The 221,027-nt window shown below is 48.1% G+C and overlaps 1 protein-coding gene and 1 long non-coding RNA gene across 3 annotated transcripts; one reads left to right on the top strand and one right to left on the bottom strand.

Moving 5' to 3' along the window:
• Positions 1-21,210: 21,210 nt before the first annotated feature.
• On the bottom strand, positions 21,211-56,268 carry LOC140429584 (uncharacterized). Its single transcript, XR_011949127.1, has 2 exons — positions 56,081-56,268; positions 21,211-21,417 (listed from the first exon to the last, which is right to left on the bottom strand). It is a non-coding gene; the product is annotated as an uncharacterized lncRNA (long non-coding RNA).
• Positions 56,269-56,300: 32 nt separating this feature from the next.
• Positions 56,301-185,578, top strand: top3b (DNA topoisomerase III beta). Of its 2 annotated transcripts, XM_072498397.1 has the most exons (18): positions 56,327-56,451; positions 58,387-58,945; positions 79,939-80,070; positions 89,842-89,948; positions 90,353-90,427; positions 99,439-99,635; positions 129,303-129,459; positions 131,968-132,081; positions 132,928-133,018; positions 136,288-136,442; positions 140,655-140,760; positions 143,556-143,702; positions 145,148-145,321; positions 153,468-153,596; positions 167,434-167,583; positions 177,505-177,605; positions 182,830-183,031; positions 183,719-185,578. In XM_072498397.1, the coding sequence occupies exons 2-18, from the start codon at positions 58,843-58,845 to the stop codon at positions 184,204-184,206; spliced, it is 2,628 nt and encodes an 875-aa protein (XP_072354498.1). In that variant the 5' UTR covers positions 56,327-56,451; positions 58,387-58,842; the 3' UTR covers positions 184,207-185,578. The 2 variants fall into 2 exon arrangements, with proteins under 2 accessions (XP_072354504.1, XP_072354498.1); XM_072498403.1 differs by lacking the exon at positions 58,387-58,945 and having other exon boundaries at positions 56,301-56,451.
• Positions 185,579-221,027: the final 35,449 nt, after the last annotated feature.

The following is a 221,027-nucleotide window of genomic DNA, read 5'->3' as shown; positions in this document are numbered from 1 at the left end:
GAAGGCAGCTCTTACCTCTGAGGCTGTAATAGTGGGTATGGGTGTGTCCAGGGCTGTTGGGGCAGGTGGCACTGATACATTGGCTGACTGCTCAAAGCGGGCATAGAACTTGTTCAGATGATCGGGTAGGGATGCTCCAGCCCCAGATATTCTATCTGGCCTTGCTTTATAGCCTGTGATCTTGTGTAGGCCCTGGGACGCTAGTTTGTTGGCCTGGGACTCTAGTTTGATGCGGTATTGTCTTTTTGCATCCCTGATGGCTTTCCGTACGTCGTAACTTCACGTCTCCTGATGGCCAGTACACCATACATTTGAATATGTATTTGCATTACGTATCTACATGTCTTGTATCAATATCTTATATTTGCAAGAGTTATGCATGATCTGAATTTAAATCTTGCACTCCCTATTTGGCTCATATGCATACAGTGTATATTTATATCTGTGCACCCAATTCTTGTATTTTGAATATGCCTAACTTCTGCACATATTTGTACACCTCTGTGTATTTGCAGTTGTGTGCTCCATGTGTAAACTTTGTTAACTGAAGTGTTGATGCCTCACGTTTGTGTTTGGATAGCATATATATTTTGTAGATGTCTTGTATGAAAATATACCTTGTTTCAATGACCCCTCTAAGCTGCATGCATGTGCAACAGTCTTAACGGTACTGCACAAGCTATTCGCAAGCTACCCATTTTAAAAAAATGTATTTATTGAAGTTTCTTTTTACACATTATATACTATGCAAGCAGTAAGGGTAACTGTGCCGAAGTACATATCAATTTCCCTTGTGTCCCCCCGTTTCTCTCCCCCACCCCTACCCCTCCTTCACTCACTGTTTCAGGGTCTTTTTGTGGGTCCTTCGCTGTACGATGGGTAGTTATTCATTATTATTACAAGTCGGTGGTGCCCCCTGTCCGTCCGTCCTGTTTTCGGCCTTCCCTTGAGGGCTCTCAATTTTTTGTCTGCTCCTTCACCCCCCCCCCCCCCCCCCCCCCCCCCCAACCACCCCAGTTCTGTTGGCTTTAAGCAAGTCCTGGAACAAGTTGGTGAATGGTCTCCACACTTTGTGGAAGCAATCCTCCAACCCTCGGATGGTGAACTTGATCTTCTCCATGTAGAGAAATTTTGATAGCGCTGCCAGCCAGTCTGCAGCTGTGGGTGATGCTGCTAATGGCCAACCGAGCAGGATTCAACAGCGGGCGATTAGAGAAGCAAAGGCTAGGGCATCGGCCCTCTTCCCCATGAATAGTTCTGGCTGGTGCAAGCTACTCATTTTAAGATGCTGTGCAAAAAACATTACAAGTACTTGCACGTTGACATAAACCAGCCACATGCAGCAAAGAAAATTTAATGGATCATTGTCTTTGCATATTGTTTTTGTCTGCAACTATGTGCACTCGCTTCTGAGTATTGTGTGCATTTAAGCTTCTGAAGTTCCTGCGCATTTGTGCCTTGCATATGTGGGGGGACAGGTTTGCAACCACCTCAACTGAGCATGTGCCAATGTTTTTACTTTTGCCGTTGGTGTCTGCAGTTCTTTATCATGTGCTCTTCACGTATATGTATCCTTAAGTATCTATGTAATTTCTACAGTTTGCACCATATTATTATAGAGTATTGTGTTCCACAAGATATTTGTGAACTTCATATTGTGGGCAAGCATTAGTAGCACTTTTGAATTTATTAACACTAACATATAAATCCTCAAGTCCCCACCATCTATGCAAGTGTGTTCGTGCAAACCTAATTTACCTATTATGAACAAAGAACATGATGTTTGATAGACTTCAAGGTGAGTGCCACTACTGTAAATAATGAATGTCACCAAGCACTATAGGTTGGCAGAGAGCATAGCTCACATATGCAACTTTAATTCAGGAACTTTAGCGCCTTTTGAGTCGGTGACTCTTTTTCAGATATTGAGTAATTTCAGTAAGCGCTATATCAAAAAGGGAAATATCCTGCCAATGACAGTCGGACTGAAAATTTCATTCTCAACACTTTTTTATATATACATTAAACCAGTACTGGAAGGTAGTGATTGATGGCAGGTGAAAGGTAACCCCTGGCTGATCTGCCCAAGAGAGCCTTAATATGGTTTAAGCAATGGCTTTGTAATTAATGTCTGTGCTCATGACAGATGGTTAACATGGTTTGCCTGACAGCTGTCTGGTATAAACATCGGTGTTACGGATTGTTCCTGCATCTTATGTAAATGTGCCATGGTTAAATTTGGACATTCGGTGCATAGATTTACGCGTGCAACACATGCCAGCTTATATTTTGGGAAATGTTTGTTCCCTCCCTATTGCAGCCTTCATTTGTCTGCCTCTCATGAGCATCTTGGAGAAAATAGATAGATAGGCTGGGGTTGGTTTCCTTCGAGCAGAGGGATGTAGATAGGGAGAAACTCTTCCCTTTCGTACAGGGGTCAAAAACTAGTGGCCATAGATTTAAGGTGAGGTTTATTAAGGTGCGGTTTCGAGGGGATTTGAGGGAAACACCTTTTGAATCGGAGGGTGATGAGAATCTGGAACCGGCCTCCTGAAAGGGTATTAGAGGCTAGACCCCTCATAACATTAAAGAAGCATTTAGATAAGCACTTGAAATGCCATAGTGTAGAAGGATATGGGCCAAGTGCTGGAAAATGGGATTAGAATCGATAGGTGCGTTATGGCCAGCACAAGCACTGTGCTGAAAGGCCCATTCTATGCTGCAAAACTCTGACTATATGGATGCTGAAATAGATGCTTCAATAGATAACTGTTTGTGTGTCTTTTGGCAATTTACCTCTCACTCAACTGAGTTAACCGGGTGGGGGGAGAGAGGAGTGTGATGTGTAAATGAGCTTGAAGTGCATGCATACAGTTTGACTTGGAAAAACTTTGCATACTTCTAATACGCCCAATCCAGACAACCATCCATTTGATATGTATAGAGCGGTGCCTATGCATCAGTCTCATTTGTGTGTGCGCCTTTCCTGTGCATCCTGCATTTGTTTCTTTGAGGCGATGCATCTTGTGTATATATACTGCAGATTTTCATCGTGATTGCATGCATACGGTTGTAAATTATCTAAATTTATGCATTTGTGCCGAGTCGTTTACTGCAGATTTTCATCGTGATTGCTTGCATACAGTTGTAAATTAACTAAATTTATGCATTTGTGCCGAGTAGTTACGAGATGCCATTATCCTCTTGTGACCATATCCTAATCAAATGATGTGGCTCTATGGTCAACAATGCGTGCATCTTGTGTCTATGTGTATGCAGTTCAGTGTGGCCTGTCTTATGAGCCTATATTAAGTAGATCTGAGTACTTCATTACACACATTCTCCCAAGTATAAATGGATCTGATTTATGTACCCGATCTGCACATAGAGGTAAGGACAAATCTTAATCTGATTTTAGAACTAGTGCAAATCTTGCCAGTCATATTCATTTGTCTCATGTAAGTTCATAATTTCAGACGCCAGTAGAGTCCAATTTGGGCTCTGGAACTTGAAATTTTATAGGATGGGCAATTAAGCGGTCGTCACAAATTCTGCAAACCTTTTGAAGAACCTCAAATTGTCTAACCCCATCTGAAATATTTCCGTCTGGATTGAACCAAAAACGGAAAATGTTAGAAGCTCTCAGGTCTAACTGTCTGTGGAGAGAGAGCAGAGCTAACCTTTGGAGTCTGGATGACTTTGTCAGAGCGGATTGAATTAGCCTGGGTTGAATTGGCTGCAAATGGAGGTGTGTGTGCAGGCTTGAGGGTCGGAGCAACCAGCAACCTCGTTCCCTGGTTGACTACTGCGATGAATGATGTATTTAGATGGAGAGTTGCCCTTTGCGCAATTCCACAGCACCAACCTCATCAGTCAACCCTTGCAATGTGCTTGCCAAGAGGGGAAGCCCAGCTGATTATTGCTGTCCCTGTATCCACCAACCTTTGTTTCAATGAGGAGACAGATTACTTTGCCTGATAGGTGTATGTAAGGGCTTGTAGAAGTGGTTGGTATCATGTTGGTTGTCACCCCCTACATGGAGATAAGATTTGTTGTAACTCTAACATGGTCAAGATCAAGGAAACATCCATCAGCTGATGAAATAGCCTTTACTAAATGCAGTGCGTACAAGATATGTACTGATGAAAGCTCACAAATCAAGGACTCCTTCAGGAGGTTGCAAGCAACTGCTTATGCTAACTTCAGCAAGACTTGATTTAGATTTCCCAGGAGCTCTGGCATGTACCTTTTTATTGGTTTAACTATATCGGACAAATATGGGTTCCATGTTGGGGGTATATACTTTGATACGAAGTAAGCTCATTTAGTAGCAAGGTTAGGTGTTGCAATTTGATGTGCAGGGCCATTAATGGCTTGGGCTGTTTGTTGCACTTTAAAATTCCATGCATTGGTGATCAATAGTTCTCTAACATTCATGGTTCAACCTAGCCTTTACAGAATGCGTTGTAATAAATCTTACAGTGGCTATCCTACCTGCTACACCTGAACTTGCAGGATGCAACTCTTAAGGCATCTCTATCTCCTGATTATCTTGATGTGCCCAAACACGTCCATCTTTTTTATGCTACTGTAGTTTGCACATCTTTGAAGAGGAGAGACATCCCTTAAACGTGAGCCACATGACCTCTCATAGCAAGATAGGTGTGGGTAACAGTGGGAGGGCACCGAGAACTTGGGTAATCTGCAGGTGGTTCTCCTTCTGGACACCTCATTTCAGAGAGCTTTTAATGTCGGTCTGCTGCTGCAGGCAAAAGGAAACGAATGGGAAAATACAAAAAATTGAGTGTGATATTAATAATAGCTTATTGTCACAAGTAGACTTCAATGAAGTTACTGTGAAAAGCCCCCAGTCGCCACATTTCGGCGCCTGTTCGGGGAGGACGGTACAGGAATTGAACCCGCGCTGCTGGCATTGTTCTGCATTACAAGTCAGCCGTTTATCCCACTGTGCTAAACCAACCCCTATGGACATAAACGCTCATTATAGCAGGAAAAACATTTCTGTAAATGATCCAAACGCACTTGCTGTACTTAGGATCATAGAATCCCTCCAGTGCAGAAGGAGGCCATTCAGCCCATTGAGCCTTCACCAATCCTCTGAAAGAGCACCCTATCTAGGCCCACGCCCTCATCCTATCCCCATAACCCCATCTAACCGGTTGGACACTAAGGGGCAATTTAGCATGGCCAATCCACCTAATCTGCACATCTTTGGACTGTGGGAGGAAACCGGTGCACCCAGGTGGCGGTGTTCCCATTCGATTCGTCTGCTGCCCTTGTCCTTCTGCATGGTGGAGGTCACTGGTTTGGAAACTTTGCTGAAGAAGCCTTGGTGAGCAGTGCATCTTATAGATGGTGTACACTGCTGCCACTGTGCATCAGTGATGGAGGGAGTGAATGTTTAAGGTGGTGAGTGGGCTTCCAATCAAATCCGACTGCTTTGACCTGAATGATGATGAATCTCCTTGAGGGTTGTTGGATCTGCGTTCATCTTAAGGCAAGTGGAGAGTATTCCATCACACTCTTGACTTGTGCCTTGTAGATGGTGGACAGGCTTTGGAGAATCAGTACGTGAGTTACTCCTGGTCCCTGACCTGCTCTTGTAGCGCCACACTTTTCACCGTGGCTGCCCAGTGATAGTATTGTCGGGTCGGGAGGGCCAGACTCCCTATGTTCTCCTTTGCAGGAATTTTTGGGGAATTCTTGGACTCTCCCCAGGTAGCAGAATTTGTTCTGGGCTAGTTTAAACGGTAGTTCCTCCAGCTCTGCCGCTCCCCCTCTCAGGTTCACAGGGAATACTTTGCTTTTGTCAAGGTTGAATTTGTCGCCCGAGAAGGCCCCAATCTCTCTCAGGAGCTTCATGATTCCTCATACTACTTTGGGGGTCCGAGATGTAAAGGAGCCACTGTGCTCTCTGCCTCATCTTCGGATTACATTCCAGCTTCTCGATGCTCTCAGAGCGTTCGTCGGGTTCAATTGCCAGGGTGAACAAGAGTGGGGACAGCGGGCATCCCTGCCTTGTGCTTCAGTGCAACTGGAAGTATTCAGAGCTGGTGCCTTTGGTCCATACGCACAACTTGGGGACGTTGTACGGAGTTTCACCCATGAAATTAACTATGTCCCTAGCCCAAACCACCCTAGTACCTCAATGAGGTACTTTCACTCAACTCTGTCGAAGGCCCTTTCTGCGTCCAGAGAGATCACCTCTGGTGTTCGCTCCCCGGATGGGGTCATTATCACATTCAGCAGTCACCTGATGTTCGCAATTCACTGTCTACCCTTAAGAAAGCACATCTGGTCCTCTGCGACCACCTCTGGTACGCAGTTCTCCAGCCGCTTAGCTAGGACTTTGGCAAGTATTTTCGAGTCTACATTGAGCAGCAAAATGGGTCTGTGGGATCCGCTTTCCGCTGGGTCTTTGCCTTTTTTTGCTAACAGCGATATGATGGCACGTGTTAGCTTTGTAGGCAGGATGCCCCTTTTCCGTAGGTGTGGCTGAGTGTCATCGTAGAAATCTGCTGGGAACCCATCAGGTCCCGCCGCCTTCTCAGCCTGCCTGCAGTTGATGCTCTCCATGACCTCTCCCAATCATAGTGCTGCTTCCAGCACCCCCCAGTCTGTCATCTCCAGTCCGTTGAGGAGCTGTTTCATCCCTGAGTCCCCATCGGGGGGCTCGGATGAATACAGTCCTCGGTAGAAGGCCTCGAACACTTCGTTGACCTTTTTTGGTTCGGCTACCAGTCAGCCTCTGCTATCCGTCACCTGTGCTATTTCCCTTGTGCTGCCGGCTTTCTCAGCTGGTGAGCCAGTAGTTGGCTAGCCTTGTCTCCATGCTCATAAAAGGTCCACAGTGTCTGCCGGAGTTGTTGCACTGCTTTCCTGGTGTTTTCCCCATTCTGATTATTGACCTGTCCATCAGTGGGTCCTGTACACAGTTGAAGTCTTTTCTCGTCTCTCTCTTTCCCCCCCCCCCCCCCCCCCCCCCCCCCCCTGCTGATGTTAGGGGACCATCCAAAATGGCTGTGGTCACTGTTCTCACCATGAGGCCAGGCGGGGTTTCCCTTTTTTCAGGGGCCGCACAACCTGGCCGGCAACTATGAACGCCATGTGGGTGAGTCCCTGCACTCCAGGGTTTCCATTTGTTTGGGACTGTCCAAAGTGGCTGTTTATGGTGCCATCTGTGGTAATATGCATGCACACAAATGTATATAGTTGTATAAATGTATAAAGTTGCAGTACATGTAACCATCGGTATGACCTCCGACCAGCAGGTAGCGTCAGGCATCCATCACGTGACATGAATGACCCACCAGTTGGTAGTAGGACGTACAACAGGACAGTCGCAAATAGCTTGCAAGGAATTTGAGTAACTTTGTCTGTACATAAATCTGTTAGTTATCTTTTCATGTGTTTGACAATAAATGATCATTTCAGTTGACACGTATATGTTCTGTATGTATCCTTGGCAATGGTGACGCCACAGAACACATCATGGTACCAGGAATGCAGAGCATTTAAAGGAACAACCGAAGGGACGAGGCAAAGTAGGCCGAAGAAGGAAAAAAGAAATTTCTCAGCCAACCTGGTGAACTACGGCTATTTGCGACTCAACACAACAGACGGCGGTGAAGTTCGAGATGGAGGGTTTCAAGGCACCCACCAGCTTCAAGTCAAGGGTAACATAAACAAAAACTGGATTGTTTTCAAACAACAGTTTGGGCCGCCACCATTCTGCCCTGAACAAAATAAGCACTTTTGACCGAATTTAGCGCACACAAGCGGACCAAAACATCCCCTCATCCTCACCGACAAAAAGATGGCAAAAATGCCAGGAAGCAGCAGGTCAAGAGACCACAGGGACATCAGAAATTTAGGCAAGGGACAGGGGCGGTGAGCAAGTGGGTCAGCGGACCCACGAGGCGAGGGATCCCCGGTCACCTGGAAAGCGGAACCCCCCCCCCCCTCGGCGATGGATGGAAAACATTCCTCACCAGGGAACAGAAAGCGATGCGGGATGGCATCAAGGCCGAGATAAAGACGGCAGTCAAGGTGGTGGAGTGGCTAGTTGCCATGTAGACAGCTCTCGGCAGCATGGGAAAGAGGCTGGAAGCTGAGGGGAGCACAATAAGGGAGCTGGAAAAAGCATCAACGGATCAAAGCAACCGTATCATCGCCCTGGAGGCCAGGATTAAGAGGTTGGTGGCGACCCAGGAGAGCCTGAAAGGGAAGGTCGAGGATCAAGAGAATCGGTCGAGGAGGCAGAAGATCCAAATAGTGGGCCTGCCGGAGGGAATTGAGGGCAGGGACCCAACCGACTATGTGGCTCAAATGCTGGGCAGCCTTGTGGGGAAGGAGTTTCCCTGAGCCGCTGAGATCGACAGCCCACAGGTCGTTACAATCAAAACCCAAAGCGGGGGAGCAGCCGCGAGTGGTAGTAGCCAAACTGCACAAGTATTAGGACCGGGAAAGGATCCTTCACTGGGCCAGATAGATGAAGGCTTGCAACTGAGAGGGACATAAATTCAGAGTCTACCAGAACATTGCACGGATCTGGCAAAACGCAGGGCGGAATTCAATCATGCAAAGCCGGCCCTAAATAAAAACCAAGTCCGATGCGAGATGCTATTCCCAGCCAGGCTCTGGGTAACATATCAGGGCAAAGAACATTATTTTACTGCCCCTGCAGAGGTGGACGAGCTCATCCGTAAGAACAGCTTTGACCGACAGTGAGAGAGGCAGCGATGAGGAAGGCACATAGGAGGCGAAGGAAATCAATGGACAATTTTGCACGGGACTGCATCACCCTGCTATGAGCAGGGAACCAATCATAGGAGGGAGGGGGCGAGGGCAGCGGAGTACAGGAGAGGGTGATGAAGGGATAATAGAGACACCAGTAGAGCGTATGCCACCAGCAGCCAGCTGTCGTCTGCACCCTACTGCAGAAGCACCACTCCAAGGCCATCCTGGGACACATGAGTCAAAATCTTTGTCTTTTTTGTCGGGTCAAAGAAGGCAAGGACTGGCGCTGTCGTCAGCGAGATATGCAGCACTTGCCACCCCTGCTTGTGTTTGGGAGACCACCGAAACACTACGTCCTTCTTTATCGAGTATCGCAACTGGGACATTTTGGAGACCAGTTTCGGAATAGATTTTCCCAAAGTTGATCGTCCCAAGTATGCTTAAGACGCCTTTTTTGTCTGTGGCTTTAATCTTTTTGTCATCCGGCTGCATACTTTTTGCCAATAGCCTGTCCCCTAAAAAGGTGATGGTATCAATTCTGATTTGGCGTTTTGTCTGATTGAGCTGGTGGCCATTTTTTCTTACCCATTGTGGGGCTTGAAGAAGCCTTTCATCATGCTCGTCACGTGCGGACCCCCAGATTATAATATCATCAACATAGACACAAATGCCTGGTAATCCTTCCACTACATACTCCATGGCACAATGGAAAATTTCAGACACCAAAATTATGCATTCGCAGGAAGCAGCACCCAAAGTGTGTTAAATGTACACAACCTGGTGCTCGCATTGTCAAGCTTAAGCTGCCAGAAGCCTTGCCAGGCATCCAGCTTGCTGAAACACGTCACTCCAGCCATTTTCACACTATTTCTTCCATCTTCGGGATTGGGTAGTGCTCCATTTTTATATTCGGGTAGAAATCCTTGGGGTCCATACATATCCTCAGGTTGCCATTCCTCTTTTTTCCACACACCATGAAGTTGACCCAGTCGGTGGACTCTTCTATGCGCCTGATGACTCCCAGAGCCGCCTTCATTCTGTGTAACTCGGTCTTCAGCTTGTCCTTCAGTGGAGCAGGCACACCTCTGGGCGGGTGCACGGCTGGCTTCCCATGCTCCTTCAGCTGGATGCAATATGCAACGGACAGAGTGCCAAACCCTTGAAAACCTCCGGGTAGTCCTTCATGATTGATGCAGCGGATACATATCGGCGTAATGCCATTCTTTGTGCAGCATACACCCGCTTGACGAGCCCAAGTTCTTCACACGCCTCCACTCCAATGAGCGATTCGTGCTCTGTCTCCACTATGGCGAATATGATCCTGTGCGTTCTGTCCTTGACAGTGACTTCGAGCTCGCATGCTCTTAAGTTCGTGATCTAATGACCATTGTAATCCTTCAGGAGTACTGCTCTTTGTACCATTGTTGGCTTTATTTTTAGTCGTTCCACCACTGACAATGGGATCAGATTGGCCCTTGCTCCCCTGCCGAATTTACAGTTGATTGGCGGGCCATTAACCTTTAGCGGGATTGTCCATCTGTCCTCTCCAGTCCCCTCATTCGCCTCACTGTGGCTGCAAATTGAGAAAAATGTTTTTGCTTTGGCTGGTCGAACTCTTTGTGTCCCTTTCTGAGATCATGCGCACATCAGCCGGTCTTCGATGCGTTTATCCTTAACCAAACTCATTGATTCTGTTTGATCAACTGTCGGACGTAAGGTGCGGTGCCTAGCAAAATGACCCGTTCTGCCACACTTGTGACAAACTTTTCCAAGTGTAAGATATTGTGGCAAATGCCTATTGCTGCATTTCTGGCACAAAATGGCGGATCTGGTCGGCTGCCCACAATGGCCACGTTTCTTATGAGGCTGCGAAATGGTGCACTCAAAATGGCCACCCATACTGAGACCACGTTGATTTTTCAACTGCGGCACAGTGCTTATGGTGCCAGCGTCTTCTTAGTGATTGATGCCAACATTCTTTAAGCTGAGCATACTGATCTGCTGTGCAGACAACTAACTTCCCTGGCAGATCTTGAGGGCATTTTCTAATGTGAGGTTGTCTTCCCGCAACAATCTCTCACAGAGTCTATCTGGTCACGGATCATCGATGACTGCAGATGATCGTAATTGCAAGACCGTGCCTTCAACTTCAAATCTGTCACAAAACTATCAAACGATTAATCAGCTTTTTTAGTACGCAGACAAAATAGATATCTTTCAAATGTTTATGTTTTTTTTCGGAGAGCATTGCCGATCAAAGTAATTTATCACCTCATCGTAGCTCCTGCTTTCCTTTGCACTATCAAAAGCGTAGATATTGTAGATTCCGATTGTTTGAAGACTTGCTACCGTGAGTAGCAACGCAATGCACCTCTCGTCAGGCTGCACCTGGAGGCCAAGGGCTAAGACAAGAGTCCATGGCGGTGGTTAGCACTGAGGTCCCAAGTTTGATCCTGGCTCTGGGTCACTGTCTGTGTGGAATTTGCACATTCTCCCGTGTTTGCGTGGATTTCACCCCTGCAACCCAAAGATGTACAGGCTAGATGGATTGGCCGCAAAAATTGCCCCTTAATTGGAAAAAATGAGTTGGGTACTCCAAATTTTTTTTTTTTAATGTGCTTATTTTGTGTCTTATGGAGGAGAGACTCCTGATGTGGGACTACTCAGCACATCCCCGTCACCGGAAGTCCTTTGTGCTAAACTTTTACCTGTCATGTCTGCTTATTGCGTCTGCCGATACGCTTACTGGGGTTGCCAACTGTAACTAAATATATTCCTGGATGTTTCTTCTCACGACCTGCCCCCAGGCTCCAGCTATTATTCAGCCAACACATCCATCCTTATAACTCGTTGCCTTCCGACACCCATTGGAAAGTAAAAAGATTCATTACCCAATTGGATGATGTTTGACTGTCAGCCAGACAGCCTTTTTTCAATATTTTTATATGTGGTATGGGAAATGGTTAAAATAAAAAATTGATGTTGTGATGGTTTTTCTCCAGGGTTTCACAATGCAGAGTCCTGGAAATTGATCTTCAATTGGGGAGAGGCTAGGCCAATCCTGGAGAGTTGGCAACCCTAATTCTTACTATCCTTGTTTGCTACACTTGAGTTTGAAGCCAGCTCCAAAGTTTAACGTTGTGCCTTGTGCTCCCAAAATTAGTAATATGTATGAAAAAGAGCAGTGGTCTTGATACAAGCACTGAGAAGACACCACTGTGTACCTCCCTCAGTTTGAAAAACAAGCATTGACTGCTATTCCCTACTTTCAATCTCTTTGCCAATTTTACATCCATGCTGTCACAGTACCTTCAATCCCAGAGGCTTTGTCCTTCCTAGGCACCGCTCCCCGTCGCCATCTCTTCTTTCAGTTCTCCCTTCTCCGGTCCTTCACTTTCCCAAATCCCTATTGCTGGCACAAAGTCCAGCTTGACACCCTCTTAGACAAGCCTCCATCTTTCCTCGCTGTGTCTCTGAAAGGCTCATCAATGTCCTTGTCTCTGCTTCCTTATGAGCAGCAACGCCAACTACCCCATTCTACATTCTTGCCAACCTTGATTTCCGATCTCAGGCCCTGTGTGCCTGCCGGGGGTCAATCTCGGATTGGATTGGATTTGTTTCTTTGTCATGTATACCGGAGTGCAGTGAAAAGTATTGTTCTGTGTACAGTCCAGACAGATCATTCCCAAACATTAGAAAAAACATAGGGCATACATAAATACACAATTTAAATACATAGACATAGGCATCGAGTGAAGCATATGGAGTGTAGTACTACTCGGTAGAGAAGATGTGTGAAGGGATTAGATGAGTCCATAAGAGGGTCGTTGAGGAGTCTGGTAACAGCGGGCAATAAGCTGTTGTTGAACCTGTTAGTGCGTGTTCAGACTTTTGTATCTCCTGCCCAATGGAAGAAGTTGAAAGAATGAATAGCCCAGGTGGGAGGGGTCTTGGGAAAGTTATATTGTTGTTGGAGGGAGTGCAGCATCGACTTTCCAGAATGGTACCTGGACTCTAAAGGCTAAATGACACAAGATTTCACAAACAAAGATTCTATTTTTTTGGTATTCAGAAGATTAAGGGGTGATTTGATCCAAGTTTTCAAGATATGAAGTGACAGATAGTGTAGGATGAGGAGGCATCATCTAAAAATTAGAGTTACACATATCAGGAGTGAAATTAGGTAATACTCTTTCAACATAGGACAGTGGTGTTTGTTTAAAAGTTAATTATAAACCTGGGATTTTTTTTTTTATTGATCAAAAGTTTTAAGGGATACAGGACAAAGGTGGGCAGATGGGAGTTAGGTCCCAAATCAAGCCATGATCTTAGTGAATGGCAGAACAGGCTCAAGGGGCTGAATAGCCTCCTGCTCTTGGGTTCCTAAAACAAATTCTCGCTGAGTTACCTTTTTTACTATTTTTGTCCCTCAGCCTCTGAATCAAGCAGCTTCTCATCCTCGATTTCAATCTCCATCTTGATTTGAGAGGTCATGCTCTCTCTCTCTCTCTTAGTTTGCTGCTCTCCTGTCCTTCCTTAATCTCTCTCTACATAAATTCAACCCATGTTCATAGCCAGTCCCTTGACTTTGCTATCTAAAGTGGCCTCGCGATTCTCATTGTGTCACTCACAAATAAGGCCACCGATGTTCGCTCACATTCCCCCTTCCCAATCCTTCTGTGTCTGCTCCGAGAAAAGAGAATCTTTCCCAATTTACTCTCAACGCCATTTTCAAAATTCAAATGCCAGTCTTTAATCCTCCATTTACTACTACCACCTTTCAGCGAAGACCCATCTGCTCAGCTCTTGCCACCAACCTTTGATGCCTAATCCTCTTTAAAATCACTCCTCCCTCTGGCCCATATCTCTGCTCCCTTCATTATAAGGATTCCATAGTTAAACAGGTATGACAGTGATGTGGAGATGCCGGCGTTGGACTGGGGTGAGCACAGTAAGAAGTCTTACAACACCAGGTTAAAGTCCAACGGGTTTGATTCGAATCACTAGCTTTCAGAACTTCAGGTGAATGAAGAGGTGGGTTCCAGAAACATATATATAGACAAAGTCAAAGATGCAATACGACATTTTGAATGCGAGTGTTCGCAGGTAATTAAATCTACAGGTCCAGACGGAACAACTGGAGAGAGGGATAATCACAGGTTAAAGAGGTGTGATTTGTCTCACGCCAGGACAGTTGATAGGATTTTGCAAGCCCAGGCCAGATGGTGGGGGGTGAATGTAATGCGACATGAATACAAGGTCCCGGTTGAGGCCATACTCATGTGTGCGGAACTTGGCTATAAGTTTCTGCTCGGCGATTCTGCGTTGTCGCGCGTCTTGAAGGCCACCTTGGAGAACGCTTACCCGAAGATCAGAGGCTGAATGCCCTTGACTGCTGAAGTGTTCCCCGACTGGAAGGGAACATTCCTGCCTGGCGGTTGTCGCCCCTCAGGTTAGTTGATATTCTTTACAGTTCTCTCTTCAGGTCCCCCCCCCCCCCCAATCCTTCTCTTGTTTTAAATCTGCTGTCCCCCAACGTTTCACGAGACAATTCACAATCCCTCTGTCCTTACAAACTACCATCCCGTTGCCAACCTCCCATTCCTCTCGACACATTGAATGTGTTGGTGTCTCCCAAATCTGTGTCCATCTTTGTTTCAATTCCTCCAATCAGGTTTCTGAAATGGCTCTTATCAAAGTCACAAATGATATTCAATGTGACTACTGGAGGCCAACTATCCCTCTCTGCCTTTGCAATGTATTAGCAGCCTTTGGAAAGGTTAGCGATACAATCCTCTAACACCCCTCCACAGTGAACTTGCTGGGTGTGATTACACACCTATGGTTACATTCCTATCTATCCAGGCTTATATATGGAGTTGGGGTGTACACTGGTGGTGATTTCATTGAACGATTGGACAGGCTTGAGCATCCTCATGTTCCTCTTTGCATGTTCATACCAATAAAGCCCCAAAAACAATGGCCCCAGATGCAAAGAGGATTAAGCTACTACTGTATATTCAAAGTATGGGCAAGGCTACCCACCGCCAACCCACCTCCACCCCTGCAGCCTTCACATCAGAAAACACATTTAAAGCAACCATATGCATTTCCACAAATATCTTTTCAAAATGGGCTTATCTTAATGCGTTCCCTGCCTGGGAATCCACTTGTTACTCGGATTAGATGTAGGAATGTAGACCAGAGCACAAAAGAGACCATTCAGCCCATTATGTCTGTGCCAGCTCATTGCCAAATTATTACATGGTTGTTTGTAAGAAGCCATGGTCTTTGCCTCAATCACTCCCTCTTTGTGACCAATCATTCCCAATTCTCCGATTTTAAGAGAAGCCCCGACACTCCAGCCAAAACCTCTAAAAGGCTGCATCTGAAAACCTTTGTATGTTTGTATACAAGTGCGGAATCTTAGAAGAAGAGACGAGATACTCGGGCTAACCACAGAAGCAGAGGGCTCAGACACTACGCAAGAGACTTTAAACTTCAAGTTATTGTTGAATGTATGAGGCAATGGTGAGGCAGGTCTTGGGAAAGAACAATACAGCACAGGAACAGGCCCTTCGGCCCTCCAATTCTGTACCGGTCATGTGGGGCATTCTCAATAATTTTGAGGAATCTCTGAAACAGTGCTCGATCGATCCTCATTGTACCAACATTGAGACAACCCACATGGTCTTTCACCTGAATGAATTCTAATTTACTGGTACCCATGTTTTATACCTTTACAGTCCATTGTGAGTAGATGAGATTGACTCAGCTCCATAATTACATTATTGGGCTATCAGTATCTACAGGAAGGGAGATGGCTGAGTGTGTTTTCAGCAGAGACTACCTTCTTATTTTATCTCAAGTTATCCAACCTGTAACTGCTATATATGGGAACTGTCCCAATCTAATCAACCTTGTTTCTGTCTATTGCCGTGGGTGATGGAGTTCTTGCCTGGCCTCCCCATGGCTGTGCTGGATTCTCCCGACATTGGTACAATGGAGATCGACTGAGCACGGCGTCTGAGACTCGACATTTAAAAAAAATAATAATTTAGAGTACCCAATTATTTTTTTTCCAGTTAAGGGGCAATTTAGCGTGGCCAATCCACCTGCCCTGCACATTTTTAGGTTGTGGGGGTGAGACCCACGCAGATACTGGGAGTGACCCAGGGCCGGAATCGAATCTGGGACCTTAGCTAACCACTGTGCCAGCGTGCCGCCCGTTACTCTTCGAACTTATTGAGAACTTCCACAACAATAAGATCATGGCTGATCTGATTGTGGCCTCCATTTACCTGCCTACCCACTATATTTGACTCCCTTGTCAGTCAAGTGTCTAACTCAGCCTCAACAATATTCAATGACTCCACCTCCACTACTCTCTTGGCGAAGAGAAAGCCATAGACTAACGATCCTCTTGAATAAAGATTTCTCCGTGTTAAAGAGGGGACCCCTTATTTTAAACTGTGTCCACTAGTTCTGCATCCCCTCAACTTCCACCCTGTCAAATCCCCTCAGGTTTGATCTCTTCAGGGATGCTTTGAGAAAATCCGTAAAAGGTTTCCGCTGTCCCCCTGGGAGTCTTCTGCAGTGACAGAGTTCCAAATGGAACAGATGCTTCTAAAACCTGGTGACAGGCATATAAATGACCTGTCCCAGCTAGCACAGCTAATTTTAAGTGATTTGCACCACGTTTCAATAAGATCACCTCACATTTTTTTCAACTCAAATGGAGACGGGCCCAACCTGCTCAACCTTTGCTCATAAGGCAACCCCTTCAGCCTCTGAATCAGCCGGGCGAACCTTCAAATGCAATTTGTTCTTTCTCAAATAAGGAGAAAAAAGTTATGCACAGTGCTCCAGTAGGTGGCAGTCTTGGCCCACCTGCCTCCAGACAGAATGCTTTGGGTTCAGATCCCATTCCAGGGATTTGAATACGTAATCCAAGCTGATCCCCTCAGTGCTGCACTCTAGGAGGTGTCGTCTATCAGATAACATGATCAACCAAGGCTCCTTCTGCCCCTTCAGGGTGCTGTAATAGATCTCAAAGCGAGGACCAATGTCCCAGCTGCGAGGTCAACTAAGCACGTTGGGCCATGTTTAACCCAATTTGGGAGAGGAAGGGGGACCATAAAATATCAGAGGAAAGCAAAAACAGAATCAAAGGATAGAGTGATCTAAGCAGCAGTAAAATTAGAAATATCCCAGGATTATAAAAGTGACCAAATTGAGGAAAAGACCAAAAGTGACACACAGGCAATATTAAATTTTATGTCTGCCATGTGTGGTTATCGCATGGCACAGATTGTCAGATGGGTTTTTCATTGAGCCTCAACCGTGTAATGGGTTTTTAATATTCCTGGTAACTCAATAGAGGTGCCCTGGCTGATGAGAGATTTTGATAGTGGAAATGGAGGGAAAACATTTGCTCAGGTGAGTAGGTTCACAATCAGGTATGATGGATTTGTAAAAAAAATAACGAGCAGGGAGATGAGAAATATTTTCACTGAGTTTATGGTATCTTGAATGTTCTACCTCAAAAAATAGTGGAAGCTGATGCAATAAATGATTTTTAAAATAACTTGGAACAGCTACTTTGGGGTGAAGAATTTGTGAGGGTTACAGACCACGAAAGGGGATTTTAGACAAAAATAATTTCTCTTTCAAAGGGCCAAGCAGAGGATGACTGGCCTCTTTGTGTGCTGTAAGTTTGAGAGTCTGAGCAGGGTTCTCCCTAATGTCCTGAATAATATTTATCCCACAAACATCTTTAAAAGAGATTACCTAGTCATTTTAGAGTATACTCTTCTGTGTACAGGTAGTTTACTGTGTTCCAACACTAACCGCACTTGAATTGTTTAATTAACTGTAAAGTTCTTCCACTCTATCACTTTATGATGAACCTGCTCTATAACTTGAATCAGCCTTCAGCAAGCACCTCAAAGCACTGGCGAAGAACCACCAGCAGTGTCATCATAAAATCCTCCAAATCCAGTGCAAGAAAGGTGGTCCATCAGCAGCTTCCTCTCCCAATCCAACATGCCCAGCATTGGGATGCTGATCAGGTAAAACTAGTTCTGCTAGGTGCGGCAGGTCATTTGTATGCCTGTCACCAGGTTTTAGAACAATACAACACAGGAACAGGCCCTTCAGCCCTCCAAGCCTGTCACCAGGTTTAGAACCTGGTCTGCTTGGAGCTCTGACACAGCAGCAGACTCTCAGGAGGACAGCGGAAACCTGTCAGAGATTTCCTCAAAGCATTCCTGAAGAGATCATACATCCCTGCCACCTTATGGGAGTCCTTGACTTGTGATCAGCCAAAATGGAGAAGGTTCATTGGAAAGCTACTGAACACAGTGAGAGGCAAAATTGATGCACCATAGAAAGCATCCTATCTGGCTGCACTACAGCTTGGTACGGCAATTGTTCGGCCCAAGACTACAAGAAACTGCAGAAAGTTGTGAATTCAGCCCAGTCCATCACACAAACCCGCCTCCCATCCATTGACTCTGTCTACAACTCCCGTTGCCTTAGGACAGCGGGCAGCATAATCAAAGACCCCTCCGACCCAGGTTAGTCTCTCTTCCAACTTCTTCCATCAGGCGGAAGTTACAAAAGTTTGAGAACACGCACTAACAAATTCAAAAACAGCTTCTTCCCCGCTGTTACCGGACTCCTGAACGGCCCTCTTATGGACTGAACTGATCTCTCCACGCATCTTATCTACTGTGTAGCACTACACTCCATATGCTCCATCCGATGTCTATTTCTGTATTAACATTGTGTATCTATCATATGTCCTATGTTTTTCATGTATGGTACGATCTGACTGGACTGAATGCAGAACAATACTTTTCACTGTATCTCAGTACACATGACTAAATCTAAATCTTCCTGTTGACTGTAGCCTGCTGCAGTACAGGTAGCCACCAGTTGGTGGCAATAATGAGCTGTCATTCTCAGCACTGCCACATGGTGGAATCACTGAAGTCACCAAGAAAGAAAGGCCAAATAGCCCCATAATAACAAAAGATAACCTTTTTCAGCTCTATTAATGCCTGTGCTGCTCCGTGCTGGGTACCAGGATGCCCAGTTAGAATAAACATTATTTCCAGTTGCCGTTAGTAAGTGTCAACGGCATAACAAGACTACTGAATTCTCACTTCATTAAAATATTACAACAAAGTGCCCACTTTTTGAAGTAAGAACTTCTTCCTGCACCAAAATAGTATGTCACGGGCAAAAAGCAGTGGACAACTTGGCATCGGAACTCAGCCCTAACTTTTACTGCCCTAACTCCTCACAGCCTCAGATAGACCTGATGCTTCTGTAAGGGTCATTCCTGTTCATTCCCTGTCTATTCCCTTGTTTCCACTTTCTTTTATTTTTCCCTTTACATTTTTGATCCATGGATGATTTATGGACGTGTGTCTTTGGGGCAGCCTGTATCTTTAATTCAAGCAGAAGAAAGCAGTGATCTGTGCCTTTAATTCAAGCAGAGGTTTTCAGCAGCAGGAGAGATCTTTGTGCTGGTTCATACTGATTGTAGACTGACCGGCATCAATGACAGAGATCGGTTGGGTCTCGGCCTGGTTGATTTGGCTGGTGGCCAATGAATTGACGGAGAAGGCAGTGCTCTGCCTGGCAACAGGTGGTGATTTGATATTATTCCACTGGAAGACTTTACAGAGAGCCAAGGATCCAGTTCAGTTTCAGTTTTGATTCCGGCAGCCTGTTGAACAGATCTAACTAACCGTCTCCAAAAAAGATCCAACTATTTCTCCCCTGAAGCACTGTGAGGGCTGACTTTCTCTCCAGAAAGCCTGGGTGCCATTCTCTTGCAGAGGCTTGAAGTCAAACCATGAGCTGAAAGCAAGGCTCGATGAAAAATAGAGTGTCCCTGCAGGAAGATAGATACCGGAATGCAAATATAGACCTGAAGGCCCAGCTTGATGAGAAATAAAGTGTCTCTCCAGAAAGCCTGTTGCCTGTGAGTACTGCGTTTTTCTAAATTACCGGGATTCTGAACAAGTTACTCTACAACAAAGACTATCTAAACCAGAAACTTTAACCAGCAAATGTGCAAATGAAGAACAACCATCCAAAGCAAAGACTCTCATCTTTTGACCTCCATTCTTATTGTTTTTTTTACCCCTTTACACGCCTCTGTGTTTGTCTGTCTTGTGTGTGTCTGTCTGTGTGGAGCAGTTAAAGTGGGTAGTAGGCATTCTCTTGCTGTTATCCAGTTGTATTTACTACATATTTCAATATAGTTCTCATTATATATAAACAGTAATTGTGTTTAAAATTACAAACCTGGTGACTGTAATTATTGGGCAGCCAAAGACTTTGGGTGTTCTTTATAAGAATTATTGGTTAATTGGTTTGTGTTGTGACTTTGGGATGAGTGGGGATGGAATTAACCGTGCACTTGCCCAGGGTATCATAACACTTATCACTCCATTAACACCATGTGAGATTTGGGTTCTGTCCTTTTGATGGTACACCTCAAAATTCCATCAGCCTGCCTGCTGCTACACTCCATTCATTTTAGTGAGTCTTTCTACCAATAGCTCCAGATTTCATCCATGTTCCGCCCTATTACCTAGATCGTTCAGTTTATGTTCTCCAAAGTGAATAGTGGCCCTGTGTCCGAACTTCTGGATTTTGTCTGGTTCAATGGCAGCATTATTCCAAAAACAACTCGCTGCTGTCCAGGGAAAGCTTGATGTCAGTGACTGCAATTCTTCATTCGCCATGGGCAGGAAGCCTATAGGAGTAGCCCTTTAAGATTCTCCACCAATTCTCTGTATCTTAACTCATTATCTGTATCTTCGTTCCATTTACCCACCTGGGTTCTATATTCTTTAATACCTCTCACAAAAATCTATTAATCCAATTTTGAATTTTTTTATTGACGCCGAGCCTCGCCAGCTTTTGGAAGAAGAAATTTTCAGATTTCCACTACCCTTTCCTGTGAAGAAGTATTTCATGACATCACCCCTGAATGGTCTAGCTCGAAGTTTAAGGTTAGGTCTCCCTTGTTCTGGACTTGCCCCACTAGAGAAACTACAGGGGAGATCTATCTATCCAACCAAATCCTTTCATCAGTCTCAAGCATCTGAATTGGATCATGCAATCTATGTTGTCGCTATTTAATGCTTATTCCCCCTTCATAACATGAATACTATTTTCCACCTGTCAGGTTTCCTGGCCTATCTGTTTAGTATCTAGTTTGGCTCAACAGAACCCAACTACTTAAAACCCATTTCTCAACCACTCTTCCCCCAACCTCCCAATATGATGCCATCCAGAAATACTAGGTTTTGTTTCTGACCCCAGCATGAAGTATTTCACACAGCATGAGCTCCAGTACTGACCCGTAACACAGGCATGTGAGAACGTGAAGCATCAAGTTAAATAAATTGAAACAGAACAGAGGGATTGATGCTGCAGATTTTTTCTATTTAACAAAACTTCAAATTTTTCTTCAAACTTCAAATATCTTGTGTGTGCCTCAGCAGCGGCAACTTGAGGGCCAGGTTGACAGCTGCTTAGTGGGGATCGTAGATATTATTAATGAAGCAGGTTGACTGGCAGCAGCTTGCATTCCTGAGAAGTTGCGGAGTTCGACTGGCATCAAAGTCATTACTGTAAAGAAAATACATGGATCAGTGTCATTAGCAACATCTAACCAGTTACCAGTCCTGACATCCCTTTTTGTGGCTCACAGTCATATTTTGCTCCTGTGGATGCTTTGGGAAGTTAAAAGAGTCATATAAATGCTAGCTGTTGTTGTAAATGTGGGCAGGACTTTCCGTGCAACACGCCGAGTGTTTTGGGGTGACGGAGGTGGCCTGCAATTGGCGGGATCATCTGGTCCCACCGTTGTCAATGGGGCTTGCCATTAAATGCACCCCTTGCCGCCAGGAAAGCCATGGCGGGGGTGCATCTTTGGTGGGACCGGAAGATCCCGCTGCCGTGAATGGCGGTAAATTGCGTCCTGTGTAACTGAGCTACATCAAAGACAATGGATGAAGTAGCAATTATTTCCTTAACTGTGTTTAAAGTGGAATAAAAACAGAAAGGGCTGGAAAACCTCATCAGGTTAACGTTTCAAGTCCGCCATGACCCTTCAGAGTCAATGCCACGTTTATTGCCCATCCTTAATTTCCCTTGGGAAGGTGATGATAAGTCACCTTCTTGAACTGTTGCAGTCTGTGTGATGTAGGTACACCCACAGTGCTGTTAGGAAGGAAGTTCCAGGATTTTCTTCCGAGTTTCCTCCCACAGTCCAAAGGTGTGCAGGTTAGATGGATTGGCCATTCTAAACTGTCCCTTAGTGTCCAAAAAGTTAGGTGGGTTTACAGTGATCGGTTGGGGGAGTGGGCGGAGGAGGGTGTTCTTTCGGAGAATCGATGCAGACTCAACGGGCCAAATGGCCTCCTTCTGCACTGTAGGAATTCTATGGAATTTTATGGTAATTGAATGTAATAAAATCTGCTAATCTGTGGGCTGGTAGTAGAGAGGAAAGCAACCGCAAAGGATCCAACTTGTTCACTAATAACTTTCAGGGAAAGGAATCTGTCATCCATTACCCAGTCTGGCTTAGACTTGACTCCAGTCCAACATTACCTGGTTGATTGCCTTTTATATGGCCTATACTAATCACTCAGTTGTCAAACAAATCACTGCAAATTTACCTCACACCATTGAAGGAGCAACATCAACCAATAGCCAACACATCCTCCCTCCTTATGCCGACTTGACCTCGAGTAATCAAACATCTAGCCCTAACCTCAACATCCGTCATGTCCCTCTCCTCGGTGAATACCGATGCAAAGTACTCGTTAAGAATCTCACCCATTTTCTCTGACTCCACGCATAACTTTCCTCCTTTGTCCTTGAGTGGGCCAACCCTTTCTCTAGTTGCCCTCTTGCTCCCTATATATGAATAAAAGGCTTTGGGATTTTCCTTAACTCTGTTTGCTAAAGATATTTCATGACCCCTTTTAGCCCTCTTGATTCCTCGTTTCAGATTGGTCCTACATTCCCGATATTCTTCCAAAGCTTCGTCTGTCTTCCTTTTTCCTCTTAGCTAGATTCACAATTTCACCTGTCATCCATGGTTCCCTAATCTTGCCATTTCTATCCCTCATTTTCGCAGAGATATGTCTGCCCTGCACTCTAATCAACCTCGCTTTAAAAGCCTCCCACAAATAAAATGTGGATTTACCTTCAAACAGCTGCTCCCAATCCACATTCCCCAGCTCCTGCCGAATTTTGGTATAGTTGGCCTTCCCCCAATTTAGCACTCTTCCTTTAGGACCACTCTCGTCTTTGTCCATGAGTATTCTAAAACTTACGGAATTGTGATCACTAATCCCAAAGTAATCCCCTGCTGAAACTTCAACCACCTGGCCGGGATCATTCCCCAATACCAGGTCCAGTATGACCCCTTCCCGAGTTGGACTATTTACACACTGCTCTAGAAAACCCTCCTGGATGCTCCTTACAAATTCTGCTCCATCTAGACCTCTAACACTAAGTGTATCCCAGTCAATGTTGGGAAAATTCAAATCTCCTATCACCACCACCCTGTTGCTCCTACACCTTTCCATAATCTGTTTACATATTTGTATCTCTATCTCACGCTCGCTGTTGGGAGGTCTGTAGTACAGCCCCAACATTGTTACCGCACCCTTCCTATTTCTGAGCTCTGCCCATATCGCCTCACTGCTCAAGTCCTCCATAGTGCCCTCCTTCAGCACAGCTGTGATATCCTCTCTGACCAGTAATGCAACTCCTCCACCCCTTTTACCTCCCTCTCTATCCCACCTGAAGCATCGATATCCTGGGATATTTAGTTGCCAATCATGCCCTTCCCTCAACCAAGTCTCAGTAATAGCAATAACATCATACTCCCAGGTACTAATCCAAACCCTAAGTTCATCTGCCTTACCTACTACACTTCTTGCATTAAAACAAATGCACCTCAGACCACCAGTCCCTTTGCGTTCATCATCTGCTCCCTGCCTACTCTTCCCCTTAGTCACGCTGACTTCATAATCTAGTTCCTTACAGGCTTTAGTTACTACCTCCTTACTGTCCACTAACCTCCTCATTTGGTTCCCATCCCTCTGCCACATTAGTTTAAACCCTCCCCCAACAGCGTTAGTAAAAGCACCCCCAAGGACATTGGTTCCAGTCCGGCCCAGGCGTAGACCGTCCAATTTGTAGTAGTCCCACTTCCCCCAGAACCGGTCCCAATGTCTCAAAAATCTGAACCCCTCCCTCCTGCACCATCTCTCAAGCCACGCATTCATCCTGCCTATTCTTTCATTTCTACTTTGACTACCATGTGGCACTGGTAGGAACCCTGAGATTACTACCTTTGAGGTCCGACTTTTTAACTTGGCTCCTAACTACCTAAATTCTACTTGTAGGACCTCATCCCGTTTTTTACCTATATCATTGGTGCCTATATGCACCACGACAACTGGCTGTTCACCCTCCTCCTTCAGAATGTTCTGCAGCCTATCTGAGACATCCCTGATCCGTGCACCTGGGAGGCAACATACCATTCGTGAGTCTCGTTTTCGACCACAGAAACGCCTATCTACTCCCCTTACAATTGAATCCCCTATGACTATAGCCCTTCCACTCTTTCTCCCGCCCTTCTGTGCAGCAGAGCCAGCCACGGTGCCATGAACCTGGCTACTGCTGCCTTCCCCTGGTGAGCCATCTCCCCCAACAGTATCCAAAACGGTATACCTATTTTGGAGGGAGATGACGGCAGGGGACACCTGCACTGCCTTCCTGCTTTTTCTCTGCCTTTTGGTCACCCATTCCCTTTCTCCCTCAGCAATCCTAATCTGCGATGTGACCAATTCGCTAAACGTGCTATCCACGACCTCCTCAGCATCGCAGATGCTCCAAAGTGAGTCAATCCGCAGCTCCAGAGCCATCATGCGGTCTAGCAAGAGCTGCAGCTGGACACACTTCCTGCACGTGAAGGAGTCAGGGGCATCGGCCGCGTCCCTGAGCTCCCACATTGAGCAAGAGGAACATAACACGGGTCTGAGATCTCCTGCCATTTTTAATCTTAAGCTTAACTTAGTCCAACTATAATATCAAATAATAGATAAATGAAAAAGGAAAAAAAAAAGAAAAATTGTTACCAATCACACGATAAAAAGAACTAGAAATAGAAAAATCTTACCTTATCAACACACCACAGTCTTTTTTTTTGGTTAAAGGAGGAGGGCAGGTGGGAGACACTACACGTGTAGTGTCTCGTGTTTAGCTGCTGCCCAAATATATCAGTTCACTCACCTTCCCAGAGCGCAATTCGACCGCTCCCACTCAGCTCCTCCCTCTCACCGGTCCTGCAAGGTAAGGTTTTAAAAAGGGAAACTTACCTTCCCGACAGCCCCTGATTACTGCTCTCGCTGCTACCGCTGAACAACTGAAGGAACAACTCTCTCCCGCTCCCGGAAATGAAGGCTGCTGGAACCTGGGGGTAAGTTTTTAAGAACTTACCTGATTCCCAAGCTGCACTCAGGCTTCCTCTTTCTCCCCCACTCCCGGAAATGAAGGCCGCTGGAACCTGGGGGTAAGTTTAAGAACCTACCTGATTCCCAAGCTGCACTCCAGCTCCCTCCCTCTCTCTCGGTCCCAGAAATGAAGGCCGCTGGAACCTGGGGGTAAGTTTAACAACCTACCTGATTCCCAAGCTGCACTCCGGCTCCCTCTCTCTCTCCCGCTCCCAGAAATGAAGGCCGCTGGAACCTGGGGGTAAGTTTATGAACCTACCTGATTCCCAAGCTGCACTCCGGCTCCCTCTCTCTCCCCCGCTCCTGGAAATGACGGCCGCTGGAACCTGGGGGTAAGTTTTTTTTTAAAATAATTTTTATTAAAGGTTTTCATAAAATATCAATAACAAAATGAGAAAGAAAATAGAACCCAACAGGGTTAAGTACAAAACACAATCTAAAAAAGCAAACCCCCCCCCTCCCCTGTACATAAATAATAAATTAACATTAACACCCCGACTTAACACAACAGGTGTATACACCCCCTCAGACCCTCCAGTGTAAATAACATAAACAAAAATACAGTAAACCCCCCCCCCCCGAGCTGCTGCTGCCATTGACCAATGTCTATCGTTCTGCCAGAAAGTCTAAGAACGGTTGCCACCGCCTAAAGAACCCTTGTGCCGACCCTCTCAAGGCAAACTTCACCCTCTCCAATTTAATGAACCCTGCCATAGCGCTGATCCAGGATTCCACACTTCGGGGCCTCGCATCCTTCCACTGAAGGAGAATCCTTCGCCGGGCTACCAGGGGTGCAAAGGCCAGAATTCCGGCCTCTTTCGCTTCCTGCACTCCCGGCTCCTCTGCCACCCCAAATATTGCGAGCCACCAGCCCGGTCTGACCCTGGATCCTACCACCCTCGACACCGTCCTCGCTACGCCCTTCCAAAATTCCTTCAGTGCTGGGCATGCCCAGAATATATGGGTGTGATTTGCTGGCGTCCCTGAGCACCTAACACACCTGTCCTCACCCCCAAAGAACCGGCTCATCCTTGTCCCGGTCATGTGTGCCCTGTGCAGCACCTTAAACTGTATGAGGCTGAGCCTCGCGCACGAAGAGGAAGAATTCACCCTCCCTAGGACATCTACCCACGTCCCCTCTTCGATCTCCTCTCCCAACTCCTCCTCCCACTTAACTTTCAACTCCACCACCGAGGCCTCCTCCTCCTCCTGCATCACCTGGTAAGTTTCCGAGATCTTCCCCACTCCCACCCGCCCCCTCGAGAGCACCCTGTCCTGTACTGTGTGTGGCAGTAGCCGCGGGAATTCCACCACCTTACGTCTGGCAAACGCCCTTACCTGTAAGTACCTGAAGGAGTTCCCCGGGGGAGCCCGTACTTCTCCTCCAGCTCACCCAAGCTCGTGAACTTCCCATCCACAAACCGGTCCCCCAACTTTCGTATCCCTGCCCTGTGCCACCCCGAAAACCCTCCACCTGTTCTTCCTGGGGCGAACCGGTGGTTCCCCCGTAATGGGGTCCATGCCGAGGCCCCAACTTCCCCCCTATGCCGCCTCCACTGCCCCCAAATCTTCAGGACCGCCACCACCACCGGTCTCGTGGTATACGTCCTTGGGGGGAGCGGCAGCGGCGCCGTTGCCAGCGCCCCCAGATTCGTAGCCACACAGGACACCGTCTCCAGCCTCTTCCATGCAGCCCCCTCCCCCTCCATCACCCACTTGCGCACCATCATCACATTGGCGGCCCAGTAGTACCCACAGAGGTTGGGCAGCGCCAGCCCCCCCCTATCTCTACTCCGCTCCAGGAACACCCTTCTCACCCTCGGATTCCCTCGCGCCCACACAAACCCCATGTTAACCCGCCTGAAAAAAGCCTTCGGGATAAACACGGGGAGGCACTGGAACAGGAACAAAAACCATGGGAGCACCGTCATTTTGATTGACTGCACCCTACCCGCCAAGGACAGCGGCAACGTGTCCCACCTCTTGAACTCCTCCTCCATTTGCTCCACCAGCCTTGTAAAGTTAAGCGTATGCAGGGCCCCCTAGCTCCTAGCCACCTGGACACCCAAATATCTGAAGCTCCTCTCCGCCCTTTTTAGTGGGAGCTCGCCAATCCCCCTCTCCTGGTCCCCTAGCTGAACTACGAACAGCTCGCTCTTCCCCATATTGAGCTTGTACCCCGAAAAGTCCCCGAATTCCCTAAGGATCCTCATTACCTCTGGCATTCCTCAAACCGGGTCCGCCACATACAGCAGCAGGTCGTCCGCATAAAGCAACACCCTATGCTCCTCCTCACCCCGCACCAACCCCCTCCAGTTCCTCGACTCTCACAGTGCCATAGCCAGGGGTTCAATCGCCAGTGCGAAGAGCAGATGGGACAGGGGACACCCCTGTCTCGTTCCTCGGTGCAACCGAAAGTACTCGGACCTCCTCCTATTTGTGGCCACACTCGCCATCGGGACCTCATACAACAGCCTAACCCACCTGACAAACCCCTCCCCAAACCCGAACCTCTTCAGCACCTCCCACAGGTACCCCCACTCTACCCTATCGAAGGCTTTCTCAGCGTCCATCGCCACCACTATCTCCGCCTCCCCCTCCCTCGCCGGCATCATGATAACGTTCAAAATCCTCCGCACATTCGCGTTCAACTGTCTCCCCTTCACAAACCCCGTCTGGTCTTCATGGATGATCTGCGGCACACAATCCTCAATCCTCGTGGCTAAGACCTTCGCCAGCACCTTGGCATCTACATTTAGCAAGGAAATCGGTCTGTAAGACCCACATTGCAGGGGATCCTTGTCCCGCTTCAGGATCAAGGAGATCAGTGCCCAGGACATCGTCGGAGGTAAAGCCCCCTCCCCTCCCTTGCCTCATTAAAGGTCCGAACTAACAGCAGGCCCAACAGGTCCATATATTTTTTATAGAACTCGTCCAGGAAACTGTACGGCCCCGGTGCCTTCCCCGCCTGCATGCTACCTATCCCTTTGATCAGCTCCTCCAGCCTAATTGGGGCCCCCAGTCCTGCCACCCGTCCCTCTTCCACCTTTGGAAACCTCAATTGGTCCAGGAATCGGCCCATCCCTCCCTCCTCCCGTGGGGGCTCGGATCGGTACAATTCCTCGTAGAAGTCCCTGAAGACCCCATTGATGCCAACCCCACTCCGCACCACGCTCCCTCCCCTGTCCTTAACTCCCCCGATCTCCCTAGCTGCGTCCCGCCTCCGAAGCTGATGCGCCAGCATCCGGCTTGCCTTTTCCCCATACTCGTAGACCGCCCCCTGGGCCTTCCTCCACTGCACCTCCGCCTTCCTGGTGTTCACCAGGTCGAATTCAGCCTGGAGGCTGTGCCTCTTCCTCAACAATCCTTCCTCAGGCTCTTCCGCATACCTCCTGTCTACCCTCACCATCTCCCCCACCCCCGCTCCCTCCGCTCCTTGTGGGCCCTAATGGAGATCAGCACTCCCCTCACCACCGCCTTCAGTGCCTCCCATACCATCCCCACTCGGACCTCCCCGTTGTCGTTGGTCTCCAAGTACTTCTCTATACTTCCTCGGACCCGCTCGCTCACCTCCTCATCCGCCAACAGCCCCACCTCCAAGCGCCACAGCGGGCGCTGGTCCCTCTCCTCCCCCATCTCCAAGTCCACCCAATGCGGGGCGTGGTCCGAAATGGCTATTGCCGAATACTCGGTATCCTCTACTCTCGCTATCAGCGCCCTACTCAAAATGAAAAAGTCGATTTGAGAATAAGCCTTATGGACATGTGAGAAGAATGAAAATTCCCTAGCCCCCGGCCTTGCAAATCGCCAAGGGTCCACCCCTCCCATTTGGTCCATAAATCCCCTCAACACTCTAGCCGCCGCCAGCTTCCTACCATCCTAGACCTGGAGCGATCCAGTGCCGGATCCAACACCGTGTTAAAGTCTCCCCCCATTATATGGCCCCCCACTTCCAAGTCTGGGATCCGACCCAACATACGCCGCATAAAACCCGCATCGTCCCAGTTCGGAGCATACACATTGACCAGTACCACCCTCTCTCCCTGCAACTTACCACTTACCATTATGTACCTACCGCCATTATCTGCCACAATGCTCAACGCCTCGAATGACACCTTCTTTCCCACCAAGATCGCCGCCCCTCGATTTTTGGCATCTAGCCCCGAGTGAAACACCTGACCTACCCACCCTTTCCTCAGTCTTACCTGGTCTGCCACCTTCAGGTGTGTCTCCTGGAGCATAACCACATCCGCCTTAAGCCCCTTCAGGTGCGCGAACACGCGGGCCCGCTTAACCGGCCCATTCAGTCCCCTTACATTCCAAGTTATCAGCCGGATCAGGGGGCTTCCCCCCCCCTCCCCCGCCAACTAGCCATGACTCCTCCTCGGCCAGCCACGTGCCGCGCACCCCACACCCGGCCCGTTCCCCACAGCGGCATACCCCCGTCTCGACTCCCCCCCACTTGCTCCAGCTCCTCCTTGACCTTAGCAGCAGCAACTCGATCCCCACCCCCGGCTAGGACCCATCCTAGCTGGTTTACTCACCCCATTGCACCTCCGCAAGTCAACTGACCGGCCACTCCCGCCTCCCCTTCGACTCCTCCCATTGTGTGGCACACCCTCCTCTCCCGCTCCCCATCGACAGGCTCTCCCCCTTCCCCCTCCGTTCTAAGCGCGGGAAACAATCCTCGCTTACCTGCACGCCCCAGTCTTCGGCGCGGGAAAAAAGCCCGCGCTCTCCACCTACCAGGCCCCGCCACCAACCAAAACAGTGCCCAACCCGCCTCATCCACCCGCCCCAACCCGAAAGAGAAAAACACAGAGAAAAAGAAACCCAAAACAATGCAAAGGCCCCCCCCACCTGAACCAAAAATAGGCATAATATATCCACCGCAGTCCCCAATCGCCCATCCCGACCCTCAGTCTGTGTCCAGCTTCTCGGTCTGAACAAAGGCCCACGCCTCCTCCGGAGACTCAAAATAATGGTGCAGGTCCTTGTAGCCCCTTGTGACCCACAGTCGCGCCAGTCCCACCCCCTCCAGTCTTCAGCACGGGAAAAAGCCCGCGCTTTCCACCTACCCGGCCCCGCCACCTCTGATGCAGCTCCTTTTACAGGCCCAGTCCCCTCACCCCCGACTCGGGCCTCCCCCTCCCCCGCGGGGCCCCATCTCACTGCCGGCCATCCACCCCTGTTCCATTTGTTTACCCCCCTCCAAGAGCCCCCCCCGACCAACCCAATCAAAAGAGTGCCCAACCCACCCTAACCACCCTCACTGAACGAGTAAGAAAAAAAAACAAGAGCAAAGGACCCCCTCTCAAAAAGTAACATCAACCGCAATCCCCAAAAGCCCATCCCGACCCTCAATCTGTGTCCAACTTCTCGGCCTGAACAAAGGCCTACGCCTCCTCCGGAGACTCAAAATAATGGTGCCGGTCCTTGTAGGTAACCCACAGTCGCGCCGGCTGCAACATGCCAAACTTCACCCCCTTCCTGCGCAGCACCGCCTTCGCTCGATTGTACCTGGCCCTCCTCTTCGCCACCTTCGCAATCCAGTCCTGGTATATCCGAACCTCCACGTTCTCCCACCTGCTGCTCCTCTCCTTCTTGGCCCACCTGAGCACACACTCCCGATCGACGAACCGATGGAACTGCACCAGCACCGCCCGCGGAGGCTCGTTAGCCTTGGGCCTCCTCGCCAACACTCTATGGGCCCCTTCCAGCTCCAGGGGCCCCTGGAAGGACCCCACTCCCATCAGCGAGGTCAACATGGTGACCACATAGGCCCCCACGTCCGGCCCCTCCAGCCCCTCCGGGAGGCCCAGAATCTGCAGATTCTTCCGCCTCGACCGATTCTCCATCTCCTCGAACCGCTCCTGCCATTTCGTGTGGAGCGCCTCGTGCGCCTCCACCTTTACCGCCAGGCCTAAGATCTCGTCCTCATTGTCAGAGATCTTTTGTCGAGCCTCTCGGATCGCCACCCCCTGGGCCATCTGTGTCTCCAGCAGCTTATCAATAGAAGCCTTCATCGGCTCTAGCAGGTCCGTTTTAATCTCTCTGAGGCAGCGCTGGATACCCTCCTGTTGCTCCTCCGCCCACTTCCTCCACGCTGCCTGGTCTCCGCCCGCCACCATTTTGTCCTTCCCTCTCTTCTTCAGGTCCACCACCACCTTTTTTGTCGCCCCACTCCTAGTTAAAGCCATATACTGACGGGGAGCTATTATTAACTCCTTCCCACACCGGGAAACGTCGAAAAAGTGCCCATGAAGGCCCTGAAAAGAGCCTAAAAGTCAATTTTTGCGGGAGCCGCCGAATGTTCGACTTAGCTCCGCGTAGCCGCAATCGGAAGTCTCGAGAGGGAATCCTTTTGGTAGTGTTCGCTTCACCAATCTGCCCCAAGAAGTCTGTGGAAACTCCTGAAAAAGGTCTGAGAGTCCGTTCCAGACGGGAGCTGCCGAATGCGCGACCTACTCCTCCATGGCCGCCACCGGAAGCCTCGTCCCCGCTTCTTCAATGACCTTGGTAGATCTTTTCACAGTTGTTCCCTCTGCTGCTAGAATTCACCTTTAATAAAGGCCCTCAAGTCAGCTTGCAGCCTTAAGCTTGCCCTTCCCCCGCCTGCATGCTGGAAGAGGCTTTGTTTATCCTGCAGTTATAGCCAAATCTTTTACTGTTTCTGCCGGGTCTGGTAACCAAGAGACATACCATTCCTGGGGGACACTGTTGGTGGAATGTTGCAGTCCTCTTCCCACACCCGGAAATGTCGAACAAATGCCGTGGGGGCCCTGTAAAGAGCCCAAAAGTCCGTTCCAAGCGGGAGCTACCGAACATGCGACCTAGCTCTGCATAGCCGCACCCGGAAGTTTCACCTGGGGGTAAGTTTAAGAACCAAGTGATTCCCAAGCTGCACTCCGGCTCCCTCTCTCTCTCCCGCTCCCGGAAATCTTTCCATATTGAAAATTTATATCAGGACTTAAATCATTACTGATTACTAGGTGAGTGTGGCAGCCAAGAAGAAAATGATACATGATGTTCTTGTACGCAAGCGGCTTTTAAACATACAATGATATATTCAAATTAACTCACTGAAATAAATGTAGTTTAAAGTGGGTATTGCCAGATAACATTTAATCATACGGTATGACTCTTAATGGGTTGTATAATTCTGTGTTCCAGAGAATTCAATGTTAAATCAAATGGTATAAAACAAGTATTTTAGATTTCCAGATGTAAAGACTCATGAATTGAGTGCCAGTTAGACTGGCACAGTTTTACCCAACATGTCCTCTCTTGCATCCAGGTGTAATGTTGAACATTGCCTCTGCTCAGCACATGGTAAGTCTCTTACTTTGGTTTATGTGAAGAGCCGGGCACAGAAAAGGATAAGGCAACACATAACAGAAAACTTGACCAATCCCACACCTTGAATGGAATCTGTACTCAAAGTAATGCAGACTGAAGAATCAATGCTGGTTTGTCTAGCCCTTTAAGAATGTAGTACCTTATGATGGCATCAGACTAACGACAGGCAAGGCGGCACGGTGCCGCAGTGTTTAGCACCGCTGCCTACGCCGCTGAGGACCCAGGTTTGATCCCGGTCCCAAGTCACTGTGTGGAGTTTGCACATTCTCCCCGTGTCTGCGTGGGTTTCACCCTCACAGCCCAAAGATGTGCAGGTTAGGTGGATTGGCCACGCTAAATTGCCCCTTAATTGGAAAAAAAGAATTGGGTACTCTAAATTTAAAAAAAGACTAACAACAGGCAAATTCAACACCAATGGGCAGAGATGAAAGCCAACCTTTCTCGCCTACTTTCAGCTTAACAGCCATTCTTTAGAAATGGGACTGGCTGCTGACTTCACAGCCATGTCTAATTAATGGCCCTTTCATATACTGTTTACGGAATCACAGGCTTGTTACGGCGCATAAAGACCCATTTGGCCCATCATGTCCGGACCTGTCTCTGAATGAACAGCACACCTAGTGCCATTCCTTCACCTTCTCCCTGTAACCCTGCACATTGTTCCTTTTCAGAAACCAGTCTAATTTCATCTTGAATGCTTCAATTAAACCTGCCGCCACCATATCCTGAGGCAGTGCATTCCGGACCATAGTCACTCATGTCAAAATATTTTTCCTCATATCACTTTTGCTTCTTTTACTAATTCTTTAAATCTGTGCCCTCTTGTTCTCAATCCTTTTATGAGTGGGAATAGGTTCTCCCCATCTACTCCAGATCCCTCTTTCTTTTTTTAAAATAAATTTAGAGTGCCCAATTCATTTTTTCCAATTTAAGGGGCAATTTAATGTGGCCAATCCACCTACCCTGCACATCTTTGGGTTGTGGGGGCAAAACCCACGCAAACACGGGAAGAATGTGCAAACTCCACACGGACAGGGACCCAGAGCCGGGATCGAACCTGGGACCTCGGCGCCGTGACTCTTTGTTTTTTAAAATGAATTTAGTGTACCCAATTATTTTTAACAAATTAAGGGGCAATTTAACGTGGCCAATCCGCCTACCCTGCACATCTTTGGGTTGTGGGGGCGAAACCCACATAGTCACGGGGAGAATGTGCAAACATAGGACAGTGATCCAGGACTGGGATCGAGTCCGGGTCCTCCGCGCCATAGGCAGCAGTGCTAACCATTGCACCACTGTGCCACCCTCAGATCCCTCTTTCAAAACTCCATTCAGTCTTATTTTCATTAAGGAAAACAGTCCTAACTTCTCCAGTCTATCTTCATACGTGAATTTTCTCAACCCTGGAAGCATTATCAAGAATCTTTTCTGTATCCTCTTCATATCCTTCCTAAAGTGTGGCGTCTAGAACTGGACAGCAATATTCTAGCTGAGGCCAAATTGGTGGCTTATATAAGTTCACCTTCACTTCCTTGCTTTTCTACTCTAGAGTCATAGTTATAGCACTTTATTGCACTGAGGCCCTTCGGCCCATCGTGTCTGCGCCAGTGATCAAGCACCTATCTGTTCTAATCCCATTTTTCAGCATTTGGTCCATAGCCTTGTATGCAATGGCATTTCTCGTTATTTTTTGTTTTACACATTTTTAAAAATTCATTTACGGGATGAGGGCGTCATTGGTTAGGCCAGCAGTTATTGCCCATCCCTAGTTCCCCTTCAGAAGGTGGTGGTGAGCTGCCTTCTTGAACCGCTGCAGTCCTTAAGGTGTAGGTACACCCACTGTGCTATTAGGGATGTTGCCCCAGCGACAGTGAAGGAATATATTTTCGAGTCAGGGTGGTGAGTGACTCGGAGGGGAACCTGCAGGTGGTGGGGTTCCCAGGTATCTGCTGCTTTTATCCTTCTAGATGGTAGTGGTTGTGGGTTTGGAAGGTGTTATCTAAGGAACCTTGGTGAGTTACTGCAGTGCATCTTGTCGATGGTACACGGCTGCCACTGTTCGTCAGTGGTACAGGGTTTGAATGTTTTTTGTGGAAGGCGGAGCAATCAAGCGGGCTGCTTTGTCCTGGATGGTGTTGAGCTTCTTGAGTGTTGTTGGAGCTGCACTCATCCAGGCAAGTGGAGAGTATTCCATTATACTCCTGACTTGTGACTTGGAGATAGTGGACAGGTTTTGGGGGGGTCAGGGGGTGAGTTACCTGCCATAGGAATGATAAAATGAGTCATATTGATAAAATGCAAGTTCGACACGGATGCAAGGGCAAACCTCCTCAGTCTGTCCGATTTAAATCGAAAGTCGTCAATTAAACGAGACTGCTGATAGACTACAGTGGGAATGAGATTGAGACGTTGGGTGTGTATGAACTCCAAGCACGGGTACACGACAGAAGTCACATCATACCATTTTCCATTGTGGACACGAAATGTGAGTCCATCATAGGAGCGGATGCGTGTGAGGCCCTGAACCTAGTTGTGCAGCTGTATGTTCTAGACAGCGAGGCGACAGAAGATTATAGCAACTCGCAAAGAGATACAGTGGCAGATTTATCCGATGAGATACAAGCAATTGTGAAAGTGGAGGAAGATCAACCAGAGGCAGAGATGGGGGATCCAAAGGGAACTCCAGAGTTCTGGTTAGAGGTCTTCAAAAATGAGGATATGCTCAGTGACATGATACAGGAGCATGATGAGCCCATCCTGCAACATCTACAAGATGTGGCCGTAAACCTCTCAGATCCAGGACAGCCAATGAGCTTCACTCTGGAGTTTAAGTTTGAACCGAATGAGTACTTCACAAATGAGGTACTTGCAAAAACATACTTGATGGGTCAGACTTCTTCGTATTTGCAATCACGAGATGCACAGTGTGCCAGATCAACTGGAAGAAAGGAAAAAATGTCACACTGAAAACCATTAAAATGAAGCAGACACATAAGGGTTGGGATACTCGTAAATTAGTTAAGGCAATTGTACTAAATGACTCCTTCTTCAATTTCTTCACTCCTCCTGAGGTTCAAGAACATGGAGTGTTATTAGATGGAAGCTCTGCAGCAAGACTCGCTGCTGACTTGAAAATCAGTCATTTCCTACATGAACACATAATTCCACGAGTAATGTTATACTTCACGGAAGACGCTATTACAGACAATGATGATGATTACGATGATGCTGACTACGATGATGATCATTATGATACTGAACACTATGACGACCAGGATTACGATGAGGAAAGTCAGAAGGGGACAACCGTGAAATGCCATTCCTGCGGTTTGGCGGGAGTCACGAGGTGATCACAAGGGATGTCAAGTCTGTGCAGGACACTGAGAAGTGTGAAAGCTCTGAGATGGCGTATGCAGAGACTGAAAGTGAGATTGCAGTAGCAGACACGTCAGATGAGAACGACTCACCTGCGAACAGACTGATAACTGAGGAAATCATTCCCACTCTGGAGAAACTGGCTCCGGAGCCATAAGAATCAGCTCAGGCTCACGAAATGGTTCCGGTCGTGGACTCCCCAATACTTGAGGCCACTCCACAAAAAGACATGCTAGAGGAGCAGATGGTTATGTCTGTCTGCAGCTCTACGATGACAGACGATACATATATTATCCTACCAGATAAGGATGAATCACTACTTGGCTCTTCAGAAAAAAATTGACCAATACATTATCATATCGAGTGACGATGAGCCACCAATGGGGTTTAAACACAGGATGAAGGTGCAGACCTGGCCGCAATCGCACAGTCCCTCATAAGTATTCCGACACTGGACATCTCAGCAGACGATCCACAAGCAACTATTCCCATGGCACAATCCAGCAGCATGACGGAAGCTACCAAAGCAAAAAGAGGCGCAGTCACAGGATCCCTCCCTCAAAAAAGAAGAGGAAGAGAAGGAGCGTGGAGGTTATTGTTGGTCCCACCTGCGGTATTGATCAAGATATTGGAAATATGGCCGACAGGCCTGAAAGTACAAGGCGACGCAAAAAGAAGCAATGCGTTAGGAAATTAAAGAAGCTGGTGACACAGACAAGGCCAGCAAGGGAACTGGTCTTTATTGTCAAAAGACTAAACAAGGTGATAAGACAAAAAAGATCTGCAAGGAAACCGGTATTCCAGAAGCAAAAGCGACGTCGTGAAGCTGATAAGAGCCCAGAAGATCAACGGGGCGATGCTGTCATTGATGTTCAATAAGCTGTGCACCAGGGACACATTCATCATGCATGTCATATTGTTTGAAGCACAGTTGTATATATATATATAATAATACAGAGGATGTTTTGTAGGACACAGTTATATTTAAGTATAGATATTAATGTTTCCAAAGGAAGGGGGATGTGGTTATACGCCTGTGCACGGTTCTGTATATAGTTAGCAATATGATCTCCAACCAGCTGATGGCGTCAGACATCCATCACGTGACTTGAGATACTCTCCAGTTGGTAGTAGGACGTACGAGAGGATAGTCGCACATGGAGTAGTTCCAGGAGAATTCACTGAATTCATTCAGTAGCCTTTGTCTGTATAGTAATCTGTTAATTATTTTTCCACATGTTCGTTAATAAATCATCTTTCTAGTTAAACAACTGGATGTTCTGTGTACAGTGGATAAGTGTGAGGTTATTCACTTTGGAAGCAAAAACAGGAAGGTAGATTACTACCTGAATGGCTGTATATTGGGAGAGGGGAGTGTGCAACGAGACCTGGGTGTCCTTGTGCACCAGTCGCTGAAGGTAAGCATGTAGGTGCAGCAGGCGGTAAAGAAGGCTAATGGTATGTTGGCCTTCATTGCGAGAGGTTTCAAGTATAGAAACAGGGATATGTTGTTGCAATTGTACAGGACCTTGGTGAGGCCACACCTAGAATATTGTGTGCAGTTTTGGCCTCCTTTTCTGAGGAAGGATGTTCTTGCTCTCGAGGGAGTGCAGCGAAGGTTTACCCAACTGATTCCAGGGGTGGCAGGACTGTCATATAAGGAGAAATTGACTAGGTTGGGATTGTTCTTGCTAGAGTTCAGAAGAATGAGGGGGGGATCTCACAGAGACTTATAAAATTCTAACAGGACTAGACAGGGTAGATGCAGGGAAGATGTTACCAAAGATGTGTGTGTCCAGAACCAGGGTTCACAGTCTGAGGATTCAGGATAAACCATTTTGGACAGATTTAAGGAGATATTTCTTCACACAGAGTGGTGAGCCTGTGGAATTCATTACCACAGGAAGTAGTTGATGCTAAAACTTTGAATATATTCAAGAGGCGGCTGGATGTAGCACTTGAGGAGAATGGGATCAAAGGCTATGGGGAGAAAGCAGGATTAGGTTATTGAGTTGGATGATAAGCCACATTCTTGAACCGCTGTAGTCTGTGTGATGTAGCTGCACCACAGTGCTGGTAGGAAGGAAGTTCTAGGATTCCAGCGACAATGAAGGAATGATCATATAGTTGCAAGTCATGATGGTGTATGACTTGGAAGGGATGTGATGAGTTGAGTTGTGATGAATGACGGAGCAGGCTCGAAGAGCCAAAAGACCTCCTCCTGCTCCTATGTATGTATCATTACAACGACCATATCACAGAACACAACACTTGTTGAACCAAAATAAACTGCAGCCGCAGTCTGGCCAATACAAATGACCTCAATTCCCTCGGTCATCAAGGGTTGGGTCACATGGCTATAGCTATTAACTACTGAGCTCTAGCCCACTAATAGCATGTTATTGAGTCCCTGCCTGCTATGGGGTATTGGTAGTGCCCATAAAAGACTTCATGTACAAGCAATCTTGTTACTTCATCAGAAAGGTAAAGAACAAACTATAGCTTTTTCGCAACCTCAGAGAATCCCCAAACTCTTTACAATTACTGACATACTTCTGAAATTTAATTAGTTGTACAAAATGCAACAGCCAATTTTGCATACAACAAGATATCATAAAAAGCAATGTGACAACACCCGAAAATCTGGGATTTTGTATGGTATTGGTTTGTCCAGAATACTAAAGAGGACTCTCCTCTTCTTAAATACCATCAGGTTATCTGAAAGGGAACTTCATAGAACATAGAACATAGAAAATACAGCACAGAACAGGCCCTTCGGCCCACGATGTTGTGCCAAATAAGAATTTATAGAATCCCTTCAGTGCAGAAGGAGGCTATTCGACCCCTCAAGCCTGCACTGACCCTCCAAAAGAGCACCCTACCTAGGCTCACTCCCCTGCCCATCCCTCTAACCCCATCTAATCTGTATATCATTGGACACTAAGGGGCAATTTAGCATGGCCAATCCACCTAATTGCACATCTTTGGGACTGTGGGGTTGAAACCTGAGCACCCGGAGGAAACCCACGTAGACACAGGGAGGAGTTGCAAACTCCACACAGTCACCCAAGGCTGGAATTGAACCCATTTCCTTGGTGCTGTGAGACAGCAGCACTAGCCACTGTGCCCCAATTGCAAATTCCCTTCCAAGTCATACACCATCATGACTTGCAACTATATGATCATTCCTTCATTGTCGCTGGAATCCGAGAACTTCCTTCCTACCAGCACTGTGGTGTAGCTACATCACACAGACTACAGCGGTTCAAGAATGTGGCTTATCACCTTCCCAAGGGAAATTAGGGATGGACAATAAATGTGGCTTTGACTCTGGAGTTATGATGGACTTGAAACATTAACTCTGTTTCTTGCTCCACAGATGCTTCCAGACCTGATGAGCTTTCCAGCACTCTGTTTTTATTCCATTTTATCCACAGTTCAGGAAATAATTGACACTTCATCCACTGTCTTTGATGTGGCTCAGTTATACAGGCCAGAATTTTTGGGCCATTCATAGCAGTGGGGTCTTCTGGTCTCACTGATGGCACATCCCCGCCACCAGTTCCCTCAGGCTCGGGGCTCAGTTTCATGTCTCATTTGAAAGATGGCACCTCTGATTTAGCTCAGTGGGCTAAGCAGCTGGTTTGTGATGCAGAACCAGGCCAGCAGTGCGGGTTCAATTCCCGTACCAGCTGAGAATTCTGAGTTCTCCCTCAGTATACCCGAACAGGCGCCGGAATGTGGCGACTAGGAGCATTTCCCAGTAACTTCATTGCAGTGTTAATGTAAGCCTACTTGTGACAATAAAGATTATTATTATAACTGTCCTCTGAAATGTTCAATTCAAGGGCAATTTGAGATCGGCAAAAATAGTGGCTTTGCCAGCTACACCCACATCCCTTGAAAGGAAAAAATGTAATCCATATCCATCTGAAGAAGGATGGGAGCATTTTTCTCTATCCCTGAGCTGAGATTGCTTGTAGAACGCTTTGCCCTCGATATAACTCATTGTATATGATCAGATAACATTTGTTTTCCAAAATGTCTCCTAGTAACAAGTTTTGTGTGGCTGGAGAGCTGCTTTGTTGAATGTGTCTCAGCTGGCGTTGGAGACCTACGTAGTTGAAGGTCTTGGAAAGCTTGTTGTTCTGTTTTGCACATTAACGTATGCATTCCTACATCCTGTACAGACATGACATGAACTCTTGCTTACTAAAAATTGTGATGAAGCAGCAGCGTGACTATCTCCTTGCAGTAGATAGGATATACGGTCTGGGATTACAATTGTTAACTTTACCATACAGTCTCAAAATGCACTAGGTCAGTGAGTACTTTCTTCACTAATTAAACAACTCCTGCCACATTGAATTTCCTGATTTGGGTTTTATTACATCAATAAGGAAATAAAACAAGACTTCTGTGACGTGGATGTGCTGAGGAGCTGCACATCAGGTGGCACTCCTCCCGCGAACCTGAAAAATAGACACTTTTGGCTTGAAAAACGCCTGAAAACGATACAAATCATCCTCACACCTCCAACAAAACTAAGAAACGTGGAAGGATGCCGAAGAAGAGCCAGTCCAGAGGACGAGTGGAGACCAGGAGTGGAAAAAGCCTGGACAAACAGCAATCGGAAGAACCCACCACGCATGAGGCGGCAAAACACTGACTTCGCCAGACTGAGGAACTGACCCACCACACAAGAAGCCCCCCTCACAACAGGGGATGGGTGGAGGATGTCCCTCTCAAGAGAGTTGAAGGAACACCGAGAGGAAACAAAATCGGACAAACAAGCTGCGATGAAGAGTGCAGTGGCTGAAGCGCAGCCGACCATCCAGGTGGCCCTGGACAAAGCCGAACAATAACTGGAGGCCCTGGAGGCAACAATTAAAGATGTGGAGAGGGCCGCAATGGACTTGAGAGACCGGATCGTGGCCCTGGAAAAGGAGGTGGCAAGGCTGTTCGCGACAAAAGGCAACCTGAGAGGAAAGGTTGAGGATCAGGAGAACCGGTCGAGGCGGCAGAACCTGTTAATCGTGGGCCTACCAGAGGTGATCGAAGGCAGGAACCCCACAAACAATGTGGCCCAAATTCTGGGTAACTTGGTGGGAAGGGACAACTTCCCCAACCCACCAGAAAACGACAGAGCGCGCCGGTCGCGCCGACCAAAGCCCAAAACCGGGGAACAGCTGAGGGCGATTATTGCAAAAATGCACTGGTACCAGGACCGGGAAAGAATCCTGCGCTGGACCAGGCAGTCCAAAAACTGCAGCTGGGAGGGCCATATGATCTGGATCTACCAGGACATTGGGACTGACCTGGCCAAGTGCAGGCTGAATTTAACAAAGCAAAGGTTGCCTTGTGCAGAAACAGTCTAAGATTTGGAATGTTGGACCCAGCCAAGCTCTGGGTCACGTGTCAAGGCAGGGAGGACTTTTTCACAATCCCTGCAAGTACAGCTAAGCACAGGGGAAGGTGAGGGGAATGGCAGACAGGGACCCCAGAGATCGGACAACGAGAGGAAGTGCAACAAGCCCATGGAGGGGGGGTCACCACACTAGCGAGGTAGCTAGCACTGGGTTTCATGAAAAAGAAAGTGGCCACGGCAAGGGGAAAGACGCCTGTCCGAGGGGGGCAGATAACGGACACGGAGGGTTCACCGGGGAAGACACAGGGGGAAAGGGGAGGGGGGGTTAGCTACGGGATGGGGGGAAAGAAGACGGGGGGGGGGGGGGGGGGGTGGAGAAGATACCATAAGGCAGAAATAGGAGAAGATAATTGGAGGGCTTTAGACTGGCTACAACAGGCAATACGTGGTGACTTGGAACAAAATGGCGCTGCAAGCAACCACTTGGGAAGGTCCCTGGACAAAGGGAATCCCCCGTGTGCAGGGATTTATTCACATGGCGAACTCACAGTTGCGGCCATCCTGGGTGCCGCCTGGACAAAGGGAAACCCTGGCGGGCAGGGACCAGACCTCATGGGGATAACAGTAACCGTGGCCATTTTGGACGGCCCTCTAACAAAGAGAAACTCTGGAGTGCAGGGGCATGTCTAACAGGTCAGTATGGTTGATCCCTCAAGAGACGGGGAAAACAGAAAACCGTCATCAGAATAGTCACCTGGAACGTCAGGGGACTTAACGGCCCGGTGAAAAGATCCAGAATCTTCGCCCACCTGAAAAACACGAAAAGTGACATAGTCTTCCCCCAAGAGATGCACCTGAGGGAGAAGAACCGACTGCGGGTAAGGTCGGACTGGGTGGGACAGACCTACCATTCCTGCTATGGGACGAGGCCAGGGGGTAGCCATTTTGCTACGTAAGAGGGCAATGTTCACAGTGACTAGGACAGTTACGGACTCCTGGAGACGATATGTCATGGTCAGCGTCCTAGACAGGGCCTTGTTAACGTGTACGCTCCTAACTGAGAGGACACGGAGTCTATAAAGAAGACCATGGCGGAAATCCCTGACATCGACACGCACCAACTGATTATGGGGGAGGGGAAAACTTTAACTCCGTACAGGACCCACGGACAGACATGGGAACGACCGCCAACATGGTGAAGGAACTTAGCTTATTCATGGAGCAGATGGGAGCAGTAAACACATGGCGGTTCACCCACCCAGGGGAGAAGGCGTTCTCCTTCTTCTCCCAAGTACATTACATGTATTCACAGATTGACTACTTTGTAGTGGGGAAATCGGTACTTCCAGGGCTAGTAAGGGCAGAATGCGTCAGAGATAGCAGTTATATAAATGTGGTCACACCCAAGGTGCAGGCAGAGAAATGGGTGACCACCAGAAAGGGCAGCGTATGAGGTAGACAACATTGGCCAAGTCGCACGAGTATGTACCGCGTACCTGGTGGGTTGTGTTCTCACGTGTAATAGTGGTATCCATCTCTGCAAGACGTGCCAGATCATCAACATGGATACCACTATTACACGTGAGAACACAACCCACCAGGTACGCGGTACATACTCGTGCGACTCGGCCAATGTTGTCTACCTCATACGCTGCAGGAAAGGATGTCCCGAAGCGTGGTACATTGGCGAGACCATGCAGACGCTGCGACAACGAATGAACGGCCATCGCGCAACAATCACCAGGCAGGAATGTTCCCTTCCAGACGGGGAACACTTCAGCAGTCAAGGGCATTCAGCCTCTGATCTCCGGGTAAGCGTTCTCCAAGGCGGCCTTCAGGACGCGCGACAACGCAGAATCACCGAGCAGAAACTTATAGCCAAGTTCCGCACACATGAGTGCGGCCTCAACCGGGACCTGGGATTCATGTCGCATTACATTCATCCCCCACCATCTGGCCTGGGCTTGCAAAATCCTACCAACTGTCCTGGCTTGATACAATTCACACCTCTTTAACCTGGGGTTACCCCATCTCTGGATCTGTAAAGATTTAATCACCTGCTAATGCTCGCATTCCAAGCATTGTTTGGCATCTTTGAATTTGTCTATATATGTGTCTCTGGAACAGACCTCTTCATTCACCTGAGGAAGGAGCAGCGCTCCGAAAGCTAGTGACATCGAAACAAACCTGTTGGACTTTAACCTGGTGTTGTAAGACTTCGTACTAAACTTGTAAAGACACTGGTTCAGCCTCAAATGAAGCATTAAATCCAGTTCTGGACACCACATGTTAGGAAAATGGGAAGGCATTAGAGTATCGTTGGCGAGGACACTGGGAGAAATTCTGCGTGCTCTTCTTCAATTCCGCTAACACCCCACCCAGAATAGACAGACATTATGGGCGCGATTGAATGGTCTTGCGTGCCCGTCTCGGTGACACGATAAGGCCAGTAAATCTCGCGAGGCCTCTCGTGAGATTTGTGACTCTTAGAACGCCTCGGGAGACCCGAGATCTCTGGAGAAGTCACGATCTAGATCTCGCTAAGAGAGATTCAGATTTACATATTAGAGTGAGCAGTTAGGCTCACTTAAATATGTGGGCACCTGATGCTCCTGAGGCCCGGGAACAAACGCCAGTGCCTGGGAGAGCTCGTCATGGTGCCGTTTATCAGCAGTCCACACAAATGTGGACTTGGCATAATGATACCTGGGGGATGGGGGTGGGGGATGTCTCCAAGGCCATCGGAGGCTCCCGGGTGATCGGACCCTGGGGAGGGTGGTACCCTTGCATTCCCATTGCCACCCAGGTGCCTTGGCACTGCCAGCCTGGCACCTTGGTATTGGCATCTGAGCACTCTGGCAGTGCCAAAGTGCCAGGTTGCTCGTGCCAGGGATCAGGCCCAGGGGTGCATGTCCTTATGAGATGGGCTCGAGGGGTGCTAAAGGACCTCCTGATAGGTATGTTGGGGGGTGTCCGAGGATGGTCGCTAGATCGGGGTGACATTTAAAAAATGTCATCAGTGCAGGAAGCGAGGTAAGTGCAGCCTCGATGGGGCATTCCTTGCTTAGGCCAAAAAAAAATGAATCCCTTTTGATAGCAGATTCATTCATGGTGCTGCAGAACTTTCTTTCCTGTGAAATCGCGCCCATCTCAGTTTATTATCTTATCATAGACTGTCACTTCCTTCAATGCAGCACTCCCTGAATGCTGAGGCCCTTGGGTGAAGTTTGAAGTTTCTAACTCAAGTTGAAAGTGATTTCCAACTGAACTATTACTAACATGAATAATCTGATGAGCAATGTGGTGAAAAATTCTGAATATCTTTGCAGGAACATGTTATTCGGTTAGGGAGTTTCCAAGATATCAAGGAGTCATAATCATACAGAAAAGATCCTTCAGGAGTGCTGACCTGCCCTGTAGGTGCCTTTTTACATGATTTGTAAATATGATATAATTGTTATGCTTTGAGGTTGCTCTGTCTGTAAAGAATCAGCAGGTCAGTCTGCATCAGTGGAGAGAGGAACAGAGTTAATATATCAAGTCAATGTGACTCCTCTTCAGAGCATACTCTCTCTCCACAATTGCTGCCAGACCTGCTATGACTTTAGCCAGAGAGTATAGAAGAGGCCCTTTGGCACTGACAAAACTACACTAATCCCACTTTCCTCACTTGGCCCTTAGCCTTGAATGTTATGACATTTCAAGTACTCATTCATGTACTTTTTACAGGTTGTGAGGTTTCCAGGTGTGGTACAGCGAAAATGGAAAAGTATTTTTTAAAGCAAAACAATGTTTATTTTATGAACCTAAGTTAACCTTTTTAAAACATACAGTGAACATCTTAGCAACCATCAATTCGAATACAACCCCTAAAGAATACAACACTAAGTAATCCTTAATAACTTTCCAAACAACATCCAGAAGACAAAAGAAACACCTTTTAACAGAAGCACATTCACTCTGAGAACATTTATAATTCTGAATTTACCAAATGATCAAGAGATAGTCTTTTCATGGCAGAGAGAACAGCAGTACATCTGCTTTGTCTGGCTTCAGCTCCAACACTGAAAACAAAGCCAAAAAGACAGACACACCCAAGCTTTTCTCAAAGTGAAACTAGAAAAAAGAGCCAGAGCTGAGCTCCACCCACACTCTGACATCACTGCAGTAACATGAGCAGCCAAACATTCCTTAAAGTGACGTTCTCATGACAACCTTTAATGTGACAGGTGAGCCTGCTTGGTCCTCACGGTCTCACTTGCTTTGTCATTCAATATTACATTTCTGTATGGGTTGTTTATCAGAGGTCCTGGAGCTCACACCACCACTGCTTTGTCCTGCCGTGGATTCTCCTGACCCACTCTCTCCTGTAGGTTTAGTTGTGAGATCTTGGTCTGTTTGTGTCTCTAATCCTCTCTTCCTTATTACAAAATTATCCATTTTAAATTTTACAGTCCTGTTGCTTGTTTGCTGCTAACAAAATGGAGGAATCGCAATCGTGCCCAGAGCACATGTTTGGGGTGCGTGACCTGCTCTCTGTCATCGCTTCAGACAGGAAGACTGCATTCAATTTTTTTTTTTAAATCTTCTCCTGGGTGATGCACGATCAATGACCACTAAAACGAGGTTGTAGTCCAACTGAAGGCTTTAATAAGCTAGATGTTTCCCCCCAGCAGCTCAGGTACAGAATGAAGGCTGCTGGGGCGGCACGGGTTCTTAACCCCGCCTATCAGGGCGGAGCTATTATACACTCTTGCCAATAGCAAGCATACAGGTTCTACCAATGGTACTTCAGCCTCTCAGGTGCCGTAATACCACACTGGGTCAGCACGCTGATGCCAGGAGGAGGCAGTGTTTCTCGTTGGGCGCCCGGCAAGCGCACTGGTGAGTGGGCACGCATGCGCAGCACACTCGCATTCTGAAAGCCAGTCGCAGCCAGCATTTTTAAAAGCCGGCTGCTGCGACTGTTGCGCATTAATTCCCGCGATCGGGAACATCGTGATGGGTGGCTCCGTGACCCTTCCAATACCCGCCCACGGACCACTACTGTGACTTTGAAAATGACTGACCTCGAAGGACAAAGGTAGCAGATGTAGAGGATACCACCACTTGCAACTTCCCCTCTAAACCACATACCACCCTGGCTTGGAACTATATTGTTGCCCCTTCACTGTCATTGGATCATAAGCCTGGAACTCTCTTCTTAATAGCACTTAGGGTGTACCTACATTACCTACCCACGGGCAATTAGGGATGGGCAACAAATGCTGGCCTTGCTAGTGACGTCCACATCCCATGAAAAAATAAAACAAACACAACCATCTTCCTTTGTGCTCGGTATGACTCCAATCAGTGGAGAACAAAGAACACAGCACAGGAACAGGCCCTTCGGCCCTCCAAGCCTGCGCCGACCAGGGTACTTTCCCAAACTAAAAGCGTATGTACATACGTAGTCCGTATCCTTCCATTTCCACTCTATTCATATATTTGTCTAGATGCCCCTTAAATGCCGCTATCGTACCTACTCCCACCACCTCCCCAGGCAGCGCGTTCCATATATTTACCACCTTCTGTGTAAAAAACGTGCCTCGCATATCTGTTCTAAAACTTTTTCCCACAAACTTTAAACCTATGTCCCCTAGTACTTTACTCTCCTACTCTAGGAAAGAGCATCTGACTATCCACTTTGTCCATACTCTTGTAGACCTCTATCAGGTCGCCTCTCAACCTCCATCATTCCAGTGAGTACAGACCGAGTTTATCTAACCTCTCCTCATAGCTAATGCCCTCCATACCAGGAAACATCCTAGTAAACCACTTCTGCACCCTCTCCAAAGCATCCACATCCTTCTGGTAGTGTGGCGACCAGAATTGTACACAATATTCCAAATGAGGCCTAAGGTCCTGTACAGCTGTAACATGACTTGCCAATTTTTATATTCAATGCCCCGACCGCTGAAGGCCAGCATGCCATTTGCCTTCTTGACCACCTTATCCACATGCCATTTTCAGTGATCGGTGGACATGCACTCCCAGATCTCTCTGCCTGTCAATACCCGCAAGAGTTCTACCATTTACTGTGTAATTCCTACATGCATTGGACCTTCCAAAATGCATTACCTCACACTTGTCCAGATTAAGCTCCATCTGCCATTTCCCGGCCAAGACTCCAACCAGTTTATATCTTGCTGTATCCTCTGACAATCCGCTTCACTATCCGCAACTCCACCAATTTTTGTGTCGTCTGCGAACTTACTAATCAGACCAGCTGCATTTTCTACCAAATCATTTATATACACTATGAACAACAAAGGTCCCAGAACTGATCCCTGTGGAACACCGCTAGTCATTGCCTTCCATTCAGAAAAGCATCCTTCTACTGCTACCCTCTGTCTTCTGTGCTCAAGCCAGTTCTGTATCCAACTTGCCAGCTCTCCTCTGATCGCATGTGACTTCACCTTTTGTACCACTATATCCATCACCTCTTGCAATATTCTAAATCTAAAATGTGCACTTTCTCAGCTCGTGTGCCACAAGTCTGTTTGTGCCAACCTTAAATATATCATATGGTGTTAACAGACCTATTCCTTTTAGGCTACACATTACTTTTTCAGGGACTGCGGTGGCCATGTGAGTCCTATTAATAATCATGTTGACTGGATACATCAGTCTTTAGCACCCTATGTTTAGTGATCTCCATTCTTAATCTGACAGCTGAGCTGGTTGGCTAGCAAAGGGATTGATTTTTTAAAAAATCCATTCATGGGATATTGTCCATCCCTGAGGGCATTTAGGAGTCAACCACATTGCTGTGTGGTCTGGAGACACATGTAGGCCAGACAAGGATGACAGATTTCCTTCCCTAAAGTACATTAATGAATCAGATAGATTTTTACAACAATCAAAATTTGTTTCATGGTCATCATTAGACTTTTAATGCCAGATTTTAATTAAATTCAAATTCCACCATCTGCCCTGGCGGGATTCAAACTCATGGATTACCCTTGGGATTACTATTCCAGTGACAATACTACTATGCCACTGTCTCCCCTCGAACTGAGATGGCACTCAAGAACTGAAACATTAACCCCGTTTGTCTCTCCACTGATGCTGCTGAATTGAGCACTTCCAGCAACTTGCTTCGGATTCATGAACTGAGAAAACTCTGTGAGGTGATTAACAATCATTGGACTCCAAAGCAAATCGATGGGTGGTGCCTACCTCATAGAATCATAAAATGGTTACCGCAAAGAAAGAGGCTGTTGTGTTATGCTTCTTCATGTAGCATAAGCTGCTTCCTTGATGTATGCTCTGACAAAGGAAGGTTCAGACTTGGAGATAGGTTTAACACATTTATTGAACAGTTAACAATTCTCCTACTTGAGTTTGACTCTCCTGCTAATCTTGCTATCGTAACTCAATCTAACTAACCAGTCTGCTCTAATCCAGTGTTCTTCAAACTCGGGGGCACGACCCGCGGGTGGGTTGCAGGCGGGTATCGGGAGGGTCGCAGCGCCGTCCTTCGCAGCGCTCCCGATCGCGCAAATCAGCCGCAGCAGCCGGCTTTTAATGACGCCGGCTGGAAGCGGCCTTCAAAATGTCCGCAAACATATTTTTAAAAATCGGCCGCAATACGCATGCGCGCCCGATCCTCGGTGCATTTTGCGCATGCGCACCAATGATCGGACGCGCATGCGCAATGCGGCCGATTTTTAAAAATATGTTCGCGGCCATTTTGAAGGCTGCTGCAGAGGCACAGAAGATTTTTTTACCTAATCTATCTAATCTTCCTGTCTAAAGGGAGGCAGAGGGCAGGTCACGACCCCGAACATCGACGTCACGTGCTTTGGGCGCGATTGCAATTCCTCCATTTTGTTGGCAGCAAACAAGCAACAGGACAGTAAAATTTAAAATGGATCGTTTTGTTATAAGGAAGAGAGGACCAGAGACACAAACAGGCCAGGATCTCACAACTAAACCCGCTGAAGAGAGAGGCTCAGGAGAATTCATAGCAGGACAAAGCAATGTTGGTGTGAGGTGTTCAGAAGAGTCCACAGCAGGACAAAGCAGTGTTGGTGTGAGCTGTTCAGGAGGGTCCACACCAGGACAAAGCAGTGCTGGTGTGAGCTCCAGGGCCTTGGAGAACAGCCCATTAAGAAGAATCTGAAATCAGGCACAAAGCAGTATAATGACGATTTTTTAAGGTATGGATTTATTAATTGTGCCAATGCAAATCAGGATGCAGGCCCATGTGCATTATATGCAGGGAAGTACTGGCAAATGAAAGTTTAAAACCCTCAAAACTTCAAAGGCTTTTGAAGACGAAGCATGGCGAGTTCGAGGTCAAACCTCTTGATGTTTTTCAAAGGATGCAACGAGAACTTAAATCGTCGGCTGAAGTCCTCAGCAGAAATGTTACATTGAACGACAAAGTACAATTAGCCTCTTACATGATTGCTTACCGTGTAGCTAAAGAGAAAATGCTCCACACTATAGCAGAGAGATTAATTCTCCCTGCAGCATTAGATAATAGTTCGTACGGTCAGAGATGAGAGGTTCGTTGAAAAAGTGAAATGCATCCCACTTAGTGATAGCACAGTGGCTCGTCGAATTTCTGATATTGCTGAGAATTTAGAAGCCCAGCTTATTTCTCATTTAAAATCAGTGCAGGCATTCTCAATACAACTGGATGAAAGTACAGACATTTCAGATTGTGCAACCTTGCTAGTATACGTTAGGTATGTTTGGCACACTTCCGGTCGCGGTGATGCCTAGCTAGCCGCACGCTTCGGCGGCTCCAGCTCCGACGGACCTTCGGGCTCTTTTAAGAGCCCCAACGGGGAATTTTTTGACGACCCAACTCGGTGTGGGGTGTGTGAGAAGGGAGTTCCCCCCCCAAACGAAGGAGGAAAAAACCGGCGGCGGCGGCTGCAGCCCGAGGAATCGTCGACCAAAAGGTCAGAGGGAGAGAAGTACAAGATGGTGGCGGAGAAAGCGCAGGCGACATGGGGGCCTGAGCAGGATGAAATCGTGAGACGGTGCGTGGAGCTGCTGAAGAGGGAGGTGCTGACCCCGATGCTACAGGCAATTGAGGGGCTCAAGGAGACATTAAAGACCCAGGAGACAGAGCTCCGCATGGTGGAGCAGAAGGTGACAGATATTGAGGACGAGATCCTGGGCCTGGCGGTTAAGACTCAGACGCACGAGGCACTTCATAAAAAGTGTACTGAAAGGATCGAGGCCCTAGAAAACGGAGCGCGAAGGAAGAACCTTCGGATACTGGGTCTCCCTGAGGGTGTGGAAGGAGTGGACTGTGGAGCGTACGCAAGTACGATGCTGAGCTCACTGATGGGTGCTGAGGCCCCTACGGGCCCCATGGAGGTGGAGTGGGCAAATTGGATTCCGTCGAGAAGACCAAAAGCGGGAGAACCACCGAGGGCGATAATCGTGCGATTTTACCGCCTTAAGGACAGAGAAGAGGTCCTGAGATGGGCTAAAAAGGTGCGGAGTAGCAGATGGGAGAATGCTGTGGTACGGATATACCAGGATTGGAGTGCGGAGGTGGCGGGAAGGAGGGCGAGCTTCAACCAAGCCAAAGAGGTGTTGCATAAAAGGAAGGTGAAGTTTGGGATGCTGCAGCCGGCAAGACTATGGGTCACGTATCAGGAGAGACACCATTATTTCGAGACGGCGGAGGAAGCATGGTCCTTCATCAAAGAAGAGAAATTGGATCGGAACTTGAGGGACTGATGCTGCAGGAAATGTTATTGTTATTGATTTTGTTAATGTTATGGGTGAAGTTAATTGAGAAGCAAACTGGGAAGGGGGGAGACATTGGGGAAATGTGGGCGCCGGTGAGGGGGGAAAGACGGGACATAGTCGGAGAATGGGGAAGGGGAGGGGGAGGGGAAAGGGAGCTGCGCCATAAGAGGCGGGTCAGGTAAAGGGATGTTCCCGCGCCAGAAAGAATAAGGCGGGAAGACAGGCGCAAGGCGGATGGGAGTTCCCCCACACGGGGGGGGTCGAGGAGTGAGCAGGAGTAGCCGGGGTCAGTTGAAGTCAGCTGACTTACGGAAGTGATAGGGGGGGAGCAATCATGCTAGATAGGGATCTAGCTGGGGGGGGGGGGGGGGAACAACTGGGTTGCTCCTGCGGAAATCCAAAAGGAAATGGCTAAAGAGTGGGTGGGCGGGGATGGTGTGCGACGCTGGGGGAGCGAGCGGGAGCGCGGAGGCGGGATATGGGACTGGCCTAGAGAAGGTAATGGCTAGTCGACACGAGAGGGGGGCAGGTAGCCCCCTAGTGAGGCTGATCACGTGGAACGTGAGAGGCCTGAACGGACCGATAAAAAGGGCCCGAGTGCTCGCGCATTTGAAAGGACTAAGGGCAGACGTGGTTATGCTCCAAGAGACGCACCTAAAGGTGGCGGACCAAGTTAGGCTAAGGAAAGGATGGGTGGGACAGGTGTTCCACTCAGGACTGGACGCAAAGAACAGAGGGGTGGCCATTTTGGTGGGGAAACGGGTAGCATTTGAAGCAAAGAACATCGTAGCAGATAGCGGAGGTAGATATGTAATGGTGAGTGGTAGGCTGGAGGGAATGGAGGTCGTGTTGGTTAATGTGTATGCCCCAAATTGGGACGATGCGGGATTTATGAGACGGATGCTGGGGCGTATACCGGACCTGGAGGTAGGAAACTTGATTTTAGGAGGTGACTTTAATACGGTGCTGGACCCGGGGCTAGATAGATCCAGCTCAAGGACCGGAAGAAGGCCGGCAGCGGCCAAGGTACTTAAGGGGTTTATGGACCAAATGGGGGGAGTGGATCCATGGCGATTTCTTAGATCTAGGGCTAGGGAGTTTTCCTTCTTCTCCCATGTCCATAAAGTGTACTCCCGGATAGATTTTTTTGTTTTGGGAAGGTCGTTGATCTCTAGGGTGGAAGAAGCTGAGTACTCAGCCATAGCGGTTTCGGATCATGCCCCACATTGGGTGGACCTGGAATTAGGAGAGGACAGGGAGCAGAGAACACTCTGGCGATTAGATGTGGGACTGATGGCGGATGAGGGAGTGTGTGCAAAAGTGCGGGGGTGTATTGAGAGATACCTGGAGGTCAATGACGACGGCGAGGTCCCTGTGGGAGTGGTTTGGGAAGCACTAAAAGCGGTGGTCAGAGGAGAGCTGATCTCTATTGGGGCCCACAAAAGGAAAACAGAGGCCAAGGAAAGGGAAAGATTACTGGGGGAGATTTTAAGGGTGGACAGGGAATTTGCAGAGACCCCGGAGGAGGAATTGTACAGGGAGAGGAGACGACTCCAGACGGAGTTTGACCTTCTGACCACCAGAAAGGCGGAGGTACTGTGGAGGAAGGCACAGGGGAGGAGGTATGAATATGGGGAAAAGGCTAGTCGCCTGTTGGCTCATCAATTGCGAAAGAGGGCAGCAGCGAGGGAGATAGGAGGAATTAGAGACGAAAAGGGAGACACGGTGCGAAGGGCAGGAAAGATAAATGAGGTGTTCAAGACCTTCTATGAGGAACTGTATAGGTCTCAACCCCCAGAGGGAGAGGAGGGGATGCAGCAGTTCCTGGACCAATTGAGGTTCCCGAAAGTGGAGGAGCAGGAGGTGGTAGGCCTGGGGGCACCGATTGAGGTGGACGAGGTTATTAAGGGACTGGGAAGCATGCAAGCAGGGAAGGCCCGGGGCCAGACGGGTTCCTGGTGGAATATTACAGAAAATATGTGGACTTGTTGGCCCCGTTGATGGCGAGGACGTTCAATGAGGCCAGGGAAGGGGGGACTCTACCCCCGACGATGTCGGAGGCGACGATATCGCTAATTTTGAAGAGGGACAAAGATCCGTTGCAGTGCGGGTCCTATAGACCTATTTCACTATTGAACATGGACGCCAAATTGCTGGCAAAGGTACTGGCATCCAGGATAGAGGACTGTGTCCCGGGGGTGGTGCACGAAGACCAGACAGGGTTCGTAAAAGGGAGACAACTGAATGTTAACGTGCGACGACTATTAGGGGTGATAATGATGCCCCCAGTGGAGGGGGAGGCAGAGATAGTGGCGGCAATGGACGCAGAGAAGGCATTTGATAGGGTGGAGTGGGAGTATTTATGGGACGTGTTAAGGAGGTTTGGGTTTGGGAACGGGTTTATTAGCTGGGTTAGACTTCTTTATGGGGCTCCAACGGCAAGCATAGTTACAGGTCGACATAGATCAGAGTATTTCCGACTAAATAGGGGAACAAGACAGGGATGCCCGCTGTCTCCATTGTTGTTCGCGTTGGCAATTGAATCTCTGGCCATGGCGTTGAGAGACTCCAGGAAATGGAGAGGGGTGATTAGAGGGGGAGAAGAACATCGAGTCTCATTATACGTGGATGACCTATTGCTATACGTGTCGGACCCAGCGGGGGGGATGATAGAGGTTATGCGAATTTTGAGGGGGTTCGGGGAATTCTCGGGGTATAGGCTAAACATGGGGAAGAGTGAATTATTTGTGATACATCCAGGGGACCAGAGTAGAGAGATAGAAGGCTTGCCGCTAAGGAAAGTGGAAAGAAACTTCCGATACCTGGGGATTCAGATCGCTAGGAGCTGGGGAACCTTGCACAGTCTTAATCTGACACGGCTGGTAGAACAAATGGAGGAGGACTTCAAGAGGCGGGACATGCAGCCTCTATCGCTGGCGGGCAGGGTGCAAGCAATTAAGATGATGGTCCTCCCGAGGTTCTTATTTGTATTTCAATGTCTCCCTATATTAATCACCAAGACCTTTTTTAATAAAATAGACAGGAGCATCACGAGCTTCGTGTGGGCAGGGAAAGTTCCGAGAGTAAGGAGGGGGTTCCTTCAGCGTAGTAGGGACAGAGGAGGATTGGCACTACCGAACTTGGGCGATTACTATTGGGCCGCCAATGTGGCAATGATACGTAGATGGATGATGGAGGGTGAGGGAGCGGCGTGAAAAAGACTGGAGAGAAAGTCCTGTAAAGGGACGAGTTTAGAGGCGCTGGTGACGGCGCCGCTACCGTTCTCACCTAAAAAGTTTACCACGAACCCGGTGGTGGATGCAACACTGAATATCTGGGGACAGTGGAGGCGACAGAGAGGGGTGCGGGGAGCCCTTGTGGGGTCCCCTATCAGGAACAACCATAGGTTCGCCCCAGGAAGAATGGATGGAGGATTTCAGAGCTGGTACCAGTTGGGAATTAGGAGGGTGGGAGCTTTATTTATAGATGGGACTTTTGCGAGCTTGGGAGCATTGGAGGAAAAGTATAAGTTGCCCCGGGGAAATTTCTTGAGATATATGCAGGTGAGGGCGTTTACTAGACAACAGGTGAGGGAATTTCCGTTGCTCCCGACACAGGGGATACAGGACAGGGTGCTTTCAGGGGTGTGGGTCAGAGAGGGCAAGGTGTCAGAGATTTATCGAGAGATGAGGGAAGAGGGGGAGGAGTCGGTGGGCGAACGAAAAGGAAAGTGGGAAGAAGAATTAGGGGAGGAGATAGAGGAGGGTATGTGGGCTGATGCCCTAAGCAGGGTAAATTCCTCTTCCTCATGCGCCAGGCTTAGCCTGATTCAATTTAAGGTGCTACATAGAGCACACATAACGGGAGCAAGATTGAGCAGGTTCTTTGGAGTGGAGGACAAATGTGGGAGGTGTGGCGGGAGCCCGGCAAACCACGCACATATGTTTTGGGCGTGCCCGGCACTGGAAGGGTATTGGAAGGGAGTGACGGGAGTGATTTCGCAGGTGGTGAAGGCCCGGGTCAAACCAGGCTGGGGGTTAGCTCTATTTGGAGTTGCGGAAGAACCAGGAGTGCAGGAGGCGAAAGAGGCCGACGTTGTGGCCTTTGCGTCCCTAGTAGCCCGGCGCAGGATCCTACTCATGTGGAAGGAAGCGAAAGCCCCCGGACTGGAGGCCTGGGTAAATGCGGTGGGTGTGATGCTTCTGATCTGACCCTGTGCCTCTCCCTGAGTGTCGCCTGTGGAAAAGAGAAAGAGCACGTGTGCCCTGTCCTTTTATATTGGTTTCCCCCTTGTGGTAGTGTCACCTCTGGGTGTCTTAACTGCCCATTGGTCGTGTCCTATCTTACTGACCTATTGGTTGAATGTCTGTGTGCCATGATCTCTGGTGTTTATTTAGTCTTAGTCTATCTACATTAACCCCTTGTGTATTTACAGTGATGCATAACACCAGAGGCAATTCAGCCCATCGTATCCATGCCAGCTCTGACAACCACTCCACCAATCTTTTCTGTACCCTCTCTAAATAACTTTACATCCTTCCTAAAAGGTGCGGTGCCCAGAATTGAGCAAAATACTCTAGTTTTGTTCGAATCATAAAAGGACTACAGCACAGAAAGAGTTCATTCGGCCCGTCTTTTCCATGATTTCCGTTGGACTGGGGTGGGCACAGTAAGAAGTCTTACAACACTAGGTTAAAGTCCAACAGGTTTGTTTGGAATCACCAGCTTTCGGAGCACTGCTCCTTCATCAGGTTGTCTCACCTGGTGTTGTAAAACTTCTTACTGTGCCCACCCCAGTATCTCCACATCATGGAAAAGACGGGCCGAATGAACTCTTTCTGTGCTGTTGTCCTTTCTGATGACCATTCTCGTGCACCCTCTCCAATGACTTCACCTCCACCAGTGATAAGACGCCAGTTTCTGCTTATTGTCAGTCATAAATGACTATTTCTTCTTCGGGTCTCCCACTCCTTTGTGTTATTCGGTGCTGTCGCGGCTTCCAGCGCCAGTCTGCAACGAATGAGCCGCCTGTTCCGGCCATGGTTACCATGGAAACAGGCTCCCCGGCTTTCAACCGTCCGCTTCACGCGAGCGCCCGGAACCGGAAATGTTGTAACGTTTCGTAGGAAGGGCGCCGGGTGTCATGGCGACAGCCTGAGGGGGAGGTGGCTGTGTTGTCGCGTGAGGCTGGCACCATGAAGACGGTACTGATGGTGGCCGAGAAACCGTCTCTGGCTCAGTCCATTGCCAAAATCCTGTCGCGGGGTGAGTGAGCCCGGCCTAACCCGACCGGGTCCGGCAGTAACCGGGCTCAGGTTCTCCGAGGCCCGCTGAGCGGGGGCTTAGCTTCAGCGTTGGCTTTGCGGCTGTGAAGTGGGCAGGAAGCTGGCGATCTCTCTTCATTTACAAAGTAGTTCAGTGCATCGTGCGGACAAGTCAAAGCTCATTGGTGCCAACTTAGAGGGCGGTTGTAAAGTTTGGGTTGGTCCCTGTAGTGATGATGTTGGCTGGCGTGGCGGATAGATTTCAGGAGCAGCGTTTGAGATGAGCGGCCAGAAATCTGTTTTTGTCAGTTGAGGATAAATTTTAGCCAGCACGCTGGGACAACTCTGCATTTCACTGAATAATGATTTTCATATCCGACTGAGGAAGTAGATGGGCCTCGGTTTAGTGTCTCAGCTGGAAGATGGCATCTCTCAGTTATTAGGATGAAGTGACAACCCAGATTGGGGTTTGAATCTATTTTAAAAAATAATTAGAGTACCCAATTATTTTTTTTCCAATTAAGGGGCAATTTAGCGTGGTCAATCCCCCTAACCTGCACATCTTTGGGTTGTGGCGGTGAAACCCAGGCAGACGCGGGGAGAATGTGCAAAATCCCCATGGACAGTGACCCAGGATCGGGATCGAACCCGGGTCCAAAGTGCCATAGGCGGCAGTACTACCCCCTGGGCCACCATGGCCACCCTCGGGGGTTTGAATCCATAATGTGCTAACGTGGGTAAAAGTATTACCACTGGCAGTTAGCAAGTACTGTCATGCACCAAGTGCGAAGGATGTCGGAATACATCGTGCCCCAATAACTTTTTTGTTGAGTGTCACAAACCCAGTGGGCCTTGAAGAATCACTCATAAATTGTCCAAACCACTGAGCAAATATCAGCATGGTTGTCTGTTAGTTGCATGCAATGCTTTAAAGCAGGTATCCTGGATCATTGCTGAACAGATGGTAAACGATTGCAGGAATATTTGTTTCATTAAAGTCAGGGTTCCTTAATTTTAATGGTATCATTTGCCTTGATATATCAAGATGTGGAGATGCTGGTGTTAGACTGGGGTGGGCACAGTAAGAAGTCTGAAGTGTTCCCCAGTCAAGGGCATTCAGCATCTGATCTTCGGGTAAGCGTTCTCCAAGGCGGCCTTCAGGACACGCGACAACGCAGAATTGCTGAGCAGAAATTGATAGCAAAGTTCCGCACACATGAGTACGGCCTCAACCGGGACCTTGGATTCATGTCGCATTACATTCACCCCACAACATCTGGCCTGGGCTTGCAAAATCCTACCAACTGTCCTGGCTTGGGACAATTCACAACTCTTTAACCTGTGATTATCCCTCTCTCCAGTTGCTCCGTCTGGACCTGTAAAGACTTAATTACCTGCAAAGACTCGCATTCAAAGTATCGTGTTGCATCATTGACTATGTCTATATATGTGTTTCTGAAACCCACCTCTTCATTCACCTGAGGAAGGAGCTGCGCTCTGAAAGCTAGTGAATCAAAACAAACTTGCTGGACTTTAACCTGGTGTTGTCAGATTTCTTACTGTTGATATATCAAAGCTTTGATAGCCTTCTTCCTAAACATTTAATTGATTCTATGATTCTAACTTGAATGGAGTCGCAGATATCTCGAGCAATGCAAATGCCAGTAAACTGGACCATTGACTAGAAACTTAACCAGTCATATAAATACTGTGGCTGCAAGAGTAGGTTGTGTAGCGAGTAGTTCACTCCTGACTCCCCAAAGCTTGACCACCATCTACAAGGCACAAGTCAGGAGTGTGATGGTATTCACATGCCTGAATTGAATATTGTTGGCTTTGATAAAGAGTTATCCAAACTCAACATTAGCTTCCATCTCTCTCCACACATGCTGTCTGACCTGCTGAGATTGTCCAGTAATTTCTGTTTTTGTTTCAGATTCCAGCATCCACAGTAATTTGCTTTTATCTTTGTGAATATTATTGGAGCTGGACTCAGAAGCTTGACACCATCCAGGACAAAGCAGCCTGCTTGTCCGCACCATACCTTAAGCGTTAACACTCTCCATCACCGGCACACTGACAGCAGAGTGCTCTGTCTGCAAGATACACTGTAGCAACTCACCTAGGCTACTTTGACAACATCTCCGGAACACTACAACCTAGAAGGACAAAGGCAGTAGATACATTGGGATACTACCACCTGAAGTTCTCCTCCAAATCTCACACTATTTTGACTTGGATCTATATTGCTGTTCCTACGTTGCCACAGGAGCAAAATCCTGAAATTCTCTCCTTAACAGCACTATGGGTTTAACTGCACTATATGGACTGCAGTATTTCAAGAAGGTGACTCACCATCACCATCTCAAGGGCAACGAAGGATGGGCAAAGAATGTTGGCCTTACCAGCAAGTCTTCGATCCCACGAGCCAATAAAATATCATGCATTTACCGTGGACTTTATCATAGAAATGATCCACAGATGCTTCACAAAAGGTATGGGGTTCGTGATGAAAAATAAAGAATGATGCAGTCATACAGAGGAATTTAGCAAAGATAGGTTTGAGAAGGTTGTTTAAGGAATCATAGAGTTTTACAGTACAGAAAAGGGCCTTCAGCCCATCATGTCTGCCGGCCATCAAGCATCTATCCTAATCCAATTAAACTTGTATGCTATGGTGTTTCAAGTGCTCATCTAAATACTTAAATGTTGTGAGAGTTCCTGCATTTACCATCCTTTCAGGCAGCGGGTTCCAGATTCCCACCACCCTTTGGGTGAATTTTTTTTCCTAAAATCCTCTCTAAATCTCTTGACCATTACCGTAAATCTGTGGCTCCTGATTATTGACCCTTAAATTATGGGGAAAACTCCTTATCTACCCTATCTATGACCACATCTCATTCAGGAACCCCTTGGCCTTCTCTGCTCTAAGGAGAATAATTCCAGCCTAACCAGCCTCTCTTCATAGCTGAAACTCTCCATCCCAGGCAACATCCTGGTGAATCTTGTCATAGCCTTTCTAGTGCAATCACATCCTTCCTATATGGTGACCAGAATGTACACACTATCTAGCTGTGGCCTAACGAACATTTTATACAGATCTATCATAACCTCCTTGCTCTTTTATTCTATGCATTGGCTTCTAAAGGTTGTAACCAACTTATCTACCTGTCCTACTGCCTTCAGGAACCTATGGATATGCACCCCCAAAGTCAGTTTGGTCCTCTGTACTTCCTAATGTTCATTGTGTATTCCATTGCCTTGTTTGTCCTGCCAAAATGCATCACCTCGCACCTTTCGGGGTTAAATTCCATTTGCCACTGTTCTGCTCATCTGACCAGCCCATCTATATCGCCCTATAATCTCAGACTTTCCTCCTCGCTATTTATCACACCACCAATTTTTATGTCATCTGTGAATTTACCGATCTAGATCATTAATGTACAGTACAAACAGCAGGGGACCCAGCACTGATTCCTGTGGTACACCACTGGACACAGGCTTCCAGTCACAAAAATAACCTTCGACGTTCACCCTGTGCCTCCTGCCACTAAGCCTGATCTAATTTGCCAAATTGCCCTGGATCCCATGGGTTCTTACATTCTTGATCAGCAACCCATGCGAGACATTTTCAAAAGTCTATATAGACTACGTCAACTGCACGGCCCTTATCTACACACCTAGTCACCTCCTCGCAAATTCAATCAAATTTGTTAGACATGATCTCACCATGACAAAGCAATTCTGACTATCCTTGAATGATTCCAAGTAGAGATTATTCTGTCCCGCAGAACCTTTTCCAATATTTTCCCTACCACTGGCTTGTAATTACCTAGTTTTTCCCTACTTCCCTTCTTGAATAATGATACCACTTTAACTGTGGCAATAGAGGATTCGAAAGTTAATATTGGCGTCCCTGCAATCTCTCTTGCCACACACACCATCCTTGAATACGTCTCCTCTGGCCTGGGGATTTATCCACTTTTAAGCTGCTAAAACTGCTAACACCTCCTCCCTCACAATGCTAATTATGTCACACTTCCCCTCCCTACTTTCTATATCTTCTCCATAGTGAACACAGATGTAAAATACTCATTTAATACCTCGCCTACACACTTCAGCTCGACAGACAGGTTGTCACTTTAGTCCCTAATGGGCCCTTCTCATTCTCTGGTTACCCTCTTGCCCTTAATATATTTATAAAATATATTGGAATTTTCCTTTATTTTGCCTGCCAGTGTTTCTTCACTCTTAAGCACCCCCCTGCACTTTCTATACTCCTCTAAAGCATCCACTGTTTTCAGCCCCTTGCTTGTGGTATAAGCCTTTCTTTTTTCCTTATCCAACCCTGTATTTCCCTTGACATCCAGGATTCTCTGGACATTTTGGTCCCATCCTTTACAGGAATGTGATGGCTTTGTACTCTCTATTTCCTTTTTGAATGATCCCCACTGCTCTGATGTGGATTTTCCTACAAGTAGCTTCTCCCAGTCCTTTTTGGCCAGATCCTGTCTTATCGGCCTTGCCCCAATTCAGAACCTTTATTTCCGATCCATCTTTGTCATTTTCCATAACTACCGTAAATCATACTGAGTTATGGTCACTATCACCAAAATGCTCCTCCACTGACACGTCTACCACCTGCCCAGGATCATTCCCTAAAACTAGGTCAAGTACCGCATTCTCTCTTGGAGGACTTTCTACATGCTGGTTCAAAAAGCTCTCCTCGATGCACTTTTAAGAATTCCGCCTCCTCTAAGCCTTTCACACGCTGCTTATCCCAATTAATATTGGAAGTTGAAATCCCGTACCATTATTACCCTATTGTTTTTACACTTCTCTGAGATTTAGACCATAAGACATAGGAGCGGAAGTAAGGCCATTCGGCCCATCGTGTCCACTCCACCATTCAATCATGGCTGATTTCAACTCCATTTACCCGCTCTCCATAGCCCTTAATTCCTCGAGAAATCAAGAATTTATCAACTTCTGTCTTAAAGACACTCAACGTCTCGGCCTCCACCGCCCTCTGTGGTAATGAATTCCACAGACCCACCACTCTCTGGCTGAAGAAATTTCTCCTCATCTCTGTTCTAAAGTGACTCCCTTTTATTCTAAGGCTGTGCCCCGGGTCCTAGTCTCCCCTGCTAATGGAAACAACTTCCCTACGTCCACCCTATCTAAGCCATTCATTATCTTGTAAGTTTCTATTAGATCTCCCCTCAACCTCCTAAACTCCAATGAATATAATCCCAGGATCCTCAGACGTTCATCGTATGTTAGGCCTGCCATTCCTGGGATCATCCGTGTGAATCTCCGCTGGACCCGCTCCAGTGCGTCCTTCCTGAGGTGTGGGGCCCAAAATTGCTCACAGTATTCTAAATGGGGCCTAGCTAATGCTTTATAAAGCTTCAGAAGTACATCCCTGCTTTTATATCCAAGCCTCTTGAGATAAATGACAACATTGCATTTGCTTTCTTAATTACGGACTAAATCTGCAAGTTTACCTTTAGAGAATCCTGGACTAGGACTTCCAAGTCCCTTTGCACTTCAGCATTCTGAATTTTGTCACCGTTTAGAAAATAGTCCATGCCTCTATTCTTTTTTCCAAAGTGCAAGACCTCGCACTTGCCCACGTTGAATTTCATCAGCCATTTCTTGGACCACTCTCCTAAACTGTCTAAATCTTTCTGCAGCCTCCCCACCTCCTCCATACTACCTGCCCCCCCCCACCTATCTTTGTATCATCGGCAAACTTAGCCAGAATGCCCCAGTCCTGTCATCTAGATCGTTAATATATAGAGAGAACAGCTGTGGCCCCAACACTGAACCCTGTGGGACACCACTCGTCACCGGTTGCCATTCCGAAAAAGAACCTTTTATCCCAACTCTCTGCCTTCTGCCTGACAGCCAATCGTCAATCCATGTTAGTACCTTGCCTCGAATACCATGGGCCCTTATTTTACTCCGCAGTCTCCCGTGAGGCACCTTATCAAAGGCCTTTTGGAAGTCAAGATAGATAACATCCATTGGCTCTCCTTGGTCTAACCGATTTGTTATCTCTTCAAAGAACTCTAACAGGTTTGTCAGGCACGACCTCCCCTTACTAAATCCATGCTGACTTGTCCTAATCCGACCCTGCACTTCCAAGAATTTAGAAATCTCATCCTTAACAATAGATTCTAGAATCTTGCCAACAACCGAGGTTAGGCTAATTGGCCTATAATTTTCCATCTTTTTCCTTGTTCCCTTCTTGAACAGGGGGGTTACAACAGCGATTTTCCAATCCTCTGGGACTTTCCCTGACTCCAGTGACTTTTGAAAGATCATAACTAACGCCTCCACTATTTCTTCAGCTATCTCCTTTAGAACTCTAGGATGTAGCCCATCTGGGCCCGGAGATTTATCAATTTTTAGACCTCTTAGTTTCTCTAGCACTTTCTCCTTTGTGATGGCTACCATATTCAACTCTGCCCCCTGACTCTCCTGAATTGTTGGGATATCACTCATGTCTTCTACTGTGAAGACTGACGCAAAGTACTTATTTAGTTCCTCAGCTATTTCCTTGTCTCCCATCACGAGATTACCAGCGTCATTTTGGAGCGGCCCAATGTCTACTTTTGCCTCCCGTTTGTTTTTAATGTATTTAAAGAAACTTTTACTATCATTCCTAATGTTACTGGCTAGCCTACCTTCATAATTGATCCTCTCTTTCCTTATTTCTCTCTTTGTTATTCTCTTTGTTTTTGTAGCCTTCCCAATCTTCTGACTTCCCACTACTCTTTGCCATATTATAGGCTTTCTCTTTTGCTTTGATGCATTCCCTAACTTCCTTTGTCAGCCATGGCTACCTAATCCCCCCTCTGATAACGTTTCTTTTCTTTGGGATGAACCTCTGTACTGTGTCCTCAATTACTCCCAGAAACTCCTGTCATTGCTGTTCTACTGTCTTTCCCACTAGGCTCTGCTCCCAGTCGATTTTCGTCGGTTCCTCCCTCATGCCCCTGTAGTTACTTTATTTAACTGTAACACCTTTACATCTGATTCTACCTTCTTTCTTTCAAATTGGAGATTGAATTCTACCATATTATGATCACTGCCTCCTAAGTGCTCCCTTACTTTAAGATCTTTAATCAAGTCTGGCTCATTACATAACACTAAGTCCAGAATGGCCTGTCCCCTCGTGGGCTCCATCACAAGCTGTTCCAAAAAGCCCTCCTGTAAGCATTCAATTAATTCCCTTTCCTTGGGTCCACTGGCAGCATTATTTACCCAGTCCACCTGCATATTGAAGACCCCCATGATCACTGTGACCTTGCCTTTCTGACATGCACTTTCTATTTCGTGGTGCATTTTGTGCCCCTGGTCCTGACCACTGTTAGGAGGCCTGTACATAACTCCCATTATGTTTTTTTTGCCTTTGTGGTTCCTCAACTCTACCCACACAGACTCCACATCATCTGACCCTATGTCGTTTAGTGCTATTGATTTAATTTCATTCCTAATTAACAAGGCAACCCCGCACCCTCTGCCCACCTCTCTGTCTTTTCGATAGGTTGTGAATCCCTGGATGTTTAAATGCCAGTGCTGAACCCCCTGCAACCACGTCTCTGTGATGCCTACCACATCATACCTGCCAGCCACAATCTGGGCCACAAGCTCATCTACCTTGTTCCGTACACCGCGCCTTTTAAATATAGCACCTTTAATTCTCTTTTGACCGTCCCTTTTTGTTTTCTTAGTGTGGTGGACCTTGGTTTACTGAGCCTTTCCATACACTGTCATATTTTGTGGGATGGGGACTATCGTAACCTCTCCTGAGTTCTGTCTTTTCGTGCTTTTTTGTATTCCTAAGCAGCTACGCTTCCCACTGATTACTTCACCTCTTGGTTCCCTGATTTTCCCTCTCTCCCCCCCCCCCCCCCCCCCCCCCCCCCCCCCCCCCAATCTCTAGTTTAAAGTCCTATTGACCACCCTATTTACTCTTTTCGCCAGAACACTGGTCCCAGCTCAGTTCAGGTGGAGACCATCCCAACGGTATAGGTCCCGCCTGTCCCAAAACTGATGCCAGTGTCCCATGAAAAGGAACCCCTCTTTCCCACACCACTCTTTCAGCCACGTGTTAACTTCCCTTATTCTTGCCTCCCTATGCCAATTTGCATGTGGCTCGGGCAGTAATCCGGAGATTATGACCCTCGAGGACCTGTTTTTTAATTTGAATTCTAGCTCTTTATAATCTCTAAGCAGGTCCTCTTTCCTAGACTTGCCTATGTTGTTGGTACGGACATGGACCACAACAACTGGATCCTCCCCCTCCCTCTCCAGTATCCTTTCAAGCCGGTCAGAGATGTCCCGCACCCTAGCACCGGGCAGGCAACATACCATGCGGGACTCTTTATCCTGCTCACAAAGGATACTATCTATCCCTCTGATAATAGAATCCCCTACAACTACAACTTGCCTATTTACTCCCTCCCCTTGAATGGCCTGCTGAACCATGGTGCCTTGGTCAGCGGACTCATCCTTCCTGCAGCCCTGTTCGCCATCCACACAGGGAGCAAGTGCCTCATACCTGTTGGACAGGGTCAAGGGCTGAGGCTCCTGAGTTCCTGACTGCTGGTTCCCTTTACCTGCCTGACTAAGTCCGCTTGACTTGCCTACATATCTGCTCTTGTATTGCTCCCTGATTGTTTGGGGGCCTATAGTACACTCCCAGCAATGTGATTGCCCCCCTTTTTGTTTTAAAGTTCCATCCAAATGGCCTCAGTTGAGGAGCCTGCTAAGATATCATCTCACCTCACTGCAGTATTGGCTCCTTGATCAATATTGCGCCACTACCTCCTCTTACACCCTCTCCCAGTCTCGCCCGAAGATTCTATACCTTGGAATATTGAGCTGCCAGTCCTGCCCCTCCCTCAACCATGTCTCTGTGATAGCAATAATATCATACTCTTGTGTGTTAATTAATGCCCTCAATTCATCGGCCTTACCTGTAAGACATCTTGTGAAATAAATGCCAGCCAGCATTGACATGTTCTCATGTGCCTTAACATGTCTATCTTTGCTCTGCCTTTGAGACAGATTCAGCTTTTCTTCTATATTTAGCTGTGCATGACCCCCTACTGTACTTCCACTCTACAACCCATCCTGTTGCCAAATTAGCTTAAACGCCCCCAGCAGCACTAGCAAACCTCCCCACAAGACGGAGGGAAAAGGTTGAGAAGTGGAGCTATTTTCAATTAGTACTATCACAGTGGTCAGAAATCTCTATGACTCATTACAGGGCAAAGGGAGGGACATAGCATGGAAGGCTAGAGTCAGAGAATTGAAAGCTGTGGGAAAGGATAGAAGGCTGGTTGGGACCGTGGAAGGATTTGGAGATGGAAGTTTTAAAAATCCGTGTTGATGAATAGATGCTCAGCAAGTATGGAAGTAATTGCAAGAGAAACTTGTGATGGGCAGGAAACTGGCAGTTGAGCGTTAGACCTATCACCTCAAAGTTTTGAAAGGATTGAATTGAAGGCTGACCAGGAGAATTCTAGAAGAGAGGTAACAAGTGTGGGGAATGTTTCCGATGTGGTGAGGCTGAGGGAGAGGTGGAGGTGGAAGTATGCAGTGATAGGATATAGAGTTTAAAGCTCTGCTTCTGGATGAATAAGATGCTGATGCTTCACACAATCTAATTCAGCCATTTTGGTGCATTCTGCAAATCTCATCTGGGAGAGCACAAGGATTTATCCTAAATTATTTTATTACTCACACTGTATCAGGCATTATCTAGGTTATTTAATTTTAAACTGTTTAAAAACTATAGCAGTTTTTAACCGCTCTGAAGTATAAACAGAAGGATTTGGGGGAAAGTGTGGATGGGCAGCCCATCTAAATTTAATCTTGCATTCAAGAAAAAATCTGAAGCTAGTAACTGAAACTGGAAACATTGAGCTTAAAGCTTTGAAACATTTTTAAAAATGTATTTACAGGATGCTAGGCCAGCATTAATTGCCCATCTCTAGTTGCCCTTCGGAAGGTGGGGATGAGAATGTGGCCGCCTTGAATCGCTGCAGCCCTTGAGGGGTAGGTGCACCCACAATCCTGTTAGAGGGGGAATTACAGAATTTTAACCCAGCGGCAGTAAAGGAACGGCAAAAAATTTCCAAGTCAGGGTGGTGAATGACTTGCAGAGGAACCTCCAGAGAGTGGTATTCCCAGGTATCTGTTGCTCTTGTCCTTCTAGTTGGTAATGTACATGGGTTTGGAAGGTGCTGCCTAAGGAACCTTGGTGAGTTCCTGCAGTGCATCTTGTAGATGGTACACACGGCTGCCACTGTTCGTCGGTGGTGGAGGGATTGAATGTTTTTTGTGGGAGGGATAGCAATCAAGCGGGCTGCTTTGTCCTGAATGGCGTCGAGCATCTTGAGTGTTGTTGGAGCTTCACTCATCCAGGCAAGTGGAAAGTATTCCATTACACTTCTGACTTATCCCTTGTGGATGGTGGACAGACGTTTTGTGGCGGGGTGGGGGAGGGGGAAGATCAGGAGCTGAGTTACTACGTTTCTAGTCAGTGGTAACACCAAGTTGTTAATAGGGATTCAGCGATGGTAATGCCATTGAATGTCACGGGGTGATGGTTAGATCCTCTCTTGTTGGAGATGGTAATTGCCTAGCACTTGTGTGGCGTGGATGTTACTTTCCACTTTGTCAGCCCAAGCCTGGATTGTCCAGGTCTTATTGCATTTGGACATGGACTGCTTCATTATCTGAGGAGACGCAAATGGTGCTGAACATTGTGCAGCCATCTGTGAACATCCCCACTTCGGATCTTATGATGGAAGCAAGGTTATTGATGAAGCAGCTGAAGATGGTTGGTCCAAGGATACTGCCCGTATAAACTCCTGCAGAGATGACCTGGAGCTGAGACTACCACAACCATCTTCTTTCGTGCCAGATATGACTCCAACCAGCTGAGGGTTTAATCCTGATTCCTTGACCCCAGTTTTGCTCGGGCTCCTTAATGCCATACTCGGCCATGCAGCCTTGATGTCAAGGGCAGTCGCTCTGACTTCACCTCTGGCACTCAGCTCTTTTGTCTATGTTTGAACCAAGGCTGTCAGGAGGTTAGGAGCTGAGTGACCCTGGCAAAACCTAAAATGGGCGTCCGTGAGCATTTTGTTAGGATCCCAGATGAGAACCCAACTTTTTACAATTTGTAAAACTGTGATGAAAGGTTACTGCACCACAGGAGTGGGATAAGAATGACCTTGGATGGCACAGTGGTTAACACTGCTGCTTCATGGTGCCAGGGAACCGGATTCAATTCCGGCCTTGGATGACTGTCTGTGTGGAGTTTGCACTTTCTCCCGGTGTCTGCGTGGGCTTCCTCCAGGTGCTCCTGAACCGTCAATCCAAAGCTGTGAAGGTTATGTGGATTGGCGATGCTAAAAGATTGCCCCTTAGTGTCTAAAGATTTTGCAAGTTAGGTGGAGGTATGGAGATAGGGCAGGGGAGTGGTCCTATGTCAGGTGCTCTTTCAGAGGGTTAGTGCAGACTCCATAGGCCAAATGGCCTCTTGCACTGTAGGAATTCTATTCTATGATTAAATAGGTATCTTTTACGTTCAAACAAGCTTAAATTTAGACACAAAAGAAATACCTTTACAGTTAACAGTTACAACAGTTCTTGAGTAAAGAAAGAAACTTTAACTTCCTTCCTAAACTTGCCACTATATTTTAATTACGCAGTACCAATTATCAACCAGATTTTTACTTTTCTCTGTGCAGGATCTTTGGAGCGAGAACCTTTCAGGCCCAAAGCTGAAACACTTCTGTTCAGATTTAAGTCCTAGGAAGAACTAGTTTTTTTCCAGACAGTCCTGGCTCCTTCCCTCAGTTACATCATCTGTTTACATCCCAAAGCATAAGGCATCCTTGTGCATAAGGCAACCTGTTTAGCCAGGACCAAACATAATACCCCACATAAATTATCTACCACGGTTGTCCTTCAAATGTAAACAATATTCCATTTCCTAGATAGCTAAGTAAATGGTTCTCAAATCTATTAGCAAAACACTGCAAAATAAATGATTACCTCACTTTTAAAACCCCTTGATCACCATTTTAGCAAACATACTGTCTGTATGCATCAACTCCGTTTTCAATTACTGCAGAACATTTAAAATATGACAATTTCTTACATTTATCACAAGGTTATTGCTGAATAAGTTCCGCTTGATAGCGTTGTTGATGACCCCTTCCATCACTTTACTGTTAATCAAGAGTAGACTGATGGGACGCTAATTGGCCAGGTTGAATTTGTTTCTTGTGTACGGGACATACCTAGGCAATTTTTCACATTGCCGGGTAGCTGTACTGGAACAGCTTGGCTAGGGGCGCAAGAACTTTTGGAGCACAAGTTTTCAGGACTGTTGTAGTAAAGAAGGCATTACGAAAATGTGACTACTCTGTGTGGCTGGATGACTGAACAGCTTCACTTGGAAGAGAATTAATAGTTATATTTTCTTGCTTCCTATGCATTTTTTCTACAATGAAAACCTTTTGACAGTGCACAAGTAAGATGGTATGGAACTTAAGTTTAAAGCCATTGTGGTTGCATCGTGGTGAAATCGCGATAATCTAAATAAGTAACAGGACGTATAAAATCATAGGTTACAGCTATTCTCAATTCCTCCATCTTTCTGCAACCCTGCATTTTTTAAAGTCTTCAGGTATTTGTTGATTAAAAGTCACAATTATTGCTGCTACCACTACCCTCTTGGGCTGTTATTCCAGATTCTAACTGCACCCTGTGTAAGAACATTTTTCCTCTTGTCATCTTTAGTTCTTTTCCCAATCACCTTAAATCTGTGTCCTTTGGTTTTCAACCCAGCCACGAAGAGAACTGTTTCTATCTACTTATAATTTTGAACACCTCTGTGAAATCTGCCCCAGTTCCTCCAATCTATTATTTTAACTGAAGTCCCCCATCTCTGGAACCATGAAATCTTTTCTGCACTCTCTCTAAAGTCTTTACATCCTTTCTAAACTCTGATGCCCAGAATTAGACGCAATCCTCCAGGGTTTTAGAAAGGTTCATTATAACTGCCTCAATTTTGTAGTGTGAGCCCCCTTTTTTTTCATAAACCCAGGACCTCGTAAGCTTTTTTTAAAGATCTGCCCTGTCACCATCAATGTTTTGTACATAGGCACGCTCTCTGTTTCTCTGTTCCTGTACAAAGAACAAAGGAAATTAAAGCACAGGAACAGGCCCTTTGGCCCTCCAAGCCTGCACCGACCATGCTGCCCGTCTGAACTAAAGCCCCCTATCCTTCCGGGGACTATATCCCTCTACTCCCATCCTATTCATGTATTTGTCAAGATGCCCCTTAAAAGTCACTGCCATTTTTGCTTCCATAATCCCCAGCAGTGACTTCCAGACTCCCACCACCCTCTGTGTAAAGGATTTGCCTCATACATCTCCTTTAAACCTTGCCCCTCGCATCTTAAACCTATGCCCCTCGTATTTGACACTTCCACCCTGGGAAAAAGCTTCTGCTACCTTTAGAATTGCACTCTATATTGCCTTTCATCATTCTTCCTACCACACTTTACTGCATTCAATTTCATCAGCCATGTATGTCCGCTTATCGACCAATCTGTCTGTCTTGAAGTCTATCACCATCCTCAGCATAGTTCATAATACTTCAAGTTTTGAGTCGTATGAAATTTTGCCCTATACATCAAAGTCTAGGTCATTAATGAGATCAAGAAAAGCAGTGGTTTTAGTAAAGACCTTTGGAACACCACTATCTTCTTCCAGTCCGAAAAGCAACCGTTTTACCACTACTCTCCTGTCACTCAGCCAACTTTGTACAGCCAGCCTTTCTAATGCCTCTTCGTTATCAATTTAACCCATCAGTATTTCATTTACCTCCTCTTTCCCTATGTCAGCATCATCTTCCTTGATAAGATGCAAGTATTAATTTCGAACCCCAGCTATGTCCTCTGTCTCCATGCATAGATCCCCTTTTTCATCTTCAGTTGGCCTCATATCTCCTCTCACTACCTTTTTATTATTTATTTGCCTATAGAAAACTTTTGGATTTACTTTTGTTAGTTGCCAGTCACTATACTCCCTCTTTGCCTCTTTTGTTTCCTTTATCTCTGCCCCGCTAAATTTTCTTTATTCAGCTTGGTTTTCACTTGAAAATGAAAATCGCTTATTGTCACAAGTAGGCTTCAAAATGAAGTTACTGTGAAAAGCCCCTAGTCGCCACAGTCCAGCGCCTGTTCGGGGAGGCTGTTACGGGAATCGAACCGTACTGCTGGCCTGCCTTGGTCTGCTTTCAAAGCCAGCGATTTAGCCCTGTGCTAAACAGCCATCAATCTGACATCTGTCACCTTTTTTGCTTCATTTTACTTTCTCTCTCAGTGTCTGACTTTGCCTGTCCCTCCTTCTCCTTTCTGACAATGCATTTCACCTGTTCCCAAACCATCTCTTTAAAGGTAGCCCATTGTCCTGTTACAACTTTGCCTGACAATCTTTGATTCCAATTTATCCTGCACAGGTCATTCTCACAATTTATTCTGCACAGGTTGAATAGGTGGTCATCTTCCAATTAATTACTTTTACTCTAGATTAATCCTTGTACTTTTCCATTGTTTTTTTGTTGTTGATTTTTAAAAAAAATTCCAATTAAGGGGCAGTATAGCATAGCCAATCCACCTGCCCTGCACATCTTTGGGTTGTGGGGATGAGACCCATGCAGACACGGGGAGAATGTGCAAACTCAATATGGACAGTGACCTGGGGCCGGGATCGAACCCGGTCCTTGGCGCCATGAGGCATCTGTGCTAACCATTGTGCCATCGTGCCGCCCGTACTTTTCCATTGTTACTCTAAGTGTTACGGTATATGATCCTAGTTCCCTAAATGACCCCCCAAATGACACTTGGTTCACTTGACTTGCCTCATTTATCAGTATTTTCATTATGTCAGATATGTACTGATCAAGAAATTCTCCTGGACACATTTGAGAAATGCTCCTCTGCCTCTTCCCTGTTTGCTATTGCTATCCCAGTTTATAATCTAATTCAAATTGCCCACAAACACTACTCTACAGTTCTCACACCTCTAATTTCCCCTATCTTTCCCCTAATGGATGACCTATAGAATACATCCAGTCGTGTAATGGCACTTGTTGTTTCTTAACTCTAACCAGAAAATTTCTGTCCTTGCTTCCTTCAGGACATCCTCTTTCCAACACTGATATTCTCCTTGATCAGTACTGCCAGCCTCCCTATCTTTACTGAGCCCTCTATTCAAGGATGTTTAGTAAATAGTCCTGCCCTTTTTGAACCTGGTCTTTGTTATCGCCACAACAGCATATTTGCATGTGGCTACCTGTGCTTGCAGCTCGCCAACCTTAATTACCACACTGTTTGTTTCACGGCTCGTGATGAGAGTTGGTCATCAGTAGCTGCACTAATGATGAAGGGATTAAAATCTGTAATGCACAAGAGGCCAGATTTGAAGGAGCTCATGTCTCTGGGAGGGTTGAAGGGCTCGAAGAAGTAACAGATAGGGAGGGGTTTGAAAAGAAGGATGAGAATTTTAAAAATCAAGTCTTTGCTTAACTGGGAGCCAGTGTAGGTTAGTGAGCAATGTAGGTAAATGGCATTTGGTGCAACTTGCTACGGGTGGCAGAATTTCAGATGAGTTTAGGTTTGAGGCTTGGGAGACTGACGAGGAGTATCTTGGAATAGTCAAAAAACAGGTAATAAAGTCATAGGGCTCTAATTTAACTTTCTCAAAACCCAATTGGGCCAATAGAATCAGATCATTATGCACAGAATGAGACCATGTGACCTATCAAATCTACCTAAGTTATTTTGAAGAGCAGTCTAGTTATCCTGCTCCCCTGCTCCTTCCCCGTATTCCTTAACATCTTTTCTCCTTCAAGTATTCTTCATTCCTTTTGAAAGTTGCTGTATCAGGGAGTGCACTCCAAATCTCAACTTAAGCTTTTCCATGTGATTTTTTTTTCTTCCCAGTCCCTTTTTAATTTTGCATGCTCAAGTTATCAATATGCAGACATTGGAAACAAGCCCCACCTTCCCTGCCAGCTTCTCTGGCCTATTCACGTGATTGTAATCCCTCGTCTCTGGAACCATTCCAGTAAATGTCTTTGGTATCCTCTCCACAATGTTTAATGCTTTCCTAAAGTGTGCTGCCCATAATTGGACAAAATACTCCAGCTGTGGATGCAGTACTCTTTTGTATTGCAGAGTTCAGCGTACCTTTCTGGCTTCTGAGCCCCTACTTCTATATATAAAACCCAGGATCTTGTAAGCTTTTATTGATTGCTTTATTAATCTGACCTACCATCTTCAGAGATTTATCCACAAATACAGACAAATCTACCTGTTTTTGCACACCCTTTAAAATTGTATCTTTTAGTTTGTACTGTTTCTTATTCTTCCCATTAAAATGTGTCCCCTCAAATTCTTTTGCTTTGAATTTCACCTGCCCATTCCACCAGCCTGTGCATCTCTTCCTCGCTGATTACTACATTTCAAATGTTTGTGTCATCTGCAAATTTCTAAATTGTATCCTGCATTGCCATGTCTAAGTAATTTACATATCGAAAAAAAAAGCAGTGACCCTAATGTTGAACCTTGGGGAATTCCACTCTGTACAGTTGGAAAAAATAGCCATTCAGCACAACTCTGTTTTCTATTCCTTAGTTAGTTTTGAATTTGTGCTGCTACTGTCCTTTTTATAAAACAGACTTTCATTTTGCTAACAAACCTATTTATGGTTCTTTTATCAAATGCTTTTTGAAAGTCCGTGTGCATATCCACCTGTTACCTTATCAAAAAAGCCTATCAAGTTAGTCAAACAAGAATCATTGCTTCTGAGAGAGGAGGGCTGAAGAACAAAAAATCTGTTTAAGATTGGAATGAAGAACAGTTTATATACCTGGTAGTAGGTTAATGACAGACAAAGTGGTCTTTCTGCAACATGCAGGACTAAATGTCTTTGAGATCTGACATAGCATGATGGACCAAATGTTATGAATCTGTGGAAACCATCTGAGGAATAGAAAGCTGCATGCAACAGTGGAACTCTAAAGAAAGACATGGTTACCCTCACAGTACAGACTCTGCAGGTTCCAGAGAATTCGAAGAATTTGCAAAAGATTCTGGTAAATGTTTTGTTTATCCTTGGTGTTTTTACATACAGGAGTACGACTTGTGAATTAGACCAGTAAACGTCTCATTTTCCATTCGCGTAAGTGTATTTAAGTTACTACGCACACTATAGCAGGGGTTGGTTTAGCATAGTGGGTTAAACAGCTGGCTTGTAAGGCAGAACAAGGCCAGCAGCGCGGGTTCAATTTCCGTACCGGCCTCCCCGAACAGGCGCCGGAATGTGGCGACTAGGGGCTTTTCACAGTAACTTCATTGAAGCCTACTTGTGATTATAAGTTATTATTATTATTATTTAGATCATTACTGGCTCCTGGACAATTTTATGATAGTTGATGGGTGCTGTTGAGGCAGTAGTGAGCTTTTGGGACCACTGCGAAGTTACTCATTATCCCTCATGCGAAGAATAATTAATGAGAGTTGGATTTGTTATGGTGATTTACACTTGTCCAGTGGGGCAACAACAAGAAACAGTTATTCCTGTGAAATATTATATTAATTTTTCAACTCCTATTCCTTTTGAAAGTTGAGCAAGAGGGAAAAGAATGCTTTACTACCCAAGAACCACAGGGTGTTTTCTGATGATGTAGTTGTTTAGGAGTAGGCATATATGAGGACCTGGGTGTGAGATTTCAGTGTATTATAAAATGCTTCCCACGAGTACTTCAATGCGTCTTCACTAGACTGAAATATCATCCTGAAATCCATCCCTATGCCCCTAATGAATCTTCGAGCCATCAAGACCCACAAAGTTCCAGGTTTAATACCCATTCTGTTGTCAGTTAGTGGACCCCAGTGAAGCAATTGTGAAGTTGTCACAATCTACATTCTTAAATTGGGAGTGGAAAATTACAGTTTGTATAAAAACTGGAGTATTTACCTGGAGTATTTACCTAAGACCTTGATTCTCCTTGTCTGTTTTCTGAGACACAATTTGATCTGCATCATAATGGATTTTAAAAGTATTTTTTAATAAACATTTTATTGAATTATCAAATCTGAATAGTAATATACATATACCCCAAAATATACACACAATATAACTTTCATAAACAACTAAATAAAATTTAAAATCCAACAACCAAAACAAAATTAGGAAGGCAGTTAAAGAATGCAATTGATCCAGGAACCCCTATTACTCACCTACTTCCCCCCTCCCCCTAACCCTCGAATGTGTCCAGATCTTTAAAGAAAGAAATTAATGGTCACCATCTCTGGTAGAACTTCCCCACCGAGCCTCTGATGGTATATTTGACTTTCTCCAGAAGCAAAAACGATATCAAACCTTCCATCCAGGCAGATGCCTTGGGTGATGAGGGAGAGCTCCAGTTGGGTAATATTCACTTCCTGCCTATTAAGGAAGTGAAGGCAAAAGCACCCGCCCTCACTCCCAAGTAGAAAGCTGGGGGCCGGGATTCTCCTACGCGGCGCCGGGTCGGAGAATCCCAGGGCCTGTGCCCCAACGCTGGCTTCCCCATTCTCCGACGCCGACTTTTGGGCGCCCGCGGGATCACCGCCATGCCGGTCGGGTGCCGTTGACAGCGCCCCCCCCACCCCAGCGATTCTCCGGCCCCGATGGGCTGAGTGGCCAACGGGTTTGGCCGAGTCCCGCTGGCTTGGATTACTCACCTCCCACACGGCGGGACCTTGAAGGTGAGTGTGCGGGGGCTGTCCTGGAGGGGGGTCCCACACCGTGGCCTGGCCCTGTAGGGCTCCACCATATTGCCCAGGGCCAGCACGTAGAAGGGAACCCCTGCGCATGCGTGGAAATACACCAGCTGTTCCGCGCATGCGCGGGCCGTTCCACGCCGGCTGGAGCTGCGGGGACCACTCCGGCGCCAACCTAGCCTGCTAGGAAGGTGAGAATTCCTCACTTTCGGGGGCCGTTGACTCCGGAATCGTTGGCGCTGGTTTTCACACCTGCGAGGGGACATAGCCCCATTATTAGAGAATCCCGACCGGGGACTCTGAAACCCCTAATATTGCAACCAACAAGCAATTGTCTGCAAAATCTTGGATATTGTGTCGAAAAAGGAGACCAAGTATCCAGCAAGCTTAGGACAAGCCCAAAACGTATGCTTGTGGTTAGTGGATGGAAGTGAACAGTGGTCACACTTGTTCTCCACGCTTTGAAAGAATCCACTCATCCTTGCCTTTGTCCAGTGCATTCTATGTAGCACATTAAGACCGTAAGACATAGGAGCAGAATTAGGCCACTCGGCCTATCAAGTCTGCTCCGCCATTCAATCATGACTGGTATTTTTCTCATTCCCGTTCTCCTGGCACAGTTCAAGTCTCCCAGAATCATCCGATGAGAGTCTAAATCGGGGAGGGCGTTCACCCAGGAGATTATGAAGTTTGGGTCCTCCCAATTGGGGCATAAATATTCAGCAAAATAGCCCTCGTGTTTTCCAGTGAACCACAGACAATAATGTTGGGGCCATCCGTAATCCGGGAGGGAGTAAATCTTAATTTTTTGTGGATTGGTATTGTCGACCCTCTGACCCTACCAATCAAGTCAGTGCAAGATTGTCCCATCCAATTTTTGCAAAGCTTTATCTGGTCCTTCACCTCCAAATGGGTCTCCTGTAGGAACACCACACCCTGGTCTAGACCCTTCAAATGTGCAATGATCCTTGCCCGCTTCACTGGTCCATTCAAACCCATTACATTCGAGATTATAAGATGGAAAGGAGAACCTCTACCGCCTTTCCCACCGTGGTGAGCCATTACATCTGTAGTTCAGCAAGCAAGGAATCTTGTAACGCCACAGTGAGGAGATCTCACAAGGACAGTGGCCTGTTCTGGTCCAAAGGCCGGACAAATAGAAATTAGTGGACAATGTCCAACCACCAGCTGTGCCCCTCTCCCAAACCTCCCCTAACCCAGCAACCCCCAACCTAAACCTTTTAATACTATAGTCTAAGATCCCCTCGCAAAGTATTTGAGAGTGGGAGCTGCAGAATGTCCACATTTGTGTCTTCCCTTCTCTAGTCCAATCTCTAGCTATTGCTGAGAGGCTCTCCAACCGACCCTATATTAAAAGTTGAGAACATTCATTAACATTATTCAAAGAAAATTCTCTTAACAATCCAGTGGCAATGACAGCACCATAAGAGGATCGGGGTTATGGGGAGAAGGCAGGAGAATGGGGATGAGAAAAATATCATCCATAATTAAGTGGCAAAGCATACTCAATGGGCCGATTGGCCTAATTCTGCCCATATAAGAGCAATATATACAGCACTAGTATAACAAAAAAAAACACTTCAACAGTAACAGCTTTACAGTGTAAATCTTCAGCCAGAATAACAACAATAATTTAACTTCCGAACATAGAGCAATTTAATTTTTAGCCATCAATAGAGAAAAGCGATTTACATAGAATACAAATCAAGTTTCTTAACAAAAGTTTGTGTCATCTGTGGAGTCAAAGAAGTGATCCTTAAGGGCGGCATGTGGCGCAGTGGATAGCACTGGGACTGCGGCGCTGAGGTCCCGGGTTCGAATGCCGGCCCTGGGTTACTGTCCGTGTAGAGTTTGCACATTCTCCCCTTGTCTGCGTGGGTTTCACTCCCACAACCCAAAGATGTGCAGTGTAGGTGGACAGGCAATGCTAAATTGCCCCTTAATTGGAAAGAAAAAGAAGTGATCCTTTCCCTTGACCAAGACCTGAAGACGGGCCAGGTATGGTAGATACCCTTCTTGAATAGGGCAGATTTTGCCCCATTAAATGCGCTCTGTGTTTCGCCAAAAATCTTATTCGTTTCCAAGACCGAAGACACGTTTTTTTTAAGCGGCATGATCCATTCACTGTGGTCAGAGAGGGCTACCTCTACTCTTTTGACCGTGTCACCCCAAGCTCCATTTTCTTGTTCATCCCTTCCAATTGGCTCAAAATGTTTTTATTCATTTACGGGATGTGGACGTCGTTGATTATGCTAGCATTTATTGCCCATCCCTAGTTGTCCTTCAGAAGGTGGTAGTGAGCTGTCTTTAACTGCTGTAGTCCCTGAGGTGTAGGCACACCCATCGTGCTGTTAGGGAGGGAGTTCCAGGATGTTGTCCCAGTGACAGTGAAGGAGCAGCGATGTATTTCCAAGTCAGGGTGGTGAGTGACTTGGAGGGGAACCTCCAGGTTGTGGGATTCCCAGGTATATGCTGCTCTTGTTCTTGTTGGTAGTGGTCGTGGATTTGGAAGGTGTTGTCTAAGGAACCTTGGTGAGTTACTGCAGTGCATCTTGTAGATGGTACACACGGCTGCCTCTGTTTGTCGGTGGTGGAGGGTTTGAATGTTTTTTGTGCAAGGGGGAGCAATCAAGCGGGCTGCTTTGTACTGGATGGTATCGAGCTTCTTGAATGCTGTTGGAGCTGCACTCATCCAGGCAAGTGGAGAGTATTCCATTACACTCCTGACTTGTGCCTTGCAGATGGTGGGCAGGCTTTGGGGGATCAGGAGGTGAGTTACTCGCCATGGGATTCCTAGCCTTTGACCTTCCCTGATAGCCACAGTATTAATGTGGCTAGTCCAGTTCAGTTTCTGATCAAGGGTAACCCCCAGGATGTTGGTTGTGGGGAATTCAGCGATGGTAATGCCATTGAATGTCATGGGGTGGTGGTTAGATCCTCTCTTGTAGGAGATGGTCATTGCTTGGCACTTGTGTGGCGCGAATGTAACTTGCCACTTGTCAGCCCAAGCCTGGATATTGTCCAGGTCTTTCTGCATTTGGACATGGACTGCTTCATTATCTGAGGAGTCGTGAATGGTGCTGAACATTATGCAGTAATTCGCAAACATCCCTACTTCTGACCTTATGATGGAAAGGAGGTCATTAATGAAGCAGCAGAAGATGGGTGGGCCTAGGGCACTACCCTGAGTAATTCCTGCAGTGATGTCTCCAATCACCACAACCATCTTCCTTTGTGCCAGGTATGACTCTAACCAGCAGAAAGATTTCCCTCTGATTCCCATTGACTCCAGTTCAGCTGGGGCTTAGGGATTCATCCACTGACTTTATACTTCTCCAGCCAGCTCCCGTTGGTATTTCTTCAATTCAGCCACCACAATACGACTGATGTCCTCGGCTGATGGCCGCACCGTCACCTGGGGGGAGGAGGTGCACCCCCCCGCCAATTTGTCTCCTGCTGACTCGATGGAAGCTTCCGAATCGAAGGAGCATACATGGCTACCCCCTGTTTTGTTCTTGTTGCTTTTTGGCATTTTGTAAACGCTGTATCAGCCCCCCCAGTACTTGCTTCATTTGTGTTTTGGCTAGCGCTGTCTTTTTAGCGCTTTACAGGTCGGGTTCGCGTCGGAGGGTCTCCTGGGGTGTGTACCTTCTGATCATATCCGCCACCGGAAGTTCCCTGGATTTTAAAAGTTAATGAACTATTTCAAATCAGTTGAATTTTAGTTTTAGAAATCATAGATTATCATAGAATTTACAGTGCTGAAGGAGGCCATTCGGCCCATCGAGTCCGCACCAGCTCCTGGAAAGAGCACCCCACCCAAGGTCAACACCTCCACCCTATCCCCACAACCCAGTAACCCCACCCAACACTAAGGGCAATTTTGGACACTAAGGGCAATTTATCATGGCCAATCCACCTAGCCTGCACATCTTTGACCAGAGCACCCGGAGGAAACCTACGCACACACGGGGAGGATGTGCAGACTCCGCACAGACAGTGACCCAAGCCGGAATCGAACCTGGGACCCTGGAGCTGTGAAGCCACAGTGCTAATCACTTGTGCTACTGTGCTGCCCAGAAGGTCTTCAGGGTCAATAACTATGCACATGTGGCCATTCGATGCAAGCAACAACCTGCAAACAAGATTGAGGTGAATGGCTAGTTCTCTTGTATTTGCTGAGTGAAAAGTGACGACCAGGACACTCTGAAAATTATTTGCTTCACTTCAAATTAGAACAAAGGGATATTTAACCACATTTAATATACCAAACAGGTTTTTACATGTAGAGTAGTTACTGGTCTGAGACTAGTTGATGCAATTCGGGTATCAACTAGGTTGGACCTCAAATAAACTACTCAGTTCATGCCTGCATATCCTCCTGCGCATGTGAGAACTTTGCACTCTTATACATCAGCCTTCCACAGGGTTCCACAGTGGAGCTGTTCTTAAAAAGAGTGCATTGAAAATCATTGAATTTGAATGTGGAGTTTGTAAAGCTAACAGACATGGCATATGAATTTGGCATTTGGCCTGAGCAGTTTCTCTGAAATTTGCTATGCACTAAACTTGTTTTTCATTTGCCTTCCAATCAGGTAACTTCAACTCCCGGAAAGGATTAAATGGAGTATGCTCTGTACACGAATATCCTGGGACTTTCCTGGGCCAGAGTGTTCGCTTCAAGGTGACATCAGTTTGTGGTCATGTGATGACCTTGGATTTCATAGGTATGGATCCTGGTGTGGTTTGCTTCTATTTGGGAAGGGGTAAAAATGTTGTCTGATGTTGAGGATATGGAGTATAGCAATGGCTGATTACACGTGTGTTCCTCAAATGAGTAGTCATCATACTGCTTGTTTTTAAAACTTAGATTTTGAGGATGTGATTGTTGTTACGCTTAATGAGACTTTGGTGACGAAAGGATTGGTACATTAACCAACAGTAGCTATGCAGACAAGCATGAACTCCAGGCTCTTGGATTGGGTGACTCGATGAACACTAGGGTTATTAACTGGTTAGACGTGTTCCTGAAGGTTTTAAAAAAAAAAAAAAGTTTTTATTTAAAAAAAAATTATTTTCAGAAGATATTTATTATTAGATGATTAGCAGATTAATCTACAACACACCAGCCAGGATTAAAATTCATCAAAATTGGCCACCTGCTTCATACCTATAGCACTTGACTTTGGTGCAATCCTTTTGAATATGCCCAAATTCTCCACATGAATAACATTTCTGCTCATCAGCATGATCACAGTCACGGGCCAGATGTCCAGGTCTGCCACAGTTATAGCAGCATTGCTCCCTCTCCTTCTTTGGCTCCTTGCAATCTTTGGCAATGTGGCCACCCTTGCCACAGTTGTAGCAGGCATCTTCCTGGAGCTCACAATCCTTTGCAAGGTGGCCCGATTCACCACAGCGATAGCAGATATCTCTTGAAGCAGTGAAACTTCCTCTGCCACCACCTCTAATCTGACTGCGGCCATCAGCACTTGGGCAGTCACGTGCCCAATGCCCAGTATACCCACATGCAAAGCACTCCTGGTTGCTCATGGTGAAGTATATTCAGTGGTCTCAGCACTGCGCGCGCTCCTTTTCTTTCCTCACCCCTCTCAGCCTCACGACCGCTGACTTTCGGTTTTTTCTCTCTCTCGTGTTCCTGAAGGTTTTGACACACAACCTCCAGTTATCCCATCTCCAATATTTTTGTGACTAATAAACAAAAATGCTAAAGAAAATGAATGAAAAAAAAAAAGTGTTTGTTTTAATTCCCCTATGATTTATCGACTGGGTTGCCTACAATAGTGGTCAGGAGATGGGTCTTTAATTCCTAGAAAATCTAGGACTTCTGGAAGGTTTGCATTCCGAAATGCTTGCTCTCGTTTGCCTGCTCATCTAAGAGCCTGAATGTAAAGTTACAGAGGTGATGTATTTTAACCTGATTTGTATGAGTTTGCATGACATCTTCTTACCTTAATGACAGGCATCCAATTTTTTAATTTTTTTTAAAATATGTTTTATTGAAATTTTTTTCCCAAACAACAATTTTCCCCCTCTTACAAAGCAAACGCAACAATAACAAGACAGAAATTTTTAACAATACACAAGTAACAAAACCCCTGTATCTTTGACCTAAACTAAACTAACCCCCCCCCCCCTTCCCCCTGGGTTGCTGCTGCTGGTCATCTGTCTTCCCTCTAATGTTCCCCTAGGTAGTCGAGAAATGGCTGCCACCGCCTGGTGAACCCTTGAGCCGATCCTCTCAGGGCAAACTTTATCTGCTCCAGTTTAATGAACCCCGCCATATCATTTACCCAGGCCTCCAGTCCGGGGGGTTTCGCCTCCTTCCACATGAGTAGGATCCTGCGCCGGGCTACTAGGGACGCAAAGGCCACAATGTCGGCCTCTTTCGCCTCCTGCACTCCCGGCTCTTCCGCAACTCCAAATAGAGCTAACCCCCAGCCTGGTTTGACCCGGGCCTTCACCACCCGCGAAATCACTCCCGTCACTCCCTTCCAATACCCTTCCAGTGCCGGGCACGCCCAAAACATACGTGCGTGGTTTGCCGGGCTCCCGCCACACCTCCCACATTTGTCCTCCACTCCAAAGAACCTGCTCAATCTTGCTCCCGTTATGTGTGCTCTATGTAGCACCTTAAATTGAATCAGGCTAAGCCTGGCGCATGAGGAAGAGGAATTTACCCTGCTTAGGGCATCAGCCCACATACCCTCCTCTATCTCCTCCCCTAGTTCTTCTTCCCACTTTCCTTTTAGTTCGCCCACTGACTCCTCCCCCTCTCCCCTCATCTCTTGGTAAATCTCTGACACCTTGCCCTCTCCGACCCACACCCCTGAAAGCACCCTGTCCTGTATCTCCTGTGTCGGGAGCAACGGAAATTCCCTCACCTGTTGTCTAGTAAACGCCCTCACCTGCATATATCTCAAGAAATTTCCCCCGGGGCAACTTATACTTTTCCTCCAATGCTCCCAAGCTCGCAAAAGTCCCATCTATAAATAAATCTCCCACCCTCCTAATTCCCAACTGGTACCAGCTCTGGAATCCTCCATCCATTCTTCCTGGGGCGAACCTATGGTTGTTCCTGATTGGGGACCCCACCAGGGCTCCCCGCACCCCTCTCTGTCGCCTCCACTGTCCCCAGATATTCAATGTTGCCGCCACCACCGGGTTCGTGGTAAACTTTTTAGATGAGATCGGTAGCGGCGCCGTCACCAGCGCCTCTAAACTCGTCCCTTTACAGGACTTTCTCTCCAGTCTTTTCCACGCCGCTCCCTCACCCTCCATCATCCATTTACGTATCATTGCCACATTGGCGGCCCAATAGTAATCGCCCAAGTTCGGTAGTGCCAATCCTCCTCTGTCCCTACTACGCTGAAGGAACCCCCTCCTTACTCTCGGAACTTTCCCTGCCCACACAAAGCTCGTGATGCTCCTGTCTATTTTATTAAAAAAGGTCTTGGTGATTAGTATAGGGAGACATTGAAATACAAATAAGAACCTCGGGAGGACCATCATCTTAATTGCTTGCACCCTGCCCGCCAGTGATAGAGGCTGCATGTCCCACCTCTTGAAGTCCTCCTCCATTTGTTCTACCAACCGTGTCAGATTAAGTCTGTGCAAGGTTCCCCAGCTCCTAGCGATCTGAATCCCCAGGTATCGGAAGTTTCTTTCCACTTTCCTTAGAGGCAAGCCTTCTATCTCTCTACTCTGGTCCCCTGGATGTATCACAAATAATTCACTCTTCCCCATGTTTAGCCTATACCCCGAGAAATCCCCGAACCCCCTCAAAATTTGCATAACGTCTATCATCCCCCCCGCTGTGTCCGACACGTATAACAATAGGTCATCCGCGTATAACGAGACTCGGTGTTCTTCTCCCCCTCTAATCACCCCTCTCCATTTCCTGGAGTCTCTCAACGCCATGGCCAGAGGTTCAATTGCCAACGCGAACAACAATGGAGACAGCGGGCATCCCTGTCTTGTTCCCCTATATAGTCGGAAATACTCCGATCTATGTCGACCTGTAACTACGCTTGCCGCTGGAGCCCCATAAAGAAGTCTAACCCAGCTAATAAACCCGTTCCCAAACCCAAACCTCCTTAACACTTCCCATAAATACTCCCACTCCACCCTATCAAATGCCTTCTCTGCGTCCATTGCCGCCACTATCTCTGCCTCCCCCTCCACTGGGGGCATCGTTATCACCCCTAATAGTCGTCGCACGTTAACATTCAGTTGTCTCCCTTTTACAAACCCTGTCTGGTCTTCGTGCACCACCCCCGGGACACAGTCCTCTATCCTCGATGCCAGTACCTTTGCCAATAGTTTGGCGTCCACGTTCAATAATGAAATGGGTCTATAGGACCCGCACTGCAACGGATCTTTATCCCTCTTCAAAATTAACGACATCGTCGGGGGTAGAGTCCCCCCTTTCCTGGCCTCATTGAACGTCCTCACCATCAACGGGGCCAACAAGTCCACATATTTTCTGTAATACTCCACCGGGAACCAGTCTGGTCCTGGGGCCTTCCCTGCTTGCATGCTTCCCAGTCCCTTAATAACCTCGTCCACCCCAATCGGTGCCCCCAGGCCTACCACCCCCCGCTCCTCCACTTTCGGGAACCTCAATTGGTCCAGGAACTGCCGCATCCCCTCCTCTCCCTCTGGGGGTTGAGACCTATACAGTTCCTCATAGAAGGTCTTGAACACCTCATTTATCTTTCCTGCCCTTCGCACCGTGTCTCCCCTTTCGTCTCTAATTCCTCCTATCTCCCTCGCTGCTGCCCTCTTTCGCAATTGATGAGCCAACAGGCGACTAGCCTTTTCCCCATATTCATACCTCCTCCCCTGTGCCTTCCTCCACAGTACCTCCGCCTTTCTGGTGGTCAGAAGGTCAAATTCCGTCTGGAGTCGTCTCCTCTCCCTGTACAATTCCTCCTCCGGGGTCTCTGAAAATTCCCTATCCACCCTTAAAATCTCCCCCAGTAATCTTTCCCTTTCCTTGGCCTCTGTTTTCCTTTTGTGGGCCCCAATGGAGATCAGCTCTCCTCTGACCACCGCTTTTAGTGCTTCCCATACCACTCCCACAGGGACCTCGCCGTCGTCATTGACCTCCAGGTATCTCTCAATACACCCCCGCACTCTTGCACACACTCCCTCATCCGCCATCAGTCCCACATCTAATCGCCAGAGTGTTCTCTGCTCCCTTTCCTCTCCTAATTCCAGGTCCACCCAATGTGGGGCATGATCCGAAACCGCTATGGCTGAGTACTCAGCTTCTTCCACCCTAGAGATCAACGACCTTCCCAAAACAAAAAAATCTATCCGGGAGTACACTTTATGGACATGGGAGAAGAAGGAAAACTCCCTAGCCCTAGGTCTAAGAAATCGCCATGGATCCACTCCCCCCATTTGGTCCATAAACCCCTTAAGTACCTTGGCCGCTGCCGGCCTTCTTCCGGTCCTTGAGCTGGATCTATCTAGCCCCGGGTCCAGCACCGTATTAAAGTCCCCTCCTAAAATCAAGTTTCCTACCTCCAGGTCCGGTATACGCCCCAGCATCCGTCTCATAAATCCCGCATCGTCCCAGTTTGGGGCATACACATTAACCAACACGACCTCCATTCCCTCCAGCCTGCCACTCACCATTACATATCTACCTCCGCTATCTGCTACGATGTTCTTTGCTTCAAATGCTACCCGTTTCCCCACCAAAATGGCCACCCCTCTATTCTTTGCGTCCAGTCCTGAGTGGAACACCTGTCCCACCCATCCTTTCCTTAGCCTAACTTGGTCCGCCACCTTTAGGTGCGTCTCTTGGAGCATAACCACCAGGCATCCAATTTTTAACAGCTGTATGCAATTCAGCATGGAGACAAGTTCCACTTTACTGCAAAATTGTACACTGGCACTTTCACCAGGTTTTGAATTTTAAAAAACAGTTCTGGTTCAATCTTTATATTATTAGATGCAAACTATTGCTTTCCATATCCTATGAAATCAGGGTTTCTGCTGGTGGTAAAGAAATGGGGAATGGATTGGTGTGGCTCTGCTGGTATTTACTTTATTACTGTGCTGTAGTGAAAGTGTGAAGGCCAGTTTCTGTATGAATAAAATGTCCACTGCCTTAGTGAAATATATGAACCATTGTCATGTCATTTAAAAAAATTATATTGCCTAGCTCATTAATTAATTATATATACAGAATAGGATTAAGAATAGCAGATCTGTGAATGGATATGAATTTAAGTAAAAGATACATGCTCCTCTTATGAGATGTGGCAAGTCAGGGACCCTTCTGGTGTCCCTGACTCTGTCATCTGCAAGAAGTGTGTCCAACTGCAGCTCCTGTTAGACCGCTTGATGGCTCTGGAGCTGCGGATGGATTCACTTTGGAGCATCCGCGATGCTGAGGAAGTTGTGGATAGCACATTCAGTGAGTTGGTCACACCGCAGATTAAAATTACTGAGGCAGATAGGGAATGGGTGACCAACAGACACAGGAAGAGTAGGAAGGCAGTGCAGGGATCCCCTGCGGTCATCTCCCTCCAAAACAGATTTACCGTTTTGGAAACTGTTGGGGGAGATGGCTCACCAGGGGAAGGTGGCAGCAGCCAGGTTCATGGCACCGTGGCTGGCTCTGCTGCACAGAAGAGCGGGAAAAAGAGTGGCAGAGCTATAGTGATAGGGGATTCAATTGTAAGGGGAATAGACAGGCGTTTCTGCGGACGCAAACGAGAATCCAGGTTGGTATGTTGCCTCCCTGGTGCAAGGGTCAAGGATGTCTCGGAGCGGCTGCAGGGCATTCTGGAGGGGGAGGGTGAACAGCCAGCTGTTGTGGTGCATATAGGCACCAACGATATAGGTAAAAAACTGGATGAGGTCCTACAAGCTGAATTTAGGGAGTTAGGAGTTAAACTAAAAAGTAGGACCTCAAAGGTAGTAATCTCAGGATTGCTACCAGTGCCACATGATAGTCAGAGTAGGAATGACAGGATAGCTAGGATGAATACGTGGCTTGAGAGATGGTGCAAGAGGGAGGGTTTCAAATTCCTGGGACATTGGGACCGGTTCTGGGGGAGGTGGGACCTGTACAATCGGACGGTCTGCATCTGGGTGGGACCGGAACCAATGTTCTCGGGGGTGTGTTTGCTAGTGCAGTTGGGGAGGGTTTAAACTAATGTGGCAGGGGGATGGGAACCGATGTAGGAAGTCAGTGGGGTCGGAAACAAAAGGCAGGAAGGGAGAGTGTGTAAAGCATGGGCAGAGAGCATGGAAAGTCTACATTAAACTGCATTTATTTCAATGCAAGGGGCCTGACGGGCAAAGCGGATGAACTCAGGGCATGGATGGGCACATGGGACTGGGATATTATAGCTATGACTGAAACATGGCTAAGGGAGGGGCAGGACTGGCAGCTCAATGTTCCGGGGTACAGATGCTATAGAAAGGATAGAACAGGAGGTAAGAGAGGAGGGGGAGTGGCGTTTTTGATTAGGGAGAACATCACGGCAGTACTTAGAGGGGATATATCCGAGGGTTCGCCCACTGAGTCTATATGGGTGGAACTGAGAAATAAGAAGGGAGAGATCACCTTGATAGGACTGTACTACAGGCCCCCAAATAGTTAGCGGGAAATTGAGGAGCAAATATGTAAGGAGATTACAGATAGCTGCAAGAATAATAGGGTGGTAATAGTAGGGGACTTTAACTTTCCCAACATTGACTGGGACAGCCATAGCATTAAGGGCTTGGATGGAGGGAAATTTGTTGAGTGTATGCAGGAGGAATTTCTCATTCAGTATGTGGATGGACCAACTAGAGAGGGGGCAAAACTTGACCTCGTCTTGGGGAATAAAGAAGGGCAAGTGACAAAAGTGTTAGTGAGGGATCACTTTGGGACAAGTGACCATAACTCCATTAGTTTTAAGATAGCTATGGAGAATGATAGGTCTGGCCCAAGAGTTAAAATTCTTAATTGGGGCAAGGCCAATTTTGATGGTATCAGACAGGAACTTTCAGAGGTAGATTGGGGGAGACTGTTGGCAGGCAAAGGGACGGCTGGTAAATGGGAGGCTTTTAAAAATGTGTTAACCAGGGTTCAGGGTAAGCACATTCCCTTTAGAGTGAAGGGCAAGGCTGGTAGAAGTAGGGAACCCTGGATGACTCGAGATATTGAGACTCTGGTCAAAAAAAAGAAGGAGGCATATGACGTACATAACTGGGATCAAGTGGATCCCTTGAAGAGTATAGAAATTGTCGAAATAGAGTTAAGAGGGAAATCAGGAGGGCAAAAAGGGGACATGAAATTGCTTTGGCAAATAATGCAAAGGAGAATCCAAAGAGCTTCTACAGATACATAAAGGGAAAAAGAGTAACTAGGGACAGAGTAGGCCTCTTAAGGATCAACAAGGACATCTATGTGCAGAGCCACAAGAGTTGGGTGAGATCCTGAATGAATATTTCTCATCGGTATTCACGGTGGAGAAAGGCATGGATGTTAGGAAACTAAGGGAAATAAATAGTGATGTCTTGAGAAGTGTGCATATTACAGAGGAGGAGGTGCTGGAAGTCTTAAAGCGCATTAAGGTAGATAAATCCCCGGGACCTGATGAAATGTATCCCAGGATGTTGAGGGAGGCTAGGGAGGAAATTGCGGGTCCCCTAACAGAGATATTTGAATCATCGGCAGCCACAGGTGAGGTGCCTGAAGATTGGAGAGTGGCGAATGTTGTGCCCTTGTTTAAGAAGGGCAGCAGGGAAAAGCCTGGGAACTACAGACCGGTGAGCCTAACGTCTGTAGTAGGTAAGTTGCTAGAAGGTATTCTGAGAGACACGATCTACAAGCATTTAGAGAGGCAAGGACTGATTCGGGGCAGTCAGCATGGCTTTGTGCGTGGAAAATCATGTCTCACAAATTTGATTGAGTTTTTTGAGGGGGTGACCAAGAAGGTAGATGAGGGCAGTGCAGTCGACGTTGTCTACATGGACTTTAGCAAAGCCTTTGACAAGGTACCGCATGGTAGGTTGTTGCAGAAGGTTAAAGCTCACGGGATCCAGGGTGAGGTTGCCAATTGGATTCAACATTGGCTGGACGACAGAAGGCAGAGGGTGGTTGTAGAGGGTTGTTTTTCAAACTGGAGGCCTGTGACCAGTGGTGTGCCTCAGGGATCGGTGCTGGGTCCACTGTTATTTGTGATTTATATTAATGATTTGGATGAGAATTTAGGAGGCATGGTTAGTAAGTTTGCAGATGACACCAAGATTGGTGGCACAGTGGATAGTGAAGAAGGTTATCTAGGATTGCAACGGGATCTTGATCAATTAGGCCAGTGGGCCGACGAATGGCAGATGGAGTTTAATTTAGATAAATGTGAGGTGATGCATTTTGGCAGATCGAATCAGGCCAGGACCTACTCAGTTAATGGTATGGCGTTGGGGAGAGTTATAGAACAAAGAGATCTAGGAGTACAGGTTCATAGCTCCTTGAAGGTGGAGTCGCAGGTGGACAGGGTGGTGAAGAAGGCATTCGGCATGCTTGGTTTCATTGGTCAGAACATTGAATACAGGAGTTGGGACGTCTTGTTGAAGTTGTACAAGACATTGGTACGGCCACACTTGGAATACTGTGTGCAGTTCTGGTCACCCTATTATAGAAAGGATATTATTAAACTAGAAAGAGTGCAGAAAAGATTTACTAGGATGTTACCGGGACTTGATGGTTCGAGTTATAAGGAGAGGCTGGATAGACTGGGACTTTTTTCCCTGGAGCGTAGGAGGCTTAGGGGTGATCTTATAGAGGTCTATAAAATAATGAGGGGCATAGATAAGGTAGATAGTCAACATCTTTTCCCAAAGGTAGGGGAGTCTAAAACTAGAGGGCATAGGTTTAAGGTGAGAGGGGAGAGATTCAGAAGGGCCCAGAGGGGCAATTTCTTCACTCAGAGGGTAGTGAGTGTCTGGAATGTGCTGCCAAAGGTAGGAGTAGAGGCGGGTACAATTGTGTCTTTTAAAAAGCATTTAGATAGTTACATGGGTAAGATGGGTATAGAGGGTTATGGGCCAAGTGCGGGCAACTGGGACTAGCTTAATGGTAAAAACTGGGCGGCATGGACTGGTTGGGCCGAAGGGCCTGTTTCCATGCTGTAAACTTCTATGATTCTATACATTTGTTCCAATGTGATTTATCCTCAGCTGTTGACCAGCACTCCCAGCATGATCTGTCCATATTTTCACCACTCACCGGTGTCAGCAAACATGTTTGCACAGCTTTATCATTGGTCCAATGCATATTGAACTTTTTATTATATATTAAACTGAGTAAGCTCTCCGATCAGGTTCTGAAACTGGACATGGATAACGTGAATGGGCTTTTCTTGTTCTGTTGTTATTACTGCTATTAGTGCTGTATGATAATGGGATCACTTGACATTGATCTTTATAGGTGAAGCAATCCAGCCTATGTTTTTTTTAAATCTCAGGTAAATATAACAACTGGGATAAAGTTGATCCAGCAGAACTTTTCAGCAAAGCACCAACAGAAAAGAAAGAAGCCAACCCCAAACTCAACATGGTAAAGTTCTTACAGGTACGAAAAACAATAGTCCCCAATTCAAAATGGTCACGTTCTTATCAGTACTGTATATTCCACTTCCAAACTCAACATGGTCAAGTATTGGTAAGTACCTTGGAGCATAGGTAAATATGGTTAATCTTCAACAGGTTCCAGGTACAATGCAACGGAACATGGTTCTTTTTATTTTGTTGGATAAGGTTTTGCTCACTGTCTAAATGTAAGGTGTTGCAACTGATGCAGCAGGATCTGGGTCACACACTACTGTTTAGTCATTAGCAATTGGTTGAATCTTTATAGCACTATGATCTTCATAAGAGTAACTTAAGTATGTTTCTAACAATGTAAATCAAATATTGCTGAGTTAATTGTTTGAGCACTTAATAGCATTCATTCACTAGTATGTCTGTTTTGAACAGGTAGAAGGGCGAGGCGTTGATTACATTGTGCTATGGCTGGATTGTGACAAGGAAGGAGAGAACATCTGCTTCGAGGTAAGGTATTTTATTCTGGGACACAAGATATTTTAATTTGACCGGATCCGAAACAGAAGCTTGAATTTTGGTCCTCAAGTTAAAAACTGAGTGAGGTTGGACAATCATAACAACTGCTCAACTGGGAAAATTTTGACCTTCAGTTGCTTCGGTCCCAAGCTTTGTAATTCCCTCCCTATACCTTTCCACCTTTGTACCTCATTTTCCTTCTTTAAGGCAGTTCTTAAACATAATTCTTAACCAAACTTTTTTTTTTTTAAATATATTTTATTAAAGTTTTCAAACACAATTTTTTCCCTTACAGATCAAAGAAATAAAAATAAAAGTAACATGATAACTGCAATATAACATTTTGTAACTAACATGCTAAACTAACCAAATAACACAAAGTAATACTCCCCCCCCCCCCCCCCCTCTCCCCCTCCAAAAACCCAAACAATTTACCCCCCCCCCCCCCCCCCCCCCCCTCTCCCCCTGGGTTGCTGCTGCTGGTCATCTATCTTCCCACTAACGTTCCGCTAGGTAGTCGAGGAACGGTTGCCACCGCCTGGTGAACCCTTGAGCCGATCCTCTCAGCGCAAACTTCATCTGCTCCAGTTTTATGAACCCCGCCATATTGTTTATCCAGGCCTCCAGCCCGGGGGGTTTCGCTTCCTTCCACATGAGTAAAATCCTACGCCGGGCTACTAGGGACGCAAAGGCCACGACATCGGCCTCTTTCGCCTCCTGCACTCCCGGCTCATCTGCAACTCCAAATAAAGCGCGTAACCCCCAGCCTGGCTTGACCCGGACCTTCACCACCTTCGAGATCACTCCCGTCACTCCCCTCCAATACCCCTCCAGTGCCGGACACAACCAAAACATATGTGTGTGGTTCGCCGGGCTTCCCCCGCATCTCCCACACTTGTCCTCCACTCCGAAGAACCTGCTCAACCTTGCTCCCGTTATGTGTGCTCTATGCAGCACCTTATATTGGATCAGGCTAAGCCTGGCACACGAGGAAGAGGAGTTTACCCTGCTTAGGGCATCAGCCCACAAACCCTCCTCAATCTCCTCCCCGAGCTCTTCTTCCCATTTTCCCTTCAGTTCGCCCACCAACTCCTCCCCCTCTTCTCTCATCTCCCGGTATATCTCTGACACTTTGCCCTCCCCGACCCACACCCCCGAAAGCACCCTGTCCTGGATCTCTTGTGTCGGGAGCAGCGGAAATTCCCTCACCAGTTGTTTCGTGAACGCTCTCACCTGCATATATCTAAAGAAATTTCCCCGGGGCAGCTTATACTTTTCCTCAAGCGCTCCCAAGCTCGCAAACGTCCCGTCTATAAATAAATCTCCCACTCTCCTGATTCCTACCCGGTGCCAGCTCTGGAATCCTCCGCCCAGCCTCCCTGGGGCAAACCTATGGTTGTTCCTGATCGGGGACCATACTGAGGCTCCCAGCACACCCCTCTGTCGCCTCCATTGCCCCCAGATACTTAATGTTGCCGCCACCACTGGGTTCGTGGTAAATTTTTTTGGTGAGAGCGGAAGTGGCGCCGTCACCAGCGCTTTTAAACTCGTCCCTTTGCAGGACTTCATCTCCAATCTTTTCCACGCCGCTCCCTCTCCCTCTAACATTCATTTACGAATCATCGCCACATTGGCGGCCCAGTAGTAGTCGCCCAAATTCGGCAACGCCAGTCCCCCTCTGTCTCTACTACGTTGTAGGAACCCCCTCCTTACCCTCGGGACCTTCCCTGCCCACACGAAGCTCGTGATGCTCCTATCTATTTTTTTTAAAAAAGGCCTTAGTGATCAGTATAGGGAGACATTGGAACACAAATAGGAACCTCGGGAGGACTATCATCTTAATTGCCTGCACTCTGCCCGCCAGTGACAGTGGCTGCATGTCCCACCTTTTGAAATCCTCTTCCATTTGTTCCACCAGTCATGTCAGATTAAGTCTGTGTAAGGTTCCCCAGCTCCTGGCTATCTGAATCCCCAGGTATCGGAAGTTTCTTTCCACTCTCCTTGGCGGTAGGCCATCTATCCCTCTACTCTGGTCCCCAGGGTGTATCACAAAAAGCTCACTCTTTCCCATGTTAAGCCTATATCCCGAGAAATCTCCAAACTCCCTCAATATCTGCATGACCTCTGTCATCCCCCCCACTGGGTCCGTCACCTACAGCAGTAGGTCATCCGCGTAGAGTGACACTCGGTGTTCCTCTCCCCCTCTAATCACCCCTCTCCATTTTCTGGAGTCTCTCAGCGCTATGGCCAGTGGTTCAATTGCCAACGCGAACAGTAATGGGGACAACGGGCATCCCTGTCTTGTTCCCCTGTATAGTCGAAAATACTCCGACCTTTGCTGACCTGTGATCACACTTGCCGTTGGGGCCCCATAGAGGAGTTTAACCCAGCTGACAAACCCGTCCCCGAACCCCCTCAGCACCTCCCATAGATACTCCCACTCCACCTTATCAAATGCCTTCTCTGCATCCATTGCCGCCACTATCTCTGCCTCCCCCTCAACTGAGAGCATCATTATCACCCCTAATAGCCGTCGCACATTGACATTTAGTTGTCTCCCCTTTACGAACCCTGTCTGGTCTTCGTGCACCACCCCCAGGACACAATCCTCTATCCTCGTTGCCAGCACCTTTGCTAGCAACTTGGCGTCCGCACTTAGCAGTGAGAGAGGCCTATAGGACCTGCACTGCAGCGGATCTTTATCCCGCTTCAAGATTAGCGATATCGTCGCCTCCGAAATTGTCGGGGGTAGGGACCCCCTTCTCTGGCCTCGTTAAAGGTCCTTACCAGCAGCGGGGCCAACAAGTCCACATATTTTCTATAAAATTCCACCGGGAACCCATCTGGTCCCGGGGCCTTCCCTGCCTGCATGTTCCCCAGCCCCTTGGTAATCTCGTCCACCCCAATCGGCGCCCCCAGGTCTTCCACCTCCTGCTCCTCCACCCTCGGGAACCTTATTTGGTCCAAAAACTGCCGCATCTCCTCTTTTCCCTCCGGGGGTTGGGACCTATAAAGTCTCTCGTAAAAGGTCTTAAACACCTCATTTATCTTCCCTGCTCTCCGCACCGTAGCTCCCTTTTCATCCCTAATTCCCCCTATCTCCCTCGCCGCTGTCCTCTTTCGCAGCTGATGGGCCAACAGGCGACTCGCCTTTTCCCCATATTCATATCTCATCCCCTGTGCCTTCCTCCACTGTGCCTCCGCCCTCCTTGTGGTCAACAGGTCGAACTCCGTCTGGAGTCGTCACGTCTCCCTGTATAGTCCTTCCTCCGGGGCCTCCGCGTATTCTTTATCTACCCTCAAAATCTCCCCCAGTAGTCTTTACCTTTCCCTGGCCTCTATTTTCCCCTTGTGGGCCCTGATGTAGATCAGCTCTCCTCTGACCACCGCCTTTAGTGCTTCCCATACTACTCCCACTCGGACCTCCCCGTCGTCATTGGCCTCCAGGTATCTTTCGATACATCCCCGCACCCTTCCGCAGACTCCCTCATCCGCCAGTAATCCCACATCCAGTCGCCAGAGTGAACGCTGCTCCCTCTCCTCTCCTAGTTCCAGGTCCACCCAGTGTGGGGCATGATCTGAAACAGCTATGGCTGAGTACTCAGTTCCTCCACCCTCGAGATCAGTGACCTTCCCAAAACAAAGAAATCTATCCGGGAATACACCTTGTGAACATGGGAGAAGAAGGAGAACTCTTTGGCCTTCGGCCTAACAAATCGCCACGGATCCACTCCCCCCATTTGGTCCATAAACCCCCTAAGCACCTTGGCCGCTGCCGGCCTTCTTCCGGTCCTAGATCTAGATCTATCAAACCCTGGGTCCAACACGGTGTTGAAGTCCCCCCCCCATTATCAGGTTTCCTACCTCCAGGTCTGGGATACGTCCCAGCATCCGTTTCATAAATCCCGCATCATCCCAATTCGGGGCATATACGTTAACCAACACGACCTCCATTCCCTCCAGTCTGCCACTCACCATCACATATCTGCCTCCGCTGTCTGCTACAATGTTCCTAGCTTCGAATGACACCCGTTTCCCCACCAGTATGGCCACCCCTCTATTCTTTGCATCCAGCCCTGAGTGGAACACCTGTCCCACCCATCCTTTCCTTAACCTAACTTGGTCCGCCACCTTCAAGTGCGTCTCCTGAAGCATGGCCACGTCTGCCCTCAGTCCTTTCAAGTGCGCGAACACTCGGGCCCTTTTAATCGGCCCATTTAGGCCTCTCACATTCCACGTGATCAGCCGAACTGGGGGGCTGCCTGCCCCCCTCCTCTGTCGACTAGCCATCACCCTCTCTAGGCCAGTCCCACGTCCCGATTCCGCGCACCCACCCGTTCCCCAGACGGCGCATTCCCGCCCCGACCACCCGTTCTTTTACCAGTTCCTCTTCGATCTCTGCAGCAGCAACCCAGTTATCCCCCCCCCCCCCCCCCCCCCCGCTAGATCCCCATCTAGCATGATTGCTCCCCCATATTGCTTCCGAAAGTCAGCTGACTTCAACTGACCCCGGCTTCTCCCGCTCTCTCCTTGACCCCCCGTGTGGGGAACTCCATTCTACCTTGCGCCTATCTTCCCGCCATCATCTTTCTGGCGCGGGAACAAGAACAGTAAGCCCCGTGTTCTCTATAGCTGTCCCGCCCCTTATGGCGCAGCTCCCTCTGCCGCCCCACTCCCATTCCCCATCCCCCGCCTATGTCTCTTCTTCCCCCCCCACCGGCGCCCACATTTCTTAGTGTCCCCCCCCCCTCCCCCATTTACATCTCGATATACATCGGCATTGTCATTTCCCCTCTAACATCAGTCCCTCAGTTCTGATCCAGTTTCTCGTTTTTAATGAAGGTCCATGCTTCTTCCGCCGTTTCGAAGTAGTGATGCCTCTCCTGATGCGTGACCCACAGTCGCGCCGGCTGCAACATCCCGAACTTCACCTTCTTGTGTAGCACCTCCTTGGCTCGATTAAAACTCGCCCTCCTTCTCGCCACCTCCGCACTCCAATCCTGGTACACCCGTACCACCGCATTCTCCGATCTACTACTTTGTACCTTTTTGGCCCATCTCAGAACCACCTCTCTGTCATTGAAGCGATGAAATCGCATGATCGTCGCCCTAGGTGGTTCTCCCGCCTTTGGTCTCCTCGCAGGGACCCGATGAGCCCCTTCCACTTCCAAGGGGTCCGAGGGGGCCTCAGCTCCCATTAGCGAGCGTAGCATCGTGCTCACGTAAGCCCCGCCGTCCGCTCCTTCCACTCCCTCGGGGAGACCCAAGATCCGCAGGTTCTTTCTCCGTGATCTGTTTTCTAGGACTTCAATCCTTTCAATGCACTTTTTGTGGAGCGCCTCGTGCGTCTGCGTTTTGACCGCCAGGCCCAGGATCTCGTCTTCGTTGTCCGTCACCTTCTGCTCCACCACGCGGAGCTCCATCTCCTGGGTCTTTTGTGCCTCCTTAAGCCCCTCAATTGCTTGTAGCATCGGGGCCAGCACCTCCTTCTTAAGCAGCTCCACACACCGTCTCAAAAATTCGTCTTGGTCCGGCCCCCATGTCGCCTGGACTCTCTCCGCCGCCATCTTGCTCCTTTTTCCTTCTGCCACTGTCCTCGAGGATTCTTCGCGATCTGGCCGCCGCCGCCGATATTTTTCTTTTTCGTTGGGGGGGACTCCCTGTTGTCTCACCCCACACCGGGTTTTGTCCCGAAAAAATTCCCCGTTGGGGCTCTTAAAAGAGCCCGAAGGTCTGTTCGAGCTGGAGCCGCCGAAACGTGCGGTTTAGCTGGTCATCGCCGCAACCGGAAGTCTCCTTAACCAAACTTTTGATCATCTGACCTAATATCTCCTTATGTGGCTGTTTTCATACTTTGTTATGCTCTGAGGAGCACCTTGGAATGTTACATTAGGCGAAAGGTGTTATATAAATACGAGTTGTTAGTTGTAGTAAGAGATATTTCTGTTACTTTTGCCTATTTTGAAGCTGGAATCTGATGCCACCCTTTGCATGCATTGAGATAAGCAGTTAGAATGCTGTCCACACCAATGCACAATTTAGGGCAGCTACTGCTGTTATTCAAATTTGTCAATTCTCATTAAAATTCTGAAAATCAATAATCATTTGGATTTTTAACCAAAATATATAATTGTTGAGAAGCTATATAATGTTGGCCTTTGTTTTCAAATTGTATTTCTTATTGATTGATTTATTGATTTAGATTTATTGTCACGTAAACCGAGGTACAGGGAAAAGTATTGTTCTCCATACAGTCGGGTAGATCATTCCATACATGAAAAATATAGGACATATGATAAATACGTAGGCACAGGCATCAGGTGAAGCATATGGGATGTAGTACTACTCAGTAGGGAAGATGCATGGAGAGATCAGTTCAGTCCATAAGATGGTCATTCAGGAGTCTGGTAACAGTGGGGAAGAATCTGTTTTTGGATCTGTTAGTGCAACTATGTTCGTAGCCTTGAATGGCCTAAAGGTGTTGACAATCTAACTCAAAGGCTTGACAATTCTGATCAAAGTACCTTCCATACTAAGATTTGTTTCTTGGGACATTTTTTATGAGAAAAAAATAAATGGATAATACTCAGTGTCATGGTTGATGTGTGATACCTGAAAGGCTCAATTGGCTTTTCTGATATTGGGGAGGGGGTTGTGGGAGGGGATATACAACATAACCTGATCAAGAAATGGGGGCAATTGCCAGTGACCCAAGCCGGGAATCAAACCTGGGACCCTGGAGCTGTGAAGCAACAGTGCTACCTACTGTGCTACCGCGCCAAAAGTATGTACTTAACGTCCATGACCTGCTCACTGCAGCCACTTATGGCTGGAAAAATGCGCGCAGCCTCATTTTGTTCTCATTTAAAAGACGGTAGCAGCTGCCATTCTAAATTTAAATGCCCGTAACGGCTGTTGAGTGATTCTCCCACAATCTGGACCACAGTGGGAACGCTGTGACCAGTCGCTCCAAGACCCTCCTGACACCATGGGTCGCGATCCACACTTGAAAAACCCTGGATTAGCAGACAGGAAACGGTGGCACAGTGGTTAGCACTGTTGCTTCACGGCACCAGGGTCCCAGGTCGATTCCCGGCTTGGGCCACTGTGCGGAGTCTTCAGGTTCTCCTGTGTCTGATTGGGTTTCCTCCGGGTGCTCCAGTTTCCTCCCACAAGTCCCGAAAGGCCTGCTCTTCGTAATTTGGACATTTTTGAATTCTCCCTCTGTATCCGAACAGGTGCCAGAATGTGGCGACTAGGAGCTTTTCACAGTAACTTACATTGCAGTGTTAATGTAAGCCTACTTGTGACAATAAAGATTATTATTATTAACTGAAGAGTAGGAATTAATGGGTCTTTTAAGTGGCAGGTGGTGACTAGTGGGATCCCGCATGGATCAGTGCTTTGGGCCACAGCTATACTCAATGCACACCAATGATTTAGATGATGGAAACAAATGTAATATTTCCAAGTTTGCTGACAACACAAAATTTGATGGGAATGTTAGTGGTGAGGAGGAAGTTAAGAGGTTCCAAGGTGATTTTGACAAGTTGAGTGAGTGAGCGAATACATGGCAGATGCAGCATAATGTGGATAAATTCACTTTAGACAGAGAAACAGAATGGGAGAGTATGAGTTGAATGCTGATAGATTGGGAAATGTTTATGTACAAAGGACCCTGGGTTCCTTGTATACCAGTCATTGAAAGCAAGCAAGCAGCAAGTAACTCGGAATGCAAATATTATATTGGCCCTCATTGAGAGTGGACTTGAGTATAGGAGCTGGCATGTCTTACTGCAGCTGTGTAGAGCCTTGGAGAGACCACACCTGGATTATGTGCAGTTTTGGTCTCCTTAGCTAAGAAAGGACATACTTGCCATAGAGGGAGTGTAGCAAACGTTCACCAGGTTGAATCCTCGGATGGCAGGATTGTGGTATGAGGAGAGAATGGGTTGACTGTTCAAGAATGAGATGGGATCTCAGTGAAAGGTTTAAAATTCTGACACGGCTGGACAGACTGGATGCAGGGATGTTTTTTCCTCTAACTAGGAGAGGTTTAGAAGAAGACGTCACAGACTCAGGATATAGGGTAGACCATTTAGGACTGAGATGAGAAATTTCTTCAGTCAGTGGGTGGTGAACCTGTGGAATTCCCTACCGCAGAGGCTGTGGAGCCTATGTCACTAAATATATTTAAGGAAATAGATAGATTTTTAGATTATAAAGGGGTGTATGGGGAAAATGTGGGAGTATGGTGGAGCAGGCTCATAGGCCGAGTGCACTCCTCCTGTTTTCTATGTTTCTATGTCATGGTGGCAATGACTGGCATCAAATATGTTATAAATGCAGACACATTAAACTGGATTGCTCTAAGGAGGGTTAGCTAGCAGCATGGGGCACTCTTCAGATATGTTGGCCCTAGCACAAAGGTCCTTGCACTGCGACAGAAGCTCTGGCTGCTGCATCATTTTAGTACTGATATTGAAAATATAAAAGAAAATATCTCCTGAGGAAATTTAGCCTAATTGTGACCTTAATAAGTCCAACTCTCATGCCTTCAGCCCTTAACGGTTAGCTAACCCAATAACTGTGTGGTGCTGGCTCAGTTGTGTATCAATAGACTCTCCCTTGGATGGAGGATTTCAGAACTTCAATGTAAACCTCGTATCCTTTTCTCAGAAAGCTGCTGTAGAATCCGAGTGAGTTTCACAAACCATTCAGGTTCCAAACCAGAATATGTGAGCAGAATCAATAAAAGCCATGATCTCACCTGCAGCCCCCAATCCCCAACACCCCCACTACAAAAGAGCTTTATACCTCCATCGATCAACCAACATTTGGGAATTCAAATCCCTTAAGGGGAAGGAAGAGCAATGTTGTAAAATGTACTGCCTATTGTGTATGTGAAGAACTCCACTACGGATCTAAATAGGTTCATTTCCCTGCAACAGGTAAACTTTGCATTCAGAATATTGCACTGTCGTGTGTTTTTGTTTATCCAGGTACTTGATGCTCTTCAACCTGTTATGACGACTCCTCGTGGGAATGAGAGAGTGATTTATCGTGCAAAGTTCAGTGCTATAACAGATACTGACATTAACAATGCTATGAACCAGTTGGGAGAACCAAATCGGAATGACGCATTAGCAGTGGATGCACGTCAAGAGCTGGACCTGAGAGTGGGATGTGCTTTTACCAGGTATGGCTAGTCTAAACATACATTATCTAGAAATACTGGCTGCATATTCTGCTAGAGATTTGACTTCAAAGAAGGTGGTTAAGTGTTAGTAAATGGTAGACCTTCAGTGGAAGGCTTATGAAATAAGTTGAGGAAAAAAAATGTAATTGTCTGTGGGTCATCTACCACAGTGGCTTTGCAAGACGAGAATTTAGAGTTGCAAGCTCTGGGGCAACAATGGCTGCTATGGAGCTCAGACTGAATAGTTGACAGGCAAATTTCAAGTTTCAAAATGGGTCACAGTTGGATCCAAAGGTGCAAACATTTCATTCACTAAGCCTGCTTGCCACAAAATGTAACAACTAAGATAAATCGCAGAGAACACACCATGGGTGGATAATGTATCAAACATCCCAATCTTGTATAAGTTGCTGGATTGGTAGCTAAAAACTGGTGTACTGGTGCTTTAGCATAATGAAACATCCCAGAGCGTTTCACAGGAGCCTTGTAAAACAAAGTATGATGTTATGCCTTATAAGGAAATATTAAGTCAGATGACCAAATATTTGGTTAAAGAGATAGGATTTAAGGAATATATTAATGGAGGAAGGCCAGATGTAAGTGGGGGCACAGGGAAGGGTGGGGCAGTGGTCTGAGCGTGGCACCTAGGCAACTGAAGGCATGGCCACCAGTAGTGGAGCAATTAAAATTGGGAATGCCCAAGAGGCCAAAATTAGACAAAATCAGATATCACGGAGGATTGTGGCATTGGAGGTGGTTACAGTATGGAGTGGGAGGAGGCCATTAAGGGACTTAATGGAAACAAGGATCAGATTTTTAAAATCAATGTGTTAATTGGTGTGGAGCCAATGTAGGTCATTGAGTACAGGGTGCGAGGAGAATGGAACTTCTTTGAGTTAAGACACTAGCAGCAGAGTTTTGGATGACCTCCATCTTAATGCAAGATAGGCTATGGGAGACTAGTGTGGGTAGTGTGAGAGTCTCAAAATCAGGGTTGGATTTCACCAAGGATCAGCAGTGAGCCCCTTCTTGAGTAAAGATTATAAGTCAAGACTTGGCGAAAGTGAGTAAGTTGAAGTACCTGGGGTCAGTGGTGACAGAAGTAGGAGTATGGAAATTAAGTAACTGATTAGCTCCAGTTGGAGTCATTACAAGAAGTGCAGTGGAGTGTTATGTGATAGAAAAATATCTCTAGGACTTCCGGTGGTGGCCATGCGGTACACAGCCGTGAACTTGGTGGCTCCAGCGCAGAGATTTTTGTTTCACTTATCTAAAGTCCCAATCAGACTTGCGATTGAGTATTTGGCTTTGTGAAAATGCTGGCAGTTTTTTCAAAAAGCGGTCCGCATGCATGCAGTGAAAAGCAACGGTGGGAAAAGAGACAACAGCAGCCTGACCGCTTGGCTTTGGAGAGCATGGTCGAAGGCGCGATGGCGGCAGGCCTGGAGCCTGTGCTCCCGGCCCAATGGTCTACATCACCGTTAGTGGACTTCTATTGCCAATTTAATGGAATGCTATAATAATGTTGCTCTTTAGAGTTGCCATTATGATACTGAGGTTCTTTTTATGATATGATGTTATGTCTCCCAACAGCATCGCCAATACTGTGTGTGTTTCTATTTCTCTTACTGAACCACAAGGCTTTCCCGTATATTGGTCAAAAGGGCCACCCAACCAGTTAGTCAGTTCAAGTTCAAAGATGGTTTATTTACACACAAGGGTTACTTTACCATGCAAGCACAAGTTTGCTACAAGTTAAACTACACCTATCAACTACAATAACCTAACTTCCGGGTGCGGCGATGACCAGCTAAGCCGCACGTTTCGGCAGCTCCCGGTGGAATGGACTTTTGGGCTCTTAATAAGAGCCCCAACGGCAATTTTAACGGCTAAAAGCACTGTGCGGTAAACCAGAAGGGAATCCCCCCTGGATACGGATGGGAAAAGGAGAGGAAAGTGGCCGGATTGCGGTGGATCCTTTAGAGCAGCGGCAAGGAAGGCAAGCAAAAACCAAGATGGCGTCGGAAGGTGGCAGTTTAATATGGGGCCCTGAACAACACGAGTTTTTGAAACGCTGCGTGGAAGAGCTTAAAAAGGAGATGAAGAAGGAGCTGTTGGCCCCGATATTACAGGCGATCGAAGGGCTAAAGGATGAGCAAAAGACCCAGGAGCGGGAGCTTCGGGTCGTGAAGGCAAAGGCTGCCGAGAACGAGGACGATATACAGGGCCTGGTGGTGAAGACGGAGATGCACGAGGCACACCATAAACGATGTGTGGAAAGATTGGAGGTGCTGGAGGATAACGCGAGGAGGAATAATTTAAGGATTCTTGGTCTTCCTGAAGGTGCAGAAGGAACAGACGTCGGAGCATATGTGAGCACGATGCTGCACTCGTTAATGGGAGCGGAGGCCCCGGCGGGGCCGCTGGAGGTGGAGGGAGCATACCGAGTGATGGCGCGAGGACCGAGAGCAGGAGAAATTCCTAGAGCCATAGTGGTGAGATTTCTCCGTTTTAAGGACAAAGAGATGGTCCTTAGATGGGCAAAGAAAACTCGGAGCAGTAGGTGGGAGAACACGGTGATCCGCGTATATCAAGACTGGAGTGCGGAGGTGGCGAGAAGGAGGGCGAGCTTTAATCGGGCCAAGGCGGTGCTTCACAAAAAGAAGATAAAATTTGGAATGCTGCAACCGGCAAGACTGTGGGTCACATATCAAGGGAGGCACCACTACTTTGAGACGGCGGATGAGGCGTGGACTTTTATTGTGGAAGAAAAACTGGAATAAGCGGGTTACTAAAAAAGAACGTTTGAAACAAAGTGGTGGGGCGAGTATGGGGGCGAAGAGGGGGGAAAAAGGGGGGGAAAGATGAGTTTTATGTTATTAACCCTGCGATGCGGTAACTTTTCTCTCTTCCACAGGTGGTGGTGGAGGGAGGAAGAGGAGATGGGGCGTTGGCCATGGGGGACGGGGCCAAAAGGGAAGCGCGGGCTTCCGCGCTATGATAATCATGGCGGGAATAGGGAAGCAGGAAGGAGGGGGCGTCGCACGGTGCGAGCCGAGGTCACGGGGGAAGCCGAGGTCGGCCAGAGTTTGCTGACTTCTGGGAGCAACATGGGGGGTGTAACTACGCTAGTGGGGGATCTAGCGGGGCGGGTGGGAGGTGGGAGTTACTGGGTTGCTGCTGCTGGGGAGAGGGGGGAGCCGGAATGGGATGGGGTGGGCGGGGGGGCGCCACCTGAGGGGGACACAGCTGCGTGGGAACCGGGTGAGGAGCTGGAAAAAGGGGATGGCTAATCGACAAGGGGGGGGGGGGGGGTAAAAAGCCCCCAACCCGGTTGATCACGTGGAATGTGAGAGGGCTGAATGGGCCGATAAAGAGGGCACGAGTACTCGCACACCTTAAGAAACTTAAGGCAGACGTGGTTATGTTACAAGAGACGCACTTGAAACTTATAGACCAGGTTAGACGACGCAAAGGATGGGTGGGGCAGGTGTTTCATTCGGGGCTAGATGCGAAAAATAGGGGGTTGGCTATACTAGTGGGGAAGCGGGTTATGTTTGAGGCAAAGACCATAGTGGCGGATAGCGGGGGCAGATACGTGATGGTGAGTGGCAAATTACAGGGGGAGGCGGTGGTCTTGGTAAACGTATATGCCCCGAACTGGGATGATGCCAATTTTATGAGGCGCATGCTAGGACGCATCCCGGACCTAGAGGTGGGAAAGTTGGTAATGGGGGGAGATTTTAATACGGTGCTGGAGCCAGGGCTGGACAGGTCGAGATCCAGGACTGGAAGGAGGCCGGCTGCAGCCAAGGTGCTTAAAGATTTTATGGAGCAGATGGGAGGAGTAGACCCGTGGAGATTTAGCAGACCTAGGAGTAAGGAGTTTTCGTTTTTCTCCTATGTCCACAAAGTTTATTCGCGAATAGACTTTTTTGTTTTGGGAAGGGCGTTGATCCCGAAGGTGAGGGGGACGGAGTATACGGCTATAGCCATTTCGGATCACGCTCCACATTGGGTAGACTTGGAGATAGGGGAGGAAACAGAATCCACCCTGGAGAATGGACATGGGACTAATGGCAGATGAAGGGGTGTGTCTAAGGGTGAGGGGGTGCATTGAAAAATACTTGGAACTCAATGATAACGGGGAGGTCCAGGTGGGAGTGGTCTGGGAGGAGCTGAAGGCAGTGGTTACAGGGGAGCTGATATCAATAAGGGCACATAAAGGAAAGCAGGAGAGTAGGGAATGGGAGCGGTTGCTGCAAGAACTTCTGAGGGTGGACAGGCAATATGCGGAGGCACCGGAGGAGGGACTGTACAGGGAAAGGCAAAGGCTACATGTAGAATTTGACTTGCTGACAACGGGTACTGCAGAAGCACAGTGGAGGAAGGCACAGGGTGTACAGTATGAGTATGGGGAGAAGGCGAGCAGGTTGCTGGCCCATCAATTGAGGAAAAGGGGAGCAGCGAGGGAAATAGGGGGAGTGAGGGATGAGGAAGGAGAGATAGAGCGGAGAGAGTGAATGGAGTGTTCAAGGCATTCTATAAAAGATTATACGAAGCTCGGCCCCCGGATGGGAAGGAGAGAATGATGTGCTTCCTGGACCGGCTGGAATTTCCTAAGGTGGAGAAGCAGGAGAGGGTGGGACTGGGAGCACAGATCGAGATAGAGGAAGTAGTGAAAGGAATTAGGAGTATGCAGGCGGGGAAGGCACCGGGACCGGATGGATTTCCAGTCGAATTTTATAGGAAATATGTGGACTTGCTTGCCCCGATGCTGATGAGAACCTTTAATGAGGCGAAGGAAAGGGGACAGCTGCCCCCGACTATGTCGGAGGCAACGATATCGCTTCTCCTAAAGAAGGAAAAAGACCCGCTGCAATGCGGGTCCTATAGACCTATTTCCCTCCTAAATGTAGATGCTAAGATTCTGGCCACGGTAATGGCAATGAGGATAGAGGATTGTGTCCCGGGGGTAGTCCATGAGGACCAAACTGGGCTTGTGAAGGGGAGACAGCTGAATACGAATATACGGAGGCTGCTAGGGGTAATGATGATGCCCCCACCAGAGGGGGAAGCGGAGATAGTGGTGGCGATGGATGCCGAGAAAGCATTTGATAGAGTGGAGTGGGATTATTTGTGGGAGGTGTTGAGGAGATTTGGCTTTGGAGATGAGTATATTAGATGGGTACAGCTGCTGTATAGGGCCCCGATGGCGAGCGTGGTCACGAATGGACGGGGGTCTGCGTATTTTCGGCTCCATAGAGGGACGAGGCAGGGATGTCCTCTGTCCCCGTTACTGTTTGCACTGGCGATTGAGCCCCTGGCAATAGCATTGAGGGGTTCCAGGAAGTGGAGGGGAGTACTCAGGGGAGGAGAGGAACACCGGGTATCTCTTTACGCGGACGATTTATTGGTGTATGTGGCGGACCTGGTGGAGGGGATGCCAGAGATAATGCGGATACTTGGGGAGTTTGGAGAATTTTCAGGATATAAGCTGAACATGGGGAAAAGTGAGCTGTTTGTGGTGCATCCAGGGGAGCAGAGCAGAGAAATAGAGGACTTACCGCTGAGGAAGGTAACAAGGGACTTTCGCTACTTGGGGATCCAGATAGCCAAGAATTGGGGTACATTGCATAGGTTAAACTTAACGCGGTTGGTGGAACAGATGGAGGAGGACTTCAAGAGATGGGACATGGTATCCCTGTCACTGGCAGGGAGGGTACAAGCGGTTAAAATGGTGGTCCTCCCGAGATTTCTCTTTGTGTTTCAGTGCCTCCCGGTGGTGATCACGAAGGCTTTTTTCAAAAGGATTGAGAAGAGTATCATGAGTTTTGTGTGGGCCGGTGTAGCGCCAGCCGGGAAGACCCCGAGAGTGAGGAAGGGATTTTTGCAGCGTAGTAGGGATAGGGGGGGGCTGGCGCTACCGAGCCTGAGTGAGTACTACTGGCCCGCCAACATCTCAGTGGTATGTAAGTGGATGGGAGAAGAGGAGGGAGCGGCGTGGAAGAGATTGGAGAAGGCGTCCTGTAGGGGGACTTGCCTACAAGCCATGGTGACGGCGCCGTTGCCGTTCTCACTGAAGAAATACACCACAAGCCCGGTGGTGGTGGCTACTCTGAAAATTTGGGGGCAATGGAGACGGCATAGGGGAAAGACGGGAGCCTCGGTGTGGTCCCCGATAAGAAATAATCATAGGTTTGCTCCGGGGAGAATGGATGGGGGATTTGGAACATGGCAAAGAGCAGGAGTAACACAATTGAGAGATCTGTTTGTAGATGGGACGTTTGCAAGTCTGGGAGCGCTGACCGAAAAATATGGGTTGCCCCAAGGGAATGCATTCCGGTATATGCAACTGAGGCAACAGGTGAGGGAATTCCCGCAGCTCCCGACGCAGGAGGTGCAGGACAGAGTGATCTCAAAGACATGGGTGGGGGACGGTAAGGTATCAGACATATATAGGGAGACGAGGGGGAGATTATGGTAGATGAGCTGAAAGGGAAATGGGAAGAAGAGCTGGGGAGCAGATTGAGGAGGGGCTGATGCCCTAAGTAGGGTAAACTCATCGTCCTCGTGTGCCAGGCTAAGCCTGATACAATTTAAGGTGTTACACAGGGCGCATATGACTGGAGCACGGCTCAGTAAATTTTTTGGAGTAGAGGATAGGTGTGCGAGATGCTCGAGAAGCCCAGCGAATCACACCCACATATTCTGGTCATGTCCGGCACTACAGGGGCTTTGGGTGGGGGTGACAAAGGTGCTTTCGAAGGTGGTGGGGGTCCAGGTCGAACCAAGCTGGGGGTTGGCTATATTCGGGGTTGCAGAAGAGCCGGGAGTGCAGGAGGCGCAAGAGGCTGATGTTTTGGCCTTTGCGTCCCTAGTAGCCCGGCGCAGGATACTGTTGATGTGGAAGGAAGCCAAGCCCCCGGGTGTGGAGACCTGGATAAATGACATGGCAGGGTTTATAAAGCTGGAACGGATTAAGTTCGTCCTAAAGGGATCGGCTCAAGGGTTCACCAGGCGGTGGCAACTGTTCGTCGAATACCTCACAGAAAGATAGAGGGAATGGAAAAGAAGAAGACAGCAGCAGCAACCCTGGGGGGGGGGGGGGGGGGGAGACCAGAGGGATTCTCAGGGATGTTAATATACAAGTATATAAGTATAATATGTATAGGTTGTTGTTATAGATAATTGTATATTGGACTGTTAAAACATATTTTTTGAGAATATTTATCTGGGACAAGGCAGTTGCCATTTAGTTTAGTTTTTGTTTTTGTTTATGTTTATATATTATTTATTTCTTGTTTATAAAACTGGCCATTGTTATTTATATTGTGATATTACTGTGTAAAGGATACACAATGTACTGTGATGGTTGGCCAAACATTTTCAATAAAATATATATTTTTTTAAAAACTACAATAACCTATACTTAACTTCAGGCAACTGGCACTGTGCAAGTGGATAAGGCCTTTATCTTGATCAAGTGGCTGGTTTGAAGAAGTGGCTCTGTCTCTGCTGGGCTCATCCGTCAGGTAGCGATCGTTGATCTTGAACTTGGCTGTCTGGTCGTGATGCTGCAGTTGGGCTGGCACAGGCCAGATTCAAAGGAGGCTGGCATAGGCCGGGTCCAAAAGAAACTGAACACATGGCCGTGTCCCTTTTTATCCTTCTGAGTTTCGCGCTCTTTGGGGTGGTCCTTAATCTTGGACCCAATAATTCGACAGGGCTTCGATCACTGCCTTCGATTTTGGCCAATAGAGGGGCGGGTGCCTTGATGGCTGGGCGGGTCCTTAGCGGTCATTGACCTTGGCAGTTGGGCTCTCTGAGTAAAGGGAGTGGCGCCGATCAGTCTGTGGCTGTATCGGTTTCTTGAGTGCAGTCTTATTGTTCTGGGGAAATGGGCCATTAGAATGCAAACGAAAGGGGGTTTCGATCAGGTCTAGCTATCTGGGTTGCAAATACACACAAGCTCTGTATTTGTCTGAGTCCTGGGTTGGCCATAATTCCCGTTGTCCTTTGCAGGTGGCCATCTCAGATGGCTACACTTCTTAACCTCAGAATTCCGGAAACAGATGGAAGCCTCCGAAGACCTGGTAAGGGCCATAGACCAGCTGCGGAGAAGGTTGAGCAACGGGTGGTGTCCCAGGGTGCTTTGCTCCAAAATATGGAGGAGTCTGTCGCTGAACAGGAGGACCCAGCTGGCTGTGATGGAAGCAGAGCATTCCCTAATTGCTGGTTGTTATAAAAATGTGAAGGATAGAGTGGATGATCTAGAGAACCGTGAGCTGAATGTCCGGATAGTGAGTCTCCCGGAGGGGCTGGAAAGTCCCCAACCTTCGGAGTATGTGACACAGATGCTGCAGAAGTTGGTTGGTGAGGAGGTTATAATCATCCCTCAGAGGTGGACCGCACATACAGGGCGTTGAGAAGGAAACCGAAGGCAGGTGAATAACCAACGGCAATGGTGGTACGTCTGCATAGATTCCTGGACAAGGAGAAAATCCTGAGATGGGCTAGGCAGGCGAAGAAAAGCACTGGGGGGGGAGCGTTATCAAGATATGCCCCGATTGGGATAAGGAACTGGCTAAATGGGTGGCGCGGTAGCACAGTGGTTAGCGCTGTTGCTTCACAGCTACAGGGAGCCAGTTCGATTCCCGGCGTGGGTCACTGTCTGCGTGGGTTTCCTCCGGGAGCTCCGGTTTCCTCCCACAGTCGAAAGATGTGCAGGTTAGGTGGATTGACCATGCTAATTGCCGTTGGTGTCCAAAGAGGTTGGGTGGGGTTGCTGGGTTACGGGTATGGGGCGGAGGTGTGGGCTTAAGTGGGGTGCTCTTTCCAAGGGCTGGTGCAGACTTGATAGGCCGAATGGCCTCCTTGTGCACTGTAAATTCTATGTCTAAAGGCAGTTCTCCAGAAGGAAGGTGTGAGATTTGGTATGTTGTATCTGGCCCACTTGTGGATCACCTTGCGTAAAAGGGAATACTTCTTGGACACCCCGGAGTAGGTGGACAAGTTTCTTCAAGACCAAGGGATTGGGAACTTGTTAATATGTTAAACTTTTAAAATGTTCTTGTTCTGAGTTGTAGGGGACTATTATTAGTTTAGTTGTGTATTCTAATACTGTTACTAAGTTCCTCTGTTCATCACTCTCCTCAGTTTTCTTCTTCATTCTTTTGAAGTGGGGCTGATGCTCATGGGATTGGGGGGTCTTGGAGGGGGGTATAAGATAGCTGATGGTCTGAGTTTTATTAATGTGCTGCGATCTGGAAGTCGATGGCAGTGGAAGCCTGGTGGTGGCCTCATTAGGTGCGTCCTGTCCGGCGGGGGGGGGGGGGGAGGTGGATTGGGCATCGGGCACAGGCAGGAAACCCCTCACTTGATTAATAACTTGGAATGCTTGAGGCCAGAATGGCCCTGTTTATTTGCTCATCTGAAGAGCACGGGAGCGAACTTGATTTTTTTTTCAGGAGACTCATCTGAAGGTGGCGGACCATTCATTTGTAATTATATAAGCCAGAACGACACTGGTGAGGACTCCGGCAGTGTGGCACTGAAGGCTGTGGTGAGGGGAGAACTTTTTACTATCCAGGCGGATAGGCTAAGGGTGGAGTGAGAAGAACAATCAAGATTGGTGGAGGCGATCTTAGCAGTTGACTGCAGATTCCTGGAATCACAGGATGAAGCGTCAGAGACTCCAGATGGAGTTTAATATGATCACCTCAGAGGAGGCGATGAGACAGATGCGCAGAGCTAGGGGGTTCTTGTATGACCATGGAGAGAAGTCCGGCAGAATGCTCACTCATCAACTGAGGAGGCAGACAGCGGCTAGAGTTATAGGTAGATGTAGGGACAAGGGGGGAGAGGTGGTCACGGACCCTGTGGGGATTAATAAAATCTTTGTGTCCTTTTATCGAAGGCTATACAAATCAGAACCACCATCAGACGACAAACTAGATGGGTTGGAGTTTCCAACGGTGAGTTAGGCCAGGGCGCAAGGATTGGCGGCTCCAATAGATCTGCGGGAGCTGCTGGGATGTGTGAATTCGGTGTAGTCAGGGAAGGCCGCAGGACCCGACGGATCCCCAGTTGAATTTTACAAACGTTTTGGTACGCTGTTGATGTACAATGAGGCGCTGGGGAGGGGCTCGTTCCCCCTTTGCTGTCGCAGGCATCCATCTCCCTTATCCACAAAAAGGATAAAGATCCTGAGCAATGCAGATCTTACTGTCCGATTTCCCTCCTGAATGTTGATGCAAAGCTTCTGGCAAATACCTTGACGCCCGTATTGAGGGTTGTGTGCCGGAAGTGATTGAAGAGGATCAGACTGACTTTGTAAAAGGCAGAGCGTTGACCTACAATATTCGGGAGCTCATCCCTGCCAGAATCCCTTACGAGCAGGGCATGCCCACAACATGTGGCCATGATCTGCAGGACTTCCCGCACACCTCGCACATTGATCCTCAACCCCAAAGAGCTTGCTCATCCTGGTTGCCTTCATGTGTGCCCGGTGGACCACCTTAAACTGGATTAAGCTAAGCTAAGCCTGGCACATGATGAAGAGGAATTGACCCTGTTTAGGGCTTCCGCCCACAGGCCCGTATCCAGCTCCCCACCTAGCTCCTCCTCCCATTTGCCCTTAAGCTCCTCCACTGGGGTTTCATCCGCCTCCTGAAGTTCCCGGTAGATGTCCGATACCTTCCCCTCCCCTACCCAGGTGCTGGAGACCACCCTATCCTGTATCCTGCATGGGGGTAGCAACGGAAATGTCACTACCTGTTTTTTGAGGAAGGCGCGTACCTGAAGGTATCTGAAAGCGTTTCCAGGGGGCAAACTGAATTTCTCCTCAAGAGCTTTCAGGCTGGGAAAGGTCCCGTCCACGAACAGGTCCCCCATCCTTTTAATGCCTGCCCTATTCCAGGTTTGGAACCCCCTCTGTCAATCTTACCCGGGACAAATCTGTGATTGTTGCGTATCGGGGTCCAAACTGAGGCTCCCTCCACCCCCCTGTGTCTTCTCCACTGACCCTAGATCTTTAATGTCGCCACCACCACCGGACTAGAGGAGTAGCGGGCCGGCGAGAACGGCAGAGGTGCCGTTACAAGTGCCCCTAGGTTGGTACCTTTGCATGAGGCTGCCTCTAACCCCTCCCACGTCGACCCCTCCCCCAATACCCATTTCCTAATCATGGCTACGTTAGCTGCCCAATAGTAGCTGCAAAAGTTCGGCAGCACCACCCCCCCCGACTGCGCTCTAGATACAGTCTCTTTACTCGCGGGGTCTTATTTGCCCATACGAATCCCGAGATGATCTTGTTCGCCCGCTTAAAGAAGGTCTTCGGGATGAAGATGGGAAGGCACTGGAAGACGAACAGGAATCTGGGGAGGACCGTCATCTTAACGGTCTGCACCCTCCCCACTAGAGATAGCGGGAGCATGTCCCACAGATTTGAAGTCCCCCTCCATCTGCTCTACCAGCCGAGATAAATTAAGCTTGTGGACGGCATCCCACTTACGAGCCACCTGTATGCCTAGGTATCGAAAACCCTTCTCGACCATCTTAAGCGGAAGCTCTCCCAGTCTCTTTTCCTGCCCCTTAGCTTGGATCACGAACATCTCGCTTTTCTGCTACTTGACGGTATCATGGTGCCCACTGGAGGAAATAAAGTGGAGGTTGCGCTGTCAATGGATGCCAAGGCATTCGACCGAGTGGAGTCGGAGTATCTTTTTGACGTTTTGGAACGGTTTGGGTTTGGGCAGGGATTTGTGGATTTGGGTTAAATTGTTGTACACAGCCCCGAAGGCAAGCATCTCCACTAACGAGGTTAGTTCTGGGTACTTCACTCTGCAGCTTGGGCTGAGGCAGGGGTGCCCGCTCTCGCCTTTACTATTCGCCCTTGCGATTGAACCTTTAGCATTGACTCTTCAGATGTCTGGAGAGTGGAGGGGTATTAAGCGAGGGAGAGTGGAGGGGTATTAAGCGAGAGGGAGTGGAACATCGGCTTTCCTTGCATGTGGATTATCTCCTACTGAATGTTTCCAACCCATGGAGTCAATTAATAAGATCCTGAGAATTCTGAATGAATTCGGCTCCTTTTCTGGATACAAACTTAATACGGCAAAGTGTGAAATGTTCTTGATTGGATCCAGAGAGCGGGAGGAGTATTTGAGTGGGATCCCGTTTTGCCTGGCTAGAAAGAGCTTTCGCTATTTGGGGATTCGGGTGACGCGGGATTAGGCTCAACTTCACAAACGGAAACTGACATGCTTAGTAGAGGGATGAAAGAGGAGTTCAAAAGGTGGGGTAGTCTGCCGTTATCTTTGTCCGATAGAGTTCAGACTATTAAGATGGCGATCCTACCAAGGTTCCTTTTTGCTTTTCAGAACCTCCCAATCTTTCTTTTTCTTTTTCTTTAAAAGATTTTTTTTTGAGTACCCAATTTATTTTTTCCGATTAAGGGGCAATTTAGCATGGCCAATCCACCTAGCCTGTACATTTTTGGATCGTGAGGGCGAAACCCATGCAAACATGTGGAGAATGTGCAAACTCCACACGGACAGTGACCCAGAGCTGGGATTGAACCTGAGACCTCGGCACCGTGAGGCTGCAGGGCTAACCCACTGCGCCACCGTTTGCCTCATCCCAATCTTCCTGCCCTAATCCTTTTTCAGAAAGATTAATAGACTTGTCTTGGGCTTTGTGTGGGCCGAAGGGTCCCCCGTATTAAAAGGGTTTGTCTGGAGAGGAGTAGACGAGGGGGTGGCTTGCCCCTTCCCAATTTTCAGTGTTGCTACTGGACTGCTACTATTGTTATGGTCCAAAGATGATTGTTGGACCAGGGGTCAGTATGGTGTCGAGTGGAGGAAGCCTCGTATAGAGGGACTTCCTTCAGGGCATTGGTTTTGGCTCCCCTTCCTTTTCGCCGGGTAGGTATTCATCAAACCCAGTGGTGGTTTCTACTTTAAGCGTTTGGAACTGGTGCCGATTACATTTTCGTTTGGAGGGCATGTACAGGAAGGCTCCGATTTGTGGCAACCACAAATTCCAGCGAGCTTGGATGCCAGGTTTAAGGAATGGGACCGTTTGGGGATCCACGTCTTTGAGGAGATCTGTTCTTTGGTGGCAAGTTTGCGGACCTAACAGGTGACGGAGGCCTATCAAATACCATGGGGTAATGAACTTGGGTATCTTCAGAGAGGGCTTTTTTGAACAAAGAGTTGAGTTCATTCCCAATGTTACCGCTCTTGGATCTACAGGACAGGCTCCCCTCGGATGTTGAGATTGGAGGGGGTAAGATCTCCAGTGTGTATGCTGAGTTAGCCAATAGGGAGGAAGTCTCGATGGCATTGATGCGGCAGAAATGGGAAGAGGAGTTGGGAGGTGCGGTACGGGCCTGGATTTCAGAGAAAGTGTTGCGTCGGGTTAATCCTTCCTCATCTTGTGCTAGGCTCAGTCTTGTACAGCTTAAGATTGTGTACAGAGCACATATGACACCAGCTAGACTGAGCCGTTTCTTCCCGGCTGATCAATGGACGCGATGTGCTGGATCTCCTGCGAACCATGTCCACTTGTTCTGGTGCTACCCAAAACTAGTGTGTTTTTGGAAGGGTGTTACTGATGTACTATCTCGGGTGGTGGGGGTAGTGGTTACGCCTTCTCCATGGGTAGCTATGTTTGATGTGCCTGAGGATCCTGGTGTCATGGTGGGTAAGGGGGTTGATGTCATGGCACTCGCCCCCTTACTTGCACGAAGGACAATTTAAGCACTGGGTCATGGGTGTGGGACTTTGCTAAGTTCCTTCATTTGGAGAAGGTCAGGTTTGCCATTAGAGGTTTAGATGAAGGGTTCTCCGTGAGGTGGAAGCTGTTCATCGACTATTAGACCATCAGTGTGGGGGGGGATAACAGTAATTTTGTCGACTGTTAAGAGGCTGGGCTTCATTATTTTATTTTACTAAGAAATAAAAATGTTTACTTTTTTTCTCGTTGAGGGAGTTGCCGTCATAATTGTGTATACATATATAGGGGGCTCCTGCTGTTATTGTATTGTTATAATGTTATATGTATTGTTAATATGTTATGCGGTGTTTGTTGTTTAATGTTATGGATTGTTCCTGTTTTTGTATTCTCTATATGCTTTGAAAATGCCTTCAATAAATTACCTGTTTTAAAAAAAGAAAAATATCTCTGAAACTGAAAAGAAGAATCTATATGAAAGTTGAGATTACATAGTGCAGAAATTTGGGCAACATCAAGACGAGGAACAGCAGTTGGATACTAATGATATACGGATGCTGAGGTGGATATGTGGAGTAATTAAAAAGAACAAAATCAGGAACCAGCATATCAGGACATCAGTGAAGATTGTGGGAGCAGTGAAGATTGTGGGAGCAATGAAAAAATTGTGCTAGTACTGTCATCTGTGGCAAGAACTCAAGAAACAGAAGTAAACCGTTGAGCCTTCTCCACCTTTCAGTACTATCATGGCTTATCTTGGGCTTCATCTGCATTTTCCTCCCCATTCCCCATATCCCTTAATCTTCTGAGGCACCAAAAAACTGTCTATCCTAGTCTGAAATGTATTCAATGATGGGCATTCACAAGCCTCTGGGGTAGAGAATTTAAAATATTGATGACCATTTGACTGCAGTAATTTCTCCTCCTCTCAGTCCTAAATGAGCAGCCCCCTTATCCTGAGACTATGTCCATGGATTTTAGATTCTCTAGCCAGCAGAAAAAATATCTGTGTCCACCCTATCAATTCCCTTCAGAATTTTGCAGGTTTCAATGAGATTGTCATTCTAAACTCCAGAGAATATAAAACCCTTGTTTACTCACCCTCTCATCATAGGCTGTACCACCTCTGATGTAAATATATCAGTCTTAAATATAGAGACCAAAACTGCACACAGCACTGTATTCCGATGTGGTTTCACCAAAATCCTGTACAGTTGTACCAAGACTTTTTTATTCTTGTACACCAGTCCCCTTGCACTAATGGCCAACATGCAATTTGCCTTTCTAATTGCTTGCTGCATCTGCATGCTAACTTTGTGTTCCTTGTATGAGCACATCAACACTTACACGTTTCTCACCTCTTTTTTAAAAAAAATAAATAATAATTTTGGTTAACTTCACACTTTTCCATATCGAGGTTTACAAAATGCGGGTCGTAACCCGTGGGTGGGTCGTGGCTGGGTGTCGGGAAAGTTCGTGGGGCAATCGGTTGCGGTCTTCCCGATCCCAAAAGAATCGCCCAATGGCTACTACTGATATTTAAAACATCTGTATTATCAGCCGAGCAATCATCCGACCATAAGAGGCAACGGAGAACAGGTCATGCATCCTGCATGTACACTTGATCCCAAGCACGTTCCGTTTTCTAGCTGCTAGCAAGGCAAGAGGACTGTAAAGATGGATTGTTTTGTTACAAGAAAAAGACAGCTAGAGACACAAATAGGCAGTGTATCTACTGGCCAGGATTTTGCATTGTAATCTGCTGGAGAGAGCTGCTCAGGAGATTCCACGACACGACACAGTAGTGCTAATGTTAGCTCTGTACAGTGTGCGAGGGCCTACGGTGACCAGCCTACAGAAAGGTTTGGCAAGTGCGAGGACAAAACCAAAACTACTACAAGCTCCCCATACTGCTACGGCATATTGAAGAAAACATTGTCTGTAAGGGACCTATCCGATGAGCCTTACTCAGTCACATCTGGCATTTTTTTTCGCTACTTTCCAGAGGACAAGTTTCAGATTCTGAAAGTGAAGAGGTGGGTGAAAAATCCCTTTGAAATTGAGACCCCAGTAAACGTTCTCTGGGATATTGGGGCCGGTGTTGTTGAGGATGTTCAATGAGGCAAGGGAAAGAGGGGTGTTGCCCCCGACGATGTCACAGGCAACGATTTCGCTGATTCTTAAGCGGGACAAGAGCCCGGAACTGTGTGGGTCCTACAGGCCGATCTCCCTGTTGAATGTAGATACAAAGGATCGAGGATTGTGTTCCGGATGTTATTGGGGAGGACCAGACGGGATTTGTTAAGGGCAGGCAGTTGGTGGCCAATGTAAGAAGGCTGTTAAGTGTGATCATGATGCTCCCGGAAGATAGGGAGGTGGAGGTAGTGATCGCAATGGATGCAGAAAATGCTTTTGATCGGGTAGAATGGGACTGTGGGAGATACTGGGACGGTTCGGATTCGGGCGGGGCTTTATTGACTGGATCAGGTTACTGTATCAGGCTCCTGTGGCAAGTGTACGGACGAATAGGACAACGTCGGACTATTTTAGACTGCACCGGGGGACGAAACACGGATGTCCCCTCTCCCCACTGTTGTTTGCGCTTGCTATAGAGCCGTTGGGGGGGGGGGGGGCATAGGGCTTCGCTCTATGCGGATGACCGTCTGTACATTTCGGACCTAATGGAGGGTAGGGAAGAAACCATGAGGACTCTAGGGGAATTTGGCCGGTTTTCGGGGTATCAGCTTAATATGGGAAAGAGTGAGATGTTTGTGGTCCAGGCGAGGGGACAGGAGAGGCGACTGGGCGAGCTGGAGTTTAGGTTAGTAGAAGGAAGCTTGAGGTACCTAGGCATCCAAGTGGTGCGGGAATGGGACCGGATGCATAAATTGAATCTGGCCCGGCTTGTGGACCAAAGGAAGGACGATTTTCGGAGATGGGACGCGCTTCCGTTGTCTCTAGCTGGGAGGGTGCAAACGGTGAAGATGACAGTCCTCCCGAGATTCCTATTTGTATTTCAGTGTCTCCCCATCTTTATTCCGCGGTCCTTTTTTAAGCGGGTCAACAGAGTGATCACGGGCTTCGTCTGGGTGGGCGAGACCCCGCGAGTAAGGAAGGTAATGCTTGAGCGGAGTCAGGGAGAGGGCGGGCTGGTGCTGCCAAATTTTAGCAACTATTACTGGGCGCTAATATAGCCATGATCAGGAAGTGGGTGGTGAGGGAAGGGTCGGCATGGGTGCATATGGAGGTGGCTTCATGCAAGGGCACCAGTTTGGGGGTGTTGGTTACTGCACCTCTGCCGTTCCCGCCAGCATGGTAGTCCACCAGTCCAGTGGTGGTGGCGGCTCTTGAGAGTTTGGGGCCAGTGGAGGTGGCATGTGGGAGCATCGGTGTGGGTCCCAATCTGTGATAATCACCGGTTTGCCCTGGGGAGCATGGACGGGGGGTTCCGGTTATGGCGGAGAGCGGGGTTTGAGAGGATGGGGGATATGTTCATAGAGGGGCGCTTTCTGAGGATGAAGGGGATGAGTTGGAGGAAAAGTTTGGGTTGGCGAGGGGAAACAAATTCAGGTATCTGCAGGTGCGGGACTTCCTTTGTAAACAGGTGTCAACCTTCCTGCTCCTACCACTAAGGGGGATTCAGGACAGGGTAGTTTCCAGAGGGTGGGTAGGAAAAGGGAGCGTCTTGGACATTTATAAGAAGCTTATGCAGTCGGAGGAGACGCAGACTGAGGAGCTACAGCGCAAGTGGGAGGAGGAGCTGGGAGGTGGGAGGCGATTTTTGGGGTGTTGGAAGACCCGGGAATCCAGGAGGAGAAAGAGGCAGACGTTCTGGCCTTTGCTTCCCTGGTAGCCCGGAGACGGATACTATTAGCATGGAGAGACTCAAAGCCCCTGAAGTCGGAGACCTGGCTATCGGCTAGCTTTCTGTTTGGAGAAAATCAAGTTTGCCTTGAGAGGGTCACTGTTAGCAGTCACCCGGAGGTGGCAACAGTTCGTCGATTTCTTTGTGGGAAATTAATCGTCAGCAGACGGGGGACCGGGGGTGGGGTGGGGGGGGGAGCAGTTTAGATTCGAGTAGGGCGTCAATAAGGGTGGGATCTGTACAAGAGGTAAATGGCTTTTGCACTATGTTTATGGTTTAATGTATATTGTTTATTTTGTTGTTGTTACTAAACCAAAAGTACCTCAGTAAAATGTTTATTAAAAAGAAAAAGAAATAGAGAACCCAGAATCAGGTATTAACTTACAGCTGACTCCAAACGAGGAGACTGAGCTGTTGCACCTGACCTGTGACAGCGCATTTTTACAAATGGCACAAGTCCATGAGGTTGTCAGCATTCTGGAGTAGCATTTCCAAGGCGTATCTAGTGCTGAGTAAAATAAGCATTTTGTTGCTATTGCCCTTCACGATGGTCCACATGTGCAAAGTTGGATTTTCCATTCTCACAAAGATCAAGGCGCCACAACGGAACCGACTGAACTCCGCACCTGATAAGCGCATTGCTCTCTCCTCCTGTGAACTGATTGAAGTGAGCTTGAGGATCAAGCAGACTGACTTGTTGCATAGAAACCTAGAAAAATGGGGGCAGGAGGACGCCATTGAGCCCTTCAGGCACACTCTGCCATTCATTCTGATCATGGTTGATCATCCAATTCAATAGCCTAATTCTGCCATACATGCAGTCCCCTCTCCCTCTGATGTGTAGTGTAATGAAATAATCTAGCCTGGATGAAGGTGATGAATGAAGGTTTTGGCCGCAGATGAGCTGTGGGGGCAAAATTGGGTTGGAAATGGGTAGCCATAGTGATGCACAAATATAATGTTTGAAGCTCATCTCTGGATCAAATGTGACAACGTGGTTGCTAATGGATTGGCTTAATCTCAGACTGTTGCTAGGGAGATGGATGAAGTCAGTCGCTAGGGAATGGAGTTTGGTGCAGAGATTAAGCACAATGGTTTCAGTCTTTCCAGTATTTAATTGGAGAAAGTTTCTGCTCATCCTGCCTGGATGTTGGATAGCAAGTCTGATAATTTAGCATCAGTGGAGGATCCTAGAGTGTTGGTGCAATGGAGCTGACCGTCTTCAGCAAATCAGGGGATGCCACTAATTGGTGTCGTGCAGATGAGAATTTGATGGGGGAGGAGGTTAACGATGGATCATTCGGCAGCACCAGAGGTAATGGTGCAGGAAATAGAAGAAAAGCCCATTGCAAGTGGAACCAAGTGAGAAAGGTCCCACCCAACCGGACAGCAATGGAAAGACATTGGAGGAGGAGGATGGTGTGGTCAACTGTGTCAAAGGCTGCAGATGAGGCGTGAAGGTTTATCTTTGTCACAGTTGCATAGGATGCATTTGTGATTTTGATAAGGGTTGTTTAGATATTATGGCCGGGTTGGAATCTGATTGGAGGGAGTCAAAGATGGAGTTCTGGGGAATGTGGGAATGTATTTTGGGACGGTAGTTTGCAAGAACAGTGGAGTTGAGGTTTTTTTTTTAGGAGAGGTGTGATGGCAGAATTGAAGGAGAAAGGAACAAAACCTGAAGCATGAATACTTTTAACAATATTGACTAACTTGGGGGAAGATGGGTGATCAGTTTAGTGGCAGTAGGATTGAGGGGACAGGAAGTGGGTCTCATGGACAAGATGTTCTCCAACTCATGTTGGAGTTGGGAAGAAACTAGAGAAAAATGCGAGTGCAGGGCTAGGTCATGGTGGAGCATTGAAGGAAGTTTGGCTGATAGGTGAGTGGAAGGGAAGGACTTCAGTCGTAATGAAGTGCTTCAAGAGGTTGGTCATGAAGCGTATCACCTCCATACTCCCAGAATGCCTTGATCCACTGCAATTCGCATACCGCCGCAACTGGTCCACAGCGGGCGCCATCTCCCTGGCGCTACACCCATCCCTAGAGCATCTCAACAAGAAGGATTCCTACATGAGACTCCTATTTATTGACTACAGCTCCGCCTTCAATACCGTAATCCCAGCAAAGCTCCTATCAAAGCTCCAAAACCTAGGACTTGGCTCCTCACTCTGCAACTGGATCCTCGACTTTCTAACCCACAGACCACAATCAGTAAGACTAAACAACAACACCTCCTCCACAATAGTACTCAATACTGGGGCCCCGCAAGGCTGCGTACTTAGCCCCCTACTATATTCCCTATACACACACGACTGCGTGGCAAAATTTGGTTCCAACTCCATCTACAGGTTTGCTGACGATACGACTATAGTTGGCCGGATCTCGAATATAGACGAGTCAGAATACAGGAGGGATATTGAGAAACTAGTGGAGCAGTGCAGCGACAACAATCTATCCCTCAATGCCAGCAAAACCAAAGAGCTGGTCATTGACTTCAGAAAGCAAAGTACCATACACACCCCTGTCAGCATCAACTGCAGATGGTTAGCAGTCTCAAATTCCTAGGGTAACACATCGCCAAAGATCTGTTCTGGTCCACCCACGTCATCGCTACCACCAAGAAAGCACAACAGCGTCTATACTTCCTCAGAAAACTAAGGAAATTCGGCATGTCCACATTAACTCTGACCAACTTTTACAGATGCATTATAAAAGCATCCTATCTGGCTGCATCACAGCCTGATATGGCAGCTGCTCGGCCCAAGACCGCAAGAAACTTCAGAGAGTCGTGAACGCAGCCCAGTCCATCACACGAACTGGCCTCCCATCCATTGACTCCATCTACACCACCTGCTGTCTGTAGAAAGCAGGCAGCAGACACCTCCCACCCGGTTTACTCACTGTTCCAACTTCTCCCATCGGGCAGGCGATACAAAAGTCTGAGAACGCGCACAAACAGACTCAAAAACAGCTTCTTCCCCACTGTTACCAGACTCCTAAACGACCCTCTTATGGACTGACCCGATTAACACTTCACCCCTGTGTGCTTCACCCTTTGCCGGTGTTATCTAGTTACATTGTGTACCTTGTGTTGCCCTATTATGTATTTTCTTTTATTTCCTTTTTTTTTCATGTACTTAATGATCGGTTGAGCTGCTCGCAGAAAGATACTTTTCACTGTCCTTGGTACACGTGACAATAAACAAATCCATCCATCCAAGGCAGAGGCACCTGATTGAATTGTCTCAAACTTAGCAACAACAGAATCCATTAGCCCCCTTGCTCTTGGTGGTGGTAAGCGTGGTGGGGAGGAGAGCTTAAGAAAACTGCTTACAGTTTAGGGGCAGCACGGTAGCACAAGTGGATAGCACTGTGGCTTCACAGTGCCAGGGTCCCAGGTTCGATTCCCCGCTGGGTCACTGGCTGTGCGGAGTCTGCACGTTCGCCCCGTGTTTGCGTGGGTTTCCTCCGGGTATTCCGGCTTCCTCCCACAGTCCAAAGACGTGCGGGATAGGTGGATTGTCCATGATAAATTGCCCTTAGTGACCAAAAAGGTTAGGAGGGGTTATTGGGTTACGGGGATAGGGTGGAAGTGAAGGCTTAAGTGGGTCGGTGCAGACTCGATGGGCCTAATGGCCTCCTTCTGCACTGTATGTATGTTCTTGCAGACCCTTTTGTAAATTCAGTGGAAACTATTTGCAGGTTTAGCACTTGTGATTTCAAATTCTATGCCAGCATTGAAAGTCTGCCATATGAATGTTAACCCTGAGGTCTCTGACCATGACTTCAAATTTATGGGTGTGCTGAGTCAATGAACCTATCTGTAAGGATCAGACCACGTTTGGATGACATGGCACAGCCCACTGACCAGTGTATTCACCTGAGGACAATGCAATCATTAAATCCAAACAATCCATGCTGCCTGACTTGCAGGTTCTTTAGATAATAGGCTATGATCTTGTATGTTGCATGAAATAGTCCAACCCAGCCTACATCAGGGGCCTAGATGTTTTTGGATTAAGGTTTTTTTTCTGTCCGTTTAGTTCAGCTTCATGTTAAAATGAACGGGCATAATGGATCAGGTTTTGACATTTTTAGCACATTAAGATGGAAACCATGCATGAAACCTCCATCTATAACATGGTATTTGTGTGTGCCAAGTAAGTTGTTTCCTGAGAACCAGTAAAATTAGTTTTGAGTCCTATGTGTATAATGGATACATATATTTGAACACTGAAACTCCTGAAGGCAGATCATTTGTTTCGACGAATGTTTCTTGTTAAATCTCAATTTCATGTCTTGGAAGAGATCTAAATTGAGGTTTTTTGAATCATCATTCCATGTTTTGGAAATGGAACATGGATTTCATAGTTTACTCTACAAGGTTGGATGTGCTTTAGGCTCCTTCATTAATGGAATTTAATTGCAAAGCTCAGCAGTTGTTCAATGAATGATGTACATCTAAGATTCCAGCCTTAAACTGAAACTTTTAACATCACCATTGGCAAGTATTCTACACTTTTGCTGCTAACCGATGAGAAGATAGTCAAGGGATGTTGACGCTAGTTATTAGCCATGTTTCGGCCACACCGAGAAATGTTAATTTGAAAACCTATATGGAAGTTCTCACTTGGACGAATCCTATTTACTTTTCTAAATATTTTTATTCTCCTCCTTCTTCACATTTTCTCCTGCATTTACACCCATCAACAATAAACAATAATCAGCAAGATATGTCAATCCCCATAATAACAACGATCCCATCCGCCCACCAACCCCCAAACATCAGCCCGCATGTTTACATAAACAAATGACAAAAAGGAATCCGGGATTACCTGTAGTCACCCTTAATCTACACAGCCCCACCCCCCACCCCCAACTAATGTTCGATGTTATCCAGTTCTTGAAAGTGCATAATAAATAGTGCCCATGACTTGTAGAACCCCTCAGAGCTTCCCCTCAGTTCAAACTTAACCTTCTCATGGGTCAAGTATTCCAACAGGTCCCCCCGCCACGCCAGGGCACTGGGTGGAGAGGCTGCTCTTCATCCCGGCAGGATCCGCCTTCAGGCGATCAACGAGGCGAAGGCTCCTGTTTCCAACCCTGACTGGTCCGACACCCCGAATATGGCCTCCTGGGGACCCGGGTCCAGTTTCACATGCACCACCTTGGAAATTACCCTAAACACCTCCTTCCAGTACTCCCCTAGCTTTGGACAGAACCACAACATATGAACGTGATTCGCGGGCCCCCCCCCCGCAACGCTCACACACATCCTCTACTCCTTCAAAAAATCAGCTCATCCTCGCCCTCGTGAGGTGAGCTCTATATACAACCTTCAGCTGTATCAGCCCCAACCTCGCACAAGAGGTGGAGGCATTCACTCTCCGGAGCACCTCACACCTGACCCCCTCCTCTATAACCTCTCCCAGCTCTTCCTCCCACTTTGCTTTGATCCCTCCCAGTAGTGCCTTATCCTCTTCTAGAATAGCTCCGTACACCGCTGACACTGCCCCCTTCTCCAGTCCCCTTGTCGTCAACACCTCCTCCAGCAATGTGGAGGCCGGTTCCTCTGGGAAGCTCTGTATCTCCTTCCTGGCAAAATCCCGAACCTGCATGTACCTAAACACTTCTCCCTGCTCTAGCCCATACTTCGCTTCCAGCTCCCTCAATCCTGCAAACCGACCCCGAAGAAACAAATCTTTTAGCGTCTTAATCCCCTTCTCTCCCATTTCCGAAAACTTCCATCCCACCTCCCTGGCTCAAATCTGTGGTTCCCCCGAATCGGCATTTCCCTTGACCCTAAACCCAACCCGAAGTGTTGGCGAAACTGCCTCCAGATTTTCAATGAAGCTATTATTACCGGACTCCCTGAATATTTCCCCGGAGCTATCGGGAGCGGCGCTGTTGCGCTTCAGCCCCGACCCCCTGCACAAACACTCCTCCATTCTGACCCACTGAGAATCAACCCCTCTGACCCAGCTCCGCATTTTCTCCACGTTCGCCGCCCAGTAGTAGTACAACAGGTTTGGGAGACCCAAACCCCCTGCCTGCCTTCCCCTCTGTAGCAGCACCTTTCTCACTCTGGCCACCTTCCCTCCCCATATGAATGAGGTAATCCTTCCCTCAATCTCCCTGAAAAAAGACTTTGACAGGAAAATCGGTAGGCATTGAAAAATAAACGGGAATCGCAGCAACACATTCATTTTAATCGCCTGTACCCGACCCGCCAGTGACAGAGGAAGGCCATCCCACCTTGCCAGATCGGCTTTTACTCTCCCCACCAAACTAGTGATGTTGTACCTGCGAAGCCTCCCCCACTCCTGGGCAACCTGCACCCCCAGATACCTAAAATGAGTCCCTGCTCTACGGAATGGCAGCCCCCCCACCCCCGGCCGATACACCACAAAGTACTTACTCTTGTCCAGGTTCAACTTGTACCCCGAGAAAGACCCAAATACCCGCAAAAGCTCCAATATTCCTCCTATCAACGCACTCGGTTCCGACACATACAGCAGCAAGTCGTCGGCATATAAGGACACCCTATGCTCTATCCCCGCCCCCCGCACTATTCCTTTCCATGTTCCCGAACTTCTCAATGCGATGGCCAACGGCTCAATCAAGTGCAAACAGCAGGGGGGACATAGGACATCCCTGTCTCGTCCCACGGTGGAAAGAAAAGTATCTCGAACTGATATTATTTGTGCGGACACTCTCCTTCGGTTCCTTATATAATAGCTTTACCCAGTTCACAAACCTTGGTCAAATCCCAACCGCTCCAGCATTCCATCAGGTACCCCCATTCTACCCGATCAAATGCCTTCTCGGCGTCCAATGCCACAACTACCTCGGTTTCCTTTCTTTCCGCCGGTGCCATAACAACGTTCAAAACCCTCCTAATGTTCGAAAACAGCTGCCTCCCTTTCACGAACCCCGTCTGATCCTCCCCTATCACCTTCGGGAGGCACCCCTCCAGCCTACCCGCCAATACCTTTGCCAACACTTTTACGTCCACATTCAGAAGTGATGTGGGCCGATACGACCCACACTCCGTCGGATCCTTATCTTTTTTTAGTAACAGGAAAATCGATGCCTGCCCCAAAGTTTGCAGCTACACCCCCTTCCCTATCGCCTCCGCCAACATCCCCACCATCAGGGGTGCCAACCTATCCTTAAATTTTTTATAATATTCCACCGGAAACCCATCCGGCCCTGCCACCTTCCCCGACTGCATCCTCCCAATCGCATCCTTTATCTCCTGCTCCACTATTGCTCCTTCTAATGTAGCCCTGTCCCCCTCCCCTAGCCTCGGGTACTCCAACCCATCTAGAAATTCCTGCATCTCACGGTCTCCCCCGAGTGGCTGTGACTTGTACAACCTCTCATAAAACTCCTCAAAAACCTTGTTAATCGGCACTGGAGCCACCACCAACTTCCCTGCCCTATCCTTCACCTGAAGAATTTCCCTTGCCGCTGCCTCCCTCCAGAGCTGACCTGCTTATCTCCATGTTCATAAACTGCACCCCTTGCTCGTCTCAGTTGGCGCACCGCCCTCCTGGTGGACAGTCGGTCAAAGCTCACCTGTAGTTCCTTTGTCTTTTCCAGCTTCGCCGGGTCCCCATCCTCCGCATACCTCCTTTCTACCTCCAACATCTCATCTAATACCCTCTGCCGCTCCAACCTCTCCTCTTTATCCACCCTGGCCTTAAACAAAATTACCTCACCCCTCACCACCGCCTTTAGAGCCTCCCAGACGACTGCCTTCAACACCTCACCCGTACAATTGAAACCTACATATTCCTTAATTACCTTTTCAATTTTCTCACAGAACACTTGGTTCCCCCAAAAGCCCCACATCCAGTTTCCACCCCGGTCTCTGCACTGCCCCCTTCTCCAGCACCATATCCACCCAATGTGGCGCGTGATCTGACACTGCAATTGCAGAGTATTCCGACCCCTTGACTCCAGCCAACAAAGCCTTCCCCACCACAAAAAAGTCGATCCGCGAGTATACCTTATGGACCGCTGAGAAAAACGAGTACTCCCGTTCCCATGGGTGCAGGAATCTCCAAGGGTCCACCCCTCCCATTTCCACCATTAGCCCAGCCAGCGCCTTCGCCCCCCCCTGATGGGACCAGCGAGCGCGGCCGTGATCTGTCCAACCTTGGCTCCTGCACCAAGTTCCAGTCCCCCCCCACAATCAGCCCATGCGTGTCCAAGTCGGGAATAGCCCCCAACACCTTCCTTGCGAATCCCACATCGTCCTAATTGGGACCATATACACTTTACAGTGCCACTAATCTCCCCTCCAGTGCCCCTGTCACAATCACATATCTACCCCCCTGATCTGCCACCACCTTCTCCATCTGGAAGCGTACCAGCTGACCAGCACCGCTACCCCTCGAGCCCTTCCATCAAATCCGGAGTGAAACACTTAAAAAATATATATATATATATTTATTCAAATTTTTCAACAGATTTTCAACAACCCCCCCGCCCCCCACAAACAAAAAGAAAGAAACAGGAACACAACAATCAAAAATTATACAAAAATTGTACATTGGATTTCCCCCATATACAATAACCCCCCATATGACATTTAAAAAGCACCAATAGGGAAGCCCCCCCAAGCGCCCCCCCCCCCCCTCCCGCCCCTGGGCTGCTGCTGCTGCTGACCTCCTCCTAACGCTCCGCGAGATAGTCTAGGAACGGTTGCCACCGCCTGAGGAACCCCTGCACAGACCCTTGCAAGGCAAACTTTATCCTCTCCAGCTTGATGAACCCTGCCATGTCATTGATCCAAGCTTCCACACTAGGGGGCTTCACATCTTTCCATAATAGCAAAATCCTCCGCCGGGCTACCAGGGACGCAAAGGCCAGAATACCGGCCTCTTTCGCCTCCTGCACTCCCGGCTCGTCCGTTACCCCAAATAATGCCATCGGCTTGACCCAGGCTTTCACTACCTTGGACATAGTCCTCGCAAAACCCCTCCAAAACCCATCCAGCGTCGGGCACGACCAGAATATATGGACGTGATTTGCCGGGCTTTCCGAGCACCTCCCACACCTGTCCAGAGTGCAACACTTGGCTAACCCAGCCCTTTTTAAGTCTCACCCTGGTCCTTCACCCACAAGTGAGTCTCCTGCAGCATTGCTACATCGGCTTTCAAACGTTTAAGATGTGCAAGCACTCTTGACCGGACCTCCTAGCCCTCTCACGTTCCACGTGACTATCCTTACTGGGGGTCTCTCACCCCCCCCCCACCTTTCTTATCCACCATCACCATACCACCGGGCCCTCCCCCATAAGCCTGACCCGCCCGTGTCCATTGTTAACATCGGCCCCCTTCCCCCCCCCCCCCCCCCCCCCCCTCCCAAGAACCCCCCCTACAAAAACATACCCCAACATCCATCCCTCCACCCCCTCGTAGGCCCATTGAAGCCGGCTATCCAGGCTCCAACGTCCGCAGTCCTCCTCTCACCTCACCCCCCGTTCACTAACTGACTTTAGTTAGCTAGCGCGGGTGGCTCCCCCCGCCAAGACCTCTCGCCCCCTTCCACCCAGTCCCAGAGAAAGACAAAACAAACCCAACAATCCAACCCCCTACAATTCACTAACATAACATTTAACCGTCGCAACACAGAACGCCATTAACTTGAACTCTGTAACAATGCAAAGGGAAGTAAATTTCAATACAAATCAGTAAAAAGAAAGTTGTAACATTTATACATTTTCCAGCCGCTCAAACACAGTCCACAGTCTCTCTTCCAGTTCCGCTCTTCACGTCTGTCCCAAGCCTTCTGCCCTCACGAACGCCTCAGCCGTCTCCGCTGTCTCAAAATACAAGTCTTTGGCGTTATGTGTTACTCTCAACTTCGCCGGGTACACCACACCAAATTGCACCCCCTTCTTGTACAAAGCCGCCTTCACTCGCCCAAACTCCACTCGTCTTTTTGCCAACTCCACCGTCAAGTCCTGGTAGATCCGAACTGCAGTACCATCCCACAGCACCTCACGCTCCTGCTTCGCCCAGCTTAATACCTTCTCCTTCATGCAAAACTTATGGAAGCAGATAATTACTGCCTTTGGCGGCTCGTTCACTTTGGGCTTCGGCCATAATGACCGATGAGCACGGTCTAGCTCGTACAGGGTGGGGCTCTCCCCCTCCCCCATCAGCTCCGCCAACTTCTGAGCGAAGTATTGCGTTGGCCTTGGGCCCTCTGTCCCTTCGGGCAAGCCCACAATTCTCAAATTGTGCCGCCTTGAGCGGTTTTCCAAGTCTTCCAGCTTTGCTCGGAGTCCTCTGTTAACCTCCACCACCCTCCGCAGCTCGTCCCCCATCGAGGTGACCTGGTCGCTGTGTCGTGTCATGGCCTCCTCTACCTCCTTCATCTTCTCGCCCTGCTCTCTCACCTCGGCCGATGCCTTTGCCACCTCCACCCTCATCGGGCCTATTGCCTCCTCCACCAATGACCTCAACACGACCGCCGTCTCTTTCCTCAAGGCCTCCATGTGCCTCAGAAAATGTTTTTCCAGCTCCACCACCATCACCTCGGTCATCTTCTCCACCGTAAGTAGTGCGGCCCCGCCTTGCAGTTCGGCTTCCGCCATCCTGGCAACACTTTTGCTTGTCTTCTCCTTCGGCGGCGAACCCGCGTTTCCTCCTTTCTTCGACGCTACTCTTCACATCCTTTAGCGGCTTATTGTTTTTTATCTTCTTTCTTTTCTCCTCTCTCCCCCCTTCACCCTTCATCAATCTGACATTCTTTTTCTGGAAAAAAAAAGGGGGAGAGAGAAAAAAAAAGAAAAAAAAAGCTTTCACCAATCTTCCTTAAATCTTCTTTCTGTCTCCTCTGCAATCACCTGGGACCAGGCTTCAACCTTCTTCTTCCTCGGTGGGAGCCATCCGACGTGGAGCACCCTCCCTACATAGTGCCCTGGCCTCGGGCCTGCCGCCTCGGCCTCCTCGTAGCTCCACCCCCCGCTACGCTGACCTGCCGCCCCGGGCCCGGCGCCTCAGCCCCCGACACCCGGGGTTCTTCGCCGGTTTTAAAACGGCCCCGCTGGCTGCTCGTGGCAGCCCCAAAGGCCGACGATAGTCGGGGGGTTGCGTGAAGACTCGGGGATTTCCCCGGAGCTCTTGTTGTTGCGGCCGCCCTGCTCGCCCACGCCACCGGAAGTCAGCCATTTCTTTTAAAGAGGTTTTGTATTTTTGATAGTTTGTAGTGCTCATAGTGAGGTGACATCATATTTCTTCACATTTTATCTAGCGGTGGATGGATTTACAAAGTGGTGTTCGCTTTACATTTTTATTCTTTCAGTCTAAAGTTAAAGTGAATTTGCACCCTTTAGGTGTTTTGTCTATTCTAAAAGTAAATTTCTTCCTCACTGGAAGAATTAATAAGATGGATCATTTCCTATCCAGGGTCTTCATTCTTCAAATGGAAACGTCCTTTGCGGACTGTGCATCCACCTTGCAGCCGCACACTATATAAAAGCAAATTACTGCGGATGCTAGAATCTGAAACCAAAAGAAAAAATGCTGGAAAATCTGTAGGTCTGGCAGCATCTGTAGGGAGAGAAAAGAGCTGACGTTTCGAGTCAGGTGATCCTGTGTCAAAGGGTCACCTGGGCTTTGACAAAGGGTCATCTGGATTCGAAACATTAGCTCTTTTCTCTTCCTACAGATGCTGCTAGACCTGCTGAGATTTTCCTGTATTTTCTCTTTTGGTTCCAGCCGCACACTGTCCCGCTTGGAAAGGTATTGCTGTTAATTGCTAAAACTAGTTCCCAGTGTATACAATGCACAGATTGTTTATTGGTTTTTCCATGTAAAAGTAAACTGCTGGGCTTCTGGAGGAGCTTTCATTTGTGCTCTTGAAGGGATGCTTTTATGAAAGACGGTGATGTGAATTACAAAGAAAAAAAAGTCTGAAGAGTGTTGATTGTATGGAGCCTCTTGTTGGTGATGAGTCTTACTGGTAGGTAGCCCTTAGAAGATCAGAAAGTTACCATTTCTCAGTGTAGAGTGACCCATGCTTTTGCTACTATGTTTTTTCAGATTTCAGACCAAGTACTTCCAGGGCAAATACGGGAATTTGGACAGTTCCCTCATCTCATTTGGACCCTGCCAGACACCCACTCTTGGTTTCTGCGTCGAGAGGCATGACAAGATCCAGTCTTTCAAGCCTGAGGCTTACTGGGTTCTACAGGCAAAGGTTAGTGTTGAAATTTAATGAACTCTGACTAATCTTGGTGCATTTAAGGAGGAGTTGGTTAAAGTTAATACATCCACTCAAGAATTTTTTTTGTTTTTCCAGTAATTTTATAATTTTAGAACATTCATGTTATCCCATTCAACACGGAGTTTGTGTGACATATGATTGATTGGCATTTGATATGTTTCGAGAACAGATGGGTTTTATTTTCAATAATTTAGCATTCGTAGTGCGGACCCACTGAAATACCTTCTCCTTTAAAAGATGAGAACGAGCAACAGCCTGGATCTGACATGTTGGATCAGCCTGCTTTCACGTTGCTAGATGTGAGGTATTGCATCCCCATTCTTTAACTGACGACTAGGTGCAGTACGTCTTGATTTCCCTGACCACTGCGTGCATAAGGTTAGAGCACTATCCTTCCATTGGTGTAGCATATTGGAGAAACTTTGCTGTACTAGCCGTTTGGTGCAGCACCAGAAGATTGTCCTAATAGCTGGGCACAATACCTTGGAGCACCGATTTGTCAGATCACTTTATTGGACACAAACTTCCTAGCTAATCGGTGAGAAATTTTAAAACCCCTCTGACCATTAGCTGATGGGTGAGTGATATTGCAGAGAATTGGCTTTCACTGCCAAGGACTGGACTCAAAACAAAAGCATTGTTTTGTTTCTGGTTTGCCTCTGCCCCTCTCCCTCTTATGTGCATGTACTATTGCCTGATTGACAGATTAATTGAGGGGAAGTAAAGAGCTAGTTATGAAACTGAAATGTGTGTAATGTAACAACGTGAAACTGAGAACTATATATGGACAGGGCACATTCTAATGCAGTGCGGGTCTAAGAGTTGGGTACAAAATTGAGTGAGCCAGTTCTTTAATCATAACTTCATTGGTCTCAGTGGCTCTGGATTAAAATTAGTGTTGTCTGCTAAATTTGGGGAACAAAAACAAGTAATTTTTTTTCTTAAACTGATAGCATAAGAGGTGGTGTTCAGGAAATAATGACTAACTGATGCTGAGCTATGGTTTTAAAAGCTGATGATTATATGAAGCAATATTGAGTGATGGGCATTCATACTTTGGAGGGGTTGGACAAGCTGAAATTTGATTGGGACAATGTGATTAGTTTTGAATTTAACACTATGCAGATGCAGGGTGGAGGGGAGAGTGTGTAGGAAACAGTTTTGATGCATTGAGACATTTATGGCACAGAAGGATGCCATTTGACTATACCAGCTCTCTGGAGCAATCCAGTCAGTTCCGTCCCCCTCTTTATCCCTGTAGCCCTGCGAGTTTATTTGAATTATTTGAAGTGCCCATCCAATTTCCTTTTGAAATCATTGGTCGTCTCAGCTTCCACCGCCCTCATGAGCAGTGGATTCAAGGTTATTGCCATTCGTTCTGTTTAAAAACAGTTCTTCCTTAAATTCCCTTGCATCTCTTGTCCAAAAACTTGTCCTTTACGATTAGCTAACAGGAACAATTTTTTCTTGTCTACCTTATTCCAACCTATCTTAATCCTGTACACATTTATTAAATTTCTCTTCAATCTGCTTTGCTCCAAGAAGAATGATCTCCAATCTAACTAACCTCATCGGTAAAATCCCCCATCCCTGGAACCATTCTGGTAAATCACCGCTCCTGGGCCCTCCCCAGAACTGAATGCAATACTCTTATTTGTGACCTAACCAGAGCTTTTAAGGAAAAACATATTTTTTAATTGTTTGGGGTTCTAAAGCATTTCTTCATTTCCTTATGTTATATATATGTCAGATAGTTTTTCTGTTACTGCGCTTGGCATGTTAGACTCTCAGTGAATCTAAATGGAGTGTTGTGAGTGAAATTCAACCATAGAATGGCACGGTTCGCACTGCTGCCTCACAGCGCCAGGGACCCGTGTTCAATTCCGGCTAGGGTCACTGTCTGTGTGGAGTTTGTACATTCTCCCCATGTCTGCATGGGTTTCCTCCAGATGCTCTGGTTCCCTCCTACAGTCCAAAGATGTACGAGTTTGGTGGATTGGCCATGCTAAATTGCCCCTTAGTGTCCAGGGATGTGCAGGTTAGGTTATGGGGTTACGGGAGTAGGGAGGGATGGTTGGGTGAGTAGATATGGATAGAGTGCTCATTCGAAGGGTCGGTGCAGACTCAATGGGTCGAATGGCCTCCTTCCGCACGATAGGAATTCTATAAATCATCAAAGATTCCTCACTCACTCCCACCAGATGCACAATACGGTATTCTCGGTTCTCAGGCTTTCCCTGGTAACCAATCGGCATCAGATTGTCCAGAATTATTTGAAAAGAAAATGTCCCTATTTTAATCTCCTGTCCAGTACTGACTCTTGTACAAGCTGATGTCCTGCTTGGGCTGCTGTTGATGCTGGAACTATTATTGTAATCCCTGTTACAGTACTCAAAGTAATGCATTTCTGGATGATGCATAGCTCTACAAGGTGCAAATCAACAATATGATTATTGTTCTCAATCTGTTTGTTCACACCAGATCAGTAATTGTGCTGGGGATTCCATGGTTCTGGACTGGGACAGAGTTCGAGTATTTGACCGGGAAGTTGCACAAATGTATCTGAATATGACAAAATCCACAACAGAAACTAAGGTGAGTAAGAGTGCAAACTAGATCTTTAGTCCCTGTGAATCTCTTGGTGTGTGTGTGGGGGGGGGGGGGGGGGGGGGGGCGGCATGCAGTGGTTGGGTTACTGGGAAATCTGGAAATTCGAAGCTGCTATCAATAAAACTGACCATGAAGCAGTTGGCATTCTAATCTGTTCTGATTTATATGTGAAATCCAGCTTCCTTACTGACTCGTAACTACCTTCTGAAGTGTTTTTTTAAAAAAACCATTCAATTGTACCAAAACTGATACAATTACTGCAGTCGTTGAAGAGCAAGACCTGCTACCTTCTCTGACTTAAGGATGGACAATAAATGCTTGCCTTGCCAGTGATGCACACATCCTGAGAATGAAAAATAGATGAGTTTATAGAAAGAAAATAATTCCCTAAATACACAGAACTGGGTAATCACGTGAGTTGAAAGAGAATTGCAGTCTGGAAATCCTCAGAGAATGGGGTCTAATCTTTGGAGCAAATAATAGGTGGTGGGCAGGGAGAAGGAGGAAAATGGACAGTTGCAGATGGAAACAAAGAGGAGGATTTTGGTTCCAAAGTAAAACTAGTTGGTATTAAATTCTACAACTTGCAGAAGTGAAAATCAGTGCCTCAGTGTCTTTGAGAGAATCATTGGACAAATTGCAAACCCGTTCAGCTCTTTGCTTCAGACAGATTATTCTCCATGGTCAACCCCTGGACTTCTGATTCCCATGAATGCAAGTCATTTCCTGTGGCATGTAATGACTTGAGAAAGAAAACTGCTAACTGAAGATCAGGGCTCTCTTAATTCTAGAAGTACCTTGTAGCTGGATTTCTGTTGATTTTTGTTGCAGGTGGAATCTGTGAGTAAAAAGGAGAAGGTGAAACAACGACCACAGGCTCTAAACACGGTGGAGATGCTGCGTGTAGCCAGCTCTGCCCTGGGTATGCTGTGTTATTATATACAACTCTCACTCATCATTACCTGGGGATAAATCTGATTTTTTTTCCTGTGTAAAGAGTTTGGATGCTACAAATGAAAAATAAATATATTTTTTAATTTCCTTTTATCTTTAAAAAAAAAACTTTATCTGGGTTTGTTGTGATGAAATTTTATTACTGGGGTATGGTGCATTGTCAATTAAGGGCAGTGTCAGAATTGAAGACTCAAATCAACTGACCAGCAAGCCTTTCTGCATGAGCATGATATTTTACACTGAGCGGAAACTGAATTATCTGCTGAACAATGAGCAGTTTTGTGCTCCTGTGTAGACACACGCCTACTTGGATTGAGACTGCCCGAACGCATTTTATATAGGACCTTGATGGTCAGCAGATTGAGGCACAGCAGATAAGTGATCTGACACAATAATAAGATTATGGTTCATAATTCACATGGCGAATTTTGATGCTGGTTACAAATTATTTCACTGACTTTCGGGCACAAACTATCCTCTGCTATGGCATATTGGCAATGTGATATTGGGACTGAGATGGTGCTAGTTTCAGTAGTTTTGCAAGTGAATAAAGAAGATTCCGAAAGCCTTTGAGAATTAAATGCAAGCCCCAGGACATCTGTGTATTTCTACAGACTATGTTCCTCAATTCTGGTCAGCTGCTTTCCATAGAAAATGGGCAGGATCTTCCATTGAATTTGCATTTATTTTGGGAACATTCTGTGTGAATGGTAATAGAAAATGTGGCAGGGAGGCTTCTGCCACATTGGAGATTTTCCACAGGGAGTCACATGGCCGTTGAAATCTAGGTGGGCATATTGAATTGATGGGGGTATGTTATCATCTTTCCCATTATTGACACCTTGGCCAAATGGGTGTCAGGAATGCCATTGATTGACTGAGATGATCTGTTAATCAGTTCACTTGTGATTCTTTTGTATCTTCTTGTGTTCAGTAATTTCCCCATCGACCATGGTTATCTTATTTCCAGTTCTGCAGAAGGGTTATCATTTAACTGTAAATCTCTCTATTCTCTCCATAGATGCTGACTTTTTCAGCATGTATTTTGTTTCAGATTTCACTGCTGCTATTAGAGTGATGATAAAACAGCAGAGTGAAGCTATACTTATTAACTTTATTATACCTATTATTAGCTGGGACCAAGCTCATTACGTTTCAGATTGTTGAAGGCAAAAATAATGGCTGGGATTCTCTTTTCCCGCTGGCAGTGATAGATAAAAGGGGCTGGTTTAGCACACTGGGCTAAATCACTGGCTTTTAAAGCAGACCAAGGCAGGCCAGCAGCACGGCTCAATTCCCGTATCAGCCTCCCCGAACAGGCGCCGGAATGTGGCGACTAGGGACTTTTCACAGTAACGTCATTGAACTTGTGACAATAAGCGATTTTCATTTCATTTTCATTCATAGAATTTACAGGGCAGAAGGAGGCCACCCGGCCAATTGAGTCCGCACCGGCCCTTGGAAAGAGCACCCCACCCAAACACACACCTCCACCCCATCCCTGTAACCCAGTAGCCCCACCTAACCCTTTTGGTCATTAAGGGCAATTTATCATGGCCAATCCACCTAACCTGCACATCTTTGGACTGAAGGAGGAAACCGGAGCACCCGGAGGAAACCCACGCAGTCACGGGAAGAACGTGCAAACTTCACACAGACAGTGAGCCAAGCCGGGAATCAAACCTGGGTCCCTGAAGCTGTGAAGCAACAGTGCTAACCACTTGTGCCGCCCTGCCTGTGGTTTTCCTGGCAGCGTGGGGTGGCTCCAATGGGAAATCACATTGACAAGCAGCAGGAAAATCGAACTCCGCCACTAGCAAACGGCAGGCCGCTGTGAAAAAAATGCAGCTGGGGAAACCGGAGAAGCCTGTCCAATATCTCAAAAAATGGTGTTCTGTGACATTATTAGTCATTAGTTCACATTTTGGCTTGCTGGATTGCAGAGATGCTAAAATGCCAATTTCTTTGGGGGACCTGTTTGTGGACGGGACGTTCGCGAGCTTGGGTGAGCTGGAGGAGAGGTACGGGCTCCCCCCCGGGGGAACACCTTCAGGTACTTACAGGTAAGGGCGTTTGCCAGATGGCAGGTGGTGGAATTCCCCCGGCTACTGCCACACACAGTACAGGACAGGGGGGGGGGGGGGGGGCGGGGGGGGGAGATCTCGGAAAGTTACCAGGTGATGGCAGGATGAGGAGGAGGCCTCGGTGGTGGAGTTGAAAGGTAAGTGGGAGAGGAGATCGAAGGGGGGACGTGGGCAGATGCCCTCGGGAGGGTGAACTCTTCCTCTTCGTGCGCGAGGCTCAGCCCTCATACAGTTTAAGGTGCTGCACAGGGCACACATGACCGGGACAAGGATGAGCCGGTTCTTTGGGGGGTGAGGACAGGTGTGTTAGGTGCTCAGGGAGCCAGCAAATCACACTCATATGTTCTGGGCATACCCAGCGCTGTGGAGGAATTTTGGAAGGGCGAGGGCGGAGGGACGGTGTCGAGGGTGGTAGGATCCAGGGTCAAACCGGGCTGGGGGCTCGCAATATTTGGGGGTAGCAGAGGAGCCGGGAGTGCAGGAGGCGAAAGAGGCCGGAATTCTGGCCTTTGCGTCCCCTGGTAGCCCGGCGAAGGATTCTCCTTCAGTGGAAAGATGCGAGGCCCCCCAAGCGTGGAATCCTGGATCAGCGAGGGTTCATTAAATTAGAGAGGGTGAAATTCGCCTTGAGTGAGTCGGTACAAGGGTTCTTTAGGCGGGTGGCAACCGTTCTTAGACTTTCTGGCAGAACGATAGACATTGGTCAATGGCAGCAGCGGGGGGGGGGGGGTTTACTTTATTTTTGTTTATGTTATTTACACTGGAGGGTCTGAGGGGGTGTATACACCTGTTGTGTTAAGTCGGGGGTGTTAATGTTAATTTATTTATGTTGGACTATTTATGTTTTGTACTTAACCCTGTTGGGTTCTTTTTTCTTTCTCATTTTGTTATTGATATTTTATGAAAACCTTTAATAAACATTTTTTTTTTTAAATGCCAATCCTATTCTTGCCCATCTTCTCAAAGGCCCCCTCAATTATTGAAAAATGCAGAATAGCAGGTTGCTATATAGATATTAAATTAATATCTAGAATTTTCCTTTTTTCAAGTGTACCGCAGTTATGCAAAGTGAATAAAGTGATTGATTGCTTCAGCCTCCGTCTCAAGGGATATATGTTGATTGTTAACACTCACACTTCATTTGTTTATACAGGGATGGGCCCACAGCATGCTATGCAAATAGCTGAGAAGCTGTACACCCAGGGGTACATCAGCTACCCTCGAACAGAGACCACCCAATATCCAGAAAACTTTGACCTCAAGGGAAGCCTCCGACAGCAAGCAAACAACCCCTACTGGAGTGATACGGTTGGTAAATGAGTGGCCTTTGTTTAAAGGATGTAGGAGTTGCTTCCGTTTCTGACATTTAATGGCACAGGTTTATTTCAGGTATTGTCATTTCTTGCTTTGAAAATATAGTTTGTGACTTCCGGTGGCGGCCATGGTATGAACGGTCGCATATTTGGCAGCTCCCGCTCAAGGCTGTTTTTTGTTTTTTTTTCAGACCTTTTCCCTGTTTGGAGGGTGGATGAGTGGCTAAAAAGGTGTAGGACGTGTCAGAGGGGAGTCTGATTCCAATGGTGGGACTAGTGGTTGGATCCAAAGACTAGAAGTGGGTCAAGAAGAAGGGAGCAGCTGGAGAAGTAGAATCTTCCTGCGCCACAGCTTAAGATGGCAGAGGGTGCTGGGCCGGTCCTGACAACCCAATGGTTGATGGACCAACTGGTGGACGTCTCAAATGAGAGGTTCAGTCAGCAGAGGAGAGAGGCCATGAGGATCTAGCCAAGGCGGTAGACCTGTTGAAGTCTGGGATTGATCAAGTGGAGCAGAGGCTGGAATCCCAGGGTCAGGCCATCCGGAAAGTGGAGGAGGCGGTGGGGGAGCACAAGGAGCAGTTGGCTTCGCTGGCAGCCGAGGTGGTAGTAAAGCGAGTTAGCCAGAGGCGGCTGCAGGGGATGGTGGAGGACCGTGAGAACCACTCCCGGAGGCAGAACTTGAGAATTGTAGAGATGCCTGAAGGCATCGAGGGAGCGGACGCTGCCACGCACGCGGTTGAAATGTTGGAGAAGCTGATGGGTGGGGGTGCCTTTGGCCGGCCCCTGGAGGTCGATCGAGCGCACAGGACGTTAATGAGGATGCCGCAGGCGAATGAGCCGCCGAGGTCAATGGTAGTTCGTCTTCACCGGTTTCTAGATAAGGCGAAGATCTTGAGATGGGCGAGACTGACGAGGAGATGCACCTGGGAGGGGAGTGAGCTGCGAGTGTATCAGGACCTGGGCGCAGACTTGGCATAGACGAGGGTTTAATCAGGTGAAGGCTGCCCTCTTTAAAAAGGGGGTGAAGTTTGGAATGTTGCTCACGGCTTGCCCTTGGGTGACCTGTGACCTTTAGCAATAAAGAGCATTATTTTGGAACACCAGAGGAGGCGACAAAATTTTTGAGAGACAATGGACGGGCAGGTGAAGGGGGACATTGAACTGTGGAGGAGGGGAGTGGAGAGGAATGTGGTTTCTTTTGTCCTGTTCTTTTTGGTAATTCTTGTATTTTTTCGGTTTGGTGGGTGGTTGGGAATTCTTCTCCTCCGAGATGTTTCGAGGTAATAAGGGGTGAGTGCACCTTTTTGACTGTTGAGTTTTTTTATTTCTTTTTTTCTTGTCTATTGTTGCACTGTTGTGAGGGGAATCAGTGGGGGGTAGGAGGTGATGGCACCTTGGGCGGGAGCTGCCAGGCTAACTGGACAGGCTAGTTAATGGGAGCACAGTGGGGGGTGATCAGGCGGGTACTGTAGCAGTGGGGGGTGGGGTTGTTAGTTTTTTTAGGGGAGGGTGGGGCTGCTGACGAAGGAGTATTTGTGGGAAGGTACTGGGGCGATTTGGGTTTGGACAGGGGTTTGTAGATTGGATTTGATTGCTGTACCAGGTGCTGCTGGCGAGTGTCAGAACGAATCAGGTGAGTTTGAGGTATTTTAGGTTGTACAGGGGGACGAGGCAAGGACGCCCTCTCTCCCTGTTGCTTTTCGCCTTGGCTATAGAGCCACTGGCATGACCCCTTAAGAGCGTCTAGCGGTTGAAAGGGATTGTACGGAGGTGGATGGAGCATAGGGTGTCCCTGTGTGCGGACGATCTGCTGTTGTATATATCAGTCCCACTGGAAAGCACAGGTGGTATCATGGACATTTTGGTGAAATTCGGTTAGTTTTCGGGATACTAATTAAACATGGGAAAGAGTGAGGTCTTTCCGACTCGGGCGAGGGGGCAGGAGAGGAGATTGGGAAAGTTGCCGTTTTAGGTATCTGGTGTTCGGATGGCGCTGGGGTGGGAGCAATTTCACAAGTTGCATCTGGCTCGGTTGGTGGAGCAAATGAGGGGCAAATTTAAAAGGTGGTATGTGCTTCCATCGCCATTGGTGGGGTGGGTGCAGTCCATAAAGATGACTGTGCTCCTGAGGTTTTTGTTTGCATTCCAGAACCTCCTGATTTTTATCCTCAAGGCCTTTTACAAGAAGGTTAACTTGATATTGGGATTTGTGTGGGCGGTGTAGGTCCCTCGGGTAAAGAAAGCGCTGTTGGAGTGAGGGTGGGTGGGTGGAGGGTTGGCCTTGCCAAATGTAATGAATTATTATTGGGTGGCAAACATAGCCATGGTAAGGAAGTGGGTAGTGGGGGATGGGTCGGTTTGGGAGCGGATGAAGGCAGCCTCTTGTAAGGGTACTAGTTTGGGAGCGCTGTTGACGGCGCCTCTGCTGTTCACGCTGGCCGGTACTCCACAAGCCCAGTAGTTGTGGCGGCCCTGAGGTGTGGGGACAATGGCGACAATACTTGAGGCTTGAGGGGGCCTCAGTTAGGGCCCCGATCTGTGGGAATCACAGGTTTCCAATGGGGCAACTGAATGGAGATTTGTTCATGGAGGGCAGCTTCCCGAGTTTGGAAGGACTGGTGGAGGAGTATGAGTTGCCCAGTGGAAATAGGTTCAGATACTTACAGGTGCGGAACTACGTGAAAAAGCATGTGTCGTCCTTTCCTCATCTGCCGACCCCAGGGTTGCAGGACCAGGTGCTGTCGAAAGCAGGAGTTGGAGAGGGCAAGATGTCAGATATATGTAAGGAATTGATGGATTGGGAGGGCGCCCCGATAGGAGTAGTTAAGCGAAAGTGGGAGGAGGAGCTGGGGATAGAGATGGAGGCCGGGTTATGGGAGGAAGCTTTGAGGAGAGTAATGGGTCCTCTTCGTGAGCCAGGCTGAGTCTCATTCAATTTAAGGTAGTTCATGGGGCGCATATGATGGTGGCCAGACTGAGCAGGTTCTTTGAGGGGATGGAGGATATGTGTGGCCGGTGTGGTGGTGGTGGTGGGGGTGCGAATCATGTTCACATGTTTTGGGCCTGCCTGAAGTTGCAGGGATTTTGGCAGAGGTTCGCTGACGTAATGTCAGAGATGCTGAGGGTGAAGGTGGGTGGGTGGGTGGGGGGGGCCGCGAATCATGTTCACATGTTTTGGGCCTGCCTGAAGTTGCAAGGATTTTGGCAGAGGTTCGCTGACGTAATGTCAGAGGTGCTGAGGGTGAAGGTGGTTCTAAGTCCAGAATTGACAGTGTTTGGAGTGTCAGAAGACCTGGGAGTTGAGGGGGTGAGAGAGGCCAATGTTCTGGCTTTCGCCTCCCTGGTAGCCCAAAGACGGATTCTGTTGGGGTTGAGGCGGTGGGGGGTATATAATATAATAAATATACCCCCCCACCCTCTCTGCTGGTAGGGGGGACGGGTTGCGGTTGTTGGTTGTTTATTGAATTGTGCTATGTTCTCCTGTTTGTTATCTGTTGGTTATCTTTTTCCTACTGGTTGTGGTTTTATTTGATGTTTAGGCAGCTGGTTTGTGAAGCAGAACAAGGCCAGCAGTGCAGGTTCAATTCCTGAACCAGCTTACCCGAACAGGCGCCGGAATGTGGCGACTAGGGGCTTATCACAGTAACTTCATACTTATGACAATAAAAGGTTATTATTATTATTTATAAATGCCTTAATGAACATATTTTTAAAAAAGAGAAAATATAGTTTGTATTTTGCAAAAGAACATTCAATCGCAAATTGCTCAGGAAGACATCGAGGAGCCCAAGATTGCAAACCATGGGAGGTACTGTGTATCTAGATCATTGAGCTGGAAGGGGTATAGTGCGTCTTTGACTCAGCAACCAAAATTAAATTAAGTCTCAATGAAGAGGATCTCTTCACTGATGCAATGGATGACTGCCTAGTTCACTCCACCAGTTTGCATCCCCAAAAGTGGAAGCGGACATCTCTGTTTATTTGCTGTTCCCATCCTAGTTGAACAATGCATTTCTTTCTTCCTCTGCACTCTTCTGCTTGTTCACCAAGACAGCCACACCAATTTATCGTTGGTTGTCCATTTGTTCTCCAACTAAAAGAGAATTTTTATTATTTTGTCAAATGAAGTTGACTGGGAACTAATTGAGGAAGAAGGAGGAATATTTTATCTGACTATGATGATGGAATAAATATTTTTTTGTAGGTAAAGACATTACTTGCTGAAGGCATCAATCGTCCTCGGAAGGGTCAGGACGTTGGCGACCATCCTCCCATCACCCCGATGCGATCTGCCACAGAAACTGAATTAGGTACGAATTTAATAGCTTTATCTTTAGCAGAATTGTTCAAGCTATAGCCCTCATATGGACAACAAAGTCCTGACCATATTTGTGCTTCTTCGTGAAATGGTCTCCTAATTTAATTTCTGACCCTGAATGTTAGGAAAGGATTTATCTTGGTGCTGTTGCCTAATTGATGGATAAATCCTAGCTTGGAGCACCGGATTGTGGCTTTGTTTGGAATCTTGTTAGAAGTACTATTAGAACTGTCATATCCCTGCCCGTAGAGGTCTTTTACGGTCTGTGATGGAAATAAAATTACCCTCTTTATTTCCCGCCCGTCCCCTACATACACAATGAATCGTCCTGCTTTGCTGACATCCCAGGAATTTGCACACACTGAAACATGGTTTGGTTGTATACTTCATTTAGTGCTTGCACTTTCTGTCAGCATCTCTTTGTTCTGCATCAGCTATTGCAAAATCAGGATAGTCACAGACAGCAACAAGAAATTCAAATATGCATGATTGAAAAATCAGCCTGTTCTGAGTTACCTGTTCTGAGTTAGCTGTCCTCCGCTCAAGTGATGGTAGATGCTAACAACGATCAAGTTTGGAGGAAAAGTGGCAGCGCAGTGGTTCGCATTACTACCTCATAGTGCTAAGGATCCGGGTTCGATTCCGGCCCCAGGTCACTGTCTGTGTGGAGTTTGCATATTCTCCCCGTATTTGCATGGGTCTCACCCACACAACTCAAAAGTGTGCAGGGTAGGTGGATTGGCCACTAAATTGCCCCTTAATTGTTAAAAAAAAAAAAAAATTGGGTACTCTAAATTTATATTTTAATTTTTTTTTTAAAAGTTTGCAAGAAAAGTGACCAGCAGTTCCTCCTCCTGATTTTTCTTTTTGTTTATTGATTCTTTCATGGAATGTTGGCAATGCCAACATTGTTGTGTATCCGTAATTGCCTGAGCAGCTTGCTGGGCCATTTCAGAGGGCAGCTAAGAGTCAACCACAGATCACATGTAGGTAGGCCAGAGCAGGTAAAGATGGCAGATTTCCTTTCCTTAAGGATATTAGTGAACCATACAATAATCAATGTTTTCATGTTGAGGCGCCCCCCCCCCCCCCCCCCCAAAATAAAGAATACTCTCCCTCGACTGCATATGATTATGCCACCAGCTCCAGTGTGTCTGAGTATGCCACAAGTTTCTGCTGGTGCGACAGGCTATACCAAGGGATGGTGATGGAGAAGTCCGAGATGCTGTCTGGAAGTTTTTAATTCTTTCATGGGACGCTGGCACGACTAGTATTTATTGCCCAACCCTAAATGCCCTTGAGCAGGTAGAATTGACTACAGATTTGAACCGCTGCAATCCTATTGGCATAGGTACACCCACGGTGCAGTACGCAGGATTTCGACCCAGCGACGAAAGGAGCTGAGATATAGTTCCAAGTCAGGATGGTACGTGACCATCATTGTGCAGATGATTGTGTCCCCATGCATCTGCTGCCTTTGTTCTGCTAGGTGGTAAAGTATTTGGAAGGTACTACCGAAATAGCCATTGTGAGTATGATTCTGAGGGTATTGACTATTTTGGGTTGTTGCTTGACTGATCTGTGGAACACCTCTCCCAATTTTAGCACATGTCTCCAGCTGTTAGTGAGGAGGACTTCACAAGAGTTAACTGGGCAGGCTGTGCCTTTGAGTCTGATACCTAGGTCAATGTTGGGTGGTCCATCTAGCTTCGCTTTTAAAGTTTCTTGTGTTGATTTGATGCAACAGTTTGCTTGGCCATTTGAGAGGGTGGTTAAAGGTCAGCCACATTGCTGTGGGTCTAAAGTTGCATACAGTCCAAATGGGAAGCCAAGGCAGATTTCCTTCCCTAAAGGGAAAGAAACCATTTAGATTTTTTAAGACAACACAAAAGATTCATTGTTACCATTACTGATCCTTACTTATTTATTGCTACTTTTTATTAATTGAATTTAATTTAAGCAGCTGCTGCGGGGTTGTCTGGACCATTAGTCCAGGCCTCTAGATTATTAGTCCAGTGATATGACCATTATACTACCAAACCTGTTTACCACCATATGTTCCATTGATTGTGCAGCAGAGTGTATAAGCGTGAACCTTGTGGTTGGGTCCCCTTCTGAAATTCATTCTCTTGGCTTTTTGATGAAGGTTGCTTCCCTGATTGATCACCTTCCCGCCCACATTCACTTTGGTGAAGTAAAACCCTCAGCATCATGTCTACCCAACTTCATGTATTATCCCCAAGCAATGTAATATTTTTTAATCAAAGGTCGATATGTGTCATCGTTCGACAGCTCCTTGATGCTGCTAGATAGATGGTTAACAAAAGAAACAAAATGCCACATAGTCTTTTTTTAAGAACCAAATTGACCTTCAAAGCAACGGAACTTTACTGAGCCTAATTCTACACTGATGGAATTATAGAATGCAATGTCCAAAATATCCGTGATAATAAGGAAGTAGAAATGAAGTTTTCAGTCAGTTATAGCTTATTATTCATTGATACAAATATGATTCAATGCCATCTCAATATTTTTCCTTTTCAAAATAATTTTGTTGAGAACTTTTTAAAAGTACAGATAACTTTTGGATCAATAGTTTGTTAGTAATTTGAAAGTGAGGTTTAGATGTCACATACCTTTCTTTAATTATTGTACATGTATCAGAGATGCAGAAGTGGTTTGGCTGATATGATGGGCAGAGCTGAATGGGCTTTGTTCATTTCTGATCCATTGGATGCTCGCTTTCCACTAAGCTGGCGTTTCCTCGTCAATGTTTCACTGTTCCAGGTGGTGACTTCTGGAGACTATACGAATACATCACCAGGCACTTCATCGCTACAATCAGTCATGACTGCAAGTATCTGCAAACCACCATTGCATTCAATATCAATATGGAACATTTTACGTGTGTGGGGAAGACTCTGATTTCACCTGGTAAGAGTGTGACCATTCTCCAATCCTCTCTTCTCCCCTACCTCCAAGTTGCGGCCTTTCCTCCTCTGTGAACCTCCCATTTCCTGACTCAATCTCTTGCCACTTCCCTATCCTGGACTTGCTTTCCTGTTCACGATCTTAAATCCAGTTCGATGCCGGAGCCCTGATGCTGTGAGTCTCGTTGGTGCAGAAGTGCCAAGCTGGGGTTGCCATAATCCATTCTTTAAACGCTGCCACTCGCCATTATACATTGCTGAACCCTTGCTGCGTGAAAGGGCTCAGGAGAAGTAAAATCACCACAGTCCCAGATGACCATAGGCTGATTTCTCCTTTGAGGGGGAGATATGACTGGTGGTGATTTAACCTCATCACACCTTATGTGAGGGGGGATAGAGGACGGCATGATAGCTCAATGGTTAGCACTGCTGCCTCATGCCACTGAGGACTTGGGTTCGATCGCGGTCCCGGGTCACTGTTAGTGTGGAGTCTGCACAATCTGTCTGCATCTGTCCGCGTGGGTATCACCCCCACAACCCGAAGATGTGCAGGGTGGGTAGATTGGGCCCTTAATTGGAAACAGAAATTGGGTGCTCTAAATTTAGAAAAAAACCTTGGTGACAGACAAGGTTGAGAAAACGGGGCCTTCATGAATATCATCAGCCGGGATGGGAGTTGAACTCGCGCTCTTGACCTTGCTCTCAAGGACCAGCTGTTCAGCCAACTGAGCTAAATTTCTTTTGAAGTGTAAAACTGGCAAAAGCTTTCAGAAGTTTTTAGAAGAGTGGCATGGTAGCACAGTGGTTAGCACTGTTGCTTCACAGCTCCAAGGTCCCAGGTTTGATTCCCGGCTTGGGTCATTCTCTGTTCGGAGTCTGCACGTTCTCCCCGTGTCTGCGTGGGTTTCGTCCGGGTGCTCCGTTTCTTCCCACAGTCCAAAGATGTGCAGGTTAGGTGGATTGGCCATGCTAAATTGCCCTTGGTATCCAAAAAGGTTAGGTGGGGTTATGGGGATGCAGTGGGGGGTATGGGCTTAAGTAGGGTGCTCTTTCCAAGGGCCGGTGCAGACGTGTTGGGCCGAATGGCCGCCGCCTTCTGCACTGTAAATTCTATGAAGTTATTAATTGCTAAACTTTTAGGGCATTTTTAAAGTTTGATCAAATTAACTTTATTAAAACTTATTACTTTTTGACCAAAATAAATTTTAACTAGAATAAAGTACAGTGCAACTTTGAAGCCAGTTATTATAGATTTATTTTATCTGGCCTTTTTCATCGCAAAGCATTTGTTTGTGGAGGAATCGATTGTTCAATATGCCTGACTGTGTCTTGTCGCTGTGCATGACTGTTGATGAAGGTGTGTGCGAAGGAAAGGTTAGAGTGACCTGCTTGTTAATATTTCTGGGTGTTTTCCATGTTGTGTATAAGGACTTTGTTGTTCCTTTCCAGGTTATACTGCGGTGATGCCATGGCAGAGCCTGGCAGAGGAGGAGACCCTTCCAATCTGTGAGCGAGGTGATGTGTTTACTGTCGATGAGATTAAGTTGTTAGAGAAACAGACAAATCCACCTGACTACCTGACAGAGGCGGAACTCATCACCTTGATGGAAAAACATGGCATTGGTAAGTCAGTCTCGTATATATCCAACCGTTGGCTGTTCTGGCCCAACTTTACACATTGAGCAATGTCTCTGCAATTTTTGGACACTTGTCGTGGTTCAAAGCGCCGTGGTTCAATGTATCGTTTAACACCATTGTATAAACATGTATATTCTGTGTCAGATGAAGTATAGTGATCATTGGACGTGCTTGAAAATGGTAATTAATTCACAATGCAACAAGCATAAAGATAGTTATTTTATTTTTAAATTTTTACCACAAGGGCTTTGGTCCAGTATCACAGAGATTGTGGTATTGTTGTTACAGTGTTTTATATAGTACTAAAGCCAAGAAAAATCCAAACACCCATAGCTGCAGAGACCACTTCACCCTCTGATCCTGTACTCTAAATTCAACATCTGATCTTGAGCACTCTCCCTCCAGTTTATGTACTTATTTCAACGTCTGATCCACTGCTTGTCCCAGCACTAATTTCGGCTTCTAATCACCAATCTCCCCCTTCAGTTCATGCTCTAATTTCAATCTCTGAATTTATGCTCTCCCTCTTAGTTAGTTTACTCATTTTGCCTGATTACTTGTGCATTCCCCTTCAGTTAATGTGTTAGTTACGGCTTTTTAAAAAAAAAAAATTTATTCCCCTCCTTTTTCACATTTTCTCCCAAATTTACACCCACCAACAATAAAAAATAATCAGTAACAAATATGTCAATCCCCATATCAATAACAACGATCCCATCAACCCACCAAACCCAAACATTAGCCCGCATGTTCACACAAACAAATGACACAAATGAATTAGGGATCACCCATAGTCGCCATTTACACACACATCCTCCCACCCACACACCCCAACTAATGTTCGATGTTATCCAGTTCTTGAAAGTGCATAATGAATAATGCCTATGAATTGTAGAACCCCTCCATCCTTCCCCTCAGTTCAAACTTAACCTTCTCAAGAGTCAGGAATTCCAACAGGTCCCCTGCCACGCCAAGGCACAGGGTGGAGAGGTTGCTCTCCAACCTATCAGGATCCGCCTTCGGGCGATCAACGAGGCGAAGGCTACAACATCTGCCTCCGCAACCCTGGCTGGTCCGACACCCCGAATATGGCCTCCCGGGGGCCCGGGTCCAATGTTCACACACATCTTCTACTCCTTCAAAGAATCGGCTCATCCTCGCTCTCGTGAGGTGTGCTCTGTATACCACCGTCAGCTGTATCAGCCCCAACCTTGCGCATGAGGTGGAGGCATTCACTCTCCGGATCACCTCACACCAGAACCCCTCCTCCATATCCTCTCCCAACTCTTCCTCCCACTTTGCTTTGATCTCTTCCAGTGGTGCCTTCTCCTCTTCCAAAATAGATCCGTAAACCGCCGACACTAATCCCTTCTCCAGTGTCCCTACCGTCAGCACCTCCTCCAGCAATGTGGAGGACGGCTTCACCGGGAAGCTCTGTATCTCCTTTCTGGCAAAATCTCGAACCTGCATGTATCTAAACATTTCCCCCGCTCCAGCCCAAACTTAGCTTCCTTCAATCCAACAAACCGACCCCTAAGAAACAAATCTTTTGGTGTCTTAATCCCCTTCTCCTCCCATTTCCGAAAATTTCCATCCCACTTCCCTGACTCAAATCTGTGGTTCCCCCGAATCGGCATTTCCCTTGGCCCTGCCCCCAACCCGAAGTGTTGGCGAAACTGCCTCCAAATTCTCAATGAAGCTATTATTACCGGACTCGCTGAGTATTTCCCCGGGGCCATCGGGAGCGGCGCTGTTGCTAGTGCTTTCAATCCCGACCCCCTGCACAAACTCTCCTCCATTCTAACCCACTGGGAATCAACCCCTCTGACCCAGCTCCGCACCTTCTCCACATTCGCCGGCCAGTAGTAATACATCAGGTTAAGAAGACCCAAACCCCCTGCCTGCCTTCCCCTCTGTAGCAGCACCTTTCTAACTCTGGCCACCTTCCCTCCCCATATGAACAAAGTAATCCTTCCCTCAATCTCTCTGAAAAAAGCCTTTGGCAGGAAAATCGGCAGGCATTGAAAAATAAACTGAAATCGCGGCAACACGTTCATTTTAACCGCCTGTACCTGACCCACCAGTGAAAGAGAGAAACCATCCCACCTTGCCAGATCAGCTTTCACTCTCCCCACCAAATTAGAAATGTTGTATCTGCGGAGCTCCCCCCACTCCCGGGCAACCTGCACTCCCAGGTACCTAAAGTGAGTCCCTGCCCTACGGAATGGCAGCCCCCCCCCCCCCCCCCCCCCCCCCCCCTCCCCCCGGGCCGAGACACCACAAAATACTCTCACTTGTCTAGATTTAGTTTGTACCCCGAGAAAGACCCAAACACTCGAAGCAGCTCCAATATTCCCCGTATCAACACACTCGGTTCCGACACATATAACAGTAAGTCATAGGCATATAGGGACACCCTATGCTGCTCCCCGCCCCCCCCCCCCCCCCCCCCCCCCCCCCCCCCAACTACTCCTTTCCATACACCCGAACTTCTTAATGCGATAGCCAACGGCTCAATTGCGAGTGCAAACAGCAGGGGGAACATAGGACATCCCTGCCTAGTCCCACGGTGGAGGGAAAAGTATCTTGAGCTGATGTTGTTTGTGCGGACACTTGCCCTCGGCTCCTTATATAGTAGCTTTAACCAGTAGTCACGGCTTTTAACCTGCACTCGCCTCTTCCATCCTAACACTAGTTCCAGCAGAAAAGCATTGCCAGGCTCTGAGCCCATGTTGCTCAACTGTTTTGTTTCCAAAGGTGGTCCCACTGCAGTTTTGATATTTGGGTGGAATTTTACAGGGTGTGGGTGGAGTGGGGTGGGGGTGTTTTTGTGTGCGTTTGTGCGTGTGTGATGGGCCGAAGGTGGTGGGTTGGTAGTTTGCAAGGTCAAAATGTAGTTTTTTTTGAGGAGAGGATGATAATGGCAGATTTAAAGAAGAACGACAATCGTGAAGTGAGAGAACCATGAACAAATATATCAGCGAACGTGAGGGTTAGGGTGGGGTGGCCACCACTAAGGATCAATTTTAGCATGGCCAATCCATCTAACCTGCACATCTTTGGACTATGGGAGGACACCGGAGCACCTGGAGGGAAACCCATGCAAACACGGGAAGAACGTGCAAACTCCACATAATCACCCGAGCTCGGAATTGAACCCGGGTCCCTGCTGCTGTAAGGCAGCAGTGCTAAACACTGTACCACTGTGCCTGCCAGATCTGATGCGGATGATTAAACCAGTTGTCTACCATGTCCTTTCAAGGCTCCTTGGACTTAAGGGGGTGAAGATGGGGGCTTTACTGGAGAAATTGCCGGGGTGAGAGAGGTTTTATTGGGGATTACAGCATCAAAGTGGAGGTAATAGTGAGGGTGCGGTTGAGCAAATAGTTTCAGAAATGTTGTGGTGAGCAGAGGGCCAAAGGTTAGGGAACAGGGATTTTGAAAGTACAGCTATAAGTGAATTGAGGATAGTTTTTTCCAGGGCAAGGTATAGAAGGAGTTAGTGTTGAGCGTAGAAGGGTGGCAGGTTAAGTGATCACAGATGGCCTTGTGTCTGTTTGATACAATAGGACTAGCAATACCACATGAGATGGTACTGCCAAGGGGGTGGCTCAGAACATGGGTTGAGAACCTGACATAGAGGGGGAGATTTAAAGAGGATAAACTGGGAATTAACTCAGAAGGGAGAGAGCAGGATGAGTTGAGATGGATGCTGAAATCACTAAGGATGAGAAATCTTTCTGGTCAGAGGCTAAGGGAGGAAAGGAGGGAACATAATCTTGATTACTGTCACAAGTAGGCTTACATTAACACTGCAGTGAAGTACTGTGAAAATCTCCTAGTTGCCACACGCCAGCGCCTGTTCGGGTATGCTGATGGAGAATTCCGAATGTCCAATTCACCTAACAAGCACATATTTCAGGACTTTGTGGGAGGAAACCCACGCAGACATGAGGAGAACGTGCAAACTCCGCACAGAAAGTGACCCAAGCCGGGAATCGAACCCGGGATCCTGCCGCTGTGAAGCAACATTGCTGACCACTGCGCTACCCAGGGACCTCGGGACCAAAAATGACTTTCTTCTACTTGGGGTTGTGGGTCCTGAGGTGACTATAAAGTCCAATGCTGGATTTGCACACTGGTGCGGCAGGTAGTATTTGATGGGGGGATTGCTCAGAATTTTGTCTGCTCCTTCGGCTGCTTGTGCTTGGCCTCCATTTGGGCCTGACAGAGACGTTCAAAATAGTTGGCAAGTTCACGGATGCGTCTTCTCCAGTTAGGGAGGTCATGAGTAAGAGATTCCCACATATTGGTGAAGTTGTTTCATTTTATGACAGAGGCTTTAACGACATCCCTGAAACCTTTGCTCTGCCACCCTGATAACCACTTGCCATGACGAAGCTGAGTAGAGAGTTCATTTTGCAATCTTGAGTCATGCATGCGGACGACGTAGCTCGCCCAAAGTAGCTGATTAGCGATAACCAGTGCCTTAATATTTGAGGATGTTGGCCTGAAAGAGGACACTGATAGTGGTGCGCCTGTCCTGCCATTAAATTTGCAGGATTTTGTAGAGGTATCACTGGTGATATTTCTCCAGGGATTAAGGTGTCTGTTGTATGTTGTCCATGTCTCTTTGACGCATAGAGGAGGGCAGGTACCATTGCTGCATTGTGAATCATGAGCTTGATGCCAGGTTTGAGGTCTTTGTCATCAAACACTCCTTTCTTCAGACAGCCAAAGATTGTGCTGGCACACTGGAGGCGATGTTGAGTTTCATCATTGATGAAAGGCTCCCAAGGTATGAGAAATTATCCATTTGTTCAATGGGTCGTCATGGATCCTGATAGTCCAGGTGGCACAGTGTTACGCAGTGGGAGAAGGCTGATGGTGCACCTTTGTCTTTTGACTAATGGGCCTAAGGCCCATTATTTCATGCGTCTCTCTGAATGCGTTGACGATTGTTTGGAGCTCGGCCTCTATGTGCATATGCAAGACTGGTTGGGGTGATCTTAGTTCTGGACGGCAGGTACGGTTGAATAATTTCCCACACAAGTATCTTCCTGCAAATCTGTTGCTCACATATCATTGTGCAGCAGGCGGAGGATGGTGACAAATTTCTGTGGGCAGCCAAATCTGAGGAGGATGCTCCTCAATATCTCCCGATTGACAGAGTCAAAGGCCTTTGTGATGTCAAAGAAGGTGAAGAATAGTGTTGCTGCTGCTCTCTGCCTTTTTCTTAGACTATTATAGACAAATCATGTCCACCGTGCTCCTTGATGGACAGACTCTGCATTGTGACTCAGTAGGAGCCCTTCAACCACGGGGAGAAGGAAATTGAGAAGGACTCTTGCAATGACTTTCCCTGTGGTAGACAGCAGAGATTCCCCTCTGTAGTTGCCATAATCGGTACTGAATTCATTTTTGAAGATGGCCATGATTACGGCATCTGAGCTCCCCTGGAATGCTCTGCTCCTTCCAGATGATGACATATATTTGTATTTCTCCACTGTATTTTTATATTTGGCACGGATTCGGTCTGTGCCGGTTGCCTTATTGGTTCTTGGCTGTTGGATGGTCTTTTCAACCTCATGTCGGGTTAGAATTGTGCTGAGGTGGTGGCGGGTAACATGCTGTGGAACGTGGAGGAGGGCACTCATGTCAAGGACTGAGCCTTGGTTGAGGAGATACTCTAAGTGCTTCTTCCAATGAATACTGCCTCTGTCCTTGATGAGCGCCACTCTGTTCTTAGTTCTCAGTGGGGTAGGTGCTTGGGTCGTAATTGATGTTGTTGACTGCACTGCACACATACACACACGGGTGTGTGTCGATCAGTGCGCGCACAACCAGCCCGCGCACCGACCAACACCCCCACAGCCCAAAAATGTGCAGGGTAGGTGGATTGGCCATCAAGCACCTATCTAATCCCATTTTCCAGCACTTGGTCCATAGCCTTGTATGCAAGTGCTCATCTAAATACTTCTTAAATGTTGTGAGGGTTCCTGCCACTACCACCCTTTCAGGCAGCAAGTTCCAGATTCCAACCACCTTTTGGCTGAAAAGGTTTCCTCACATCCCCACGGTAGCCCAGTGGTTAGCACTGTTGCTTCACAGCTCCAGAAACCCGGATTCGATTCCGGCTTGGGTCACTGTCTGTGCAGAGTCTGCACGTTCTCCCTGTGTCTGCATGGGTTTCCTCCAACAAGTGCGAAAGGCATGCTTGTTAGGTGCATTGAATATTCTGAATTCTCCCTCCGTGTACCCAAACAGGCACCGGAGTGTGGCAACTAAGGGATTTTCACAGTAACTTCATTGCAGTGCTAATGTTACTTGTGACACTAATAAAGATTATTATAAATCTCCTGTCCCTTACCTTGAATCTACTCCCCCTGGTTATTGACCCCTCCGCTAGGGGGAAAATTCCTATTTTGGATTTGACAGTCCATTAGCAATTAATTTTGCATCTGGGTTTACAGCCCTATTACCAATATGTCCTTTTTCAGGGGCTAATTGGCACCATCTGCTGACCATTCCATTAATTCCCTCTATGCATTGTGGAGGCTAACTATCCCACAGTTAACTCGGATTCATATCAGCACTAATGGTTTAATTATAGACTCGCCCCTTATTCAAAAAAGACAGAGCCAAGTAATAATTTTCGGACATCACATTAGCAGTCTACTTGGATCGAATTTGCATGTTTACCCATTTGCTTCCAGAAGGGATGTCATGGTTTTCTATTTCGAAGATGTCTCAAATTGTGATGGAGATGATTTTTAGTGTTCTTACTGAAAGAAAAATTCTAATTTTCTGACGTTGCTATACTCAAGATAATGAAGTTCCTTTGGGAACTGAAAAGTAAATAAATTGATTCTTGCTTAACACTGCAATTAGCATAACCCTTATTGTGTAAGATTCACTCCACTTATCTGCTGTATTATAAAACCATAAGACATGGGCGGCATGGTGGTGCATTGGCTAGCAATGCTGCCTCACGGCGCTGAGGACCCGGGTTCAATCCTGGCCCTGGGTCACTGTCCGTGTGGAGTTTGCACATTCCTCCCATGTCTGCGTGGGTCTTACCCACCCCCCCCACAACCCAAAGATGTGCAGGGTTGGATTGGCTACGCTAAATTGCCCCTTAATTGGAAAAAAAATTAATTGGGTACTTTAAATTTATTTGTTAAAAATACCATAAGACATAGGAGCAGCTGACGGATCTTGCTGGAATGGGGGGACTCTGGGTCGCTAAAGCCAGGGGTGTGGGTGAGTGACCTCGCGGAATTCCTTAGATTGGAAAATAAGTAAGTTTGCCTTGAGAGCGTCTGTGGAGGGGTTTGCCCGGAGGTGGAAACCATTTATTGACTTCTTCAAGGATAGTTAAAACGTCAACAGGGGGAGGGGGGTGGGGAACTTTGGGGTTAAAAAATGGAGATAGGGAGGGTGGAGGGGAACTTCAGGGAGGGAGGGCTGGTGGGGTGTTATCTTGTTAGCGGATTTCCTGTTTGTCCTCTTTTTGGTTTTGGTTGTGTTTGATGTATGTATATAAAACATTTTTTTTTTTAAATGACTTAGGATCAGAATTAGGTCATTCAGCCCATCGAGTCTGCTCCGCCATTCAATCATGGCTGATATGTTTCTCATCCCCATTCTCCTGCCACCTCCCCATAAGTCCCTATGATTCACACCTATACTCACACTCCAGTAACATGTTGGTATTGTAGATAGCATCTATATAGTCAAAGCAATTTCTCCAATTGGGTATGTTATTTGGAAAATATAAAATAACAGCAGAATTTCAAAAATGTAATTGTTTTTCTTGAGACAAATATGTCTTACTTTATGAAGAATCTCTAACAATAGATCTTTACACTGTTTTATAGAATGGCGTTATAATTCATGCCAATTCGACTTGGGTTCAAACTTCCAAACAAACCTTCAGATGTGTTTGAAGCCCCAAACGTGAGCTCTCAGAATTTGAGTTTAATATATTTATGAAGTAAAAAAGAACCTTTGGCTGCAAGTTTATCCCAGTAGCGAAATAGTTACGGACTCTGAGAAGACGACACTTGAGGCTTTATCTGAGACTTGGCAAAGCTAAATGTAATTGTGTTTATCTTTTCTTCACTCTCAGGAACGGACGCCAGTATCCCTGTCCACATCAACAACATCTGTCAACGGAACTATGTCACTGTAGAGAGTGGCCGCAGGTTGAAACCCACCAACCTTGGGATTGTGCTAGTTCATGGATATTACAAAATCGGTAAAGTGAAATTGCGGGAAATAAAGTGTTGCCTTGAGCTCTGAAACGAGGAGCTTAGTTAATATTTCGGGAGTGCTGACCTGCCTTTACACTGTTTTAAAGAATGGCGTTATAATTCATGTCAATTCGACTTGGGTCATTTTAGATGATTTGTAAATATGATATAATTGTTCTGCTTTGGGGTTCCTTTATACAAACTCACCAGTCACACACAATAACAGAAAATGCTGGAAAACATCAATTTATTCGCGTAGCTGTTGTATGCAAACCATCTGCCCAAATCAGTGTATTCTGAAGGTCACCTTTACGTGGACCTAATCCTCCAGCATGTTTCACAGATTAACAGGGTCCTTCAGATTCACAAAATATATTAATGATTTGGATGAGGGAACTAAATGTACTATCTCCAGATTTGCAAATTACACAAAGCTGGGTGGGAGGATGAGCTGTGAGGACGATGCAGAGATGCTTCAGTGTAATTTGGACAAGCTGATTGCATAGCAGATGCAGTATAATGTGGATAAATATGAGGTTATCCACTTTGGTGGTCAAAACAGAAAGGCAGATTATTATCTGAATGGCTGTAAATTTAGAGAGGGGAATATGCAACAAGACCTGGGTGTCTTCACACTGAAGGTAAGCTTGCAGATGCAGCAGGTGGTAAAGAAGGCAAATGGTATGTTGGCCTTCATAGCAAGAGGATTCGCGTACAAGAACCAGGATGTCTTGTGGCAATTATACAGGGCCTTGGTGAGACTGCACCTGGAATATTGTGTGCAATTCTGGGGCGTCATTCTCCGACCCCCCAGCGGGTCGGAGAATGGCCGTTGGCCGCCATGAATCCCGCCCCCGCCGGTTGCCGAAGTCTCCGAAGGGAGAAAAGTCGGCGGGGTGTTAATGGCGCCGCTGACGTCGGAGAATGACACGGATCTGCGCAAGGCAGCCGATTTTGGGCCTCCCGATATTCTCCCTTCCGGATGGGCCGAAGTCCCGTCGACGTGATGACCGTTCACGTCGACGTAAATCAACCTCCTTTTCATCGGCGTGAACCTGTGCTCCAGGTTCACGCCGACCAGCGTGGAGGTGAGTGACGGCCTGGGGGGTTGGCCGCAGGGCAGGCGATGGCGTGGCCACAGTCTGAATGTGTGGGGAGAGGTGTGTCTCGGGTTGTGTGTGTGTGTGTGTGCGCGGCGGGGGGGGGTGGTTAGAGTGGGCTGGGCTCCGGGGGAGTGCTGGAAGGGGGGTCCGTGCCAGGGAGGAGGATGGGGGGGTCCGTGCCGGGGAGGAGGATGGGAGGTTGGGGTCCGTGTCGGGGAGGGGGATGGGGGGGTGGTGTCCGTGTCGGGGAGGGGGATGGGGGGTCCGTGCCGGGGAGGGGGATGGGGGGGGCGGGGGGGGGTCCGTGCCGGGGAGGGGGATGAGGGGTCCGTGCCGGGGAGGAGGATGGGGGGGACCGTGCCGGGGAGGGGGATGGGGGGTCCGTGCCGGGGAGGGGGATGGGGGGGGGGGGGGGGGGTCCGTGCCGGCAGGAGGTTGGGGTCCGTGCCGGGGAGGGGGATGGGGGGGGCAAGTGAGTTGGTCCACCTGGCCAGGTGCCAGCCTCCAACAGTTGGACCCATGCGGTCCATGCCACCTGGCTGGGGGGGAAGGAGGGGATATGGGCTATGATGACATGTCGTCGTTCCCCCCCCCCCACCAGGCCGTCATGTTTTCCGTTCATCCAGCGATGTTGGCCGCCGTGGCGGCAGCCGCTAATGTCCATGTTGCCCTGGATGAGGAGGAGCGTGCCAGAGAGGCGGCGCAGCCTGCCGCAGAGGGGCAGGCGGCAGCCGCCCAGGGTGGAGGGACACCTGACCGACAGGACGAGGAGGGGGAGGAGGACGTCGCGGCCCCACGGCAACGGAGGCACCCGAGGGCACCCCGTGTGTACCGGCCCCGGCAGTCATACCAGGACCTCACGGACCGGGAATGCAGGAGGAGACTCCGGATGAGGCGGGAAACCGTGGCACACATCTGCCACCTGCTGGCACACCTGTCACCGCGTGGCACTGGCAGGGGACACCCTCTCCCCGTGTCCGTCAAGGTTACTTTTATGCAACGGGGTCATTCCAGGCACCGAGTGGGGACCTGTCCGGCATATCGCAGACATCGGTGCATCCGGGCAGTGACAGATGCCCTATATGCCATGGCGCACCGCTACATCTGCTTCCCTGTGGACCGGGCCAGCCAAGATGCCCGGGCCGTGGGCTTCTCTGCCGTGGCCGGGTTCCCCATGGTCCAGGGCGCGATCGATGGGATGCACGTCGCCGTGCGGCCACCTGCAGATAACAGGGCCGTGTTCACCAATAGGAAGGGGACCTATTCGATGAACATACAGGTGGTCTGCGACCACCGCATGATGATCCTGCAAGTCTGCGCCCGTTACCCAGGCAGTGTACACGACTCATACGTGTTGTCGCGGTCATCCATCCCCGGCATGTACGAGGGACGCCATCCCCGGCTGAGGGGCTGGTTGCTGGGCGACAGGGGCTACCCATTGCGATCGTGGCTGATGACGCCTGTACGGAGGCCACGCAATGAGGCGGAGAACCGCTACAATGCTGCCCATGTAGCGACAAGGGGAGTGATAGAGAGGTGCTTTGGCGTGCTAAAGATGCGTTTCAGGTGCCTGGACCTCTCTGGGGGCGCCCTCCAGTATCGGTCAGATAGGGTCGGCCGCATCATTGTGTTGTGTTGCGTCCTGGTGTGCGGCGATGTGCCGCAGGCAGAGGAGGGCGGAGTGGAGGAGCAGCAGGAAGAGGCGCAGTCCTCCCAGATGAGGGGGATGGGGGCAATGGTCAGGGCAGACGGGCTAGACACAGGCGGGTGGCTGTCCACCGTTACCGGCTGGCCCAGCGGGCACGGGACAGACTGATAGCCGCCCGCTTCACTGACTAGATGGGCATGGGAATCGGGTAGTATGGCCACAGACCGCACACCATGGCAACAGCCGACCACCCAGCACCCTCACCCCCCTCCCCAACCCCACCCACCCCACCCGCATGCACACCACCACCCCCCGCATTGCCGATCCACCTGCGGCACAACGGCCGGGCTCTCTCAGTTGCGGGTGGACGCGTGTCTATTGCAGGCCATGGAGGATGATGACAACCCGCCCTGCGGTGAGCTCCTGGCTCCACATCGTTGGACTATGTCTGACCCATGGCCACAGTACCACCATCCACCCGGACCATCCCTGCATGCGGCTGTGACACTGCAGCGCACGGTCCCGTCCTCTGCCCGGGGGGATGTTGATGGCGGCCCGGGGGAAGGGGGCAGACTCACCTGGGGCTGAGGTAAGACCACCCCTCACACACACACTTGCGCTCAACGTACATGACACCCCCGCACGCTTTGGACAGAGCACAAAGGCAGCTTCTGTAGGTGTAACATTGACTTTTTAAATATATATATTTTATTCAAGATTTTTGGCCAAACATAACAGTACGTAGTGTTTCTTTTACACAACAATAAAGCAATACAAATAACAGTGTCCAGTTTTAAACAAATAAATAAATAATATATAAACAAAAACAAAAACAAAACTGAATGGCAACTGCCTTGTCCAAAATAAATACTCTCCAAAAATACAATCCAACAATCCAATATACAATTACCTATAACAAATACCTCTACATATTATACATATACAATAACATCTCTGAGAGTCCGTCTGATTCCTCTCCCCCCCGCCCCCGGGTTGCTGCTGTTGTCTGCTTCTTTTCCATTCCCTCTATCTTTCTGTGAGGTAATCGACGAACGGTTGCCACCGCCTGGTGAACCCCTGAGCCGAACCCCTTAACACAAACTTAATCTGTTCTAACTTTATAAACCCTGCCATGTCGTTTATCCAGGTCTCCACACCCGGGGCTTTGGCTTCCTTCCACATTAACAATATCCTGCGCCGGGCTACTAGGGACGCAAAGGCCAATACGTCAGCCTCTCTCGCCTCCTGCACTCCCGGCTCTTCTGCAACCCCAAATATAGCCAACCCCCAGCTTGGTTCGACCTGGATCCCCACCACCTTCGAAAGCACCTTTGCCACCCCCTCCCAGAACCCCTGTAGTGCCGGGCATGACCAGAACATGTGGGTGTGATTCGCTGGGCCTCTCGAGCGTCTCGCACACCTATCCTCTACCCCCAAAAATTTACTAAGCCGTGCTCCAGTCATATGCGCCCTGTGTAACACCTTAAATTGTATCAGGCTTAGCCTGGCACACGAGGACGATGTGTTTACCCTACGTAGGGCATCAGCCCACAGCCCCTCCTCAATCTCTTCCCCCAGCTCTTCTTCCCATTTCCCCTTCAGCTCATCCACCATGATCTCCCCCTCGTCCCTCATTTCCCTGTATATATCCGACACCCTACCATCCCCCACCCATGTCCCTGAGATCACTCTATCTTGAATCTCCTGCATCGGGAGCTGCGGGATTCTTGGCTATCTGGATCCCCAAGTACCGGAAGTCCCTTGTTACCTTCCGCAACGGTAAATCCTCTATCTCTCTGCTCTGCTCCCCTGGATGCACCACAAACAACTCACTTTTCCCCATGTTCAGTTTATACCCTGAAAAATCCCCAAACTCCCCAAGTTATCCGCATTATCTCTGGCATCCCCTCCGCTGGGTCCGCCACATATAGCAACAAATCATCCGCATACAGAGATACCCAGTGTTCTTCTCCCCCCCTGAGTACTCCCCTCCACTTCCTGGAACCCCTCAATGCTATGGCCAGGGGTTCAATCGCCAGTGCAAACAATAACGGGGACAGAGGACATCCCTGCCTCGTCCCTCTATGGAGCCGAAAATAGTCAGACCCCCGTCCATTCGTGACCACGCTCGCCATCGGGGCCCTATACAGCAACTGTACCCACCTGATATACCCATCCCCAAAACCAAATCTCCTCAGCACCTCCCACTCCACTCTATCAAATGCTTTCTCGGCATCCATCGCCACCACTATCTCCGCTTCCCCCTCTGGTGGGGGCATCATCATTACCCCTAGCAGCCTCCGTATATTTGTATTCAGCTGTCTCCCCTTCACAAACCCAGTTTGGTCCTCATGAACCACCCCCGGGACACAATCCTCTATCCTCATTGCCATTACCTTGGCCAGAATCTTCGTGTCCACATTCAGGAGGGAAATGGGCCTGTAGGACCCGCATTGCAGCGGGTCTTTTTCCTTCTTTAGGAGGAGCGATACCGTTGCCTCTGACATAGTCGGGGGCAGCTGCCCCCTTTCCCTCGCCTCATTAAAGGTTCTCATCAGTAGCAGGGCCAGCAAGTCCATATATTTCCGATAGAATTCAACTGGGAATCCGTCTGGTCCCGGGGCCTTCCCCGCCTGCATGCTCCCAATCCCTTTCACTACTTCCTCCGTCTCAATCTGTGCTCCCAGTCCCACCCTCTCCTGCTCCTCCACCTTAGGAAATTCCAGCTGATCCAGAAAGCACATCATTCTCTCCTTCCCATCCGGGGGCTGAGCTTCATATAATCTTTTGTAAAATGCCTTGAACACTCCATTCACTCTCTCCGCTCCCCGCTCCATCTCTCCCTCCTCATCTCTCACCCCCCCTATCTCCCTCGCTGCTCCCCTTTTCCTCAGTTGGTGGGCCTTCTCCCCGTATTCGTACTGTACACCCTGTGCCTTCCTCCATTGTGCCTCTGCATTACCCGTAGTCAACAAGTCAAATTCAACATGTAGCCTTTGCCTTTCCCTGTACAGTCCCTCCTCCGGTGCCTCCGCATATTGTCTGTCCACCCTCCGAAGTCCTTTCAACAACCGCTCCCTTTCCCTACCCTCCTGCTTTCCTTTATGTGCCCTAATAGATATCAGCTCCCCTCTAACCACTGCCTTCAGCGCCTCCCAGACCACTCCCACCTGTACCTCCCCATTATCATTGAGTTCCAAGTACCTTTCAATACACCCCCTCACCCTTAAACACACACCCTCATCTGCCAATAATCCCATGTCCATTCTCCAGGGCGGACGCTGTTGTTTTTCTTCCCCTATCTCCAGGTCCACCCAATGTGGAGCATGATCCGAAATGGCTATAGCCGTGTACTCCGTCCCCGTCACCTTTGTGATCAGTGCCCTTCCCAAGACAAAAAAATCGATTTGTGAATAAACTTTGTGGACATAGGAGAAAAACGAAAACTCCTCACTCCTAGGTCTACTAAATCTCCAGGGGTCTACTCCTCCCATCTGCTCCATAAAGTCCTTAAGCACCCTAGCTGCAGCCGGCCTCCTTCCGGTCCTGGACCTCGATCTGTCCAGCCCTGGGTCCAGCACCGTATTAAAATCTCCACCCATTACCCAACTTCCCCACTTCTAGGTCCGGGATTCGTCCTAGCATACGCCTCATAAAGTTGGCATCATCCCAGTTCGGGGCATACACGTTCACGAATACCACCGCCTCCCCTTGCAATTTGCCACTCACCTTCACGTATCTGCCCCCACTATCCACCACTATAGTCTTTGCCTCAAACATTACCCGCTTCCCCACTAGTATGGCCACCCCCCTGTTTTTTGCGTCTAGCCCCGAATAAAACACCTGCCCCACCCATCCTTTGCGTAGTCTGACCTGTTCTATCAGCTTCAGATGCGTCTCCTGAAGCATAACCACATCTGCCTTAAGTTTCTTTAGGTGTGCGAGTACCCGTGCCCTCTTAATCGGCCCGTTCAGCCCTCTCACATTCCACGTGCTCAACCGGGTTGGGGGGCTCTTTACCCCCCGCCCTTGACGACTAGCCATCTCCTTTTTCAATCCAGCTCCTCACCCGGTTCCCACGTAGCCGTATCTCCCCCCAAGCGGCGCCCCCCCCCGCCCCGACCACCCCCCCCCCCCCCATACCAGCTCCCCCTTCTCCCCAGCAGCAGGAACCCAGTTAACCCAACCCCCCCCCCCCCCCCCGCTAGATCCCAAACTAGCGTAATTGCACCCCCCATGTTGCTTCCAGAAATCAGCAAACTCTGGCCGACCTCGGCTTCCCCCCGTGACCTCGGCTCACACTGTGCGAGGCCCCCTGCTTCCCTGTTCCCGCCGTGATTACCATAGCGCGGGAGCAAAGCCTGCGCTTCCCTTTTGGCCCCGCCCCCAATGGCCGGCGCCCTCAGCTCCTCATCCTCCCTCCCCCCCTCCCCCACGACATGGGGAAGAGAGAAAAGTTACAGGGTCGCAGGATTAACAACTTGGGAAGTCATCTCTTCCCTCTTTTCCCCCCCTTCATCCCACATATTCACCCCCCACTTTGTCCCAAACGTTCTTTTTCTGGCCCGCTCACTCCAGTTTTTCCTCGACAATAAATGTCCACGCCTCATCTGCCGTTTCGAAGTAGTGGTGTTTCCCTTGATGTGTGACCCACAGTCTTGCCGGTTGCAGCATTCCAAATTTAATCTTCCGTTTGTGCAGCACTGCCTTGGCCCGATTAAAGCTTGCCCTCCTACTCGCCACCTCTGCACTCCAATCTTGATATACGCGGATCACCGCGTTCTCCCACCTACTGCTCCGAGTTTTCTTTGCCCATCTGAGGACTATCTCTCTGTCCTTATATCGGAGAAATCTCACCACTATGGCTCGAGGAATTTCTCCAGCCCTCGGTCTTCGCGCCATAACTCGATAGGCTCCCTCCACCTCCAGCGGACCCGTCGGGGCCTCCGATCCCATTAACGAGTGCAGCATCGTGCTCACATATGCCCCGACGTCCGCCCTTCTACACCTTCGGGAAGACCAAGAATCCTTAAATTCTTCCTCCTCGCATTATTCTCCAGCACCTCCAGCCTTTCCACACACCTTTTGTGTTGTGCCTCGTGCATCTCCGTTTTCACCACTAAGCCCTGTATGTCGTCCTCATTCTCAGCAGCCTTTGCCTTCACGACCCAAAGCTCCTGTTCCTGGGTCTTTTGCTCCTCCTTTAGCCCCTCAATCGCTTGTAATATCGGGGCCAACAGCTCCTTCTTCATCTCCTTTTTGAGTTCTTCCACGCAACGCCGCAGGAACTCTTGTTGGTCAGGGCCCCATATTAAACTGCCTCCTTCCGACGCCATCTTGCTTTGTGCCTGCCTTCCTGGCCGCTGCTCTAGAGGATCCACCGCAATCCGGCCACTTTCCTCTCTTTTTTTCCATCCGTGTCCAGGGGGGATTCCCTTCTGGATTACCGCACAGTGTTTTTTGCCGTTAAAATTGCCGTTGGGGCTCCTATCAAGAGCCCAAAAGTCTGTTCCACCGGGAGCTGCCGAAACGTGCGACCTAGCTGGTCATCGCCGCACCCGGACGTCCCGTGTAACATTGACTTTAATAACCAAACGAGTTCATGCACGTGCCCTAGCCCCTAAAACTCATTTGTGCCCTGCACCCGTGCCAACTTACTCAGTGTCTAATTGTTTGGCCTTACGGGCCCTTTGACTACGTCTAAGTGGTTCCCCAGACGGTACAGCAGAACTGGAGGTGGACTCCTGTGATTCCTGCCCTCTGACACTGGATCCCTTTGGCGGCCGTTTCCTGGGGCGCCCTGGCCTAGATGGGCCAGGCTGCGGCCCGGGCGACTGGGATGGCGAGCTGCCAGCCTGTCCTGCCCGTTGCCCACCCGATGCACCTGGGACGGAAGGGGGGGGGGGGGGGAGTCCGAGGTGTCGCGGTGTTCCGGGACCTCCCCTACAGAGGGAGCCGGGACGGACCACACCACCACCACCTCCCTCGGGGTGCCCGATGGCCCCCAGGCCTCTACATGGGTGGGGGATGCGAACGGACTGGCCATCCGACGCCCCCCCGGCATCTGGCGCTGCCAGTCCTGGAGGCCCGTGCTGGTATCGTCAGGGGTCTGCAGGTTTGCAGCCATGGAGCCCAGGGGGTTGGCAAACCATGTCTGTGACTGTGCGACGCCGGCTCGCACATGGCCACTGGCGCCGATGCCCTCAGCGATGGCCTGCTGAGACTGGGCCATGGCCTGCTGAGACTGGGCCATGGCCTGCTGAGACTGGGCCATGGCCTGCTGAGACTGGGCCATGGCCTGCAGAGACTGGGCCATGGCCTGCAGAGACTGGGCCATGGCCTGTTGAGACTGGGCCATGGCCTGTTGAGACTGGGCCATGGCCTGCTGAGACTGGGCCATGGCCTGCTGAGACTGGGCTATGGTGTTGAGCGCCTCTGCCATCTGGCGCTGGCTCTGGCTCATGGCCTCCTGTGAGAGGGCAGCCATGTCCTGGGCCACAGACGCCGCCTGCACGGAAAAACCCAGGCCTCGCAAACCGTTCCCCATGTCTGACACCGTCGCACCCATTGCCTCCACCGCGGACGCCACCCGTGCGGTGTCAGCCTGGGTGGCACGCATGACCGGCACCACTTCCAGCTCCTGGACGCGGGTGGACTCCTCCACCTGCGACTGCAGCCGCCGCAAGCCGGCCGTCACCCTCTTCGCTCGTCTCCGGGTCGGTGGTTGCATCGGATCTATGTGTGGGTGTGGAAACTCCAGGAACCCGGGATCCATCTGGGCGGCAGATGTTCGCTTGGGCTGGGCTGCCCTCCGACGCCCGGCCCCTCTGCTGCTCTACCTCCACCTGCTGTACCGGGACGGCTGTGTTGTGCGCACCAGTGAGTGTACCAGACGCCTCATCACTAAAGTGCCCAACCGAGGTGAGTGTTTCTGTGATGGTGGAGGGTGTTGGTGACAGCAGTGGCGTTGTGTCGTGCTCTTCGTCCCACTCTGCGTCCATGGCACTTTGGGGTGGGGGTTCGTCTCCACCCATCCACTCTGAGTCACTGTCCGGTATTTCGTCTTCCCGGGTAGGGGTGTCCCGGGTAGGGGTGTCCCGGGTAGGGGTGTCCCGGGTAGGGGTGTCCCGGGTAGGGGTGTCCTGGCTCGGATGTGACGGGGGCCTGTGGCTGCCCCCCTCGTCGCTGGGTGGCACACGCTTGCCTCGTCGCTCCCGCACGTGATGGGGGTGTCGTCTCCCTGTTGCTCCAGGTCTCTCCGTCTCCCGTGGTGTGCGAGGGGCATCCTGCGGGCGTCGCATGCCGGAGGGTCCGGGTCTCTCCGTCTCCCGTGGTGTGCGAGGGGCATCCTGCGGGCATCGCATGCCGGAGGGTCCGGGTCTCTCCGTCTCCCGTGGTGTGCGAGGGGCATCCTGCGGGCGTCGCATGCCGGAGGGTCCGGGTCTCTCCGTCTCCCGTGGTGTGCGAGGGGCATCCTACGGGCATCGCATGCCGGAGGGTCCGGGTCTCTCCGTCTCCCGTGGTGTGCGAGGGGCATCCTGCGGGCGTCGCATGCCGGATCTCTCCGTCTCCCGTGGCCTCTGAGGGGCATCCTGCAGGCGGTCTGCATCTGCGGGGATGGGTGCCTCGACGTTTGCTCCTGCGATACACAATGAAGCATGCATGGTTAGACATGCAGGAAGTGATCAGGTGATATGGGGGAGGGGGGATATGGGGGAGGGGGGGATATGGGGACGGGCTGTCGGTGGCTCACTTGGTAGTACGTCCCCGACCTCTGCATCAGCAACCTCCCGGTCCTCAGGTCCGCCAGCCAGTTCCAGGGCCCTTTCCTTGTGTTCGGTCAGTGGCCTCTCATCAGCGGGGCCTCCTCCAGTCCTCACATGCTCCCTATTGTTGTGTGCGCGCTTCTCCTGTGGCGTGGGGGTGGTGGCAGGGGTAAAAGGCAACAGTGTTAGGCAGGTATATGAATGCACGCCATCGGTTGCGCGTGCATTGCAGAGGTTAAGGTTAGGGCTGGATTCACTTGGGGATCTGGGGGAGGGGGGGATATGGGGATGGGGGGGATATGGGGGAGGGGCGATATGGGGGAGGGGGCATATATGGGGAGGGGGGATATATGGGGAGGGGGAATTATGGGGGAGGGGGGATAATGGGGGAGGGGGGATATGGGGGAGGGGGGGATATGGGGAGGCTCACCCTGCCTGCTCTGACGAGGTTGTTCACCTTCTTGTGGCACTGGGTGCCTGTCCGTGGTGTCAGGGCCGCAGCTGTGACGGCCTCTGCCACCTCCCTCCACAGACGCCGGCTGTGGCGTGGGGCAACTCTGCGGCCGTGCCCGGGATACAGGGCGTCCCTCCTCTGCTCCACTGCGTCCAGGAGTGCCTCCACATCCCGTGACTGGAACCTCGGGGCTGAGCGGTGGCCAGCCATCCAGTCGGGTGTTCCGGTCGGGTGGGGGGGAGCAGCGCGGCCTTATGAGCCGTCACGCCGTGCGGCGTGGATGACGCTGCACGGCGTGAACCACGTGCGCAAGCGCGGATCCCGTCACGTCGCTGCTAGCCCATTTCGGGCCGGAGACTTTTGACCCATTTTTCCGACGTGACGCAAGTCGGATTTGCGCCATTTTTTGCACCGATCGGCGGACTTTGCGCCGATAACGGAGAATTTCGCCCCTGGTCTCCCTATCTGAGGAAGGATGTTCTTGCTGTAGAGGAAGTGCTGAGTTTACCAGACTAACTCCAGGACTGATGTATGAGGAGAGATTGAGTCGGTTAGGATTACATTTGCTGGAATTCAGAAGCGTTAGTGGGGGATCTCATAGAAACCTATAAAATTCTAACAGGACTAGACAGGGTAAATGCAGGAAGGATGTCCGTGATGGTGGAGATGTCCAGAACCAGGCGTTCTGAGGATATGGGGTAGACCATTTAGGACCGGGATGAGAAATTTCTTCGCCCAGTGTCTGGTTACCACAGGAGGTAGTTGAGGTCAAAACATTGTATTTTTTCAAGAAGCAGTTAGATATAACACTTGGGGCAAGGTGGATCAAAGGATATGGGGAGAAAGGGGGAACCGGCTATTGATATGGATGGTCAGCCATGATCATATTGAATGGAGGAGCAGGCTCGAAGGGCCGAATGGTCTATTCCGGCACCTGTTTTTTCATGTTTCTATGATCCTCGGACAAGCCCGAAATTACTCTGTGCAACCCTTAATTTCCAATGGCTTTCTTTATTTTCACTACTTGTTCTGTGATGGATAAATCTAAAAAGCATAATTCCATCCTTTGTTTAAAAAGTCTAAATTCAGATAGGGCATCTTTTTCCTTCAAATTCATGCTGAGGGATTTGATTGTGACTTGACCATTGTGTACATAGTCAAAAATACTAAAAATAATTACATTACAACAAAGCATTTGTACTGTCATAGATCATAGAATTTACAGTGGAGAAGGAAGTCATTCGGCCCATCGAGTCTGCACCGGCCCCCGAAAAGAGCACTCCACCCAAGCCCACACCTCCACTCCATCGCAGCAACGCCAGCTAACTTTCTTTTTTGGACACTTAAGGGCAATTTAGCATGGGCAATCCAACTAACCTTCACATCTTTGGACTGTGGGAGGAAACCGGAGCACCCGGAGGAAACCCACGCAGACACGGGGAGAACGTGCAGACTCCGCACAGACAGTGACCCAAGCTGGGAATTGAACCTGGGACCTGGAGCTGTGAAGCAACAGTGCTAACCACTGTGCTACCATGCCGCCCATCAAACTGAAAGGGAAATCGAAATGATCACTATTTATGTATTAATGCATCCATTTTACCAATTAAGGCAAAAGCAGCAGTAGTGTTGTGGCGAAGTTCCTCACTCTTTTAGTTTTAATTGACAAGAATGTGGCACAATGACGAGGAACTATGCAGTGCTGTGTTGCAGGATCATGAGATTCAAGTTTAATTTTCCCCACAAATTCTCAGCCAGTATTGGCCATGCATCATCAGGGAACCACTGAACAGAGCCCAAGTACCTCCCTTCAGAAAATGAGGTAGCATTGGAGACCAAATACAACCCATGTACCCACTGTGGATCACATCAGGCATTTTACTGACAGAGGCTTGCTAGCTCATTTCACTAGGGAATGGTGCTTCGTGAAGCAATTGAATTATTTTAAAGCTATTTGAACAAAGAAAGTTTGATCAAAGAAAGACAATCTTGTATTTAACACAATGTATTAATTCCTCCCCTTTGTTGAACATGTAACTTGCCCTGCATTGTGATGAGGGTGTGCAATTAATGTGCTTCTGGAACATTAACAGTTTGAGAGAATTAAGCAACAATTTTTGTCCACTTCCTATTTCCTATGGATTTTCCCATACTGCACACCATTCTTCATTTGAAAAATAATCTGGTGATCCGGTCACTCCTACTGCCACTCCATGATGACTGCTATGACAGTGTGGAAATGGTTGGTTTGCAGATGTACAGCACGATAGTAGCTATATTATTAAACTACTATTCCAGAGAACATGAGTTTAAATCTAACGATAGCAACTTGAGAAATTAAATTCCGTAATTAAAACCATGAAACATTCAGATTATCATAAGAACCCAACTATCTTTTAATATCCTTCAAGGAAAGAAACCCCTCTTACCTGCTCTGTGAGTCTAGTCACACACCAACTTGGTTAATTCTTTATTTCCCTTTGTAATTGTTTCACAAGCCACTCAGTTATATCAAACCACTACACTGCAGTTATTAAATAAGACAACCAGCTTTTCTGGGCAACTAGGGATGGCCAGCAATGACCACATGCTGAGAACGAATATTAACAATAAACACCTCGCTCATCAATTTTCTACCCGTTGAAATCTGTGGGACCTGAACGCTATTCAGTCCAACTGTAATCTATGAAGGAATATCTGTCCAGATTTCCTAACACACACTCCCAGGTCAAGGAGCATAATGTGGGCCGGGAGGTGGCAGAGTTGAGGGTGGGGGCTGGGTGGCAGTGGATATTATTAAGCAAATTCTATCCGTTTTGTACAGCGATCTTTTCTCTAGTTAGTTTGTATGATCTGTTTGTATTTTGACAGACCAGGAGCTTGTCCTTCCCACCATCCGCAGTGCTGTTGAGAAACAACTCGGCCTCATTGCTGCGGGAAAAGCTGACTTCCCACCCGTCCTGGAGCACGCCCTAAATATCTTCAAGAGGAAGTTCCATTATTTTGTCGACTCTGTAGCTGGTACAACTGAATGTTTTGATGTTTTGTATTATAACAAATTCCTATGACTAATTGTCAAACTGTTCAGTAGTCAGTCACAAGAATTTATTTTGTAAGGCTCCTTAATTCTCCATTCTGTACTCCCAGCAGTAACAATTACCTCCACGTTCATCTGTAGATCTGTCTGAGTAGGAATCTTTCATCTGTTGGCTGATAGGCCATGATTGAAGAAATATATTTGTAATTGGAACACCACCAGTGAAAGGCAATAGTTACCTCATGGAACAATAGATAACGTGGAAGATGGTTTAATTGCAAAAGTTTCATCAAACGTTTTGCATCAAGACAGACATCATTATCAGCCTCAACTGTGCTTATACTCTGGACTCTCCTAAGACTGAATGTTCCATAGTACTCATTAACTGATACAATGATGAGAAAATTCCATCAGCCCCGTCTCCGCCTGTAGGTTGTAAACAGCAAGGAAATTCACTTGTATGTACCAGTGAGATTATCCCAGTGCACTGTCAGTAGAAAGCACGCCCATCAGTCTGACAACAGCACCCGTCCTTTTCCTATCAACCACCGACTGCCATACTTTTACATACCTTTTCTTAGAGAATGAATTCATCTGTCCTCCACGCATACTGTGAAAGAATGCGACCATTTGGTTATTAATACACTGGGGAAATTAAGATTATTCCTTATCAATTGAGAAAAATGCAGTTTGAGCTAGTGCACAATTTTAGCTCCATCGCTGCTCATGACCAGTCTTCTTGCAACCATCCCTGCAGGATTTGGACGCTGCAATGGCACTTCTCTCCATGGCACTCAAACTGTGTAATGTTTGTGGTGTCAGCTGTTGCTCAATTGTTGGTGCTCATGCTTTTGAGATGGAGGGAAGAGTTTACAGAACGTGATCTGGATGCAGTTCTACTTTGTACAAAAAGAAAACAAAAGAAATACATGTATGTTACAAGAAAACAAATAAATTTAATGATAATAAAGAGAACAAGAGGAAAATCAAACATGTTCACCAGAGTGTGAACAGATTAGATCCTATTTACAGTTGCCTACTTCGAACAAGTTGGTGAATGGCTTCCACGCCTTGCGGTCCTCTTCTGACCCCCGGATGGCGAATTTGATATTCTCCAATTGGAGATATTCAGACAGGTCGGACAGCCAGTCTGCAGCTTTGGGTGGTGCTGCTGATCGTCAGCCAAACAGGATTCTTCGGCAACGATTAGGGAGGCAAAGGCGAGGGCGTTGGTCCCCCTCCCCATGAAGAGTTCTGGCTGGTCTGATAACCCGAAGACTGCCACTTTCGGGCTTGGCTCCACCCTCATCACCTTGGAGATTGCCTCAAAGAAGGCTGTCCAGGACCCAGCAAGTCTGAGGCACGCCCTGAACATGTGGGTGTCGTTGGCCAGGCCTCCCTGGCACCGTTCACATTTGTGCTGCACCTCCGAGAAGAACCTGCTCATTCGGGTTCCAGTTAGGTGTGCTCTGTGCACCACTTTCAGCTCCATTAGGCTTAGCCTTGCGCATGTGGAAGTGGAGTTTGCCCTCTTCCCATGCTCCGCTCCAGAGTTCCCACCCTATTTCTATCCCTTGTTCTTCCGCACATTTTTCCAGTGTCTTGTCTAGCAGGAAATGAGCTTCTTCTAACAGTCGCCCATACATGTCCCCGCAGTTCACTCCCCCCCCCCACCCCTACCTAAGTTGCCCGTGTCCGACAGTTCCTCTATCATTTGTCCGTGGGTATGTTGTCTTCAAATTGCAGGCCGCACAGAGGTGCAGTGGTTAGCACTGCTGCCTCACGCGGCTCAGGACCCGGGTTTGATCCCGGCCCTGGGTTACTGTCCATGTGGAGTTTGCACATTCTCCCCGTGTCTGCGCAGGTCCCACAACCCAAAAAGATGTGCAAGGTAGGTGAATTGGCCACGCTAAATTGCCCCTTCAATTAAAAAAAGAAGTTTCCTCCTTGCAGAGGACGTTTTTGATTTGTAAATGTCTATTGAGCAGTTGTAACCTTTCCGTCAGTTCCTCTAAAGTTGCTAATCTGTCATCTGTGTAGAAGTCCCTAACTGTCGATTTTCCCTCTGTCCTGTCTCTACCTCTTAAAGGTGGTGTCCATTGTGGCTGGCGTGAACCTGTGATTGGTGCAGATGGGGGCCACGATGGACATTTCGGTCAGGCCAACGTGCTGCCTTAGCTGGTTTCATGGCTGGAGCGTAGCTATTACCGCTGGGCTTGTAGAGTGTTTTCTCCTCTATTTTGGTAAAAAATGCCTTGGGGATGTAGATCGGTATGGATCTGAAGAGGAAACTGGGCAGTACGTTCATCTTGATCGTCTGTACCCTCCCCGCCAGGGAGAGTGGGAGTGTGTCCCACCTCTGCAGGTCCTTCTTTACCGCCTCCACCAGACTAGTCACGTTCCATTTGTGGCTCTGTGTCCAGTTGTGGGCAATTTGGATGCCCAGGTAGCGTAATTTGTTGAAACAGCAGTCCCTCCAGCTTTGTCTCTCTCCCTTGCTGGTTCGCTGGGAAAATTTCACTTCTGGTCAGGTTGAGTTTGTAGCCCGAGAAGGTTCAAAACTCTTTCAGGAGAGCCATGATCCCCTCCATACTGCTTTAGGGGTCCGTGACGTAGAGGAATAGGTCATCCGCATAGAGTGAGACTCTGTGCTTTCTGCCCCCCCTCTGAATTCCCTTCCAAATCTTCGCCGCTCTGAGGGCAATCACCATGGTGAACAGGAGTGGGGACAGCGGGCATCCCTGCCTTGTGCCTCTGTGCAGCTGGAAGAATGTAGAGATGGTGGTGTTGCTCTGCAGTGTCGCTGTGGGAGCGTTGTAAAGGACATTCACCCAAATGGTGAACCCTGCTCTGAGCCCAAACCGCTCCAGTACTTCTGAGGTACTTCCAATCGACTCTGTCGAAGGTCTTTTCTGCATCCAGGGAGATGATCACCTCTGGTGTTCTCTTCCTGGGTGGGGTCATTATCATGCTCAGTAGGTGCCTGATGTTCGATGTTAGCTGTCTACCCTTAACAAAACCCATCTGATCCTCTGCGACCACCTCTGGTACATAGTTTTACAATCATTTGGCTAAGATCGTGGCCAGTATTTTCACATCGATATTGAGCAGCAAAATGGGTCTGTAGGATCCGCATTCAGTCAGGTCTTTATCTTCCTTGGGTATCAGCGAGATTGAGGCTTGTGCTAGAATTGGTGACAGAATTGGCTTGAGGTTCATAAGGAGGAGATGTTCGCAATTCTGGAAAGTGTGAAAATAGATAAGTCCCCTGGGCCGGATGGGATTTATCCTAGGATTCTCTGGGAATCTAGGGAGGAGATTGCTGAGCCTTTGGCTTTGATCTTTATGTCGTCATTGTCTACATAGTGCCAGAAGACTGGGGGATAGCAAATGTTGTCCCCTTGTTCAAGAAGGGGAGTAGAGACAACCACGATAACTATAGACCAATGAGCCTTACTTCTGTTGTGGGCAAAGTCTTGGAAAGGTTTATAAAAGATAGGATTTATAATCATCTAGAAAGGAATAATTTGATTAGGGATAGTCAACACGGTTTTGTGAAGGGTAGGTCGTGCCTCACAAATCTTATTGAGTTCTTTGAGAAGGTGACCAAACAGGTGGACGAGGGTAAAGCAGTTGATGTGGTGTATATGGATTTCAGTAAAGCGTTTGATAAGGTTCCCCACGGTAGGCTATTGCAGAAAATACGGAGGCATGGGATTCAGGGTGATTTAGTAGTTTGGATCAGAAATTGGCTAGCTGTAAGAAGACAGAGGGTGGTGGTTGATGGGAAATGTTCAGCCTGGAGTTCAGTTGCTAGTGGAGTACCACAAGGATCTGTTTTGGTGCCACTGCTGTTTGTCATTTTTATAAATGACCTGGAGGAAGGCGTAGAAGGATGCGTGAGTAAATTTGCAGATGACACTAAAGTCGGTGGAGTTGTGGACAGTGCGGAAGGATGTTACAGAGGGACATAGATAAGCTGCAAAGCTGGGCTGAGAGGTGGCAAATGGAGTTTAATGCAGGAAAGTGTGAGGTGATTCATTTTGGAAGGAGTGACAGGAATACAGAGTACTGGGCTAATGGTAAGAATCTTGGTAGTGTGGATGAGCAGAGAGATCTCGGTGTCCATGTACATAGATCCCTGAAAGTTGCCACCCAGGTTGAGAGGGTTGTTAAGAAGGCATACGGTGTGTTAGCTTTTATTGGTAGAGGGATTGGGTTTCGGAGCCATGAGGTCATGTTGCAGCTGTACAAAACTCTGGTGCGGCCGCATTTGGAATATTGCGTGCAGTCTGGTCGCCGCATTATAGGAAGGATGTGGAAGCATTGGAAAGGGTGCAGAGGAGATTTACCAGGATGTTGCCTGGTATGGAGGGAAGATCTTATGAGGAAAGGCTGAGGGACTTACGGCTGTTTTCATTAGAGAGAAGAAGGTTAAGAGGTGACTTAATTGAGGCATACAAGATGATCAGAGGATTAGATAGGGTGGACAGTGAGAGCCTTTTTCCTTGGATGATGATGGCTAGCATGAGGGGACATAGCTTTAAATTGAGGGGAGATAGATATAGGACAGATGTCAGAGGTAGGTTCTTTACTCAGAGAGTAGTAAGGGCGTGGAATGCCCTGCCTGCAACAGTAGTGGACTCGCCAACATTAAGGGCATTTAAATGGTCATTGGATAAACATATGGATGATAAGGGAATAGTGTAGATGGGCTTTAGATTGGTTTCACAGGTCGGCGCAACATCGAGGGCCGAAGGGCCTGTACTGCGCTGTAATGTTCTACGTTTCATAGAGTTTCATAGAATTTACAGTGCAGAAGGAGGCCATTCGGCCCATCGAGTCTGCACCGGCTCTTGGAAAGAGCACCCTACCCAAGGTCAACACCTCCGCCCTATCCCCATAACCCAGTAACCCCACCCAACACTAAGGGCAATTTTGGACACTATGGGCAATTTATCATGGCCAATCCACCTAACCTGCACATCTTTGGACTGTGGGAGGAAACCGGAGCACCCGGAGGAAACTCACGCACACACTGGGAGGATGTGCAGACTCCGCACAGACAGTGACCCAAGCCGGAATCGAACCTGGGACCCTGGAGCTGTGAAGCAATTGTGCTATCCACAAGGCTACCGTGCTGCCCGTTCTAACATGCCCATTGCTCGCAAGTCTGTGAATAGGTCCTGCAAGTGCGGAACTAATGCTGGTGCGAATCTTTTATAGAAGATCGCCGGGAAACCATCTGGTTCATGGGCCTTCCCCGCCTACATGGAGTTAATGCTCTACTTAACTTCTCCCAGTACTAGTGGTGCTTCCAGCCCCTGCTTTCTATCGTCTCCAACAACTGGCATATCCAGTCCTCGAGTCCGCATTGAGGGGGGGGGGGGGGGGGGGGGCTCTGATGTGTACAGCCCCCGGTAGAAGGCCTTGAATGCTTCATTGACCTTTATTAGGCTTGGTTACCAGTCTGCCATTGTTGTCTATGATCTGAGCTATATCCCTCGTGGCTGCCTGCTTTCTTAGCTGGTGCAGCAGCAGGCTGCTGGCTTTGTCTCAATGTTCGTCGAAGGTGCCCCGTGTCTGGTGGAGCTGGTGTACTGCCTTACTAGTGGAGAGTCAACCTCCAGCAAAGAGTCGACACGCTGTTGCCTAGCCACCCTCTCCCGCCTGTCTCTGAGTCAACAAAGAACAAAGAAAAGTACAGCACAGGAACAGGCCCTTCAGCCCTCCAAGCCTGTGCCGACCATGCTGCCCGTCTAAACTAAACTCTTCTGCACTTCCAGGGTCTGTATCCCTCTATTCCCATCCTATTCATGTATTTGTCAAGATGCCCCTTAAATGTCACTATCGTCCCTGCTTCCACCACCTCCTCCAGCAACGAGTTCCAGGCACCCACTACCCTCTGTGTAAAGAAAACTTGCCTCGTACATCTCCTCTAAACCTTGCCCCTCGCATTTTAAACCCATGCTCCCTAGTAATTGACCCCTCTACCCTGGGTAAAAGCCTCTGACTATCCACTCTGTCTATGCCCCTCATAATTTTGTAGATCTCTTATCAGGTCACCCCTCAACTTCCGTTGTTCCAGTGAGAACAAACCAAGTTTATTCAACCTCTCATAGCTAATGCCCTCCATACCAGGCAACATCCTGATAAATCTCTTCTGCACCCTCTCTAAAGCCTCCACATCCTTCTGGTAGTGTGGCGACCAGAATTGAACACTATACTCCAAGTGTGGCCTAACCAAGGTTCTATACAGCTGCAACATGACCTGCCAGTTTTTATACTCAATGCCCCGGCCAATGAAGGCAAGCATGCCGAATGCCTTCTTGACTACCTTCTCCACTTGTGTTACTCCTTTCAGTGACCTGTGGACCTGTACACCTAGATCTCTCTGACTGTCAATACTCTTGAGGGTTCTACCATTCACTGTGTATTCCCTACCTTCATTAGACCTTCCAAAATGCATTACCTATATAAGTCCTTTATAAGTGATTATCTCACTCCTAATCACTGCGCTCAGTGCTCCCCATTTTGGTTGTTGGTAACGCACCCATCTTTGGTCTCTGATATTTTCTCGCAAAATGTATTATTGCCAAGGAGAGCTGTGTCCAACCTCATTGGAGGGGCGTTGGGAAAACCCATCTCCAATCTCACATCCATGTAGTGTGGAGTGTGGTCGAAGATTACGATCACAGAGTATTCTGGTCCTACTATCGCTGGAAGCACCGATTTCCCCATTTCCCCACTACATAGAAGCCGATGTGCGAGTATAACGGGTGTATTTGAGAGAAGGAGAATCTTCTCGTCTGGGTGTGGGAATTTCCATGGGTCCACTGACCCCAATCATTGCATAAATGCATTCAGTTCTTTCGCCATATTTGATGTTTTCTCTGGTTTGGGGTTTGATCTGTCCGTTCGTGGGTCCTGCACAGAGTTAAAGTCCACCCACTCCGTGTTGTCCCAGTTGGGAACGTACACGTTAACCAGGACCACTGGTGCCCCGTCCAGGATGCCGCTGACTGTGACGTATTGCCCCTTGGATCCGTGACCACCCTCATCGCAGTAAATGCTGTCGTCTTATTAAGCTACCCCCCGATCTCTCGTCCTGTAGCAAGAATGGTACGTCTGTTCCTCCCAGCCCTTTTTTACTCTCAATCGGTCCTTCCCCCTCAGGTGTGTCTCTTGGAGGAAGACTATGTCAGCTTTCATAGTTTTCCAGTTGGCAAAGACTCTGGATGTTTTCACTGGGCTGTTAAGTCCCCTGACGTTCCAGCTGCCTAATCTATTGGGGAGATTTTGTGCCCCCCTGCGGGATCTACCTTCTGGATGTGCCCCTGCACTCCGGAGTTTCCCTTTGTTCATTTTCATTTCATTTTTTGTTAGGGGGCCATCCAAGATGGCCTCAGTCACCGTACTCACCATGAGGCCGGGACCCTGTGCTCCGGGATTTCCCTTTGCCCAGGGGCTACCCAATATGGCCGCCAATTATGTGTACGCCATGTGGGTGAGACTCTGCACTCTGGTTTCCCTTTGTTTGGGGACCCTCCAACTTGGCTGTTTGCAGTGCCATTTTGTTCCATGTCACCATGTGTGGCCTGTTGTAGCCAGCCTAGTGTCCTTCCTCCCCCCACCCCCCGTCAGTTTGTTTCCCTTATGATACTGTTTCCCCCCTCCCCCATTTACATCCCTAGCTAATCCCCCGCTGGTGGTGTGTACCCCTCCATCTCAGTTGCAGGTCTTTGTTTGCCTGGTGCATCGCAGGATTCTTTCCCGGTCCTGGTAGCAGTGCATGTTGGCCCTCGGCTGCTCTCTGGCCTTGGGTTTTGGCCAGAGTGACCGGTGGGCTCTGTCTATTTCTTGTTTGTTGGGGAAGCTGTCCCTTTCCACCAGGTTTCCCAACATCTGGGCCACATATTCCGTGGGGTCCTTTTGGTTCCCTCCGGCAAGCCCACTATCCTTAGGTTCTGGCGCCATGACCAGTTCTCCTACTCCTCTATTTTCCTCTTTAGACTGTGCTGCATCACCACCAACCTCGCTATCTCCGTTTCTAGGGTGGCATCCGGTCGCTCTGATCCGTTGCGGCTCTCTCCAATTCCTTGATGGTGTTCCCCTGGGCCTCCAGTTGCCTCTCTGCCTTGTCCATGGCCACCTGCATGGTGGCTAGGGCCTCCGTGACCGCCGCTTTAATGTCAGTCTTGATTTCCTCCTTGAGCTCCCTTAGCTCTCTAGTGAGGAACTTCTTCCATCCACCCTCCAGTGAGGGGGTAATCCCATGTGTGGTTTGCTAGTTCCCCCTCGTTCTGGTGCGGACGGCACTTCATCACCTTGTGTGCCCGCCGTCTCAATCGCTCGTCTCTCCTGGCTTCTGCCCCTTTTTTCTTTCCGGCCTCTGAAGCTATTGTTGCTGGGAATCGTCTCTTGTGCTGTTGTTGGGTAGAGTGAGGGAATACTTTTTTTCCCTGTTTTAGCTGGCTACTTTGAGTAAAAGAGCCTACTTTTGGGCTGTTAGGAGGAGGACCACCTTATCCTGGGCAGCACGGTAGTATAGTTGTTAGCACTGTGGCTTCACAGCGCCAGGGTCCCAATTTCGATTCCCCCGCTAGTCACTGTCTGTGCGGAGTCTGCACGTTCTCCCCGTGTGTGTGTGGGTTTCGTCCGGGTGCTCCGGTTTCCTCCCACAGTCCAAAGACGTGCAGGGTAGGTAGGTGGATTGGCCATGCTAAATTGCCCTTAGTGTCCAAAAAGGTTAGGAGGGGTTATTGGGTTAGGGGGATAGGGTGGAAGTGAGTCCTTAAGTGGTCGGTGCTGACTCGATGGGCCAAATGGCCTCCTGCACTCTGTCCAATGTTCCTGTGCGTCTGCTCAGCACATTCCTGTCACCAGAAATTCCCTCTTTATCTATTAATGTCTGAGATGTTCAGCATTGCTCCTTTGATTCTCACTGAAGAACTCTGTTGAAGAGGTGCAATTCATAGATTTCACAGTGCAGAAGGAGGCCATTCGGCCCATCGAACCTGCACCGGCTCTTGGAAAGAGCACCCTACCCAAGCCCACACCTTCACCCTATCTCCATAACCCAGTAACCTCACCTAACACTGAGGGCAATTTTGGACACTAAGGGCAATTTAGCATGGCCACTCCACCTAACCTGCACATCTTTGGACTGTGGGAGGAAACCGGAGCACCCGGAGGAAACCCACGCACACACGGGGAGACCGTGCAGATTCCGCACAGACAGTGACCCAAGCCGGGAATCGAACCTGGGACCCTGGAGCTGTGAAGCAATTGTGCTAACCACTATGCTACCATGCTGCCCAATTCTTGGGCATCAGTAACACTGTTCCTCACTGCCAGCTCAGGAGAACGAAGCCTGTCTGGCTATTCTCTTCCGAAGAGGGATTGAAACACTTGTCCCACCATTGCCTCACTGAGATGTGTTGCCTCAGCACAGACGTGGGCCTGTCAGTACTCAATCAGGAACTGTGTTTCACACTAGGCCATTCTTCAGAGTACTTTGTGTTCAATTTTTTAACAAAGTTTTGATAAGGAGAGATGGAATTGATATTCCTGGCTGACAATAAACATCTTTTACAGATAATTCTGTCTTATTGGATTGTGACACTGTACAAAAACAATAATCTGCATCCAAAGATTGGAACTGTCCTAGCTGTATCCTGCAGTAATGCATTCTTTGTCACTGAGGATGTACATTATATGTCTGAAAAGCATTATTCATCATCCAAGATGCTGAAATGATTGCATTTGGGTGAAGTTTGAACTGCAATGGAGGTCTGGAAGAGGTTTGCTCTTTGAAAGTCGTAGAGAATTGGTGGCGGCTTACCCTTCGGCCTTCAGTGCCCTTTTATGGTTACATTTGCTCAGTCCGTTCTCTTACTTTACAGGTATGGATGAATTAATGGAGGTGTCATTTTCTCCAATTGCTGAGACTGGGAAGCCTCTGTCCCGCTGTGGCAAGTGTCATCGATTCATGAAGTACATTCAGGTTGGTGAAGTGAATGAGGGTGGGCAGAGAATGAATTGACTTATTTTCCATAATCCTAAGCACAGTTTCTTTAAATTGCGTTAGTATTTATTAGCAATACAGTGATAATGTTTGCGACCAATGGTTAGGATTTGGAACACGCTGCCTGGTAGGGCGGTGTATATGAATTCAACTGTAGACTTCAAAAAGGAATTGGATTCAACACTTGAAGGAGAATATAATTCATATAAAGAAGAGGTGGATTGGTTTGAAAGACCCAGCTTTTAGTGGATGGGCTGAATGGTCTCATTCTGTGTTGTACTTTATGATTCTGTCTATCCCATTATCAGCAATATGCCATCTTCAAGAATCCCGGAACCCCGTGGTTATACTAAGTGACTCAAAGAAAAAAGTAGATTCTTGGAGCAGTAAATTCAGGTACAGTCCGAGACAGTTGTTGAGTGCTTTCTAATGAGAAGTATAACTGATCGTAATGCTGCAGCCAATTTGCACATGAAATCCCAACGTCAGTAAGGTAAACAACCACTCACTCTATTTCGGTGGCAGATAAATGCAAATGGGACACTGAGAACCTGCCTGTCCTTTTAAAATGTACAAAGTGTTTCTTTTGTGCATAAACAAAGAGCAGACAGCCTCTGTTTGACATTTTATTTGAAAATGGCACTTTTGACAATGTAGCACTCTATCAGTATAATTTATGTGCCCAGTGTTGTAGTCCGAAAAGTCAGTTGGTGAATGGCAGAACTGGAGCCAATCTTTACATATTGTCAAAAAGCACGCAAGATGGGCAGATGCTCAAATCTGGGAACCGTCTTTTCCTGGTCCAGCAAAGATATTTAAAAACTGCTGTTACAAAGGTTTTTTGCACTGCCTTGGCTCTTCCAAGCATGTGTGATGTAAACTTGGCCTTCAGGATTGGTGGCTGGAAACTAGCCTGTCTGCCTCTTGAGACTGCTCGATAATAATTGCCTAGCCTGATTTTTCAGGGTCTGGGCAATTAAACCTTTGTTGTTCTTTGATTATGCCTTCTGTGCATTCAGCTGCCTGCCCCCATCAACTTCTTTGACGATACGTTAACATATGTAAATCTCAGAGACCTTCCCAATTGTCTATAATCCCCTTCTCCTCCATAAACTAGTCGCATTTGATTATTATCTAAACTGCTTTTCTAAACTCGTTACCTGGAGAGACACATACCAATTGAGGCCCTTTGAATACTGTCTATTGCTGTTTCCAGGCGGCTTCATGACAAAATTTATTTACGGAATTACATATACCTAACAACCTTCCTAATCCAACAACCACAATTTTAGTCTGTATTTATTTTCTTAGGGGCTGAAGTGAATCCCCAATTGATACCCGACATCTGCATACTATTAAGCATAATTCATTTTATTACAATTCTGAACCAGACCGCAACAGTTGCTAGGATACCTGACTGAAACCCCAATATTTTATTTAATTTGTAAGACTGAGGAAAGGATACTCCACTCCAGGAGTGATTCCCCGCACAAATAGGGAAGTGGTATATGAAAACAAACTTTATTACTAATACAATATTCCTAACTTTTAATCTGATAAAGAAAAATAGCTTATAATTACTAAACAATGCTTAACAATAACATGAAACACAAACTCCAAACTGCTATCTTTTATCTCTACTCAACCAAAACCTATCGCGGGTCAAAATCCACTTTTAAATACAGTTAGCTAACACAGGATTACTTGCCAAAGATTAAATAGAGATCTTTTGAGACTGTTTGAAGAGAGAGACCTGAACCTTGTCAGAATAATGCAGAATCTCTGCTGTATTCTTCAGAAACTACTTCTCGGCTCGCCTTCCAGCCAAAAAAACTAAGTTTGGCCTGCCTGCTAGAGACCTGGTACAACCGTAGCTCCTCCTATTAGTTACATCTTCCTTATCCCACTCAAATCCCATGACCTGGTTATTTAAGTGTAAATATAGTGTCTCTAATTATCTACTCCCCAGGGAACCTTCTTCAAATAAACAAAATTCCATGAGACCAAACTTTTACGAGCTTTAATTATCCCTTGTGGCCAGGTGTCTGTCTTTTAAACCAGGACTTTTTAAAAAGACTACTGCAGCAGTCATGCACACACACTAACCCAAGCCCTTACTGCACCAAATACATATAATACAAAATATACCTGAAATTCCTACTTTCATCACATTATACAATTAACACCCAAGCCCTTGAATGGAGCTTAATCAAAAAATGCATTTCAAGCACAAATGGTTTAAGGAAAGCACTAACACTTCAAGATCCCCTAGAAGGTAGTAATCATAACATGATAGAATTTAATATTCAGTTTGAGAGTGAGAAACTTGGGTCAGAAACAACTGTTTAACTTAAATAAAGGGAATTACAATGAAATGAGGATAGAGTTAGCTAAAGTGCATTGGGCGGATAGATTAGCAAGAAAGACAGTAAACAAGTAGTGGCAGACATTTAAGGAGGTAATTCATGACTCTCTGCAAAAATGTATCCCAACAAGGAGCAAAGATTCTAAGAGAGGGATAAACCAGCCATGGCTAACTATGGAAGTTAAGGAGAGTGTTAATTTGAAAGAAAAAACACACAAGGAGGCAAGAGTCAGTGTTAGCCCCGAAGATTAGGAGAAATTCAGAATCCAGCAAAGGAGAGCGAAAAAGATAATAAAGGGAGAGAAAATAAACTACGAGGGCAAACTAGCGAGAAATATAAAAACTGACAAGCTTCTTTAAATGTATAAAAAGGAAGAGAGAGGTCAAAAGTGAACATAGCCTCTTAGAAAGGGGCTGGTTTAGCTCACTGGGCTAATTCGCTGGCTTTTAAAGCAGACCAAGGCAGGCCAGCAGCACGGTTCAATTCCCGTACCAGCCTCCCCGAACAGGCGCCGGAATGTGGCGACTAGGGGCTTTTCACAGTAACTTCATTGAAGCCTACTCATGACAATAAACGATTTTCATTTCATTTCATTTCAAATGAATCTGGGCAGATAGTTATAGGGAACAAGGAAATGGCAGAGGAGTTAAACAGCTGTTTTGCATCAGTCTTTATGGTGGAAGATATTTCGAACATCCCATTAATATTAAAGAATGTAGGGGAGGAATTAAATATCTTGGCATCACTACAGAAGTAGTATTAGATAAATTAATGGGGCTAAAGGCAGATAGGTGTCCTGGCCCTGATGGATTGCATCCTAGGATCCTAAAATAAGTAGCTACAGAGATGGTGGATGCATGGTTGTAATTTTCCAAAATTCCTTGCTTTCTGGAAAAGTACTGGAGGATTGGAAAACTTCAAATGAAACTCCCCTGTTCAAAAAAGGAGGGAGGCAAAAAATGGGTAACTATAGACCAATTAGCTTAACATCTACTGTTGGAAAAATGTTGGAACTTGTGTTGGGACTCATTGGGATTTAGAAGAATGAGAGTGATCTCATTAAATATTTATGATTCTTAAGGGGATTGACAGGGAAAATGCAGAGAGGATGTTTCACCTCGTGGGAGAGTCTGGGACCAGAGGGCCTAGTCTCAGAATAAACACGAAGATGAGGAGGAATTTTTTTTCTCTTGGAGGGTTGTGAGTCTTTGGAACTCCTTGCCATGGGAGCTGTGGGAGCAGAGTCCTTGTGCATAGGGTGCAGATAGATAGATTCTTGATCAGTAAGGGATCAAGGGTTATGGGGAAAGGGCAGGAAAGTATGTGTGAGGAATGTCGGAACAGCCATGATCCTATTGAATGGCGGAGCAGGTTCCAGAAGGCTGAACAGCCGCCTCCTGTTTCTATTTCCTATGGTCTTATGATTGATGTATTTGTACTCCAAAATCCCTTTGTGCTGTTGTTAGCAGACCTGTGATGGTGTGCTGGGTTCCATAGAATCTCTACAGTGCAGAAGGAGGCCATTTGGCCCATTGAGTCTGCACCGAACCTTCGAAAGAGCATTCTACCTAGGCCCACTCCCCGCCCTATCCCTGTAACACAGTGCATTGATCATGGCCAATCCACCTAACCTGCCCATCTTTGGACACAAAGGAGAAATTTAGCATGGCCAATCCACCTAATCTGCCCATCTTTGGACTGTGGGAAGAAACTGGAGCACCCGGAGGAAGCCCATGCAGACATGGGGAGAAAGTGCAAATTCCACACAGTCACCCAAGGCTGGAATCAAACCCATGCCCCTGGCGTTGTGAGGCAGCGGCGCGAATCACTGTGCCACCATGCCATCCTTGTATTTCTATAGTTACCAGACCTGTGGATGTTGTACGTTTCATTCACTTGTCGGTAGGTTTGTGAATGGGTAACTGGGATTCTAGTTCTGCAGGTGCCACATCTACAGGCGCTACCACGTGGTTGGTAAGTATGCCGATGAAAATTCAGAGCTCCAACACTGTCAGTGCTGAGTCTTTATAAGATAGTCCTGGACCTAATGGTGACACAGTGGTTAGCACTGCTGCCTCACAGCGCCAGGAACCCGGGTTCAATTCTGATCTGGGGTGAGTGTCTGTTTGGAGTTTGCATTTTCTCCCTGTGTCTGCGTGGGTTTCCTTTGGATGCTCTGGTTTCCCACCCACAGTCCAAAAATTTATGGAGGTTCGATGGATTGGCCATTCTAAATCGCCCATACCATGTAGCAGGTAGGTGGGGTTACAGGGATAGGGCGGGGTGTGAGCCTGGGTGGGGTGCTCTTTCAGAGGGTTGGTGCAGGCTCGATGGGCTGAATGGCCACTTTCTGTATCATAGGAGTTCTATGGTTCTAATGCCTGTAATTCCAGAAGTAAGAAGTGTTAAACCCACATTGAAGTAATAACCATAATAAATAGTAGTACTGGCGGCACGGTGACTCAGTGGTTAGCACTTCTGCCTACGGCGCTGAGAACCCGGGTTCGATCCCGGCCCCGAGTCACTGTCTCTGTGGAGTTTGCACATTTTCCCCGTGTCTGTGTGGATTTCACCCCCACAACCCAAGATGTGCAGGTTTGATGGATTGGCCTCGCTAAAAATTATTGGGGGGGGAAAAATTATTGGGTGCTCTAAAAGATTTTTTTTATTTTTAAAGTAAATAGTAGTACTAATATTTGACTCGAAACATTAACTCCTTCTCTCCACAGATGCTGTCAGACCTGCTGAGATTGTCCAGTATTTTCTGTTTTTGTTTCAGATTCCAGCATCCACAGTAATTTGCTTTTATACACTAATATTTGATTGTTATCTCCCAGGCCAAACCCAGCCGGATGCATTGTTCCCATTGTGATGATACCTACAGCTTACCCCAGAATGGAACAATTAAATTGTACAAAGAACTCCGCTGTCCTCTGGATGAGTTTGAACTGGTTCTCTGGTCATCTGGTTCCAGGGGGAAGAGCTACCCACTGTGTCCGTATTGCTACAACCACCCACCATTCCGTGATATGAGGAAAGGTGAGAGAGCTACCAAAACTCAACGCTGACTGGACTCACTGGTTCACTCTGTTTGTGAGTTTGCCACAAACAGAACATGATTCTGATCCTTCTTGTTTGTTTATTTTTATTTAGTGTTTTTACTTTCCTGAGCATGCTGACTATTTCTGGAGTTGTTCCACATGTATCATCAGTACTAGCCATGTCGTTATTCTTAATGTGTGAGTCTAGACAGTGACAATTAGCAGGCTGTTTGAATGTAGTGAATATCACAGCCTTCCACAAAAACTAACCTGTAGGAATTACTGGGTAGCATTTTGATCTGCCCTGGAACAGGGCTTCTGAGGCTAAGTGTATCATTCAATTTTTGCACAGACGAGAGGTTGATCTTGGTACCTCCTCGAGCCATACTTCAACTCATTGGTGGATAAATGCTAAATCAGAACAATAGGATTTCTTAGCATCATCAATTTAAGATGAATGGGTGTAACCCATTACTTTTCACCCCAAAGGCACAATTGTAAAAACCCATACTTTCATGAACACAGAAAAATTGGTCATTCTTGATGTCTTGTGTGCATCCCTCTATTCAATGGACAGATTTTGAATCCTAGGAGTTCAGTGCTTAGTAGGGGATGAAAAATAGCTAAAAATGTTACTGAGATGTGGAAGATGTACATTATGACATGATTGTTCTTTTTTCCTTAGGAATGGGATGTAATGAATGTACCCACCCAACATGTCAGCATTCACTCGGCCTGCTGGGGATTGTCCAGTGTGTGGAATGTGAGAGTGGTGTGCTGGTCTTTGACCCCACCTCGGGTCCCAAGTGGAAGATGGCTTGTAACAAATGCAACGTGGTGGTGCACTTTTTTGAAAATGCCCACAGAGTGAAGGTGTCATCTGAAACCTGTGATGTGTGCGAGGCTGCAATTATTGATGTGGACTTCAACAAGGCAAAGTCACCACTGCCTGGTGAAGCGACACAGCATTCAGGCTGCGTATTCTGTGATCCAGTGTTTCAGAACCTCGTTGAGCTTCAGTACGCCAAAATGAGGCACCCAATGCACAGGGGCGGTGGGGGGCAGAACCGAAGACGAGGGCGGGGGAGGGGCAGAGGACGTAGACCTCCAGGCAGGAACAATCCAAAGAAACCCAAAGACAAAATGGCAGCACTAGCTGCTTATTTTGTGTAGAAATTAATAGGGTCTTGAACAGCCCTTGTACAGAGGCATTTTCATTGATGTTAGTTGAGGAACTTGTAGTTTGTTTGTCTTTCGTTTTTTTGTTTAATACAAGTTGGATGAGCTCCCCAAACGGCTGAGCTGGAAAGTGCATGGCCCCATGCAGAACTGGGACGATCCTTTTCGGTTCTGGCTTAGATGTGATGCCCAGCGCATTTGAATACATTGCCAACATTGGCCACCTTGGCTCATAGAGTGAAGAATAACCATGCAGACTATTAAAGGCAAAGATTTTCTATAGTGTGCTGAAATTGGCATATTAAATGATAAATTTCTGCAATACGCAGGAAATAATAATGCAGATATTGGATAATATTTTATAAAGCATGCAATGAAAGCCGTGAGAAACTAGCTTGGTCAACTTCGCTGACTCACTGCAGAATCGATTTCTATCCTGGATGCCAGACATAGTAAATCGACATCATCTACAACAGGTGAACACTAGAACCCTTCTGCAACCAATTTCACAAACTGTAGAACACAAAATCAAATAGTTGAAACTTTTTTAGCAATATTAAAAAGTAAAGGAACACATGTATTAATTCAGTGCCTTATTACATCTCTCAACATTCAAAGCATTTCACACACAATGAATTACTTGAAGTGCAGGAATGCTGGAAATCTGAAATCAAAACAGAAAATGGACAGCAACTCAAATGGACAGCATCCAAAGGAATTAAAAAGATTCAAATGAATGTTCACATGCCTGTTGTTCTTCCACATTGATAAAGCTGCTGTGAATTTCCAGCACTTTCTGGTTTTATGAATATTCTGTGTTTGTTTTCATAATGGTTGTTTCATTCAAGTGTTGGGATATGGGTGAAGTTTTGAAGTTTCGCTTACTTTGAATCAGCTGTAAGATCCACAGCATCTTTGAAACCTCTCTGTTACCAGGGGGGTGTCCTGATAGTTTACGGCCAGTCACAAAGGAACCTCTGACAGCTCCAAAGTTTATTCTGGAGCTCTGAGTAAGCTGGAAAAGTTTTACATTTACATTAGATTTCACTCTTTAATCTTCCAGTTTCAAACACTTAAAAAGGACAGTGTGCATGCAGTTTTAAAATGCAAAACACTGTACTTAATATAACACTGCCTTTAGAAACATGGAAAACTACTCGAGAAGGATATCAAAAACTAAACAAAGATCACAGAATGTCAGTGTTGTAGAAAAGGTGAGATCTACAAGGGAATCATTATGTTAGAAAATCTAAAGCATGATATAAACAGGCACTGATTACTGTGGGTACATGTGTATATCTGGACAGTTACAATACAACTTGTTATCCTCTTCAATTATTCAAATAAATACTCAAATTTATCTGTTTCATGTGTATTTGCGAAATTCTCTTTATAATTCTTAGCTTGTCTTTGCCCCTATTTCCCCTGAGATACTGAGCTTAACTGATCAATTTTCCTCAACTGCACGCCTTTTAGCTGTGAAGCCCGACTGTATAGTTTTGCAGCTCCTTTGTGGCAATTTAGTTTGAGTTGGCTGGGATTCATGAGGTTTGCTGCTAGACTCGCATTCCCAATTGACTGACATTGGAATCATTCATGATCAGGTTTGGATGACTGGAAGCCTTGAAATTTTATTCTGAGATAATAGAGTCCGATGTATACTAATTTCTGCCAGCAGTCACAGTAAGAAACTGGTTTGCTCAAGGGCAACTCTTAAGAAACCTGTCATACATGAGTGATAGGATGGAAACTCTCACCTTCAATTCTTAAAGTAATCTGCTGCTCTCTTGGGCAGCTGCTGGGTGAACCCAGGCATTTCGCACAGGAAGAAGAGTGCAATTTTTCAGAATTTCTGTCATTTTGATCCAAGTTGAATTTGGGGCTAATTTATATTAAGTTGCTGGCTGTATTAAGTTAAATTCGGTCCACAATTGATTGATTGATTCCAATTTTACAGCTGGACCAGAAGAACATAGAACAGTTTATCACAGTACAGGCCCATCGGGCCACAATGTGCCGACCATTTATCCTAATTTTTTTTTTAAATGTATTTTATTACAAACTTGTATCAAAGCAGGTTACAGCAAGTAAACACCTCGGGGAACATATTTCCCAACAATCAACTACAGTCTGTACAGAATTTCCCCCTTTTTCACCCCCCCCCCCCCTTCCCCATCACCCCCCTGCGACGAATGTCTCCTCAAACTCGGTCACAAACATCCCCCACCTTTTCTCAAACTCCCCTACTGAGCCTCTTAACTCGTATGTTATCTTCTCTAACCGCAGGAAGTCGTACTGTCACCCAACCATGCTGCTACCCCCCCGGTGGCGATGCCGACCGCCACTCCAGCAAAATTCGCTGCCGTGCAATCAGAGAGGCGAAGGCCATGACATCGGCCTTCCTCCTCTCCATGAACTCCGGCTTTTCTGAAACCCCAAATATCGCCACCAAAGGGTCCGGGTCCATCTCCTCCTCCACTATCCTGGCTAAGACCGCGAACACTCCCGCCCAGAACCGTCCCAATTTTTCACAATCCCAAAATATGTGCCCGTGATTCGCTGGCCCCCGCTCACACCTTTACACTCATCTACTACCCCCTGAAAGAATGGTAGCATAGTGGTTAGCGCAGTTGCTTCACAGCTCTAGGGTCCTAGGTTTGTTTCCCTGTCTGTGTGGAGTCTGCACATTCTCCCCGTGTTTGCGTGCGTTTCCTCCGAGTGCTCTGGTTTCCTCCCACAGTCCAAAGATGTGCAGGTTAGGTGGATTAGCTATGCTAAATTGCCCTTAGTGTCCAAAAAAGGGATAGGATGGAGGTGTGGGGGCAGGGTGGAGGCATGGGCTTAGGTGGGGTACTCTTTCCAAGGGCCGGTGCAGACTCAATGGGCCGAATGGTCTCCTGCACTGTTAATTCTATGATTCTCGCCTGAGTCATATGCATCCTGTGCACCACCTTAAACTGTATCAGGCTCATATTTGCACAAGAGGAGGTCCCGTTTACCCTTTGCAGTGCCTCACTCCATACTCCCCAATTGATCTCCATTCCCAACTCCGCTTCCCATTTCTCCTTAATCTTCACCTCCCTGCTCCCCCAGCCACTTGCGTATATCCCCAATTTTCCCCTCCCCTTCCACATCCGGAAGCAGCAGCTGCTCCAGCAGGGTGTTTCTCGGCAACCTAGGGAACTCACTTTCGTGCAAAGTCCCTAACCTGCAGATATCTGAACTACCCCTCAGTAGCTCTACCCTCTTCCTTAGCTCCTCCAGACTGGCAAACCCCTCCTCCAAATACAAATCCCTCACCTTTACCCACCCCACTTCTCTCCATCTCCTACATACACTATCCCCCCCCCCCCCCCCCCCCCCCGGCTCAAACCCATGATTCTCACACAGCGACATTAGCACTGACATCCCTACCATCCTAATATGCCTCAGCTGATTCCATAGCCGGGATTCTCCGAAATCTCGGCTAAGTGTTGAAGCCGGTGTCAAAACCGGTACGAGCGACGCCGGCGTCAATGGGCCTCCAGGCCCAGTTATTCTCCCTGTCCTCGGGCTAGAACGGCGGCGGAATGCCGTGAGCTGCTCCAGCGCCGTAAGCCCGGCCGCTGCAGGTCCGTCCATGTGCTCTGCGCATGTGCGTCACAGCTGTCTCCGCGCTGGTCCGCAGGCAACATGGCAGAGCCCTACAGGGCCCCGGCGCGGAGGAACATAGGTCCCCACCCCCCGGAATTAGTGCGCCCGCTGATCGGTTGCTCCCGCTCGCGGGCCTGGCCACCGTGGAGGCCCATCCCGGAGTCGGCTGCCCCCGCCCCGCCGGCGGGACTCGCCGGGCACTCGGCCCATCGAGCGCGCAGAATCACCGCGGGGGCCGCTGCGGGGTCCAAGTGGTGAAAATTAATATTCTGCCGAGGTTCTTATTTATCCTTCAGGCTCTCCCGATCTTTATACCAAAGCCCTTTTTCAGAAAGTGGACACGATCATCTCGGACTTTGTATGGGTGAGGAAGGTGCCGAGGGTGGGGAGGACCCTGCTACAGAGGCAGCGGGGGGGGGGGGGGGGGGGGGGTTGGCGTTGCTGAACTTGCTTCATTATTATTGGGCGGCGAATGTGGACAAGGTGCAGCAGTGGTGGGAAGGAGAAAGGGTAGAGTGGGTTAGGATGGAAGAGGAATCTTGTAGGGGGTCTAGTTTGAGGGCTATGGTGACAGCAGCATTGCCAATGGCTCCGAGTAGGTATTCAGGGAGCCCAGAGGTGCAGTCCACGGTGAAGATATGGGGCGGGATTCTCCGAGCCTGCGGCGGGTCGGAGAATCGACGGGGGCAATTCCCGCCATGCCACTCCGACCCGCAGATTCTACGCCGACTGCAGAATCGGCGGCAATTGGAGAATCCCGCCCCATACAAAGTCCGAGATGATCGTGCCCACTTTCCGAAAAAAGGGCTTTGGTATAAAGATCGGGAGAGCCTGAAGGATAAATAAGAACCTCGGCAGAATATTCATTTTCACCACTTGGACCCTCCCCGCCAACGTTAAGTGCAATGCATTCCACCTCCTAAGATCCTCCCTGGCCTCCTCCACCAGCTTCGTTAAGTTCCACTAATGGAGCCCCGTCCATTTCCTCGCTACCTGAATCCCCAAATACCTAAATCTATCCCTCGCTACCGTAAATAGCATCGCCCCTAAATTAGCCCACTGTGCCAGCTCATTCACTGGGAATACCTCGCTTTTCCCTACATTCACCTTGTACCCCGAGAACCCTTCAAACCTCCCCAACAGGCCCATAATCCTGCCAATACTCTCCAACGGATCCAAAACATACAGCAAGAGGTCATCGGCATAGAGAGACACCCGATGCTCCCTCTGTCCCCTCATTATCCCCTGCCACTCTGCCGACCCCTGAGAGCCATCGCCAATGGCTCTATGGCCAGCACAAACGGCAGCAGCGACAGCGGGCACCCCTGCCTTGTACCCCTGTGTAAGTCAAAGCTTCGTGAGCCCATATCATTCGTCCTCACCCTCACTCTTGGCGCCACATACAACAACCCCCGCTTTCAAGCTCCTGAGGTGCGTGAACACCCGTGACCTTTTAACCGGCCCATTCAGTCCCCAGAAGTTCCACGTTACCAACCTTATCGGAGGCTTGCACCTCCAATCCCCTCTATCGTCCGTCATCTTCCCTACTTAACTCCCGCCCCCTTAATTCTATGCTATACTTAGCCCATCCCAGATGGCCCCTTTCTCTGCCCTTGACCATGTCATCTCTTGCCCCCTGCCATGTTGCAGAAACCTCTTTTCCCCCTTCCCCTTCTTCCCACCCCTCTTGGCCTTCACCCCCACCACTTCACTTCCGTTCACCAGCATAACCTGCTAGCGCGGCTGCCCCTGCCCAAAGGCACCTCCGAATGACCTCCCCCTCCCCCCTCCAGCTCAAGGAAGAAGGCTCCCTGCTGACCTTCTCCCCCCCCCCCCCCCCCCCCCCCACCCAAACAAGGACTTCTGAACTCCAGGCAGCCATCTCCAAAAGCAAATGTTAAACACAAACATTCCCATAAAACAGGAAGGGGGGATGGAAACATCCATCCCCACATAAACTTTTCACCCCTACAACTCCTTACAATCTCAACACTGAACAGCAAATCCCCCTCCCCCAAAAAAGGCGAAATCCCCCAATCCTTGCACCCACTTCAAACATGCTCCCAACCATTACAAAGTGCCAGCACCCCGGTTCCCAAGCAATGTCCGCCCAGTTCTCCCCCAGTTTATGCTCCTTAATGAAGTCTTCGGCCGCTTATGGGGTCTCAAAATAATACTCCTGGCCTCCGAACGTCACCCATACTTTCGCCGGGTAGAGCACCCCAAACCTGATCTGCCGCCGGTACAGCACCGCCTTGGCCTTGTTGAAACCTGCCCGCCGCTTTGCCAACTCGGCTCTGATGTTCTGATAAATTCGGACATTATTTCTCTCCCAGTCGCAGGTACGCGTCTCCCTGGCCCACCGTAGAATTTTCTCTTTCTGGAATGAGTGTATTGTCTTATGAGGAAATGTTAGTCAGGCTGGACTTGTTTCCACTGGGTAGTGGGGTGATTTGAGTATATAAAATCCTGAATGATCTTGACATGGTGGACATGGAAAGGATGTTTCCTCGTGTGGGAAAGTCCAGAACCCAGGGACACTGTTTTCAAATTAAGAGTTGTCTTTATAGGACACAGATGAGAATTTTTTTCTGTCAGAGGGATGTGCCTCAGAAGACTGTGGAAGCCAGGTCATTTAATATTTTTAAGGCAGAGATGAATAGATTCTTGTTAGGCAAGGGAATCAAAGGTTATCAAGGTTAGATGGGAATGTGGATCCTTAAAAGTGACAGCAAAGGTGGAAATGGTGGTAAAGAAAGCATATGGCATGCTTGCCTTCATAGGTTTGGGTATCGAGTATAAAAGCTTGAAAATTATGTTACAATTATATAGAACAGTGGTAAGGCCACATTTGGAATACTGTGTCCAATTCTGCACATTGCACTACCAGACGGACATGGGGGCTTTGAAGAGAGTACAAAAAAGATTTAACAGGATGTTTCCCGGTATGGCGGGTATTAGCTATGGGGAGAGATTGAATAAACTGGGATTGTTCTCCCTAGAGAGATGGAGGTTGAGGGCTGACCTGGTAGAAGTTTATAAAATTATTAGGGGTATAGATAGTGTGAACAGTTGGAAACTTTTTCCCAGGGCGGAAATGACAATTACAAGAGGGCACAGGTTCAAGATGAGGGGGGAAAGGTTCAGTGGAGATGTGCGGAGGAAGTTTTTTATACAGAGGGTGGTGGTGGCCTGGAATGCACTGCCAAGTGAGGTGATAGAGGCAGATACGTTAGCGACCTTTAAGACCTATCTAGATAGACAAATGGACAGACGGGTATAGAAGGATACAGGCGGTTGGTCTAGATAGGACACGTGATTGGCGCAGGCTTGGAGGGCCGAAGGGCATGTTCCTGTGCTGTATTGTTCTTTGGTCAACATAACCAGATCAGCCATGATCTTATTGAATGGCAGAGCAGGCTCGAGAGGTCGAATAGCCTCCTATTTCATATGTTGGAATGAGTTCTGTGTACCTTCCTGCACTGGCTCGCTGTTTAGGCAAGTGAAGCGAGTTCAGGTGTTATTGCATTTTTTGTGTATTTTCATCTTCACAGATCTTCTTCAAGCTGGTGGCAATGCTTTCCTTAGGTTTATATCTTATATTGCTTCTTTGTATACTTTGTGTTGCCATTGATTCTCCTCTTACGGGTTTCAAGCCTTGATACTAATCAGCTCTAACTATTGACTAATTGAGACATCTGTATATGGAGTGCAGACACTTGGGAGTAAGTTACAGGCTGAAGTCTAATTGAAAAGTTCAAATTATTTACTTAATAATGGAGTCTAATCATATTTGGCCTACCTTTCTGTTGTCTTGTATTTAAGTCTGAAGTGGCTGTTTTGGATGCATATTCTCTGGTGATATGCATGCACACATAAATGTATAGAGTTGTATAAATGTATAAAGTTGCATAACAGTACATGTAAACATCGGTAGGACCACCAGCCAGCGGATGGCGTCAGACTTCCACCACGTGACTGGAATGACCTGCCAGTTGGTAGGATGCACAACAGGACTGTCGCACTTCGAGTAACTCCCAAGGAATTTGAGTAATTTTGTCTGTACATTATTTTGTTAGTTATCTTTCCACATGTTTGACAATAAATCATCGTTCCAGTTAAACACCTATGTGTCCTGTGTGAATCCTAGTGGAGTGGTGCAGCGACAACAATCTATCCCTCAATGCCAGCAAAACTAAAGAGCTGGTCATTGACTTCAGAAAGCAAAGTACTGTGCACACCCCTGTCAGCATCAACGGGGCTGAGGTGGAGGTGGTTAGCAGTTTCAAATTCCTTGGGGTACACACCTCCAAAAATCTGTCCTGGTCCACCCACGTCGACGCTACCACCAAGAAAGCACAACAGTGCCTTTACTTCCTCAGGAAACTAAGGAAATTCGGCATGTCCACATTAACCCTTACCAACTTTTACAGATGCACCATAGAAAGCATCCTATATGGCTGCATCACAGCCTGGTACGGCAACTGCTTGGCGCAAGACCACAAGAAACTTCAGAGAGTCATGAACACAGCCCAGTACATCCACAAACCTGCCTCCCATCCATTGACTCCATTTACATCTCCCGTTGCCTGGGGAAAGCGGGCAGGATAATCAAAGACCCCTCCCACCCGGCTTGCTCACTCTTCCAACTTCTTCCATCGGGCAGGAGATACAAAAGTCTGAGAACACACATGAAGAGATTCAAAAACAGCTTCTTTCCCGCTATTCCCAGACTCATAAATGACCCACTTATGGACTGACCTGATTAATACTACACTCCTGTATGCTTCACCCAATGCCGCTGTCTAGGTATTTACATTGTGTACCTTGTGTTGCCCTATTATGTATTTTCTTTTCATGTACTAAATGATCTGTTTGAGCTGCTCGCAGAAAAATACTTTTCACTGTCCCTCAGTACACGTGACAATAAACAAATCCAATCCAATCCAATCCTTGCAGACACCTGACTTAGAAAAGAGAAGCAGTAGGAGGCCATTCGGCCCTTGAGCCTGCTCCACCCTTTATTATGTTCATGGCTGGTTATTAAGTTCAATATCCTGATCCTGCGTTCCCCCCATATCCCTTGATCCCTTTAACCCCAAAAGCTATATCTAATTCCTTCTTGAGATTACACAATGTTTTGGCTTCAACTATTTACTGTGGTAGTGAATTCCACTGATTCACCACTCTTGGGGTGAAGACATTTCTCCTCACCTCAGTCCTAAAAGGTTTAACCCTTATCCTCAAACTATGACCCCACGTTCTGGACTCCCCACCATTGGGAACATTATTCCTGAATCTACCCTAGATCATAGAAGATCATAGATCACTACAGTGCCGAAGGTGGCCATTCGGCCCATCGAGTCTGCACCAACCCGTCAAAAGAGCACCCTACCTAAGCCCAATCCCCTGTCTAATTCTGTTACAATTTTATAAATTTCATGAGATCCAGGGTAGCACTGTGGTTAGCACTGCTGCCTCACGGCGCCGAGGTCCCAGGTTCGATCCCGGCTCTGGGTCACTGTCCGTGTGGAGTTTGCACATTCACTCCGTGTTTGCGTGGGTTTCGCCCCCACAACCCAAAGATGTGCAGGGTAGGTGGATTGGCCATGCTAAATTGCCCCTTAATTGGAAAAAATGAATTGGGTACTCTAAATCTCTAATTAAAAAAAAGTTTCATGAGATCCCCTCTCACCCTTCACTTAATGTGAACTCCGACCAAGGATTCCAGATGATTGACCATATTGACATTACTTGTATTTTATTAAGGAACAACCATTCACTATGCCTTCTCAACCCACCCTAAACCCCCTCTGCCTTTCCATCTTCTCTTCTCCTTTAGGATTCACCTGAAAATCAACCTCATCAACCAGGCTTCCAATCATTCCTCCCAATGCTCCCCTTTGGTTTAACAGGGTTAAACTATTTAAGTTCATAGGTATCCTTAAGCAAAATAAAACCCCACGCAGGGAAAAGCAGGATAACAAAACACCAAGCAGAGAAAAGCAACATTAATGAGTAGCAGGTATGCTCCAGTCAGGATAAGACATTAACTGAAAAGTATCTTTTAACAAAATAAACCACCAAGCTGGGAAAGGCAGAACTGGTGGGTGGGAGATGTGCTCTCGTCAAGATTAAGTAGTGAAAACAAACTACAGGATACAGGAGCACAAGGTCAGGGCCTACAAGATAGGGGCCATCCAGTTGTGTGAACAATGCTAATGGATGTACTCACAGGAAACAAGTAACTAGAGTCTGAGACATATGTTTTGCACATGATTATAAGTAACAAGATTATTGTATGTGTCCGTGACTAACCGTGTGAAAATAGGAGATTTTGATGTAAATCTTCAGAGTCAGTCTTGGATTGCCTAAGACTGTCTCTCCCTTTGTATGATTGGAATTAAGCTTCAAAACCTGTTCCTGAGTCTCTTCTGGTAGAAATCTCCCCAAAACCAACCCATTGCCTGTTTTTTCCCCCTTATGCCTCTCTGAAGTATCATGGCACATTCTTTTACATTAAAAGAACTGATCAAATGCAAGTTTTGTGTGAATTTTGGGCAGTTTCAGGCAACCACGGTAGTGGTTAGCACTGTGGTTTCACAGCACCAGGGTCCCAGGTTCGATTCCCCGCTGGGTCACTGTCTGCGGAGTCTGCACGTTCTCCCTGTGTCTGCGTGGGTTTCCTCCGGGTGCTCCGGTTTCCTCCCACAGTCCAAACGTACAGGGTAAGTGGATTGGCCATGCTAAATTGCCCTTCGTGTCCAAAAAGGTTAGGAGGGGTTATTGGGTTACGGGGATAGGGTGGAAGTGAGGGCTTAAGTGGGTCAGTGCAGACTCAATGGACCAAATGGCCTCCTTCTGCACTTATATTCTATGAATGTGTCACATTGAGGACATGGGCTATGTTGTGTTATGTGGTCCCACCGTTATAATGATTCACACAGAACATATAGGTATTTAACTGGAATGATGATTTATTGTCAAACACGTTGTAAGGTAATTAACAAAATAATGTACAGACAAAGTTACTCAAAATCCTTGGGAGCTGCTCTAACTACGACTGTCTGGTTGTACGTTCTACTACCAACTGACAGATCACTCCAGTCATGTGATGGAAGTCTGCCGCCACCCGCTGACCGGGGGTCAAACCGATGTTTACATGTACTGATATGCAACTTTACACATTTATACAACTATATACATTTATATGTGCATGCATATACCCACATCCCCCTTCCTTTGGAGGCATGAATATTTACAAACGTAACTTTTTTTAAGTAACATGATATGCATGATGGGTTTTAAACATATGTTGTGCACATTCTGTTACACGTTCAATCTGTCAGGCTTGTGCCATAATCTGATCGACCTCCTGAGTGTGGCTGCATCGGTGAATGTGTCCCACCTTCATCTGTTGCTTGTGTTCCGGCTCAATCCACATTCACTGCTGCGGATCTGTTTTATAACAGGGGTGGAATGCGGTGTCCATGCCCTTGGCCAGTTCCCCCCACACCCAAGTAGGTGAACTTGGAGGCGATCAGAGCATCCCATGCGCGTTGGCCCTGGCACACCTAGTCCAGTGTCTGCCTGGGCCCTATGTCCTGCCCATCCTCCCCCACTCCTGCATTCTCCTCGTCGGATGAGGACTGGTGTTCATCCTCCTCCTCTGGAAGGTCGCTGGGTATCTGAGAGATTGTGTGGAAGGTGTAGCTTGAATGTACGTGATGATCCAGGACCAGAGGAATACTGGAAGGAGAGGTTGAAACCCTGGGACTGGATCCTTGGTGAATACATCGTCTGGGGGAAGATTCCAGGGATGTTCTTTGAGAGTGTGGTTTGGGTACTCTCATGTGAAAGACAGAGTTCCAGTGAGACCAGTTGGCTCACAGTGTGACAAGCATCCGGAGGGAGTTGATGAGAGTTCCAGAGCACCTACTTAGGTGGCATTTTCCACTTGGTTTTAGAGTGTGGGGTGTCTTACCATTGGTTGCCTATTGGTTTACATGGACTGTGTACTTACTGAGTATAAGACAGACTTTATAACTTGTGTTATCCTTAAGAATCTATATTTATATCTAGGGGCTAGTTCAGCACAGGGCTAAAGAGCAGGCTTTTAAAGCAGACCAAGGCAGGCACGGTTCAATTCACGTACCAGCCTCCCCGAACATGCGCCGACTAGGGGCTTTTCACAGTAACTTCATTTGAAGCCTACTTGTGACAATAAGCGATTTTCATTTCATTTCATTTCATATCTGTAAAGGTGTAGTTGGGATGGAGGAGTTGTGTATTATAGTTGATAATTTTTTGTCTCATAAGTTTTCTTATTTTATTAAATATTCATCAGCTGATTCCTGAGATTTTGTTTAGTAGCCGACTTCCACGAAGCTAAACAAAAAGCAAAAGTTAGGATCTATCAAGCCATGTTCCACTCTGGGATCTGATCTGTCCAGCAGTAACATCAGCTGGGATCGTAACAACATGTAAGTTTGTTCCACCCTCCCCTTGGAGTTTTAAATTGGAAAGCTGAACAGGAGTTTTGTGGAACCATGCAAGGTCATCGAATAGTATAGATAACGCCATGCCTGTATCAGGTTTGAAGCATGCCTAGAACCTTCTGATCTCTTAAATTGGCAGATTAGAAGCCCTTGGAAAGGCGGTGAATTTGGCCTAGGAAATTTTAGATAGATATTGGGTGGGATTCTCCACCCCCACGCCGAAGTGGCCGCGCCGTCGTGAACGCGTCCAGGTTCACGATGGCGTGAAACGGCCCTGGTCCCGACCAATTCAGGCCCTGACAATGGGCCAGGATCGGGGCTGCGTCATCTACACGCGCCAGGCCTTGTCGCCCGCGTAAAAGCGGCCCCGCATAGATGACGCGGCCGGCGCCAACCCGCGCATGCGTGGTTGCCGTCCTCTCTAAGTCCACCCCGCAAGAAGATGGCGGACGGATCTTGCGGGGCCGTGGAAGGACGGAGGTCCTCCTTCAGAGAGGACGGCCCGACGATCGGTGGGCACCGATCGCGGGCCACCCCACATCTGAGGTACCCCCCGATGTATGATCCCCCTCGCCCCCCTGCAGGCCGCCCCCCCAGCGTTCACACACCGCTCACGACTGCAGCGACCAGGTGTGGACGGCGCTGGGGGGGAACCCGCCGTTTTGGCCTGGCCGCTCGGCCCATCCGGGCCTCAGAATAGCGGGGGTGCCAGAGAATCGCCATTTTCGGTGTCTCTGGCGATTCTCCGGCCTGCAGCCCACGAAACCCGACCGGGCCGTTCCCGCTGCTTGGGAGAATCGCGGGAGGGCGGCGTCCCGGGAAATTTTGGCGGCTCAGGCGATTCTCCCAACCGGCGTGGAGAATCGCGCCCACAATCTTCTCATGGTACCGGAATTTGCCCCATTTGTTGGACACTCTTAAGTGCTGGAAATGTCCCATCTTGCTGCACCTGAAATACTCAGGAATTCATCACCATTCTCTGCCTGCTCCACGATGACATGCAAGCCGTGATCCTCATATCCTCATCAACGGAACCACCACAGACCCAATACGTGTGCAAACTGGGGTCAAACAGGGCTGCATCATCGTACCAATGCTCTTCTCCATCTTCCTTGCAGCAACACTCCATCTGCTCCCCGCTGGAGTGAAGCTAACCTACCAGACAAGCGGGAAACTGTTCAACCTCTGACGCCTCCAGCCCAGAACCAAGACCACCTCAACCTTTGTCACTGAGCTGCTGTACACAGACGACACCTGTGTGTGTGCACATTCAGAGGCCGAGCTACAAACCATCATCGGTGCATTCATCGAGGCGTAGGAGAGAATGGGCCTCAGACTAAATATCTGGAAAACAAAGGTTCTATAGCAGCCTGCTCCTGACACACAAAACTGCGTTCCAACCATCAAGATCCACGGTGAACCCTTGGACGAAGTGGATAATTTCCCATGCCTCGGGAGCCTCCTTTTGGTGCAACAGACATTGACGACAAAATCTAACATTGACTCTAATATGCCAGTGCAGCCTTCGGATGCCTGAGGAACAGAGTATTTGAAGACCGAGACCTCAGACCCAGCACCAAACTCATGGTCTACAGAGCAGCCGTGGTCCCTCCCCTCCTATACGCATCAGAAACATGGACAATAAACAGCAGACACCTCAAATCCTTAGAGAGATATCACCAACGCTGACTCCACAATATCCTGCAACACCACTGGCAGGATAGGCTTACCAACATGAGAGTTCTCTCCCAGGCCATTATCCCCAGTATCGAGGCACTGGTCATGTCTGACCACCTGCGATGGGCAGGCCGCATTGCCCGCATGCCCGACACAAGACTCCCAAAACATGTGCTCTACTTTGAGCAAGCGATCACTAGGAGGGCAAAGGAAACACTACAAGTACACTCTGAAAGCCTCCCTAAATAAGTTCAACATCCCCACCGTCACATGGGAATTGCTTTCCTCAGAACACACAAACTGGAGAAAAAGCATCCTCGAAGGCGTCAATCACCTTGCGTATCGTAAGGTGAAGCACACGCTGGCCAAGTGTAAACAGCGAAAGGAGAGTGCAGAATCCAGAGTGTCCCACTCACCCACCTCATCAAGCACCACCTGCCAAACCTGTGGTAGAGTCTGCGAATCCAGGATTGGACTATTCAACCACTGCAGAATCCACATCCTCGAGGTGGAAGCAAGTCATCCTCGATGCTGAGGGACTGCCCAAGAAGAAGAAGAAATGGGGTGATGGACCGAATTTGCTTGGTTGGGTCAGGCTGACTGAGATGATGCTGTGTAAAGGATTGTTGTCCATAAGGAGTAGATATGGGGTCAACAATCTCATCTGAGGCACAGGTACATCATTGAAGCATGTTCACCCTGTGGCAGTGTCCCTTGGCTGATCCAAAAAAAACAATGAAGGCTTTGAAATTGAGTGAAATTCCAGAGGTGTAGTCGAGTCTCTGCGTATCTATCATCCAATTCTCGTCTGGACCCAGACAACGAGAGAATTGGTTGAGTGTGGGGTTGAGATCCAAGGTTGTTTGGAACTGCAGAAAGTTTTCATGTCACATCTTTTAGCAGCGATCCCTGTGTGGGCCTTTGTGGCTTGAAAATGAGCTGGGTAGGGCAGTGACTGTTCTTGCAGAGTCACCATCACTACCCATTTTTGGGAGTTGAGAGGTGCCTGATGAAGATATCATGCCAACTAAGGATCATGATTGTCTTGGACCCTGGTGGTCATTATATGGCACCATTTATGGACTAAATTGGTACTGCCACGCTGCTACCATGTTGTAGAATGTAGGATAAGTCTGGATTCGAACAAGGAAGAGTTGTAGGCGTATCAGGGCATTTACTTAAAAGTTTTTTTATTTGCAGTTTGTACATTGTGGGTTACAGGAAAGGCACATCTCTTCTCAGGGGTGTCTGTTACCTTGAGTACATTCACCTGACTGTCTGATATCAGTGCTACATCAGCATGTACCTCATTAGATTAGCATAATGATTCTGTTAACTCTTTATACGATATGCACTAGTGTTACTTATAGGGCCTGGAACCCAATTTCCAGGTAAAGTGATTTTGATGAACGTCTGCTGTTGATAAGCGTATGAAATTACACTGGCAGTGTGTTTGGAGGCATTGGCATGAGTGTCTGGATTTGGCTACAAATGTTGCTGCATCCACACAGCTGGGGGAAAAGGAGTATCTGATCTGTCAGAAAATTACTGCATTTTAAAAACTTTTTTTGTAAATTGAGGCTGGAATTTAACCCGGGTTCATGGTGCTGTTGCACAGCAATGCTGATCACTGTGCCAACGTGCAGAGGACCATCCCCTCTTTAAGGCTCTGGTCCCACAGCACTTCTCTGTTTGCTTCTGTTGTATCCCATCATGGTTATTGCCTCATGACCTGCTTGGCATCCATACATCTGCTACAAGGACACCTGCAAGTGAGATATGAAGATGGCAAATATTGACACTGACAACTGAGAGAATGATGCTGACAGCCATGACCTCTGCAGACGACTATTTAGAAAAGGTGAGCAAGACTTCCAGTGGCAGCCATGAGCTGAGCGGTGGCCCCAAAGGTGGCTCTCTCTCGGAACTTCAAACTAGGCCCTTTTAACACGTCAAGCAGATACAAAAACGCAACAAACCCTCCCACCGCAAACTAACAACCAGCCAAAAAAAATGCCGTGGAACTAACCATGGAGCCAAAAGAATAGCAAAAGTTGAGAGAGGAAGACTCCAACCTCCGAGTGAGGGATCATGTGAGGTGGAGCGGGGCTTGGTGGACCGAGCAAGGTCGCCAAAGCAAACGCTGGCCCACCCGTCGATGGAGCAGTTGATGGACCTTCTTTCAACAGAGCTCCAGAAGTGCACATACTAAGAGGAACTTATGTCGGCCATGAGGTCGGCAATGGAAACCGCTCTGGTCCCCATTAAGGAGACATTGGACCCAGGAAGCGACAGTGTGGGACCTGAAGAAAGCGGCAACCGACCAGAGGGAGCGGATCGCCTCACTTGAGGCCAAGGTGGCAAGGTTGGTAACAATCCAGAAGACGCTCACGGGAAAAGTCAACGATCAGGAGAACAGGTCGAGCCATCACAACCAGAGAATTGTCAGGCTACCTGAGGGCACAGAGGGTAAGAATCCAACAGAATATGGCAAAGATGCTTAGGAAACTGGTCGGAGGGGGAAGGCTTCACCAAACCTCCAGAGGTGGACCAGGCCCACAGATTGCTCCGACAAAGACCTAAATCAGGAGAACCACCGTGGGCGATAATTACGTAACTACATACACTTCAGGGAAAGAATGTGTGCTGAACTGGGTGAGGGGCACACGGTCGTGTAGGTGGGAAAGACATACAATTCGCATCTACCAAGACATCGGAGCCAATCTAGCCAAGTGCCGGGTGACGTTCAATGGGGCCAAAGTGGCTTTACTTAAAAGGAAGGTGCAGTTTGAAATGCTGTACCCGGCGAGACTGCGGGTAACATACGGCAACAAAGAACATGCCGGGGCGGCATGTGATGCAGTGGTTAGCACTGGGCCTGCGACGCTGAGGACCGGAGTTCGAATCCCGGCCCTGGGTCACTGTCCGTGTGGAGTTTGCACATTCTCCCCATGTCTGCATGGGTTTCACCCCCACAACCCAAAGATGTGCAGGTTAGGTGGATTGGCCACGCTAAATTGCCCCCCAAAATTGGGGGGGGGAAAAAATAATAATAATTGGGTACTCTAAATTTACAAAAGAAACCCAAAGAACATGCTGGAGAATGCAAACAAAAACGGACTTGGGAGGCAGCAATAGAGGACAATTGAGACTCTCAAATATAACTTTCTGTTCCCAATGCCTACACAGTAATAATAATCTTTATTGTCACAAGTAGGCTTACATTAACACTGCAATAAAGTTATTGTGAAAAGCTCCTAGTCGCCACATTCCGGTACCTGTTCGGGTACACTGAGGGAGAATTCAGAATGTCCAAATTACCTAGCAAGCACGTGTTTCGGGACCTGTGGGAGGAAATCGGGGGGGGGGGGGGGGGGGGGGGGGGAGGGGAGACAGGGGGTAGCAAACAGTGAAGTGGGGAGGGTGAGGAGTAATGGGGAGCCCGCTGGAACAATATGGAATGGTTTGCGGTGTCCTGGAAGGGGCACCAGTGGTTCTTGTAAATATATATGCTCCCTAACTGAGACGATGCTGACTTTAAAAAAAAACCCTGCCGGAGATCCCCAACCTGGACTCCCACCAGTTCATTATTGGGGAAGACTTCAACTGTGTACAGGACCCAATGACAGACTGGTCCAGCCCCAAATCAGTGAAACAATCGGCAATGGCAGAGGAACTGAACACCTTTATGGACCCATTTCTCCTTCTCCCAGGTTCACAAAGTATATTTCTGTATCGATTTCTTTGTAGTGGGTAAAGCGGTGATTCCGGGGTCGTAGGGGTGGAATACTCCACAATGGTAATCTCTGACCATGCACCACACTGCATGTATGTGAGGTTGGAGATGGGCTTGGCTCAGCGCCCCCATGGAGACTTGACACAGTCTACTCGCCGACGAGACGTTCTGTGAAAGTGTCACAAGCCATCGACGGGTATGTAACCTGCAACCAGAATGGGGAGGTCTCACCCTCCACATTCTGAGAGACACTGAAGGCAGTGATAAGGGGAGAAATAATAGCGTATAGGACACTCAGGGACAGGAAGGAAAGACCATAAGACCATAAGACATAGGAGTGGACGTAAGGCCATTCGGCCCATCGAGTCCACTCCACCATTCAATCATGGCTGATTTCAACTCCATTTACCCGCTCTCTCTCCATAGCCCATAATTCCTTGAGAAATCAAGAATTTATCAACTTCTGTCTTAAAGACACTCAACGTCCCGGCCTCCACCGCCCTCTGTGGCAATGAATTCCACAGACCCACCACTCTCTGGCTGAAGAAATTTCTCCTCATCTCTGTTCTAAAGTGACTCCCTTTTATTCTAAGGCTGTGCCCCCGGGTCCTAGTCTCCCCTGTTAATGGAAACAACTTCCCTACATCCACCCTATCTAAGCCATTCATTATCTTGTAAGTTTCTATTAGATCTCCCCTCAACCTCGTAAACTCCAATGAATATAATCCCAGGATCCTCAGACGTTCATCGTATGTTAGGCCTACCATTCCTGGGATCATCCGTGTGAATCTCCGCTGGACCCGCTCCAGTGCCAGTATGTCCTTCCTGAGGTGTGGAAAGGGTGGCTCGGCAATGGCTGATCGACTCCATATTGGATGTGGATCGGTGGTAATCCACGGCCCCAACCATAGAGCCGCTGGCATAGAGGAAGAAACTACAAATGGAATTTGACCTGCTTTCCATCGGGAAAGCAGCGAACAAACTTTGCTAGACACAGGGGACATAGAACATAGAACATAGAACAATACAGCGCAGTACAGGCCCTTCGGCCCACGATGTTGCACCGAAACAAAAGCCATCTAACCTACACTATGCCATTATCATCCATATGTTTATCCAATAAACTTTTAAATGCCCTCAATGTTGGCGAGTTCACTACTGTAGCAGGTAGGGCATTCCACGGCCTCACTACTCTTTGCGTAAAGAACCTACCTCTGACCTCTGTCCTATATCTATTACCCCTCAGTTTAAAGTTATGTCCCCTCGTGCCAGCCATATCCATCTGCGGGAGAAGGCTCTCACTGTCCACCCTATCCAACCCCCTGATCATTTTGTATGCCTCTATTAAGTCTCCTCTTAACCTTCTTCTCTCCAACGAAAACAACCTCAAGTCCGTCAGCCTTTCCTCATAAGATTTTCCCTCCATACCAGGCAACATCCTGGTAAATCTCCTCTGCACCCGCTCCAAAGCCTCCACGTCCTTCCTATAATGCGGTGACCAGAACTGTACGCAATACTCCAAATGCGGCCGGACCAGAGTTCTGTACAGCTGCAACATGACCTCCCGACTCCGGAACTCAATCCCTCTACCAATAAAGGCCAACACTCCATAGGCCTTTTATGAACATGGAGACAAGGCCAGATACCTACTGGCTCACCAGCTGAGAAAGCAGGCAGCCATGATGAAGATAGAGCAGGTGAAGGACAGGAACGGGGAGCTAGTCACAGCCCCAGAATTGATCAAGGAGGCCTTTGCAACGTTCTACCCCGCGGGAACTGTATACCTCTGGGCCGCGGAGGGGGACTCGATGATGAAAGGGTTCCTCGACAGGCTGAACATGCGAGCTGTGGGAGAGGAAAAGAAAGAGAGGCTGGAAGCACCACTAGAATTGGGGAGGTCATGGATAGCATCAATTCCATGCAGTCGGGGAAAGTCCAGACGGATTCCCAGTGGGCTTTGAAAAGGTTTGCGACAGCACTGGCTCCACACCTGCGGGAGACGTTCAATGATTCGCTATCGTGAGGGTCCTGCTGCCCACGCTGACACAGGCCTCAATCTCGCTGATCTTAAAAAAAGACATAGACCCGACAGAGTGAGGGTCATACAGACCCATGTCACTCCTAATGTAATACCACTGTTCAAGAAGGCAGTGTGGCAGAAGACGGGAAATTATAGGCCGGTTAGCCTGACTTTGGCCATTGGTAAGATTTTAGCGTCTGTTATTAAAGGTGAGATCTGGGCAGCACGGTGGCGCAGTGGATTAGCCCTGCTGCCTCACGGCGCTGAGGTCCCAGGTTCGATCCCGGCTCTGGGTCACTGTCCGTGTGGAGTTTGCACATTCTTCCCGTGTTTGCGTGGGTTTCGCCCCCACAACCCAAAGATGTGCAGGCTAGGTGGATTGACACGCTAAATTGCCTCTTAATTGGAAAAAATGAATTGGGTACTCTAAATTTAAAAAAAAAAATTAAAGGTGAGAGCACGAAGTACTTGGAAGTGCATGGTAAAATAGGACTGAGTCAGCACGGCTTTGTCAAAGGGAGGTCATGTCTGACAAATCTGTTAGAGTTCTTTGAGGAGGTAACAAAGAAGTTAGACAAAGGAGAACCAATGGACGTCATTTATTTAGATTTCCAGAAGGCCTTTGACAAGGTGCCGCATAGGAGACTGTTGAATAAGTTAAGAGCCCATGGTGTTAAGGGTAAGATCCTGGCATGGATAGAGGATTAGCTGACTGGCAGAAGTCAGAGAGTGGGGATAAAGGGGTCTTTTTCAGGATGACAACCGGTGACTAGTGGTGTGCCTCAGGGGTCGGCGCTGGGACCTCACCTTTTCACAATATACATTAATGATCTGGAAGAAGAAACTGAAGGCACTGTTGCTAAGTTTGTAGATGATACAAAGATCTGTAGAGGGACAGGTAGTATTGAGGAAGCAAGGGGGCTGCAGAAGGATTTGGACAAGCTAGGAGAGTGGGCAGTGAAGTGGCAAATGAAATACAATGTGGAAAAGTATGCACTTTGGAAGGAGGAATTTAGGCATAGACTATTTTCTAAATGGGGAAATGCTTCGGAAATCAGGAGCACAAAGGGACTAGGGAGTCCTTGTTCAAGATTCTCTTAAGGTTAATGTGCAGGTTCAGTTGGCAGTTAAGAAGGCAAACGCAATGTTAGCATTCATGTCAAGAGAGCTAGAATACAAGACCAGGGATGTCCTTCTGAGGCTTTATAAGGCTCTGATCAGACCCCATTTGGAGTATTGTGAGCAGTTTTGAGCCCCGTATTTAAGGAAGGATGTGCTGGCCTTGGAAAGGGTCCAGAGGAGGTTCACAAGAATGATCCCCGGGATGAAGAACTTGTCATATGAGGAACGCCTGAGGACTCTGGATCTGTTCTCATTGGAGTTTAGAAGGATGAGAGAGGATCTTATTGAAACTTACAGGATACTGCGAGGCCTGGATAGAGTGGACGTGGAGAGGATATTTCCACTTGTAGGAAAAACTAGAACCAGAGGACACCATCTCAGACTAAAGGGATGATCCTTTAAAACGGAGTTGAGGAGGAATTTCTTCAGCCAGAGGGTGGTGAATCTGTGGAACACTTTGCCGCAGAAGGCTGTGGAGGCCAAATCACTGAGTGTCTTTAAGACAGAGGTAGATAGGTTCTTGATTAATAAGGGGATCAGCGGTTATGGGGAGAAGGCAGGAGAATAGGGATGAGAAAATATCAGCCATGATTGAATGGAGGAGCAGACTCGATGGGCCTAGTGGCCTAATTCTGCTCCTATGTCTTATGGTCTTATGGACACGGATGCCGAAGTCCTGGTGAAGGCCCTAGCGAGGTGACTGGAGAGTCACATGCCAGAGGTAGTTGTGGAAGATCAGGCCGGGTTCGTCAAGGGCAGACAGCTAACCGCGAACATCCGATGCCTGCTGAACGTGACCATGACCCTACCCGGGGAGAAGACACCAGGGGTGATCATCTCCCTAGACGCAGAGAAGGCCTTCGACAGAATAGAAGTACCTTATGGGGGTAGTGGAACAGTTTCGGTTTGGGTCAGGGTTCATCTCATGGGTGAAACTATTATACAGTGCTCCCATGATGAGTGTACGGACAAACACCACCAGCTCGGAATACCTCTGGCTTCACAGAGGCACGAGGCAAGGATGCCCATTATCCCCACCGTAGTGATCTCTGTATGTGCATGTACACAAGGGGTTAATGAGTAATCAGTAGCACCACATAATCACGAGAGGGCCAGACGAACGGGGTATAAAAAGCAGCCACATTGGGTCTTCGGCAGTCTCTCTCTCTCGGGTGCACTGTGATCAGGGCAATATCAGAATAGTTCAGATAGTTAGTGGAGTTACGTATAGTCACTGTTGTTAAATCTTGTTAACCTTATCACTAGTGTTAAAGTCAAGAACTCATGCACTTGTTGTTATAGTTACTCAATAAACCTTTGTTGTTACTGGACGAATTTGAGTCTTCTTCATCGAGATTCAGAAGACCTCACCATCAACCAAGGATTGAGTAGCACGAGTTACCTACCACACAGGTAACAAGACCCCACTGCCCATTATCCCTTGGCAATCGAGCCACAGGCTATCACTCTCAGATCAGTGACGGGATGGAGAAGCATCCAGCGGGGAGACCGGGAACACAGAGTCTCACACTTTGCGGATGATCTGATCCTCTGTGTCTCAAATTCCTTAGCCAACATGGGAGGAATAATGGAACTCCTAAGGGAGTTTGAAGCCTTCTCAGGGTATAAACACAACCTGAACAAGAGCAAAATCTTTCCCATGAACCTACAGGGAGAGAATCAGAATTGGAGAAGCTGCCATTCAAACTAGCCCTAGCCAAATTTCGATATCTCGGGATCCAGATAGCCCACTGTCGTGTTAATCACCCAGGGGTAACACGGACTGCAACTGGATGCAGTTGTACTTGAAAGTAGACTCCAATCTTTGTGTTAGTTCAATATGCTTTATTGAACTTGTTAAGTAGTGCACGCAGTTCGCTGTGGGTTTGACACTCTACTAATCTAAGCGTGCTTACAATAACTAACTAGATCAGACTAGCTCTGAGCCATGTGTAGAGGGTGCTAACTGATATATACACCCTGACTGTCACTACAGTTGTCACCAGTGGAAAGAGGCAGCGTGTTGATGCCTCGTGTGTTTTATAGTGCGAGATCACCTTCTAGTGTTCTGCCTGGTGATTGGTTGTGTTCTGTCCTGTGTTGATTGGCTGTACTGGATGTTTGTCACTGCCTGTCTGTATCTCATTATGTGCATGAGTGCATATCATGACATCTCCCCTTTTTTCAAAAAAATGTTGGTTGCTTGGAGCATATGCGACTGTATTTACAAGTAGAACTATTTACATTAAATAGTGAGTGTATGAAAGAGAGTGAATGAATATATACATAAGAGGTGTCTAGCGTGCAGATACAGAACAAAATTTACAAGAGAAATGTCTATAAGTCTAATCTTTGGGTCTTGCGTCTGATCCTTTTCGACCGCCTGAGGGTGGAGGTGGAGACGACGATGCCTTGACAGGCGGGATTGCTGCCAGATTGGTGGCCTCGTGGTGCGAGGTGTCCGGAGGAGGCATAACAACATATAGAAAAGTAGGATCTGGTGGTGGGCAGGCAACTTTGCGCAGTGCCCTTCTGTTGCACCTGACAAGGGAGCCATCAGCCATACAGACTACAAACGATCTGGAAGCAGCCTGTCGAACAACAACAGCTGGAGCTGACCAGCCTCCATCAGGTAGCTTGATCCGAACAGCATCCTCCGGAGAGAGCACAGGCAAATCGGTAGCATGAGCATCGTACATCAGCTTTTGCCGGTTCCTGGGTTGCTGCACCTTTTGCAGCACTGGGAGGTGATCCAGGTCTGGTAAGTGTATGGCTGGAACAGTCGTCCGCAGGTCTCTATTCATGAGGAGTTGAGCCGGAGACATACTGGTGGACAGAGGGGTCACCCTGAATGCCAACAGTGCAAGATTGAAGTCAGAAGCAGAGTCCGTAACCTTGCAGAGCAGTTGCTTCACTATATCGACCCCTTTCTCAATCTTCCCGTTGGACTGCGGGTAGTGTGGGCTTGAGGTAATGTGGTTGAATTGGTACGACTTGGCGAAATTGGACCACTCTTGGCTGTGGAAGCAGAGACCATTGTCACTCATGACAGTGAGTGGAATACCATGCCTGGGAAATGTCTCCTTGCAGACCTTGATGACTGTCCTTGATGTGACGTCTGACAGCTTCACAACTTCCGAGTAATTTGAGACGTAATCTATGATGAGCACACAGTCATGCCCATTGGCGTGAAAAAGATCGATTCCCACCTTGGGACCACGGAGAAGTCACGATCTTGTGTTGCTGCAGTGTTTCTTTTGTTTGAGCAGGCTGGAAACGCTGGCAGGTCACACAATGAGGACCATGTTGGATATGTCCTGGCTGACTCCAGGCCAATAGCCAGCCTGCCGGGACCTGCGCCTACACTTTTCGACACCTAGGTGTCCCTCGTGGATTTGTTTGAGCACTAAGCTCTGCAGACTGTGAGGAATAACGATTCGATCTAGCTCGAGGAGGATCCCCTCGACGACTGTCAGGTCGTCCTTCATATTGAAGAACTGAGGGCATTGCCCTTTGTGCCAGCCATTTGCAAGGTGGTGCATTACACGCTGCAAAAAGAGGGTCTTTGGCAGTCTCTTCATGAATGCTGATCACTCTTTCATCTGAGCCTGGGAGGTTGCTGGCACACAGCTGCACCTGTGCCTCAATCTGGCGGATGAAGTCAACCTGTTTCCACGGCGAGGTGATGGAGCGGGACAGGGCATCCGCAATTATCAGCTCCTTGACTGGTGTGTATACTAACTCAAAATCGTACCTTTGGAGTCAAAGGAGAATGAGCTGAAGCCTGGGCGTCATGTCATTCAAGTCCTTATGAATGATGTGGATCTAGGGTCTGTGGTCAGTCTCCATTGTGAATGTAGGTAGACCGTAGATGTAGTCATGGAACTTTACAATGCCAGTCAGGAGGCCCAGGCACTCTTTTTCTATTTGGGCGTGCCTTTGTTCAGTAGGAGTCATGGCCCTTGATGCATAAGCAACTGGAGCCCAGGACGAGGAGTCATCCCTCTGGAGGAGCATCGCACCAATGCGTCCTGGCTTGCGTCCGTGGAGATTTTTGTTTCCCTGTCCGGGTCAAAAAACGCGAGTACCGGAGCAGTGGTGAGCTTTGCTTTGAGCTCGAGCCACTCTGCTTGATGTGTGGGTCGCCACTGGAAGGCAGTGGACTTCTTCACCAGATGCCTGAGAGCCTTGGTGTGTGATGCCAGGTTGGGAATGAATTCTCGCAAGAAGTTCACCATTCCGAGGAAGTGTAGTACCGCCTTCTTGTTTTCCGGGATCTTCATGGCGTTAATGGCCTTGATCTTGTCCGAATCTGGTCGCACATCCTGCTGGGATATCTAGTCGCCCAAGAACTTGATGGTTGACATGTCAAAGGAGCACTTGGCCTTGTTCAGCTGAGGCCGTTTGCATGGACACGTCAAAAGACTTGTTTGAGACGAGATATGTGTTCCTCGGGGGTCGTGGACCGTATGATTACATCATCTACATAGACACGCACACCCTCAGTGCCTCCATCATCTGCTCCATGATCCTGCGGAAGATTTCAGAGGCTGAGACAATGCCAAACGGCAAACAGTTATAACAGTACCTGCCAAATGGTGTGTTGAACGTGCAGAGCTTCCTGCTGGACTCGTCCAGTTGTATCTGCCAGAAACCACGCGATGCATCTAGCTTCATGAAGAATTTGGCGTGTGCTATCTCACTGGTCAGTTCCTCCCGCTTCGGGATCGGGTAGTGTTCCCGTATTATGTTCTGGTTAAGATCTTTGGGATCTATGCGTATCCGCAACTCTCCTGAGGGCTTCTTCACACAGACCATCGAGCTGACCCAGTCAGTCGGTTCCGTCACTTTGGAGATGATGCCCTGGTCTTGGAGCTCCTATAGCTGTGCCCTTTAACGTTCCTTCAGAGGAGCCGGCACCCGGCGTGGTGCATGGATTACAGGCGTGGCATCAGGCCTGAGTAGGATCTTGTAGCAGTATGACAGAGTGCCCATTCCATCAAACACATCTGGATATTGAGCAACGATGTAATCAATGTCAACCTGAAGATCCACATTGGAAGAAGACATGGCATGGATTCGCTGTATGAGGTTGAGTAGCTTGCATGCATGGGCACCGAGCAGGGATGCCTTATCAGGCTTGACGATTTCGAATCGCAGTGTGACATTGATGGTCTTGTTGAAGACGAATAGATGACAAGATCCTAGTGCAGTTATGGCATTGCCATTATAATCGAGGAGCTGGCAGGCTGGCGGAAGAATTTTGGGCTGCTTTTTAATGCGGTCAAAATCAGCTTGAGAGATGAGATTGGCAGAAGCACCAGTGTCCAGCTTGAACTGTATGCTGCATTGATTTACTTGTATGACAGCACGCCATTTGTCCGCGGAATCCACATTGAGGATAGATAGGCGTCTTGCTGAATTTGAGGAGGCATACTCACCTGTAGTGATGATGCCCACACGATATGGGGACTCCAGGCAGTCGTCCTCTGGATCCGTATTGCTACCAGGATCAGAATCCAGTAAACCTTGCTGTACACATCGAACGCGCTTGCGTGGAATTGGGATCGCTGGCCCTTGACTGGTGGTGCAGATCTGCACAAGGCTGCATAATGTCCAGGCTTCCCACAATTTAAACATCGCCTGCCTTTTGCAGGGCATTGCCGCTTTAAGTGGGGGTTGGCACAGTTCAGGCACGTCATGACGTTGATGTCGTTACGCTCCGTACGTTGTCACACATGCGCAGTGCGGTCAGCCGACGTTCACACCTGCGCAGTTTGGTTTTCGGCTGCTTCGTTCTCCCGTTCGTGTTGCGCATGCGTGGGGCCCCGGGAAAAGCGCGCAAAATGGCCGCTTTCATCGATACTGAGGCGCTGCATCCGGGCGATGGCCTTGTCATGTGAGTGTGCCTTTAAGAATTGGATGTTTAAGAAATGTACCTTTAAGAAATGAAGCTGATCATACTACTGAAGTGATGTCACAGGGGGGAGCTGAGCTCACTTCTGCTTTTTGGGAGTTTTAGTTTCAGTTTGAGAGAGCAGCTGGGAGTGTCTGCGTGTTTTGCTGAGAGCTGCAGGAAGAAAAGCAAGGTGCTGGAGCTGAAGTCAACCAAGCTGATATATCTCTGCCATCCAACAGAAAATATATATATACTGTGACCTGGTGTGTTACTGTTTTTGTGAAGGTGAAGTCTTTTGGATGTGTAAAGGAACAGTTTGCACGATTGGGTAGTGTTGTATTATTTTCGGGGTTATCTTTGAAGTAAGGGGTGTTAAGAGAGCCAATGTTTATTTAAAAGGTTAATTTGTGTTCATGGAAAAAACATTATTTTGTTTTAAAACCACGTGTCCATAATTGTAATACTACACCTGGGGAACAAGCCATGTGCTTCAAAAGCAACAATCCATGATACATTTTGGGGTTCTGAAAACACCTCTCCCATAACAATTGGGAGGGGGATAAAAGTCTATCTATTGGATTGGCTTTTGTGAACTTAAAGACAGTGAAGGATTGTTGCTTTTCCGGTGTGGTATTTTAGTTTAAGTGGGGAGAGTGTTGTGAACAATGGCTCTTTCGGAGGCTCAGAAGTTTTTGGGGGTGGACACGGTAACACGTGATACCTTACTGACAGAGACTAAAAACAGACTGTTAGGTTTGGCAAAAGCATTGCAGTTAACACTGCCTAGCAAAATACGAAAAGATGAGGTACTTAACGCGGTATCTGCTCATTTACGTTTGCCTGTGATACATTCTGACTCATTAGATATGGCAAAGCTCCAGTTGCAAATTAGGCAATTTGAACATGAAAAAGAATTAAAGCGGCTTGAATATACATAACATAGAACATAGAAAATACAGCACAGAACAGGCCCTTCGGCCCACGATGTTGTGCCGAACCTTTGTCCTAGATTAATCAGAGATTATCATTGAATTTACAGTGCAGAAGGAGGCCATTCGGCCCCCTGAGTCTGCACCGGTTCTTGGAAAGAGCACCCCACCCAAACTCAACACCTCCACCCAACACTAAGGGCAATTTTGGACACGAAGGGCAATTTATCACGGCCAATCCACCTACCCTGCACATCTTTGGACTGTGGGAGGAAACCGGAGCACCCGGAGGAAACCCACGCAGACACGGGGAGGACGTGCAGACTCCGCACAGACAGTGACCCAAGCCGGAATCGAACCTGGGACCCTGGAGCTGTGAAGCAATTGTGCTATCCACAATGCTACCGTGCTGCCCTTAAGAACAAATAAATCTACACTATATAATTTTACCGTAATCCATGTACCTATCCAATAGCTGCTTGAAGGTCCCTAATGTTTCCGACTCAACTACTTCCACAGGCAGTGCATTCCATGCCCCCACTACACTCTGGGTAAAGAACCTACCTCTGATATCCCTCCTATATCTGCCACCTTTCACCTTAAATTTATGTCCCCTTGTAATGATTTGTTCCACCCGGGGAAAAAGTCTCTGACTGTCTACTCTATCTATTCCCCTGATCATCTTATAAACCTCTATCAAGTCGCCCCTCATCCTTCTCCGTTCTAATGAGAAAAGGCCTAGCACCCTCAACCTTTCCTCGTAAGACCTACTCTCCATTCCAGGTAACATCCTGGTAAATCTTCTTTGCACCTTTTCCAAAGCTTCCACATCCTTCCTAAAATGAGGTGACCAGAACTGTACACAGTACTCCAAATGTGGCCTTACCAAAGTTTTGTTCAGCTGCATCATCACCTCACGGCTCTTAAATTCAATCCCTCTGTTAATGAACGCGAGCACACCATAGGCCTTCTTCACAGCTCTATCCACTTGAGTGGCAACTTTCAAAGATGTATGAACGTAGACCCCAAGATCTCTCTGCTCCTCCACATTGCCAAGAACTCTACCGTTAACCCTGTATTCCGCATTCATATTTGTCCTTCCAAAATGGACAACCTCACACTTTTCAGGGTTAAACTCCATCTGCCACTTCACAGCCCAGCTCTGCATCCTAGCTATGTCTCTTTGCAGCCGACAACAGCCCTCCTTACTATCCACAACTCCACCAATCTTCGTATCGTCTGCAAATTTACTGACCCACCCTTCAACTCCCTCATCCAAGTCATTAATGAAAATCACAAACAGCAGAGGACCCAGAACTGATCCCTGCGGTACGCCACTGGTAACTGGGATCCAGGCTGAAGATTTGCCATCCACCACCACTCTCTGACTTCTATCGGTTAGCCAGTTCGTTATCCAACTGGCCAAATTTCCCATTACCCATGCCTCCTTACTTTCTGCAGAAGCCTACCATGGGGAACCTTATCAAATGCCTTACTAAAATCCATGTACACTACATCCACTGCTTTACCTTCATCCACATGCTTGGTCACCTCCTCAAAGAATTCAATAAGATTTGTAAGGCAAGACCTACCCCTCACAAATCCGTGCTGACTATCCCTAATCAAGCAGTGTCTTTCCAGATGCTCAGAAATCCATGTACCTATCCAAAATATTATGTCCCCTTCAGTACCCTTTCCATTACTTTGCCTACCACCGAAGTAAGACTAACTGGCCTGTAATTCCCAGGGTTATCCCTAGTCCCTTTTTTGAACAGGGGCACGACATTCGCCACTCTCCAATCCCCTGGTACCACCCCTGTTGACAGTGAGGACGAAAAGATCATTGCCAACGGCTCTGCAATTTCATCTCTTGCTTCCCATAGAATCCTTGGATATATCCCGTCAGGCCCGGGGGACTTGTCTATCCTCAAGTTTTTCAAAATGCCCAACACATCTTCCTTCCTAACAAGTATTTCCTCGAGCTTACAAGTCTGTTTCACACTGTCCTCTCCAACAATATGGCCCCTCTCATTTGTAAATACAGAAGAAAAGTACTCGTTCAAGACCTCTCCTATCTCTTCAGACTCAATACACAATCTCCCGCTACTGTCCTTGATCGGACCTACCCTCGCTCTAGTCATTCTCATATTTCTCACATATGTGTAAAAGGCCTTGGGGTTTTCCTTGATCCTACCCGCCAAAGATTGTTCATGCCCTCTCTTAGCTCTCCTAATCCCTTTCTTCAGTTCCCTCCTGGCTATCTTGTATCCCTCCAATGCCCTGTCTGAACCTTGTTTCCTCAGTGTGGTAGTATGTATTAGGGGTCATGTGGGACTGGAAGCCCTAATGTCATCGGCTGACAGATCCCGGGTCCTGGTTGGCCGTTGACCTCTAGCTCCGCCCTGAAGGCGGAGTATAAGAAGCCGGAGTCCTCCCCCGCAGGCCATTCTACTATTGAGCTGCGGGGGAACAGACACGCTTAATAAAGCCTCATCGACTTCACTCTATTCGTCTCACGGAGTCTTTGTACGCTACAATTTATTAAGCGTGCCTAAAAAGGACTAGGGAGCTCAGGATCATTCCGGAATGCCTGAGGATCAGCCCCCACGCAGTGAACGCGGCAGCAGCCTTCAAGCACTGGCAGACTTGTTTTGAGGCCTACCTCAGAACGGCCACTGGCCGGGTCACAGAAGACCAAAAACTACAGGTCCTGCACTCGAGGGTGAGCACGGAGATTTTCTCCCTCATCGAAGACGCGGAGGATTTCCAGACGGCGTTCGCAGCACTGAAAAGTCTCTATGTCCGCCCAGTTAACCAAATCTACGCTCGCTACCAGCTCGTGATGAGACGGCAAGGTCCCGGAGAATCGATGGACGAATTCTACGCCACGCTGCTGATTTTGGGACGAGCCTGCAGCTGCCCTTCGGTGAACGTAAATGAACACACGGACATGTTAATGCGCGATGCTTTTGTGGCAGGTATGAATTCCTCCCAAATCCGCCAAAGACTTCTAGAAAGAGAGTCGCTAGGACTCTCAGAGGCCCGGGCCCTAGCAGCCTCCCTAGACGTGGCCGCGCGTAATACCCGCGTCTACGGCCCCGACCGCGCGGCAGCCCATTGGGCTCCGTATGTACCCGTCGCGACAAACCCCCCCCCCCCCGGACACCCCACAGGCTTGCGCGGTCCAAACGCCAAGTCGCACCGGGGGCGCCCGCTGCTATTTCTGCGGCCAGGCGAAACACCCCCGGCAGCGCTGCCCGGCCCGCGCAGCAATCTGCAAGAGCTGCGGGGAAAAGGGCCATTTCGCGGTTGTGTGCCGGTCCCGCGAGGTCGCCGCTGTCCCGGGAGAACAGGGAGCCCTGCACGCCGCTTACGCTCCCCAACCCCCCGTCCCCCCCCCGTCCCCACGTATGACCCGCCGGCGCTTCCACTTTGTGTCCCGACCACCACTCTCCCCGGAGAAGAGGGAGTTCTGCACGTCTCTAACGCCCCCCAAACGCCCCCCCCCCCCCCGCGCCCCACGTCTGACCCGCCGGAACTACCAACTTGGGTACCCGACCACCGCTGTCCCCAGAGATGAGGGAGCCCCGCGCGGTCCTAACGCTCCCCAACCCCCCCAGCGCCCCATGTGCGACCCGCAGACGCCGCCATTTTGGGTCCCGGCCACCACGAGGGGAGGAAGGGCGCCGCCATCTTGGACCACCCCAGACCTGTACGACGCATGGGGGCGGCCATTTTGTCCACCCCCGCCGCCATTTTGTGACCCCCCAGCCATGTGCGATGTATGGGGGCAGCCATTTTGTTCATCCCCGACGCCATCTTGGACGGCAACAACGGACCCCACTCCACTACTACAACCACGTCTCGCTTCAATTACGCTCGATCAAGCTCGGCCCCGGACACTCCAGACGACGACGACAACGGTGCTAATAAACGGCCACGAGACACCATGCCTAGTCGACTCCGGGGGCACGGAGAGCTTTATCAACCCCGACACGGTAAGACGCTGTTCCTTGACCACCTATCCCAGCGCACAAAAGATTTCCCTAGCTGCGGATCCCACTCCGTACAGATCCAAGGATTCTGCATAGTTACCCTAACGGTGCAGGGGAGGGAGTTCAAAAACTACAAACTAAACGTCCTTCCCCAACTCTGCGCCCCCACCTTACTGGGATTAGATTTCCAATGCAATCTACAGAGCCTTACGTTCAAATTCGGCGGCCCAATACCCCCACTCACTATCTGCGGCCTCGCAACCCTCAAGGTGCAACCCCCGTCCTTGTTTGCGAACCTCACCCCGGATTGCAAACCCGTCGCCACTAGGAGCAGACGGTACAGCGCCCAGGACCGGACCTTCATTCGGTCCGAAGTCCAGTGGCTACTAAAGGAAGGCATAATCCAGGCCAGCAATAGTCCCTGGAGAGCGCAGGTGGTAGTAGTGAAGACAGGGGAGAAACAAAGGATGGTCATAGACTATAGCCAGACCATCAACAGGTACACACAACTAGACGCGTACCCTCTCACCCGCATATCCGACATGGTCAATCGGATTGCCCAATATAAAGTCTTCTCCACCGTGGACCTCAAGTCCGCCTACCATCAGCTCCCTATCCGCCCAAGTGACCGCAAGTACACAGTCTTCGAGGCAGACGGGCGATTATACCATTTCTTAAGGGTCCCCTTTGGCGTCACAAACGGGGTCTCGGTCTTCCAACGGGAGATGGACCGAATGGTTGATCAACATGGGTTGCGGGCCACGTTCCCGTATCTCGACAATGTAACCATCTGCGGCCACGACCAGCAGGACCACGACGCCAACCTCCAAAAATTCCTCCAGACCGCCAAAGCCTTGAACCTCACGTACAACGAGGACAAGTGCGTTTTTAGCACCAACCGGCTAGCCATTCTGGGCTACGTAGTGCGCAATGGGATAATAGGCCCCGACCCCGAACGTATGCGCGCCCTCATGGAATTCCCCCTCCCGCACTGCCCAAAAGCCCTGAAACGCTGCCTGGGTTTTTTTTCATACTACGCCCAGTGGGTCCCCAGTACGCAGACAAGGCCCGCCCCCTAATACAGACCACGACTTTCCCGCTGTCAACAGAGGCTTGCCAGGCCTTCAGCCGCATCAAAGCGGATATCGCAAAGGCCACGATGCGCGCCATCGACGAGTCCCTCCCCTTCCAGGTCGAGAGCGACGCCTCTGACGTAGCTCTAGCGGCCACCCTTAACCAAGCGGGCAGACCCGTGGCCTTTTTCTCCCAGACCCTCCACGCCTCAGAAATCCGCCACTCCTCAGTGGAAAAGGAAGCCCAAGCCATAGTGGAAGCTGTGCGACATTGGAGGCATTACCTGGCCGGCAGGAGATTCACTCTCCTCACTGACCAACGGTCGGTAGCCTTCATGTTCGATAATGCACTGCGGGGCAAAATCAAAAACGACAAGATCTTAAGGTAGAGGATCGAGCTCTCCACCTTCAACTACGAGATTTTGTATCGTCCCGGAAAGCTGAACGAGCTGTCCGATGCCCTATCCCGCGGCACATGTGCCAACGCACAAATTAACTACCTCCAAACCCTCCACGAGGACCTCTGCCACCCGGGGGTCACTTGGTTTTTCCACTTTATCAAGTCCCGCAATCTCCCATACTCTTTAGAGGAGGTCCGTACAGTCACAAGGGACTGCCACATCTGCGCGGAATGCAAACCGCACTTTTTCAGGCCGGATGGTGCGCACCTGATTAAGGCTTCCCGCCCCTTTGAACGCCTTAGTCTCGATTTCAAAGGGCCGCTCCCCTCCACCGACCGCAACACATACTTTCTTAATGTGGTGGACGAATACTCCCGCTTCCCATTCGCCATTCCCTGCTCTGACATGACCGCGGCCACAGTCATTAAAGCCCTGAACACCATCTTCACACTGTTCGGTTGCCCCGCATACGTCCACAGCGACAGGGGGTCCTCTTTCATGAGTGACGAGCTGCGCCAGTTCCTGCTCAGCAAGGGCATAGCCTCAAGCAGGACGACCAGCTACAACCCCCGGGGGAACGGGCAAGTAGAGAGGGAGAACGGCACGGTCTGGAAGACCGTCCTACTGGCCCTACGGTCCAGGGACCTCCCAGTTTCACGGTGGCAGGAGGTCCTCCCGGACGCTCTCCACTCCATCCGGTCGCTATTATGTACGAGCACTAATCAAACGCCTCATGAGCGTCTCCTTGTCTTCCCTAGGAGGTCCTCCTCTGGAACGTCGCTGCCGACCTGGCTGGCGGCCCCAGGACCCATCTTGCTCCGAAAGCATGTGCGGGCACATAAGGCGGACCCGTTGGTCGAAAGGGTTCACCTCCTCCACGCGAACCCGCAGTACGCTTACGTGGAGTACCCCGACGGCCGACAGGACACGGTCTCCCTGCGGGATCTGGCGCCCGCCGGCAACACACACACCCCCCCGACACCATTCACCCAACCCCCCCCCTTCCTGCCACCGCCGCACCCCGCGACCGCCCCCTTCCCAGGAGGATCGGTTCCCCTCCCCTCAGGCCCGACCAAGAATAAAGCCCAAGCTGAAACCGTAAGGCTCCCGGAGACGACAACACCGGTACAAGCACCACCACCACCACCGGGGCCGAGCCAATCGACACGGACGACCAGACCGTCCGACCGACTCGTGGCGTCGATCTAAATCAATATATGGACTTTTCACAAGAACATTTTGCTTTTCTCCCGATACCTTCTGTAATTAGTTGAAACAGGACAAAATTGTACAATACTGTATTGCCATGTGAATGTTTTCCTCCCAGGACCAGCCCTGTAAACCCTTACCACCATACGAAGCATCACCCCGCCGGGTTCATTTTTGACAAGGGGTGAATGTGGTAGTATGTATTAGGGGTCATGTGGGACTGGAAGCCCTAATGTCATTGGCTGACAGATCCCGGGTCCTGGTTGGCCGTTGACCTCTAGCTCCGCCCTGAAGGCGGAGTATAAGAAGCCGGAGTCCTCCCCCGCAGGCCATTCTACTATCGAGCTGCGGGGGAACAGACACGCTTAATAAAGCCTCATCGACTTCACTCTATTCGTCTCACGGAGTCTTTGTGCGCTACACTCAGCCTTACATAAGTCTCCTTTTTCCTCTTAACAAGACATTCAACCTCTCTTGTCAACCATGGTTCCCTCACTCGACCATCTCTTCCCTGCCTGACAGGGACATACATATCAAGGACATGTAGTACCTGTTCCTTGAACAAGTTCCACATTTCACTTGTGTCCTTCCCTGACAGCCTATGTTCCCAACTTATGCACTTCAATTCTTGTCTGACAACATTGTATTTACTCTTCGCCCAATTGTAAACCTTGCCCTGTTGCACGCACCTATCCCTCTCCATTACTAAAGTGAAAGTCACAGAATTGTAGTCACTATCTCCAAAATGCTCCCCCACTAACAAATCTATCACTTGCCCTGGTTCATTACCAAGTACTAAATCCAATATTGCCCCTCCTCTGGTCGGACAATCTACATACTGTGTTAGAAAAGCTTCCTGGACACACTGGACATACAATGAAAGAAAAAGAAAGAGATAGAGAGGGAAAAGAAAAGGAGAGAGAAGAAATAAACAAAGAAAGAGATAGAGAGGAAAGGGAAAAAGAGAGAGAGTTTGAACTTCGGAAAATGGCTCTGAAACATGAAAATCCGTTAAAATTGGCAGACGCAAAGGGACACATACAGTTGGAGGAGATGGATGAGGATAATGAGACAGAGCGTCATAGTCGAAGACGTGGTGGGGATCTATTTAAATATGTCCAAGCATTGCCAAGGTTTGACAAGAAGGAGGTAGAAGAATTTTTCATTTCATTTGAGAAGGTAGCTAAACAAATGCAAATGCCCAGGACATGTGGGTATTACTGATTCAAAAAAAACCTCGTAGGTAGGGCTAGTGAAGTGTTTGCATCACTGCCGGAGGAGGTATCTGGAACGAATGAGGAGGTGAAGAAATCCATCTTAAGTGCATATGAGCTAGTGCCTGAAGCTTACAGACAAAGGTTTAGAAATTTAAGGAAAGAAGTTGGTCAAACATACATGGAGTTTGAAAGGCTCAAACAGAGTAATTTTGATAGGTGGATAAGGGCTTTGTAAATAGACCAAACGTATGAAGCTCTCAGAGAAATTATACTTTTGGAGGAGTTTAAAAATTCAATTCCTGATATAGTGACAACTCATGTGGAAGAACAGAGGGTTAAAACTGTGAGATTAGCAGCAGAAATGGCAGATGATTATGAATTAGTTCATAAATCAAAGATTGGTTTCCGACATCAGTTTCAGCCGGTGAGGGATAGAAACTGGGGACATGAGAAATACTCAAGTGGTAAAGGTAAAGGTGATCTGATGGGAGACAATAAAGAGAGTGTACCTCAGATTAAAAAAGAAATCCAGGAGGGTGGAAAAGAGATGAAAAGTTTCAAATGTTTTCGCTGTAATAAACTAGGCCATGTAAAGTCACAGTGTTGGTGGTTAAAGAAAAGCACAGGAAAGGCTGATGTGGTAAAATAGGATAAGACAATGGGATTTGTTAGAATGGTAACGGAAAGCCCAAGGGAAGCGAAGGAGGTGCAAACGATTGTACAGCCTGTTCAAGAAGTAATTGTTAAGAAGATGCCAGATGTCTTCAGAGAATTTACTTGTGTGGGTAAAGTTTACTCATGTGTATCAGGAGGAGCAGGTAAAGAAGTCACAATTTTAAGAGATACAGGGGCTAGTCAATCTTTAATGGTAAGAGATGAGGAATTATGTAGTTTGGGAAGAATGTTGCCAGAAAAGGTGGTGATATGTGGAATTCAGGGTGAGAGGAGTAGTGTTCCATTATATAAGGTAAGGTTGGAAAGTCCAGTGAAGAGTGGTGAAGTGTTAGTAGGAGTAATAGAGAAATTATCTTGTCCAGGAATATAGTTTATCTTGGGTAATGATATAGCTGGATCGCAGGTGGGAGTGATGCCTACTGTGGTTGATAAGCCAGTGGAAAATCAGACAACTGAAGGGTTGAAGGACGAATATCCTGGGATTTTTCCGGATTGTGTAGAACAAGGTCGCAAAGTCACAGGTTAAGACAAGAGGAGAAATCAAAGAGTGAAGATGAAGTTGAAGTGCAATTATCAGAAACGATTTTTGATCAGATGGTTGAAAAAGAACAAGAACAGGTGGAGGTTGAGGTGGATATTTTTAGTTCTGGAAAATTGGCGGAGTTGCAACAGAAAGATGTAGAAAGAAAATGGATATATCAGAAAGCATATACGTAAGAGGAATCTGAGAG

Source organism: Scyliorhinus torazame, chromosome 1 (genome assembly GCF_047496885.1).
Source record: "Scyliorhinus torazame isolate Kashiwa2021f chromosome 1, sScyTor2.1, whole genome shotgun sequence".
Classification (NCBI taxonomy): Eukaryota; Metazoa; Chordata; class Chondrichthyes; order Carcharhiniformes; family Scyliorhinidae; genus Scyliorhinus; species Scyliorhinus torazame.
The sequence above is the reverse complement of the archived record's forward strand: the minus strand, read 5'-3'. Positions and strand labels throughout refer to the sequence as shown.

Excerpts from the sequence above, each read along its gene's own strand:
- top3b (XM_072498397.1), top strand. The coding sequence starts at position 58,843 with ATGTTGGCCTTACCAGCAAGTCTTCGATCCCACGAGCCAATAAAATAT. Across the intron at positions 58,946-79,938 it reads CCACAGATGCTTCACAAAAG|GTAACTTCAACTCCCGGAAA; the intron begins GTATGGGGTTCG and ends CCTTCCAATCAG. Across the intron at positions 89,949-90,352 it reads ACATGGTAAAGTTCTTACAG|GTAGAAGGGCGAGGCGTTGA; the intron begins GTACGAAAAACA and ends TGTTTTGAACAG.